General features: G+C 41.4%; 6 protein-coding genes and 1 long non-coding RNA gene across 10 annotated transcripts; 5 read left to right on the forward strand and 2 right to left on the reverse strand.

Moving 5' to 3' along the window:
* The first annotated feature begins 491 nt into the window (after positions 1–491).
* Positions 492–147,802, forward strand: LOC124144428 (solute carrier family 2, facilitated glucose transporter member 3-like). Of its 4 annotated transcripts, none has more exons than XM_046513829.2 (14): positions 492–676; positions 30,525–30,745; positions 124,019–124,136; positions 131,380–131,523; positions 133,519–133,626; positions 134,972–135,270; positions 137,449–137,714; positions 138,323–138,460; positions 138,647–138,840; positions 139,537–139,647; positions 139,918–140,037; positions 141,043–141,118; positions 141,592–141,719; positions 142,249–147,802. In XM_046513829.2, the coding sequence occupies exons 3-14, from the start codon at positions 124,128–124,130 to the stop codon at positions 142,453–142,455; spliced, it is 1,800 nt and encodes a 599-aa protein (XP_046369785.2). In that variant the 5' UTR covers positions 492–676; positions 30,525–30,745; positions 124,019–124,127; the 3' UTR covers positions 142,456–147,802. The 4 variants fall into 4 exon arrangements, with proteins under 4 accessions (XP_046369785.2, XP_046369783.2, XP_046369786.2 ...); XM_046513827.2 differs by having other exon boundaries at positions 493–676; positions 131,377–131,523; XM_048402807.1 differs by lacking the exon at positions 492–676 and adding an exon at positions 17,742–17,855 and having other exon boundaries at positions 131,377–131,523.
* On the forward strand, positions 112,339–112,968 carry LOC124144445 (uncharacterized protein DDB_G0290685-like). Its single transcript, XM_046513847.2, has one exon. It carries the CDS (start codon positions 112,339–112,341, stop codon positions 112,966–112,968), a length of 630 nt encoding a protein of 209 aa, XP_046369803.2.
* LOC124144431 lies at positions 131,658–132,796 on the reverse strand. The gene is made up of 2 exons (XR_007223062.1): positions 132,740–132,796; positions 131,658–131,762 (listed from the first exon to the last, which is right to left on the reverse strand). It is a non-coding gene; the product is annotated as an uncharacterized LOC124144431 (long non-coding RNA).
* Positions 147,803–184,233: 36,431 nt separating the features above from the next.
* Positions 184,234–205,317, forward strand: LOC124144429 (solute carrier family 2, facilitated glucose transporter member 1-like). Its single transcript, XM_046513831.2, has 11 exons — positions 184,234–184,537; positions 186,339–186,446; positions 188,006–188,298; positions 191,982–192,247; positions 195,423–195,560; positions 198,791–198,978; positions 199,272–199,382; positions 199,713–199,832; positions 200,233–200,308; positions 200,794–200,921; positions 201,343–205,317. The coding sequence occupies exons 1-11, from the start codon at positions 184,529–184,531 to the stop codon at positions 201,547–201,549; spliced, it is 1,644 nt and encodes a 547-aa protein (XP_046369787.2). The 5' UTR covers positions 184,234–184,528; the 3' UTR covers positions 201,550–205,317.
* A 20,586-nt stretch (positions 205,318–225,903) lies between these two features.
* Positions 225,904–226,941, reverse strand: LOC124144446 (neuronal acetylcholine receptor subunit alpha-2-like). The gene has a single exon (XM_046513848.2). The coding sequence runs from the start codon at positions 226,939–226,941 to the stop codon at positions 225,904–225,906; it is 1,038 nt and encodes a 345-aa protein (XP_046369804.2).
* Positions 226,942–238,541: 11,600 nt separating this feature from the next.
* Positions 238,542–239,972, forward strand: LOC124144439 (neuronal acetylcholine receptor subunit alpha-6-like). The gene has a single exon (XM_046513841.2). It carries the CDS (start codon positions 238,607–238,609, stop codon positions 239,768–239,770), a length of 1,164 nt encoding a protein of 387 aa, XP_046369797.1. The 5' UTR covers positions 238,542–238,606; the 3' UTR covers positions 239,771–239,972.
* An 11,489-nt stretch (positions 239,973–251,461) lies between these two features.
* LOC124144447 (acetylcholine receptor subunit beta-like) lies at positions 251,462–253,111 on the forward strand. Its single transcript, XM_046513849.2, has one exon. It carries the CDS (start codon positions 251,495–251,497, stop codon positions 252,740–252,742), a length of 1,248 nt encoding a protein of 415 aa, XP_046369805.2. The 5' UTR covers positions 251,462–251,494; the 3' UTR covers positions 252,743–253,111.
* Positions 253,112–288,358: the final 35,247 nt, after the last annotated feature.

Below are 288,358 nucleotides of genomic sequence, written 5' to 3' on the forward strand. Positions count from 1 at the left end.
CTCGGAGTCAGTATACTGTGTCTGATTGGGGTATTCATGTTAAACTGCGGCATGGTATCTCAGTGAGCTAGCACTATAAATCGGCGTCAGTCCGGACTACTACTACTACTACACACACACACACGCGCGCGCGCACACAAACACACAAATGCATGCACGTCGCTATATAAGTGCAATAATCTTGGACGCGACGTTAAACCCAATTTCACCTCACCTCACCTTTAAGGTATAATAGAAAGTGAATGAGACTGAATAAAAAATATGTGCCAATAATAAATCGAAGAATCTTACAAGTGAAATTCCGATCTCGTAAACAGCCGTTCTTATTTATTGTATGCAGAGACCCTATGGTTGAAGCATTATTTCATGAAGTGTCGCTGTCAGTGATAAACTCGACGCAAAGAACATTGTCCTTATTTCATTTATCTGGGCATTCACATGATCATCTTTAGAGGGAGGCGTCCATCTACACTCTCATCTATCCTTCATTGATCGACACACAACTATTCCGGGAACCATGGCTGCCCGGGCGGGAGAGGTTTATTAATAGCTTCACCTGAAGTAAACAGAACACTTTGGATATTGCGTCCGCTGTGAAGGTCAATCATGTTACGGACAATGTACTTGCTGTGACTTTGCTTCAAGGTCGAATTGTCGTCTGCTTCAAAACCGGTAGGTAAGTGTCGTCTTCTCGCTTCTCACGGGTTTTTTTGGTTGGGACTAGGTCAACTGTGATGTGATATGGCTGTACCACTGTACATGTACCATTGTCTAAAGCCGTGTCTGTCACGTGATCCCCTTTTGTAATGAGACGGCGTCGTTTGTAGACGCAGCACACAGCGATGATGCGATAAAAATCCGTGCAACTAAATCCTCATGGTTCTCAAGTCGTTGCGTCATCAAACCCCATGTGGGTGACGATTCAATTAACTTGTTTGTGCATGTCTTGTGTCTGTGTAGCTGATTGATATACTGACGTAAGCTTGTAAACTTATATAAGGAGGTGCTGATGCACTGGTGTAGGTACTGGGTGAGAGAGTATTGTTTTACGCCTGTTTTAGAAATGTTCCAGCACTATCACGGCGGTTGGGGTCGGGGTAGGGTGGGGTGGGGTGGTGTGTGTGGGTGTGTGTGTGGGGGTGGTGTGTGTGTGTGTGTGTGTGGGTGGGGGGTGGGTTTTAGGGGGTGGGGGGGTTGGCACCAGAAATGGGCTTCACACATTGAACCCATGTTGGGAATCGAACACTGGTTTTCGGCGTGACGAGCGAACACTTTAACCACTAGGTTACATGTTGTCTTTGAAGGGCAGTAACGTAAAACCTTACTTACTCATTAAAGAGGGCACATGTACCCAGTACAACAGTATGCTGCCTTATTAACTTGCGTGTTCATCAATATACATTCCGAAACAGGATTTAGGCTGGTAGGCGCTGTTTCCGCTCTACGTGATGGGGTATATAATTTAGTGCCCTCAACTAGTTCGGTACTTCAGTTATCTAAATTTATTATCCCTAACACAGACGTGGACAAAATACCAGGAGGGTCACTTACACACATAATCCGTGAAGCGGAGGGGTTAAAGGAAATATGCTTTTGTAAGCGGCGCTAGCATGACCGTGTTTTTTTCTAGTAAGCGCCCGGGGACGTGACTTACTTGACATTGGAGTGAGTGAGTGAGTTTGGTTTTACGCCGCTTTTAGCAATATTCCAGCAATATCACGGCGGGGGACACCAGAAATGGGCTTCACACATTGTACCCATGTCGGGATTCGAACCCGGATCTTCTGCGTGACGAGCGAACGCTTTAACCACTAGGCTACCCGACCGCCCCACTTGACATAAGAGGTGAGTTGGGGTGAAATTGGGTTTAACGTCGCGTCCAAGATTATTGCACTTAAAAAGCGACATGCTTGTACGTGTGTGTGTTTGTGTGGCTGCTTGTACTAGTCCGGACTGATGCCGATTTATAATGCTAGCCCACTGAGATACCATGCCGAAGTTTAACATGAATACCCCACTCAGACACAGTATACTGACTCCGAGTCGACCAGTCCTTGTTTTAGCCCCTTAAGGCCGAGCGCCAGACAGGGTAACAACAAGTACCATCTTTTAACGTCTTTTGGTATGACGCGGTCGGGGATCAACCCCGGACCTTCCGGTCTCCGGCTCGACGCTCTACCACTAGACCACGGAGGCGGTCATAAGAGGACAACAATATATTTCGATAATCAGTGAGCGAGTTGGGTTTAACGCCGCTTTGAACTGTATCAAAGTTATTCCAGTCACGGTGTGTCAGCTTTATGTGGTTGGGAAGTGATGTAGGTCTCACACGTTTACCCACGAGACGGATATGGTGCAGACAAACCTTGAAACACAATCGGGGCGAACCGGGATTCGAACCCACGACTTTGGTTTCTGACGTGTCCAAGGGACGCAACTCTGTATAACGGATTGCTGCGCCTTTGACGACTGGGTCACCCGTACCCCTGACTGGGTCACCCGGTGGCGCTCTTGCATTGCCAGGGACACGGGTGTCCCAGTCGTCTGAAGCGCCGCGATTCGCTGTGCAGAGTTGCGTCCCTTGGGCACGCCAGAAACCTATGATTGTGGTTTCGAATCCCGGTTCGTTCCGATTATGTTTCTAGGTTTGTCAGCACCACGCCTGACACGCCGTGATATAACTGGAATACTGTAAACAGCAATGTTAAACCCAACTCACTCACTCACTCTTGCATTGCCATGTCCCACAACACGAACCTCACCGTCACTTGCTTCCATCGGCTCGGCTCAACCCAAGGGCTCAGTAAGAAACCTTTCTGGAACTAGTTTCGTGAACTTGACTATCACATGATTAGACACAATTTGGCGACAACCGTGACTGGTGAACATGATATAACTGTTCACAATATTAGGTTATATAATTTTCAAATCATGGTGTACATCATTTCTGTTATATAGAGGATAACCTGTCTTCAAAAACGGCCGTTATGTAATCACGATATCAATCACTGACAGACCGCCGTCACGTAGTTGGACTGAGAACGACGCTAAACAACACACAAACATTGTACGAATTATATGGATTTACTCGGTTTATACAGTGAAGTTATGTAAAATAACTACTCCAATTCTGCCACTACTGTGTGGGAATAAGACGCGGACCTTTAGTCCAGTCAATGCAGCATCTGTACTCCTGTCAATGGAGCATCTGTAGCCCTGTCAATGCCGCATCTGTAGCCCTGCCAAGGCGGCATCTATAACCCTGTCAATGTGGCGTCTTTAGCCCTGTCAATGCGGCATCTGTACCCTGTCAATGCAGCATCTGGAGCCCTGTCAATACAGCATCTGGAGCCCTGTCAATGCGGCATCTGTAGCCCTGTCAAAGCGGCATCATTAGCTCTGTCAATGCAGCATCTGGAGCCATGTCAATGCAGCATCTGTACTCCTGTCAATGCAGCATCTGTAGCCCTGTCAATGCAGCATCTGTACCCCTGTCAATGTGGCGTATGTAGCCCTGTCAATGTGGCGTCTGTAGCCATGTCAATGTGGCGTCTGTAGCCCTGTCAATGTGGCGTCTGTAGCCCTGTCAATGTGGCGTCTGTAGCCCTGCCAAGGCGGCATCTATAACCCTGTCAATGCGGCATCTGTAGCCCTGTCAATGTGGCGTCTGTAGCCCTGTCAATGTGGCGTCTTTGGCCCTGTCAATGCGGCATCTGTATCCCTGTCAATGCAGCATCATTAGCCCTGTCAATGCAGCATCTGTAGCCCTGTCAATGCGGCATCTGTAGCCCTGTCAATGTGGCGTCCTTGGCCCTGTCAATGCAGCATCTGTAGCCCTGTCAATGCAGCATCATTAGCCCTGTTTATGCAGCATCTGGAGCCCTGTCAATGCAGCATCTTTAGCCCTGTCAAGGGGGCACCTGTAGCCCTGTCAATGCAGCATCTGTAGCCCTGTCAATGCAGCAACTGTACCCCATGTCAATGCAGCATCTGTATCCCTGTCAATGCGGCATCTGTACTCCTGCCAATGCAGCATCTGTACTCCTGTCAATGCAGCATCTCTACCCCTGTCAATGCAGCATCTGTACTCCTGTCAATGCAGCATCTCTACCCCTGTCAATGCGGCATCACTACCCATGTCAATGCAGCATCTGTTCCCTGTCAATGCAGCATCTGTAGCCCTGTCAATGCAGCCCTTGTACCCCTGTCAATGCGGCATATGTAGCCCTGTAAATGCAGCATCTGTACCCTGTCAATGCGGCATCTGTACCCCTGTCAATGCAGCATCTGTACCCCTGTCAATGCAGCATCTCTACCCTGTCAATGCAGCATCTCTACCCTGTCAATGCAGCATCTGTACTCCTGTCAACGCAGCATCTCTACCCCTGTAAATGCGGCATCTCTACCCATGTCAATGCAGCATCTGTTCCCTGTCAATGCAGCATCTGTACACCTGTCAATGCAGCATCTGTACCCTGTCAATGCAGCATCTGTAGCCCTGTCAATGCAGCCATTGTACCCCTGTCAATGCGGCATCTGTACCCCTGTCAATGCAGCATCTCTACCCCTGTCAATGCGGCATCACTACCCATGTCAATGCAGCATCTGTTCCCTGTCAATGCAGCATCTCTAGCCCTGTCAATGCAGCACCTGTACCCATGTCAATGCAGCATCTCTACCCTGCCAATGCAGCACCTGTACCCCTGTTAATACAGCATCTCTACCCTGTCAATGCAGCCCTTGTACCCCTGTCAATGCGGCATATGTAGCCCTGTAAATGCAGCATCTCTACCCTGTCAATGCAGCATCTGTACCCCTGTCAATGCAGCATCTCTACCCCTGTCAATGCGGCATCACTACCCATGTCAATGCAGCATCTGTTCCCTGTCAATGCAGCATCTGTAGCCCTGTCAATGCAGCCCTTGTACCCCTGTCTATGCGGCATATGTAGCCCTGTAAATGCAGCATCTCTACCCTGTCAATGCAGCATCTGTACCCCTGTCAATGCAGCATCTGTACCCTGTCAATGCAGCATCTGTACCCCTGTCAATGCAGCATCTGTTCCCTGTCAATGCAGCATCTGTACCCCTGTCAATGCAGCATCTGTTCCCTGTCAATGCAGCATCTGTACCCCTGTCAATGCAGCATCTCTACCCTGTCAATGCAGCATCTGTACCCCTGTCAATGCAGCATCTCTACCCCTTTCAATGCAGCATCTGTACCCCTGTCAATGCAGCATCTGTACCCCTGTCAATGCAGCATCTGTACCCCTGTCAATGCAGCATCTCTACCCCTGTCAATGCAGCATCTCTACCCCTGTCAATGCAGCATCTGTACCCCTGTCAATGCAGCATCTGTACCCCTGTCAATGCAGCATCTGTACCCCTGTCAATGCAGCATCTGTACCCTGTCAATGCAGCATCTGTACCCCTGTCAATGGAGCATCTGTACCCTGTCAATGCAGCATCTGTACCCTGACAATGCAGCTGAAACAGATCTGGTAATCTGGGAAGGAAAACATCACTAGATAGCGTTACATTGATCAATCTCTCTACTCTGCAGTACTACATGTCTTGCAGCAGGATCCCCGTACCCTAGTTCAGCAAGATAACACAATGAGGCTCCATACAACATCTCGTAACATCACTAGGTTTTTCTATACATAACCTCCAGATAGTAGTGATAACACTGTTGTCGGGTGCAGATAGGGGATATTACCCTTGACGTGTGAGGTCCAATGTTACAATACCTTTCAGTAAAGCTCGATGACTTCTGTTAACATTAGTGAAGTACGAGCCACATCTGGCCGTCGATGAGCTTGTCTTTTAAGAGACCGCCTCCGTGGTCTAATAGTAGAGCGTCCGCCCGTAGAGCGGAAGGTCCGAGGTTCGATCCCCAGCCGCGTCATACCAAAAGACGTTAAAAGATGGTACTTGTTGTTACCCTGTCTGGCGCTCGGCATTTAGGGGCTGAAACAAGGACTGGTCGGCTCGGAGTCGGTACACTGTGTCTGAGTGGGGTATTCATGTTAAACTGCGGCATGGTATTCAGTGTACTAGCACTATAAATCGGCATCAGTCCGGACTAGTACAAGCAGCCACACACACACATATACACGTGCATACACATCGCTATATAAGTGCAATAATCTTGGACGCGACGTTAAACCCCATTTCACCTCACCTCACCTTGTCTTTTAAGAGGTCCGATGCGTAGGACGTCCGGTGATATTCAGGTCAGTGTGAAGCGCCTAAGTACGACAATGCCGGCGTACTGTCCTGATAGTAAACACCATTCTACGGTTGACCCGGCAGGGATAATCCCGTTGATAAGCTCTATCAGCTGACTTTGTGGTAGATTGCGTCACGCAAATACCATACTCCATACAATGAAGATCCTTAATACTCCAAGCCGTGAACAATTGAGATGCGCATCTGATAGGTAATACCATACTGAATTAATTCCGATTCTGATCGATATTTGTCACGCGATAAGGGACCCCGTGGGGGAGGTTTTAGTAATAGCTTTGGCAAATTGATTCTTGGTCGTTTTTGCTTTGACGTAACCTGTTGAGCTAGGACAGCATCGTGGCGGAAATATTTACTGAACGTGTAAAGACACACAGCTCATCACAGGATAAACATCCCTGAAACAAACATCCCTGAAACAAATATCCCTGAAACAAACATCCCTGAAACAAATATCCCTGAAACAAACATCCCTGAAACAAATATCCCTGAAACAAATATCCCTGAAACAAACATCCCTGAAACAAACATCCCTGAAACAAATATCCCTGAAACAAACATCCCTGAAACAAATATCCCTGAAACAAACATCCCTGAAACAAATATCCCTGAAACAAACATCCCCTGAAACAAATATCCCTGAAACAAACATCCCTGAAACAAACATCCCTGAAACAAATATCCCTGAAACAAACATCCCTGAAACAAACATCCCTGAAACAAATATCCCTGAAACAAACATCCCTGAAACAAATATCCCTGAAACAAACATCCCTGAAACAAACCAGCAAGTCCCAAACCCAGCCACGAAATTAATCCAAACAAGAAATAAACACATATGACCAAATAAAGACATGGGCAACTACAAAAACAACAACAAAGAAACAAAACATGAACGACAAAAACACATGCAAAGAAACCCAAAACGAATATAAATACAAAAACATAAACCTTAAACCATGGACCTATACAAGTCCGTGCTTAAACAAACTACAACAAAAATACTTGATGGTTCCTTCTTAGAAATATTTTTATTTGGCTTTTAAACATAACTTTATTTCTTGGACTATGCCTTTGTCAAGTAGGCAGGCCTATTTGCGACCAGCCACAGTTATATAGTCTTTGCAGAGTTACGTACCTTTGCCGTGCCAGAATCCGACGCTCGTGGGTTCGAATCCCCTATTCGACCTGATTCAGTTTCTAGGTTTGTCAGCGCCATACTGTGGTCCAGAGTTTCCGGCCAGGGACTCGAACCACCGACCTCCGCTCTCCGGGCAGACGCTCTATCCGCTAGACTACGGAGGCGGTCACACGGAATTTAGAAGACCCAGTAATGAGTTGCAACAATGTGAAGAAATGACGGATGGGAGATGTTATCGACCAAGCACAGCGATCTGTGTTTATGAGCAACGTGATTGATATTATGAGCACCGAGCCGGCGTGTCAGATTGATGTTGGACGAAAGCTCGAAGTGGTGCAGGTCTTAGACATTTAGTACCATCAACTCAAAATGACCTCTTGCATGTGTAGTTCAAACTATGAATGACTGTCACTCTGGCAGCGAGCCACGGACATAGGGCACCAATAACAACTCAATTAATTCTGCACGAGTGAAGGGGATTGACACAGAAGCACGAAGGTTGTAGAAGTCTTGATAATGCTTTGTGATAACTGGGTCACAACAGACCCTTCTGTTGTTTGATGTCACGTGCCCCCAGGGCAAGTTAGTAATTTGTCCTCCTCCGGTGGTCTCCCTTTAAACTACAGCGCCTCTGGCGGCCAGGTTAATTAACATTTTAATTCGTCTTTTGTTTGTTTGTTGTTTAACACTGCGCTCAGCAATATTCCAGCTATATGACGGCGGTCTGTAAATAATTTAGTCTGAACCAGACAATCCACGGATTGATATAATGAACATCGATCTACGCATTTGGATACAATGACATGCATCAACCAAGTCAGCAAGCCTTATCTCCCGATACCCGTTAGCCGCCTCTTATGACAAGCATAGTCGCCTTTCAAGGCAAGCACTGGTTGCTGAAGACCTATTCTAACCCAGATCTTCACGGGGATCAATACATATACGCGAGGCATGTGCATTGAAATGCAAAATGTGCTATTACACTCGTGACTTATCGGGTCTTCAATGTACGGCCGCACACAAGACCATTTTTCATCTTCTGTGTAGACGGGTTTAGAATACAGGACACATTTTCAATGATGGCGTCATTTTGTTTGTTTGTTGTTTAACGCCGTATGGACCAGGCACCAAGTGGTTGATATTATGAGTGACGACGCAAGCCGTCGGGTTACGATGACATGCATTCAACCAAGTAAGCGTGTCTGACCACCAGGGCCTAATTCACAAAGCGATCGTAGCAACGACCTCTCCCATACTTTAACATATGCTTACGACAGTCGTAGTGTTACGATCGCTTTGTGAAACGGCCCCTGTTACATGAAGTCGCTTCTCGCGACAAGTGACCGCCTCCGTGGTGTAGTGGATAGAGCCGGAGAGCGGGAGGTCGGGGTTCGAGCCTCTGGCCGCGTCTTACCATAAGACGTTAAAATTTGGTACTTGTTGTTACCCTGTCTGACGTTTTGCATGTAGGCAATTACAAGGACTGGGGCATGGTATTTTAGTGTCCTGGGACTTTTAAACTGGCACAAGTCCGGCACGTCGATATATAAATGCAATTACAGTAAACTACGGTTATAACGAACTCAAAGGGATTACTAATTTTAGTTCGTTATAACCGTAATTCGTTATAAGCACATATACAGTATAACTACAGCAAATAGTCGGGACTAAAAAGTCCGTTCGTTATATCCGTTAGTTCGTTATAAGCGTGTTCGTTATAACCGTAGTTTACTGTACTTTGAACGCGACGTTAATCCCCATTTCACCTCTCGCCACCTTACGGCAAATATAGGTTGCCGGGGGACTAGTACGGCCCGGAATCGCTACGGTTGTCTCCCCTAGCCTGGAACCCGCCCTAAAATAAACTTATCGGAAGAATGACGAAAGGGATGAATGGCTTAGACAAGTACACTCCTGACAGACCAGAGATTATAATAGTCATGAATGTTGGTCTCGAAGCAATGACTAGAAGATCCCTTTCAGGTAAGGGAAACAACCCTGTACAGTAGCCGTGGTGCTGTACACAAATGAGCACCTGGTGTCTCCCAAATTTGTACTTGCGTATGAACTTCACACACAGGTGTAAATAATAACTAAGTATACAAGTTGTATTCTTCTAAATGACTTCTTACAGACAGTAAGGTGTCTTGTCAGAGCAATGTAAAATAGTTCTCTAATATGCCAAATAGAAGGTCGATGCCTGAGGGTGAAATGCTAAGTTGAAATTTTATGGGAAAGCGGGCGTGCATGAGTGAACAGCGACAATGTCAAAGCAGATTTCTATGAGTTGAAAAATTTGATAAATATCTCCCTTTTCGGAACATAGCAGAGTGTGTGGGTGTGTGTGTTTTATGTGTGTTGACGGGAGAGCGGGGGGTAGGGAGTGTGTGTGTGTGTGTGTGGGGGGGATATATCGCCTCAGTGTAAATTTTATGGGTGGAAGCCCCATGGGATTCGGGGTAATAATAATACTCAATTTTGGTCTCCGAACACATCCCTCCCCTTCTCAAATGTTCTTTGACTGATTGTAGGTCACCGAAACCCAGTGTCGAGGATGGTTTCTCATGCTGTCAACCATTGGTTTGCTTGGTCCGGGTTTGTTTTTGAGAGGTGAAATGTCTGGTATAGCTGTGGCACAAAAAGGTTCCCCAACTCATTCATTTTCTGTTCACTCACTGGGGGCACGGGTGGCCCAGTCGTCTAAGGCGCCGCGATTCGCTGTGCAGAGTTGCGTCCCCTGGACACGCCAGAAACCTATGATTGTGGGTTCGAATCCCAGTTCGCCCCGATTATGTTTCTAGGTTTGTAAGCAACATATCCGTGCTCGTGGGTTTCACCGAAGTGGTAAACGTCCGAGACCTGCATCACTTCGGGCTTTCCTTCCACATTAAGCTGACACGCCGTGATATAACTGGAATGCTGTTAAAAGCGGCGTTAAACCCAACTCACTCACTCATTTTGTACACTCACTCGCCTACTCCATCTTTGTCCAGCTTTTGTTTCAACGTTTACGCTACGTTAACCCCCGCGAACCTAGCCAGGTTTAAACACAGGGGTGGTGTGTAGACAAATGGCAGATCAGTGTTGTTGAGTTGTTGGTGACAAGCCCAGGAGTACCTGGTTCGATTCCCACATAGTTCTTGATGGCCTCGCTGCGAATGTTGTTTTACTCCTTTTTAGCAGTATTCCAGCAGGTTCACGACTGGGGAAATTAATATTTGTTGTTTAACACCCACTCAGCAATATCCCAGCTATATGACGGCGGTCTGTAAATAATCGAATCTGGACCACGAAATCTTGTGATTGATAGCATGCGCATCGATCTACGCAACTGGGATACGATGACATGCATCAACCAAGTCATCGAGCCTGACCACCCGACCCCGTTAGTCGCCTCTTACGACAAGCATAGTCGCCTTTTGCGCAAGCATGGATTGCTGAAGACCTATTCTAAACTTGTCATTAATAGCCAAATTTGTATAGGTAATAGAATGTAAAGTCAGCTATCCTGACCACCTGATCGCCTTTAACGACAAGAATGGGTTGCTGAAGACCAATTCTAACCCGGATCTTCACGGATCTCATTTGGATTGAGCTTTTGATGGCAACCTTTATAAATATGGCGTGCAAATTTTTTATCGGCTCATCCTGCTTCAGCAAGAGCTCCATGGCAGCATTTTTGTCAATTATATAAAAAAGACGACCTTGAAAAATCAAATTCACAATATGAACAGGAAATGAACAAAACAGCCTCGCAAAATAAAATAGTTTGAAGACAATATGACTTTGGTGACCAGACGGAGGTCATAAACTTTAAGGGACAAATGTCACGTCGTTTAACTTTGAACGGCTACAGGCGATTACGTCGCGACGCGATCGGTAATCTGCCTGTTTAACATGCCTAGGTTGTTCAGAATTGTAGTATTAGGCGCAACGTCTATTTAACTGTCGTTGACATGCACATCCCTCAACTAAACAAAGCAATAACTGTCCTTGACATTTCTAGTGCTCTCGCTTTAAAGTGCGAAGTCTCACGGGACGCCACCCGTGACCTTCACCTTGGTATGTGGTGACCACGTGTTCTTTAACAATTGCAGGAAATACATTTCTTGTAGGATGAGTTTACTGTTGGGTTAAGTTTAAACGTATGTGGTTAGACTGTCAGATGGTAACATTGAGTCATTGTTATACGTGATGTGGGACTTGATATTAAGCCGAGTGATAGGGTTCCTTTGGCCCGCTGTAGTGACAAAATTAGTCAAAGATGATATTTTCTCATGAGCAAGTTTTCGCTTATTTTTTCTATTTTATGGTCTCAATCTTTCATAGCAGTTATGTTCATTCTATCATGCTAAATACCATGGGTAAACAGAGTCAGTCAAATAAAAACAAGTATTGAAAGATAACAAATGAACAAGACTGAGGAATTTGATGTGGAGTTTTGTGAGGGTTAGTGAGTGAGTGAGTGAGTGAGTGGGTTTAACGCCGCTTTTAACAGTATTCCAGTTATATCGCGGCGTGTCAGTTTATGTGGGAGGAAAGGCCGAAGTGATGCAGGTCTCAGACGTTTACCACTTCGGTGAAACCCACGAGCACGGGTATGGTGCTGACAAACCTAGACACAATCGGGGCGAATCGGGATTCGAACCCACATTCATTGGTTTCTGGCGTGCCTAAGGGACGCAACTCTGCACAGCGCCAAGAGCCATGACGAGGAGCCATATGTAGGCTTCGCACTACGCCATGGACCCCCCCCCCCCCCCCCCCCCCCTCCCCACCATCCCCCCCTCCTGGACTAGCACCCCCTACACCCTGTATCCTTCTGTGTTACATTGCGATGATACGTGTGTAGTTCTATGATTGCGAATACCGCTAAAAGCGGAATTAATCTAAATTCACACAAATTGCGCATATGTGTTGGTGTTGCTTCCAAACTCCGAAAGTCCAAGTTTGACTGAAAACTCTTCAGCTATGGTGACCAAAGTGTTTTGGCCAAGCCCTGTGTGCCATCGAACAGCACATCTGCCAGCCGCTAGTCCTGTGTCTCTATAAATCCCTACGCCTGGTAAGGAAGTCGTAGGCAGCCCATGTTAGGCGGTTGTGCGGCTTCTTCCGGTTCATTTTTTACCATGCTATTATTGAGAGTGTTTTGTTGTGTCAACAGCTGGGGATATTTTGCAAATTACATCCGCCATTTTAGGTTTGTTTTCATTATCATGAATACCCTCAATGTCTCGTAAACCATGGTTTGATAATGGCGGAGTTTGCAACATCAACTTTTTTGTTTATGGAAATAACAGAACTGAGAAATCGCCCAGTGTACTTAAATTTAATTTGGATAAATAGGTTTGTTTACATAGGTTAAGTTGTTTATATAAAAACCAAGGTCACATTCTTGATTAACTATATTTTTTTCTTTACTTTAAGGTTATATTTGTCTACGGTTATATCGAACTCAAAGGGACCACTTATTTTAGGTCGTTATAACCGTAGTTCGTTATAAGCATATATATAGCAAATTGACGGGTCCAAAAAGCATTTCGTTATATCCGTCAGTTCGTAATAAGCGTGTTCGTCATGTATGTATGTACTCAAATCGTGGGGGGGGGGGGGGGGCTTTTTCTGCCGAGGTCTTGACAATGTAAAAATTTCATGTGTTTTAGTAAAATGTCGCTTGTCCAGCCAAATTGGTAAAGGTAGAACAAAATGAACCACCACACTAAGAAAGCTCCGATTGTGCGAGCTTTTCCCTTTCATTTAGCCTTAAAACCTCCCTAAAGGTGGCTTCATTCTCATGGCAGACCTGCAGATCCAACCTCGAGTTTTGACTGATATCGACATTGTTAACTGCTCTGTAACTTGAGCCAAGGCACTTGATGGGCGGGACAAAGGGACCGGAAGCGTAGCCTCCTTAAGTGGACAGCACACATCCTTCCGTTCAGTCTCTCATAGACTAACATCTAGTCTCTGAAATGAATATATCGTACAAAAAACCCCAGTTGTTCAGTTATCTTAATAAAAATTATAATAAAAGGGAGCCCAGAGACTCTCTTTTTTTTTATACTGCAGTATCTAGACTTGCCAAACATTATTGACTTGCATGGGCTGTATTTGATATATTTGTATCAGGGTCTGTATGAAAGACTAAGTCTCCCATACAGACCCTGAAACGAAAATATCCAAAATATCAGTTTGTTGGCAAAGTGGAATTTGAAAGAATTGAAAAAATGTAATATGATTGCCAGCTGGCCCAAACCTAGACCCCAGTTTGAAGTAAACAGAGGTGGGGTGAGGTGAGGTGAGGTGAGGTGAGGTGAGGGGAAATGGGGTTTAACGTCGCGTCCAAGTTTATGGCACTTACATAGCGACGTGCATGCACGTGTGTGTGTGTGTGTGTGTGTGTGTGTGTGTGTGTGTGTGTGCTTGTACTAGTCCGGACTGATGCCGATTTACAGTGCTAGCACACTGAGATACCATGCCGCAGTTTAACATGAATACAATCTTTAAACGTCTTCGTATGACGCGACCGGGATCGAACCTCGGACCTTCCGCTCTCCGGGCGGACGCTTTACCACTAGACCACGGAGGCGGGCGGATGTCAATAGAAGGATTCTATTATGTAGATCATGAAATAATTTTGCACGTCTAGATTTCTCCAGTAAATGAAGATTCTCTGGGAACGTTTCTAGTATATGAATATTAAAAAATAAAATAAACATTTGAAACATTTTCATTTCTGAAACTAAATGCTAGTCTATTTACTGTTTCTGCTCATTGTGGCCATTGACAAACACGCGGGTATAGACAAAGCGTAAGTGAGTGAGTGAGGTGGGTTTAACGCCGCTTTTAACAGTATTCCAGTTATATCACGGCGTGTCAGCTTAATGTGGGAGGAAAGCCCGAAGTGATGCAGGTTTACCACTTCGGGGAAACCCAAGAGCACGGGTATGGTGTGACAAACCTAGAAACCAGGGCGAACCGGGATTCGAACCAACAATCGTAGGTGTCTGGCGTACCCAAGGGACGCAACTCTGCACAGCGAATTGCCACCCGTGCCCGTGACAAAATGTACGACTAAACATGGCGGCAGGCTCCCCGTGATGTGAATGAAAGCCCTTTTCCCACTTCCCAGGAAGCTTGACTTGTATTCCCCCCATGGAGCTGAGAATACGATTTGAACGGAGGACCGGGAATAACTTTCACATGATCTATAATAAAAATACATTCTCCAAGAGAAAGGGACATTGTTCATCAAGATACAGTAAACTACGGTTATAACGAACACGCTTATAACGAACTGACGGATATAACGAACTTACTTTTTTGTCCCTAAAATTTGCTGTAGTTATTCTGTATATGTGCCTATAACGAACTACGGTTATAACGAACTAAAATTAGTGGTCCCTTTGAGTTCGTTATAACCGTAGTTTACTGTACTTCATACAATTAATGATATGATGTTTCCAATTATGGACGTATCCAAATAGGAGCTTTTTACTGATCAAGCGTGTTCAAGGTGTAATTCCTGTCATTTCTCGTCATGACATCACATTGTAACATTTATGCGCTTATGAACTCCGCTGAACTCCATGAAGGAGCGAAAGTACCTATCATATATCGATGATTATTTTTGACATCGTAGTTACTTTTTTATACGTGCACATTAAGCAAGTATGGATATATTGAAAATCTTGAAATTAACTCAAGCGTGAATTAAATGCGAAAAAATCGAGTGATCTTTGTTCGTATTAATGAAAATTCGCATTTATGTCTCCAAAATAACTACGAAGAATAAGACGGCCTCACTGCACACTTTAGTCAGTATAAGATGATATGATATGCGGTGTCTGTGATGATATATCTCGGTACCTGTCGAGTCAACGTGACAGCCTTTAAAGCCCCAGTCGATGCTTGCTTGATATGACCTGTAAATTCTCAAGCTGAATGCGGACAAGCGACTTACTTTCTCGAGATTTTGTAATGATAGTTGCCGAGTTTGATAGTCCTCTGTAGGAGTGCTTCGTCCCCGTGATCAAAGCCACCGCGTGCCACTGCCGAACCTCATGGACTGCTTGTATAACCCAGGGGCGTGACGCTATCAGGTGATAGCACAGATATATATTACAAGGTCAATAGTAGTTTCACCGCCTCCGAGGTCTAGTGGTAGAGCGTCCGCCCGGAGAGCGGAAGGTCCGGGGTTCGATCCCCGACCGCGTCATACCAAAAGACGTTAAAAGACGGTACTTGTTGTTACCATGTCTGGCGCTCGGCATTAAGGGGCTAAAACAAGGACTGGTCGGCTCGGAGTCAGTATACTGTGTCTGAGTGGGGTATTCAAGTTAAACTGCGGCATGGTATCTCAGTGAGCTAGCACTATAAATCGGCATCAGTCCGGACTAGTACAAACAGCCACACACACACACACGTGCATGCACGTCGCTATATAAGTGCAATAATCTTGGACGCGACGTTAAACCCGATTTCACCTCAACACCTCACCAATAGTAGTGTCGGTAGGTTGGCGTTAATTGGTCCTGAGGTTGCAAGTCCCAGTCCACAGGGTTTCAATAGAACCAAACTCTAGCTCGACCTCAGTCGACAAGGGAATAATTCTATCCCGGAATTACCCCTGGATCAGGTTACAAAAGAAAGGTGTTTTTTTACGCATGCACAAAATCCTACTTGAAGTTTTGCATTATCTGAAAGCGGTTTTGAGCTGCTCTTGCTGACGAGTAAAGGGGGACTTTGCTGATGAAGTCCTCACGTTTTATGATGCTTTTCAATCTGACTGCTGTTGATTACTCTAAATATACAGTAACAATGTCTAACCACAACACACCTATTACACGTGTAGACTTGAAATGACCACCAGGTAATTTTGCATGGTCCCCCTTTAAATAAGAACTTATTGGCTAATTGACTCTTGGTCAGAGTGATTGTTGTGGTACGGATGTACGGAAGCCTTATAGGGCCATTTGTTTTTATTTTTTGTTGTTGAAATTTCAAGATAAGTTGAAATTTCAAGATAATAAGTTGAAATTTCAAGTTATAATCTTAACATTTCAACTTATTTTATTGAAATTTCAACTTAGTTTGTATCTTGAAATTTCAACATCAAGAAAAAGAATTTAAAAAACCCAAAGGCCCTAAAAGGCTTCCGTACGGATGCGACTTGTCATCCCTTTCTCATACGTACGGCATGAAAAAAACTCTCTTGACGGAATGTCAAACTACCAGACATCGTTCTTGAGTGGAACTCAGAGAACGCCACAATTCGGTTTTCACCAGTTTGTGTATGTGGATACGTCCTCAAAACGAAAAACATACACCAGGACGGCCAGCCAGGGACGGGTTCAACAAAGCGATCTGAACAACCGTAAGCCTTTGTTAAACTATGGGAGTTACGATATCCTTAGCGCTGAGATAGCTTTGTGCAACGGGTCCCTGTTCGTCTTCCATGACAGCCAATCGTATAAGTGAGTGAGTGAGTGAGTATGGTTTTACGCCGCTTTTAGCAATATTCCAGCAATATCACGGCGGGGGACACCAGAAATGGGCTTCACACATTGTACCCATGTCGGGAATCGAACCCGGGTCTTCGGCGTGACGAGCGAACGCTTTAACCACTAGGCTACCCGACCGCCCCCAATCGTATAATGTCCCACTTAAATTACTTTAAAGGCATTGTCTCATTGTTGCGCCACAAATCCTGGGCACAATTGAAATTCGATTTGAACAACATATGACCAACCTTAATACATTTTACTAGGCTGGAAACAATCACCGAAACATTGCAAAACACAAAACACGAATTTCTTATGACGTTCTTATGACGTCATCATGCAGTTGACGTCATCCATGAGACGGCGAGTCTCCGTGGTCTAATGGTAGAGCGTCCGCCCGGAGAGCGGAAGGTCCGGGGTTCGATCCCTAGCCGCGTCACACCAAAAGACGTTAAAAGATGGTACTTGTTGTTACCCTGTCTGGCGCTCGGCATTAAGGGGCTAAAACAAGGACTGGTCGGCTCGGAGTCAGTATACTGTGTCCGAGTGGGGTATTCATGTTAAACTGCGGCATGGTATCTCAGTGGGATAGCACTATAAATCGGCATCAGTCCGGACTAGTCCGTCGCTATTTAAATGCAATCATATTGCCCGGCATTTTATCTTGGTTGGTTGGCTGCTTGTTCAATGGGTCAAATGAGAGAACGCCTTAAACCAAAGGTGAGTTTATGACAGTACGTATCAATGTCATTCGTACCTCGACTGTGCCCTCGTAAAGAACTCGGTAACATTGTTGATAAGGGAGTGGGCCAAGGCAACTGGTTTACTGTCAAGCATCCTATCCTTCCGTGTTCATGTTATGGAGACGGCATGCATAAGCTGAGAGTTGAAAGTCTACGGGTGTTTGCGAGTGCATACCTTGGTATATGCGTGTGGTTTACAGAACGTGTAGGCATGGCGTAGGTAAGTGTTTGCCTTGGTATATGCGTCTGGTTTACAGAACGTGTAGGCATGGCGTACGTAAGTGTATGCCTTGATATATGCGTCTGGTTTACAGAACGTGTAGGCATGGCGTAGGTAAGTGTATACTTTGATATGTTAGCGTGGGATTTACAGAACGTGTAGGCGTGGCGTACGTGAGTGTATACTTTGATATGTTAGCGTGATGTTTACAGAACGTGTAGGCATGGCGTAGGTAAGTGTATACTTTGATATGTTAGCGTGGGATTTACAGAACGTGTAGGCATGGCGTAGGTAAGTGTATACTTTGATATGTTAGCGTGGGATTTACAGAACGTGTAGGCATGGCGTACGTAAGTGTATACTTTGATATGTTAGTGTGGGATTTACAGAACGTGTAGGCATGGCGTACGTAAGTGTATACTTTGATATGTTAGCGTGGGGTTTACAGAACGTGTAGGCATGGCGTACGTAACTGTATACTTTGATATGTTAGCGTGGGGTTAACAGAACGTGTAGGCATGGCGTAGGTAAGTGTATACTTTGATATGTTAGTGTGGGGTTTACAGAACGTGTAGGCATGGCGTACGTAAGTGTATACTTTGATATGTTAGCGTGATGTTTACAGAACGTGTAGGCATGGCGTACGTAAGTGTATACTTTGATATGTTAGCGTGGGATTTACAGAACGTGTAGGCATGGCGTAGGTAAGTGTATACTTTGATATGTTAGCGTGGGATTTACAGAACGTGTAGGCATGGCGTACGTAAGTGTATACTTTGATATGTTAGCGTTGGATTTACAGAACGTGTAGGCATGGCGTACGTAAGTGTATGCTTTGATATGTTAGCGTGAGGTTTACAGAACGTGTAGGCATGACGTACGTAAGTGTATACTTTGATATGTTAGCGTGGGATTTACAGAACGTGTAGGCATGGCGTACGTAAGTGTATACTTTGATATGTTAGTGTGGGATTTACAGAACGTGTAGGCATGGCGTACGTAAGTGTATACTTTGATATGTTAGCGTGGGGTTTACAGAACGTGTAGGCATGGCGTACGTAACTGTATACTTTGATATGTTAGCGTGGGGTTAACAGAACGTGTAGGCATGGCGTAGGTAAGTGTATACTTTGATATGTTAGTGTGGGGTTTACAGAACGTGTAGGCATGGCGTACGTAAGTGTATACTTTGATATGTTAGCGTGAGGTTTACAGAACGTGTAGGCATGGCGTACGTAAGTGTATACTTTGATATGTTAGCGTGGTATTTACAGAACGTGTAGGCATGGCGTAGGTAAGTGTATACTTTGATATGTTAGAGTGGGATTTACAGAACGTGTAGGCATGGCGTACGTAAGTGTATACTTTGATATGTTAGCGTGGGATTTACAGAACGTGTAGGCATGACGTAGGTAAGTGTATACTTTGATATGTAAGCGTGAGGTTTACAGAACGCGTAGGCATGACGTACGTTAGTGTATACTTTGATATGTTAGTGTGGGATTTACAGAACGTGTAGGCATGGCGTACGTAAGTGTATACTTTGATATGTTAGCGTGAGGTTTACAGACCGTGTAGGCATGACGTACGTAAATGTATACTTTGATATGTTAGCGTGGGATTTACAGAACGTGTAGGCATGGCGTACGTAACTGTATACTTTGATATGTTAGCGTTGGATTTACAGAACGTGTAGGCATGGCGTAGGTAAGTGTATACTTTGATATGTTAGTGTGGGGTTTACAGAACGTGCAGGCATGGCGTAGGTACGTAAGTTTATACTTTGATATGTTAGTGTGGGGTTTACAGAACTTGTAGGCATGGCGTACGTAAGTGTATACTTTGATATGTTAGCATGGGGTTTACAGAACGTGTAGGCATGGCGTAGGTAAGTGTATACTTTGATATGTTAGCGTGGGGTTTACAGAACGTGTAGGCATGGCGTAGGTAAGTGTATACTTTGATATGTTAGTGTGGGGTTTACAGAACGTGTAGGCATGGCGTACGTAAATGTATACTTAGATATGTTAGCTTGGGATTTACAGAACGTGTAGGCATGGCGTAGGTAAGTGTATACTTTGATATGTTAGCGTGAGGTTTACAGAACGTGTAGGCATGGCGTACGTAAGTGTATACTTTGATATGTTAGCGTGGGGGTTACAGAACGGGTAGGCATGGCGTAGCTAAGTGTATACTCTGATATGTTAGTGTGGGATTTACAGAACGTGTAGGCATGGCGTACGTAAGTGTATACTTTGATATGTTAGTGTGGGATTTACAGAACGTGTAGGCATGGCGTACGTAAGTGTATACTCTGATATGTTAGTGTGGGGTTTACAGAACGTGTAGGCATGGCGTACATAAGTGTATACTTTGATATGTTAGTGTGGGATTTACAGAACGTGTAGGCATGGCGTAGGTAAGTGTATACTTTGATATGTTAGTGTGGGGTTTACAGAACGTGTAGGCATGGCGTACGTAAGTGTATAATCTGATATGTTAGCGTGGGGTTTACAGAACGTGTAGGCATGGCGTAGGTAAGTGTATACTTTGATATGTTAGCTCGGGATTTACAGAACGTGTAGGCATGGCGTACGTAAGTGTATACTTTGATATGTTAGCGTGAGGTTTACAGAACGTGTAGGCATGGCGTAGGTAAGTGTATACTTTGATATGTTAGCGTGGGGGTTACAGAACGGGTAGGCATGGCGTAGCTAAGTGTATACTCTGATATGTTAGTGTGGGATTTACAGAACGTGTAGGCATGGCGTACGTAAGTGTATACTTTGATATGTTAGTGTGGGATTTACAGAACGTGTAGGCATGGCGTACGTAAGTGTATACTCTGATATGTTAGTGTGGGGTTTACAGAACGTGTAGGCATGGCGTACGTAAGTGTATACTTTGATATGTTAGTGTGGGATTTACAGAACGTGTAGGCATGGCGTAGGTAAGTGTATACTTTGATATGTTAGTGTGGGGTTTACAGAACGTGTAGGCATGGCGTGAGTAAGTGTATAATCTGATATGTTAGCGTGGGGTTTACAGAACGGGTAGGCATGGCGTACGTAAGTGTATACTTTGATATGTTAGTGTGGGATTTACAGAACGTGTAGGCATGGCGTAGGTAAGTGTATACTTTGATATGTTAGTGTGGGGTTTACAGAACGTGTAGGCATGGCGTACGTAAGTGTATACTTTGATATGTTAGCGTGATGTTTACAGAACGTGTAGGCATGGCGTACGTAAGTGTATACTTTGATATGTTAGCGTGGTATTTACAGAACGTGTAGGCATGGCGTAGGTAAGTGTATACTTTGATATGTTAGAGTGGGATTTACAGAACGTGTAGGCATGGCGTACGTAAGTGTATACTTTGATATGTTAGCGTGGGATTTACAGAACGTGTAGGCATGGCGTACGTAAGTGTATACTTTGATATGTAAGCGTGAGGTTTACAGAACGCGTAGGCATGACGTACGTTAGTGTATACTTTGATATGTTAGTGTGGGATTTACAGAACGTGTAGGCATGGCGTACGTAAGTGTATACTTTGATATGTTAGCGTGAGGTTTACAGACCGTGTAGGAATGACGTACGTAAATGTATACTTTGATATGTTAGCGTGGGATTTACAGAACGTGTAGGCATGGCGTAGGTAACTGTATACTTTGATATGTTAGCGTTGGATTTACAGAACGTGTAGGCATGGCGTAGGTAAGTGTATACTTTGATATGTTAGTGTGGGGTTTACAGAACGTGCAGGCATGGCGTAGGTACGTAGGTTTATACTTTGATATGTTAGTGTGGGGTTTACAGAACTTGTAGGCATGGCGTACGTAAGTGTATACTTTGATATGTTAGCATGGGGTTTACAGAACGTGTAGGCATGGCGTAGGTAAGTGTATACTTTGATATGTTAGTGTGGGGTTTACAGAACGTGTAGGCATGGCGTAGGTAAGTGTATACTTTGATATGTTAGTGTGGGGTTTACAGAACGTGTAGGCATGGCGTACGTAAATGTATACTTAGATATGTTAGCTTGGGATTTACAGAACGTGTAGGCATGGCGTAGGTAAGTGTATACTTTGATATGTTAGCGTGAGGTTTACAGAACGTGTAGGCATGGCGTAGGTAAGTGTATACTTTGATATGTTAGCGTGGAGGTTACAGAACGGGTAGGCATGGCGTAGCTAAGTGTATACTCTGATATGTTAGTGTGGGATTTACAGAACGTGTAGGCATGGCGTACGTAAGTGTATACTTTGATATGTTAGTGTGGGATTTACAGAACGTGTAGGCATGGCGTACGTAAGTGTATACTCTGATATGTTAGTGTGGGGTTTACAGAACGTGTAGGCATGGCGTACGTAAGTGTATACTTTGATATGTTAGTGTGGGATTTACAGAACGTGTAGGCATGGCGTAGGTAAGTGTATACTTTGATATGTTAGTGTGGGGTTTACAGAACGTGTAGGCATGGCGTACGTAAGTGTATAATCTGATATGTTAGCGTGGGGTTTACAGAACGTGTAGGCATGGCGTACGTAAGTGTATACTTTGATATGTTAGCGTGGGATTTACAGAACGTGTAGGCATGGCGTACGTAAGTGTATACTTTGATATGTTAGCGTGAGGTTTACAGAACGTGTAGGCATGGCGTAGGTAAGTGTATACTTTGATATGTTAGCGTGGGGGTTACAGAACGTGTAGGCATGGCGTACGTAAGTGTATACTCTGATATGTTAGTGTGGGGTTTACAGAACGTGTAGGCATGGCGTACGTAAGTGTATACTTTGATATGTTAGTGTGGGATTTACAGAACGTGTAGGCATGGCGTACGTAAGTGTATACTCTGATATGTTAGTGTGGGGTTTACAGAACGTGTAGGCATGGCGTAGGTAAGTGTATACTTTGATATGTTAGTGTGGGGTTTACAGAACGTGTAGGCATGGCGTACGTAAATGTATACTTAGATATGTTAGCTTGGGATTTACAGAACGTGTAGGCATGGCGTACGTAAGTGTATACTTTGATATGTTAGCGTGAGGTTTATAGAACGTGTAGGCATGGCGTAGGTAAGTGTATACTTTGATATGTTAGCGTGGGGGTTACAGAACGGGTAGGCATGGCGTACGTAAATGTATACTTAGATATGTTAGCTTGGGATTTACAGAACGTGTAGGCATGGCGTAGGTAAGTGTATACTTTGATATGTTAGCGTGAGGTTTACAGAACGTGTAGGCATGGCGTAGGTAAGTGTATACTTTGATATGTTAGCGTGGGGGTTACAGAACGGGTAGGCATGGCGTAGCTAAGTGTATACTCTGATATGTTAGTGTGGGATTTACAGAACGTGTAGGCATGGCGTACGTAAGTGTATACTTTGATATGTTAGTGTGGGATTTACAGAACGTGTAGGCATGGCGTACGTAAGTGTATACTCTGATATGTTAGTGTGGGGTTTACAGAACGTGTAGGCATGGCGTACGTAAGTGTATACTTTGATATGTTAGTGTGGGATTTACAGAACGTGTAGGCATGGCGTAGGTAAGTGTATACTTTGATATGTTAGTGTGGGGTTTACAGAACGTGTAGGCATGGCGTACGTAAGTGTATAATCTGATATGTTAGCGTGGGGTTTACAGAACGTGTAGGCATGGCGTACGTAAGTGTATACTTTGATATGTTAGCTCGGGATTTACAGAACGTGTAGGCATGGCGTAGGTAAGTGTATACTTTGATATGTTAGTGTGGGGTTTACAGAACGTTTAGGCATGGCGTACGTAACTGTATACTTTGATATGTTAGTGTGGGGTATACAGAACGTGTAGGCATGACGTACGTAAGTGTATACTTTGATATGTTAGCATGGGGTTTACAGAACGTGTAGGCATGGCGTACGTAAGTGTATACTTTGATATGTTAGCGTGGGGTTTACAGAACGTGTAGGCATGGCTTAGGTAAGTGTATACTTTGATATGCTAGCTTGGGGGTTACAGAACGGGTAGGCATGGCGTAGCTAAGTGTATACTCTGATATGTTAGTGTGGGATTTACAGAACGTGTAGGCATGGCGTACGTAAGTGTATACTTTGATATGTTAGTGTGGGATTTACAGAACGTGTAGGCATGGCGTACGTAAGTGTATACTCTGATATGTTAGTGTGGGGTTTACAGAACGTGTAGGCATGGCGTAGGTAAGTGTTTACTTTGATATGTTAGTGTGGGGTTTACAGAACGTGTAGGCATGGCGTACGTAAATGTATACTTAGATATGTTAGCTTGGGATTTACAGAACGTGTAGGCATGGCGTAGGTAAGTGTATACTTTGATATGTTAGCGTGGGGGTTACAGAACGGGTAGGCATGGCGTACGTAAATGTATACTTAGATATGTTAGCTTGGGATTTACAGAACGTGTAGGCATGGCGTAGGTAAGTGTATACTTTGATATGTTAGCGTGAGGTTTACAGAACGTGTAGGCATGGCGTAGGGAAGTGTATACTTTGATATGTTAGCGTGGGGGTTACAGAACGTGTAGGCATGGCGTAGCTAAGTGTATACTCTGATATGTTAGTGTGGGATTTACAGAACGTGTAGGCATGGCGTACGTAAGTGTATACTTTGATATGTTAGTGTGGGATTTACAGAACGTGTAGGCATGGCGTACGTAAGTGTATACTCTGATATGTTAGTGTGGGGTTTACAGAACGTGTAGGCATGGCGTACGTAAGTGTATACTTTGATATGTTAGTGTGGGATTTACAGAACGTGTAGGCATGGCGTAGGTAAGTGTATACTTTGATATGTTAGTGTGGGGTTTACAGAACGTGTAGGCATGGCGTACGTAAGTGTATAATCTGATATGTTAGCGTGGGGTTTACAGAACGTGTAGGCATGGCGTACGTAAGTGTATACTTTGATATGTTAGCTCGGGATTTACAGAACGTGTAGGCATGGCGTACGTAAGTGTATACTTTGATATGTTAGTGTGGGGTTTACAGAACGTTTAGGCATGGCGTACGTAACTGTATACTTTGATATGTTAGTGTGGGGTATACAGAACGTGTAGGCATGACGTACGTAAGTGTATGCCTTGATATGTTAGCGTGGGATTTACAGAACGTGCAGCCATGGCGTACGTAAGTGTATACTTTGATATGTTAGCATGGGATTTACAGAACGTGCAGGCGTGGCGTAGGTACGTAAGTGTATACTTTGATATGTTAGCGTTGGATTTACAGAACGTGTAGGCATGGCGTAGGTAAGTGTATGCCTTGAAATGTTAGTGTGGGATTTACAGAACGTGTAGGCATGGCGTAGGTAAGTGTATACTTTTATATGTTAGTGTGGGATTTACAGAACGTGTAGGCATGGCGTAGGTAAGTGTATACTTTGATATGTTAGTGTGGGATTTACAGAACGTGTAGGCATGGCGTAGGTAAGTGTATACTTTGATATGTTAGCGTGGGGTTTACAGAACGTGTAGGCATGGCGTAGGTAAGTGTATACTTTGATATGTTAGTGTGGGGTTTACAGAACGTGTAGGCATGGCGTACGTAAGTGTATACTTTGATATGTTAGAGTGGGGTTTACAGAACGTGTAGGCATGGCGTACGTAAGTGTATACTTTGATATGTTAGTGGTGGGTATACAGAACGTGTAGGCATGACGTACGTAAGTGTATGCCTTGATATGTTAGTGTGGGATTTACAGGACGTGTAGGCATGGCGTAGGTAAGTGTACACTTTGATATGTTAGCGTGGGATTTACAGAACGTGCAGCCATGGCGTACGTAAGTGTATACTTTGATATGTTAGCGTGGGGTTTACAGAACGTGTAGGCATGGCGTACGTAAGTGTATACTTTGACATGTTAGCATGGGATTTACAGAACGTGCAGGCGTGGCGTAGGTACGTAAGTGTATACTTTGATATGTTAGCGTTGGATTTACAGAACGTGTAGGCATGGCGTAGGTAAGTGTATGCCTTGAAATGTTAGTGTGGGATTTACAGAACGTGTAGGCATGGCGTAGGTAAGTGTATGCCTTGATATCGTAGCGTGCGGTTTACAAAACGTGTAGGCATGGCGTACGTAAGTGTATGCCTTGATACGTTAGTGTGGGATTTACAGAACGTGTAGGCATGGCGTACGTGAGTGTATGCCTTGATATGTTAGCGTGGGATTTACAGAACGTGTAGGCATGGCGTAGGTTAGTGTATGTGCATTTTGAACGTGACTCAAACTCAAAGCTATGACATTTGTAGCGCTAAGATAGTTTTGTCTAACGGATCCTGGTCGCTCTGTTGAAAACCACATTTTTTACCCAGGTCTTTTCGGGAAAGCCATAAACCTCATTCACTCACTCACGAAATAAGTTTCAGACGTTTCAGTGTAAATCCACGCATGTTTTGGAGGTGTATGTTATAAGGGTAACGCTATTTTTCAGGGCATTATCATTTGCAGAAGCCCGAGGTCTTCCATTAACTGCCCGACGAAGGAGGGCAGTTGAAAAGACCGAGGTCTTCTGCAAATGATAATGCCCTGAAAAAGAACGTTACCGTTATTATAGCTAAAATGTCACTGACCCACTTTTACAAATATGGCAACGTCATAGAACAAACCATATGACGTCATTATAATACGTGACGTCACTTTCTCTACCCTATGACGTCACCTAACAACGGGCTCGATAATGGCCCGTCGTCAAGCAATATGAGGGCATTATCAAGTTACAGTGGCCCGCTCATTTCTGATAACGTGCGGGCAGTTTAATGATAATTCTATCCATTTTAGCTTTAATATAAGGGTAACGCTAGTTTTCAGGGCATTATCATTTGCAGAAGCCTGAGGTCTTCCATTAACTGCCCGACGAAGGAGGGCAGTTGAAAAGACCGAGGGCTTCTGCAAATGATAATGCCCTGAAAAAGAACGTTACCGTTATTATAGCTAAAATGGATGGAATTTGTTATCTAATGAAAAGAAACAACAATATCAGTTTTGAAACATTTACTGCAATCAACACGAATGTCACTGACCCACTTTTACAAATATGGAAACGTCATAGAACAAACCATATGACGTCACTATAATACGTGACGTCACTTTCTCTAGCCTATGACGTCACCTAACAACGGGCTCGATAATGGCCCGTCGTCAAGCAATATGAGGGCATTATCAAGTTACAGTGGCCCGCTCAGTTATAGTTACAATACACCAAGACGAGTTGTTTGGGCAGTAAGAGCACGGTTTGGTTTGGCATTTGATTGACAGACAAAAGGACCGAGGGGCGGTTTAATGATGATTCGATCCATTTTAGCTTTAATATACAATAACGCCACGACACCCCAACCTCTCCCCCATACACAGGAACTAACAAGTTGTCTCTTGAATGGAAATGTAAGATTTGTTTTGTTAAAATGTCTTTTAATAGGTAATAGAAAGAGACCCTGAGAATAAATTCATTTTCAGAACCTGAAATTATCTAGACTTGCCCAAGTACGATCATACACTTGCTTGGGTGTTATCTTTCTTTGGTTTCAGGATCTATATGAGAGACTGGATACGTTGTTGGGGTACAAGCATGTGTTAATTGTTGAAAACCCACTTTGATAGTCTGTCTGTCGCTGTTAGCAATAGTCCAGCAATAGCACGGTCGGGGACACCTGAAATTGGCTTCACACACTGTACCCATGTGTGGATTCGAACCCGGGTCTTCGGCGTGACGAGCGAACGCCTTATCCAATTGACTACCCCACCATTGGATAGACACTTAAACAGATATATCCAATACAGCACATGCAAGTCTATAATATTTAGAAAGTCTTGATCACTGCAGTTTCAGGAAAAGAAGAGAGTCTCTGGCATCCTTTTTATTCCATTGTATTTAGATAATATAACAACGTTTTTCCATGTAATTAGCTAGAGCCCGGGTTCACACAAGCCACTAAATAGTCAGATGATTGGAGATAATCTCTCTAAACTGTTTCACAGTCTTGTCTTTCTTTCAAGCATCTGTACGATGACCTTATCAATGCGAACTCGATTTCCAAGGGCAGCAATCAAATTAAGATTTCATTGATTTTTTGGAAATCTCAATTGTCCCTCCACCCACACAAACATTCATCCAGTCCCGATGGACTGATCGGGGTTAAGACCAAACAGAATGAATTACGTTTGGTTGGTTGGTTTTGTTTGTTGTTTAACGCCACACTCAGCAATATTCCAGCTATATGACGGCAGTCTGTAAAATAATCGAGTCTGAACAAGACAATCCAGTGATTGATATGAACATCGATCCACACAATTTGGATCGATGAAATGCATCAACCAAGTCAGCGAGCCTGACCACCCGATCCCGTTAGTCGCTCTTACGACAACCATAGTCGCCTTTTACGTCAAGCATGGGTTTCTGAAGACCTATTGTACCCCGGATCTATGAATTACGGTAAAATGCAAGCCAGACTTTAAGGTGCCCGTTGTTTCAATATGTTTAATACTGCTTCTCTGTTCGTTTAAAAATGTTTACTGTTTTATAGTTAATGTTGCCCTGTGATATCTCGAGACCCACCTCTGCACCTCCTTTACCCTATGCTTGCTGTGTTCGTCACACTGACAGACAGACGGACAGACGGACATACAGACAGATTATTCAGTAAAAAGGCCATAGCCCAATAATACAGAGAGTGTTTGAATTGCATGAACTATCGATGCTAATGAAGGAGTCGAAAAAGCTTCTCTCAGCCGTTGGACTTTATAGAAATATAAAAATGCGTTATATCAAAAGTAAATTTCAGTAAAAGGTATTACAATTCTAGACTTAATATGCTATTTACGATACATACTTCTTAGAACTGATGACACATACAAACGATACAAGGAATTCATCTTCAATAAACGATCTACAATTTTCTATTCACTATTTACATAATCGGGTAAACGCTTATCTTAATCACCTTGGCTTCTAACAATGTGCGTCTCGCCTTGGCTTCTAACAATGTGCGTCATGGTTAATCGGTGCTTCCACTATCGACCCCTGGTTTGTTCAGGTTCGACTACATGATTGTTGTGTTTGTTTGTTTGTTTGTTTAACACCGCACTTAGCAATATCCCAGCCTTATGACGGCGGTCTGTAAATAATCGAGTCTGGACCAGACAGTCCAGTGATTGCTTAGCCCCCTAGTTTGTTTTTATAGAAAACAGTTTTCTTTGAATCATGAAAATACAAGTTGGGGACAAGTGATACTTGTACAAATATTTGCCACCCCTGTCAAAAAAAGTTAACTACGGCCTTGGATTGACATCAGCAGCATCGTTCTTCGCAACTGGGATACGATGACATGCATTAGACAGCTGGAATATTACGGAGTGCGGTGTTAAACAACGAACAACAACGTTTTGTGTCAGTTTTTTTTGTATATCAGTACTCTAACTGAATACTCTAGAAGCAGTTACAAAAATGGACCTTCTTTGTACTCTTCATATACTGAAAAAGCAAGCTCCGCAGCCTATTTGATCAGACACTGTAATTCCAGCTATGTATGACTTACACTCGTTGTCTGTAACTGAATATGTAACAAGGTTAATCATACACCACTGTCAGATTGCGAGACATTATTACATTTCATCAAACAATTTATCATTGCTGTCGTTATTTACCTCGGAGGGTACCTTTTTAAGTCTACAGCCAACTATGAACCCCACACCAAGCACTTGTAGTATTCATGCCGGGTGCATGCGTCTGGGTGGGGAGGGGGTGACGTATCAAGGTCATGTCGAGCTACTCACGTGCTTGTCACGATCACTGTTGTAGTAGACTCACAGTTGGGGTCAGGTGACACGCGACTGACACGAGTGCACGATGCCATCATTGAAAATACTTGTGTCGAATCAGCAAGTTTCACGTGCAGATATTATATACATAATATTGAAGGTCCAATAATATTTTAGAGGGCATGGGTGGCCCAGTCGTCTAAGGGCACGGGTGGCACTTGGGCACGCCAGAAACCTATGATTGTGGGTTCGAATCCCGGTTCGCCCCAATTATGTTTGTAGGTTTGTCAGCACCATACCCGTGCTCGTGGGTTTCGCCGTAGTGGTAAACGTCTGAGACCTGCATCACTTCGGGCTTTCCTCCCACATTAAGATGACACGCCGCGATATAACTGGAATACTGTTAAAAGCGGCTTTAAACCCAACTCACTCACTCACTGACTCCAATAATATATCTTCACACACATAACACAACGGAGGAACATCACAGAACTAATTATGCCTAATCAGCATTATTACGCTGCAATAGCTGATATTTATACACATACGAAATTCAATATTCTTCAGATTTAAAAATATCTATTTGAATCCATATGTATAACAATAAGATATGCAATATGTCTAACTACTGCTGAATTACATACCAGCTGATTGTGCCTTGTAAGCATATTGTACTCCGCATTTCGTAATATTATTACATACACATATTTCAAAATTTGATATTCTCAAGATTCAGCAATATTTATCAACTTACTTTTTCCGACATTCAACAGTTATATTACAAAATCGTGTCCCATCAAATCCTGACTTTGTTTGAGATGTGTTATCTGTAAAAAAAAAATCAGAACTCTGTGAATTGTTGAATTACCATAATTCAAACATTTATTGATTTGCAGGTGCCAGGATTCTTGAACGTAATATCGAGTTATCGATGAAGACAGGCAGAATTTGCCGAGAATAACATTCATTAATATCATCACGCAAACTCTCGTACTCGTGTCAGCTGATCACTTGTTTTTATCGGGAAGTGGGTCAAGCTCAGCACCAGTGTGCAGTGTAAGGAGTTACGTGAGGAGTTACCTCTACCCCCCCAGCTGCGACTTATTCGGGAAGAAAGGTAGGCGGCACACCTCATGTTATAATTTGTGTATTTAAATGAATTACATACTATAATATTCATTTCAGGGTATTTTATTTAGACGGTATGTCTTTTTAGCTTATCGCGTGGCGTGGGGACAAAGTGCAGTCTTTTTCGTACAACACGTGTTGTGCTGGGTGAAACCGTTTCATGAAGGCATTGTATCCTCGGACAGGGCTTACCTACCAAACACTTGAGCCCTTATGATGCATAATTATTGTTTATGTCTGATAGTGTATTATTCCTGGTGGCTAAATTTATAATTTTTCATTTATATTTTGCATCAGTTGGATAAATGTCATCATATTTGGAGTATTGAGATAATAATGTATTTTACAAATATAGATTGTTATATGTGTAATCTTGACTAAACACGTCGTGTACAAAGATACAGATAACATATTACCTTAGAAGACCGCCTTAGAAGATAATTAGGCATAGATGGCATTAGGCTATAGTTGGCTAAAGGCTTTGTCAGTCACGGCACAGGTGAAGTGTTTGCTATCCATAATCTTTCCCTGCCCTACTAACAGGGTCTAGATTTTTGAAACTATCGTAGCCCTGAGATATCTTAAGTTTGCCGTAAATATAAGATAGATATCACCATGTAATGTCCACAATAAAACAGACCGTCTCCGTGGTCTAGTGGGAGAGCGTCCGCCCGGAGAGCGGAAGGTCCGGGGTTCGATCCCCGGCCGCGTCATACCAAAAGACGTCAAAAGATGGTACTTGTTGTTACCCTGTCTGGCGCTCGGCATTAAGAGGCTAAAACAAGGACTGGTCGGCTCGGAGTCAGTATACTGTGTCTGAGTGGGGTATTCATGTAAACTGGTATCTCAGTGAGCTAGCACTATAAATCGGCATCAGTCCGGACTAGTACAAGCAGCCACACAAACACACACACGTACATGCACGTCGCTATATAAGTGCAATAATCTTGGACTCCATTTCACCTCACCTCACCCACCTATTACCTTAGAAGGAAAGTGGACATTAACTGGAAGATCTCTTTTTACCGTTGACATGGTAACAGAAAAACAGGTAGTAAACAACTAATAAATCACATTTCCTCCAAAATAGATGCTTCAAGTACGACGTCGTCCAATCATTCTGAGTAATGCACTACTCGTCTCCAAATACCGTATTGTGTGGTAACGTGAGCCCACCTGTGACGTAGATATTACACGAGGGACAGATAAGATACGGTAACCGCAGAAAATGTGACCAAAGCGGTAACGGAAATGAGATTCGACCAATCAAATTCCATCTCTAAGACGCAAAGTCTGTAGGTGACTGCAGCATGGTAACGTCTTTGTTCAGTTGGTAAACGGACATTTTTCAGTGAAAAAATTAACCGATCAGAACATGAGTTATTTTTTAAACTTAGTGGGCTATCAATATACGACACTCTTTTATAGATATCAGCTTCTGTCTTTCTACTTCTTGTCTCTTCATCAGGGGAAGAGTGTGGGCTATCGCTCGCTCTGTCCACAATCAGGTTCGCATTTACATTTATGCGAAAACCAACCCTGATGACATGCGCCGTGGTATGGCTGCAATATTGGAAGAGGTTGTGTAAAATCCCTCACTCACTCATTGACAATGCCTCTGTAGAAGACCGCCTCCGTGGTCTAATGGTAGAGCGTCCGCCCAGAGGACGGAAGGTCCGGGGTTCGATCCCCAGCCGCGTCATACCAAAAGACGTTAAAAGATGGTACTTGTTGTTACCCTGTCTGGCGCTCGGCATTAAGGGGCTAAAACAAGGACTGGTCGGCTCGTAGTCAGTATACTGTGTTTGAGTGGGGTATTCATGTTAAACTGCGGCATGGTATTTCAGTGTGCTAGCACTATAAATCGGCATCAGTCCGGACTAGTACAAGCAGCCACACACACATACACGCATGCACGTCGCTATATAAGTGCAATAATCTTGGACGCGACGTAAACCCCATTTCACCTCACCTCACCTCACCTCTGTAGAAATACATTTCTGTTTAGCTTGGTCGAGACAGCTACCCCTTGTGACGGTTACTGTTGCATGCTGATAAATGACGACTGGGTGTGCTTCTTCTGGAGGTGAATTACAAGCAGCCTGGTTCCCTGGGTATGCTGCGCTGGTGCTACACTGACCCAGGCAATGACTGCACAATGGCCGCCTCCACTAGAAGAACAAACATGGCGTACACGACATGTATTTACTGCAGAAAAACGCTTTAACGGATGGTTAATTTTTTTTCTGAGAATTTTCATTAATGCTGTTGCAATGTATACGTCACGGGAATAACGTCCATTGTTACTTTTACTGAAGGAAAACATTATATAAGCTGTTTCGAGACTCGAAAGTGGTCGTCACATCGGCGAAATGTAAACTATGACACACACACCATTTTCAACAGTGATATGAGCGTTATTATGTCGTGTCAGCTCACTGTTGTCACGAAATTGTACACATTATACATGGAATTAAACGACCATGTTAGTGAAATACCGTTAGTATCTTTATTTTAGCAAATTTGATGACGCAAATGTCGTCGATTATGACCTATTTTTTCGCATTGTAAAATGGTGTGTTTAGCGGAACGCCTAGTATAATCACTAGAAAAAACAATCACTTTTGATCCGTAATAATGGTGTTTAATGATCGGGACTGTTCTAGCATTTTTCTATAGTAAATACATGTCGTGTCCGCCATGTTTGTTCGTCTAGTGGAGGCGGCCATTTTGCAGTCATCGCCTGGGTCAGTGTAGCGCCAGCGCAGCATACCCAGGGAACCAGGCTGAATTACAAGGGACTGTAACACTGCTTCAATCAGAGACCATATACCGATATGGTCTCTGCTTCAATGGTGCATTTACATTCATATATTCTCAAACCACGATGCACCATTATAGTTACAGCGAACCTATTTACAGGTTACAGCGTGACCTATTTTACATATCACACGTGGCTATTACTTACCTTTTTAACATTTTCATGCCACAGTTGGCACCCTAGATCAGAGATAGGTGCAGGAATTATAAATGACAAACGCGAAGATTGCAAAGGTCGGTTTGACTATTGCCTGCCTTGCCCCCCCCCCCCCCCCCCCCCCCAAAAAAAAAAAAAAATATTAACAAATAAAAAAAAAAGACAAACTCATTAATGAATGAATATAACAGAATCATAAAACCCAGCAAACCATTGATTTATATCGTGAGGGGCAGCGATAGACAGGACCATACAACCAACTTACACATTGCGTCAACCCGATCCTAAAATTATTCCTCAACAGACAAAAACAAATAAACAACAAACAAACAAACAAACAAACAAACAAATTCCACAAAATAAATCCCGACCAAAACTGAACAGAAGCAAAGGAGTCAGAAAGTAGTAGCCCTTCCCTGCATAAACACGACACTATCCAAAAAACGCCACAACAAGTCTCCACCACTCCAGTAAGTCTGGATCTCTGCAATTTAAACAATCCTGTTTATTATATATTCCAATAATTATTCAACTAAAATCGAATCTGAAAATATTGTCATATCAGACACTGAATGTTAGTCAAACGCTCAGTAGAAGTCTGGGTGATATTTAATCTAACTTAGCCAAATATGACCAAATGTTCCCGTGCCTTGTTGACGTGAACAATTGACTTACCTTTGCGTGTGTTTGTGACGGGTGCCACTGACGGAGCAGGATACGCTTACCGTTTCGCGACCACCTGATGTCGTCACTATTTGATATTGACTCTTATAGATACATACTCGTGATAAAGTTGGAATCTCTAAATCGACTCTGCTTTTAGAGATTTCTTAAGAATATGGAAAGGGTTTTGTCGCTTTTATTTACGGATTGCCCTCCGTTGTCTATTTCCCGTCCAGCTCTTGACCTTGTAATTGGCGCGACGGTGTCCTGTCTCATTTGAAGATACAGGTATTGCAAATGTAGCGGCCATAAAATTTCCGAGTCCCGTGATGGGATTCGAACCACGAACCTTCTGATCCGAGGTCGGACGCCTTGTCCACATGACCAAAGAGGTTAACCCCGTCAGCAAGCTGACAAGATAAGGATGTCATCTGTGGGATGACTCCACGCCCGCTACATACTCCCCCGTCAACAGAAGGCACGTCCCGGGCCGCATAGTAGGGTACTAAGGCTTATTTTGCTCAAATTTAATATGAACGTGCTCAGCCCCACGTTGGGCGCCAATGTAACGGCCTTAAAATTTCCGAGTCCCGTTATGGGATTCGAACCACGGACCTTCTGATCACAGGTCGGACGCCTTGTCCACATGACCAAAGAGGTTAACCCCGTCAGCAAGCTGACAAGGTAAGGATGTCATCTGTGGGGTGACTCCACGCCCTGCTACACAAACATACAAACAAACAAACAAACATTCATGTTAATAATTGTAATAAAACACTTATCAAATCCATCTTCTTTGAATGACGTCACTGCACTGACCAACACTGCTAACATAGACCTAGGTGACGGGTACGTACTGCTGAGCAAATGTAGAAAACTCGGCGTGAACACCATTTTTAGGAACAGTGCAAGGGTACTAAGACAGCCTTGAGGGGTGATCCCAATAACTGTCAGGCCTCGGTTTGGGGAATTAGCTATTGGGAGCGAGCCTTGAAACAAGAGAGAAGAGAGCTGTGAGGTCCTTAGGGTTTATTCAAGCAAGTGTGTCATATCATTCAAGTTACATCAATTAATATATAATAGTGACGTACAATCATAATAATGATAATAATATGCCAACACATTGTCCATCTAATAAAGGCATAATAATAAAGGCAATGTATTTAATATTGGAGTATGTACGGTAACATTATACAACAGATGCAGTATTTACTAGAATAATAACGGTAATGCTAAATAACATTCCTTAACAGCTAAATTGAGTAGTCGTAACATTTTAATAGAGCATGTACAGTAGACTGCGCAAACTGCTTAGATGAGGAACATGACATTTACTTATGAAATGACGATAAACATTAATACTTGTGGTTTCAGTAATAATTTTCACAACATAATAATTTCGGCTAATACGGAAAGTAAATACTTGATCCAAATAAAGATACGAATGTACGCGGTAGAAGATATAGCTCGGTTTTAGTTAGAGTAATTATTAGTTTTAGTAGTGATTACTTTGGTGACTACGGTAATGAATCACCGCGGCTGTATTGCTATTGACTGCGCGCATTTCCTAAATATATACGGAGCTAGCGATAACAGCTAATGGAGTGAATACGGTAATTGTATACTTGAACGGTGCGCGTTTGAATGTACGTTGTTATGAAGTATAAAGGATGACTATAACAGTATTTAAATGACTACGGTAATGAAATTGTGGTATAGCGTATGCAACTATATGAGGGACGGGACTCTTTACAATATATTCAAATACTTACTTAATGAGGATAAAACCTAAGAAATATGGAATGCGTTGTTAAAGCCTATTCTGTAAGCGCACACAGAAGGTAAAGCTGCTCATATAACCTTTGATCGGTGGACTGTCGGAAATTATGGAATAACCGACCTACGTATAAAATAAGTCTTGCTTGAAACAGTTGTGTTAACTCTAGGAACCGTTTTGTGACTAAGCTACATGTACGCTACGCTACTGCACGGAAATATAAACTGTATATGCATCTGGCATTTTGAACAGATGATGTTAGACATAGAAGGGGAATATACTCATGGATGTCGAAATATAGGGGAGAACTATTGGCGCCGCATATTAATGACACATAAACTGTAGGAGCCCACGACGCATTACACTTCAAACAACACTGGAAAGTGCCTGAGTATTAAACGGTAAATAATATATAATGAACAGTCATTTAGAACTTGTACACAGTAGATTGAGAGTTACAATATGGCAGTACTGATTCAACTTAACTATAATATTTTCTAGACAATAATAACAATGAAATAAGAAGTTTAGTCATAAAATAGGAATATTTAAATGTTTCTTACCTTGAAACAAGAGAGAAGAGAGCTGTGAGGTCCTTAGGGTTTATTCAAGCAAGTGTGCTGAGGACCAACACCCAAGGAATTATATACCCCCAACAGCCCCCACAGTTGTAATTTCCGTCTCTGTTATCTGCCCTGGGCTGTCAAAGTTGACAACACCAAGCCATGCAGGTGGTAATAGAATGGTATCAGTATTGCCTAAGAAAAGTTTCTTTTAATTACAGTTTAAGATGATGGTCAAAACCTGCGCCAGCTGGTAACAAAACATTTATCAAGAGAACAAGAGCCGGGGCGGACGTACGCGCGCGACTTTATCTATGATTACGTAATTTACTGTTCGCGTGAATGAGCTTGCCAAGGAGCAGCCGTCATGGTCGACCAGTGGCGATAAAAACGAGAAATACTGGTCTAGCGACTTTCGAATTTTAGAATTTCCTAGTTTGAGTTTAATTTGTTAAAAATATAGAAAGTGTAATGAAATATATGCACTGTAACAGTACAAACCAATTCCATTGAACAGGGGAGTGCTGTAGAGTGTGACACGGTGCACGTGGAGATCATACTCAATTAGACTAACATCTAGTCTCTGAAATGAGTGAGTGAGTATGGTTTTACGCCGCTTTTACTAATATTCCAGCAATATCACGGCGGGGGACACCAGAAATGGGCTTCGCGCATTGTACCCATGTCGGGAATCGAACCCGGGTCTTCGGCGTGACGAGCGAACGCTTTAACCACTAGGCTACCCGACCGCCCCTCTCTGAAATGAACATGCCTTAGAGAAAAAACAGTTGTTCAATTATCTTACTTAAAGTATAATTAAAAGGAGCCCAGAGACTCTTCATTTTCAGACTGCAGTAATCTAGACTTGCCCACTATTATAGACTTGCATGGGCTTTGTTGGATATATTTGTTTCAGGGTCAGTATGCCAGTATGCTCTATGTGTATTCGTCATTGGGCCCACGAGCCAACCTTCCACCCCTGCTGTTGTTATCGACTGAACGGATTATGCAGATCTGCGGGTTCACGTAGTAGGTCGTGACCTTTCTCTATGTGTGGCAGTTCAGAGTCCGCTAGGTCCAAGCATGACCTGTCACTCTACACGTAACTGGGCCACCCACAGTGAACATCTGTCTGTCATGATACTGACGTGTTTGTTTAGAGGACTTCAATGTCGAATTACCAGGAACTTACCCCCGGCATGAATATTTATGAGGGCGGATCCAGCATTCTTAAAAGGGAGGGATCCAAAATATCAAAATCCTCTCTCTAGATAATTTTACTGTCTCCAAAATACTACATTTGCTTGTCAAAGGAGGGAGGGGGCGGTGGTTCCCCACCCCCCCCCCCACCCCCCCTCTCAATCTTGATTAGCCTATGATGTATCTCACCATTTTGTCATTGGCTTCGATCCTTCCTCCGTCCGATACCACAGCACTTAAATTTGTTCTTCTCCAAAGTTATTTTGAATATTGATATCGTTTCCGAATGACATTCTGTTTATGAGACTAGCTACGACGAAGTGGATTTTTACTTTAAGAAATTGAAGAAAAAGGATTGTGAAGACAATCATAAAAAATAGTAAGTGTATCAGCATCTTCTATCACACGTGTATATTTCATATGTCAGACAAACACTGTTTATTTCTAATGTCGGACGTTTGGTAGCCCACTGATGAAATATTCGCGTGTCCCGCCGAAGACCTGGGTTCAATTCCCCACGTGGTTATAACACGTGAAGCGCTGTCTTCGTCCACGCTGTGTTGACACTGGGATATCTTAGAGCGGCGTAAAACAATTTCGTTTATCAGTCAGGATATATCCTTCGTTAGTAAATTACATTCAGTGATGACTTATTGCTCTAGTTATCAAGTAGTTTGTTATTTAGTCAATATAAATTTTGAAATATAGTGTCTCAAATATAAAAGAAATGCAAATGGAGCCCCGGACAATCCTTAACTGTGGGTATGGAGGTCAGATCTTTTGGTGTTGCGGCGCTCACATTGTGGACCAGGCCACCAACTCTCTTAAGGACTGCTCCATCTATGGACTCCTTTCAACAGATCCATGATGAGGCGAATGTTTTCAGCCTAGTTATGAAAACGTTTGTAATTTTTTGGTCAAATAGAATTTTCAGCTGTATGCTTTCTCTTGCCCGGGTCAAATTATTTCAAAGAAAGACAAAGAAACAAAGCAAATAAAAATATAAATTACCCCAAAAACGTTGACTTTAGTCTAGCAAATTATCTATGAAAAGGGTGCATTAAATATTTCGGTGTCGTGTTAGTCTGTAAGCCACGTGACATTGTGATAACCGAGCCTCACTAGAGAGAGCCGAGAAACATACGAAACATGTCACAGAATATGAATATTTGAAATGATGTACGTTATGTAAACACTATATATGCATATGATATATGAGACAAATGCATAGACCGTTAATAATAACATGGACAAATAGGCTCACGCTCGCAGGTGTCGACCTCAATGCACAAAACATTCAGGAGGAAAATAGTCGCCATGAGTTATCAACGTACCTGGTGAGTGACAGTGTGCCACTTCAACTATCTTTCAGCAATACCAGGGAGGGGACTTCATAATGGGTTCATAACTCATACCTGTATGGGGCGCAAACCCAGACGTTCCCCATGACGAGCGAACGCTACTACCACTACTACTACTACTACTACCACTACTACTGCTGCTGCTGCTACTACTACTACTGCTACTACTACTACAGCTATTACAACTACAACAACTACTACTTCTACTACTACTAGTGCTGCTGCTGCTGCTACTACTACTACTGCTACTACTTTTACTATACTACTACGACTACTTCTACTACGACTACTACTACACAGCTACTACAGCTACTGCTGCTACTACTGCTACTACTACTACTGCTGCTACTACTACTACTACTACTATTACCACTATTATATACTACTACCACTGCTTCTACTACTGCGACTACGACTACTACTACTACTACTACAGCTACAGCTACTACTACTACTACTACTACTACTACTACTACTACTGTTACTACCACCACTATTGTTGCTCTTCACTTAACTATCATTGTGGGTTCCAATCCCGGTTCGCCCTGATTACAGACGAGAGAACATGGTCTTAAAGTCGACCCTGTCGTTATTTACCTCGGAGGGTACCTTTAAGTCTACAGCCAACTATGAACCCCACACCAAGCACTTGTAGTATTAATGCCGGGTGCATGCGTCTGGGTGGGGAGGGGGTGACGTATCAAGGTCATGTCGAGCTACTCACGTGCTTGTCACGATCACTGCCCGAACACTAGTTGTAGTAGACTCACAGTTGGGGTCAGGTGACACGCGACTGACACGAGTGCACGATGCCATCATTATGTGACACATATATCTAACGACCGGATTTGTACAGAAAATACTTGTGTCGAATCAGCAAGTTTCACGTGCAGATATTATATACATAATATTGAAGGTCCGATAATATTTTAGAGGGCACGGGTGGCCCAGTCGTCGAAGGGCACGGGTGGCCCTTGTGCACGCCAGAAACCTATGATTGTGGGTTCGAATCCCGGTTCGCCCCAATTATGTTTCTGGGTTTGTCAGCACCATATCCGTGCTGGTGGGTTTCACCGAAGTGGTAAAACGTCTAAGACCTGCATCACTTCGGGCTTTCCCCCCACATTAATCTGACACGCCGTGATATAACTGGAATACTGTTAAAAGCGGCTTTAAACCCAACTCACTCACTCACTCTTCTCTTAACATAACCACTACAGGTACGACGACATGGGTGACGATGACGATGTTGGAGATGATGACGCCGTCGACAACGTGTATGGTAGTACCAAGACGAAAGACGTGGAACCCTATCTGACATACATATTTGTATTATGTTTGACGGAAAACACCAGAAACCAAACCATCCGCAGACCCTTGTACTCTTGTACAGTAGTGTATATTTCCCCTGCTTTCAATAACACATGGCCGGGGATAAACTAACCATCAACAGCCACTAGAGGCAACAGGGGGAATGAATAAGATATATTGTACCACCGAGGGTCGGCGTGCAAGTAGTAATCACATCTGTGGGTCAAGGTCACTGGGTCAAGGACGTCGGGTCAAGGTCGTCCATACAACGTTAAGAGGGAGGGTTATCAGAATCGTTTGTTTTGAATACACCGGGCAAGGAGCTCAGGACGATGTACGATGTGTGTGGATTTCTTAAATACACTTTGCAATGTTCGTTTTATAGACTATTGGCGTCTCATACAATGTTTGATGCCATTTAACATAATGTTATAACGTAGTGGTCATAACGCACGGGTGCCTTACTGTTGGGTATGCTATGTAAGGTGTGAGGGTATAAGTCATTGCGTGACATGTGGAGTTATTTGAGCTGTATATGGGTTATGTTATGCGGTCAGTGACCTTTATATCGTCCTTCACCTGATGGAATCACCAAGTTAACCCGAATTTTTGTAAATCCGATACTATTTTCAAGTAAAACTTGTGATTTCGATGAGGAAAGTTGTATTATATATACACTCAACAGGGTTCTCATGAACCTTTTAAAACACATCTGTATCAAAAAGACTTAATGCAACTTTCCAGAGAAGGGACTTATAAACAGTTATGCAAATAATCGAAATTAGCAGCTGATGGTGAGCAAGAGGAGACGAATGTATTACGTGTGAAACATCCAGTTGACAAAATATCTTTGAGCAAGGTTCGATCATGTTAGACCGGGGTCACCACCTTGTGGCAGCTGTTGGCGACAGCAGGCGCCCTGAATGCTGTCTTTGTGGAGAGCGTACACTAAGTATTATCTAGGTAAAATCTATTTCTGTATGTGCGTATAATTACGAGGTAAGGTTGCCCTGTCAATGTGGTGGTATGCGGTGTTGGGTTACAGTTCGTGAGCGGTGTGAAAGCCGCCTTGACCAGTTAGTTATTCAGCATTCCAATAGTGAGTGAGTGAGTTAAAATTTAACGTCACGTCGGCATTATTTCAGCCATATAGCGACCAGCCTTCCAATAAACTGGACAGGAAAGCCCGAAGTGATGCAGGTCTTAGATGGTACAACACTGGCGAGCGTGTGTATGGGTGTGATGCTGGAATAACTGGCGAATAGATCCTGGCACAACAAAGGGACGCAACTCTCCGTAGTGAATTTTGGGGCGTCAGCCCACGTACTGGACCATCAGTTACAAATTCAGTCACAAATGCAATTTACAATCTAACGGTTTCAAATGATCGGTAGTGTGTTGCTAGATAATATTTAACTTGGTCAAGGCTCGCCAGCTGACATCGCTTATCGAGGGCGCCTGCTGCTTCAGCAACCCTTGGCTTGTTTGTCCAGCAGGCGGATATTGTATAGTCAATATGCACACAAGTACATATTGACAATTTTATGAATAACGTCCAGGTGTACATACTGGAGACATGGTTGCAGGGATCAGTTACTGCGTAAACCTGCAACGAATGCGGCCAATTTATGCACTCTTATGTCAATAACGTCACCAGTAGATAGTGGAGGTCAATGTCAAGGTCACCTGTCGGTATAAAGTACACGTGTCCTTGGGACCAGCATGCGTAAGCGTTGGTCGTAAATCCTTCAAACATGGGGAAAACATAGTTTGTCTATAGGCTTATGATGGGCTGTAGTATGTAGAGGTAGTGTTAAAACGCACAACAGCATAAATACATGCATTGTGCCGAGGTTGTTATATTTCTTATGCGAGTCCTTCTCCAACATATCCGATCCCTCCATCAAAGCTTTCCGTCAGTCCCATTCCTATTTTCGAGCCTTAATCCTGCTGAACCTATCCCATCTTGGAGTCTTACTCCTTCAGATCATATCCCATCTTGGAGCCTTAATCCTTCAGTTTATATCCGATCTTCGAGCCTTAATCCTTTAGATCATATCCCATCTTCGAGCATTAATCCTTCAGAACATATCCCATCTTGGAGCCTTAATCCTTCAGTTTATATCAGATCTTCGAGCCTTAATCCTTTAGATCATATCCGATCTTCGAGCCTTAATCCTTTAGATCATATCCCATCTTCGAACCTTAATCCTTCAGATCATATCCCATCCTCGAGCCTTAATCCTTCAGATGCTATCCTGTCTTGGAGCTTTAATCCTTCAGATCATATCCCATCTTGGAGTCTTACTCCTTCAGATCATATCCCATTGTCGAGCCTTAATACTTCAGATCATATACCATCTTTGAACCTTAATCCTTCAGATCATATACCATCTTGGAGCTTAATCCTTCAGATCATATCCCATCTTGGAGCCTTAATCCTTCAGATCATATACCATCTTGGAGCCTTAATCCTGCAGATCATATACCATCTTTGAGCCTTAATCCTTCAGATCATATCCCATCTTGGAGCCTTAATCCTTCAGATTATATCCCATCTTGTAGCCTTAATCCTTCAGATCATATACCAACTTCGAGCCTTAATCCTTCAGATCATATACCATCTTCGAGCCTTAATCCTGCAGATCATATACCATCTTCGAGCCTGAATCCTGCAGATCATATACCATCTTTGAGCCTTAATTCTTCAGATCATATACCATCTTTGAGCCTTTATCCTTCAGTTAATATACAATCTTGGAGTCTTAATCCTTCAGATTATATCCCATCTTCGAACCTTAATCCTTCAGATCATATCCCATCCTCGAGCCTTAATCCTTCAGATGCTATCCCATCTTGGAGCCTTAATCCTTCAGGTCATATCCCATCTTGGAGCCTTAATCCTTCAGATCATATACCATTGTCGAGCCTTAATCCTTAAGATCATATCACATTTTGGAGCCTTAATCCTGCAGATCATATACCATCTTGTAGCCTTAATCCTTCAGATCATATACCAACTTCGAGCCTTAATCCTTCAGATCATATACCATCTTCGAGCCTTAATCCTTCAGATCATATACCATCTTCGAGCCTTAATCCTGCAGATCATATACCATCTTCGAGCCTTAATCTTTCAGATCATATACCATCTTTGAACCTTAATCCTTCAGATCATATACCATCTTGGAGCCTTAATCCTTCAGATCATATCACATTTTGGAGCCTTAATCCTTCAGATCATATCCCATCTTCAAGCCCTATCTTTCAGTTAATATCGACATTCTGTCGTGGTGCAGATTTCCCATCCTACCTGTATCGTTGGATATAATTTTCTGAGGGTGAGCTTGCGTCACCTCTTGACTCAGTTCCAGCTGTCACAGCGGTGGCACGTGTGCAGATAGCACGAAGAAGAAGATAGTGATGGGCAGGGACAGGTGCAGGGCCGGAACAACAGCTTGAGTGGACCACCTGGGGGAAGCAAAGGGGGTGGGGATGGGGGTGGGGCTGGTGGTGGGTGGGTGGTTTGTCAATTTGAAGATAAGATCTAGTATTTCAGTCTCGATATTTGAATGGATGCGAGAAGCGATGTTAATAAATGAGGATGGGTTTCAGTGAGTGAGTGAATGAGTTGTGGTTCAGGCCGCTCTTGCGATGTTCCAGCAGCGTCAAACTGACATGGGTTTCACGCATTGTAGTGAGTGAGTGAGTGAGTTGGGTTTAACGCCGCTTTTAACAGTATTCCAGTTATATCGCGTCGTGTCAGCTTAATGTGGGAGGAAAGCCCGAAGTGATGCAGGTCTCAGACATTTACCACTTCGGTGAGACCCACGAGCAGGGGTATGGTGTTGACAAACCTAGAAACACAATTGGGGCGAACCGGGATTCGAACCCACAATCATAGGTTTCTGGCGTACCCAAGGGACGCAACGCAACGGAACGCAGTCGCGGCGCCTTAGACGACTGGACCACTGGTTCCCCCTTCACGAATGTTTCCCATGTTGGACTCGAACGCTTACCTTCGGCATGACGCGAACGCTTAACCACAAGACCGATCCACCATCCGTACGGTTTTCGGGGTTTAATGATATTGTACGTGTTAATGGTATAAATCTCGCTATTGCCTATGGTACTACAAGTGTCCAAGGCTATTTTGGGACAGAAACATCGTGAAGCACCGCCGCTGTCAGATAGCAATTTCCGTGGTACACAAGATTGAGTTCAGCCGTCTATCACAGCAAGGAGAAGGAGAGCAATGTCCACACTTCTGTCTCTGATTATCCTGGAAAGTGGACAGATTCAACGGGTTACCAATACCGCTGTGTTTGCGATTAATTCACCCCGAGTACGCGTGACAACACTCCGAGCGCCCCCTACCACCCCCGTCCCAACCAAATTCATCACCTCTCGTAAATATTCACCGGAACCACACGAGTGAGTGCGTGGGTGAATGAGTGAGTATGGTTTTACGCCGCTTTAAGCAATATTTCCGCAATATCACGTCGGGGGACACCAAAAATGGGCTTCACACATTTTACCCATGTGGGGAATCGAACCCGAACTTCGAGCGAACACTTTAACCACAAGGCTACCCCTCCACCCCCGGACCTACACGAATCCTCGCCAATGAATTATCATTACAAACTGTCCGAAAGCCCATCTCTTACTTATCAGTGTATTACCTGTCTCTTGTTTGTCATTATTGATAGTCAACATCTTACTCCCTATCTTACAGTGAGCGGAAGGTCCTGGGTTCGATCCCCGACCGCGTCATACCAAAAGACGTTAAAAGATGATACTTGTTGTTGCCCTGTCTGGCGCTCGGCATAAAGGGGCTAAAACAAGTACTGGTCGGCTCGGAGTCAGTATACTGTGTCTGAGTAGGGTATTCATGTTAAACTGCGGCATGGTATCTCAGTGGGCTATAAAATCGGCATTAGTCTGGACTAGTACAAGCAGCCACACACACACACGCACACACACACACAGACACACAGACGCACACACACACACGCACGCACGCACGCTCACAAACACACACACACACACACACACGTTCATGCATGTCGCTATGTAAGTGCAATAATATTGGACACAACGTTAAACCCCTTTTCACCTCACCTCCTATCTTACATCGGGCAGTGGGGTAGCTTTGTGCTAAAGCTTTCGCTCATCACGCCGAAAACCCGGGTTCGATTCCCCACAATGTGCGAACCCATTTCTTGTGTCCCCTGTCTGATATGACTGGAATATTGATAAAAGCGGTGTAAAACTATTCTCACTCACTCACTCACATGAATCAGTTGTAATTGCGTTATTCTTCACCAGAAGCGCTCATAATATAATCTCACAGCCTGTCAATCTGGTCAATAATACTTGCGGTCAGGGAAGATTAGTGGGTTTAAAATCGGTTTGGGTGATATGGGAGTTATAATGTCAGCTATCTGATGAAAGCCACACGTTTACCATGTGTATCTTGTGCAAACAAACCAGGAGTCATAGTCGATGCGAATGTTGGATCCCAATGTTGGATATCTTGTGCGAAGAGAGCAAACAAACTCAACACAAACCCACAACACCGCCTAAAGGAAACAGACATCCCCCTCTCAGCCCCCCCACCCCGCCACACACACACCCCTCAGCCCCCCCCGCTGATATTAGATATAAAGCGTTGTGAAAAGACATGTGACGTAATATCACCACAGCTGTCGCCACCAGGTGGCGCGGCCGGAATGTTTGATGTAGTGGCTAGACAAGTGGTTTATGATATAATGAATGTCTAATGTCCTTCGGAATTAGAACTGGATCCTTCAGTATCGTATTGCAGCTGTCCTGTATGGTAGACAAAACGCTGATTACATAAACGACAAAACCATCTGGTGGAGCCCGACTTGTATCTGTTTATGGTTGCCGGTCATAATACCCCGAGGTTACAGAACACGCCATCAGTTTATCCGAATGACTTCTTCCGGTTGTGCCATTTCGTCATAAATTCGACCAGTTGAAATAAATTGATATTAAAGAAGTTGAATGCACAGGGTAACGAAGACATGGTGTAATTGATTGGGTGCGTCATTAGTGCTGTGTGCATCACGGACATGTAGCCAATACCCGTGAAGATCCGGGATAGAATAGGTCGTCAGCAAACCATGCTTGCAAACAAACAAACAAACAAACAAACAAACAAACAAGCACCACGAGAGACAACCATGGGATACAAGGGACCTTTTCTGTACCGGATCACCACGAGAGACAGTCATGGGATACAAGGGACCTTTTCTGACCCGGATCACCAAGAGAGACAATCATGGGATACAAGGGACCTTTTCTGTCCCGGATCACCACGAGAGACAACCATGGGATACAAGGGACCTATTCTGTCCCGGATCACCATGAGAGACAACCATGGGATTATGGGGACATTTTCTATCCCGGATCACCACGAGAGACAACCATGGGAAACAGGGACCTTTTCTAACCCGGATCCCCACGAGAGACAATCATGGGATACAAGGAACCTTTTCTGTCCCGGATCACCAAGAGAGACAATCATGGGATACAAGGGACCTTTTCTGACCCGGATCACTAAGAGAGACAACCATGGGATACAAGGGACCTTTTCTGACCCGGATCACCATGAGAGACAACCATGGGATACAGGAACTTTTCTTACCCGGATCACCATGAGAGACAACCATGGGATACAGGGGACCTATTCCGACCCGGATGACCACGAGAGACAACCATGGGATACAAGGGACCTATTCTGTCCCGGATCACCATGAGAGACAACCATGGGATACTGGGATCTTTTCTGACCCGGATCCCCACGAGAGACAACCATGGGATACAGGGGACCTATTCTGTCCCGGATCACCATGAGAGACAACCATGGGATACAGGAACTTTTCTGACCCGGATCACCATGAGAGACAACCATGGGATACTGGGGACCTATTCTGTCCCAGATCACCACGAGAGACAACCATGTGATACAGGGGACCTATTCCGACCCGGATCACCACGAGAGACAACCATGGGATACAGGAACTTTTCTGACCCGGATCACCATGAGAGACAACCATGGGATACAGGGGACCTATTCCGACCCGGATCACCACGAGAGACAATCATGGGATGCTGGGGACATTTTCTGTCCCGGATCACCACGAGAGACAACCATGGGATACAAGGGACCTTTTCTGTCCCGGATCACCACGAGAGACAATCATGGGATACAAGGAACCTTTTCTGTCCCGGATCACCACGAGAGACAATCATGGGATACAAGGGACCTTTTCTGTCCCGGATCACCATGAGAGACAACCATGGGATACTGGGATCTTTTCTGACCCGGATCCCCACGAGAGACAATCATGGGATACAAGGGACCTTTTCTGTCCCGGATCACCATGAGAGACAATCATGGGATACAGGAACTTTTCTGACCCGGATCACCATGAGAGACAACCATGGGATACAGGGGGACTTTTCTGTCCCAGATCACCATGAGAGACAACCATGGGATACAGGGGACCTATTCTGTCCCGGATCACCACGAGAGACAACCATGGGATACAGGGGCCTTTTTCTGTCCCAGATCACCATGAGAGACAACCATGGGATACAGGGGACCTATTCTGTCCCGGGTCACCACGAGAGACAACCATGGGATACAGGGACCTTTTCTGTCCCGGATCACCACGAGAGACAACCATGGGATACTGGGGAGCTTTTCTGTCCCGGATCACCATGAGAGACAACCATGGGATACTGGGGAGCTTTTCTGTCCCGGATCACCATGAGAGACAACCATGGGATACAAGGGACCTTTTCTGACCCGGATCACCAAGAGAGACAACCATGGGATACAAGGGACCTATTCTGTCCCGGATCACCACGAGAGACAATCCTGGAATACAAGGGACCTTTTCTGTCCCAGATCACCACGAGAGACAATCATAGGATACTGGGGACTTTTCTGACCCGGATCACCATGAGAGACAACCATGGGATACAAGGGACCTTTTCTGTGCCGGATCACCATGAGAGACAATCATGGGATACTGGGGACCTTTTAAATCCCGGATCCCCACGAGAGACAATCATGGGGTACTGGGGACCTTTTCTGACCCGGATCACCATGAGAGACAACCATGGGATACAAGGGACCTTTTCTGTCCCGGACCACCACGAGAGTCAACCATGGGATACAGGGACCTTTTCTGACCCGGATCACCATGAGAGACAATCATGGGATACTGGGGACCTTTTCTGACCCGGATCACCATGAGAGACAACCATGGGATACAAGGGACCTTTTCTGTCCCGGATCACCATGAGAGACAACCATGGGATACTGGGGAGCTTTTCTGACCCGGATCACCATGAGAGACAACCTTTGGATACAAGGGACCTTTTAAGTCCCAGATCACCATGAGAGACAACCTTTGGATACTGGGGACCTTTTAAGTCCCGGATCACCATGAGAGACAACCGTGGGATACAGGGGACCTTTTAAGTCCCAGATCACCATGAGAGACAACCATGGGATACTGGGATCTTTTCTGACCCGGATCACCACGAGAGACAACCATGGGATACTGGGGACCTATTCCGACCCGGAATCTCCAAAGCCATAGCACTGACCCGACCGTAACTCCCATAGTTACAACGTGGTGGGACGTGTCCAGCTAAATAGGACAATAAAACGTCCGAATGATAATTGGATCTGACAGTGGAGATGCAACGTCATACTAAATGTTCTATTATTTGAGTGTGACAAAGTATTTAAGACACATACAATGCATTAGTCGCAGGAAAGGTTAAGAGACGTCATTTCCGAATCATTTTGTTGAATCTTTAATGGAATCCACGAAAGGCATTGAAAGATTTAATTATGGTCGGTCATAGAATCCATAAGACGCCGACTTGCATATTTTATGTTCTAAGCTCAACTAGAATAGCCTTATAAAGTGCATCAAGGACCCAAAAGTCTGAAATAGAACCAATAGTCTGTTGCTATAGTAACGAGTGTGTCTTACCTTCAAAATCGATTTTCGCATTTGATGGCAAGTATCAGTCTGCTTTTGACGTCACGAAATTGTGTGCTGTGAAAAGTTGTCAATTCAAAGAAAATATAACGAGATATCAGTAGTTCGAGACAAGCGAAGTATGATATTTGACCTTAGGCCCAATAGAGAGTTTGCAATACAATAAGATAGCCTGTCTCGCAGTCCCTGAACCATATTATTTTCCCTTCCGCCCAACGTTTAGTTTATGTTATAGCCCTAAATGAAGCAAGTCTAGACGTTCAACAGGTTCCGAAGCTCCAATCTCACTGGGCTCCTTTTCACTTTAATTGCAGCACGTTATATCTGTTTCTATCAATTGTATGTATTTTCAGAGACTAAGCGTTAGTCTATATAATAAAGCTACTTCGAGGATGTTGAGAGTGATGGGGTTCGTGGTGTTTCACTTAATTGCATGTTCATTCACATACACACTGAAGCCTCGTTAATCCGAACGGTGATTTTTGTCTTGATTATCGGAACATAGTTTAGTACTAAGTACTTAGACGTAGTATAATGACTCTGAGCCGAGTAAGTCCTTGTTTTAGCCCCTAAATGCCGACCGCCAGGCAGGGTAACAGCAAGTACCATCTCCGGGCGGACGCTCTACCACTGGACTATATGACGGCGGTCTGTAAATAATCGAGTCTGGACCAGACAAACCAGCCATTGACATCATGAACATTGATCTACACAGTTTGGGAAACGATGACATGCATCAACCAAGTCTGGCCACCCGATCCTGTTAGTCGCCTGTTACGACAAGCATAGTGGCCTTTTACGGCAAGAATGGGTTGCTGAAGATCAATTCTAACCCGGAATCTTCACGGGACTGCAGCCTTATGCAAAACAAATTACCAAAGACTTTAGGCTGTATACGGGTAAAGAATACCATTGCTTAAAGTAGTGTAACACCCGACCAACTCTCGATGCGTGGGGTTCTCACAAAGGGTTCTTAGCTTTACGGCTGCCATACTTTAACACTTACGCCAGTCGTATCGTTACGATAGCTTTGTGAACCCGACCATCGTCGGCATACAATGACTCATCGTGCCTTTATGTTTAAACATATGTTACATTTGACATCAAACATTAGGGAAAGCATTAAAATATTGTATTTCAGACTTCTACCATTGGAAATGATTCATACCAGCGTGAAACTGCATAATGTCCCGTGGAAAATAATCAGTTCTAGTATTGGCATGCTTGTAGTGTGTGTTTAAAAGCACTCAGTTCAGAAGCATGGTACTTAAGACGCCGTTTTAACCATTGTTGATGGTATCACGTTCTAGGAAAGAGCCCTGGAGGTTTTTTCAGTATTATTTAAAAGGCACCTAACGACTATATTGAGTATCAGGATATCATCTTTGAGGAACAGGATATCGTTTTTGAAGTAGCTGTTATGTTACACTTAATCGCAGCTTGTTGCTTAAAGGCATGTCGGCAAAAACTGTGTGATGCACGTTACTGATTGTGCATGTGGCGTTATAATGAGGTAAGTAAAGCTTCATATGGGTAAGTAGTTGTTGTAACATGTGGCGTTATAACGAGTTGAGTAAAACTTCATATGGGTTAAGTGGTTGTTGGAACATGTGGCGTTATAACGAGTTGAGTAAAACTTCATATGGGGTGAGTGGTTGTTGTAACATGTGGCGTTATAACGAATTAAGTAAAGCTTCATATGGGTAAGTGGTTGTTGGAACATGTGGCGTTTTAAAGAATAAGTAAAGCTTCATGTGGGTTAAGTGGTTGTTGGAACATGTGGCGTTATATCGAGTTGAGTAAAGCTTCATATTGGGTAAGTGGTTGTTGGGAAATTGGCGTTATAACGAGTTGAGTAAAGCTTCATGTGGGATAAGTGGTTGTTGGAACATGTGGCGTTATATCGAGTTGAGTAAATCTTCATAATTGGTAAGTGGTTGTTGGAAAATTGGCGTTATAACGAGTTGAGTAAAGCTTCATGTGGGATAAATGGTTGTTGGAAAATATGGCGTTATAACGAGTTGAGTAAAGCTTCATATTCGGTAAGTGGTTGTTGGAACATGTGGCGTTATAACGAGTTGAGTAAAGCTTCATATTGGGTAAGTGGTTGTTGGAAAATTGGCGTTATAACGAGTTGAGTAAAGCTTCATGTGGGTTAAGTGGTTGTTGGAACATTTGGCGTTATAACGAGTTGAGTAAAGCTTCATATTCGGTATGTGGTTGTTCGAACATTTGGCGTTATAACGAATTAGTAAAGCTTCATGTGGGTTAAGTGGTTGTTGGAACATGTGGCGTTATAACGAGAAATAAATTATACCTAATCACCTAGTTTCGAAATGTGTATATATTTAGTATGTAAAGGAGGAGAAACATGGGTGGATCAACATCAGTGTGCCAACCATCAATATTACTCAATAAAATAATGACAACAAAACAATAAAATTTAGCGACAACTGTTCGGAATAAAAGTAAAAGGTATATTTATTTGGATAGTCGAAACCCATGCGATCAAGTGAATAATTAGAAGCACTCAACTTCGAACGTGACTGGTTTTATGAGCTCCACATGATTCCTGGTCGGAGATTTCCAGCGTGATCGTCACACAGAAATAGCCGTAGCTTGTCAACACACGTTGGGCAATCACTTCACCGTCAGATAAACGTGATAAGCCAAGTCATACAACTAATAATATCAAGATAGCGTCTCCGTCTGGTCATATCCTTATGTAAATATAGAGCAGCGTCAAATGTGTTCATACACCTTAGTCACGAAAAGGAATAACCAATTACAGTTACTGCATGATTTATTGGTATTTTTTTTAGCGATTCTTCATAAGATTCAGTGTACCCAAGTCGCCCGATAACATCAAGCCTTACACGACAGATCTAATTAAGTTGTCATGATTTTTATAAGGGGGACAATTTAATTTCGTTTTTCTTTTCGCTTTAGTTTTTAGGTCACCTGACTGAAGTGTCCGTCGTCGTTCACGTTTGCGTCTGCGACATCTCCTCTGGGACAACAAGGTTTCAGATGCTGAGATTTGTATGATTGATCACAGATCCGGTGTCACTAAAACTGCTCACAGTATTTCGATCCGATATTCAATATGCCGGTCATTTGTCTGTTACTCAGCCGCTTCGGCATGTATCATTATGAAAGTTGTGATTTGTGAGGTGAGGTGAAATCGGGTTTAACTTCGCGTCCAAGATTATTGCACTTGTATAGCGACGTGCACGCACGTGTGTGTGTGTGTGGCTGCTTGTACTAGCCCACTGAGATACAATGCCGCAGGTTAACAGGAATACCCCACGCAGCCCCTTAATGCCGAGCCCCAGACAGGGTAACAAAAAGTACAATCTTTACACGTCTTTTGGTATGTCGCGGCCGGGCATCGAACCCCGGACCTTCCGCTCTCCGGTCGGACGCTCTACCACTAGACCACAGAGGCGGTCTGTGGTATTTCGTATAAAATAAAACACGCTTTATGGCATGTTTTGATTTTTGATCAACTATGACTATTGTCTTAGAGTCGACTAATGGGATCGGGTGGCCAGTATCGCTGATTTGGTTGATGCATGTCATCGGATCCCGATTGCGTGGATCGATGCTCATGATATCAATCACTGGATTGTGTGGCCCAGACTCGATTCTTTACAGACCGCTACATAGAGCTGGAATATTACTGAGTGCGGCGTTAAACAACAAATACACATGGCGGGGGACATTGTCATCCTTGTGTCTAGCGTTGTTTACTATTGATATCTCACTCATCAATGCAATCGGGGCAAGGACAATCGCAATGCACAGTTCGATCAGTCGTAACACCACCGGCCATGATAACAATTCGTCGGGGATTTAATCATGACGCGTAACTGAGAAAAAACTTTCCATACCAAATTCCTTCCTGATTATTTTACTAATAACATGATTGGAACATATAATGGTCGTTTTACTGTTTGACGTGGCGACATAATGTCTCGGTATGTTGGCGTGTTGTTTTGTCTTGCTTGGAACATTTAGCTTTTGTTTTGATGGCCTTCAAATAGATTTATTACGTAAGTCTAAAGGATTAATCGCCGAATCGTGTTTCCAGGAATATTAACTTGGCAAAGTTTCAGACATTTTCTTGTATATTTATCAACAGCCGACATGTTTTCGCGTGTCGTGTTAATCTGTAATACCGTGCTGATATTCAATGGCCTTTACACTCCATACACGCAAATATGTCTTTGAAGTATGCATGACTGAAACATCATTTTAAGTTGCGTCTATTACATTAGCGTCATGGTTTCGGGATCTGCGGTGACAGTTCGCTCACGAATGCCATAAATTCAGTAACACTATGTCCTTTGTCTCAAACAATGCTGATATATGTGGCCCCGTGATGTCTCGCTGTGACCCAACCGTGATGTCTCGCTGTGCACTTACAGTGATGTCTCGCTGTGACCCAACCGTGATGTCTCGCTGTGCACTTACAGTGATGTCTCGCTGTGACCCAACCGTGATGTCTCGCTGTGCACTTACAGTGATGTCTCGCTGTGATCTAGTCTGTGTAGATGTGAGACACTGTTGGTCTAGTCTCTGTTAATGTTAAACTCGTGATGTCTCGCTGTGACCCAACCGTGATGTCTCGCTGTGCACTTACAGTGATGTCTCGCTGTGACCCAACCGTGATGTCTCGCTGTGAACTTACAGTGATGTCTCGCTGTGATCTAGTCTGTGTAGATGTGAGACACTGTTGGTCTAGTCTCTGTTAATGTTAAACTCGTGATGTCTCGCTGTGACCCAACCGTAATGTCTCGCTGTGCACTTACAGTGATGTCTTGCTGTGACCTAACCGTGATGTCTCGCTGTGACCCAACCGTGATGTCTTGCTGTGACCCAACCATAATGTCTCGCTGTGACCCAACTGTGATGTCTCGCTGTGACCCAACCGTAATGTCTCGCTGTGACCCAACCGTGATGTCTCGCTGTGCACTTACAGTGATGTCTCGCTGTGACCCAACCGTGATGTCTCGCTGTGACCCAACCGTGATGTCTCGCTGTGACCCAACCGTCATGTCTCGCTGTGCACTTACAGTGATGTCTCGCTGTGACCCAACCGTGATGTCTCGCTGTGCACTTACAGTGATGTCTCGCTGTGACCCAACCGTGATGTCTCGCTGTGACCCAACCGTAATGTCTCGCTGTGCACTTACAGTGATGTCTCGCTGTGACCCAACCGTAATGTCTCGCTGTGCACTTACAGTGATGTCTCGCTGTGACCCAACCGTGATGTCTCACTGTGACCCAGCCTTGATGTCTTGCTGTGACCCAACCGTGATGTCTCGGTGGGACCCAACCGTGATGTCTCGCTGTGACCCAACCGTGATGTCACGCTGTGACCCAACCATGATGTCTCACTGTGACCCAGCCTTGATGTCTCGCTGTGACCCAACCGTGATGTCTCGCTGTGACCAAACCGTGATGTCTCACTGTGACCTAACCATGAAGTCTCCCTGTGACCCAAACGTGATGTCTCACTGTGACCTAAGCGTCATGTCTCGCTGTGACCTAACCGTGATGTCTCGCTGTGACCTAACCATGATGTCTCGTTGTGACCCAACCGTGATGTCTCCTTGTGACCTAACTGTGATGTCTCGCTGTGACCTAACCGTGATGTCTCACTGTGACCTAACCGTGATGTCTCGCTGTGACCTAACCGTGATGTCTTGCTGTGACACAGCCATGATGTCTCGCTGTAAGCCAGCCGTGATGTTTCGCTGTGACCCAACTATGATGTCTCGCTGTGACCAAGCCGTGATGTCTTGCTGTGACCTAACTGTGATGTCTCGCTGTGACCTTACCGTGATGTCTCACTGTGACCTAACCATGATGTCTTGCTGTGACCCAGCCGTGATGTCTCACTGTGACCCAGCCTTGATGTCTCGCTGTGACCCAACCGTGATGTCTCGCTGTGACCAAACCGTGATGTCACGCCGTGACCCAACCATGATGTCTCACTGTGACCCAGCCTTGATGTCTCGCTGTGACCGAACCGTGATGTCTCGCTGTGACCCAACCGTGATGTCTCACTGTGACCTAACCGTGATGTCTCACTGTGACCTAACCGTGATGTCTCACTGTGACCTAACCGAGATGTCTCGTTGTGACACAACCGTGATGTCTCACTGTGACCCAACCGTGATGTCTCGCTGTGACCCAACCGTGATGTCTCACTGTGACCTTACTGTGATGTCTCACAGTGACCTAACCGTGATGTCTCGCTGTGACCTAACCGTGATGTCTCGTTGTGACCCAACCGTGATGTCTCGCTGTGGCCCAACCGTGATGTCTCGCTGTGACCTAACCGTGATGTCTCGTTGTGACCCAACCGTGATGTCTCCCTGTGTTCTAGTCCATGTAGATGTGAGACACTGTTGGTCTAGTCTCTGTTAATGTTAAACTCGTGATGTCTCGCTGTGCTCTAACCGTGATGTCTCGCTGTGACCCAACCATGATGTCTCGCTGTGACCTAACCATGATGTCTCGCTGTGACCCAACCGTGATGTCTCCCTGTGATCTAGTCTGTGTAGATGTAAGACACTGTTGGTCTAGTCTCTGTTAATATTAAACTCGTGATGTCTCGCTGTGATCTAACCGTGATGTCTCGTTGTGACCCAACCATGATGTCTCGCTGTGACCCAACCGTGATGTCTCGCTGTGCTCTAACCGTGATGTCTCACTTTGACCCAACCGTGATGTCTCCCTGTGATCTAGTCTGTGTAGATGTGAGACACTGATGGTCTAGTGTCTGTTAATGTTTAACTCGTGATGTCTCGCTGTGACCTAACTCGTGATGTCTCCCTGTGCTCTAACCGTGATGTGTTGCTGTGATCTAAACGTGATGTCGCGCTGTGACCTAACCGTGATGTCTCGCTGTGACCTAACCGTGATGTCTCGCTGTGACCTAACCATGATGTCTCACTGTGACCTAACCGCGATGTCTCGCTGTGCACTTACCGTGATGTTTCGCTGTGCATTAACCCTGATGTCCCGCTGTGACCTAACTGTGATGTCTTGCTGTGACCTAACCGTGATGTCTCGCTGTGACCCAGCCGTGATGTCTCGCTGTGACCCAGCCGTGATGTCTCGCTGTGACCCAACTATGATGCCCAGTCTCTGTAAATGTGGGGCACTGTTATTCCAGTCTCTGTAAATATAGACACTGTTGGTCTAGTCTCTGTAAATATGGGGCACTGTTGGTCCCGTCTCTGTAAATATTGGGCACTGTTGGTCCCGTCTCTGTAAATATGGGACCCTGTTGGTCCAGTCTCTGTAAATATGGGACACTGTTGGTCCCGTCTCTGTAAATGTGGGAGACTGTTGGTCCAGTCTCTGTAAATGTGGGAGACTGTTGGTCCCGTCTCTGTAAATGTGGGGCACTGTTGGTCTAGTCTCTGTAAATCTGGGACACTGTTGGTCTCGTCTCTGTAAATGTGGGAGACTGTTGGTCTAGTCTCTGTAAATGTGGGAGACTGTTGGTCCCGTCTCTGTAAATGTGGGGCACTGTTGGTCCCGTCTCTGTAAATATGGGGCACTGTTGGTCCCGTCTCTGTAAATGTGGGGCACTGTTGGTCCCGTCTATGTAAATATGGGGCACTGTTGGTCTAGTCTCTGTAAATCTGGGACACTGTTGGTCCCGTCTCTGTAAATGTGGGAGACTGTTGGTCCAGTCTCTGTAAATGTGGGAGACTGTTGGTCCCGTCTCTGTAAATATGGGGCACTGTTGGTCCCGTCTCTGTAAAGTGGGAGACTGTTGGTCCCGTCTCTGTAAATGTGGGAGACTGTTGGTCCCGTCTCTGTAAATGTGGGGCACTGTTGGTCCAGTCTCTGTAAATATGGGGCACTGTTGGTCCCGTCTCTGTAAATATGGGGCACTGTTGGTCCCGTCTCTGTAAATGTGGGAGACTGTTGGTCCCGTCTCTGTAAATATGGGGCACTGTTGGTCTCGTCTCTGTAAATATAGACACTGTTGGTCCCGTCTCTGTAAATATGAGGCATTGTTGGTCACGTCTCTGTAAATATGGGGCACTGTTGGTCCCGTCTCTGTAAATATGGGGCACTGTTGATCCCGTCTCTGTAAATATGGGGCACTGTTGGTCTAGTCTCTGTAAATATGGGACACTGTTGGTCCCGTCTCTGTAAATGTGGGAGACTGTTGGTCCAGTCTCTGTAAATATGGGGCACTGTTGGTCCCGTCTCTGTAAATGTGGGAGACTGTTGGTCCCGTCTCTGTAAATGTGGGAGACTGTTGGTCCCGTCTCTGTAAATATGGGGCACTGTTGGTCCAGTCCCTGTAAATCTGGGACACTGTTGGTCCAGTCTCTGTAAATATAAGCATTGTTGATCCCGTCTCTGTAAATATGGGACAATGTTGGTCCAGTGTCTGTAAATATGGGACGCTGTTGATCCAGTCTCTGTAAATATTGGGTGCCCTTGGTCCAGTCTCTGTAAATAGGTCCTGCCAGAAACCTATGATTGTGGGTTCGAATCCCGGTTCGCCCCGATTATGTTTCTAGGTTTGTCAGCGCCATGCCCGTGCTCGTTGGTTTCACCGAAGTGGTAAACGTCTGAGACCTGCATCACTTCGGGCTTTCCTCCCACATTAAGCTGACACGCCGGGATATTCTGATGGAATGGAATAAGGGGACACTTAGTTTTAGACACATTAAAGTGATAAGCTACGATAGGTTCCCAGCCATGTCGTCCAAATACGCGTTAGAAACAATGCGCACAAACACATCTCAACATTTGATTTTGACAAGTGTTGAATTTGAGTGCGCGCTATTTCAAATGTACTAACAGTAAAGCTTATGTCAATATATTTTCATTGTTCACTTATCCGTTTCTATCAGTATATAAATCAATACTGTTGAAATAGGATTTCAACCAGACTCACTCAATGCGGCCATCTGACAGCGCGGTATATCTCCAATGACACCTAAACCCGCCTCATTCAAAGCACATATATCACAGATCAACTATTGTAATTACACGTGAAAATCCTTTGGTCTCGGCTAACCACCTGAGCGTGAAGATCGAGCTATACGGTGAGCGTGGTATGATTATGAATCATCGCCATATGTACATTACCTCCCAGTGTACTTCACAAACTCATTTGGGGGCAGGGGCGGTCGGGTAGCCTAGTGGTTAAAGCGTTCGCTCGTCACGCCGAAGACCCGGGTTCGATTCCCGACATGGGTACAATGTGTGAAGCCCATTTCTGGTGTCCCCCGCCGTGATATTGCTGGAATATTGCTAAAAGCGGCGTAAAACCAAACTCACTCACTCACTCACTCATTTGGGGGCACGGGTGGCACAGTCGTCTGAGGCGCCGCAATTCGCTGTGCAGAGTTGCGTCCCTTGGGCACGCCAGAAACCTATGATTGTGGGCTCAAATCCCGGTTCGCCCAGATTATGTTTCTAGGTTTGTCAGCACCATACCCGTGCTCGTGGGTTTCACCGAAGTGGTAAACGTCTGAGACTCTGGCTTTCCTCCCACATTAAGCTGACAGGCCGTGATATAACTGGAATACTGTTAAAAGCGGCGTTAAACCCAACTCACTCACTCACTCACAAACTCATTTTCTTATTTATTCCGAATTGGCATGTGGAAATAAGAGATAAATATCTTTGTGTAAGAATGTACCTTCCCATATGTGTCACGAAATATGATACACATGTTTATGGAATAAAAAAAGGTTTGAAAATTGGCTGTTTTTAACAATACAGGTCGAAGCGTCCTCTAACAATTCAACCAGCCATCCCTGCATTATGTGTAGACAAAGCTAATAGTTTACATACAGGAGCACTGTGACTTGACACTGTTGAAAGGGGCGATATCCCAGTTTGTTTGTTTGTTGTTTAACGCCGCACTCAGTTATATTACAGCTATGTGACGGCGGTCTGTAAATAATCGAGTCTGGACTAGACAATACAGTGATTGACATTATGAGCATCGATCCACACAGCTGGGATACTATGACGTACAGTAAACTACGGTTATAACGAACTCAAAGGGACCACTAATTTTAGTTTGTAATAACCGTAGTTCGCTATAAGCATTTATACAGCATAACTGCCACAATTAGTCGGGACAATAAAGTAAGTTCGTTATATCCGTCAGTTCGTTATAAGCGTGTTCGTTATAAACGTAGTTTATTGTACATACATCAACCAAGTCAGCGAGCCTGACAACCCGATCCCATTAGTCGTTTCTTTCGACAAACATGGGCTGCTGAAGACCAATTCTTACCCGGATCTTCGCGGATCTATCCGAGACAGTGTAGGCCTTCAGTTCACCAATGTGGGATTGTCAACACATCCTAGTATGATCTATATTACGATCCACTCTGACCTATAACGCTTACGTACGTCCGGCAACCATTCAAACCTCCAGTGGTTTCGGATTTCATCCTTGCCGACGGAATGTGTCGTATATCACATCACAAACACATGGTAGCCAGCACGTAGGATCAGTCTACTCAGAGGAACTCGTAACTGTACGCAAATAAACATATATTTATTGACCCGTGTATATTACAAGGCCTAGGGATACATGGGTCAATACAAATATGTTTGTACATGTATGTACAGCTACGAATTTGTGTGGTCTACCGAGTGGTTAATGTGTTCGCTCGTTACGATGAAAGTCCGGGTTTGATTCCCTACATGGCTCCTATGCATGAAACTCATTGCTGGTGCCCCGCCTTGATATCCTGAACAATTTCAGTCAAGATTTCGTCAGTTTCAGAAAATGGAATAGATTTTCGCGCACGTTTCTATAATTAAAACGAATAAAGGGAAACTGTCACAAAAATGTCTTTAAATATTTTCATTTAGGACAATAAATGTTAGTCTAACACGAACCGTATCGTGAACACCACCATCTCCGCCTACACAGTTCACTAATGGCGTTCATGTCATGATCCATATTCAGCAACATATTGAACAACCTTTTCATCCATGACCACCGCCAAATGTTACCGATTCAAACGTATCCTCGTGGCCTTGTTTTAGCAATGAGAGAGTAATTGATTTTCATGTCCACGCATAATGAATAGTGTGGTTAACATGAGACACATACATAATGTATGCATGTATGAAAAAGTGGCGGGGTCACATCACCGTGTCTGTTGTACATACATCACAACGCGCTGGGGTCACATCACCGTGTCTGTTGTACATATGTACAGTAAACTACGGTTATATCGAACTCAAAGGGACTACTAATTTTAGTACGTTATAACCGTAATTCGTTATAAGTATATATACAGCATAACTACAGCACACAGTCGGGACTAAAAAGTTAGTTTGTTATATCCGTTAGTTCGTTATAAGCGTGTTCGTTATAACCGTAGTTTACTGTACACTCATCACAACGTGCTGGGATCACATCACCGTGTCTGTTGTACATCTATACATGCATCACAACGTGCCGGGGTCACATCACCGTGTCTGTTGTACATCTATACATGCATCACAACGTGTTGGGATCACATCACCTTGTCTGTTGTACATTCATCACAACGTGGCAGGATCACATCACCGTGTCTGTTGTACATATATACATGCATCACAACGTGCTGGGGTCACATCACCGTGTCTGTTGTACATCTATACATGCATCAAAACGTGTTGGGATCACATCACCGTGTCTGTTATACATCTATACATACATCACAACGTGGCAGGATCACATCACCTTGTCTGTTGTACAACTATACATGCATCACAACGTGCTGGGGTCACATCACCGTGTCTGTTGTACATATATACATACATCACAACGTGTTGGGATCACATCACCGTGTCTGTTGTACATCTATACATGCATCACAACGTGTTGGGGTCACATCACCGTGTCTGTTGTACATCTATACATGCATCACAACGTGTTTGGGTCACATCACCGTGTCTGTTGTACATCTATACATGCATCACAACGTGCTGGGGTCACATCACCGTGTCTGTTGTACATCTACACATGCATCACAACGTGTTTGGGTCAAATCACCGTGTCTGTTATACATCTATACATACATCACAATGTGGCAGGATCACATCACCGTGTCTGTTGTACATCTATACATGCATCACAACGTGCCGGGATCACATCACCTTGTCTGTTGTACAACTATACATGCATCACAACGTGTTGGGGTCACATCACCGTGTCTGTTGTACATCTATACATACATCACAACGTGTTGGGATCACATGACCGTGTCTGTTGTACATCTATACATGCATCACAACGTGTTGGGGTCACATCACCGTGTCTGTTGTACATCTAAACATGCATCACAACGTGTTTGGGTCACATCACCGTGTCTGTTGTACATCTATACATGCATCACAATGTGTTGGGATCACATCACCGTGTCTGTTGTACATATATACATACATCACAACGTGCCGCGATCACATCACCTTGTCTGTTGTACATCTATGCATGCATCACAATATGTTGGGATCACATCACCGTGTCTGTTGTACATATATACATACATCACAACGTGCCGCGATCACATCACCTTGTCTGTTGTACATCTATACATGCATCACAATGTGTTGGGATCACATCACCGTGTCTGTTGTACATATATACATACATCACAACGTGCCGCGATCACATCACCGTGTCTGTTGTACATCTATACATGCATCACAATGTGTTGGGATCACATCACCGTGTCTGTTGTACATATATACATACATCACAACGTGCCGCGATCACATCACCTTGTCTGTTGTACATCTATACATGCATCACAATGTGTTGGGATCACATCACCGTGTCTGTTGTATATCTATACATACATCACATCGTGTTGGGATCACATCACCGTGTCTGTTGTACATATATACATACATCACAACGTGCTGGGGTGACATCACCGTGTCTGTTGTACATCTATACATGCATCACATCGTGTTGGGATCACATCACCGTGTCTGTTGTACATCTATACATACATCACGACGTGTTGGGATCACATCACCGTGTCTGTTGTACATCTATACATACATAACAACGTGTTTGGATCACATCACAGTGTCTGTGGTACATCTAAACATGCATCACAATGTGTTGGGATCACATCACCGTGTCTGTTGTACATCTATACATACATCACAACGTGTTGGGGTCACATCACCGTGTCTGTTGTACATCTATACATGCATCACAATGTGTTGGGATCACATCACCCGTGTCTGTTGTACATCTATACATGCATCACAACGTGTTGGGATCATATCACCGTGTCTGTTGTACATATATACATGCATCACAACGTGTTGGGATCACATCAGTGTGTCTGTTGTACATCTATACATACATCACATCGTGTTGGGATCACATCACCGTGTCTGTTGTACATATATACATACATCACAACGTGCTGGGGTGACATCACTGTGTCTGTTGTACATCTATACATGCATCACAACGTGTTGGGATCACATCACCGTGTCTGTTGTACATCTATACATGCATCACAACGTGTTGGGATCACATCACCGTGTCTGTTGTACATCTATACATGCATCACAATGTGTTGGGATCACATCACCGTGTCTGTTGTACATATATACATACATCACAACGTGCTGGGGTGACATCACCGTGTCTGTTGTACATCTATACATGCATCACAACGTGTTGGGATCACATCACCGTGTCTGTTGTACATCTATACATGCATCACAACGTGTTGGGATCACATCACCGTGTCTGTTGTACATCTATACATGCATCACAACGTGATTGGGTCACATCACCGTGTCTGTTGTACATCTATACATGCATCACAACGTGTTTGGGTCACATCACCGTGTCTGTTGTACATCTATACATGCATCACAACGTGTTGGGATCACATCACCGTGTCTGTTGTACATCTACACATGCATCACAACGTGTTTGGGTCACATCACCGTGTCTGTTGTACATCTATACATGCATCACAACGTGCCGGGATCACATCACCTTGTCTGTTGTACAACTATACATGCATCACAACGTGCTGGGGTCACATCACCGTGTCTGTTGTACATATATACATACATCACAATGTGTTGGGATCACATCACCGTGTCTGTTGTACATCTATACATGCATCACAACGTGTTTGGGTCACATCACCTTGTCTGTTGTACATCTATACATGCATCACAACGTGTTTGGGTCACATCACCGTGTCTGTTGTACATCTATACATGCATCACAACGTGTTTGGGTCACATCACCGTGTCTGTTGTACATCTATACATGCATCACAACGTGTTTGGGTCACATCACCGTGTCTGTTGTACATCTATACATGCATCACAACGTGCTGGGGTCACATCACAGTGTCTGTTGTACATCTACACATGCATCACAACGTGTTTGGGTCACATCACCGTGTCTGTTGTACATCTATACATGCATCACAACGTGTTTGGGTCACATCACCGTGTCTGTTGTACATCTATACATGCATCACAACGTGTTTGGGTCACATCACCGTGTCTGTTGTACATCTATACATGCATCACAACGTGTTTGGGTCACATCACCGTGTCTGTTGTACATCTATACATGCATCACAACGTGTTGGGATCACATCACCGTGTCTGTTTTACATCTATACATGCATCACAACGTGTTGGGATCACATCACCGTGTCTGTTGTACATCTATACATGCATCACAACGTGTTGGGATCACATCACCGTGTCTGTTGTACATCTATACATGCATCACAATGTGGCAGGATCACATCACCATGTCTGTTGTACATCTATACATGCATCACAACGTGTTGGGATCACATCACCGTGTCTGTTGTACATCTATACATGCATCACAACGTGTTGGGATCACATCACCGTGTCTGTTATACATCTATACATGCATCACAATGTGGCAGGATCACATCACCATGTCTGTTGTACATCTATACATGCATCACAATGTGTTGGGATCACATCACCGTGTCTGTTGTACATATATACATACATCACAACGTGCCGCGATCACATCACCTTGTCTGTTGTACATCTATACATGCATCACAATGTGTTAGGATCACATCACCGTGTCTGTTGTACATATATACATACATCACAACGTGCCGCGATCAAATCACCTTGTCTGTTGTACATCTATACATGCATCATAATGTGTTGGGATCACATCACCGTGTCTGTTGTACATATATACATACATCACAACGTGCCGCGATCACATCACCTTGTCTGTTGTACATCTATACATGCATCACAATGTGTTGGGATCACATCACCGTGTCTGTTGTATATCTATACATACATCACATCGTGTTGGGATCACATCACCGTGTCTGTTGTACATTTATACATACATCACAACGTGCTGGGGTGACATCACCGTGTCTGTTGTACATCTATACATGCATCACATCGTGTTGGGATCACATCACCGTGTCTGTTGTACATCTATACATACATCACGACGTGTTGGGATCACATCACCGTGTCTGTTGTACATCTATACATACATAACAACGTGTTTGGATCACATCACAGTGTCTGTTGTACATCTAAACATGCATCACAATGTGTTGGGATCACATCACCGTGTCTGTTGTACATCTATACATACATCACAACGTGTTGGGGTCACATCACCGTGTCTGTTGTACATCTATGCATGCATCACAATGTGTTGGGATCACATCACCCGTGTCTGTTGTACATCTATACATGCATCACAACGTGTTGGGATCATATCACCGTGTCTGTTGTACATATATACATGCATCACAACGTGTTGGGATCACATCAGTGTGTCTGTTGTACATCTATACATACATCACATCGTGTTGGGATCACATCACCGTGTCTGTTGTACATATATACATACATCACAACGTGCTGGGGTAACATCACTGTGTCTGTTGTACATCTATACATGCATCACAACGTGTTGGGATCACATCACCGTGTCTGTTGTACATCTATACATGCATCACAACGTGTTGGGATCACATCACCGTGTCTGTTGTACATCTATACATGCATCACAATGTGTTGGGATCACATCACCGTGTCTGTTGTACATATATACATACATCACAACGTGCTGGGGTGACATCACCGTGTCTGTTGTACAGCTATACATGCATCACAACGTGTTTGGGTCACATCACCGTGTCTGTTGTACATCTATACATGCATCACAACGTGCCGGGATCACATCACCGTGTCTGTTGTACATCTATACATGCATCACAACGTGTTTGGGTCACATCACCGTGTCTGTTGTACATCTATACATGCATCACAACGTGCCGGGATCACACCACCTTGTCTGTTGTACAACTATACATGCATCACAACGTGCTGGGGTCACATCACCGTGTCTGTTGTACATATATACATACATCACAATGTGTTGGGATCACATCACCGTGTCTGTTGTACATCTATACATGCATCACAACGTGTTTGGGTCACATCACCTTGTCTGTTGTACATCTATACATGCATCACAACGTGTTTGGGTCACGTCACCTTGTCTGTTGTACATCTATACATGCATCACAACGTGTTTGGGTCACATCACCGTGTCTGTTGTACATCTATACATGCATCACAACGTGCTGGGGTCACATCAAAGTGTCTGTTGTACATCTACACATGCATCACAACGTGTTTGGGTCACATCACCGTGTCTGTTGTACATCTATACATGCATCACAACGTGTTTGGGTCACATCACCGTGTCTGTTGTACATCTATACATGCATCACAACGTGTTTGGGTCACATCACCGTGTCTGTTGTACATCTATACATGCATCACAACGTGTTTGGGTCACATCACCGTGTCTGTTGTACATCTATACATGCATCACAACGTGTTGGGATCACATCACCGTGTCTGTTTTACATCTATACATGCATCACAACGTGTTGGGATCACATCACCGTGTCTGTTGTACATCTATACATGCATCACAACGTGTTGGGATCACATCACCGTGTCTGTTGTACATCTATACATGCATCACAATGTGGCAGGATCACATCACCATGTCTGTTGTACATCTATACATGCATCACAATGTGTTGGGATCACATCACCGTGTCTGTTGTACATATATACATACATCACAACGTGCCGCGATCACATCACCTTGTCTGTTGTACATCTATACATGCATCACAATGTGTTGGGATCACATCACCGTGTCTGTTGTACATATATACATACATCACAACGTGCCGGGATCACATCACCTTGTCTGTTGTACAACTATACATGCATCACAACGTGCTGGGGTCACATCACCGTGTCTGTTGTACATATATACATACATCACAATGTGTTGGGATCACATCACGTGTCTGTTGTACATCTATACATGCATCACAACGTGTTTGGGTCACATCACCTTGTCTGTTGTACATCTATACATGCATCACAACGTGTTTGGGTCACATCACCGTGTCTGTTGTACATCTATACATGCATCACAACGTGTTTGGGTCACATCACCGTGTCTGTTGTACATCTATACATGCATCACAACGTGCTGGGGTCACATCACAGTGTCTGTTGTACATCTACACATGCATCACAACGTGTTTGGGTCACATCACCGTGTCTGTTGTACATCTATACATGCATCACAACGTGTTTGGGTCACATCACCGTGTCTGTTGTACATCTATACATGCATCACAACGTGTTTGGGTCACATCACCGTGTCTGTTGTACATCTATACATGCATCACAACGTGTTTGGGTCACATCACCGTGTCTGTTGTACATCTATACATGCATCACAACGTGTTGGGATCACATCACCGTGTCTGTTTTACATCTATACATGCATCACAACGTGTTGGGATCACATCACCGTGTCTGTTGTACATCTATACATGCATCACAACGTGTTGGGATCACATCACCGTGTCTGTTGTACATCTATACATGCATCACAATGTGGCAGGATCACATCACCATGTCTGTTGTACATCTATACATGCATCACAATGTGTTGGGATCACATCACCGTGTCTGTTGTACATATATACATACATCACAACGTTCCGCGATCACATCACCTTGTCTGTTGTACATCTATACATGCATCACAATGTGTTGGGATCACATCACCGTGTCTGTTGTACATATATACATACATCACAACGTGCCGCGATCAAATCACCTTGTCTGTTGTACATCTATACATGCATCATAATGTGTTGGGATCACATCACCGTGTCTGTTGTACATATATACATACATCACAACGTGCCGCGATCACATCACCTTGTCTGTTGTACATCTATACATGCATCACAATGTGTTGGGATCACATCACCGTGTCTGTTGTATATCTATACATACATCACATCGTGTTGGGATCACATCACCGTGTCTGTTGTACATTTATACATACATCACAACGTGCTGGGGTGACATCACCGTGTCTGTTGTACATCTATACATGCATCACATCGTGTTGGGATCACATCACCGTGTCTGTTGTACATCTATACATACATCACGACGTGTTGGGATCACATCACCGTGTCTGTTGTACATCTATACATACATAACAACGTGTTTGGATCACATCACAGTGTCTGTTGTACATCTAAACATGCATCACAATGTGTTGGGATCACATCACCGTGTCTGTTGTACATCTATACATACATCACAACGTGTTGGGGTCACATCACCGTGTCTGTTGTACATCTATGCATGCATCACAATGTGTTGGGATCACATCACCCGTGTCTGTTGTACATCTATACATGCATCACAACGTGTTGGGATCATATCACCGTGTCTGTTGTACATATATACATGCATCACAACGTGTTGGGATCACATCAGTGTGTCTGTTGTACATCTATACATACATCACATCGTGTTGGGATCACATCACCGTGTCTGTTGTACATATATACATACATCACAACGTGCTGGGGTAACATCACTGTGTCTGTTGTACATCTATACATGCATCACAACGTGTTGGGATCACATCACCGTGTCTGTTGTACATCTATACATGCATCACAACGTGTTGGGATCACATCACCGTGTCTGTTGTACATCTATACATGCATCACAATGTGTTGGGATCACATCACCGTGTCTGTTGTACATATATACATACATCACAACGTGCTGGGGTGACATCACCGTGTCTGTTGTACAGCTATACATGCATCACAACGTGTTTGGGTCACATCACCGTGTCTGTTGTACATCTATACATGCATCACAACGTGCCGGGATCACATCACCGTGTCTGTTGTACATCTATACATGCATCACAACGTGTTTGGGTCACATCACCGTGTCTGTTGTACATCTATACATGCATCACAACGTGCCGGGATCACACCACCTTGTCTGTTGTACAACTATACATGCATCACAACGTGCTGGGGTCACATCACCGTGTCTGTTGTACATATATACATACATCACAATGTGTTGGGATCACATCACCGTGTCTGTTGTACATCTATACATGCATCACAACGTGTTTGGGTCACATCACCTTGTCTGTTGTACATCTATACATGCATCACAACGTGTTTGGGTCACGTCACCTTGTCTGTTGTACATCTATACATGCATCACAACGTGTTTGGGTCACATCACCGTGTCTGTTGTACATCTATACATGCATCACAACGTGCTGGGGTCACATCACCGTGTCTGTTGTACATCTACACATGCATCACAACGTGTTTGGGTCACATCACCGTGTCTGTTGTACATCTGTACATGCATCACAACGTGTTTGGGTCACATCACCGTGTCTGTTGTACATCTATACATGCATCACAACGTGTTTGGGTCACATCACCGTGTCTGTTGTACATCTATACATGCATCACAACGTGTTTGGGTCACATCACCGTGTCTGTTGTACATCTATACATGCATCACAACGTGTTCGGATCACATCACCGTGTCTGTTTTACATCTATACATGCATCACAACGTGTTGGGATCACATCACCGTGTCTGTTGTACATCTATACATGCATCACAACGTGTTGGGATCACATCACCGTGTCTGTTGTACATCTATACATGCATCACAATGTGGCAGGATCACATCACCATGTCTGTTGTACATCTATACATGCATCACAATGTGTTGGGATCACATCACCGTGTCTGTTGTACATATATACATACATCACAACGTGCCGCGATCACATCACCTTGTCTGTTGTACATCTATACATGCATCACAATGTGTTGGGATCACATCACCGTGTCTGTTGTACATATATACATACATCACAACGTGCCGCGATCAAATCACCTTGTCTGTTGTACATCTATACATGCATCACAATGTGTTGGGATCACATCACCGTGTCTGTTGTACATATATACATACATCACAACGTGCCGCGATCACATCACCTTGTCTGTTGTACATCTATACATGCATCACAATGTGTTGGGATCACATCACCGTGTCTGTTGTATATCTATACATACATCACATCGTGTTGGGATCACATCACCGTTTCTGTTGTACATTTATACATACATCACAACGTGCTGGGGTGACATCACCGTGTCTGTTGTACATCTATACATGCATCACATCGTGTTGGGATCACATCACCGTGTCTGTTGTACATATATACATACATCACGACGTGTTGGGATCACATCACCGTGTCTGTTGTACATCTATACATACATAACAACGTGTTTGGATCACATCACAGTGTCTGTTGTACATCTAAACATGCATCACAATGTGTTGGGATCACATCACCGTGTCTGTTGTACATCTATACATACATCACAACGTGTTGGGGTCACATCACCGTGTCTGTTGTACATCTATGCATGCATCACAATGTGTTGGGATCACATCACCCGTGTCTGTTGTACATCTATACATGCATCACAACGTGTTGGGATCATATCACCGTGTCTGTTGTACATCTATACATACATCATATCGTGTTGGGATCACATCACCGTGTCTGTTGTACATATATACATACATCACAACGTGCTGGGGTAACATCACTGTGTCTGTTGTACATCTATACATGCATCACAACGTGTTGGGATCACATCACCGTGTCTGTTGTACATCTATACATGCATCACAACGTGTTGGGATCACATCACCTTGTCTGTTGTACATCTATACATGCATCACAATGTGTTGGGATCACGTCACCGTGTCTGTTGTATATATATACATACATCACAACGTGCTGGGGTGACATCACCGTGTCTGTTGTACAGCTATACATGCATCACAACGTGTTGGGATCACATCACCGTGTCTGTTGTACATCTATACATGCATCACAACGTGTTGGGATCACATCACCGGGTCTGTTTTACATCTATACATGCATCACAACGTGTTGGGATCACATCACCGTGTCTGTTGTACATCTATACATGCATCACAACGTGCTGGGGTCACATCACAGTGTCTGTTGTACATCTATACATGCATCACAACGTGTTGGGATCACATCACCGTGTCTGTTGTACATCTAAACATGCATCACAATGTGTTGGGATCACATCGCCGTGTCTGTTGTACATCTATACATACATCACAACGTGTTGGGGTCACATCACCTTGTCTGTTGTACATCTATACATGCATCACAACGTGTTTGGGTCACATCACCGTGTCTGTTGTACATCTATACATGCATCACAACGTGTTGGGATCACATCACCGTGTCTGTTGTACATCTACACATGCATCACAACGTGTTTGGGTCACATCACCGTGTCTGTTGTACATCTATACATGCATCACAACGTGCTGGGGTCACATCACAGTGTCTGTTGTACATCTATACATGCATCACAACGTGTTGGGATCACATCACCGTGTCTGTTGTACATCTATACATGCATCACAACGTGTTGGGATCACATAACCGTGTCTGTTATACATCTATACATACATCACAACGTGTTTGGATCACATCACCGTGTCTGTTGTACATCTATACATGCATCACAACGTGTTTGGGTCACATCACCGTGTCTGTTGTACATCTATACATGCATCACAACGTGTTTGGGTCACATCACCGTGTCTGTTGTACATCTATACACTACTGCCTAGAAGTTCATTCCCCTTACACGCATGGGCAACGCGTTACGCAACTAGTGTGCATCGGGTTGGTCACGCGTGTGAGACCCGTGTGCAACGCGTTGCACACGGGTGTGCACCCCGTCCGCCACTCGTGTGCAACGCGTGACACACTCATTAGAGGGGGAACAAACTTTTGACCAAAGGAGGACCCGTCTTAAGCTGAACCTGGAGGTGGTAACAAGGAGAGAAAATTTGGTTATCCTGACGAAAAATGATAATACACATGTATTTCCTAATGTCTCCTTTCTTTATGTGATTTTGTGGGAATAACATGAATACTGTTGCGATTAAATAGATCTGTTTTGTTTTATACGACCATTGCTTCTAAATCCGATGGTGTTAAGAGAATACATGGTCCTGGAACATGTTAATGCAATTGAAATGCTTTTATTGTGATTTGACATTAACCGTCTGTAGTACGACTTTCAGTGATAATATGTATGAGGTTTGGCGGCGCATTGTTTTTATTGGACCCTAATTACTTTATGATGACTTGGACTCTTTATCACAGCTCCATAGCCGTGAGGCTGGAAAAGAGCAGCATGTAATTAATGAGGGTGGGTTATATCATTGAGGATACACTTGAGGGAGAGAATACTAATTACCGTACTACAGGAAGAGACCTGTAGAAGTAAGCGCGGGGTTGTGTTTTAGCTGGCCGTTTGATAATGGCCGCCAGGAGAAGTGAGCTTTGCCTGCATCATCTAAAATAAATAATAAGATACAGCAGTGTTATTTTCACGGTCTGTTGAATAAACTCCCAGCGCAACGGTCAATGTATCTTCTACTTGATCCTTGATACATCATTTTGTCTTTCACAATATATAGTATTTCAACGTACAAAGGACACTGATCTAAAGCAATTCCGCGGGAGTAGTTGTTACCTGTGCATTACTGTATTTTCCCAGTGAGTACCCGGATGATATAGCAGAAATCTAGACTTGTTCGCGACCTGTGCTCGCCATTCGTAAGCGCATTTTAATTGAAAGTATAAGGACGTATGGTCACACTGATCAACAAAAATGAAATACAGTTTTTGAAATGTAAGTATATTTGTGGGGAGCATCGGTAATGGTGATGCAGTTTTGATAAGTCACTTGCTTGGTAATTGTGATCTTCGTGTACACTATTTTGACTTGCAACACAGAGTAAATATTTCACTGAACATTGCTTATTTTACCGTGTGTATATGTTTACATTCAAAATGTAAACAGATTTCACTAAGGAAATGTATTAAAACGCCTAAATATTCAGTTTATTTTACAAATTAACTGAAAAATATGTCCATCTTTATTAATATGATAACGAATTCCAAATATTTGTTTATGTTTAATACCATCACCAAGTACAGTTCTGTATTGTTTGGCTTCTTTTCTTAGCATAATTAATATATTGTGATGTGTTTAAGCTCTCTTGGTCGTCTTTATCATTTTTAGTCAGTCGGTTAAATAAATGAATGGATTATTCAGTCAATTTGTAAAATGACTGAAATATTTAGATATTTAATAAATTGCCTGAGTGAATCATATTTTACACATTGACTGTAACATATACACGCTTACAAAAGAAAATACTTGTGAAAACACCGTCTATCGCGCATCGAAAAACTTCCCAACCAAACGGAAAGGAACAAGAATGATTCTGTTCAAAGCTGCAGCGAATGAATGAAAACAAAATGCAAAAATCATTATAACAACCTAACAAAGTTATAATGTATCCGGGAATATCAACATACAGGAACAATATCCATTGCGTCTGCAGCTGTACAAAAATACTTATTCGATGTAAAATGTCTATGTGAGAATCAAATACTTTAATAATAATTATTTGGAGACAATATTTGGAATATATATGAAATATATTAAAATATTTAAATATATCGTTTTTAAACGTTATTTAAATGTATCGAATAGTATAACCCGTGTTTGTTTCTTAACTGATCACTTATTTTGTTTCAATTGTTTCACATAGGTGCCAAGTTAGCTGAGAAAGCCCACGTGACAACTATTTTTATAATGTCCACGGTTCTTAAAAACATACATTGAGTTAGATAACAATGAACAACCAGTCAGTGTATTATCGGTTACCCTTTGAACAAAGTATGTTGTTTTTACATCTGTACTTCACGCCATGATATGAGTATTCCCTAGGTTTAGTAACCCTACCTTCACATGTAAACACTTACTTTTGACATATCCACTGTGCAAAATAACAGTAATTAATCAATCAACGTATTTCCTGTTGATCCTTTGATGTCTGGGAATGATCAGTTGATTTACAAAAAAAGTAAAGCAACTGATCATACATCACTTGCTGGGCTGCGACTCACATTCCACCTCACTTCAAACCTGGATTTAGATTAAATAATTACCCCAGGTACAAGAAAGACCAAATTTGAACCTTTATCGGGTAATCTGAGTGGTGCTACAACTAAGAATACATGTTATAAATTCATTAACTGAGCAGCAAGTGAATTACGACAAATACTTAAGTGTAGGGTTATACCAGAAAATGTGGATGACAACAAGGGAGTAGTAATTGTATCATCCACGCAATCCGAAATCCGCAAATGCTTTCACTCAGGGATACTTTTTTATTATCAAACTGTAACAATCAGGGGTATTTCCAAATGACGACATCCGATGAGCTTTCGCCGTTATTTGTCTGTTTGATTAGGCTGAAGAAATTAATTACCATGCGCCCTTTGTTGAAATCTTCATAGATCACGGGTAACCAATCAGTTTTCAAAAATGCGTAAGTTTATTTAGCTGTCCTTGCAGACTGGTAGCCCAGTCTCTTGTCACGCTCGGTTGCGTTAACGAGCAAATTGACTCACGGCAGCTAGTAAGCCCAAGCGGAAATCCAAAGGTCGTGTTACCTGAAGAATCAACCTTCATTTGCGAAATATCTACTGCTCTCAAAATCAATATTTCTCCCAATACTAAAAGTCAGAACTTTCCAACCAAGGAGTACCAGTTGAAACTGGTCGATGGCTGAACATTCCCAGGGAAGACAACCAGTGTCCACTCTGTGATTCTATCGCCGTGGGAGATGAATTGCATTATATATTCCGATGTGAAGCTTTTCACCAACGGCGATATGAACTCTTAAATAAGCAATATCTTAAGTTTCCAAACATTTAAGAAAATTATGACCACTAACAGTGTAAGAAATCTTAAAGGCCTATCTAAATTCCATAACAATGTGTACAATACAATTGGTAAATTGTATTTGTATCCACGTATCCTATTTTTATTAAATTGTACATAATAAAAATTGTAGATAATTGTATGTCATGTTATTCTAAGAATAAATGAGTTTGAGTCCGACACCCGAGAAGAAGCAAGAGATTAGTGCCCCTTTTTGAATAGTTTACAATCATGTGTTTTACGGTTAGCTGTGTGTTGGCTTAAACGTATTTTTATTTCAAAAGAAATCTGGATCGGTAAACAAGCAAAACATGCTTATGTAATACCTCTCCAGGTAACAACTTAACAACAGCTGGATATATATAAGAGAGTGATGAACATAAACATACAAAATGCACAAATGAAAGCAAGCAAGTGGTGTCTTTGAAATAAAGTAATGCAGTTTTCCTTTACTACATGCATAAAATTAAGCTACTCAAACCTTTTGCTTTTGACAATGATGTCATGAACTGATTTAAGAAGAGTCATGTTTGTAGAACTGCTTAACTACTGCCATGTAATATAATTTTTAGACCATACCCATGTGTGTAGAAATACACAGTGTTTCTGATATTATCGTATTTTTTAACAGTTATAGAAAAAGTGAATTGCATCTTCAAGGTGATATCCACAACTGCAGTCTGGTATGTCTGATACATGTCGTCTAAATTTATCAGCGTTTAAGTCACTGCAGCCGAGCCTAAGGCGACAGTGGACAATTTGGCATGATCTATGAAAATATTTGAAGTCAAAATTATTAGTAATTGCATCAGAACGATTAATTAAGGATTTGATTTCTTTTAATGAGCGAGCATTAGTTACTTCATCGGATAGAGGGTTCCGCAGGTTGATCATATCCAGAAGAAATGATAATAAGCATAGGACTGTGTTCTACATTTGATTGTTTGTATGTTGAATCTTTTTCTAAGGTTATATTTCCTGTTATCAGAGATTGAATATACACTTTTCAAATAATTTGGCTAAGCAACTTGTGAGTGCTACAAGTCTATCATTTGAGCATTCATGTTCATCGCTGACACTGACACCGCATCAGCCCGGCAGTGGACTTGACACAATTATTTGCGCACCGATTATATAACACCTACAGACAGGTGGGGTGGTTGTTCAAAGCGAAACGGACGACCCCGTCCGTTATCTAATAAATGCTGTGCGGCGCCTTTGATCTTGCCTCCAACCATACACCTTATAGTAGTAAACGACGATCAGGATGGCCTGGAAATAAACACAATTCTGTCTGCCCAATGCATCCACAATTAACTAGAATGCTTCATATCTACAAATATATATAGAAAATAGATATTTGCCCACAGCAAATATTCATTTGCTTAATTGCATCAGTGTGGTTTATCAGAACGTGTACAATGCTTTCTTACGCTTGGTGAGGCAGACTGAAATTGAACATTAGGATAACGTCAGCAGGGATAAAAGAGGTCATACCAAAGAACTTTATTTACTAGTGGAAAAATCAGACATTCCGATCAACCACTACAGGCCCCGGCCGGATCTCAAGGTTGACCAGATCAACACCCCAAAGGAATATCTCTACGCCAAACAAGGAGTCCCTTTCGTCATGGTGCACAAGAAGGGTGGACAGGACATCGAGTACGACATCACAAACTACACAGACTTGTACCACTTCTTCCAGAGTAGTGGCGTACCGACCTCAAACCACTTCGTCGCCAATACCGCCGCCCTCCTTGCCAAGAGTCTCTACCAGAATCCCGACCCCCAGGATGAGAAGACTACTACAAGGACTAGACTTTTTTTTCTTTTTTTGGGGGGTGGGGGTGGGGTGGTTCGGGGTGGTGGTGGTGGGTGGGTAGGTGGGTGGGTGGGGGGGGGGGGGGGGGGGGGGGGGGGTGCACTTCTTTATTTAATCATTACCCTTTTTTACCCTAATAGTACAAGTGCTTCCCCGTGTGCGAGATAGGCTTAAGTCGGAAAGCGCACGTTATATCTCCGAGGTACCTATCTACCAGAACTCTATCTGCTGTTCTGGCCATACATAAATATATGTAAGTTACGTACATGGGGAGGCTAGATTATTTACAGCTTACAGCAATATAGTGCAAATATTATGTTCAATAAAAGAAAACGTTGATAGATCTATAACACACTTTTTGTACTATTAAACCAACTGTGGACTTTTAAGACATTTTCGCTTATTATAATAACATCTAGCTAACCAATCATGTCTATCTCTGAAATCCACAAGCATAGTTGCTGTCAAACCTAAAAAACATATTCAGGGAGGTCAGTTTTGATTTGCCAAGAACCTTAAGGTGAGTTTATTTTTAAACTGTCAAAAGCGATTGTCCCTTCAATACTAGTATATGTCTGGAAGCTGTCTCTCGGACTGTTATGAGTTATGATGTATTTTATGATATAACTGGGGAATGTTCAAATTAGTTACTGTCGTTTAATCCAACGTTCTAACTGTCAACTGTCTCAACAGGATCATAGGTTTGGTTATATATCTCCTCCCTGTCTCTATGTCTTAAGTTGTTAATCGGTAACTGCGGTCCAAATGTATCAACTTATTCATCTATTGTTGCAAACTTGACTGATTTAAACATATCTTATTGATCATGAACTACTCAGTCAGTCAAGCACCTGTATCAGAAATGTAAAACCAGCCATGTTTCATGTAGTCCCAATATCACTGAAAAATGCCGATGTAACGTGACAAATAAATTTACTCACAGACAATATATTTTTCGTGAGAGTGAAGCACAATTTTATTAAAGTTTTATTAACAATTTCATAAACTATAATAATATTAATATTAAAATTCATCATCACTTGCCAAGTTTATGAAAATGTCCCCATTTGGGAGATGTCACATATAAACAAGGATTCGAACTAAGTTTGATCGTCTTTGACACTGAGGTTTATTCCCACTTTGCCAGCAAACTGCAGAAGATTAACAGTGAGTGAGTGAGCATCGTTTCTATGTTTATACAAGAAAAGATGTCATGCCAAAAACGCTCACAGTAGTTAGTAAGTAAACTCACGACCTGTCATGACCTGGTTGAGTGACTTCCTCAAATGAACGTGAAAGGATTACCCACAGAGAAAGAAAGGATTAAAGTCACCCATAAATCTTATCCTAACGTAGTACTCCAACTTCTAAATGCCTCTCAAAGAAGGATTAAAATCCTAAAGATATCCTGTCTACGTGGTATAGGTACTCACAACCTCTAATAATAAACTGTTACGTTTGGTATCCCCAGCAATACTCACTATGGTAATTGGGCAAATGTAAAAATCACAAACCCTAACGAGATTCAGTCTACATGGTCACACCCGGTGATTGTGAAGATCTCAAATTTTATCAACTGTCAGACAGCATGGCTGTTCATATTCATTTACAACATCCTCTTATAATTAGTATAAAAGTGTCCCACACAAAACCTTCTTTTATTTATTTTTCAAAATACAACACAGAAAGTTGGGTGTGGAGAAATGGGACATATTCCTACGTGAAATAATGAGACATTAGTGGTGGTGACGGCTATGTCATAATTGAACTGTCTAAAGCATAAATTTGGCGAACGAAAAACGTTATATTTGCAATCAAATGGAATGACTCGTGTGGGCAAATGAATATGTTTGCAATCCACAAACAATTATTTTATTAATGGCGAACATTTACCAACCCGCGACAATCGTGTCAACACGGGGGTTTCTTAGCAATAAACTCGCATCTAAATTCACTACTGTTCTACTGTCGGCTAGCCACAATGGCTAGACTGGACCCTAGTGGAATGGTTCATGCCATAAAAGTCTAGCAACCGAACACTAATTAAGATGGGCCGACCTTGTATTTACGGTCTGGTGAACACAGCTCAATGGCCGCTCATTAACTCAAATTTCACATCTCACGGTTTTGTTTTATTTCACTATTCATTTGATAAATTTGTCAACTTCAACTGGAACCCGGTCCCGTGTTACACGCGTGGCACACGCGTGTGCAACGGGTTGCACACGCGATTCACACCCGTTGGAATCGGGTGTGCAACGGGTGTGAATCGCGTGTGCAACCCGTTGAGCACCCGTGTCACATGCGTGTTACACGCGTTCTCAACGCGTGTTAGGGGAATGAACTTTTAGGCAGTAGTGTACATGCATCACAACGTGCTGGGGTCACATCACCGTGTCTGTTGTACATCTATACATGCATCACAACGTGTTGGGATCACATCACCGTGTCTGTTTTACATCTATACATGCATCACAACGTGTTGGGATCACATCACCGTGTCTGTTGTACATCTATACATGCATCACAACGTGTTGGGATCACATCACCTTGTCGGTTGTACATCTATACATGCATCACAATGTGGCAGGATCACATCACCATGTCTGTTGTACATCTATACATGCATCACAATGTGTTGGGATCACATCACCGTGTCTGTTGTACATATATACATACATCACAACGTGCCGCGATCACATCACCTTGTCTGTTGTACATCTATACATGCATCACAATGTGTTGGGATCACATCACCGTGTCTGTTGTACATATATACATACATCACAACGTGCCGCGATCACATCACCTTGTCTGTTGTACATCTATACATGCATCACAATGTGTTGGGATCACATCACCGTGTCTGTTGTACATATATACATACATCACAACGTGCCGCGATCACATCACCTTGTCTGTTGTACATCTATACATGCATCACAATGTGTTGGGATCACATCACCGTGTCTGTTGTATATCTATACATACATCACATCGTGTTGGGATCACATCACCGTGTCTGTTGTACATATATACATACATCACAACGTGCTGGGGTGACCTCACCGTGTCTGTTGTACATCTATACATGCATCACAACGTGTTGGGATCACATCACCGTGTCTGTTGTACATCTATACATACATCACGACGTGTTGGGATCACACCACCGTGTCTGTTGTACATCTATACATACATAACAACGTGTTTGGATCACACCACAGTGTCTGTGGTACATCTAAACATGCATCACAATGTGTTGGGATCACATCACCGTGTCTGTTGTACATCTATACATACATCACAACGTGTTGGGGTCACATCACCGTGTCTGTTGTACATCTATACATGCATCACAATGTGTTGGGATCACATCACCCGTGTCTGTTGTACATCTATACATGCATCACAACGTGTTGGGATCATATCACCGTGTCTGTTGTACATATATACATGCATCACAACGTGTTGGGATCACATCAGTGTGTCTGTTGTACATCTATACATACATCACATCGTGTTGGGATCACATCACCGTGTCTGTTGTACATATATACATACATCACAACGTGCTGGGGTGACATCACTGTGTCTGTTGTACATCTATACATGCATCACAACGTGTTGGGATCACATCACCGTGTCTGTTGTACATCTATACATGCATCACAACGTGTTGGGATCACATCACCGTGTCTGTTGTACATCTATACATGCATCACAATGTGTTGGGATCACATCACCGTGTCTGTTGTACATATATACATACATCACAACGTGCTGGGGTGACATCACCGTGTCTGTTGTACATCTATACATGCATCACAACGTGTTGGGATCACATCACCGTGTCTGTTGTACATCTATACATGCATCACAACGTGTTGGGATCACATCACCGGGTCTGTTTTACATCTATACATGCATCACAACGTGTTGGGATCACATCACCGTGTCTGTTGTACATCTATACATGCATCACAACGTGCTGGGGTAACATCACAGTGTCTGTTGTACATCTATACATGCATCACAACGTGTTGGGATCACATCACCGTGTCTGTTGTACATCTAAACATGCATCACAATGTGTTGGGATCACATCGCCGTGTCTGTTGTACATCTATACATACATCACAACGTGTTGGGGTCACATCACCGTGTCTGTTGTACATCTATACATGCATCACAACGTGTTTGGGTCACATCACCGTGTCTGTTGTACATCTATACATGCATCACAACGTGTTGGGATCACATCACCGTGTCTGTTGTACATCTACACATGCATCACAACGTGTTTGGGTCACATCACCGTGTCTGTTGTACATCTATACATGCATCACAACGTGCTGGGGTCACATCACAGTGTCTGTTGTACATCTATACATGCATCACAACGTGTTGGGATCACATCACCGTGTCTGTTGTACATCTATACATGCATCACAACGTGTTGGGATCACATAACCGTGTCTGTTATACATCTATACATACATCACAACGTGTTGGGATCACATCACCGTGTCTGTTGTACATCTATACATGCATCACAACGTGTTGGGATCACATCACCGTGTCTGTTGTACATCTATACATGCATCACAACGTGTTGGGATCACATCACCGTGTCTGTTGTACATATATACATACATCACAACGTGCTGGGGTGACATCACTGTGTCTGTTGTACATCTATACATGCATCACAACGTGTTCGGATCACATCACCGTGTCTGTTGTACATCTATACATGCATCACAACGTGTTGGGATCACATCACCATGTCTGTTGTACATCTATACATGCATCACAATGTGTTGGGATCACATCACCGTGTCTGTTGTACATATATACATACATCACAACGTGCTGGGGTCACATCACCGTGTCTGTTGTACATCTATACATGCATCACAACGTGTTGGGATCACATCACCGTGTCTGTTGTACATCTATACATGCATCACAACGTGTTGGGATCACATCACCGGGTCTGTTTTACATCTATACATGCATCACAACGTGTTGGGATCACATCACCGTGTCTGTTGTACATCTATACATGCATCACAACGAGCTGGGGTCACATCACAGTGTCTGTTGTACATCTATACATGCATCACAACGTGTTGGGATCACATCACCGTGTCTGTTGTACATCTAAACATGCATCACAACGTGTTGGGATCACATCGCCGTGTCTGTTGTACATCTATAGATACATCACAACGTGTTGGGGTCACATCACCGTGTCTGTTGTACATCTATACATGCATCACAACGTGTTTGGGTCACATCACCGTGTCTGTTGTACATCTATACATGCATCACAACGTGTTGGGATCACATCACCGTGTCTGTTGTACATCTACACATGCATCACAACGTGTTTGGGTCACATCACCGTGTCTGTTGTACATCTACACATGCATCACAACGTGCTGGGGTCACATCACAGTGTCTGTTGTACATCTATACATGCATCACAACGTGTTGGGATCACATCACCGTGTCTGTTGTACATCTATACATGCATCACAACGTGTTGGGATCACATAACCGTGTCTGTTATACATCTATACATACATCACAACGTGTTGGGATCACATCACCGTGTCTGTTGTACATCTATACATGCATCACAACGTGTTTGGGTCACATCACCGTGTCTGTTGTACATCTATACATGCATCACAACGTGTTTGGGTCACATCACCGTGTCTGTTGTACATCTATACATGCATAACAACGTGCTGGGGTCACATCACCGTGTCTGTTGTACATCTATACATGCATCACAACGTGTTGGGATCACATCACCGTGTCTGTTTTACATCTATACATGCATCACAACGTGTTGGGATCACATCACCGTGTCTGTTGTACATCTATACATGCATCACAACGTGTTGGGATCACATCACCTTGTCGGTTGTACATCTATACATGCATCACAATGTGGCAGGATCACATCACCATGTCTGTTGTACATCTATACATGCATCACAATGTGTTGGGATCACATCACCGTGTCTGTTGTACATATATACATCACAACGTGCCGCGATCACATCACCTTGTCTGTTGTACATCTATACATGCATCACAATGTGTTGGGATCACATCACCGTGTCTGTTGTACATATATACATACATCACAACGTGCCGCGATCACATCACCTTGTCTGTTGTACATCTATACATGCATCACAATGTGTTGGGATCACATCACCGTGTCTGTTGTACATATATACATACATCACAACGTGCCGCGATCACATCACCTTGTCTGTTGTACATCTATACATGCATCACAATGTGTTGGGATCACATCACCGTGTCTGTTGTACATATATACATACATCACAACGTGCCGCGATCACATCACCTTGTCTGTTGTACATCTATACATGCATCACAATGTGTTGGGATCACATCACCGTGTCTGTTGTATATCTATACATACATCACATCGTGTTGGGATCACATTAGTCCTGCACCATGACCGTGGAATATATTTATTTTATGAAAAAATAATAATCTAGAAATGCATACAAAAGCAAGTCTAGCCATCTCAAGCTAGCTGAAATCAGCATAGAGAATTGTTTTTATTTTTAGAGTCAAGAAGGATATTGTGTAATATAACATTTCAGAGACTAAATGTTAGTCTAGGATCACATCACCTTGTCTGTTGTACATATATACATACATCACAACGTGCTGGGGTGACATCACCGTGTCTGTTGTACATCTATATATGCATCACATCGTGTTGGGATCACATCACCGTGTCTGTTGTACATCTATACATACATCACGACGTGTTGGGATCACATCACCGTGTCTGTTGTACATCTATACATACATAACAACGTGTTTGGATCACATCACAGTGTCTGTGGTACATCTAAACATGCATCACAATGTGTTGGGATCACATCACCGTGTCTGTTGTACATCTATACATACATCACAACGTGTTGGGGTCACATCACTGTGTCTGTTGTACATCTATACATGCATCACAATGTGTTGGGATCACATCACCCGTGTCTGTTGTACATCTATACATGCATCACAACGTGTTGGGATCATATCACCGTGTCTGTTGTACATATATACATGCATCACAACGTGTTGGGATCACATCAGTGTGTCTGTTGTACATCTATACATACATCACATCGTGTTGGGATCACATCACCGTGTCTGTTGTACATATATACATACATCACAACGGGCTGGGGTGACATCACTGTGTCTGTTGTACATCTATACATGCATCACAACGTGTTGGGATCACATCACCGTGTCTGTTGTACATCTATACATGCATCACAACGTGTTGGGATCACATCACCGTGTCTGTTGTACATCTATACATGCATCACAATGTGTTGGGATCACATCACCGTGTCTGTTGTACATATATACATACATCACAACGTGCTGGGGTGACATCACCGTGTCTGTTGTACATCTATACATGCATCACAACGTGTTGGGATCACATCACCGTGTCTGTTGTACATCTATACATGCATCACAACGTGTTGGGATCACATCACCGTGTCTGTTGTACATCTATACATGCATCACAACGTGTTGGGATCACATCACCGTGTCTGTTGTACATCTATACATGCATCACAACGTGTTGGGATCACATCACCGTGTCTGTTGTACATATATACATACATCACAACGTGACAGGATCACATCACCGTGTCTGTTGTAGTGCCGGGATCACATCACCTTGTCTGTTGTACATCTATACATGCATCACAACGCGCTGGGGTTACATCACCATGTCTGTTGTACATCTACACATGCATCACAACGTGTTGGGATCACATCACAGTGTCTGTTGTACATCTATACATGCATCACAACGTGTTGGGATCACATCACCGTGTCTGTTTTACATCTATACATGCATCACAACGTGTTGGGGTCACATCACCGTGTCTGTTGTACATATATACATGCATCACAATGTGTTGGGATCACATCACCGTGTCTGTTATACATCTATACATACATCACATCGTGTTGGGATCACATCACCGTGTCTGTTGTACAGCTATACATGCATCACGACGTGTTCGGATCACATCACCGTGTCTGTTGTACATCTATACATGCATCACAACGTTTTGGGATCACATCACCGTGTCTGTTGTACATATATACATGCATCACAATGTGTTGGGATCACATCACCGTGTCTGTTATACATCTATACATACATCACATCGTGTTGGGATCACATCACCGTGTCTGTTGTACAGCTATACATGCATCACAACGTGTTCGGATCACATCACCGTGTCTGTTGTACATCTATACATGCATCACAACGTGTTGGGATCCCATCACCGTGTCTGTTGTACATCTATACATGCATCACAACGTGTTGGGATCACATCACCGTGTCTGTTGTACATATATACATACATCACAACGTGACAGGATCACATCACCGTGTCTGTTGTACATCTATACATGGATCACAACGTGCCGGGATCACATCACCTTGTCTGTTGTACATCTATACATGCATCACAACGTGTTGGGATCATATCACCGTGCCTGTTGTACATCTATACATACATCACAACGTGTTGGGATCACATCACCGTGTCTGTTGTACATCTATACATGCATCACAACTTGTTGGGATCACATCACCGTGTCTGTTTTACATCTATACATGCATCACAACGTGTTGGGATCACATCACCGTGTCTGTTGTACATATATACATGCAGTACAACGTGTTGGGATCACATCACCGTGTCTGTTGTACATATATACATGCATTACAACGTGTTGGGATCACATCACCTTGTCTGTTATACATCTATACATACATCACAATGTGTTGGGATCACATCACCGTGTCTGTTGTACAGCTATACATGCATCACAACGTGTTGGGATCACATCACCGTGTCTGTTGTACATCTATACATGCATCACAACGTGTTGGGATCACATTACCGTGTCTGTTATACATCTATACATGCATCACAACGTGTTCGGATCACATCACCTTGTCTGTTGTACATCTGTACATTCATCACAACGTGCCGGGATCACATCACCGTGTCTGTTGTACATCTATACATGCATCACAACGTGTTGGGGTCACATCACCGTGTCTGTTGTACATATATACATGCATCACAACGTGCTGGGGTCACATCACCATGTCTGTTGTACATATATACATGCTTCACAACGTGCTGGGGTCACATCACCGTGTCTGTTGTACATCTATACATACATCACAACGTGGCAGGATCTCATCACCGTGTCTGTTGTACATCTATACATGCATCACAACGTGCTGGGGTCACATCACCATGTCTGTTGTACATCTATACATACATCACAACGTGGCAGGATCACATCACCGTGTCTGTTGTACATCTATACATACATCACAACGTGCTGGGGTCACATCACCGTGTCTGTTGTACATCTATACATGCATCACAACGTGCTGGGGTCACATCACCGTGTCTGTTGTACATCTATACATACATCACAATGTGCCGGGGTCACATCACCGTGTCTGTTGTACATATATACATGCATCACAACGTGCTGGGGTCACATCACCGTGTCTGTTGTACATATATACATACATCACAACGTGGCAGGATCACATCACCGTGTCTGTTGTACATATATACATACATCACAACGTGACAGGATCACATCACCGTGTCTGTTGTACATCTATACTTACATCACAACGTGCTGGGGTCACATCACCGTGTCTGTTGTACATATATACATGCATCACAACGTGCTGGGGTCACATCACCATGTCTGTTGTACATATATACATGCATCACAACGTGCTGGGGTCACATCACCATGTCTGTTGTACATATATTTTATATAGAGACTACAGCTTTTGTTGGCAAACCACCAGATAATGTATTAAGTTGAAATTATGAGCCTAAATTGCATTTCTCAGTAATCTTCCGAAACCCCCATCCCCGAATAACAAAAGGTCGGTATAATCCATTTTACCCTTCCCTAACGTAACTAATAGCATCCGGCTCATCCTGTATTGACATTGTTGGTAACAAATTTAACATTAGCCTTTCATTGTTCAATCAACCTGCAAGACTGCTTGTATATCAACATCTTTTGTTAGTCTGTTCAAATGTGACTTCCAAATTCCTGGAATGTCACAGTTGACATGCGTATGCCCGAGTCACATATTCACACAATGTGTGACCCATGCTTAGTCTTGAACGATATGTCATAACATATGTATATCCCATTTGTCTGGGAGATCACGTGACCGAGGTCAAAGGTCAAGGTAAATGATTGTTAGTGCTAGTAGTTTGTATGGAGAACACATGTGGTTTGTTTTCATAACCAGCGCGTACTGGTTGAACCGACTTGATATAGTGAGCTGCAATTCAGAGAATAATCACATGTCGAACGATTCCCTAACTGTTTGGTAGTACTTCTCCGGTTATAAATGATTCTGACTTTCTACATCTAGAAAGTTTATCTACATCCGCAAACCAAGAAACAATATAATGCCCCTTTTAAAAAAAATCAGAAATAAAACGAAACGAGTAAATAGATAATTAATAAAATATATAAAAATATGAATAAAATAAATCAAATAATACAAAAACAATATAAAATTAATTAATTTACTCAATTGAAAGATAAACACACATACATACACATTGATTATGAAAACAAAACACTAACAATAAAATAGATAAGAAGGAAAGACAGTCATTACGAAACTATAACCAACAGTAATTAATCATTTCAAAGGATGTACGGACATTCTCAAACCAAAAGCGCCCCCTATTTCTAGCATAGATTTCTCATGTCACGAATAATCCCATGAAATCTGATTAGTCTAGCGCTCAATATCGCCAGTTAGGTCACTGACCTCATGCGTTGTTTTTTCGAACCTACTAAACGGACAGAGCGCTTTCCACACCACAACCTCCAAAACTTCATCTGACATATAAATGGCGACTGTACCTGAAAACGCGAGGTAAAAATGTTTCAGAATGTATGATGAATGACACCCAAGAGGATTTTGACGTGTCTGTCACATTAAGTCACAACATGAACACGCCTGTCCAGACAGTGTCAAGGTTGAATGAGAGCGTGGCAACGTTCTGGAATTGCCGCGCATGTCTCAGCTGCCAGGTGCTTTGCTACCTTTTCATGCTTGACTTACAGCAGAGTTCTTACGGTTGAACGCATTGTCTCACAGACCACAGAGGACATATTGTTATAAAACAATCACCCCTTTTCCATTCTACCCTTCTCAGATCTAGCAGCCTTTACTCAACGCCTTCTCAGCTCTAGCAATCTATACTCACCCCCTTCTCAGCTCTAGCAGCCTATACTCACCCCCTTCTCAGCTCTAGCAGCCTATACTCAACCCCTTCTCAGCTCTAGCAGCCTATACTCACCCCCTTCTCAGCTCTAGCAGCCTATACTCAACCCCTTCTCAGCTCTAGCAGCCTATACTCACCCCCTTCTCAACTCTAGCAGCCTTTACTCAACCCCTTCTCAGATCTAGCAGGCTATACTCAACCCCTTCTCAGCTCCAGCAGCCTTTACTCAACCCCTTCTCAGATCTAGCAGCCTTAACTCAACCCCTTCTCAGATCTAGCAGCCTTAACTCAACCCCTTCTCAGATCTAGCAGCCTATGCTCAACCCCTTCTCAACCCTAGCAGCCTATTCTCATCCCCTTCTCAGATCTAGCAGCCTATACTCATCCCCTTCTCAGATCTAGCAGCCTATACTCAACCCCTTCTCAGCTCTAACAGTCTATACTCACCCCCTTTTCAGATCTAGCAGCCTATACTCACCCCCTTTTCAGATCTAGCAGCCTATACTCATCCCCTTCTCAGATCTAGCAGCCTATACTCACCCCCTTCTCATCTCCAGCAGCCTTTACTCAACCCCTTCTCAGATCTAGCAGCCTTTATTCAACCCCTTCTCAGATCTAGCAGCCTTAACTCAACCCCTTCTCAGCTCCAGCAGCCTTTACTCAACCCCTTCTCAGCTCCAGCAGCCTATACTCAACCCCTTCTCAGCTCTAGCAGCCTATACTCAACCCCCTCTCAGCTCTAGCAGCCTATACTCAACCCCTTCTCAGCTCTAGCAGCCTATACTCAACCCCTTCTCAGATCTAGCAGTCTATACTCAACCCCTTCTCAGCTCTAGCAGCCTATACTCAACCCCCTCTCAGCTCCAGCAGCCTATACTCACCTCTTTTCAGCTCTAGCAGTCTATACTCAACCCCTTCTAATCTCTAGCAGCCTTTACTCAACCCCTTCTCAGCTCTAGCAATCTATACTCACCCCCTTCTCAGATCTAGCAGCCTATACTCAACCCCTTCTTAGCTCTAGCAGCCTATACTCACCCCCTTCTAAGCTCTAGCAATCTATACTCACCCCCTTCTCAGCTCTAGCAATCTATACTCACCCCCTTCTCAGCTCTAGCAGCCTATACTCAACCCCTTCTCAGCTCCACCAGCCTATACGCATCCCCTTCTCAGCTCTAGCAGCCTATACTCACCCCTTCTCAGCTCCAGCAGCCTTTACTCAACCCCTTCTCAGGTCTAGCAATCTATACGCATCCCCTTCTCAGATCTAGCAGCCTTTACTCACCCCTTCTCAGCTCTAGCAGCCTATACTCATTCCCTTCTTGGGCGTTCCTTTATAAGAGTATTTTCATTTAGCCTATTACATAGTGATTAGGGTTGTACGCTGTTTTTAGTAATATTCACTGCGGGGGACGCCAAAACTGGGCTTCTCACATTGTACCTATGTGGGGAATCGAACCCGGGCTTTCGACATGACGAGCGAACGCTTTAACCACCAGGCTTCCCAAAGGCCAACCTCATACATAACTTTAATTCGGGAACGATACGTTATTCTATTACACGCACACAAGTAACAATTTATAGAATGACTCAGTGGAATATTAGTTGTGAATATATAGTGTATGTAAGTACATATTTGAGATTATATAATATCAGCCACAGATGAGATGGTTGTGCTGTGGATAATCTTGTAGGATACACGTGTTGTATTTCAGTTTCATCTGTGACACACGTCTTCGTGGGTAGGGCACCAATGTATTTGACAACATACGACCATGGAAATGAACGAAAGGGTATAACTGAAAATATAGTCGCTACGGTAAGGGGGCGGTCGGGTAGCCTAGTGGTTAAAGCGTTCGCTCGTCACGCCGAAGACCCGGGTTCGATTCCCGACATGGGTACAATGTGTGAAGCCCATTTCTGGTGTCCCCCGCCGTGATATTGCTGGAATATTGCTAAAAGCGGCGCAAAACATACTCACTCACTCACGTCACGGTAAGAACCTTTTACCAAGGTTCGCACAGGATTGAAATGGCCTCAAATTTGACAGTCCGACCTTACAGACACATTACATTTGGGAGACTTCACGCCTTGTACATGTGGAAATCGAACCCGGGTCTTTAGGCGTGACGTGCGAACACGTTAACCACTGGGCCGATATATAAAATATGTACTTACTTTAAAAAGATATGTCCCGAGTAGAACGAACTTGGAGTAAGCATAATAACCAATTTGTGATATCATTATTGACGCGTACAACAATAGCACTGCTCTACCCCAGGGCAGAATAGGCCCCCTGTACCCAATACACCCGTCGTGACAGCATCGGGTAGTAGCACTGTGGCTGTGATTTGGGTGATTTCATCGTACCCCAACTGCGTTAAACGTCTCCTGCTTTCAACCACCGATTTGCTTCGCCCTTTTGTTTGTTTGTTTGTGTTTAACGCCCATTCAGCAATATCCCAGCTGTACGACGGCGGTCTGTAAATATTCGAGTCTAGACCAGACAATCCAGTGATTGACATCATGAGCGTCGATCTACGCATTTGGATACAATGACATGCATCAACCAAGTCAGCGAGCCTGACCACCCGATGCCGTTAGTCGCCTCTTACGCCAAGAATAGTCGCCTTTTACGGCAAGCATGGGTTCTATTCTTCCCCGGATCTTCACGGGTCTACTTGGTCCTGATTTGATTTGTTTTACAGACCGCGTCATACAGGTAGGACATTGCCGACTGCGGCCTAAACAAACTTCACTTACTCACCTCGAACAAACATTATATTGTACTTCATTAACACTGGGGCAAACATATGTTACACAATATTATTCTTCGGGATTCGGCACCAATCGATCTATTCCGTTATTCTGTTCCCGAATGTTCGTGGTCACGAGTTGGACGCATTCGTCACCACTCGCCCCTTTCCGTTACCTGCAAGAAGACTCGTCCCCCTATCGATGAATGTTATGTGCGAAAATACGACAAACCAATCAGAATGCGCGTATGATTTCAAGTTCTTCGTCAAAGAATCCCTGAGAAATAATTTTTGATTTTACATATGTCTTGCATCTAAAAATATAACAAAGACACAGTTAAATGTGTTCAATCATACTGTATAATTCCGCACGTCCCGATGTGCTTTAAATTGCATCTGAAATATATGTAATATATGGGGAAATTTGTGAACCTTTGACGAGTTGACAATTGTTTTAGGTATGCCCGTTTGCGATAAGACGGAACCCGGTCGCTAAAATGGCCACGAGATAGGCACGAGTCGCTATTCGGCTTGTACCGGAATAACACGAGTTGGTCACAAATGGAGTTGGACGCATTGTACCAAGCGGATTGATGAATACTCAATACCGACGTGCCTCCGAACAGATTCCATCCCTTGGACACGCCACGTACAATTACATGGTCATCTGTTGAATAATTAATAATTTGACCTATCGATTGTTTTGTTGATTGCATGTCAGCCATTTCAAGACCCCACAAAGAAAGACATTGTGTGCTCACGTGCCACCTGAGCGCATTGTGCAACATGTCCTGATTCTTGATTTATTTTTTGTAAGTTTAAACTGGGTTGATTGTTATTTTCGACGCGCTTTTCGAAAAGGTTCACTGGTGGCGACTGACCTCGACGTTGAAAGGTCAAACTCAGTGCATTTCTATTTCGAACCCCTTGGCAGACCTACGTTGAGCTGATATCTCGTACATTTACGATGTTTAGTTTAACACGACCCCACGCCATTGCACGTTGCCCACGCTATTAGCCGCTTGTTTTCCATATGCAGATTTAATGATTTGGTTTGGTTTGATTTGTTGTTTTACGCCGCACTCAGCAATATTTCAGGTATATGACGGCGGTCTGTAAATAATCGAGTCTGGACCAGACAATCCAGTGATCTACATAATGAACATCGATCCACGCAATTGGGATCGATGACATGCATCAACCAAGTCAGCGAGCCTGACAACCCGATCCCGTTTGTCGCCTTTTACGACAAGCATAGTCACCTTTTACGGCAAGCATCGGTTGCTGAAGACCTATTCGACTATGCTTTTCATTAGAGGCGACTAACGGGATCGGGTGGTCAGGCTCGCTGACATGGTTGATACATGTCATCGTATCACGATTGCGTGGATCGATGCTCTTGATATCAATCACTGGATTATGTGGTCCAGACTCGATTCTTTACAGACCGCCATCATATAGCTGGAATATTACTGAGTGCGGCGTTAAACAGCAAACAAACAAACAAACAAACATGACGGGGGACATTATCATGCGGAGATCAATGCGATTGCTCAATCACTGGATTGCCTGTTCGAGACTTGATTATTGACTGGGCGTCGTCATATAGATGGAGTATTGGTGAGTGAGACGTTAAACCACAAATATATTTGCTAAATAGCAGGCTGAAGTGATATAGCTGAAATATCGGTGACAACGGAATACAATACTCCTTTACGCAATTGATGAGCAGATTAAACGATTGCTGTTGTTAGTTAACGGTAATAACTTAAAAATGGCAGTATTTTGGAAACGAATATATATAAACCATGTAATATCACGGCCCCCTATGAGTATAGTGTGGTCGATCTCTGTGCCCAACGACCCGTGAAGATCCTGAGCAACCCATGCTTGCCGTAAAAGGTGACTAAGCTTGTCGTAAGAGGCGACTAACGGGATCGGGTGGTCAGGCTCGCTGACTTGGTTGATGCGTGGATCGATGCTCATGATATTAATCACTGGATTGTCTGGTCCAGACGCGATTATTTACAGACCGCCGTCATATAGCTGGCCTATTTTTGAGTGCGGCGTTAAACAACCAACCAACCAACCAAGGTGAACGTCTAAGACCTGCATTGTTTCGGGCTATCCTCCCACATCAAGTGATATAATTGTAACAAACGGTTCAAAGCGGCGTCAAAAACAAACTCATTCAAATTCGTCAGAAGAACGAGTAAATATTGATATAACTTCGAGTCTGAAATATTTTCTGCCGTGTCATGGCTGGTTTAATATCGGAAGAACATTCCACGCATTTAGGACGGAACACGACGGAAGTGCTCGCTGAAGCTGGCGAAGTAGAAATAGCCGACTCACGTATTGACTCTCGCCTGAATGCCTCCATATCTGCAGATACATTATAATGCCTTATTTGGTAACGACATCTTCGTGTCTGTAGTTTAAACATGTTTTATTCAACTCAATAGCAAGGGATAGTAAACAGGCCTAAATGGCTTATGTAAATACCACTCCCTGTTACATAATTACATTTATGTGGACATCAAGACTTTAAGGTAAATAAACAATACAAACTATATTATAAGAATACCACTCATGTTGCAAACACGACTGTCATATGCGTATAAGCTTAATGGGGCGGTCGGGTAGCCTAGTTGTTAAAGCGATCGCTCGTCACGCCGAAGACCCGGGTTCGATTCCTGACATGGGTACAATGTGTGAAGCCCATTTCTGGTGTCCCCCGCCGCGATATTGCTGGCATATTGCTAAAACGGCGTAAAACCATACTCACTCACTCACTCACTCACTTAATATATATTTATACTGAACGACAAACCTACCACTATTTTCTATAAAATGGTCAGGCATAAGTATGTTTGTATCTCTTGTTAAATTCTTGTTACCATACTATGCTGTTTTCAGATCAAAAGCCTTTGTGTACTAGTACATAGCGCTTCTAATGTTATGACAAGTAGGACATGCGTATGCCCCCTCCCAAGCCATTAGGACATGAATGACACCTGTCGTATAACACTGTTCACACCGACATAACACTCGACCACTCTCTCACACACACTCCGTATGTAATACTAAAACAACACTAGGTCCCAGCGATTGCTGGCGTTGACAGCACGTGGCGGGTGTGAATCGGCACACTGTTCAAGAGATGGGTGTGTATGAACTGATATCGGCCACTTTGAGGGAGTGAGTGAGTGAGTGAGTTGGGTTTAACGCCACTTTTAACAATATTCCAGTTATATCACGGCGTGTCAGCTTAATGTGGGAGGAAAGCCCGAAGTGATGCAGGTCTCAGTCGTTTACCAGTTCGGTGAAACCCACGAGCACGGGTATGGTGCTGACAAACCTAGAAACATAATCGGGGCGAACCGGGATTCGAACCCACAATCATAGGTTCCTGGCGTGCCCAAGGGACGCAACTCTGCACAGCGAATCGCGGCGCCTTAGACGACTGGGCCACTCGTGCCCCTCCACTTTGAGGGAAATAATGAAGATCTGAATGTGAAAATGCTGTCCAAAAAAAAAAGAAGTGAGATCGTGGGAATGGATATAGCCGGGAGCATCGAGTTACGCAATTGGGATACGATGACATGCATCAACCAAGTTAGCGAGCCTGGCCACCCGATCCCTTTTGTCGCCTCTTACGACCTCTAATTAGTCTTACAGATCCTGATACAAATATATATCAAATACAGCCCATGCAAGTCTATAATGTTTGGCAAGTCTAGATCACTGCAGTATCTGAAAATGAAGAGAGTCACTTGGCTCCTTTTTATTTTATTTTTATTAAGATAACTGAACAACTGTTTTTTTATGTACGATATGTCCATTTCAGAGACTAGATGTTAGTCTAGACCTCTAATAAGCGCAGGTGAAACAACCGACCTCAATTAAACACAGGTAATTCATATGACCTCTAATAAACATGTAGTGCAACTGACCTCTAGTAAAAATATAATACAACTTCCCTTTAATTAACAACCGACTTCGGATATCCTCCGGTAATACAATCGACTTCCATTAAACACACATTTTATTGACATTTGATAGAAGCGGGTCTGAGAGGGGTTTTAAAGAATAAACAGAGGGGCGTTTAATAATAGAAAAAAACACTTTTCCCTTGAAAATCCACACTCAGTGTTGTCTGCACCTCTGGATACTGAAGTCCACAGAAAGGCATGTCAAGCACCTGCAAAAGCTGAGAGCAGACAGGTAGTAAATCTCAACGCTATGTTAACAAGCAACGAAACAACCTATAAACGTGCATGTACTTGAAATGTGCTTTGTTACAACGTGCTTGATGTCACGTGTAAAATACAACAGCAATCTGTATCACATGGATGCACTGGGTGGTTAAATCTAATTTGAGTGAGTGAGTGAGTATGGTTTTACACCGTTTTAGCAATATCCCAGCAATATCACAGCGCGGGACACCTGACATTGTACTCATGCGAGGAATCGAACCCGGTAGTTCGGCTAGACGAGAGGACGCTTTAACAACTAAGCTACCCCACCGCTCCTTAATCTAATTTGAAACCTTAAGAAATGACATTTGCATATTTTTAGGTATTAATTGCTAATTGAATGACTTTGGCCAGACATGGATCTATGTTATCTTGAGATGTTCCCACGCATGTACCAGACAGCTGTAATATAAACGACCTGGCAAATGCATATACACTTGAAAACTGGATATGACCAAAAAATTATATACACTGTAATTAGGGTAAAAAACACAACTGTTATACCCGTATCAAATACATCACCATCGAATAACCATTTCTTGTTTTTGTTTCATTTTTTGCCACCATCAAACATGAGTGTATACTCTCTTTCGCCCGATACAGTAAACTACGGTTATAACGAACACGCTTATAACGAACTGACGGATATAACGAACTTACTTTTTAGTCCCGACTATTTGTTGTGGTTATGCTGTATATATGCTTATAACGAACTACGGTTATAACGAACTAAAATTAGTAGTCCCTTTGAGTTCGTTATAACCGTACTTTACTGTAGTTCGGTTGAAATAATGTTGAAGCCGCTTTAAATCTATTTCAAACTTTCTGTTTCATTGTTAACTCGTAGGAAATGATCTAAATATAAACTTTTATTAAATGTTTAAATGTATGGTTACAAATAGATTAATATCCATACCAAATGTGTATTATGAAAATCATCCGAGACTCATAACGCAAGAATTGTAATCAATCGGAGTTGTGAACGCCCAAATGTTGTGAAAGCAGTCACTGTGTGGCTTGTGAAGGAGTGGTATTAACAACTGACGCGCGCGCTGGAAGGTCCGTGTCAATGTTTAACAAACAAAGCATCCTGTAAGATTTACCTCAATGGGATAGTATATGTATGTCCTGTTAAATGATTCTCCTATTCCACCCCATAGATAACCGGTACCGGTTTGAAGTGTGGTACATTCAGGATCATTGATTAGGCTCGTCCCAAACACGAGTCGTCTCCCCTTGGTGTGACCTTCACTACAAAGTCACGGAACCACAGACAGGATCTGTCGGAATGTATATAACTGTCACAGATCTCGTACAGGAATACGGATCCCAAGCCTTGGTTCCGGTGGTGAAAGGTGTATGCTCACATGCCGGAACTAAATAGGGTTAGTCCTGAAGTCCCCCACCTCTGTTTCCAAGAAAGGTATTATTCTGTGGCTTTTGAGCCTGAAGTTTTGATACATTGAAAGGCAGACTTCAGCGGGGCAAATTGACAGCGCTGGTCCTAGTTTGGTTCAAGTCTCCTAGCAATGCTTTGTGTGTCTGCTAACTCATATTTGAAAGGGTGTGTTTTATGATGTAAAGTTTTTATGCGAAGTTGATCACCTTTGTGTGATTTTCTCAGTCTTACGGGCGGTACAGCGGCCAACCCCCTTTCCGCCCTCCGGATGCCCTATTAAGTGGTATTCCTGATACAGCAATGCAGTACGCTGGATGCCGGGCCCTGTAAAGTGGCATTCCTGATGAAATGCAGTACGCTAGATGCCGAGCCCTGTAAAGTGGTATTCCTGATACAGCAATGTAGTACGCTGGATGCCGAGCCCTGTAAAGTGGTATTCCTGATACAGCAATGCAGTACGCTGGATGCCGAGCCCTGTAAATAGGTATTCCTGATACTGCAATGCAGTACGCTGGATGCCGGGCCCCATTAAGTGGTATTCCTGATACAGAAATGCAGTACGCTAGATGCCGGGTCCTGTAAAGTGGTATTCCTGATACAGCAATGCAGTACGCTGGATGCCGAGCCCTGTAAAGTGGTATTCCTGATACAGCAATGCAGTACGCTGGATGTCGAGCCCTGGAAAGTGGTATTCCTGACACAGCAATGCAGTACGCTGGATGCCGGGCCCTGTAAAGTGGTATTCCTGATACAGCAATGCAGTACGCCCGATGCATTGAAACGTATATCTGGTTTATCAAGGGATGCCTTGCTTAACAACGATATAAGTATCTATACCGAAAAGTCACTATTACAGTATAATAAAGAAGTTATCCATACATTTTGGGTCAAATTTGTCAACTCATATTACATCAACAGAAATATATCATATTCACAATGTAAATACACATAGTTCATAACATGTAGGTCAATCAGTCACCATCTATTCGAATTGACCCGCGAACTGACACAATTACAACAAACATGTCTTGCCATCCTGACACTGGAATAGTTGTGTTTGTTATTATCCATTGAAATACTTCGTAACTCGCATGTATTTATAATTGTATGTGAACTATATTCTGCAAACTTATTGTTTGTGTACTTCAAAAAGAAATAAAAAATATTTTAAAAGATCTTTGAAATCCGTCAACTTCTAAGAAATGCCTATCAAACAATTTACGTAGTACCGAATCGGAAAATACAACCCAACGGTAAATATATTTCAGAGTACCCGGAAGTTAAACCCTTTATAACACGTGTGCCTGTACTGACTGACTGAATGACTACTGCTTTAATAGGCCTAGGGTATTACTGTAACAGTAAACTACGGTTATAACGAACACGCTTATAACGAACTGACGGATATAACGAACTTACTTTTTGGTCCCGACTATTTACTGTAGTTATGCTCTATACATTCTTATAACGAACTACGGTTATAACGAACTAAAATTAGTAGTCCCTTTGAGTTCGTTATAACCGTAGTTTACTGTATTATCAAATGGAGATCGAATAGGAATGCTGTGTGTCGTGTCGATTCTAAAACCATCCCAGTGCTGTAGTGTTTTTTTTTTATATGTAGGACGCCGTTATTAAAGGCAAATATAGTAACATCACAGCGAATGATAAATGAACTCGCCGAAAGAAACACGTTTATAACTGAACTCCCTCACGCTATCTACGGTTACTTAACCATGCGTCGGGTTTCAAGCAGAACAGCGGTCTGAATGTCAGCTTGAATTTAGTTTATCATGAATGGTTGGTGGACTATTACATATCGCTGAAGCTGTTTATGGTCTGATGGTCTGTTAAACCAGGCCAGGGCCTGTTTAACATTAACGCTATGCCAGTCGTAATTCCTATACTCTAAGTTAGACTTACGACATACGAAGATCAACGACCGCCGTAGTGCCCTTACTTAAACACAGACTTACGGCATGTGCAGGTTCGATACTTTAAGATATACTTACGATAGTCGTAGCACGGCGACCATCGTAATTCCCCAACTTTAACATAAACCGGACAGTCTTGGCACTACGAATGTCGTAACTTCCATACTTCAACTTAAAGTGGGGGCGGTGGGTCAGGCTACTGGTAAAAGTGTTCTCTCATCACGCCGAAGACCGGGTTCGATTCCCGACATGGGTACAATGTGTGAAGCCCATTTCTGGTGTCGCCCGCCGATATGTTGCACGAATGTTGCTAAAAGTGTCGCAAAACCATACTCACTCACTCAACTTAAAGTGTGTATATTTTATGGATGTCTCCACTACAGATGCATGACGGGACATTCCCACGGCTAATGTAAAATTATGACAAGGACCTTGTCTTCAACAATAGCCCCACTTACGCTGAACTGCGTTGCGCACTAGATGACTGCACAGTGTAGTTATTCATCATAGTAATACCTAGGTACACTAACCCAATGAATAACAGGTGTGGCAGTGGCAGATACCTAGTTATTAAGGCCACATATGTTTCATTGATTTTTTTTCCAGATTGATCACACAAGGTTGAAATAAAAATTAAAATAAATGGTGACGTCAATCATTTATTTATTTATATGAACGTTATTCTGCTGTGGAGTTTAAACTGCACCTGCTTCTGGCTTGAATGGCATTGCATTTACATATAACATTTAAAATGTATAAGGTCTATATTACTCGCGGGAAATACAATAACAATAAATATTTTTATGTTTAATTTATTTATTTCACAGCTGCTTTTCAGTAGGGTCGGCGGGTCTGTGAAACGAAAAAACCCAACTTAGGCCCAATTAAGGTGCGGCTGTTGTGTGATGAGTGTATGACCCCATACATTTCATTGGCCTAGCCTATAAACGACCTGCCACGCTGCCTTTGAAATCGTGGCATGTTAACAACATGTCAATATACGAAAATAGAAATAATATCAATAAAAAACCCCAGAAATTCTGTGAATACTATATATGTCAACCCTAGGCCTACTCACACACGAGTCCCAAAGGGGGACAGGCTAGCCGAAATTGCTAAGGCAGAAGGCGACCTCTTCAACACTTGAAGTAACAACAGTGCGATGAAACAACACAAGGGAGTTAATGGCGAAAGATGACCAGATGACACTTGTTTTCGATTGTTGATATGTTGGCCAGTCGTCTAAGGCGCCGCGATTCGCTGTGCAGAGTTGCGTCCCTTGGGCACGCCCAAAACCTATGATTGTGGGTTCGAATCCCGATTCGCCCCGATTATGTCTCTAGGTTTGTCAGCCCCGATTATGTCTCTAGGTTTGTCAGCCCCGATTGTCTCTAGGTTTGTCAGCCCTGATTATGTCTCTAGGTTTGTCAGCCCTGATTATGTCTCTAGGTTTGTCAGCCCTGATTATGTCTCTAGGTTTGTCAGCCCTGATTATGTCTCTAGGTTTGTCAGCCCTGATTGTCTTTAAGTTTGTCAGCCCCGATTATGTCTTTAGGTTTGGCAGCCCCGATTGTCTCTAGGTTTGTCAGTCCTGATTATATCTCTAGGTTTGTCAGCCGTGATTATGTCTCTAGGTTTGTCAGCCCTGATTATGTCTCTAGGTTTGTCAGCCCTGATTATGTCTCTAGGTTTGTCAGCCCCGATTGTCTCTAGGTTTGTCAGCCCTGATTGTGTCTCTAGGTTTGTCAGCCCCGATTGTCTCTAGGTTTGTCAGCCCCGATTGTCTCTAGGTTTGTCAGCCCCGATTGTCTCTAGGTTTGTCAGCCCTGATTATGTCTCTAGGTTTGTCAGCCCTGATTATGTTTCTAGGTTTGTCAGTCCTGATTATGTCTCTAGGTTTGTCAGCCCCGATTGTCTCTAGGTTTGTCAGCCCTGATTATGTCTCTAGGTTTGTCAGCCCCGATTATGTCTCTAGGTTTGTCAGCCCTGATTATGTTTCTAGGTTTGTCAGTCCTGATTATATCTCTAGGTTTGTCAGCCGTGATTATGTCTCTAGGTTTGTCAGCCCTGATTATGTCTCTAGGTTTGTCAGCCCCGATTGTCTCTAGGTTTGTCAGCCCTGATTATGTCTCTAGGTTTGTCAGCCCCGATTATGTCTCTAGGTTTGTCAGCCCCGATTGTCTCTAGGTTTGTCAGCCCTGATTATGTCTCTAGGTTTGTCAGCCCTGATTATGTTTCTAGATTTGTCAGCCCTGATTATGTCTCTAGGTTTGTCAGCCCCGATTGTCTCTAGGTTTGTCAGCCCTGATTATGTCTCTAGGTTTGTCAGCCCTGATTATGTTTCTAGATTTGTCAGCCCTGATTATGTCTCCAGGTTTGTCAGCCCTGATTATGTCTCTAGGTTTGTCAGCCCTGATTATGTCTCTAGGTTTGTCAGGCCTGATTATGTTTCTAGGTTTGTCAGCCCTGATTGTCTCTAGGTTTGTCAGCCCTGATTATGTCTCTAGGTTTGTCAGCCCTGATTATGTCTCTAGGTTTGTCAGCCCTGATTATGTTTCTAGATTTGTCAGCCCTGATTATGTCTCTAGGTTTGTCAGCCCTGATTGTCTTTAAGTTTGTCAGCCCCGATTATGTCTTTAGGTTTGGCAGCCCCGATTGTCTCTAGGTTTGTCAGTCCTGATTATATCTCTAGGTTTGTCAGCCGTGATTATGTCTCTAGGTTTGTCAGCCCTGATTATGTCTCTAGGTTTGTCAGCCCCGATTGTCTCTAGGTTTGTCAGCCCTGATTATGTCTCTAGGTTTGTCAGCCCCGATTATGTCTCTAGGTTTGTCAGCCCTGATTATGTCTCTAGGTTTGTCAGCCCTGATTATGTCTCTAGGTTTGTCAGCCCTGATTATGTCTCTAGGTTTGTCAGCCCCGATTGTCTCTAGGTTTGTCAGCCCTGATTGTGTCTCTAGGTTTGTCAGCCCTGATTATGTCTCTAGGTTTGTCAGCCCCGATTGTCTCTAGGTTTGTTAGCCCTGATTATGTCTCTAGGTTTGTCAGCCCTGATTGTCTCTAGGTTTGTCAGCCCTGATTATGTCTCTAGGTTTGTCAGCCCTGATTATGTCTCTAGGTTTGTCAGCCCTGATTATGTCTCTAGGTTTGTCAGCCCCGATTGTCTCTAGGTTTGTCAGCCCTGATTGTGTCTCTAGGTTTGTCAGCCCTGATTATGTCTCTAGGTTTGTCAGCCCTGATTGTCTCTAGGTTTGTCAGCCCTGATTATGTCTCTAGGTTTGTCAGCCCTGATTATGTCTCTAGGTTTGTCAGCCCTGATTGTGTCTCTAGGTTTGTCAGCCCTGATTATGTCTCTAGGTTTGTCAGCCCTGATTGTCTCTAGGTTTGTCAGCCCTGATTATGTCTCTAGGTTTGTCAGCCCTGATTATGTCTCTAGGTTTGTCAGCCCTGATTATGTCTCTAGGTTTGTCAGCCCTGATTATGTTTCTAGGTTTGTCAGCCCTGATTTTGTCTCTAGGTTTGTCAGCCCTGATTTTGTCTCTAGGTTTGTCAGCCCTGATTATGTCTCCAGGTTTGTCAGGCCTGATTATGTCTCTAGGTTTGTCAGCACCATACCTGTGCATGGGTGTCATCAACGTGGTAAAAGTAAAAAACCTGCATCATTTCCGGCTCTCATCTCACATCAATCTGACACGCCGTGATATAACTGGGATACTGTTCAAGAGAAGTAACACCAAACACACTCAACTTACTTTAGAAGACTGCAGTGGAGCTGGTAAATGCCAAAGACACCAAAGACCAAAATATCCACCGTTATCACTATGATTAACCTAACAACCCTGCGCTCGATTATTTCCACAAGGAGTCGTGCAGTGTGACGGAATCATGCGGCTGAGCATTCCAAAAGAAGAACCAGTTTATAGATATTTTCATCGCATCCGTCAGTCGTGAAGCCATTCTTATTACCATAGTGCATCTTCTGGTGAAAAGCGGGGTAAAGGAGAGTTTATATTGCTAGCTCATCACGCCATGTGTTCGCCAGACTCGGTATTGCACTACTGCGGATATTTTGACTCTTCGTTTAACACTTGTGAGACTCGCATGGAATGGCGTGGTATACAGACCGGTAGAGGTGTCGATAGCTCCATACATGATGTGGTGCTGTGGAGTTTCGAAGGTCACGTCCTAATCTTTTCACTGGTATCTGGCGATATCATACTACGGAAACCAACCAGGACCATAAATTTAATTTTTGTCTTAAAAATTCAAGATGTTGAAAATTAAACGTACTTGAAATTGGAAGATAATATGTTGAAAATTATTCATGATATCGTGTAGAAATTACAAGATAATGCTTTATATGTCTAAACATTGTTATTGCAATGAAACTTCAAATTAGTATCTTTAAATCTTCGGATATCGTGATTTTTCGATAAAAAAATATAAATATTGATATGGTCCCAAATATGCGCTTCCGTAGATTTGCATACTTAAAAGGACTTCCACGTCATATTGATATCTGAAAGATGATAAAAAAGGTGTTTATTGAGGAATGTTCTTCACTGCCACGTGAAACCTGCTTGTTAAAGTATAAGCGTCCCATAAGGCTGGCGATACACGTGTTGTACATTAAACATATGTGTTATGCAACATGTTACTCCCCGAGATTCGCGGAAATATGGTGTTTACTACCCAAATGTGTGATAAACAATGGAAATAAGTTGTATTTGTTGGAATGAAATAATTATGTTGTTTTCTTAAGTTGTAGGGGCGGTCGGGTAGCCAAGTGGTTAAACCTTTAGCTCGTCACGCCGAAGACCCGGGTTCGATTCCCGACATGGGTACAATGTGTGAAGCCCATTTCTGGTGTCCCCCGCCGTGATATTGCTGGAATATTGCTAAAAGCGGCGTAAAACCAAACTCACTCACTCACTTAGGTTGTAATATAGAAAGGGTTTTCTGTCAAGTTGACGACAATATTTCAACTGGTTATACTCGACAACAACAATTTAAAAAGTGTGTATGATTAAGTCCCCTGTCGATTCAGATTTAGAACTGGTCCCAAGAAACCACGCTGCTCGTAAAAGGCGTCTTCAGGCGACTTGGATGACTGCGTGTCACCCTGCCCAGACGGTGCTCATAATATCAGTCACTGGTTTGTCTGGTCCAGACTCGGTTGTTTACAGGCCCTGGTCATACAGCTGGCATACTGCTGAGGGTGGGGTTAAACAACACAAACAAAGCATATAAGATGATGTCTTTATTGATTAAGTTGCACGAATGGCCCCTGTTCCGTCGGCGTTGCCGCCACAATTCGCTGTGTGGAGTTATGTCCCTTGCCTGACCCGCTGCTCGTGAGTTCGAATCCTCCGGCTGTGATCCCATCATAGCCATCGGTTGCACATTAGGCTGACACACCGTGATATAACTGAGATATCACCGTATAAGACGATGTTAATAACCTTACTAGGGCGTCGAGTAGCCTAGTGGTTAAAGCGTTCGCTCGTCACGCCGAGGACCCGATTTGATTCCCGACATGGGTACAGTGTGTGAAGCCCATTTCTGGTGTCTACCCCCGTGATATTCCTTGAATATTGCTAACAGCGGCGTAAAACCAAAGTCACACACTCACTCTCACTAATTACAATGTACCTTACCCCAGATTAACAGTGTATTGAGAATGTGATAATATAATGTGGATTATATCGACATTTAGCGAAAATAAAATAATTCTTTGTTGTGCGCGGAGTTGTTATTCATGGTGGTTATAATATGAGTGAGTGAGTGAGTATTGTTTTACGCCGCTTTTAGCAATATTTCAGCAATATCACACCCACCATGGGACACCAGAAATGGGCTTCACACATTTTACCCATGAGGGGAATGGAACCCGGGTCTTCGGCGTGACAAGCGAACGCTTTAACCACTGGACAAATGGGTTTTACACATTTTATCCCTACATGAAAATAGTTATAGAATATATTACATCAATGTTTTCTCAATCTTTAGTTTTTTTAAACAATTCAAGAGAATATGTTCTTCTGTGATGCTGACAATTCCAGCGGGTGTTACTATAACGTATGTATATTACACACGGAGTTAACAATATGAGGTTGACACATCACGGAGTCTCGCATGTAACACCAGTCAGGCGCTATCGTGGTTATATAACTAAACATTTCTCACAGGGCAAAGTAATAGGCAGAAAATAAGAAACACACGTTGAGGAACTCTGAGAAATGCCGTATTGCTGAAGAAAGCATATTGGAATGTATTTGCGTCTTTTACAGTTGACAGCGATGGAAATAGTGAGCGGGGAGGCGCGGAGGCTGAACTTGTGGATATTGACTGGAATCAGATGTGTGTGATGTGATGTCCAGAGATAGGCAAATGAATGTGTGTGATGTGATGTGTCCACAAATAAGGAGTTTGATGTTCGTGATAAGATGTCCACAGATAGGCAGTTGGATATGTGATGACATGTCCACAGATAGGCAGTTGAGATGTCCACAGACAGGCAATTGGTAGTGTGTGATGTCCACAGACAGGCAATTGGTAGTGTGTGATGTCCACAGACAGGCAATTGGTAGTGTGTGATGTCCACAGATAGGCAATTGGATGTGTGTGATGTGATGTCCACAGATAGGCATTTGGATATGTGTGATGAGATGTTCACAGATAGGCATTTGGGTGTGTGTGATGTGATGTCCACAGATAGGCAGTTGTATGTGTTATGAGATGTCCACAGATAGGCAACTGGATGTGTGTGATGAGATGTCCACAGATAGGCAACTGGGTATGTGTGATGTGATGTCCACAGATAGACAATTGGATGTGTGTAATGAGATGTTCACACATAGGAAGTTGGATGTGTGTGATGAGATGTCCACAGATAGGCAATTGGATGTGTGTGATGAGATGTATTCCTCCTGAAAGGGAATGTGGTGTGATGGAATGTCCTCAAATGTGGAATGTGTGAAGAGATATTCTCAGATGGGGAATGTCAGGGATGTTTTCAGATTGATGTGTGATGAAATGTGTTTCCCCAGAAAGGGAATGTGTGTGATGAAATGTGTGTTCCCAGAAAGGGAATGTGTGTGCTGAAATGTGTGTCCCCAGAAAGGGAATGTGTGTGCTGAAATGTGTGTCCCCAGAAAGGGAATGTGTGTGATGAAATGTGTGTCCCCAAAAAGGGAATGTGTGTGATGAAATGTGTGTTCCCAGAAAGAGAATGTGTGTGATGAAATGTGTGTCCCCAGAAAGGGAATGTGTGTGATGAAATGTGTGTCCCCAGAAAGGGAATGTGTTTGATGAAATGTGTGTCCCCAGAAAGAGAATGTGTGTGATGAAATGTGTGTCCCCAGAAAGAGAATGTGTGTGATGAAATTTGTGTCCCCAGAAAGGGAATGTGTGTGCTGAAATGTGTGTCCCCAGAAAGGGAATGTGTGTGATGAAATGTGTGTCCCAAGAAAGGGAATGTGTGTGATGAAATGTGTGTCCCCAGAAAGGGAATGTGTGTGATGAAATGTGTGTTCCCAGAAAGGGCATGCGTGATGAAATAACGACAAACGGGGAAATGGTCGGTGTTGTTGACGGTCCTTAGTCTCAGACAGGAGAATGACAAGAGTGAGTGGTGACTAAGATAGTCATCGAATCATACTCCAAGGCTAGAAGACTTAAAGTAACACGTGGTGTCAGTGCCCCACCAGTAAATATATTTCTACATACGTCACAACGCAACATATTGAGTATACAAATCGCTTGTATTGTGTCCTATTCGATGAGTATGACATGGTATAGTGTCCGATGTTCTGTGTTACACAAAGACTACAGACTACAGTGTGAGCTGTGCAAGGACCCAAGTTTCACCAGCATACTGTATTCGAACCCTTACGTAAGAAACTGTCGTTTCCATAGTTACCTTACAATAGAACACAAACCAGGGATCTTGGATTCCAACAACAATAAAAATGATATGTAATATCACACTGAATGCAACAGCGAAAACCTAAACATTAAAGCCTTTTTTATCGGTAATGTTTCACTCAGCTTCACAGGGCTAAGCCTAAAAAATATATTCAAATTTGGGGACATGAGGTAAAAAACCCAACAACTAGGCTATCCATTTGACAAGAATACATTTGCTGTATGTAATAGAGGATTAGGAGAGTACGCATTCCTTATTCCAATGGAGGTACGTATTCCTTATTCCAATGGAGGTACGTATTCCTTATTCCAGTGGAGGTACATATTCCTTATTCCAATGGAGGTACATATTCCTTATTCCAATGGAGGTACGCATTCCTTATTCCAATGGAGGTACGTATTCCTTATTCCAAGGGGGTACGTATTCCTTATTCAAATGGAGGTACATATTCCTTATTCCAATGGAGGTACGTATTCCTTATTCCAAAGGGGTACGTATTCCTTATTTCAAGTAGGGTACGTATTCCTTATTCCAAGTAGGGTACGTATTCCTTATTCCAATGGAGGTACGTATTCTTTATTCCAATGGAGGTACATATTCCTTATTCCAATGGAGGTACGTATTCCTTATTCCAATGGAGGTACGCATTCCTTATTCCAATGGAGGTACGTATTCCTTATTCCAAGGGGGTACGTATTCCTTATTCCAAGGGGGTACGTATTCCTTATTCCAAGGGGGTACGTATTCCTTATTCCAAGTACGGTACGTATTCCTTATTCCAAGTACGGTACGTATTCCTTATTCCAAGTACGGTACGTATTCCTTATTCCAAGTAGGGTATGTATTCCTTATTCCAAGGGGGGTACGTATTCCTTATTCCAAGGGGGTACGTATTCCTTATTCCAAGGGGGTAGGTATTCCTTATTCCAAGGGGGTAGGTATTCCTTATTCCAAGGGATAAGATTGTGGTACAGAAAGGGTGGTAAAGCCGGGAACGCTGGCGCGACAGAACAAGCCTTTAATGGCTACACGGCTTGACAGAGATATGTAGGTCGCTCCTGCCTCAGGCCTGTTGACATATGTTAAACCAACCTCCTGCCCCACTGCCTCCACTCACCTTGGCGTGTTCTACCTGGCAGAATAACGCTCAGGTGAGAACAGGGGATAGCTTCGTGGGAGAGCATCTGGCACCCTTACAAGACAGGCATTTGTACGAGCTGTAACACATGTTTCAGCGTTGTAGGCGTGAGGCAGGGTTTGGGGCGCTGAAAATACTTCCGATATAACCAAGGATGGTTCATTGTTTGTAGACATTGTATAAACGTTACTATTGATAGAGTAAAAAGGTGGACTCTTACACAACTGCTTGCTATTTGTAGACGGGAGTTTTAGATGCATTGCTGGTAGTGATTTAAAATCTGGGGCAAAATTATTTGTTTCTTAGTATTTTCGGGAAAAAGAATATAAAAGAGATATCCCTGGCACCAAAATATCAAATGATCAGTCCCTAACATCTAGTCTCTGAAATGATCATATTTTACAGAAAAAACAGTTGTTAAATTATAGTTAAAAGAGATAAAAAGGAGCCCAGGGACTTTTTACTGCAGTAATATAGACTTGCCACACATTATAGACTTGCATGGGCTGTATTGGATATATTTGTTTCAGGGTCTGTATGACATTCTATAAGTGTTGGTTGTTTGTGTGTATCAAAATATAGTGAATGTAAGTCTGAGGGGTGTGGGGTGTGGGGTGTGGGTGTGGGTGTGGTTGTGGGTGTGGGTGTGGGTGTGGGTGTGGGTGTGGGTGTGCGTGTGCGTGTGGGTGTGGGTGTGGGTGTGGGTGTGGGTGTGGGTGTGGGTGTGCGTGTGCGTGTGGGTGTTGGTGTGGGTGTGCGTGTGGTTGTGGGTGTGGGTGTGGGTGTGGGTGTGCGTGTGCTTGTGCGTGTGCGTGTGGGTGTGGGTGTGGGTGTGCGTGTGGTTGTGGGTGTGGGTGTGGGTGTGGGTGTGGGTGTGGGTCGAACAGACCAGGTTTTCGAGGCAGGGGTCACCCCTCACCGTCCCTAACATATTTAAACCTGCAATCGCAGCTTATGAAGAAGCTACGAAGATGAAAATGTGAAAGAGTTATTCCTGCGATAGAGCAATTATCTATACTCATAAACGGACCTGATTTAACAAATGAGGCCAAAAACATGGGTGGGTGAAAACAAGGTCCGCTGGCGATATATAACTTCTGAAGAAAAGCAATTAATTCGTCCTTGTTATATTTTAGTGGTAGTAGTAGTAGTAGTAGTAGTAGTAGTAGTAGTAGTAGTAGTAGTAGTAACCCAATAACGAATAACAATTATAATTTTTAACGAATTTGCTGACGCCGGGCATCTTAGAGTTATTTCCCCTTGTAACGCCAACTAAGCTATGTTGCTCTGTTACCGAAGACCTCCAATTTGCTTTTCGTCTCTATGTGGAAATGAAACGATACGTTTTGACGTCAATGCGGAATATCACAGAAGTAAGAAACCAGATTTAGAAAGTGAATATTGATTTTCGCAGCATCAACAGTAAAACGAGTGAAGATTGGAGTCACGTATTTGATCAAAAACGACATTTAACACCAACGCTTACGTTTTGTTTCGATGTTTGGTCTTGAACTCGCGTCTAACACTGGGAACCAAATACAGTATTACTAGCTATTTCGCCACCTAAAATTGATCTATATCCTCGTGAAATGTATCTTATCGGGAACCGTGTGGTTTTGTATGTTTGTTGTTTAACGCCGCCCTCAGCAATATTCTAGCTGCATGACGGCGGTCTGTAAATAATCGAGTCTGAACCAGACAATCCTGTGATTGACATCATGAGCATCGATCCACGCAATTGGGATCGATGACATGTATCGACCAAGGCAGCGAGCCTGACCACCCGATCCTGTTAGTCGCCTTTTACGACAAGCATAGTCCCCTCTTATACGATAAGCATGGGTTGCAAAAGACCTATTCGACCCCGGATCTTCACGGGTCGGGAACCGTTTGGGGATTTGGGGAACAAAACGGTACGGTACCCAATACTTTTTGTAAAAGCCGCACTTTGACTTCGTGTCACCGTACCCCGATCCTGTTGATCGTTGCTCATGCCATCAAACACTGGTTTGTCTTTTGACTCGATTATATACGGGCCGAACAAGTCTGAACATTCTCATTTTATTATGTCATCTTGCCCTTACCGGGACAAATTAGTTTTTCGAAGGAATCCCAAGCTTACTGAAACAAGGAAATATGTGAGGTTGTTTCAGTGCATGTTGATAAAGTACATCCACACTTGTGTGATAACGCGTGTCTTTGAAAACAGGAAAGCGTAAATCGCAATATAATTTATTTTGGGCTTTGAATTCAATAAGGAAATATTACCTCATTTCGGTCACGTAGCGCATACAGTTCGGGAAATTTATTTACAAATAGACTATGTTATCATACACGGAAGAAGGAATTGCAATTCTGGTTGTGGGCGTGATATATTGTAGAATCACGTGGGTTTGTAGTAGCAGAAGTAGCAGATGTAGTAATTGTGGTAGCAGTAGTAGAAGCAAAAGGCAGCAGTAGTTTGCGTGTCTCTTATTTAACGCCGCACTCAGCAATATTATAGGTTTATGACGGTGGTCTGTAAATAATCGAATCTGGACCAGACAATCCAGGGATTGATATCAGGAGCATCATTTCCACGTAACTGGGATACGATGACATGCATCAACCAAGTCAGCGAGCCTGAAGACCAATTCTACCCCGGATCTTCACGTTTGAGTAGTAGTAGTAGTAGTAGTAGTAGTAGTAGTAGTAGTAGTAGTAGTAGTAGTAGTAGTAGTATATAACGTGCTATCCGTTTGGGAAATCGAACCCGTGTGACGAGTCCAGTGGCAGAAAAGATCCAATGCACATGTGGTTGTTGCGGTGGATTGGGTGGGCACAGTGTTTAAGATGTATGACAAGGTCGTGACAAGCCACACGTTTCAACCAATAGGTTACCCCGTCGCTCCAGAAGTAGTGTACGCAGTAGACGTAGACGTAGTAGTAGACGTTGTTATTGATGCGGTAGATAATTCAACATAGTAGTAGTAGTAACAGCAGCAGTAGTAGTAGTAGTAGTAGTAGTAGTAGTAGTGGTAGTGGTAGTAGAAGACGTTGTGACACAACAGGTAATTGTGATTCCTGTAAGCACGCATCTGTTTCTCTATCTGCGTATATTTACAGATCTATATCTTGAAACAAACATCGAATTGCGGTGTAGGTCATTAGCCACTATTCAAGTTGGCATTTATTATTCTTTTTGTGTTGAACGACTTTGCCGGTCGTGAGTGGCCATGGACTGAATGGCAAACGGATATTGACGTAAATATATGAATCTATACACTGAATACCTGTCCGATAGTTCACTGAAGAAGGATAATTATTCACACGTTGTTGGGACTTTTATAGACTAACATCTAGTCTGTGAAATGAACATGTTTTACAGAAAAAAACAGTTATAAAATATAATAAAAAGGAGCCCAGAGACTTTCTTCATTTTCAGGTACTGCAGTAATCTAGACTTGCCAAACATTCTAGACTTGCATGGGCTCTATGGGATATATTTGTTTTAGGGACAGATTTGTTATAGTGTTTTAGTGACAGACAGACAGACAGACAGATAGACAGACAGACAGACAGATTTTCTTTTCAATATAGGGGCCAGGGGTCCATAATACATAATACAGTCATTTAATATAATTTAGAGACCCATGCTTTTTTTATTTACATTTTGTGGATGTTTAAGAACATAAGTTATATGACAAGTTCAACTTTCGTTAATTGATGTACTTCATAAAGATATAGCCTAACATTGTACAATACTTTGTACATTCTTCGGAGACGCCACCAGATTTACAACATGATATGAAGATCATACTTTCATATACATGTGGTACATGGTTGCTTAGATAAATTCAACTTAATACACCTACTTATACCTACCAGAAGTAAATATGACTTGAAATTTATCTTCAATATATAAATGATTATTGTGTTTACAAAATGGGCAAATATTCAATATTTGTGTCTCTACCAGTTTCAACAGCTAACCCAAAGTTACTATATCTCCATTTTGCCAAAGGAAGACTTTTAGTAAACAGGGATATTTTATGAAAGGTACAATTCCACATTTAAAAGACTACACTTAAAGGCAGCCAAACTAAAAGTCAGAAATTCTGTTTCTGCACACGTCATAAGCTCAGCACCTTGAATAAACGTATCTCGAAAACCATATTAATTAAGTAAACATTTTGCTGGCCATTGTTTGCCTTGACGAAGCCTCTGTTTATGGAATGGCCGTTCAATGGAGACCTTTAATTAACAGTCGTGCACGAAGGGAGACAACTGCTGGGGACAAAGTCTAGTTGTAGTTGTAGTGAGTGAGTTTTGTTTAACGCCGCTTTAAACAGTGTTCCAGTGATATCACGGCGTGTCAGCTTAATGTGGGAAGAAAGCCCGAAGTGATGCAGGTCTCAGACGTTTACCACTTCGGTGAAACCAACGAGCACGGGTATGGTGCTGACAAAACCTGGAAACATAATCGTGGCGAACCGGGATTCGAACCGACAATCATAGGTTTCTGGCGTGTCCAAGGGACGCAACTCTGCACAGCGAATCGCGGCGCCTTAGACGACTGGGCCTACCGTGTTGTAGTTGTAGTATGCATCTAAACAATATAGTTATTATATTATAACAATATTGAATGGTGGGAATAATGACGATCATAGTAATTATTATGTGTTAAGAGAAATACTGATGATGATAGGTGATGATATTATTGACGATGAAGGTGATGAAAGTAATGTTAATAGTGATGATGATGAAAACAATAACGATGAAGGTGATGATAGTAATGTTAATAGTGATGATGATGAAAACATTAACGATGAAGGTGATGAAAGTAATGTTAAAAGTGATGATGATGAAAACAATAACGATGAAGGTGATGATAGTAATGTTAATAGTGATGATGATGAAAACAATAACGATGAAGGTGATGATAGTAATGTTAAAAGTGATGATGATGAAAACAATAACGATGAAGGTGATGAAAGTAATGTTAAAAGTGATGATGATGAAAACAATAACGATGAAGGTGATGAAAGTAATGTTAATAGTGATGATGATATTATTAAAGACGAAGGTGAAGATAGTAATATTAATAGTGATTATGATGAAAACAATAACGATGAAGGTGATGAAAGTAATGTTAAAAGTGATGATGATGAAAACAATAACGATGAAGGTGATGATAGTAATGTTAAAAGTGATGATGTTGAAAACAATAACGATGAAGGTGATGATAGTAATGTTAAAAGTGATGACGATGAAAACAATGAACCAATAATCACAAGTAAACAGCCACCATTTTGTAGTTCATGTCATTAACGAGAACCGCGAGAACACAAACTGACAATGTTGTTTGTTCCTTAATCTAATGTTCGTCCACTATGACGTGTAACACCTGTTTCTGATTATGTTCAGACAGAGAACACAAAATGGAAACTAAATTATGAATACAAAACAGGTGTTGATAATCTGTAGACTGCTGGTACACTTCAGCAACACAGATGTCCGTATACAAATACACTTCTCGCACAGTTGTTTTAGTTCACCTTACTGTATAAAAATGCAGGTCTAGCTTCACCGTTGTCTTAGCTCACCTTATTGTTTACATGTAACATCTGTCAAACCACGTTGTATCTGTCCTTTGTGCTGAAAGGAAAATCGTTACTGTCTTCGTGCGGGACCACTGCTGGCGAGTAGTGGAAATGTGAAAAATGAGTTGAAGGTCGATTTGGTGGGTAGCCATAACGCCGTTTAAACACGACTGCAGCTCTATCGAGCGTAGACGCGAGCGTACTATCCACCATCCTGAGCTGGTTGGTTCGATTCCCGACATGGGTACAATGTGTGAAGCCCATTTTTGGTGTCCCCCGCCGTGATATTGCTGGAATAGTGCTAAAAGCGGCGTAAAACCAAACTCACTCACTCACTCACTCACTGAGTAGGTTGACAACCGTCTTCGCTCATGGTCCGTGCGTGAAGGTTATCGATTCACAAGTTATCTGATGTCATGGCGGATACTCGTTGTGTTTGACAAACCCATTGATAACTCATGGCCATGGGCCTATTATTCCCAGAGGATTAAGGGATCAAGACAAAACGGAGGGGTTATTGGATTAGCTTATCAAAGTAATATCCCTGAGACCTTGCGCGTTTATTACGTGGAATTGTGTTAATGCCCGAGGTCAGGTGTATCGTTTGGGTAGCCAGGTAAAAATCATTACTTGACATAATTTCTGCGTGTCGAGCAATCAATATTGCAATGCTTCTCAGAGAATGGAAATCAGTGGACAAGCATATTCACCGATAGAAAGCAGATGACAGAATAGGTTTGGACAGGTTTGGACCAGAGAAACCACTGGTCAGTACAAGTCAAATAAACTCACAAGCAAAAGAAACCACACCTCTCAGTTGATTAACATGTGTTAGATGTCAAATTGAGTGAGTGAGTGAGTTGGGTTTTACGCCGATTTTAACAGTATTCCAGTTATATCACTGCGTGTCAGCTTAATGTGGGTGGAAAGCCCGAAGTGATGCAGGTCTCAGACGTTTACCGCTTCGGTGAAACCCACGAGCACGGATATGGTGCTGACAAACCTAGAAACATGATCGGGGCGAACCGGGATTCGAACCCACAATAATAGGTTTCTGGCGTGCTCAAGGGACGCAACTCTGCACAGCGAATTGCGGCGCCTTAGACGAATGGGCCACCCGTGCCCCCTGATGTCAAGTTGAAAATATTTTAGGTTAACGAAGCTATATCCAATTAAAGTGAACTATACTGGCATTAAGCGGGGCGGTGGGGTAGCCTTGTGGTCAAAGTGTTCGCTCGTCACGCCGAAGACCCGGGTTCGATTCCCCACATGGATACATATGTGAAGCCCATTTCTGGGGTCCTGACTTAGTACTCCAACTTCTAAATGCCTATCAAAGAAGTTATTAGTACTCCAGGGGCGGTCGGTTAGCCTAGTGGTTAAAGTGTTTGCTCGTCACGCTGAAGACCCGGGTTCGAATCCCGACAATGTGTGAAGCCCATTTGTGGTGTCCCCCGACGTGATATATTTGAATATTGCTAAAACGGCGTAAAACAATACTCACTCACTGGAGCACTCAGAGGATACTTATACATAGTTTAACTTACTTAAAGTATAATCTGATTTAAAACTTTTAAAAATAAAAAAAATGAAATCTTTCGCATAATACAACTTGAGACAACTTGTTCTTATTATATACATAAACACCTAGTTGTCTTAACAGGTGTAACAGAAGCGATACCTATCAGTTGATGCTATCATATATTTGATTTACAAAAAGTATCTTAAGTTTTTGTTTATTTCCCCAAAAAAGAACCGCACTATGTTACGTCAGCACTCAAAGCATACTTCTACATGGTTTTACTTTTAACATATAATTTAATTTAAAACTTTAAAAAATAAAAAAAATAAATTCGCATAATACACAACTGCTGGTATCTAGGACATCTTGTCAACAAAGCGGCGTTTTTTCCCAAACATGGTTGGGGTCAGGTGGTTGCGAATCCATTCCTTACCCCAGTCTTCATTGTATCATTGTATTTTTACACAAACCTACCCAGCCACAGATTACTTTTTACAAACTGTTGTTGGAATGAGTACTGGTTAAAAATACATAATCAAATTTACCAACAGTTCATTAAACTTTTATCACATAAAAAAAGAAACTCGGTCTACAGTATTTTGTCCCTCAGTTTCCACGACATTAAGCTGACGAAGTCAATAAGACTTGGAATCTAAATCTTACTTATAGTCGTCTAAAGCGCCAATACCGCTTACGCCAAGCGCTCGTGATTTCATCACAGTGGTAAATTCGTGAGCCATACAAAACAATCAATGCTGACGTAATAGGAGGGCAATAAGTTATTCACAATGACAATTAAAAAAAAATGACAAATAACTCCATTATCTAAATAATTCGAACTTAGAGAGATAATAAATAGTTTACGACTGCATATAATAAACCAAGGAATGCATGTTTAAGCTGTTTTCGAATTACCAAAGTCTGACCTCTGTCTACGACGAGGCTTAAATGGTGCACAATGTCACACCACGCGTGACTGGAGCCTCGCTTTCACGTCCGTCGTGACGTCATCACCCCTGGTTGTCTTGGCATCGCGTGCTTCTCGGGGAATTGCAGTTTGGTGTTAACTGGGAGAGCGACCCGGTAACAAGTCTGTGCATACTTACCATGCTAGCGTTGTCAGACGTCGGGACCCTGCTTACACTAAATAAAAAACTTCATTAAAGAACACCGCAGGTAAAACAGAGCGAAGCCGAAAATTGGACACGCATTAATTGTGTGCCATCGTAAGCCGAAAGCATGGCTGGTTTCTCGTGATTTCAATCACGGGTTCGTCTGAACCAGACTCGATTTACAGGTCGTTTTAATCAATCAATCAACGACCGGCTCTTGCGACAGGCGTGCGTCTGGGAGATGCATTCTGGCCCGAAATAGCCTACCCGTGGGCTAACCAGATTTGTCAATTTAGGAAGAGCTGTTTCATGATCAAAATATGGAAAACAAGCGTAAAGTCGACGAAGTCATCTATATCCCCCGCCATTTTAACACGTTATGGTCCCAAACCAGGTAACTGACCCAACATTTCTCTTAGGCCATGTCAAAATAGCTGCAATGGAAATTCTAAAATAAACATTTATAAAACTCCTTAATATCAAATGGCACCAGTTCAGTATGTGCTTTATATGTAGACATGCTATGTTTGGCAAGAGAATATTTAACAGTTTATTTGTTATACTCCATAAGTGAACCCACCCTATATTAAAAGAAGGTCCAACTTGTTGCCATGGTAATGTAAAATATAACAACTTATAAAATTCCTAAATAGCAAAAGGCACCAGTTCAAGATGTGCCTGGTAGACATGCAAAATTTTGTTACAAAGTATTGAATGGGTTTTGAGTTATGCTCCGGAAACGAGCTCTACCCTATAAAACCTAAGTCCAACTTGTTGTCATGGAAACGTAAAAAATAAAATTGTATAAAATTCCTAAATAGCAAAAGGCACCAGTTCAGCATGAGTCTGATAGACATGCAAAGTTTCGTAGAGAAATATTTAACGGTTTCTGAGTTATGCTCCGGAAACGATTTCGGGACGCACACACGCACGCACGCACACACGCACAGACGGACGGAACCCATTTCTATATCCCCCGCGGGGATAACAAGTAGCGATAACAGTGTACACACACGGCAGCATCAGACCGAAATATAGCTTGTGGGCTTGGATAACGAATCAGATCAGATGAACGTTTATGGAATAATTTATATTGATTTATACACTGAATAATCTCTCCCTGCATAGATATTGCTCATTTGACCCTGCATTTGGGAAGTGGATACCAGCTTGTCGTATCTTAAATATAAATATTATTTCACATTCACAACATGATATGAGCATATTAAGCCGAACACAACAAGCAACGTGTAAATATATTAGGAATATTATCCTGTTGGATGATAAATGAAACGAGAGCTCCGGCAATGAAACAGCGATGTACGTTGTAGTGCGTTGCTTCACTCGCTAGATTGAGTAAATATTGTTTAATGCCGCCGTCAGCAATGATGCGGTTATATATGATGACGACCTCTAAAATATCGAGTCTGTACCAGGCACACCAGTGACTAAATTAGGAGTAACGATCTACGCCCAAGGTGACACGCAATCAGCAAGGTCACAAGAGCAAGGGAGTTGACTCTTACCAAGGCAAGGGAATTAACTCTTCTCAAGGCAAGGGACTTAACTCTTCCCAAGGCAGGGGAGTTAACTGACTGACTGACTTTTGTAGTTAGTTAACGCCCTTGCCTCGGGAACATGCATGACCCCTGATTCCTAGAGTTGTCCGTTCTCATACGGCAAACTTGGAACAGTCATTTGTTAACGTTGAAAAAAGACAGTGTGTGAGTGAGTGAATATAGTTTTCCCCGTGTTTAGCAATTTTCCAGCTATATTACTGTAGGGGACACCAGAAATGGGCTTAACACACCTAACCAACGTTGGGAATCGAAGCCTGTCCTTCGGTGTGACGAGCAAAGGCTTTTACCACTCGGCTAACCCTCCGCCTCAAGGACAATGTGTTTATAAGCGTGCGTTCATGCGTGCGTGCGTCCGAGCGTGCGTAAGCGTTTTGTTATATGTAATGTTTAGTTGGATATTGGGTTTGGTTTGGTTTGTTGTTTTATGCCGCACTCAGCAATATTCCAGCTTTATGACGGCGGTCTGTAAATAATCCAGTCTGGACCAGACAATCCAGTGATTGACATCATGAACATCGATCCGCGCAATTGGGGTCGATGACATGCATCAACCAAGTCAGCTAGCCTGACCACCCGATCCCGTTAGTCGCCTTTTACGACAAGCATAGTCGCCTTTTACGGCAAGCATGGGTTGCTGAAGACCTATTCTATTCTATCCCGATCTTCAGGGGGATATTGGGAGATAACTCTTATCAGTCTACTGAGTGATTCTCATGAACACTTGTCTGGACATGAAATCGTCCGGATAAGCGGGGTTCCATTGTAAACTGTGGTAATTGCTTCTTCGCACTGTTGTAACTGGCTATACGTACTGCCGTCCCATGTCACCACTGGGAGTCAGAGTTCTAAAATCTGTAATTGATTAATGAAACTTTAGAAGAGTTTACCTTCTTCCAAATCTTTAACTGTAAGACCCGTGAAGATACGGAGTAGAATTGGTCTTCAGCAGCCCATGCTTGCCATAAAAGGCGACTGTGCTTGACGTTAGAGGCGACCAACCGGACCAGGTGGTCAGGCTCGCTGACGTGGTTGATGCATGTCATCGTATCCCGTTGTGTGGATCGATGCTAATGATGTCAATAACTGGATTGTCTGGTTCAGACTCGATAAGTTACAGACCGCCGTCATATAGCTGGAATGTTGCTGAGTGCAGCGTTAAATAATAAACAAGACAAGACATTAACTATAAATGTGGTCTCTTCTTTACGCCGTCTGCCTGTTTGTCATATAGCTGAAATATTGCTGAGTGCGGCGTTTAACAAACAAAACGAAAAAACACAGAGGGCACATAAACTCATCTTACACACATCCAGCCCTAGACACGCACGCGCTATGTGGCGTAACAACCAACAGGCGATCACTGCAACAGCAAATCAAATTTGATGCAATTTAATGTTCACGTTTGTTAATAACGCTGATGACATGATACTTTCAATAACACGACGCGTAGGTTGGCAAAGAGCAGTGACACGTGGCTTGCACTTATCGACCTACAGAATAGTGTAGATGGGACGATGTTGCGTGCAGGAATAGTATATAAAAGTCGGAATCGAAATAAACTTCAAGTTAATCCGGAATGGAAATGCACCAATCTGTTTTTTAAGACAAGTTTCTTGCATGATATTAATATCTCCCCTTGCACAACACGTACAGTAATTTCATCGGGGTTTGTTTCAGTGTTCATTAGCAATATTACAGCGATATCACGGCGGGGGACACCAGAAATGGGCTTCACACATTGTACCCATGTCGGGAATCGAACCGGGGTCGTCGGCGTGACGAGCGAACGCTTTAACTACTAGGCTATTGTCGGGGTAGAATAGGTCTTCAGCAACCCATGCTTGTCATAAATTGCGACTATGCTTGTCGTAAGAGGTGACTAACGGGATCGGGTGGTCAGGCTCGCTGAGTTGGTTGATGCATGTCAGCGATCCCAATTGCGTGGATCGATGCTCATGATGTCAGTCTCTGGGATGTGGACCAGGCTCGATTATTCAGTTGCAGTTGCCCCCCTAGATCTAAGCCTTCATCACTTCGGGCTTTCCTCCCACATTAAGCTGACACGCCGTGATATGACTGGAATAATGTTCAAAGCGGCATTAAACCCAGCTATGTCACTCACGCTTCAAGAACAACATATACGAGCTTCACTTAGGCCTACTAAAATGGGGATCGATAGGGCAATATAGCGACCACGTATGAAAGTACGTGGATGCATGCGTGACCACCGAAATAATCACCAGGTCTCAACGGCATTTGTAACTGTGTCTGACATTTTCGTGTAAAGCGCATTATCTATGCATTGTTGGAGGCGATATCCTTCACTTCTCAAAGGCGCAGATATATTTGAACTAAAACAGAGGTTCTATCAGGAACTCCGTGTAAACGGTGAGCGGGTTATAGGAGAAAACAGACATCCAATTCGTATAGAAAACAATTTAATTTGTTCATGTGTAGATGTGTGTTAACAAGTATAAGCGACATCTTACAGCACCTTCCGTATCCGTGACTGACGGCAAAACCTGTTTAATGGAAATTCAAAATATTATGGTGCATTCGTCTCTCTCTCTCTCCCTCCCTCTCTCTCTCTCTACTTCCCTCTCTCTCTCTCTACCTCCCTCTCTCTTTCTCTCCCCCCTCTCTCTCTCTACCTCCCTCCCTCCCTCCCTCTCTCTCTCTCTCTACCTCCCTCCCTCTTTCTTTCCCCCCCTCTCTCCCTCCCTCCCCCCTCTCTCTCTCCATTTGTATCTATACATCTACAGTATCTATCTGCTCATCCTTTATCTATGGTATCTATATATCCATCTATCTGTCCATCTATAGACAGTATCTATCCATCTATCCGCAGTATTTATCTATATATCTACATTATATATCTATATATATACAGTATATACTAGTATCTGTCCATCCATCTATCTACGGTATCTATATGTCTGTCTCTCTATCCATCCATCCACAGTATTTATCGATATATCTACATTATCTATCTATCTATCTATCTATCTATCTATCTATCTATCTATCTTATCTTATCTTATCTTATCTTATCTTATCTTATCTTATCTTATCTATCTTATCTTATCTATCTAATCTTATCTATCTAATCTTATTTTATCTATCTTATCTTTCTTATCTTATCTATCTTATCTTATTTTATCTATCTTATCTTATCTTATCTTATCTTATCTATCTTATCTTATCTATCTTATCTTATCTATCTTATCTTATCTATCTTATTTTATCTATCTTATCTTATCTTATCTTATCTTATCTATCTTATCTTATCTATCTTATCTATCTATCTATCTATCTATCTATCTATCTATCGAACCTTACTATTAATCATACGTATTCTACATTTATCGGTATGGTATAAGGGTTACTTTGATCCATGTAAACATGTTTCCCTGAAGATAGATATATCAAAACGGAGTTATTTGGATAATTTGGTCAACATCTGGTGTATTGTAGTGTAGAGTGTATACGTCATCTGAATAACTTCCACACACGTCAGATAATCACAAACAGGGAACGTGCCAAAATGATGTTATTTCCGCGTTGCTGTGGAGACAGTATTCGCACGTGACAATAGACATTCACTCTGGGTTGGTGCCTGCGTTGTCGCACATGTATAGGGACAGTGTGGTGTCGATTCCTGATTTTTGTCCATATAATGCGCAATATTATGTATTTACGACTTAGCAAGTGCAAATTTGTTTTTTAAAGAAATATGTCAATAGACATAGACATATTTATTACCCTAAAATAACAGGCGGTAAACGCCTAACATGTCAAGGTGACCTCGCTTCCTTTGTACGTGGGTACGCTACACTCATCTCGGTTAAAGGATTAGATGTAGGAAAGTTGATCAGGAATACGATACATTATATTAACGTTTTCCAATCGGTTTGAGGGGCGGTCGGGTAGCCGGTGGTTAAAGCGTTCGTTCGTCACGCCGTAGACCCGGGTTCGATTCCCGACATGGGTACAATGTGTGAAGCCAAAATCTGGTGTCTCCCGCCGTGATATTGCTGTAATATTGCTAAAAGCGGCGTAAAACCAGACTCACTCACTCCCAATGGGTTTGAGATTTTGTTTGTTAATTACGATACTGCTTGAATCATTTCGAATGGCTTGCTCGATAACGATTAAATGGAGATACAATAAACAGGCTAATCGAGGAATTTCGGACGTAGTTCTTAATCGTGTATAGTTTTTTTTTATCGCCATTAATTCGGTTTTTGAGCTCGGATTGTACACACATTTCATTTGTTGGAAATAAGAAGAAATACTTGTGATCGTAGTAACTAAGTTGAAATTTTAAGATACTAAGTTGAAATTTCAAGATACTATCGAAAAAATTAAAAAAACCAAATGGTCCTAAAAGGCTTCCGTAGTAATGTCCGGAATAAAAGAAATATGAAAAGGCAGTGCAAGAGTATGGCCAGTTTTGTATACAATGTATTCGCCGAAACAGATTTAATTTGGCTGTGACATTTTTATGACTGGACCATTGGAATTCAGTGGTGACGTTATATAATAGACGGTTGTGTAACGACAATGCTTCGTTATATAAAACGTGGACTATATACAGCGAATGTAACCATGTGAATATATTAATACCAATCCTTGATTGTTATACGACAGGGAAAAGAGCAGAGTTAACGGTCCTTCATGCGTGCCCGGATACGCTGCTCGTGGCCTCAAATTCCATATTCGCACCTTGTTTTGTCAGCACCATAGGGACGTAGGATTCGCCAAAATGGTTAACGTCTATGACCTGTGCAACTTTGGGACCTTCCTCCGACATCAAGATGACACGACGTGATATAATGGCTACACTGGTCTGACCGGGATACAACATGGGTTCATCTGTGTAGTACTTTACAGGTCTTTTGTTAAAAACATAATTAATATTGATCGTTTTGGAAAATAAACAATTCGACTTTGTATTCGTCGACACACTGCAGTTAACCGTGTCCATTCTATGAACATTGCTTTAAAGATTTGTTTCAATATCTCTGTGGTAACATAATCCATGATAGATAATATCAAATATATATTTATATACACACAGATACGCACACATATCTATCTATCTATCTATCTATCTATCTATCTATCTATCTATCTAAAAGGGGCTGATGGATAGCCTAGTGGTTAAAGCGTTCGCTGGTCACGCCGAAGACCCCGGTTCGATTCTCGACATGGGTACAATGTGTGAAGCCCATTTCTGGCGCCCCGTGCAATGATATTGCTTGAATATTGCTAAAAGCGGTGTAAAACCATACTCACTCACTCATCCAACTAAAAATGTCAACAGCACATACCATATAATTCCATTACATCATGTACATTACACCATGTTCATATTAAGAATACATTACAATTACATTATTATGTTTTTCCCAATTCACATACAGACCAGGCTGTATATATACCTGACTATTTCGTGTGTAAATTTAGGTGCATATAAACCGATGTTCCTGTTCGGTAGATTTATATAGAGGTGTTCAGAAAGCTTTGTATCAGGATTTGGATTGCTCTATTTGCTAACTGTGTCCTGTTTCCAAGAATTCGGATTGTGGGTGTATATATAAAGCTAAAGGGATGATTGCTGCTTAAACAGTGTCACGTTTGAATCTGCCGTACGTTTGGGATCAATTGCAACATAAACTACAATAGTCTGGTGAGATTTGTTATTATTATTACTATTACTATTGTTATTACTATTACTATTATTATTATTATCATCATTATCATCATCATCGCTACTACTACTACTACTACTACTACTACTACTACTACAACTACTACGTTGAAGTATCTACCACATTAATAACTTTCCAGCAGTGCATATACTATAGACATAATTCGGCTATTAGAACCCTTGTCAGGCCCATTAGCCATCGTCAAATGTTTGACGGTCATTATCACTCATATTTCACAACCAGTTTCAATACATTCAGAGGTCAGTAGTGTCTCGCGGGAGCGGTAGCTAACATCTGTTTTAATTAAATTGATTTCACTACTGACACATTTTCGAGTCAATGATAATTTAAAACCGGCATGTGATCGCTTTCATAGCGGCGCTATTTTATGGATGAATATGTTCATGATGTTTTTAATTATTGAACAACACGGGGCGTTGTTGTTATTATAATGTATTTTTAACTGATCATCAATTCAATTTTCTTCAAGTGTTTGTATATATTTTTCAAAGTTAATATAATCATTTTGGTCAGTGAAGCATGCAAAGCGACTTCTACAACAACGTGCTACTCCTACAACAACAACAACAACAACAACAACTACCACTACTACTACTACTACTACTACTACTACTACTACCACCCCTAGTACAAATATCTTCCTACTGAAATATCATTCACCTCTTTCGTAATCTAATTTTGTTCCCTCTTAAAAATTAAATTGCCTTACCCCTTTCATTGTTTGCAATTTGAAGCGCTCATTGCATGTTATTGACAGAGAAATGTATTGCGTCATAGAGGATATACGCATTCATTCATCAGTTCTTCAACCAATCAAATTTCGTTTCAGGTTTTGACGTCACCCTTTCTGTGAAGCGCGAGTTACTTGTCTGACCGAACCGACAACACATCACCTCGTTCGTATTCGTCGTGTTTTGGACTAAACCACAGCCACAGAGATGGAAGAGGTGAGTAAATTCTACTGTTTACATCTTTTGAACATTTATATTGATCGAAACATGTTCAGAAGTCTTGATATTACTGCAACAGCGAAGTATTTCTATATGACATCTCTTACCACGTTGAGCCTCGTCACACATGGGAAAAACAGCCAATGGATTGACGGCGAAACGACACACCTTCGCTTAACAAGTCAAACATTTACGTCTGCCACCATGCTCCCTAAATGAAATTGAGCAACCTTACTGAATATCAGTATACATGGTACTTTAATTAACCGCATACCTTTGATATATATACCGTTATGATTAGTTGTTTTCCACTAAGTAAATCCGATTTCGTTTGCCATTCCGCATTTTTAACGGTGAAGGTCATTTAGCTGATACATTCTCGCATATATTGTCTCGAACACAGAATGGCCATGCACATCGTCAGATATCTGTTTTAAATATCACCCAGTTTATTTATCGTCCTGGTTCCCAAACTAGGGAGAAACGGACACTGAGCAGATCGCCGACAGTGAATTTCCGATACAATGGCGGGCAATACATCTTGTCAAAGCGCCAGTCCCACAGAGTGCTGGTTTGTAAACACGGGTTTCTCGCGTACAGACATGAATGCGATTCCAGCCTTCTGTTTGAGAATAGTGTTACAACTTCGTCTAAGTGTATGGTAAACAATAGAAACATATTTCTTTGTATACAGCACAAACCACACATCTCGTCCATATTGTAAATGTTTAAATCGCATATTTCTCGTGACAGTGCTCGAAATGTATAGGCCTACTCGGATCTGCTAGGCCTTGTGCGCTGTCTTAAAATCATTGTTCAAAATTAGGCCTAGTATCTCCTTTTAATTTTATGATGTTCTGAGGACTGGAAGTGAACATTTTACCACATATTTGCCTGACCCCATCATCACTAAATTCGTTTAGATCATTAACATGTTTAATGTGTATTTTAAATATGAAAATATTCTTATAAATAATCGCTTCATTGGATGTAACTAAATTCGCACTTTGAAGCGAATTTGATTAAATCGAAATTATGATTGTTTACGAAGTTGATTGATTAAACAATTTTCACTGATGTAAAGTGTTAAAACGCCAGATTGGGTTCTTTTATGGGTAGACCAATGCATGTATGTTTGTATTGATTGGTATCTCTAAGAATATTTGACATTCAGTGCCCTTGGGTGTGCGTCTCTTGTCGAACCAATGAGCTGTTTACATTGAGAACACACCTCTGCAGGTTGTGGTAATATTGCGTACAAAGCTCTTGTGGCACGCCTGGCTCACTCCACAGTCAACCAAACGATTCAACAACACACAATTTTATCAAATGGTAGCCGCCATACGACTTCATAAGTTTCTATTATACTTATATACGGCTTTGAAGTTATAATAGTATATAACGAGCGCTGTGGCTCTTAAAAAGGAACCCCTCGCTCGGCCCCAGAATACCATCAACAACAACGCCAGCGCCTAGTGATGATGAAATAGCTTGGCGCAGCGCCAATTTTTAAGCCCACCATGCGCCGGCTGCTACGAGAATCGATTTCCTTGCAACAAAAGGAGGTATGGACTTATTCTCGGTGTTCATTGGTTGAAATTGACACACCCACACGTGCACACCCCCGAGGGAAATGGGTGCATGTCAACCAGTGTGACATTGACGCAAGCAAAATTAAAAATAAGTAATTCTGAAGCCAGCTGGTCATTCAACTGTCGACGCACTATGTTGTACCGATACGGTTCTCTGAACATGTATGTATGACTCTAATACGTCAGTGGGGACAATGAGAACGGCAACCTTCTAACTTTAATATCACCGTGTGTCAGCATAATTTAACCGACGTGAAATTGTGAAGTATTGACCGACCCCTCTCCTAAAAAAACTTAAGCTTAAAATGGAAGTATTAAAACCACTTCACCTATGATGTATAGCAATGGGTATCCCCCTCTTGGTCTCTCCTGTGACAAATGGGCTGATGTTATTTGTTGCGTATACACAGAGCTTAATAAAGACCAATTGAATACATTACATTACGGGGGGGCAGGAGTGGCCGAGTCGTCTAAGGCGCCGCGATTCGCTGTGCAGAGTTGCGTCCCTTGGGCACGCCAGAAACCTATGATTGTGGGTTCGAATCCCGGTTCGTCCCGATTATGTTTCTAGGTTTGTCAGCACCATACCCGTGCTCGTGGGTTTCACCGAACTGGTAAACGTCTGAGACCTGCATCACTCCGGGCTTTCCTCCCACATTAAGCTGACACGCCGCGATATAACTGGAATACTGTTAAAAGCGGCGTAAAACCCAACTCACTCACTCACTCATTACATTACGTCTTAAACAATGAATGTATTGTTAGTGTTTATAACAAGGAAGTCATCTGTGACAAGGAACTGATGCCTAATAATAAACCAGATATGGCCCCAAAGGAAATTATCTGTAATGCACATCATCACAGTTGGTCTTGTCTGTCGCCCAGACCCTAGAGAAAGTATTAAACTTGAATCCAACAAAAATAATTTGGCAAGTCTAGATTGCCCGTTTCAGAAATTAAACATTAATGTGGGTCCATTTGTATTTTACTTTCTTTTTTGTATATCTATACTAGTTTATATTATTGAAGAAATTTATTTTTCTGGGACTAAAATATATTCTTTAGGTGGTCTGTCGTAGATATGTATCGGTTTGAGATGAAACGTTATTGATGAAGATGTGTCTGTGCTTGCATTGTCATCCGGGGATTCAGCCATTGTTGTCGTGCTGTGAATCAATGTGTTGATATTGCATCAGCGAGAAGAGGACGTCGTCACATTCACACACATATCCGCCGCCTCCGTGGTCTTGTGGTAGAGCGTCCGCCCGGAGAGCGGAAGGTCCGGGGTTCGATCCCCGGCCGCGTCATACCAAAAGACGTTAAAAGATGGTACTTGTTGTTACCCTGTCTGGCGCTTGACATTAAGGGGCTAAAACAAGGACTGGTCGTCTCGGAGTCAGTATACTGTGTCTGAGTGGGGTATTCATGTTAAACTGCGGCATGGTATCTCAGTGAGCTAGCACTATAAATCGGCATCAGTCCGGACTAGTACAAGCAGCCACACACACACACACACGTGCATGCACGTCGCTGTATAAGTGCAATAATCTTGGGCGTGCCCAAGGGACGCAACCCTGCACAGCGAATCGCTGCGAGTCCTGTTTTAACAGAAGTAGATATTTAGCCATATATCTTAATGTAAAAAATGTTGAAAGTGTTTTGAACGCCTAGTTCGTATTTCTACAGTTCTTTGTTAGTTGGTTGGTTGTTTAACGCCACACTCAGCAATATTCCAGCTATATGAGGGCGGTCTGTAAATAATCGAGTCAGGACAAGACAATCCAGTGATTGATATCATATCATAAGCATCGATCCACGCAACTGGGATCGATGACATGCATCAACAAAGTCAGCGTTTGAAACCACCCGATCCCATTTCGAAAAGCATAGTCGCCTTTTACAGCAAGCATGGGTTGCTAAAGACCTATTCTACCCCGGGTCTTCACCCGTTTAGTTCTATGTAGTTTGTATGATTTTTTAGACTTTGTTATGCGATCAGATTTATTTGCATTTTATGTACCCATTACGAAATAGAAGTGGTTGGGCAGCAAAGTGACATTATTCCTTTGTGACAAAGGGTTCGATTTCCTTATTTTGGTCAAATATGTGGGCACATTCTTGTTGCCGCCGACACACTCTGTAGCAGGAATATAGTTTGGTGCGGATAAATCCGTAGGAATTAAGTTAAGGTGAGTATTGACGCAACGTAGGCATTTCCAACTACCCGCGAGTCACCGTCATTTCTCAAACGAGTCTTGTGTCAATACGACGATTGCGCCCCGCTTTTTGCAACTGTCCCTGTGTGTTACGACGTGGCGTTGTAAGTCTACTCCAGCAGACTCGACAGCTACGTGCAGAAGGGGGAAGCTGTGAGGGGGGTTGGGGGTCAGTCACAATGTGTTCAGCGTCTTGTGTGCACGTCCCAGCAGAGGTCGTCCAACAAACAAACGCTGGGATGGATGTATTTGCACGACACATTTCTTGAATGCCGGCCGTGGTTCTGCTTTCAAACCTGCTGTTTACACACAAGGTCACTGTCACCGAAAACGGCGCGTTTTGGCGACATGATTCCTGGTGAGGCAATGTATCTTGTCAGCTTCTTTCTACAAGGATGTTCAACGCTTTCGTATATTCTATTTTTCGCGCAGCTTCAGGTGATCTTGTCGTCTATAAGGCCCCGAATTTGGCTATGCAGAGTTACGCCCCTTGGTCGTGGGCAGAATCCTATGATCGTTGGTTCGAAATTCAGATTCGTCCAGATTATGATTTTCTCATCCACGTCTGCTCGTGGTTTTCAACAAGTTGTATACGTCTTATACCTCACCTTAAATGGACTCGCTTGAGTTAATCCTACGGTATGCTTGTTACCAGTGAAGATGCGGGTTAGAATTGATCTGCAGCAACCCATGCATGTCATAAGGGGCGTATAACGGAATCGGGTAGTCATGCTCGCTGACTTGGTTGATACATGTCATTGATTGCGTAGATCGATGCTCATGGTATCAATGCCTGGATTTTCTGGTCCAGACTCGATTATTTACAGGCCGCCGTCATATGGCTGGAATATTGCTGAGTGGGGCGTTAGTTTTTGGTTTTGGTTTGGTTTATTATTCAACTCTGCAATAGTCTAGCTTTATGACGGCGGTCTGTAAATAATCGAGTCTGGACCAGACAATCCAGTGATTAATATCATGAGCATCGATCCACGCAATTGGAGCGATGACATGCATCAACCAAGTCAGCGACTCTGACCACCCGATACCGGCGTTAAACAACAAACAAACAATGGTTTGTCTGGTCCAGACTGGATTAATACAGGCCGCCGGGGAATAACTGGGATATCGCTGAGTTTTAGCCTTATATCACGAACAAAAAACAACAAAAACTGTCCAGCTTTAATGTAAGCAATTTCAAGTCCGTCACAACTGGTCGAAATACACCGGGTCTACAAGGAGTGGAGAGTATGTCTCGCTTATATACCTATATATACATGGTTCAAAGCACTTGGATACCAAATATAACACAAACGGCCGTGGTGTGTGCCGATACACTGTAAACAGTTCTCAAATTGTAACATCTGGCAGACGGCGTGATGGTTTTAGAAAGCACTCAATGCAGTCGGAGAACCAAAACATCGTTAGCATTCATGCCGTTCCTTGTTTACGAGGACCGTCTTGTAGAGCAGCGCAAGGGCGAGTAGCGAGGAAAACTAACGCCGAATATTAATTAGCATATATGTTCCATGACGTTCATGGGAGCATATATTAAGTGCAGTTTTATGCGGTTGCACCCTAAGACAGCTAATTGGAACCATTAGCTGTAAATCTCGTCACGAAACAGCGATATTTATAGACAACCTCGTCTGGCTGAAGGTTATTTTCGTTGAAGGTCGTTTTGGAAATACGTTGGAATGTACACTTGTTCAGTAGAACTTGTTATTGGTAGGTTGTGCAGGATGTAATCACTTCAATATAAATAATACAATTTAATTCAGTTGATGGACGATCAGACACTAGATGGTACTGTTTAACCTTCCTGGTTTGTCCTTGTCCACAATTACCAGAAATCAATATTACTTCACTGTGTGTACAGCGTATTGATTTTGTGCAACGAAAAATCTGCCTGTTAAGCACTATTACGACCTTTACAAATGGGTGAATGATTAAACCTCGACAATTTTAACATGTATCATTGATACATACAATCAATTACTTGATAACCAACTGGTAGCACATGATTTCAGTCGTGGAAACAAAGGCTGGCTATCAATCTTCTTTGTCTGCACCACGTACTTTCAGACCCCACTCGAACGCCCCCATGGTGTAGTGGATAGAGCGTCTACCCGGGGAGCGGGAGGTCGGTGTTTGATCCCCGGCTGCGTTATACCAAAAGACGTTAAAAGATGGTACTTGTTGGGCATTAAGGGTGTACAGCAAGGACAATTCGGTTCGAAGTCAGCATACTGTAACCTGAAGGAGTTATCCATGTTAAACTGTAACTGTGGCATGGTATGTAGGCGAACACTATCAGACCGACGTTAGTCTAGTCGTGTGTACAAGCAGGCGCATGCGCATATACCCCAACCCCTACACTTTGCAAAACTGGGCCAGGCAATAACAACCGAAATGCGCAACTTATTTTGTGCGAAACGAAACGGAATGAGGTAAATATTATTAAAATATAGATTGCACATGCTCACACACTCCCTTGCTAAACCATGATGGTCTCCATCAAAGACAATCAACATCAAATTCGAACAAATATCGAACTATTAACACTGAACACTAGGTTAAGAATCCTGAGAACTTTACTGGGACGGAATGTAAACTGGTCAATCGTTAACTGACTGACAATGTCCTGAGTAATGTCACTTCAACACTGATTTCGGCTCGTTGTATGAATTAGAATGCTTGCCAGCATTTACTCTCGGAGACTGAGGCAGCAGCGGTGGTTTGAGGGATAACATCAACAGCTTGTAACACCCCTTGGAAATACACACAAGTCAAAGTCGCTATCGTCGCCCGAAGAAAGGCTCTCGATGTCACCAAAACGCTCATTATCAGAATCCATAAGGGTCTCAAAAGCGTTCTGGGGGGCACGGGTGGCCCAGTCGTCTAAGGCGCCGCGATTCGCTGTGCAGAGTTGCGTCCCTTGGGCACGCCAGAAACCTATGATTGTGGGTTCGAATCCCGGTTCGCCCCGATTATGTTTCTAGGTTTGTCAGCACCATACCCGTGCTCGTGGGTTTCACCGAAGTGGTAAACGTCTGAGACCTGCATCACTTCGGGCTTTCCTCCCACATTAAGCTGACACGCCGTGATAAGACTGGAATACTGTTAAAAGCGGCGTTAAACCCAACTCACTCACTCACTCAAAAGCGTTCTCTGGCTTGGTGGGCAGTTGCTGATACTGACCCAGGACCACACGGAGAAACCGACGTTTCACAGTTCTTGTTTCACCATATCCATCAGCTGGTCCAACCACATGGACACCAGAATCAAGTCTCTCTACAACATTATAGACACGACTGTCCCAAGCATCTTGAATATTATTCCGACCTGCTGGACGATTCCGCAACCACACTCTTTGACCAACAGACAGAGGTAATTCCTTGGCAAGATAATCATGAGCATCTTTCCTTACAGCAGCCTCTGCCCTCTGATCCCCTACTTGTTGATAAGCCAGGCGAAGAGCCCCTACTTGTTGATAAGCCAGGCGAAGACCCCCTACTTGTTGATAAGCCAGGCGAAGACCCCCTACTTGTTAATAAGCCAGGCAAAGACAAGGTTGATGTAAGCTGACACCTTCCTTCATCCCATGGATCAAAACCTCTGTTGTGAACTACCGTCCTTACCTATCCTACCTGTGTTGCAACTGTCCTATTCGCAGAGCCAGCTTCTCCTTATAGTTAAAAAACGCACATCACTCCCATTTAATGTCTGTTTATTCGTAGAATAAAGATGAGAAGGGTTGGTGAATTACAGGGTTGGGTAAGGGCCCAGTACACCAAGCCTGCCTCTGACTAGAAAACCTGAAAACACAAAAACAAGTTGACAATGCCTTAGCATCAAATAACTGACAAATAAATTCTGACATAGTACTCTATGATACTCAGTATACAACAATACTGATATATTTATCAATGATGTTACCGTTATCTCCATGAAGTAGCAATTAATACTGACACAACAAACCATATCTGAAAGTATCAACTTAATGCAATGATAAACAAAAGTGTATTAGTGTATAATGGCTAGGCAGCCCTACATTAAATGAAAACAGAGCAATGTGAAATACCTATGTATAAGGTCCCAAAAAATAATTATTTAGCAGGGGAATAACTATTGTGGTTATTAAAATACTTACTTGGAATATATTTGAGGCGGAATGTAACAAAGTTAGGCAGCGTGCATTGTCATGGGTGTTTATGCAAAACTGGGCCAGGCAATAAAAACCGAAATGCGCAACTTAGTTTGTGCGGAAATGGATTGAGGAAAATATTATTATAATATAGATTGCACATGCTCACATGAGGATAAGTTGATGTGACATTTCTTTTTTAATTAAAGTTCGACTTATTACAAAGTCAGTGATGTAGCCAAACTTTTAGAAAAAAGCTACTAAAGCATACGAACATTTTGTTTCCACTTCATGTGTCGAAAAGCAGATCCCCGCTTCATGTGTATATTATACGGCGCTTCGTACAATGTTTATTCTACCATGAATTTGGAATTTACTCGATTCTGATTGGTAAATCAGAGGCTATTAAATCACAATAAACCCCCTCTTATTGAAACAGCTGGTTTGACGGCCGCATCACCGCAGAAGCTATTATTCATAGAATAAGTACTATTTTCAGTCATTGTCGGTAGGCATATTTAAATAACTATATCTACAATTACAGGTTACAAAATGCACAGATGCGGTTACTACAATATTCAAAGGATGTGTGGTAATACATTTTGTGCAGAAAAACACGACAGAAATCAACAAAGGGAATGTATTTACGTTTTGGACACAACAGCGAGCTTGAAAGTTTGGCGCTTTTCTATATACGACTGTGACGTCATATCTTTTGCGTCACAATGAGTGATATGACGTCATAATGGTGACGCGCGATGTAGAGCGAAAGCCTTGCGAAGCTTGCTTTGTTTTCTTTAGGGATGCCCACCTCAGGTTAGTTGCCGTGCTTATATGCTTTCAATGCCTATCATATGTTTGAGTGAAGTATTACGGTGTAAACAAACTGCTTGAGTATATACATCACCATATTTGTTCGGTGATTCCGTAATTCAGATCGATAACCCACTCAAAACACTGAACTCAACCCATGCCGCTTCACTCAGTATATTTGCTAACACCAAAGAGATCGCGTTTTATTTTGTCATGGTAGAATGGAGATAAACATACTGTGTTTTCAATGTAGAGCTAGGTTAGAGCTGCGCGTTCGGTTCCAAATTCAATTTAGCGGGGTTAAATCTACAGGTAACCTAGCTCTACATTGAAAACACAGTATGTTTATCTCCTAATTATTTCGTCTTCACAACTATATTACTCACAATACAATACGACGTTTCCGTTTCTGGAATGACACGGTCATAATTAGTGAGGGGTCTAAGGGAGATAACTCTACAATTTCGCCGACATTAAAATTGACAGAATTTGTTAGTCAGCAAAACGACCGTTCCCATGAAAGTAATCGTATACTGATACGTTAATTTAAACAGCACGCTTTGAATGTTTTAAACAAAGAACTTCAGCTAAAGATTTCTTTGATTTTGTTTCAGAGAGAAATCAATTACACGTTCACCCTCATCTTCAGTATTACCATTGCTGTGTTTGGAAACTCCTTCCTGTATGGGTATCAGATAGGCGTTGTCAACACACCTTCACACGTGAGTATTTCATTATCGTCAGTTTTACTTAGATAACACATGTTATTTTCTTTTAAAGAATTAGAAAGAGTTTAATATAACAAATGACTATCTATGCCTGATGTGTCAATATGTTGGTTGGTTTGTTGTTTTACGCCGCACTCAGCAATATTCCAGCTATATGACGGCGGTCTGTAAATAATCGAGTCTGGACCAGACAATACAGTGATTAATATCATGAACATCAATCCACGTGATTGGGATCGATGACATGCATCAACCAAGTCAGCGAGCCTGACCACCCGATCCCGTTAGTCGCCTTTTACGACAAGCATAGTCGCCTTTTACGGCAAGCATGGGTTGCTGAAGACGTCGTAATAAGCGCCGTGAATGAAACTGACACATTATGTCTCAGACTGTATAGTTCAATTAATCACGAACAGCCAGATTGCCGTGTAATGATGTTAATCAATACCACTGTAGCATGTTAATGAGCACACCAATTCACACGTCTACATGGGCGGTTGGGTAGCCTAGTGGTTAAAGCGTTCGCTCATCACGCCGAAGACCCGTGTTTGATTCCCGACATGGGTACAATGTGTGAAGCCCATTTCTGGTGTCCCCCGCCGTGATATTGCTGGAATATTGCTAAAAGCGTCGTAAAACAATACTCACTCACTCACACGTCTACATTACAAGAGCCAATGGTTTAGCCTTGTGGGTAAAGCGTTCGCTTCTCATGCTGAAGGCCCGGGTTCGAATCTTGACATGGGCGCATTTCTGGGTTCCATGCAGACCGCCTCCGTTGTCTAGTGGTAAAGCGTCCGGCCGGAGAGCGGAAGGTCCGGGGTTTGATGATGATCCCCGGCCGCATCATACCAAAAGATGTTAAAAGATGTACTTGTTGTTACCCTGTCTGGCGCTCGGCATTTAGGGGTTAAAGCAAGGACTGGTCGGCTCGGAGTCAGTATACTGTGTCTGAGTGGGCTATTCATGTTAAACTGCGGCATGGTATCTGTGGGCTAGCACTATAAATCGGAATCAGTTTAGTACAAGCAGCCACACAGCCACACACACACACACACACACACACACACACACACACACACACACGAGCATGCACGTCGCTATATAAGTGCAATAATCTTGGACGCGACGTGAACCCAATTTCACCTCACCTGGGTTCCATGCAGTGATATAGGTTGAATATTGCTAAATGCAACGTGAACCCATAGTCACTAACTCTACATCACACAGTTTCTTCCTTTATTGGTAATGTGGAACAGTGTATTGTGGAATTTCTTCATACTTTTCATGATTAATCTCATCTGCAGTGATAAATGATGCTTCCATTTTCAATTTTCAGATAATTAAAGATTTTTATAATGCCACGTATTACGAGAGAAGGGGAGGTAACTGGAGCAATGTACAGGCGTATGCTTCATATCTTGAAGGCCTGAATAAAACAATACATGTATCAGACAGCAATGCATCAACAACCCCAGGTCCAGTCGAAAAAACGCCTGCAGATTTTGGGGCCGACGAGTCGCTGCTGCTTGAGAAATGGGAGCTGGAACTACTGTGGTCTTCAACTGTTGCTGCCTTTGTTTTGTTTGGAATGGTTGGCGCTTTCCTGGCACTTAAAGTTGCTGACACTGTTGGAAGGTATGTGTGAATTGTCCAGGGATTTATCACGGGTTCATCTAGGATTCAAAACAAAGTTGGGGGCAAATAATATTAGGTAAGCACCAGAGCTCCAGATAACTTTTTGAGCAATTGAATTTTTACTCTAGGATTTCTATTTTAATTTGGTTATTACATTTTTCATTGGGTAACCAATATTTTTTCACTCATCTATTCATCACTCTGTTGGGTTTTTTCCCCAAATTAGTTAACATTTTAAGATTTTAAAAAAATGAAATAATGTTTTAGATTTATGTAACTGTTCTAAATATATAGACTTGACTCAGAAACTAAATTAGCTTGTAATTGTGTTTCGGAAATTAGATCCTTTGTACGCATGCTGAAAAAGCTTCATTGGGTATTTACGCTAGCTGTTTTTATAATTTGAGTTTTATGCGTTTCAGTACGCAAGGTAATTGAAAGTATTTGGGTTTTTGAATATTTTTGGGGGTATTTTACACAAATACGCAGCTTATCTGTAGCTCTGAACACTGTTTTAGATATGTCAACACGGTATTTTAGCATTGCATATTAATGCAATTATGCAAAGTTAAAGCCTCTTTCTCATTGTCGGTCCTGTAATAAGTGAATTTAGTTTTGTGTCTTCGAATGTGAAGCAATAGAATTTAGTTGCCACAACATATTTTCCAAGGTAGTCATTTGGTTACCTCGGAATTTTAGACAGTAGACAAATTGAAATTTAGGTCGAATTGGCAACCGTTTTAGTCTCAACTTTAAGGCCTGAAAATACATTAAAGCACTGGACGTGCTATAGAAGGCTACAAATACAAAAGGTTGAGTTAATATTTGACATAAGAGTTGGTAGTTATGAGTTGAATTGAATTCAACATTATGTGAAGATTTTATGAGATGTCGAACAGCAAAATGGATACCAAGAAACTGCCTCTGCGTATCATCCAGCAATTTGTTATATTAATTTAACAAACATGATAGAATTCACATGCCAAGGACACTGCTCCATTTCCATGCATATGCAAGAATGTAGGTCCTGACTATGATATCGACCGTGGTTACGCAGCTCAGCTGTAACAATTCGACACAAATACTATGAGCTTGAACAACCAGCGCTAGCAAATATTGCTAGCTCAATAGTCAGTACCAGGTACATTTTCAAAGGGATTTGAAAAGCTACCTATTGATGAGGTCAATCCAACAGAAAACTTGAAATTTTAATCTCCTCCAATGTCGAAGGTTTTCATGTGAAAAAATGCATGGTTTTATTCAGTTCATATTTATGCCAAATTTAAACATTGAGAAATGGTTCTGAATTATAGCCCTACAGGAGATTAAAATTTCAAAGGGGACGCATGATTGTTTTTGTTTTTTGTGTCCTATTTTTTTCAGTGCATTTTTTTTGTAAATGGGACACCGTAAACGCAAACACTGAACTGTCAGTGAGAACTACGATCAGAATTTTTTGTTTGCCCACAACACAAATTAGTAGTCTCTGGTTGGCGTGAATTTCGAAGGCTGTGATATTTAAACTGTATCAGACTAATATGCATGATATAGAGAGGTTAAACAATACGCAAGGCTAAAAAATATGACTCTTATTTAGATCGGGCAGTGACTTGTCGGTTATACTTTAACTTTTAGATCTCATTTCAAACCTGTCACTTATACTCATTAGCATAATATTTGTTTTTTTGTTTTTTTTATGGTTTAATGCCGCACTCAGCAATATTTCAGCTATATGACGGCGGTCTGTAAATAATCAAGTCATGACCAGACAATCCAGTGATTGACATCATGAGCATCGATCCACGCAGTTGGGATCGATGACATGCATCAACCAAGTCAGCAAGCCTGACCACCCGATCCCGTTAGTCGCCTCTTACGACAAGCATAGTCGCCTTTTACGGCAAGCATGGTCGCCTCTTACGGCAAGCCTAGTCGCCTCTTACGACAAGCATAGTCGCCTCTTACGGCAAGCATGGTCGCCTCTTACGGCAAGCGTGGGTTGCTATTCTCACAGATACTGTGCATTTACTTGGAGACCAATTGAACAGAGCACCATAATAACCAATAATAACCAACAGAATGTCGTATTCCAACTTCCGAGGAACTTGAGTTTCATAGCTGTCTAGTTAAAACTTAATAAACATTATTATTAACACCATTATTTTTTTTCTGTTACAGAAAGCGTGGCATGGTAGTCATCACATTTATCATGTTCTTGGCTGCGATTCTCGGTGGAATAACAGTCATCGCCAAGTCTCCAGAGTGTCTCATTTTGTCTCGAGTCTTGGTGGGATTGCATTCTGGGTTAAATATAACTTTGGTGCCTCTGTATCTCACAGAGATAGCGCCAAAGAAAATCCGTGGAGCTGTTGGTACTTGTCATCAATTGGCCATCACAGTGGGGATTCTGTTTTCTCAGATCATGGGAATGACTGAACTTTTAGGTAATATTATAAATAATGGAAAATTATCATAAACAAATCGAGTTGCAGGAAATTTTTTATTTCTTCTTTTTATTATCTGATCAGAGATGGCTCGATAACTTTACTGTACTGTTCCGTACCGTTTTGAAACTAGACTTTAATATGGGCTAGCGGACACACTACCTCAGGAATATGCACCAAACCACACCATACCGTTATGTCAGCTTGCCCAAGCTGTGATTTTGCATCCATTTTGGTTTTGATATGGACTAGTTTGAGCTGACGTTCACTTGACAAAGAATTTGACTGAGATTCTATTCTGTTTATCTGGAACCCCCATTACAATGATCTTGTTTGGAATCTCTTTATATAAAAAAAGATTATTCTTTGCACAGGATTTAATTTTCCAAAAAAATGTTGATCATGTATATGTGTCATCTAAATTTATAAGGTTTCATATTTAAACTGTTATTACCAATCTTGTCTAGAAATGTTAGAATCATTTTTGGCCCTTGATTGCTATAGATATATACCTCACACCTTCACCTATTAAAGACTATATTATTTTCTTTTTCCAGTTTATTTTTATTTCGTTCATTCTCATAATATGGTGTTTATTTCTGTTTCAGGCACTGTTGACTTGTGGCCCCTATTGTTTGCCTTCAATGCTATTCCCTCCCTTGTCTGTCTCTTTGTATTACCCTTCTGCCCGGAGAGTCCAAGATGGATGCTCATCGCCAAAGACAGGGTAGAAGAAGCCAAAACAGGTGAGTTAGTCCTGTGGACATCGATTAAATTGTGATGATTTCATTGAATGCTTCAGACTTTTTCATAACCCTAGATTAAGATGTTATAGTCATCAGCCTAAGAAGCAAGTCTCAAGCTCAGTTGATTAAATCCTAACAATCATGGAATATTATATCAGATTTAATATTTGTTTCTAATTTCAACAGCCATGCAGAAGCTGCGAGGTTATGATAATGTAGAAGACGAGATGGATGAAATGAAGTTGGAAGCGATTAAAGCGAAGAAGTCCGATAAGGCAAACTTCACCCTGAAGGACCTCCTGACCACCCCGGAACTCAGGATGCCAACAGTGATAGCCTGTGTGGGCCAGATCAGCCAACAGTGGTCTGGCATCAATGCTGTAAGTCAAGTGGAAAAAATCGTACCCCAATAGGGACTGACCTGTGAAGATTCTGGGGTAGAATAGGTCTTCAACAACCCATGCTTGTCGTAAAAGGCGACTAACGGGATCGGGTGGTCAGGCTCGCTGACTTGGTTGATGCATGTCATCGATCCCAATTGCATGGATCGATGCTCATATCAATCACTGGATTGTCTGGTCCAGACTCGATTATTTACAGACAGCCGTCATATAGCTGGAATATTGCTGAGTGCGGCGTAAAACAACAAACCAACCAACAACCCAATAGGGACTCCAGGGTAGAAATGGTAGAGGGAGGGAGGGAGGATATCAATGTCATAAGTCAATATTATAGCTAAAATGGATAGAATTTTCATTAAACTGCCCGTATGTTATCAGAAATCAGCGGGCCACTGTAACTTGATAATGCCAATAAAACTGATATTTCTTTTTATTCGATAACAAATTCCATCCATTTTAGCTATAATAATGGTAACACTATTTTCCAGGGCATTATCAATTGCGGAAGCCCTAAGTCTTTTCAACTGCTCTCCTTTTTCGGGCAGTTAATGAAAGACCTCTGGCTTCTGCAAATGATAATTCAAATCAGACTCATAAACTAATGGCATTGTGCTTCCAGTTGAGATATCGGTCATGACTGATTTCCGTGTTTTTCACATTTCACTTTACCTGCAGGTGATGTCATACTCTGCCTTCATCTTTGCACAAGCAAATGTTTCTGCAACAAATATCCCATACGTTATTGTCGGCACCGGATTCGTCAATGTTGTTGCAACCATCATCGCTGTAAGTTACATTCATACTTACTACATGACCTGAAAAGAACTTTTTTAGTGGTGGTCTCAAAATCAGGTTACTGAATTATCTCCCTTTCCTTATGATGACTCCAGCTCTTTCCCAACGCGTGACACCTTCGTTAATCTTTGGAAGTCATGTTTGTTTAAAAAAAAGTAATTTCTGTATCATCTCAAGGCGGAAGTAATTGATTTGTAACATTCTTTGATTGCGTTCCTTGTGAGGATAACTCTAACAGTTTGTGACTTGGTGGTGTGACAGGTTCCTCTGATGGAGAAGCTAGGACGTCGTCCTCTGTTGCTGTGGCCGATGTGTGTCATGGCTGGGTCCTTCGTGCTCATGACCATCTTCCTGCAGCTGCAGTTTGACCCTTCAATGAAGGTAATTCTTTGTCCTGTAATGTCAAGTGTGATGTCAGTTAAACAGCCTTCGAAATTAAAGATCGTCAATTAGCCATGAGGACAAGTACAAACCCTTCCCTGAAGGTACGTCTTTGTCGTGTAATGTCAAGTGTGATGTCAGTTAAACAGCCTTCGAAATTAAAAATCGTCAATTAGCCATGAGGACAAGTACAAACCCTTCACTGAAGGTACGTCTTTGTTCTGTAATGTCAAGTGTGATGTCAGTTAAACAGCCTTCGAAATTAAAGATTGTCAATTAGCCATGAGGACAAGTACAAACCCTTCCCTGAAGGTATGTCTTTGTCGTGTAATGTCAAGTGTGATGTCAGTTAAACAGCCTTCGAAATTAAAGATCGTCAATAAGCCATGAGGACAAGTACAAACCCTTCCCTGAAGGTACGTCTTTGTCGTGTAAAGTCAAGCGTGATGTCAGTTAAGCAGCATTCAAAATTCACACAAGTCTGCTTGCCCAAAACTTCCAAGTTGTGCTGAGGAATAGGTTTTTGGTTTTGTTTGTTTGTTTAATGCCACACTCAGCAATATTCCAGCTTTATGACGGTGGTCTGTAAATAATCGAATTCGGGCCAGACAATCAAGTGATTGACATCATGAGCATCGATCCACGCAATTGGGATACGATGACAGGCATCAACCAAGTCAACAAGCCTGACCACCCGATCCCATTAGTCTCCTCTAACGACAAGCATAGTCGCCTTTTACAGCAAGCATGGGTTGCTGAAGACCTATTCTATCCCAGATCTTCACGGGTCTGAGGAATAGCGAAAATCAATTGATGGTATTACTCATTGACAAGTAGCCTATGAGGGATATATTTGTTAAATAATGAACCAGTTCTCAATGCTCCAGTTTTGATACAAATTGAATACAAAGCTTTAAACAATTGTTTCTGGTACTCAACCAGCAAAGGTTGATCAGTAATGTCTCTCTTAGAAAGTTTCACAAGATACAAATGATCTTCTTTCAGGACAACCATTCAACGTTTGCTATGATCTGCATCATTCTCATGCATCTGTACATCGTGGGATTCGCCCTTGGCCTAGGTAAGTTTATGTGTTTGCCTGGCACTTGAACACTTTATGTCTGCTGTGTTTACTGCACAGCTCCAGCTGTATCCTGAGTCCTTTTGCAACATAATTTAAGTAGTATGTCTCCAGTATGAGGATGTACAGTTGAAAGTCATTGACTAAATGTCCCATTTTCCAAGATTCAGTGTTGTATAAAAAGAAAAAGTGACTTAATCCTAATTTTTTTGACTGTGTGCATATTGCCTTCGTCAAAAGTGTAGCATCAGAACGCTTTCTAAACTGTGCCATTGCAACACTACATTGTAACATTCCAATTTAAAGATGTGGTAAGATATAATTTGACCCATCCCATTCTTCTCAGGACCTTACAAATTTGTAATCCATGAAACTGTTTGTGATTAACCGACACATTCTATTGTATGTTTAACATTACCCTACAGTTGTAACCCTCCTCCCAAGCTATAAGCTATAACCTTGCAATGTTCCAGGCCCCATCCCATTCACCATCGTCGCCGAGATCTTCACACAGGAATCTCGTGCTGCCGCCATGAGTCTGTCCGTTGCCTGCAACTGGATCTGCAACTTCATCCTCATGTGGACCTTTCCATTCCTCAGGGTATGTAGCAGGGATTGTGAAAATGTGGAATAGAATGACAATTCCAAGAATAGACCTGCCAATGAAAAAATTTAAGAGATGTCCGAATAGATCTATGATGTGTCCCATATTCTTCATGTAGATTGGACTTGGTGTTTGGATTGTCAAATCTTCACAGGCAGAGGTATCATGTGGCAAGGAAAGATCTTATTTTAATGACATTGTTTTAAAGGGAGACTACTCTCTGGTCTACCAACAGTCCTGACAAATTTCATTCAAGTCATTCAAACGGTCAATTTGCTTTTAATTCCTATCTCATGGTGTATGTCATCTAGCAGCTGATGAATCCAATAATTACACTCAGAAAAATTTAGACAATGTTCCAAATTGGCACAAGTCAGTTATTAAGACACAAAGACCGAAAATGGAACCAAAATTGCAGAGCATGGTCTCTCATCATTTTAAATTTCACCCTATGAACTGAACTATAGATTTCCCCAAAATTTTTTTTCAGTAATATTTTTTCTTTTATGTTATGTGTTTGCTGCAGGATGGACTTGAGGCCTACACCTACCTGCTGTTTGTGGTAATTCTGGTCGCTGCCATCATCTTCATATTCTTCTTCGTACCTGAGACGAAGAACAAGACATTTGAAGAAATTGCAGAATCCATCACATTTGGTGGAAGAGCTCATGGAAAGAGAGATGGCTTGAAAATCAATGAAGATGACAGTCTAATGGGCAACACGAAAGTTTGAGAATGGGAGAGTATAGATCATTGGACTATATATAGGATAGTTAGTATGTCAAACTGTAGGGAGATAAAAGGAAGAGCAAATGTGGTTTGGGGAGGGTAAAGGAACAGCTTACAGTTATGCTGAGAAGATTGCTGTTTCTTAAAATGTGAGAATATTGCCAGGGGTAGAAGGTTGCTGGTGGGTACAAATTAATTTGGTACATATAAATAAGCTATGTATATTTATTTGTTTGATTTTTGTTTGAGTGGAAATATTTTCAAAATATAATATTTTCAAAAGGGAGCATTTTGACAGGAATCCAACTTGGTTTCTTTGCGTGTTCTAATGTTGACCCAGCTCTCTGAGAAAGTTTGTGTGTAAAATTCACATTATATTGTCATGTGAAGTTCAGAAGGTTGGACCATGTAATGTCATGTCATGTCATGCAATTCACCAGAGCCATCAGTCACATCAAAATGGTTATATATTGCTAGAAAATGGCAACCAAAAGCAGACAATACTCATTGACTGAGTGTTTAGTTTTACTTGTGTACATTGTCATGCTCCTCCATTGCAACATGTCGCATTTACAAATTGCTGTACATACAACAGTCTTCGATAGTATGGGCATTGACTTTCTGCAGCAACGTCCATTCAGCTGATGACCGGGGAATTATTATGATTGCATTTTACTGAACCCGGGTCAGGCATTATTCATCATAGACAATATTACAGGGTATTTATGGAAGTCAAAATGTCCTATCTATGCGTGTCTACTGTTTGGTCAAGCCAGGTGACAAAGGTTCCCCCTGTCTAAGCCCTTCTGCAATGAGTGCTTAAACTAGATGAGAACTGAAACTAGAAGACTTAATAAGGGACTAGTCTGGGAGCTTGATGCTTTTGGTTCAGGTGGTGTATGGGAGATTTACATGACATCTAGACATTGTACCTCATACTTGAATGGGCCATTACTGGGGATGCTTGGGTGAGTTGGTACAAGGGCTGTTAGTGACTGTATAGATAGTATCTGTGAAGGGGAGTAGGAATGTTCTACCTAGGTGCCAAGGTGAACATCCGACAACTTGGCCTAAATTTGATGTCCATTCTGCTGCTGTTACTGAGCTACGGTCAGGGAGCAGGCAAACCAGAATAGCCCATCTGCTGACATCCAGGAAGGCAGATGTTTGGAGAAGTGACCAAAATCACAAGGGCAAGATGTCACAAAGATTGTTGTTGCCTAGCTCAAAAACTAAGACCAGGTCACATGGGCAAGATATTCACAAAACTGTGACCGGGGCCCACTTGCACAAATTGATCTTAGTGCTAAGATGATCATAACTCCCATACTTTAACATAGGCCTACGATGGTCTTAGCGCTAAGATTGCATTGTGCCCAGGTCACTTGGCCAAGATGTTCACAGTAACAAGACCAGGGTGTTCATGGAGTTGGTTGTCTGGATCTAGATAAGTGAAGGAGAATCATGCCATCACAAAGAACATTGTCTTCATCTGGATAACTAACTGTGAACCAGTCACAAGGGCAGGGTGTTAAACAACGGCGGTCGTCTTCTGTTTGTAAGACTTGTCAACAGTACCAAAGCATTTATTTAACTTTACCAAACGGAAGCCCTGATCACTATCAGAGCCATCCTTGTTCAGCGTATGTACACCCAAGTTTCTACGGGTTACACTCAGATCCATGACAGAAAGAACTGGGATATGAAACAAGCCGTTAATTGTCAGTATATAGATCAAAATATCCTGCAATCCAGTCAATCATCGGGGGATATTTTTTTCACATCAAACATGAAAATCGTTTTCACATCGTTACTATTGGGAGTATTATGTATCCAGTAGGCTACTGAATCTTAGCAACGTCATAACATCAACATGCACTGATATGTATATTTATGTTTTTGACCTTACATGACAGTACTCAACCTTCCTTGGTGTACTGATAACCTACATTTTTGAGGGAATATATCAAATACATTGCCTATTCAGAGTATTGGATGATGGAGTTTGTAACCAAGCATTGTTACTGTTTTCAAATGTTATCACTGAAAAGTGTAAGAGCAGCTTTATTTTTTCTATTGCCTGTCTGTTTTTGCAGATTCTATTGAGTAAATATATTTATCTCAGATCACAAAGAATGTTTAATCTCAACTTAATACATCAGGTAATTTCTTGAACCTGTTTTCATTTTGGTGTACCACTGATCATGACCTCGTTTTAAACTGAGAGCCTTTTGAATGATATAGACTGGTATAAGGTTGTATTTGTGCTGCATCACCTTCAAGGTGATTCAATATTTCAAAAAATCAAAAAATCTATTGTAGCCACATGGCATGTTTTGGATTGGTCCCTTTCTTTACCAAAGAAGTGAAACGAAGACCATATTTGGAAGATTTCCTATGTTTAAGAAATTTGTGAAATTTACAAATGCCTAAAAGCTTATAGCTTGCACTTTATAAAACTGTCGAGTCACAACTAATTAACTCAAGACTTCATCTCCGCATCAGTTTGTTTTATTAACATTCTCTATACTTTAAATCATTTTGGCCAGACAAATTCTACATTTTGTTGACCACATAATAACATGCGTCTCTGACGAGTCAGGTTTGAATAGTGATCATTTACAAAGAGAAAAATTCAGTGTAAAGGCATATATTGTTTTGAGAATACTTGTTGATTTTATTTGTATTTGTAAAAAAACATTTCTTTGAAATATGAAGCACTGGAAATTCATTTTCAGCTAACTTAATTTTAATTTGTTGTTTTGTTTTAGAATGTTGAAAAAGAGCTTATTGTGATGGAGATGTTAGAAGTGTCTCTCGTGTACCAAATTGTTGTCATCAATGTAAATAATACAAACATGACTTTGTTGCATGTGTATGCCATGTGAAACAGTTTTTAAGTCAGAACATGAATAAATATTATAAATAATAACGTGTGTTTGAACTGAACTTCGGAAGATAGCATGTTTCCATGTGCCTAACCTACATACTGAGAATTGAAAAATGGAAGTACTCTAAAACTTACCTTTACATATATATTTTCCTTAAAGTATTGCAATGTATGTTAAAACTTTGTTTGGTAATGTTGAGATATTATCAAAGTGACTCCAAAAGTTAACTTACTTTATGATCTCTATCAATGTACGACATGATGGTGCCTCATACCAAGTACCCAGCATACACCATTTTTATGGCCTCGACTCCCATGATTGATCACAATGTACGGGGGCCCAGCCCATCACACTGAAAATCTTGTATACTTTATCAAGTGAAAATCTATCTTCTAGCATCATATCATATCAATTGTTCAATGAATGTCGAAAGGTTCAAATTCCATTTGACTTTAGAATCCATCACCCTTTCTTAGATTAAACTTAGTTGAAGATGGAGACTTTTGATGAGCGATTTGTATACTTTATTGTTGTTGCGAATTTTTTTAAGGTTTTTACACAGTCATACTTTTAGCTTACATCCGCCAAGAGTTCATCTGTCAAATTTTGTTCGAAATATATTTTAACCCAGGGAAAATAATGGTCTGGCAGGTACACAGACATGTGGTGATTTATATCAAACATGTATACGAGTAATGAGGGCATTTAGATTTCACCTGTTTCATTACAGCAATTATTTATTGCTAATTCATACAAAACTGCTTTTGTGTAACCTGAAGAAGACCTGCTTATTGTTTCTATGTATTGCGTGAGTATGGTTTTACGCCGCTTTTAGCAATATTCCAGCAATATCACGGAGGGGCACACCAGAAATGGGCTTCACACATTTTACCCATGTTGGGAATCGAACCCGGGCCTTTGGCGTGACGAGCGAAAGCTTTAACCCCTAGGCTACTTGACCGCCCCTGTTTGTATGTAACAACATTTATGTGAATACCTTTCAAATGAAAGACCGAACATCATGCCCTTTTTGCTGCATTTTGTTGGAAAGCAGTTCCATTAATAAGACAGAAATCCTGTGTATTGCTATCATGTGTCATGCTGTGTGTTTAAGATTGATTATTTATTTTAATTAGTTTGTGATAAAAAGGTTATGTGCAGCTATTGGTATCATTAGGGGCACACCTCAAACGTTTGATTGAAAATGTCATATTGTTAACAACAAATTTTAGTTTGTAATTTTTTATGAGTTTTATTTCAAGGGTATCTTTACGTAATTTACCTTATTTTATGGTCATGTTTTGTGTATCTCATTACATAGACCGAGGCAATCCGCGAAACAATCTTTGTATGGCCTTAATATTTATTGCCTGTTTGGGTAGCAGTAAATTTCAGAGGCATGCTGAATCGTGATCCAGTGACCTTTAGAAGTAGATAATATTTCTCATAATGTTGTGAGCCGCCCCATGATTATCGGATATTAGAATTGGTCTTCAACAACCCATGCTTGTCCTAAGAGGCGATTGATGGGATTGTTGGTCAGGCTTGCTGACTTGTTTGATGCAGGTCATCGTATCACAATTGCGTAGATTGATGCGCATGATGTCAATCACAGGATTGTCCGGTCCAGACTTGATTAATTACAGACTGCCGTTATGTACTTGAGTACGGCGTTAAATCACAAAATAAGATAAAGTAATCCTAATACTGTAACTTCCTCATCATCAATCAAGAGATATGATTATTTTGGATGTTTTATCAACTTCAAATATCTAACTTTGTGATGTATTTTCATGGTGTAGTAGTTGTTCAATTTCTGGCTACTTCTGGTTAAATGTTGAAGGATGTATATGTTAAAATATTACCTGTAGCTGAAATGCTACATATTATTGTTCTAGTGTGGCTGTAGTGGACCTAGACTAAATGTGGCTTGTGTAGCTGCATACTGTTCAGTGCAGGCCCTTAACATGGATGATTATGACAATGTCATAACACCAGAATGCTTGTTCATATTATTCCCAATAAGATGTAAATATACATAATATGGGCCAACTGACCTACCACAGTAGCCCTGAACATGTGTTTATATCTTCAGTGCTATTGTCCCCCCAACAAAAAAGAAAAAAAAGGAAAAAGGTGTATGTTGTTGTTTGTAACTCAAAACCTATTGCTTGTTCAAGGGTCACTTGCACAAAGCGCTCAGCACTACTATTGTAAATCTATGTTAAAGCATGTGAGTAGCGATAAGAGCTGTTTGTGCTAGTGGACCAAGGGCCATGTATATGACAGCCTAGAGATGTGGATTTTTAACAGTCTTGCCCTTGATCTTTCTCATATGTACCCCATTTTGTGAGGTTGTTTTGACTGCTTTATGTAGATGCATGGTGTTTTTAAGGTTTTGTTATATGGTTTTCGATGTTAAGTTGTTTTATTAGATTGTAAATAAATGGATCTGACGTATATCTTTATCTTTTCCCTCTCATCCAGAATATTCATGAATATTTCGTTTAGAAGAAATAATATTTTTGAAGAACAGTAAAGCCAACACTTTTCAGGGGCCTTTTTTGTTTCCAGACAAATAAGAACAGATGTTTTTAATTAAGAGGTGACTCATCTTCTTTGTCCCCACAATACATCAACAATCCCATTTTGTGCTGATAGCATATTTCTTCTTAAAGTGAAGCAGAATAAATTTCATTTTGTCAGGGTTATTTCTCCCTGGAAAATCCTTGGCTTCTTGGCCGAGGACTCTCTCTTAAACAGGTTTAAAATGTGCCAAATTTAGAAGGCTAATGAGGGTGTCAAATGTCTGGTGAGTTCAAAATGTTGTTGATAATATTTGAGTAAATCATAAGTTTTAAAATATAAGCCTTTACTTTGCATATTGGCAGGGAAACCAATGGTTACTGAGTACTTGTTTTTTTAAAAGTGTGCTGTCTTTTGATTAATGATTTTATAAGACCAAGTAATTAATTTAGTGGACTCAAATGAATAGTAGTTGCATTTACCTTGATCTTGAATCAAGTGTAAAAAATGTAGCTTACTGTTAAGCTCATATACCATGTCTCTTTTACTGAAGAGGTAAACCACCAATCAATTTTACCAAGTGAGAATTCTGTTTTAGGCTTCAGCTTTGTTATTGATAGTTTTGAGGTATGTAGCATGTCCTTTTGGTATGTACCATCAATATGCATGTACAGGTTTAGCATACGGCAAGATTTATTTTATTTTTTCTTGCATGTAGTTAAATAAATATGTAATTTTAGTAACGAATATTAAGTACCCCCTTCTAAAGAAAACGCTAAAAACAAACCTAAAAATCAAACAAACCAAAAACAAACAAACAAACACCCCGTTCAATGATTACATATTCAAAATTTGGTTTAGGCTTATCAATAAAACAAGCAAAAAAGTCTGGCCTCAGATTATTTGTAGATACATGTAGTATGGTGGTGTAAGACTGCAGTGTACTGTGCATGTTTAGTAGGAGCCAGTGTTACCAATGTTGCTGTAGACATACCACTGACGGATTATATTACATATACACAAGATTGTTGATACCCTCAAACTGTGATGTTAGTTGCTGTCATGTTGTGTTGATCTCCGGTAAGGGACAGTCCATTTAATAGTGTAGGGGTGCCTGGGGCACTGCTTCAAAACATTAAGCTTTTTCTCAGAAAAAGATCAGCCAAACAATTTCGATCTTCCCGAGGCAAGAGAGATAACTGACATAAAAGACCAATATCCACTTTTAGAGCCAGTTAACTCCCGTGCCTCGGAAAGATGAACAATTTCATTTTCTTAACAAGTGTTTTTTTTTCAGGATGCGCTGTCCATATTTATTTTTGTGTTTAAAACTTTATAATGATTCTCAGGCCCCCTTGCCGGATAATCAGATAGTCAGTCCCTTATGTTGCAAAGAAACCTAATAAAGTGAAAATAAAGGAAAAATGGCTTATTTTTTTCACTGAAACTATATGGCAGTGACTGCTGGTAACCAACCTCTACAGAAACAATACAGTTGCCATGCAACTGCTGGTTTGGCGGTGAGGAACTGAGGGATTGTTAGATAGCCATGTACTTGAGATTAAAGATCTCAGTTTAAATTCAATCCCCACAAGTTCAACTTAGTAAGGGATCCTGGTCAGACATGTTACCCAAAGCATCTTGCTTCGGGTGAGTACAGACTTAAATTAGAATTGGGCGATAACTTTGTGTTAACCCTGGTATTAGATTGTTGTTCATGCTATCCTGAAAACCACGTGTTTTCTTGGACAGTACTTGTTTATGTAATTGCCCTAGTGAGAGTGGGTGAGTGAGTTACTTTGAACAGTATTTCAGCTTGTTGGTTTAATGAGGGAGGAAAGTCCACGTTGAAGTCTCAAGTCAACGTGTGGGGTGTAGACTTGTGTGCTGGTTCTCTGTAAACTATGTTTGGTGACTTAAGTTTTGTACCAAAATAATACCGTATTCGACGTAATAAGCGCCCCGCTCTAATAAGCGCCAACGGCGATATTTGCTAATATATTGGCCATTGAACAATCCTAATTAGCACCCCTTCCGATTGATCAAGGAACCCAAGACTTATTTATTCGCGTATTAAACGCACTCATGTATAATATGCAAACTTAACTATGGGCAATTAAATTCTGGAAAAATATATCTTTCGTACATAAACATTTCAGGCTGTCAGCATAAACCACGAAATTTATCTTTTAACTCTGTTTTTTCCCCACTAAAATAATATTCCAATAAGAGCCCCCTATTTCTAATTTTGAGAGCTCTCCGAGCGCTTATTACGTCGGATACGGTAATCATTGTTCGGATAGATTGACACCCTTGCATTGTATCTGCTGTCTGCGGGTCCAGGAAGCACGAATCACCAATTATGTAAGTGGTTAAACTCTGTTTGAACTTTGGTCTGTTAACACCACATATCCCATACACACCAGTCGGCACAATTCTATGGCTGGCAAATTGTCTGGCTGAAAGGCTGTTGTATAGCTGAAATGCTGTTTAAAGCGGCGTCAGCCCAAATCACCTAGAAACATGTGCACACGCAGGCCAAACTGAAATCCCTGATCATGTGCACTTAGGCACCTTAGTCCTATCGTCCTTGCCAAACTACCCAATAGTTAAGGTATCCTGGGGACTAGCGGAAATTTGCGCTTTTTAACGGTTTTGTATATGTTATCATTATAAGGACTATCTGGCTAAGCCTGTCTGTTACTATCGCTGCAACATGCTTGGATGGATTACCTCCCATGTGTTCCGGTTTATTGATCTCGACAAGTCCACGCTCGCGTCGTGTTCAACTTTCCTGCATATGCAGGCCGTCGTGCTTCAGTAGGTAAGTGGAAATCCGATTGTCCCGGCCTCACGTGCACTGGACAGGAACCCTGCATAAATAAAAACATAATTGAGGTTTTTGATGCACTAATGTTGTCTTATTTTGTCATATTTGAAATGACAAATGACCCCCTCCCCCAACACACGCGCAAGCACACACACACACACACACACACACACACACACACCAAACCCCATCCCGTAATGAATTAATAAATGAGCGGTCCCTTAATATTAATTATTTATGTAGATTTTTACTTTTTGCTTAGATTCTGGGCGAAATTAGTTGGTGTATATACTATGGGGAACAGGTAAAGATTTGCTCGGCTCGGTTTATTTGAACTCGGCTGGAGAGCATTCCACTGTCCGGATGATTGGCAAATGGCTCTAGCTGGGCTAGCAGACGACACACTATTCTAAGATGCATTGAAAAAGACAACATTTGAAAGCTTACTTCTAAGCATAAGGGCTTCACATTTTATTAAGACTTTATGTCTCTGTAACAATTTTTCAAAATAATGCAGATTAATTAATACAAAATTAATAATACTAACTAAATATGAATTTGTGCATGTTGTAATATCCTACAGAATTAAGAATCGTATTAAAAATGCCAATTTTAGAAAAAATATCAATAAACTCCCTACCTCTCTCTATGAAATAATTACCAAACTGTTATTTGTAATAATCTGAAGGTATATAATAATGACAGTAATATCATAATTAAGTTTATATTACTAATCCTAAACTGAAGTAGTCCTTCAACACTATACATTCTAGGAAGAAACCTATGAATCTATTTTTTTTAACATACTGTAACATTTCATTATCAATAATTATTTTGCAACCAATACTGGAAACAGTGGAGTACACCAAGTACATGATAATTATATCTTCTTGGGACACTGGTTACTACTTCCAGTAGAGACCTGTAAAGGTCTTCAGCAAACCATGCTTACCGTAAAAGGCGACTATGCTTGTCGCAAGAGGCGACTAATGGGATCGGTGGTCAGGCTCGCTAACTTAGTTGATGCATGTTATCGTATCCCAATTGCATGGATCGATGCTCATGATGTCAATCACTGGATTGTCTGGTCCAGACTCGATTATTTACAGACCGCCGCCATATAGCTGGAATATTGCTGAGTGCGGCTTTACACAACAAACAAACAAAAAAAAAAAAAAAAAAACTTCCCGTAGAGAGAAGATTAGGTGAATCTTCTCTCTACGGGAAGTTTTGTTTGTTTGTTTGTTTGTTTGTTGTGTAACGCCGCACTCAGCGCTCACAACTGGAACTGAAACATTAGAGACCAACTCATTTTATGAAGTGGTGCTCACAACTGGAGCTGAAACATTTGAGTCAAACTCATTATTTGAAGTGGCGCGTCACAACTGGAGCTGAAACATAAGAGACCAACTCATTATATGAAAAGGCGCATCACAACTGGAGCTGAAACATGAGAGACGAACTCATTGTATGAAGTGGTCCTCACAACTGGAACTGAAACATTAAAGACCAACTCATTATATGAAGTGGTGCGTCAATATTGAAGCTGAAACATTAGAGACCAACTGATTATTTGAAGAGGCGCATCACAACTGGAGCTGAAACATTAGATACCAACTGATTGTATGAAATGGTGCATCACAACTGGAGCTGAAACATGAGAGACGAACTCATTGTATGACGTGGTCCTCACAACTGGAACTGAAACATTAAAGACCAACTCATTATATGAAGTGGTGCGTCAATATTGAAGCTGAAACATTAGAGACCAACCTCATTTTATGAAGTGGTTCTCACAACTTGAGCTGAAACATATGAGACAAACTGATTATTTGTAGTGGCGCATCACAACTGGAGCTGAAACATTAGAGACCAACTCATTGTATGAAGAGGCGCATCACAACTGGAGCTGAAACATGAGAGACTAACTGATTGTATGAAGGGGCGCATCACAATTGGAGCTACAACACTAGAGATCAGCCAGGAGTTGTACAAAGCGATATTAGCGCTAAGGTGATCGTAGCTCCCATGCATTAACATAGACTTACGACAGTGTTAGGGCTAAGGTTGATTTGTACAACGGCAGCATGGTCATTCTACCAGGAAGTGGCGCTCTCAAATGGTTCTGAAACATTGAAAGACCGAATCATTAAAATAGGATTTTGCACGTCTGAATTGGATCGAAAACATAAAAAGTCTAAATCATCGTTACTGGAGGTGGTACATTTCAGTATAGACTATAGTCATGGTTTTGTTTTCGAAATAATCCTTGGGAAGGGATACGCAAATCGTTATAAAACTCTACAAAAGGTACTTGCCGGAACGGGTATGCACAACAGAGGTCCACGACACGAAATCTTTGCATTGACTATTGTGCTAAATAATGGCCAAACGGAGTCAATGTATCTGCTCTTTTGAACCTGAAGCTGAGAGCTTTTTAATATCTATTAGTGAATGTGCTATATAGAACCGACTTCCAGACGACCTCAGCTGACACTACAACTGCCTTTCTGCGGTAACTGGGGTATCATTGGGTGTGGACAGCACCCGCAACTCATTCTTACACTTCACCATGAATGCGGAAGGTTATACTTTCCCCACTACTCGGAACATTCTGACCAGCAAAATACACCCCTATATCTACTGACCACATTCTTCACAGAGAAAGTCCAGCATAACATGACTTTCTCAGAATGGAGCCCACGTGACCACGGGCAGTTGCAATGTGTAACCCATGTCCAGGCACCTTGGTCGTCTAGGTATAACCTACATTTGTAGAAGGACATGTTTACATTCCGTAAAAGTCACTGTTACTATAGAAACTATTTGGAGTTCAAGTAGCGCCGAGCTTAAACCATAATATTGAAAAAATGATTCTGTCTGGAAAATAATCTGCAAGGTCTATGTGATTCGTCTCAATTGGATATGAATCCTAAACAATCAGTTCATAATAGTAGGAAGTGGTGCATCACAACTGGAGCTGAAACATTAGAGACCAACTGATTATATGAAGTGACACGTCACAACTGCAGCTGAAACATTAGATAGAGACCAACTCATGTGAAGTAGTGCATCACAACTGAAGCTGAAACATAAGAGACCAACTCATTATATAAAGTTGTGCTTACAACTGGAGCTGAAACATTACAGACGAACTCATTGTTTGAAGTGGCGTGTCACAACTGGTGCTGAAACATTAGAGAACAACTGATTATATGAAGTGACAGGTCACAACTGCGACTGAAATATGCGAGACCCACTCATTATATGAAGTAGTGCATCACAACTGAAGCTGAAACATTAGAGACTAATTCATTATATGAAGTGGTGCTTACAACTGGAGCTGAAACATTAGAGACGAACTCATTGTATGAAGTGGCGTGTCACAACTGGTGCTGAAACATTAGAGACCAATTCAATATATGAAGTAGCGCGTCACAACTTGAGCTGAAACATTAGAGACCAACTCATTATTTGAAGTGGTGCGTCACAACTGGAGCTGAAACATTAGAGACTAACTTATTTTATGAAGTGGTGCGTCAATATTGGAGCTGAAACATTAGAGACCAACTCATTATATGAAGTGGTGCTTACAGCTGGAGCTGAAACATTAGAGACGAACTCATTGTATGACGTGGTCCTCACAACTGGAACTGAAACATTAAAGACCAACTCATTATATGAAGTGGTGCGTCAATATTGAAGCTGAAACATTAGAGACCAACTGATTATTTGAAGAGGCGCATCACAACTGGAGCTGAAACATTAGATACCAACTGATTGTATGAAGTGGTGCATCACAACTGGAGCTGAAACATGAGAGACGAACTCATTGTATGAAGTGGTCCTCACAACTGGAACTGAAACATTAGAGACCAACTCATTATATGAAGTGGTGCGTCAATATTGAAGCTGAAACATTAGAGACCAACTCATTATTTGAAGTGGCGCGTCACAACTGGAGCTGAAACATTAGAGACCAACTCATTTTATGAAGTGGTTCTCACAACTTGAGCTGAAACATATGAGACAAACTGATTATTTGTAGTGGCGTATCACAACTGGAGCTGAAACATTAGAGACCAACTCATTGTATGAAGAGGCGCATCACAACTGGAGCTTAAACATGAGAGACTAACTGATTGTATGAAGAGGCGCATCACAATTGGAGCTACAACACTAGAGATCATCCAGGAGTTGTACAAAGCGATATTAGCGCTAAGGTGATCGTAGCTCCCATGCATTAACATAGACTTACGACAGTGTTAGGGCTAAGGTTGATTTGTACAACGGCAGCATGGTCATTCTACCAGGAAGTGGCGCTCTCAAATGGTTCTGAAACATTGAAAGACCGAATGATTAAAATAGGATTTTGCACGTCTGAATTGGATCGAAAACATAAAAAGTCTAAATCATCGTTACTGGAGGTGGTACATTTCAGTATAGACTATAGTCATGGTTTTGTTTTCGAAATGATCCTTGGGTAGGGATACGCAAATCGTTATAAAACTCTACAAAAGGTACTTGCCGGAACGGGTATGCACAACAGAGGTCCACAACACGAAATCTTTGCATCGACTATTGTGCTAAATAATGGCCAAACGGAGTCAATGTATCTGCTCTTTTGAACCTGAAGCTGAGAGCTTTTTAATATCTATTAGTGAATGTGCTATATAGAACCGACTTCCAGACGACCTCAGCTGACACTACAACTGCCTTTCTACGGTAACTGGGGTATCATTGGGTGTGGACAGCACCCGCAACTCATTCTTACACTTCACCATGAATGCGGAAGGTTATACTTTCCCCACTACTCGGAACATTCTGACCAGCAAAATACACCCCTATATCTACTGACCACATTCTTCACAGAGAAAGTCCAGCATAACATGACTTTCTCAGAATGGAGCCCACGTGACCACGGGCAGTTGCAATGTGTAACCCATGTCCAGGCACCTTGGTCGTCTAGGTATAACCTACATTTGTAGAAGGACATGTTTACATTCCGTAAAAGTCACTGTTACTATAGAAACTATTTGGAGTTCAAGTAGCGCCGAGCTCAAACCATAATATTGAAAAAATGATTCTGTCTGGAAAATAATCTGCAAGGTCTATGTGATTCGTCTCAATTGGATATGAATCCTCAAAAATCAGTTCATAATAGTAGGAAGTGGTGCATCACAACTGGAGCTGAAACATTAGAGACCAACTGATTATATGAAGTGACACGTCACAACTGCAGCTGAAACATTAGATAGAGACCAACTCATGTGAAGTAGTGCATCACAACTGAAGCTGAAACATAAGAGACCAACTCATTATATAAAGTGGTGCTTACAACTGGAGCTGAAACATTACAGACGAACTCATTGTTTGAAGTGGCGTGTCACAACTGGTGCTGAAACATTAGAGAACAACTGATTATATGAAGTGACAGGTCACAACTGCGACTGAAATATGCGAGACCCACTCATTATATGAAGTAGTGCATCACAACTGAAGCTGAAACATTAGAGACTAATTCATTATATGAAGTGGTGCTTACAACTGGAGCTGAAACATTAGAGACGAACTCATTGTATGAAGTGGCGTGTCACAACTGGTGCTGAAACATTAGAGACCAATTCAATATATGAAGTAGCGCGTCACAACTTGAGCTGAAACATTAGAGACCAACTCATTATTTGAAGTGGTGCGTCACAACTGGAGCTGAAACATTAGAGACTAACTTATTTTATGAAGTGGTGCGTCAATATTGGAGCTGAAACATTAGAGACTAACTCATTATATGAAGTGGTGCTTACAGCTGGAGCTGAAACATTAGAGACGAACTCATTGTATGACGTGGTCCTCACAACTGGAACTGAAACATTAAAGACCAACTCATTATATGAAGTGGTGCGTCAATATTGAAGCTGAAACATTAGAGACCAACCTCATTTTATGAAGTGGTTCTCACAACTTGAGCTGAAACATATGAGACAAACTGATTATTTGTAGTGGCGCATCACAACTGGAGCTGAAACATTAGAGACCAACTCATTGTATGAAGAGGCGCATCACAACTGGAGCTGAAACATGAGAGACTAACTGATTGTATGAAGGGGCGCATCACAATTGGAGCTACAACACTAGAGATCAGCCAGGAGTTGTACAAAGCGATATTAGCGCTAAGGTGATCGTAGCTCCCATGCATTAACATAGACTTACGACAGTGTTAGGGCTAAGGTTGATTTGTACAACGGCAGCATGGTCATTCTACCAGGAAGTGGCGCTCTCAAATGGTTCTGAAACATTGAAAGACCGAATGATTAAAATAGGATTTTGCACGTCTGAATTGATCGAAAACATAAAAAGTCTAAATCATCGTTACTGGAGGTGGTACATTTCAGTATAGACTATAGTCATGGTTTTGTTTTCGAAATAATCCTTGGGAAGGGATACGCAAATCGTTATAAAACTCTACAAAAGGTACTTGCCGGAACGGGTATGCACAACAGAGGTCCACGACACGAAATCTTTGCATTGACTATTGTGCTAAATAATGGCCAAACGGAGTCAATGTATCTGCTCTTTTGAACCTGAAGCTGAGAGCTTTTTAATATCTATTAGTGAATGTGCTATATAGAACCGACTTCCAGACGACCTCAGCTGACACTACAACTGCCTTTCTACGGTAACTGGGGTATCATTGGGTGTGGACAGCACCCGCAACTCATTCTTACACTTCACCATGAATGCGGAAGGTTATACTTTCCCCACTACTCGGAACATTCTGACCAGCAAAATACACCCCTATATCTACTGACCACATTCTTCACAGAGAAAGTCCAGCATAACATGACTTTCTCAGAATGGAGCCCACGTGACCACGGGCAGTTGCAATGTGTAACCCATGTCCAGGCACCTTGGTCGTCTAGGTATAACCTACATTTGTAGAAGGACATGTTTACATTCCGTAAAAGTCACTGTTACTATAGAAACTATTTGGAGTTCAAGTAGCGCCGAGCTTAAACCATAATATTGAAAAAATGATTCTGTCTGGAAAATAATCTGCAAGGTCTATGTGATTCGTCTCAATTGGATATGAATCCTAAACAATCAGTTCATAATAGTAGGAAGTGGTGCATCACAACTGGAGCTGAAACATTAGAGACCAACTGATTATATGAAGTGACACGTCACAACTGCAGCTGAAACATTAGATAGAGACCAACTCATGTGAAGTAGTGCATCACAACTGAAGCTGAAACATTAGAGACCAACTCATTATATAAAGTTGTGCTTACAACTGGAGCTGAAACATTACAGACGAACTCATTGTTTGAAGTGGCGTGTCACAACTGGTGCTGAAACATTAGAGAACAACTGATTATATGAAGTGACAGGTCACAACTGCGACTGAAATATGCGAGACCCACTCATTATATGAAGTAGTGCATCACAACTGAAGCTGAAACATTAGAGACTAATTCATTATATGAAGTGGTGCTTACAACTGGAGCTGAAACATTAGAGACGAACTCATTGTATGAAGTGGCGTGTCACAACTGGTGCTGAAACATTAGAGACCAATTCAATATATGAAGTAGCGCGTCACAACTTGAGCTGAAACATTAGAGACCAACTCATTATTTGAAGTGGTGCGTCACAACTGGAGCTGAAACATTAGAGACTAACTTATTTTATGAAGTGGTGCGTCAATATTGGAGCTGAAACGTTAGAGACTAACTCATTATATGAAGTGGTGCTTACAGCTGGAGCTGAAACATTAGAGACGAACTCATTGTATGACGTGGTCCTCACAACTGGAACTGAAACATTAAAGACCAACTCATTATATGAAGTGGTGCGTCAATATTGAAGCTGAAACATTAGAGACCAACTGATTATTTGAAGAGGCGCATCACAACTGGAGCTGAAACATTAGATACCAACTGATTGTATGAAATGGTGCATCACAACTGGAGCTGAAACATGAGAGACGAACTCATTGTATGAAGTGGTCCTCACAACTGGAACTGAAACATTAGAGACCAACTCATTATATGAAGTGGTGCGTCAATATTGAAGCTGAAACATTAGAGACCAACTCATTATTTGAAGTGGCGCGTCACAACTGGAGCTGAAACATTAGAGACCAACTCATTTTATGAAGTGGTTCTCACAACTTGAGCTGAAACATATGAGACAAACTGATTATTTGTAGTGGCGTATCACAACTGGAGCTGAAACATTAGAGACCAACTCATTGTATGAAGAGGCGCATCACAACTGGAGCTTAAACATGAGAGACTAACTGATTGTATGAAGAGGCGCATCACAATTGGAGCTACAACACTAGAGATCATCCAGGAGTTGTACAAAGCGATATTAGCGCTAAGGTGATCGTAGCTCCCATGCATTAACATAGACTTACGACAGTGTTAGGGCTAAGGTTGATTTGTACAACGGCAGCATGGTCATTCTACCAGGAAGTGGCGCTCTCAAATGGTTCTGAAACATTGAAAGACCGAATGATTAAAATAGGATTTTGCACGTCTGAATTGGATCGAAAACATAAAAAGTCTAAATCATCGTTACTGGAGGTGGTACATTTCAGTATAGACTATAGTCATGGTTTTGTTTTCGAAATGATCCTTGGGTAGGGATACGCAAATCGTTATAAAACTCTACAAAAGGTACTTGCCGGAACGGGTATGCACAACAGAGGTCCACAACACGAAATCTTTGCATTGACTATTGTGCTAAGTAATGGCCAAACGGAGTCAATGTATCTGCTCTTTTGAACCTGAAGCTGAGAGCTTTTTAATATCTATTAGTGAATGTGCTATATAGAACCGACTTCCAGACGACCTCAGCTGACACTACAACTGCCTTTCTACGGTAACTGGGGTATCATTGGGTGTGGACAGCACCCGCAACTCATTCTTACACTTCACCATGAATGCGGAAGGTTATACTTTCCCCACTACTCGGAACATTCTGACCAGCAAAATACACCCCTATATCTACTGATCACATTCTTCACAGAGAAAGTCCAGCATAACATGACTTTCTCAGAATGGAGCCCACGTGACCACGGGCAGTTGCAATGTGTAACCCATGTCCAGGCACCTTGGTCGTCTAGGTATAACCTACATTTGTAGAAGGACATGTTTACATTCCGTAAAAGTCACTGTTACTATAGAAACTATTTGGAGTTCAAGTAGCGCCGAGCTTAAACCATAATATTGAAAAAATGATTCTGTCTGGAAAATAATCTGCAAGGTCTATGTGATTCGTCTCAATTGGATATGAATCCTAAACAATCAGTTCATAATAGTAGGAAGTGGTGCATCACAACTGGAGCTGAAACATTAGAGACCAACTGATTATATGAAGTGACACGTCACAACTGCAGCTGAAACATTAGATAGAGACCAACTCATGTGAAGTAGTGCATCACAACTGAAGCTGAAACATTAGAGACCAACTCATTATATAAAGTTGTGCTTACAACTGGAGCTGAAACATTACAGACGAACTCATTGTTTGAAGTGGCGTGTCACAACTGGTGCTGAAACATTAGAGAACAACTGATTATATGAAGTGACAGGTCACAACTGCGACTGAAATATGCGAGACCCACTCATTATATGAAGTAGTGCATCACAACTGAAGCTGAAACATTAGAGACTAATTCATTATATGAAGTGGTGCTTACAACTGGAGCTGAAACATTAGAGACGAACTCATTGTATGAAGTGGCGTGTCACAACTGGTGCTGAAACATTAGAGACCAATTCAATATATGAAGTAGCGCGTCACAACTTGAGCTGAAACATTAGAGACCAACTCATTATTTGAAGTGGTGCGTCACAACTGGAGCTGAAACATTAGAGACTAACTTATTTTATGAAGTGGTGCGTCAATATTGGAGCTGAAACGTTAGAGACTAACTCATTATATGAAGTGGTGCTTACAGCTGGAGCTGAAACATTAGAGACGAACTCATTGTATGACGTGGTCCTCACAACTGGAACTGAAACATTAAAGACCAACTCATTATATGAAGTGGTGCGTCAATATTGAAGCTGAAACATTAGAGACCAACTGATTATTTGAAGAGGCGCATCACAACTGGAGCTGAAACATTAGATACCAACTGATTGTATGAAATGGTGCATCACAACTGGAGCTGAAACATGAGAGACGAACTCATTGTATGAAGTGGTCCTCACAACTGGAACTGAAACATTAGAGACCAACTCATTATATGAAGTGGTGCGTCAATATTGAAGCTGAAACATTAGAGACCAACTCATTATTTGAAGTGGCGCGTCACAACTGGAGCTGAAACATTAGAGACCAACTCATTTTATGAAGTGGTTCTCACAACTTGAGCTGAAACATATGAGACAAACTGATTATTTGTAGTGGCGTATCACAACTGGAGCTGAAACATTAGAGACCAACTCATTGTATGAAGAGGCGCATCACAACTGGAGCTTAAACATGAGAGACTAACTGATTGTATGAAGAGGCGCATCACAATTGGAGCTACAACACTAGAGATCATCCAGGAGTTGTACAAAGCGATATTAGCGCTAAGGTGATCGTAGCTCCCATGCATTAACATAGACTTACGACAGTGTTAGGGCTAAGGTTGATTTGTACAACGGCAGCATGGTCATTCTACCAGGAAGTGGCGCTCTCAAATGGTTCTGAAACATTGAAAGACCGAATGATTAAAATAGGATTTTGCACGTCTGAATTGGATCGAAAACATAAAAAGTCTAAATCATCGTTACTGGAGGTGGTACATTTCAGTATAGACTATAGTCATGGTTTTGTTTTCGAAATGATCCTTGGGTAGGGATACGCAAATCGTTATAAAACTCTACAAAAGGTACTTGCCGGAACGGGTATGCACAACAGAGGTCCACAACACGAAATCTTTGCATTGACTATTGTGCTAAGTAATGGCCAAACGGAGTCAATGTATCTGCTCTTTTGAACCTGAAGCTGAGAGCTTTTTAATATCTATTAGTGAATGTGCTATATAGAACCGACTTCCAGACGACCTCAGCTGACACTACAACTGCCTTTCTACGGTAACTGGGGTATCATTGGGTGTGGACAGCACCCGCAACTCATTCTTACACTTCACCATGAATGCGGAAGGTTATACTTTCCCCACTACTCGGAACATTCTGACCAGCAAAATACACCCCTATATCTACTGATCACATTCTTCACAGAGAAAGTCCAGCATAACATGACTTTCTCAGAATGGAGCCCACGTGACCACGGGCAGTTGCAATGTGTAACCCATGTCCAGGCACCTTGGTCGTCTAGGTATAACCTACATTTGTAGAAGGACATGTTTACATTCCGTAAAAGTCACTGTTACTATAGAAACTATTTGGAGTTCAAGTAGCGCCGAGCTTAAACCATAATATTGAAAAAAATGATTCTGTCTGGAAAATAATCTGCAAGGTCTATGTGATTCGTCTCAATTGGATATGAATCCTAAACAATCAGTTCATAATAGTAGGAAGTGGTGCATCACAACTGGAGCTGAAACATTAGAGACCAACTGATTATATGAAGTGACACGTCACAACTGCAGCTGAAACATTAGATAGAGACCAACTCATGTGAAGTAGTGCATCACAACTGAAGCTGAAACATAAGAGACCAACTCATTTTATAAAGTGGTGCTTACAACTGGAGCTGAAACATTACAGACGAACTCATTGTTTGAAGTGGCGTATCACAACTGGTGCTGAAACATTAGAGAACAACTGATTATATGAAGTGACAGGTCACAACTGCGACTGAAACATGCGAGACCCACTCATTATATGAAGTAGTGCATCACAACTGAAGCTGAAACATTAGAGACTAATTCATTATATGAAGTGGTGCTTACAACTGGAGCTGAAACATTAGAGACGAACTCATTGTATGAAGTGGCGTGTCACAACTGGTGCTGAAACATTAGAGACCAATTCAATATATGAAGTGGTGCGTCAATATTGGAGCTGTAACATAAGAGACCTACTGATTATATGAAGTGACACGTCACAACTGCAACTGAAACATTAGAGACCAACTCATCATAAGAAGTAGTGCATCGCAACTGGAGCTGTAACATAAGTGACCAACTCATTATATGAAGTGGTGCATCACAACTGGAGCTGAAACATTAGAGACAAACTTATTGTATGAAGAGGTGCTCACAACTGGAGCTGAAACATTAGAGACAAACTCATTGTATGAAATGGTGCATCACAACTGGAGCTGAAACATTAGAGACTAATTCATTATGTGAAGTGGTGCTTACAACTGGAGCTGAAACATTAGAGACGAACTCATTGTATGAAGTGGTGCTCACAACTGGAGCTGAAACATTAGAGACTAATTCATTATATGAAGTGGTGCCTACAACTGGACCTGAAACATTAGAGACGAACTCATTGTTTGAAGTGGCGCGTCAAATCTTGAGCTGACACATTAGAAATCAACTCATGATTTGAAGCGGCGCATCGCAACTGGAGCTGAAACATTAGAGACCAACTCATTATATGAAGTGGTGCTTACAACTGGAGCTGAAACATGAGAGACCAACTCATTGTTTGAAGTGACGCATCGCAACTGGAGCTGTAACATAAGTGACCAACTCATTATATGAAGTGGTGCATCACAACTGGAGCTGAAACATTAGAGAAAAACTCATTGTATGAAGTGGTGCTAACAACTGGAGCTGAAACATTAGAGACTAATTCATTATATGAAGTGGTGCTTACAACTGGAGCTGAAACATTAGAGACCAACTCATTGTTTGAAGTGGCGCATCGCAACTGGTGCTGAATCATATGAGACCAACTGATAATGTGAAGTGACACATCACAACGGTAGGTGAAACATTAGAGACCAACACATTTAATATATGAAGTGTTTGTTTGTTGTATAACGCCGCACTCAGCAATATTCCAGATATATGACGGCAGTCTGTAAATAATCGAGTTTGGACCAGACAATCGAGTGATTGACATCATGAGCACCAATCCACGCAATTGGGATACGATAACATGCATGAGCTTGACCACCCGATCCCGTGAGAAAAAGAGTAATGCTTGAGCCAAGGTGACATATTTCCAAACTTAATTGGAAGGTCTGCTAGCGTTCTTACCTGGCGTTGCATTGTTTCCTCTGCTGCTGCTTACTTGGCTGTCTGCTGACTGTCTTGGACGAAAGGAACTGAAGTAGGGACACCATGTCCTGTACACTCTAAACCTAAGTGTTCTACTTACACTAGACAGAACACATGGATGTAACACTTTTAGAACGCGTCCATGTGTTCTGAAAATATTCTAAAAGTTGATGTTCTCGACCCAGAACAGGAGTGTTCTACAAACATATTTAGCACGTTTCAACGTGTTCTGACGATTTAACACTTTTCGAACACATGTAAAGTGTTCTAGACCGAGATTCAGAACTCTACAGGTTCTCAGACACTGCTTCAAGGGGTAGAATTCAAACCATAGCCACACACCCATGCACATTCTCTGGCATAAAACCACACGGACGAAACCATGAATTCTTTATTATCTTTGTCATGATCATGTGGATATTCAAGTCACATAAATATGTGTGTCAGAGTTTTTCATGTAACATTACAAGCTGTCGTGTAGCATTGTGAAGCAGCCGACCCATACTTAAGATAACTTAAGTTTCAAATTTTCATGAAGCGCATATACTTCGCAGATGTTTCCAGTGGGTAAATCTCCCCATGGAAGATGTTCGTAACAGCGACATGACCATTGCATGCTTCAGGAAACTTCATGTCATATATGACTCCGCAACATCATATATTTATCAAACTCGTACATATTATATTCGACATTATTCAAACAAATGTTCATTAGTAAACGCAAGATTACTGTGACAATCACATTTGTTTCATTATTTACAGGTTGCAAAATGTTTTGCCAAATGTCATTTACTGACAAAGTAACTTACTTGGATAAGGGCTACAGCAAAATATACACAAGTACCTTTTTAATTGATCTGCAAAACTTTGTTTCTTGTCCTCCTTTGCGTAGACGTGTGCTGTGTTCAATAATTTCCATTGTACTGACTATCTGCAAAGCACCCTGTAATTGAAACAAAAAACAACAACGTGAAAATGTTTCTTTAAACTATTTCCAAAATGATCCAAAAGAATGTCCTGTATATCAGCATATCATTTTATCGCCGAAATACTACACAATTTTAGGTAAGGATCAGATATGAAACAAAAGTATTCCTAGATGGTTACTTGCCACAGATACTCCTCAGATGATAGGAAATTGTAGCGCCAAATAAATGCGACGTGCTACGTCACGTCAGTTTTCTCACATAACGAATGTGGTTCACAGGGCATGGGCAGCTTTGAATGCTAGTTAGAAAAACAGAACCCCAATGGTCTGTTAATGGAACACGTGGAGAGAACACACGTGTTCAGCAAATAGACCGTATATGTTCCATAGCACACATAAATGCTCCTGGTAATTTAGCCAACAGAATGCCAGTGTTCTGATACAGGTAAATGTTCCGTAATGCAGACAAGTTATTTCCATGTATTACCAATGAGCTGTATTTCAAAACCGTTTCTTGTTATCTTTAGTCAGGCTACATATATAGAGGTTATCGCGCGAGTGTGTTTGGGGATGGTAAATATCCTGCATTAGGAATAAACATTGTGTTTAGCGAGCCTTGGCGAGCTAAATACATAGTGTTTATTCCTAATACAGGATATTTACCATCCCCAAACACACAAGCGTGATAACCTCTTTATCATATAATGTCATTCTTTAATTCTGTGCTTGAAAATCGCTTTCCCTCTCTCACAAACATTACTGAAACATTGCGAGTTTTCCTGGAATGCGCGCATTAATATTTATTACGTCACAGGGTAAGTGATGTGTCAGTCGGACAGTGACAGTAGCCAATATATTTCCAACTGAAATCTGTTTCTTACACAGTGGCGAAGCAACATATACGCAAAACAACAATTGTTTTTAATTGCCTTTCGCGGCAATCCATCGGTCTGTCCGCTAGAGTAACTGCCCTTTGTCAAAGGGAAGCTACTCTTACCCTAGTCTATGAGACGTCACGGCCACGGTCATACCTTGTTGACAGTCGGTCTGTCCTGTCATAACGTAAGAAGTGTATTTGATTTATATTTGTATCAGAAGAGGAGCCACGCGTTCTACAACAGATCATAGACGTTCAGCAATAGGACACGTGTTGTCGGAAATAGAACATTCGTATTCTGGACGCATCCAGTGTTCTATATTAGAACACATAGATCTGTATTAGACACATTGTGTAGCATGGCACCTAGAACACTTGTGAGGGAATACACAAGCCCGCCGCATGCACCTAGACCGGTTGATATCCCAACATACGAAGCCGTCCTTGTTGTTGACGTTGTTAGCTTTGTTGGGGAAGGCCTGGCGGGATTTACCTGCTAACCAGGTAGCATGAAACGCAGCCAGAGGTCCCCGTCCGTAACACCCCAAAGCCGGGTCGGGTCACGAACCATCTTTGTGCGAAAATGGTAGTCATACAAAGGCCAGGAGTCACCACCATACCTGATATCCCCGGGTAGTTTCGACATAGGACAGTCGCTACTGTACCCGTTCCGGATGATGGGTTACGTATATTCCCATGAAGATGTCGTCGTCCACGCACTTACGCTGAGATATGTTGGTGCTTGTGATTGAAATGGTTTAAATATAACCTAGCCTGAACTGTCCGATACTAACCTCAACGGAATTTGATCATCAAGCGGTTGGTTATCCGACGGCAACAGTGAACGGAAATTGACGTGCTTACCATTAATTATCTTTTGTCGAAGGGCGTCCTTACTCTCTTGGTACCACGGGACCATATATGGTCACTGCTACGGATTGCGAAATATGGCTAGATTAGTAAAGTGGTTACCGCGCGTCTCGTCCTTTTTCTGCTATGTTGAATTTCATGCGAATGACGGTAATTTGACCCATGTCACATACACGTAATTATTATTATATCAGACAGGTCAATTTGAAAAAGAAATATATCAAACAGTTCTTGACGCGAGACTACAAACGTTTAGGCCGCAAGTTATCGACTGTCTCATGGCGAATTAGCACGGCCCTAGAGATGAAACGACAGTACAGATTGTCTTTCTCTGTATGATGCTGATTTACAGAAAATATGCAAGATATGAGTACCAGCTATGATCGTTAATATTACGGTCGTATAGTGTATATATTATATATATGTGGGCAGCAAGTCCATGATCAAAACGTAAGCATTGAATGACCAAGCCCGAAGTGATCGACAGGGTAGTGCCGCGATTTCTTGTCTACCCGTTGTCCAACATGCTCGCCCGTTTCGACAAATAACTGCCGTTTTTTCATGTGTTATTGCTCAAACTACCTACCGTGTGAATGAATTGCCCTAACCGTTTCACATTTTGTCGCAAAAGGAGATTTCAAAAATGTGGCCACGACATCGACCGTTAGTCGATGCCATTTTGTAAACAAATTGTGTCAAGGTCGGTTTCACATGTGGTAGCTCGGCCCTCGTTTCTGTCGTCGGTACACGCGATACAAACATAAAGCAACTCTACAATACATCCACATAACTTCTAAAATGATGCCAGCAATACCTTTTTAGCATTTGCGTTAACCGCTGATGGATACGATGTGCTGTAAAATTCGATTTCGATTTGTTTTTCCTTTCATTGAAACTGTGATAATGAGGTACGTTTGGTTTGCTGGAATAGTATTTTCCGTGAGTCATGGTACATGCTGTGATTATACAGATAATTTATATTTAATCAATTCTGTATGTAAATACATAATCAAATACACATTAAATCTCCCCAGAAAATGGAATATATTTACACAGGACGACTGCTCGTATTTCCAACATTCTTATTAGATATTAGATCCAATTAATACTAAATTTAAAAATTATTGATGAAGACTGTATACTCTCGATTAACGTATGATAAACTATTGCAAGTCTTCAACTCTTATTCGATATGTTATCTGAAAAGTCAGCAGTGAGTAAACACTTAATTTATTTTCGTTCAATGACGTGACAATCTTCAATGTTATTTGTGTAGGCTTAATAGACGGTCGGTGATTTCCCGCCGCGTTGATTTTGACCTCGCGTATTGTGACGTGGATGACGTCACGTCAAACAGCTGATCTAATGTTGTTGTCGTATAATGGATACACGTGGTTTCAGTTTCCAAATAATAATATATTCTCTTTGAGTAGACTAGTACATCACGAATGGGAAGATTACCACGGTGACCTACGAGTGAATGAGACTGTTTATCACTAGACTAACACTGTTAGAATAGTTGGGGCCGTTTTCTAATTTAGGTATGTTGACGAATGTGCTTTTCATATCTGATTAAAGGTTTGATATTCCAAGAAAATAATGTGCATTTAGTTGAGTAAAGGAATGGAATGTTTTACAGTGAGAAAGCTGTCAAAATGGACCCAATATTAAACAACCTTTTTAATTTGTTTGCATAAGGTTCAGAATTTCGCATGGTTCAATTTATAACAAACAGTAAATATAATGGGCGATCTTTTTGTTGAAAACGGCAATAACTTTTCTTTTGAAATGATATATAAACGACTGTCATACCTGTCGCTTCCGGTCTGGCTTTCGGATCTATGCGCTGCGACAATTAGTAACAAGAAGCCAAGCTAAAGCGTTACCCGGTTGCACCTTCATTAAAAACGGTCGTTTACAACTGAATATGTTTAACTAGCACATATTTTGTAGGGATTATTAGTTTAGAATATCAACATTTGTTGAGTCTTCAACGAAAAGACGAATTGTCACGATGGAAGATAGCTGGGAAATCGCCATGAAAAACGGTATATTGCGACAGTATTTTCAACGTCAGAAAACGGCGAGGCATTCTGTCAGTCTGGGCTAAAATATATGGCATCGATGACATAATGGAAACACATTTTATTTATCAGCCTTTGTGTTACTTCCTACGATAATTCAAAGCATTCAAGCATACACATTTTAAATGATTATAATACTACCATGGACTTCGATGTAATAAAATTGGAGATAAGCCTACATTTGCATCACACAGACATCTTTGACAGGCCTTCACCACTGATCTAAAGTTGGTATACATCCGTGCCTTTACAAATAATTGAAAAATAAATAACATTCAGAATAAAACAACTGATTTAAAATGTTACTTTTATGTCAAAATTAAAGTTACACCTGACTTCTATTTTTTTAATTCTGACGTTATTATTTTAGAAAATTAATATGCCAAATGGAAATCTACCATGCATCTATCAAGCAATCAGTTTTATTTTAGAAAATTAATATGCCAAATGGAAATCTACCATGCATCTATCAAGCAATCAGTTGCTCAGTTCAGTTGATATACATACCAGTTATTATACACTTTGAAATTGGAGATTTACCCATGTTATTCTGCCCCTTACAAAATGTGTCCCACCATTAAGTGGCCATCACAGGTGTTCTTTCATTGATCCTTCATTTCTTACAGATACTCATCCTCTTAAGATAGTGGCAAATTACAGAGATTTGTCCAAACAAACAACACATCATACTGACTACCCCACAAGACGTGTATGATACATAAATAAATGTAAATCATAGTTTTATCTTTTTGTCTTAGTAACATACAATTTATCATTCTATTGACAAGTTATTTACAACCCATACACTATCCTGCTGTAGCTATGTATCCTGATTTTTTATTCAACAGTTCTTCAAGACACGTGTAGTATTAAGTCTATTTGTTAGATATTATTATCATATGGCAAATATGATTTCAGAAAGTCTTTAATCATATATTCCGATGATGACATAAATGCAAATTTAACCCCACAAGCATTCCATGTAGATGCATTTATTTATGTTATTTGTTTTTGCATATAACAGATTATACTTATATATGTTACACTCAGTGTCTACAATCAGACATATGCATGTTGACTGAATCACTCAGGCAATGTATATATTGTCTTACACTTTCGGTCAGTATATATTTTAATGAAATGAAGGGGCGGTCGGGTAGCCTAGTGGTTAAAGCGTTCGCTCGTCACGCCGAAGACCCGGGTTCGATTCCCGACATGGGTACAATGTGTGAAGCCCATTTCTGGTGTCCCCCGCCGTGATATTGCTGGAATATTGCTAAAAGCGGCGTTAAACCATACTCACTCACTCACTTACTGAAATGACTTCATTTAACCTCATTTTAATTTGGATCTATTTTGATCTCACGAAGATGTCAGTAACTTATGTAAGTTATTACACATGTTCCCAGTCAATTGATTGGTTCTTCAAACATGAACGTATACATGTACTTTGCGCCTTTTTGATGTTACTTATCTTTATTGACATAACATGCAGTTCAGAAACAGATGATGACTGCTACAACATCATGCATGTGCAATCTAATACTAGTATACATGCACAAGTACACCAAGATGTCAATTAAAATAGTTGAAGTCATTGTGCAAATCAGATATCTGTTGGTGTAAAGAGAAAAAAGAATAACACAGAGACATTTTCGATAACAGACAAAATGTGTGCCAAAGGTATTCTCATATTCGTATGTCATTACTAAAAAAATAATTATGGGAGGATGTTTACCTGACTGATATTATATGGATATGTCACCTTGACATAATTTTGAATGGACCTTTTGCTGCTTCTAAATATTTACTTCAATCATAAAGTTGCTGCACACATGTAGGAGACCAGCCCATTATATGAACTGGTACCAAACACCTAGAGCTAGAGTATTAGAAACCAGCCCATTATATGAACTGGTACCAAACACCTAGAGCTAGAGTATTAGAAACCAGCCCATTATATGAACTGGTACCAAACACCTAGAGCTAGAGTATTAGAAACCAGCCCATTATATGAACTGGTACCAAACACCTAGAGCTAGAGTATTAGAAACCAGCCCATTATATGAACTGGTACCAAACACCTAGAGCTAGAGTATTAGAAACCAGCCCATTATATGAACTGGTACCAAACACCTAGAGCTAGAGTATTAGAAACCAGCCCATTATATGAACTAGTGCCACACACCTTGTTAACTGTTCATTTGAAACAACACGGGATCATACCCCATGCAGCCACCATACCTGTCGCCATTGCTGGCGCCAGTCGAGCCCCGAGCTATATTTAGTTTGGACCACACTCTATGAAGGTTCATACTTCAATGAACTCACACAAAGTGAAAGTCCACTCTTAAGTAATCCCTAACGGTAGCCCTGGGGGCAAGAACTGGAACCTCCCTCAATACATTACTTATATTATCTGACCTATTGTCTGCCCCCGCCAACTCTAAAACTCTTAAACTTAGCAAAAGGATTAAAACATTAATATAAAATATAATTTATATTCCAAATTGTAAATATATATGGACATAAATCCCTTCACACTGAATGGCACGATTTTTTTCTAACGACCCATTTAGACAAAATAAGTTCAAGAATTTACAGAGCCATGGCAAATCTAAACTCTGCAACTAAACACCACAGTGATCAATGTACAAACTGCAAAACAACCGATGACCTGGACCTTGACAACTAACAAACTTCTGTTCGAGCTCTATACCATCAAAATTAAAAACAAACAAACTAGCTTTACTCTTCAAGCCATTTAAGGCATCGACAGTATTCTCGGCATTTTCAAATTTTATCATAATATACAGCAAATATTTTAGATTATTCTTTGACAAAACAAGATTCCAAACAAACCAATTGCCATATATATTGAATCTAAATTAGCTTTTTTAAAAAAAATCTTTGTATGTATGTAGATGTCGGTCAGTGGGTGCAGGGGTTTAGCAAAGTCTCACCTTGTGAAGATTTGTTGATAAAAATTCGGAAGGAAAAAGTGACACCTAAACGCCCTATTTAGACACTGGTACTAAGTTTGCGGTTGCTTACAGAGGACCAAACAACTACCATCGTCAGAGTAAGACTGCTGAATCGACGGAGCTAAGCTCGTTTTTATTGCAATTAATGCTAAGTTTTATTGATATTAAACCAACAGTTCACAAAGAAAACAACATGTATTGATGTTATTACACCTTTCATAGAGGAGTTGAACAAAATAGAGCTGCAGTGAATGGTTCTTACACATATGTCGTTGGTGTTTTCAACTTAACCAATTACACAGTTTAATTATATTTCAACCGCATTACGACGGGAAGACAGGAGCGAACGTTTTTACATGGTTTCTCCATACAACACCAGTCGCGTATATAAGTGGAAACAGTTTCATTGCCGTCATAACGGCTTCCTCAACACAATTATGCAGTGTTAATATACCATTTCTAAACTCCACCCGTACGAACAAGTGGTATATCATTTATCAGTTTTTTTAAAATAATGAATGAATGAGTATGGTGTTTAAGCAGCTTTTAGCAATATTCCAGCAATATCACGGCGGGGGTCACCAGAAATGGGCTTCACACATTGTACCCATGTCGGGATTCGAACCCGCGCGTGCACACATATACAATTTTGTCCACCGAATTATTTTGTTCAATGAATTTTGTCCAACGCCACCACACATTGGCCAACATCATATGCATACATACAGAGTATTTGCTGCGAAACAGAATTTAGAATCAATATGGTTTATGTACATGCTGTATTCTTACACCCGCACACACACGCACGCAAACACGCACATACACAGTGACACAGAAACGCTCTTACCGGCCTGGGACCAAGGTGCTGTTTTAGCGATTATTCGTTTACGTAATTATATGTTCATCAACAGATTGTTTGATTACATATTGCTGCACTTACCATGTCGTTTTGTTCAATGTCCTCTCCAGAGTGAAAACATACGGCAGGGCAGGAAACCACGCTGAAAAAATGTTTCTTCGTGAAAAGTCTTCATAATGCACATGACATACCAAAGTTTTAAACGTAGCGTTCGAAGTAAGCGTCGTCTGCTTCGATCCATAGAGTCTGGATTACGCGCAGGAAAAACTCGTGCAACGGAAGTGGCTCCCGATTGGCTCAACTCGTAACCATGAGATCACGTGACTATTCTGGTGAACACCTGCATGAAATATACAACACTTCTGACCTGATTTGACATTTGTTTGTATAAATAACCTTAACCGACAAAGCCATTGGCGGCGGGGTTTGTCCAGCGATGTTAAAGCGTTGACTCGTCACACCAATTCACCACATGGGTACACCATGTTGAACCGATTTTGACGCACCTCTCCGTAACTTGGCTTGGATTTCCATCCAAATTTCGCAAATGATTTTGTAGTTATAAATGGTAATTTTTAGCAGTGTTCATCATAAAAGAATGGAGATGCAATACAGTGGATGGTCGACCATGAGTTGCCAAGCGCCTTAACATTTTAATGCATATGATTCATAATGATGATTGTGAAAGGAACATTATCAAAGAATTATGAACAATATGTATAAAGTACCACACAAGCAAAAACCGAGGGTCAAAGGAGTGTATACCGAGTTGTCTTATGTAATGGAAAATAATTGAAAGAACTTTTGTTAAATTTGATTATGTCTATTTAACCATCACTCATTCCTGCAACAGTTTGTGAAAAGTCATCTGTTGCTGGATAATTTTGAGTAAAAATATATTGGTTCAATGAAGACTAGGGTAGGAAATGAACCTTACAACCACATGACCCCTAACACGTTTGAAAGGTAATTAATTTATGCCGAAAAGAGCAAATTTATTGAAATGTCCGGGTAAAAGGCGACTATGCTTGTCGTAAGAGGTGACTGACGGGATCGGGCGGTCAGGCTGGCTGACTTGGTCGAAGCATGACATCGTATCCTAATTGCTCATGATGTCAATCACTTGATTGTCTGGTCCAGACTCGATTACTTACAGACCGCCGTCATATAGCTGGAATATTGCTGAGTGCGGCGTAAAACAACAAACCAAGGTATGTTAACATTTAGAACCATCAAAGGTCAGAATGTCTAAATGTCCAAATCAAAATTTACAATTTCAAATATTTTTTATTAATTTTCAACATGTTTAATTATAGTTTTTTAAATTATATATATATATATATATATATATATATATATATATATATATATATATATATATATTGATAATGACAGCAAATTAGCTTTTTGGAAACAGTTTACATATATCTGGTCCACTGAATAAAACAACCTACTTTTTTTAATAATTGATTATATATTAAACCTTTCATATATTTTTTAGTTTGTAAACATTTGTTTTAAAAGTCTGGCCTCATAATGGATGATGAATAGTTTCCCTGCAAAGTTGCAATGCATTTTCTATGCATGACTGTCAGAACAAACCAAAAACCAATTGTCTATTTAATAGATATAGGCCTACTGCAGTAACGGGTTTCAAACACTTGAACACATGAATGGAGTGATCTGTCGTTTCACTTTCAAATGGGGGAGGTTTTGCTCGGCTGGTGCTGGTGTGACATACGAAATTCAGTTACTTATCCATAAAATATGGCTTTTTTTTTTAATTCGGATGGGAAAAAAATCAAAGAGATTTTTTCCCCCAGTACGTTTCTACTCGGCTTCCGACTTAAGAGACGTACTGGGACGTACCCCATTTTCGTGTTACTCAAAGCATATGCTCTCGTAATCAGCTGGTAATGTATAATCTTGTTGATACAACGTTTGGCGACAGATCGTATTTGTTTCTTGATATTGCCACGTAGCACTGGTCTGTCTGTAGCCTATAGGTGGTGGGAATAGTTATACCAAATAAATACACTCATACCCCGTTCACACGCGCCTCTATACATATGTGTGTATATGTGCATACGTGTGTAGAAATACATACGTGAGTATACTTGTCATGTGAACGCGTTTACTCATGTGTGTGTATTTACACCAGGAGCTATTTTGCATCATATCTGGAGCAGGTGAAAATGTCAATGTAAATTTGCACTGTTTGTATATGTTGCAATGTGAACGTTTATGTCAAGGTAAGAGGATGATCTGATTAATATCTGTTCTTTTGCCAACATCACACAAATTGTCAACAGTTGCCAACTTTTATGCGTATATAGGTTCTACAAAGTTGAGCGGACGGTGTTTTCTTTTGGTTTCAAGGAGTCAAAACTTTGTGTACAAATTAAATCAAGCCCATGCTGCTTCGCGCGAAAATGTTCGGTGAAGTAACTCTTTTCTCACCAGTGTGTTACGTCATAATCTAAGGGGGATAACTCAGGTCTGTTTAGCTCGGAAACCGAAGGCCTCATAACGACATGACATTTTCACACTTACTGTGAGCTTCCTACTCTCACTGTGAGAAAAATGAGGGTATATTTTCAAACACTGATACCAACTAATTCTAAACTTGCGTTTTATTTAAAATAAAAAAGAAAGTGATTTTAGCGAGTGCACTTCCCCTGGCTTAGCTCGTGCACTTCCCCTGGCTGAGAAGATTAATGACTTGCACTGTGATGTTGACATCGGCGATGTTTCTATGCTTAGTTTACTCTTATACGCCAATGATATTGCTCTCATAGCCGGCGACGAGCACTCATTACAACGAATGCTAAATTGCGTTGATAATTGGTGCGGACGATGGCGTCTTCAGATTAATAAACAAAACTAAAATTGTCCATTATAGACATCTGTTACGCGTTCTACTGTCAGTTTTCATCGTAGGGGAGAGAATATTGAATTTTGTAATGCATATAAATATCACGAACTTTGGCTCCAGGAACACCTAGATTTAAATTTCACAACTAATAAAATTGATAAATCGGCTGGAAGAGCCCTCAGTGTAATTATAAGTAAATTTAAACCAGTTGGCGGAATGACCTATGATGTTTGATAGTATCTGTGTGATAATCTTGTACAACCAATCTTAACGTATGGTGCGACAGTTTGGGGAACCAGAGAATTTAGTTGCATAAATGCCATCCAAAACAGAGCCTATCGCTTTTTCTTAGGTGTAGGAAAAACTACTCCTAATTTGGCCGTAAGGGGTGAGATGGGTTGGTAATCGATTATTACTAACACAAAATTGAAGTTGTACGTTCCTGGAAGAAGCTGAATTCAGCTCACCCACAGAGATTAATAGCTTGTATCAGAAATTGGTCTCTGTCATTCCGAAAGTCCTGTGACAGCAGAGTTGTAAGATTGTTTGCTTCTTTGGATTTACCATTGTTGGATTTGTATAATATTGGTAATAGAGATTTCCAAATTTTGAAATAAAAATTGACAGAACTTTATAGGGAAAACTGGTTTCATGGACTTTGGAATGACACTGGCCATACTACAGGTAATAGGCTTAGAACGTTTAGATTGTTTAAAAATACACTGAATGTTTCATTTTATGTACGTCATATTCTGGAAGCTAATCTTCGCTGTGGAGTTTTACCTTTAGAATTAGATTTGGTTTGGTTTGGTTTGTTGTTTAACGCCGCACTCAGCAATATTCCAGCTATATGACGGCGGTCTGTAAATAATCGAGTCTGGACCAGACAATCCAGTGATTGATATCATGAGCATCGATCTAAGCAATTTGGATCGATGACATGCATCAACCAAGTCAGCGAGCCTGACCATCCGATGCCGTTAGTCGCCTTTTCCGACAAGCATAGTCACCTTTTATGGCAAGCATGGGTTGCTGAAGACCTGTTAGAAAAGAGGCCGTTACACACGCCCGAAAACTCCTGTTTCTGAACGCGTCTGTAAATTATGTAATGGCCAAACTATTGAAGATGAAGTTCACCTTTTGGTAACGTGTTATTATTATACAGACCTAAGACTCAGGGGCGGTCGGGTAGCCTAGTGGTTAAAGCGTTCGCTCGTCAGGCCGATGACCCGGGTTCGATTCCCGACATGGGTACAATGTGTGAAGCCCATTTCTGGTGTCCCCCGCCGTGATATTGCTGGAATATTGCTAAAAGCGGCGTAAAACCATACTCACTCACTCACTCTTGCAGACCTAACCGTATTCTTAATGCAGTGCGACGATCTGGTTGAACAACTTGCCTTATTCTTCTTCTCAATGTTTCAGAGAAGAAAATATCATACAAAATGATAAATTGGGTATTTGTATACATGTGATAATTCCTATCATTTTCACTGTTGTTTTGCTGTGTTGTATGGTTGTTGTTTGGAGGTGCTGCGTTGTGATGAGTGACTGTTCTGTAAGGTTGTGCTGTATGCTTGTTTCGTATTGTCGGGTTTAATTGTATGTGTGTTGTTTAGTTGGGAGTGTGTATATGAGACAGTGAAATGTTACTTTGTCAGTGTCTTTGTACGTGGTTGATGCTTCTTTTTGTGGAAGTGGGAAAGGGTGGGGTGAGGGCGTGGGTGAGGACGTGGTTGATAATGCAGATAAGGGAGCTGGTATGGATGCGGGAATGGGTACAGATGAGGGTATGTTTGAGGAATGGGGTGTGGGTGGGGCTGTGTGACGGTGTGGGTGAGGGTTCGGATGTGATTGAGCGGTTGTCAATGATGGTTTGGATGTGTTTGAATGAGCGGGTGTGTTTGAGTGGTTTGAGTAAGCTGCTGTGACTGAAGGACTGGATGTGGGAATGGATGGGGTTGTGTGTATATAGGATGCTTGTACGGGGGATAATGTGAATGTTATTTTTAATAATTATTATTAAGTGTGGTGTGTATATATATACAATATTGTTTTTATTAGTCTTTAATGTTTCGTAGGCCATTTTGGCGGCCGCCGAGTTTTTACATTCTTGCCTTGTCATTATATATGTACATTGGGTGACACTATAATAAAATATTCTTCTTCTTCTTCGTCTTCTTCTTCTTCTTCGCTAACGTCCAGAGATCGGTCATAGCTGGAACTACAGCCATCATTGAGTGCATGGAGCATGTCCTAACGTCACAAAAACAAGACGTCAATGTTTTTGTCCCCAAACTTTCGAACGCAGTGGCGTTGTTGGGTCACTATGACATTTCCTTGAGATGTCGCGAAATACTGCGGCCTAGCATTCAGGAACTGCATCAGGCCTACTATTGGCCATTATGTGGTGACAATTTGTGAGTTACCAAGTTTTTATTGGGTGACGATTTGCAGAAAGAAATGAAAGAGGTTCGTTTGACAAGCATTACCAAGTGGTCAAGGGGAGGCAACTCTTACCGGGGTGGTAGCTTTAGAGGAAATTACCCAAGTCAAAGTCACCGAGCTTTTTTACCGGTCGCGGCAAGAGGAACTAACAGAAAGGGACCTACCTTTAAAAAACACAAACCTTTTCAAACACGTCACAATACCATATGACGCAAAATTGTGTTGCCAGACACTCCGGTAAACTTGCAAATAGTTCGTGTCAAAATGAATTTATTTCCCCGATTTTCATAAGAGAGAAGAAGGAGGATCTCACAGAGTTATTTTAAATCTGATATCCCTGAATGAACATGTCTTTTTAAAAGTCATTGAAATAAGTTAAACAGAATTGTTAGATGGCCTCAATTGATCTCAATAATTACAAGTCATGCCAAATAGCAACAGCAAACAGGCCTTAGGAAGCACTTTAGATTTGTATGGCCGGGTTATTTGTATCAATTTCGAGCTATGCCAAGGGTCTTGCATGTGCCCCGGGGAAATTCATTTAACTCTTAAAGCCAGTTCTGGGTCAGTTGTCAGTGCCTTACATTCACGACAGTTTCCTCATAGGATACCCCAATGGTGGGTGCCAAGAAAATTTGGGTGGTACTGTCAAGCTATTCCGTTCACTAGAGTTTACCAGTCATCTCGGTTCTCAGTCCTTCCAGAACGATCACATTCCGAGGACCTGTTATCAACTCAGAGACAGTCAGACCCACTGAGGACAAAATTAACCATATCCATGAGGCCCGTGTTGACGTTTTACACAGAGAGTGAGTGAGTTAGATTTTACGCGCTTTTAGCAACGTTCCAGTAATATCATGGCGGGGGACACAAGAAATGGGCTTCACACATTGTACCCATGTGGGGAATCGAACCCGGGTTTTCGGCGAGACGAGCGAACGCTTTAACCGCTAGACTACCCCACCGCCCCTTTTACACAGAGATCAAAGTACTATCAGAGACGTGTCACGAGTCCAAGGTTTGATGGTATCTAGCATCCCAGGGGTTATATATGGGTCACTGCATTATCGCAAACTTGAAAAAGAAAAGCGCAGAGCACTAAAATTAAGCAGAGGAAACCTTCGAGGCTTCTATCACACTTTCGGATAAAGCAAAACGCGATTATCAATTCTATCCGTTCTGTCAATGACTTATTTCAATGAAATAAATCATACTCCCCTAACAAGGCTGGGGGTGAGGGTGTCTGGTAGGGACTGTTTGGCGAGAGCAAGGTTGGGGATAGCGGGACCCCCTCAGAGGCTAGGGGGCATATCAGTTGCTTTGAAACCCCAGCTGTGTATTTAACAGTGAGATCATTTTAATCCCAAGTTAGGGACAAACATGACAACACTACCACTATTGTGTGTATAAACCACATTGGGAATAGTCACTCTGACAGATGTGACGTGAGTGAGTGAGTGAGGTTTTACGCCATTTTAGCAATATTCCAGCAATATCACGGCGGGGGACACCAGAAAGGGCTTCACACATTGTACCCATGTCAGAATTCGAACCCGGGTCTTCGGCGTAACGAGCGAACGCTTTAACCACTAGGCTAGCCGATCGCCCCTGATAATGTGACGAGATAACAAGTGGGACTAGTTAGGGACGTTGGGGACTAATGTTTAAACCTCAATCAGTGTTTGGCTGTCAGCAGCTCACACACCTTGTTCACAGAATACATCAGCTGTCATTGGTTGGTTGGTTTCTTGTTTTACTCAGCACTCAGCAATATTCCAGCTCTATGACGGCGGTCTGTAAATAATCGAGTCTGGACCAGACAACCCAGTGATTGATATCATGAACATCGATCCACGCAATTGGGATCGATGACATGCATCAACCACGTCAGCGAGCCTGACCACCCGATCCCGTTAGTCGCCTTTTAGGACAAGCATAGTCCCTTTTACGGCAAGCATGGGTTGCTGAAGACCTCTTCTACGCCGGATCTTTATTGTGTTTCTCCCCAAAGGCAAGTGTGTCCTTTTTCTTCCTCAGCTACCGGGGCGTTTGGGTAGCCTAGTGGTTAAAGCGTTCGCTCGTCACGCCGAAGACGTGTACAATGTGTGAAGCCCATTTCTGGTGTGCCCCACCGTGATATTGCAGGAATATTGCTAAAAGCGGCGTAAAACCATGTTCGGTTACTCCTTGGCTTCCGGACGAGATTCCCCCGAAGTCTCCAACTCATGGTGATGCTTCTTACCAGGAGACCCCTCTCTCACAGAAGCCTATCGGAGACTACTATAGACATCGTACTCAAGTGTTGGAGAAAGAGTACTGCTAAACAATACAAGATTTACCTTGACAGATGTTAACAGTTATCTAGAGCTTTAGGACAGGAGGCTTTGTATTGTGACTTATTTTCAGCACTGAGAGGGCAGCACAAGCACAATCACAAGATATGGGTCTTCGACCAACCGACCGCCTCCGTGGTCAAGTGGTAGAGCGTCCGCCCGGAGAGCGGAAGGTCCGGGGTTCGATCCCCGGCCGTGTCATACCAAAAGACGTTAAAAGATGGTACTTGTTGTTACCCTGTCTGGCGCTCGGCATTAAAGGGCTAAAACAAGGACTGGTCGGCTCGGAGTCAGTATACTGTGTCTGAGTGGGGTATTCATGTTAAACTGCGGCATGATATCTCAGTGAGCTAGCACTATAAATCGGCATCAGTCCGGATAAGTACAAGCAGCCACACAAACACACACACGTGCATGCACGTCGCTATATAAGCGCAATAATCTTGGACGCGACACTAAACCCACCTCACCTCACCTTCGACCAACTGGTCTCAGACACAGTGCCAACAGCTCCCGGCAACGCTCGTTCCTTCAACTCATCCTGCATACGTGTTCTGCCATCAGATGTGGAGGAAAAGAGTAGCAGATCTGGCACGTGCGTACTCTAATCTACTCTGTCCGGGCTGAGAAGTGCCCAACATGGGCAGCACAGGTTAACGCCAGGCTAACGGTTTCCTGTCGCGTGTAGCCGTACACGATGTCGCTTGGGATCTTGAGACTCTTGTGACTCTTCTTCTGGAAAGTGAGTTTTAGGAACCTCTTTTAGCAATATTCCAGCAATATCGATATCACGGCGGGGAGAGCAGAAATGGGTGACACCACTCACTTTGGGAATCGAACCCGGACCTTCGGCGTGACAAGCGAACGCTTTAGCCACTAGGCTACCCCACCGCTCCTCTTCTGGTCTGAGCAGTGTTGTTTCCCAGACCTCATGGTGTCAGTGTCAGCACTCCCTCAAACGCGGTTCTTGAGTGATGTGATGGGAAGGCCCCAACGTTTGGCTGCACGCTGTACCGGTACGTCTTCGTTGATAACCAAATTCTATGCACTGGTTAAATCGTCTGGACATTGCCACGCAGTGGGGGCCTCTACTTGATATACAATGCAATTAAAATAAAGACCATTAATGTCAATAAAACTATTATTTATCAGCTGTAAATTTAAACCAAAACCGACCGTTCCACGCGATGACTATACAACGACATATGAAGTTCAAATAATTATGGTCCCAAAAGGTTTCCATAAATCTTTTAGCGTGCAACAGGCCGTCACAATGGACCTAAATACATTATTTAGGTCCGTGGCGTTACCAGTGTTGGCTGCGGTCTATTTTTCTATTTTTAGAATTGAGCTTCGTCGACAGATGATGATGACTTGATTTCGAGTTCTCAAAATCATAATTTTTGACCCACCAATTTTAGTAATAAGAATAAAATATGTATTTTAACCCCGTACTGGTATCATAGTTTTCTTGTCACCCTGAAATGCGGAAATTCAGAAGAAGTTGGTGTCGATCCAGCGTCTGTGTATTTAAGGAGTGGGGGTAGTGGAGTCATAAAAATGTTACTTTTATTTATAGGGGGTGGCGGCATGAAAAAGTGTCACATACAATGGGTAGTGGTGGGTGGGGAGTTATGAAAGCCCGAAGACCGATTTTAACCCTCCCCATCCATCCCTTCTCCCACCCAGCCCACCTTATAATAAATGACGAGTCTCGCATTGTCCTTTTGTTTCTTCTTGTCATGATCTTCATCCCTAACATTCGTGAAGGATGAAGCAACATGTGCCTAGTAAGGTGAGCTACAGATATCTTTGGCACATGATAATAGCATATATTCTAGGGTTATCATTACCATAGGGTGAAATCTAGGGTGGTGTGCTGCCAGTGCCACATGAGTTAATGATGTATTGGTGTAAAACGTAACAGCTTCCTGTGCACATAGTGTTGAAGTACCCACAGTTTGATGTCGTCAAACCCAAGAAAGCATGACAAACTACACATAACACGGGGATTGGTGATGTAGAGCTTAGAGGAAGTATTTTCATACACTTAGTATATGTAGTCATCAATATTAGGTTGCAGTTTTCAATAATAGGTTGCACTGGTGCAAATGTTTTATATAGGTAAATCGAGCCCTGATATCATGAGATAACAACACTTTTGTCAACAGCCGGGGTATAATACATCACTCATATTTAGTACTATTATATAGTCATACCCCATGTATTATACATGACATAACAGGTGGGGGCATTATCATGAGTTTTGTAATAATGCTTCATGTTTAAAACTAAAACAACTGTCAGAAACAGGTAGTTATTCATTAAATATACATAAATACATAAAGTATTAAAATAAAATAGCATTGCAATGTTCTAAATATTAAACCATAAATACATTGCCACATGAACCAAAGCATTTAATAGTTATCTACATTGAAACAATGTATAATCTAAATGCCTTAACTATGACTTAAGTTCTGTTGTCTAAGTCTTAGTATCAATGTAGTCCATATAACCCAACTATAAAAAAACAAAAAGTAACATTGTCGACACCACTTAATTACCTCTGAGTCTGGACAGCGCCCTAATTACCCAGGGCTAATCATCTAAAAATAGATATCCACATATTGTTATCTCTATTTATTGGCTAATTTTGAAAGGAAACGTCGAAATTTATTATTTTCCTACGGTCATATAGCTGAAATATTGCTGAGTGCGGCGTTATACAACAAACCAACCAACCAACCAACATAAATGTTAATCCCTAATATGATTGGTCCCCTCAACCTAAACTTGTTGTGATTGGTCAACTAACCCAAACCGATGGTTTTAACACGTATACATGTAGGTTAGTGAGACTTTTTGTCAGGGAAGTACAGACTTGATCTAGCCTTCCTCGAAACAAAGCTTGTTTACCTGATACTTAGACACCACAAATAAAGTCATAGTTTACATGGCATTGTTGCAATACTCATGTTCATATTTAAGCCCATGATATCATGATATATCATTTAAATTTAGCATAGATATTTATTCATACCCCATGTGTTGTCAACATGAGATAACATCAGGTGGGGTATGATTCAACACTAATATTTAGTAATAGTGTAACGCTATTTTTCAGGGCATTGTCATTTGCAGAAGCCCGAGGTCTTCCATTAACTGCCCGATGAAAGGGACTTCTCCCAAGAAGCGCTGCCTTGTCGAACCCACGTAGAACTTTTCGGAGAATGTGAAGACTCCCCAACACTGCATTACCAAGATTGTCAGAAGGGCTGTATTCCTGACAGCAAACCCGGGTACTCTCCCAATGTCAGTCAACAGATTGGGAGGTACCAAACCTAAGGCAGCGGGAACAATGGGGAGTCGGACAACGTTGTACTTGGGATGGAAGCCTGACATTTCGAAAGCGAGGTCCGCATATTTGCCATGTTTTTCTTGAATCACATTAGTGTCAGAAAGGACGGAAAATTCAATAATATAACCGGTTTCATTGAATTTATAAAAAGGGACAATGTCGGGTTTGTTGGCCCGGATAGGTGTGAGGCTATAAACGGACTATTCCAAAGGATTTTGTATCTTAAATAAAATAGTTCAAGGTAATCTATTAGACTATGTAGACATATCTTTTGTCTGGGAGATGGGATCTTGATACCTCAAGCTAGCATTTATCTAAAAGCTGTGGAGTTGAAAGTGTTGGCTTACTGTGACCCAGTGTTAACCAGATTTCCTTGTGTGTGTGTGTGTGTGTGTGTGTGTGTGTGTGTGTGTGTGTGTGTGTGTGTGTGTTAGCCCTAACTGGGTGATGTACGTTTGGTTCAGGGGAATAAATCCTCCCTTTCTAGGCTCACCACGGATAGGCGACCATCATCAGGCCCCGAGGTGTACATCCCAAGGCCATTATTATTATTATTATTATTATTATTATTTTCGTCCTTCGTGTATGATTGTAATTAAATATCGCATCATCACTATTAACATCAGCCAGCATTCAAATACCCACTTGAACTCAAAGTGAAGTGACCTGTGAAACCACTTCATCTGGTTCATATTCAGATCTATGCATAAAGATTCAGTGTCTCAACTGAATAAAGTGTTCTCCTTGTGTCAAGACATATTCTAGCACCTCCAGCCTTGGGTGTCCACAATTCGTGGTACACTCGCGCCCTCAGTGTTTACTGAAGTTATTTCCGGCCTGCTCCATTCGTTTACAATAGCCAGCTGAGAAGTGTACTCTTAGCAGTTATCCTTTCAGTCAACTGGCAAAGTAGGACACACCAAGCGATTCAATTCTCAAGTTTCTCTTGCATGCAGCATGCGTGACCTCGTGTGTGTTCGTCGTGTTGTGACCAGGCCGCAGGCACAAAGATGGGAGAGGTAAGTATTCAACAAATAACATCAACATGTCTACATATTGGGAAATCTTGATATTCATGCAACAGCGCGTATTGCTATATATGACATCCTTACCACGTTTGGCCTCTCGACACGAGGGACAAGCATCCTGGATGGATTGGGCGATACGACCTGAATGTCGTTCCCTGTATGTATGTTATACGGCGCTTCGTACAATGTGTCATTTCGACTGTGACGCCGATGGTGGTCGTTGTGACAACTCTGTTTCGCCCAACATAAAAGATTTTCATTTCCATTTTTATTTCCTGGTATGTCATGACGATCGTTTGTCGGAAAGGTAAGACTTCCGCCCGTACCCCCACTCTCAAAAATATATATAATTAAAAGGATTGAGCGGCAATGCATACATATGTAACTTTTGAGGGGGAGTACGAGGGGGGGGGGGAGGGGGGGGGGGGGGGAGCCTTTCCGGATATACACCATATGGGAGTGTCTCATGCCACTGATCGGCACGTATGCTGGTAGAAATGGTCGTCGGTGAGCTGACCCACGTCGCTGTGTTTATGCTGATCTCGGCTTTGACATAAAGAATATCCTTTATGTGCTAAAACCGGGACTCAGGAGACATAGACTTACACAGGCTGTCCCATAGAAAACGTTTCTCTTTTATTATTGATAATAATAGTCCATTAATATGTCGCTGTACTTTATGCGTAAGCATGCTCTAAGCTTTTTGAAATTTATTACCCCGGTCAATGGATCAGTATGCACTCAACAATCATTCTCAGCTCCTTGGAGAGTATACAACCCAAGCTGCCTGTTTGTTGTTTGTTGTTTTACGCCGCACTCAGCAATATTCCAGCTATATGTCGGTGGTCTGTAAATAATCAAGACTGAACCAGTCAATCCAGTGATTGATATCATGACCATCGATCCACGCATTTGGGATAGCGAGTCTGACCACCCGATCCCTTTTAGTCGCCTCTTACGACAAGCATAGTCGCTTTTAAGTATGGGTTTCTGAAGAGCTATTCTACCCCGGCTCTTCACGGGTCGAAGCTGCCTGTTATTTGCTAGAAGGTGAGAAACCACATTGCCACCTCATCCTACTCTACATTAACTGCTGGGTGAACAGAGGCACAATTCGAACAAAGTCACTTGCCCAAGGAGACACCACAATTGCTTCAGTGTGGGGCAGGACCGAAACCCAAGAAACTCTCAGGAGCCAAGCCACCGAACACGGCAACCCATCCAACTACTCTCCGCCACCGATGTTGCTTAACTTCACCTGATTTGTGACGTGCGCTGTGCATAGCTGTGCTGTGGTGACATAGGCCACGTGCCACCATTATTATTATACTTATTTACATGTAGTCTGTCATACAGACCCTGAAACAAATATATCAAATACTGCCCATGCAAGTCTATTATAGATGGCAGTCTTGATTGTGTTTCGAAAGTAAACCAAACCGTAAGAGGTATTTGGTAAAGAAAGTCTTCACTGTGAGGGTTTCGTCACCAACAGGCTGGTATTTCCCCTACACCACCCCTCTCTCCACCCCCCTCTCTCGCCCACCTATATTTTAGTAAACTTCTTCCCAACGCGCACACCCGGTGACTGCGGAGGTCTAAGGGAGATAACTATGATACTTCTCCTACATATAATAGTATCGGCAGAATTTGCTGCAGCAGCTAAATCAAAATGATCCTTCCCATTACAAACACACACATACTTTAAATGCAATAGTATCAGCGACTGATATTTAAATTCCAACAACATTTCAAAGAACAATAGCCAACGATTTCTTTGTTTTTGTTTCAGAGAGAAATCAATTACACGTTCACCCTCATCTTGAGTATCACCATTGCTGTGTTTGGAAACTCCTTCCTGTATGGGTATCAGATAGGCGTCGTCAACACACCTTCACACGTGAGTATTTCATTATCGTCAGTTTTATATGCATTAAACACCCTAACTCTTCTCGTCAGTTTTATGTCCATAATACTCTTAACTTTTCAATGACTAAGAAAGATTTTAGTTTACAAAATGATTATAATTGACGCCTCTATACGTTGTGATTGGAGTGAGTGAGTGAGTTGGGTTTAACGCCGCTTTTAACAGTATTCCAGTTATATCACGGCGTGTCAGCTTAATGTTGGAGGAAAGCCCGAAGTGATGCAGGTATCAGACGTTTACCACTTCGGTTAAACCCACGAGCACGGATATGGTGCTGACAAACCTAGAAACATAATCGGTTCGAACCGGGATTCGAACCCACATAGGTTTCTGGCGTGTCCAAGGGACGCAACTCTGCACAGCGAATCGCGGCGCCTTAGACGACTGGGCCACCCGTACCCCCTTAATGACTAAGAAAGATTTTAGTTTAAAAAATGATTATAATTGACATCTCTATACGTTGTGATTGGAGTCTGGGTGAATCAGAAACATTGTATCTGTGTAGTTAGAGTAATCACGAACAGCTGGAGTGATATCCAGTAACACTGTAACAGTATAGTGAGTGAGTGAGTGAGTATGGTTCTACGCCGCTTTTAGCAATATTCCAGCAATATCACGGCGGGGGACACCAGAAATGGGCTTCACAAATTGTACCCATGTCGGGAATCGAACCCGGGTCTTCGGCGTGACGAGCGAACGCTTTAACCACCAGGCTACCCGACCGCCCCTGTAACAGTATAGCATCTGAGTTAGCGACTTGCCGTCTCACATGTAACGATGTTTATCATTATATCTGTAACTTGTAAATAAGTAGACCAATAACACAAAGGCCACACGTCTACAACACAAGGGCCGATAGGGTAGCCCAGTGGTTAAAGCGTTCGTTTGTCCCGCTGAACGTCCGGCTTTCACTTGTAGTTATTGTTCAGCTTCTCAAGAAACTGATTCACATCTATTTTCAGATTGTGGCAAGGTAAAATTTATCTGTGAAGAACTTCAAAGTTGGTTTCAAGATAAAATCGAATTAAGAATTAACAAATTCTTCCTGGCCTTTGTCACAGAAATAACGATCCAAATAATGTAATTCTAATTCTTTTGTAATCTATCATATTCAAGTATAAATATACTAAGCGTATACCAACTTTTCGGTTCTTGCAGCAGGAACTCTATAAATACTTTGTACTTTCAAAATGTTCAGCCATCTTCAGTTCTAGAATTGACTACTTCTATAAATTTTGGTCTTTGTGTCATAACCTATTTATTGTCTAATGTCATGTTAAAGATCTATATTATCTTTGCAACTGTAATATATATGTGAAACTCGTCCTGATATTGCTGGAATATTGCTAAAACGGCATAAATTGCTTAAACTTGTCGCCTTGGACCATATGAATAGTAAATCTGAATTTCTTGAGATACAGCCTTGGCCCATTTATGTAGTAAACTTGGATAGATGTACCTTGAAATTTTTTACAGTTGTATTAAGAACCTCATCTGCACTGATAAATCATGCTTCCATTTTCAATTTTCAGATAATTAAAGATTTTTATAATGCCACGTATTACGAGAGAAGGGGAGGTAACTGGAGCAGCATACAGGCATATGCTTCATATCTGGAAGGCCTGAATAAAACAATATCAGACAGCAATGCATCAACAACCCCAGGTCCAGCCGAAAAAACTCCAGCAGATTTTGGTGCCGACGAGTCGCTGCTGCTTGAGAAATGGGAGCTGGAACTACTGTGGTCTTCAACAGTTGCTGCCTTTGTTTTCTTTGGAATGGTTGGCGCTTTCCTGGCACTTAAAGTTGCTGACACTGTTGGAAGGTATGTGTGAATTGTCCAGGGTTTTGTATACCCAAACCTATAAGGGCGGAGTTATATATTGCTTTCGATGAAATTCCGTCCGTCCGTCCTTTCGAGGACAGTTTTTGTGTACGACCTATAACTTGAAAACTACTACGTAGATTCTTTTCGAACTTTATGAACACTTTCTAAACGAAAAGGAGAGTGAGTGAGTGAGTGAGTGCGTTGGGTTTAACGCCGTTTTTAACAGTATTCCAGTTATATCACGGCGTGTCAGCTTAATGTGGGAGGAAAACCCGAAGTGATGCAGGTCTCAGACGTTTACCACTTCGGTGAAACCCACGAGCACGGGTATGGTGCTGACAAACCTAGAAACATAATCGGGCGAACAGGGAGAATAGGAGAGGTGCAGTCCAATTTCAATAATTGTATTTTCTAAAAATACCATACAGCTATCTTTCTTTTTTTGACTTGAAATAACTTGAGAACTACTTCATGGATTCTTTTTTCAATTTGGGGTACAGTTTCTATACCAATAGGAGAGTACAGTGCAACGTTTGGTTTGGTATGTTATTTTCTGAAAAAATATGACTGTTTCGTGTTGAATGTTTTTTTATTTCCACATTTGTACCACGTATAACTTGAAAATTACTTCATGGATTCCCTTCCAATTTGGGGCACAGCTTCTATACCAATAGGAAAGGTGCAGTACAAGTCGAATCGATAAGTGGATTTTCTGATAAAGCTTGCCGATGGTGCAGCAGCGCCGGCTTGAATCATGCCATTATTGTGTTTTTAAGAGAAACCGGCTCAAATGTTAAGGCAATATCTTCAAACAAAAACTGTTCTTCAACTGATGTTGGAGTCGAGGTGGAGGAATTGGTGAGCCCTCAGATGCCCTTAAAATATATATGGTGTCCCCCAACTGATACGAGGGGCGGTCGGGTAGCCTAGTGGTTAAAGCGTTCGCTCGTCACGCCGAAGACCCGGGTTCGATTCCCGACATGGGTACAATGTGTGAAGCCCATTTCTGGTGTCCCCCGCCGTGATATTGCTGGAATATTGCTAAAAGCGGCGTAAAACCATACTCACTCACTCCCAACTGATACGAATCTATGTATTGAGTTGTTTGATAGGCATTATTTAGAAGATGACGGGTGACAAGTAGACACAATTTATGGATAACAACTTCTTTATTTACTGCGAAGGTCTCCTTGACTTACAATAAATAAAGACGTTTTCCATTAATTATGTCTACTTATTCTATGTATTGTAGTCTTTAAATCACAACGTACAACAATTAATTCTTTTGCAACCGTTTACAATATTTATCATCCTGTAAATCCCTGTGCTTTACATGAGGGGTGTCACAAGGACCCCTTGATTTTCATGCTTAATGAGACCCGGGAAGATCCCGGGTAGTCTTCAGCAAACCATGCTTGACGTAAAAGGCGACTATGCTTGTCGTAAGAGGCGACTAACGGGATCGGGTGGTCAGGCTCGCTGACTTGGTTGAAGCATGTGATCATATCCCAATTGCTATTTTGAACGTTTAAAGTGGGAAATCGCGACCTATTGTTAAAATAGGGAACTTCGTGGACATTTCGGGCCAAAGAATTCTCATGCATGTATTTTGGCATTAAACATGGCGTCCGAGGCTAAAAGTCGGGATACAAATGCCGAGATGACAATTACATTTATACGATCGCACGAAAAGATGGAAAAAGTAACTTAGATGTAAGTTTGACAAGTTTTAGAAACATGTTTGGTGATTTTATTTATTACTGTTTATATAATTTTTATACGAATTGCTTGAAACGTCTTTTTATTGCTCTTTGACATTTTCGTTATGGACCCCTTGTCGAAGCATGTGTCCCAGATTATTTTTTTTCAATAACATATCGGGAAATAGCTCATAATCTATTAATAAAATATGATAAGATTTTCTGACATGTGAAAAGTATTATGATTTATTTACCATGTTTACTCACTGAGTGGGTGAGTGAGTGAGTGAATTGGCTTTAACGCCGCTTTTAACATTTTTCCAGTTATATCACGGCGTGTCAGTTTAATGTGGGAGGAAAGCCCGAAGTGATGCAGGTCTCGGACGTTTACCACTTCGGTGAAACCCACGAGCACGGGTATGGTGCTGACAAACCTAGAAACATAATCGGGGCGAACCGGGATTCGAACCCACAATCATAGGTTTCTGACGTGCCCAAGGTACGCAACTCTGCACAGCGAATCGCGGCCCCTTAGACGACTGGGCCACCTGAGATTAACACCTATCACTCCGAGAACAAATCTGCCGGCCTCGGGCCTACGGACCGATGTCTATTTCGAACACTGTGACCAGGACACATTGCTCCAGTTGTATGGAGATGTGCATGCATATGTAAGAATATAGGCCCTGGCCATGATATCCGCACTGGGTTAGGCGGCTCAGCTGTAACAATAGGACATGAGAGACATGTGAGACATGAACAGTCAGCGTTCGCACTATTGCTGACTCAATAGCCCACACCAGGTATATATACAGTCTCATAAAAACCAGATCTTAGTTCTCGCAACCGCAAAACAAAGATCTGAGGATATCCCATTACAGGTCAGGTCAGAACGACCCTCACAAACCGACCAATGAAATGACAACACAAGTCGACATAAGCCATTTTTAGTTGGGTTTAGTCCCCAACACATTTGTTTAGCTGTTAATCACAATCCTAAACATGTCAAAATTATGGGACAAGGAACGGGTGTAAGTTGGTGTTTAGGATCTAAACACATTTTGTACAGTCAGTCTTTTTCTTCTTATTGCTTTGTGCAGTTATTTGTTAAACACATAACACTGAAAGAATACATGGCGGTCGGGTAGCCTAGTGGTTAAAACGTTCGCTCGTCACGCCGAAGACCCGGGTTCGATTCCCGACATGGGTACAATGTGTGAAGCCAATTTCTGGTGTCCCCCGCCGTGATATTGCTGGAATATTGGAACCATTCTCACTCACTCACTCACAAGTAAATAGACCCGTGAAAATACAGGGTAGAATAGGTCTTCAGCAACCCTTGTTTGCCGTAAAAGGCGACTATGCTTGTAAAACCATACTCACTCACTCACTCACTGAAAGAATACTCACTCTCGAATTCTAAATATCAAGCTGAGATATTCCTTTTTAGAACATAGGGTATTTAGGGTTTATTAGGGTACTACTTGAGGTTTAATGCTACAGTAAGTGAGTAATTATTGTTTTGCGCCGTATCAGCAGTTTGGTGCTATATTATCTGAATCTGATCTGTTTGATTGGTTTGTTGTTAAACGCGGCACTCAGCAATATTCCAGCTATATGACGACGGTCTGTAGATAATCGAGTTTGGGCCAGAAGATCCAGTGATTAATATCATGAGCATCGATCCACACAATTGGGATCGATGACATGCATCAACCAAGTCAGCGAGCCTGACCACCCGATCCCGTTAGTCGCCTTTTACGGCAAGCACGGGTTGCTGAAGACCAATTCTTGCCCGGATCTTCACGGGTCCTGATCTGTTTGAATACATTGATTATTGAAGATAATGAAAGTTTCAGTTGATCTTCCAGAAATTGGTTTTGTCTACCACAGTCAATTTTGACTTCTAATATCTGTCTGGAGTCATTACTTACAATACATGGACTCTTTTTTTACACTATTATTTTTTTTCTGTTGCAGAAAGCGTGGCATGGTAGTCATCACATTTATCATGTTCTTGGCTGCGATTCTCGGTGGAATAACAGTCATCGCCAAGTCTCCAGAGTGTCTCATTGTGTCTCGAGTCCTGGTGGGATTGCATTCGGGGTTAAATATAACTTTGGTGCCTCTGTATCTCACGGAGATAGCGCCAAAGAAAATCCGTGGCGCTGTTGGCACTTGTCATCAATTGGCCATCACGCTAGGGATTCTTTCTTCTCAGATCCTGGGAATGACTGAACTTTTTGGTAATGATATTAATAATCTGAAATAATTATCATCAATAATCAAGCCACAGCAACATGTATATTTTTCATAAGAATAACCATACCATTCCATACTGTACCATATTTAAATAGCATACAATATTTTAATACCATACCATACCATACCATACCATACCATACCATACCATACCATACCATACCATACCATACCATACCATTGTGTTTACTTGCCAAACGGCCGAAACTGTAATTTTGCATCGGTAGGATTTATTTTTGAGCTGACGATCACCAGACAAAGACATTTTGTAGGATTCTAGCTTTGGAGAAGTGGACTGTTGTACACTGAAACTTCCTCAGCCCAGACCCTGGTTATCTGGAAAACCCTGTTTACATTGATCTTGTTTAGAATGTCTATACATTCAAAAATGTCAAAAGACCAGACAAAGACATTTTGTGAGATTCCAGCTTTGGAGAAGTGGACTGTTGTACACTGAAACTTCCTCAGCTCAGACCCTGTTTATCTGGAAACCCTGTGTACATTGATCTTGTTTAGAATGTCTATACATTCAAAAATGTCAAAAGAAAGATTTATCTATCCCCATGAATTATTAATCGAGAAAATTGATAATCATCATGTTAATCCGAAGTCTGTAGTCTCGATTTGCAAGGTTTCATTTTTTATGGCTACTTCGTACTACGCTTGCCTCAATATGGCTTGTTAGAATCCAATTGGGCCAAAGAAAGAGAAAAGGGACATATCGAGCATAAGCAGCATGTAATTCAAGTTCCATAGCTGGAGATATATAAATCACTTCAATATGGCTATGTCAAGTTTAGTGCCCCCACAGCTATAGATAAAAACCTCACTTCAATATGTCTCAGTCACGTTCAGTGCCCTCCATGGCTACAGATAAAAACCTCACTTCAATATGTCTCAGTCACGTTCAGTGCCCTCCATTGCTACAGATAAAAACCTCACTTCAATATGTCTCAGTCAAGTTCCGTGCCCTCCATGGCTACAGATAAAAAGCTCACTTCAATATATCTCAGTCAAGTTCAGTGCCCACCATGGCTACAGATAAAAACCTCACTTCAATATGTCTCAGTCAAGTTCAGTGCCCACCATGGCTACAGATAAAAACCTCACTTCAATATGTCTCAGTCAAGTTCAGTGCCCACCATGGCTACAGATAAAAACCTCACTTCAATATGTCTCAGTCACGTTCAGTGCCCTCCATGGCTACAGATAAAAACCTCACTTCAATATGTCTCAGTCACGTCCAGTGCCCACCATGGCTACAGATAAAAACCTCACTTCAATATGTCTCAGTCACGTTCAGTGCCCCCACAGCTATAGATATATACCTCATATATAATCAGTATGGCTATGTTAAGTTCAGTGTCCTCCATGTTATAGATATATACCTCACTTCAATATGTCTATGACACGTTCATTGCCATCCACGGCTATAGATATATACCTCACTTCAATATGTCTGTGTCAAGTTCAGTGTCCTCCATGTTATAGATATATACCTCACTTCAATATGTCTGTGTCAAGTTCAGTGTCCTCCATGTTATAGATATATACCTCACTTCAATATGTCTGTGTCAAGTTCATTGTCATCCACAGCTATAGCTACTCGTATAAACCCCACTTGAATATGGCTATGTCAAGTTCAGTGTCCTCCATGTTATAGATATATACCTCACTTCAATATGTCTGTGTCAAGTTCAGTGTCCTCCATGTTATAGATATATACCTCACTTCAATATGTCTGTGTCAAGTTCAGTGTCCTCCATGTTATAGATATATACCTCACTTCAATATGTCTGTGTCAAGTTCAGTGTCCTCCATGTTATAGATATATACCTCACTTCAATATGTCTGTGTCAAGTTCATTGTCATCCACAGCTATAGCTACTCGTATATACCCCACTTCAATATGGCTATGTCAAGTTCAGTGTCCTCCATGTTATAGATATATACCTCACTTCAATATGGCTATGTCAAGTTCAATGTCCTCCATGTTATAGATATATACCTCACTTCAATATGGCTATGTCAAGTTCTATGTCCTCCATGTTATAGATATATACCTCACTTCAATATGTCTGAGTCAAGTTCAGTGTCCTCCATGTTATATATATATACCTCACTTCAATATGTCTGTGTCAAGTTCAGTGTCCTCCATGTTATAGATATATACCTCACTTCAATATGTCTGTGTCAAGTTCATTGTCATCCACAGCTATAGCTACTCGTATATACCCCACTTGAATATGGCTATGTCAAGTTCAGTGTCCTCCATGTTATAGATATATACCTCACTTCAATATGGCTATGTCAAGTTCAATGTCCTCCATGTTATAGATATATACCTCACTTCAATATGGCTATGTCAAGTTCAGTGTCCTCCATGTTATAGATATATACCTCACTTCAATATGTCTACGACACGTTCATTGCAATCCACGGCTATAGATATATACCTCACTTCAATATGTCTGTGTCAAGTTCTGTGCCCCCAAGGCTGTAGATATATACCTCACTTCAATATGGCTATGATAAGTTCATTGCCATCCACGGCTATATATATATACCTCACTTCAATATGGCTATGTCAAGTTCTATGTCCTCCATGTTATAGATATATACCTCACTTCAATATGTCTGAGTCAAGTTCAGTGTCCTCCATGTTATATATATATACCTCACTTCAATATGTCTGTGTCAAGTTCAGTGTCCTCCATGTTATAGATATATACCTCACTTCAATATGTCTGTGTCAAGTTCTGTGCCCCCAAGGCTGTAGATATATACCTCACTTCAATATGGCTATGATAAGTTCATTGCCATCCACGGCTATATATATATACCTCACTTCAATATGGCTATGTCAAGTTCAGTGTCCTCCGTTGTTATAGATATTAACCTCACTTCAATATGGCTATGATAAGTTCATTGCCATCCACGGCTATAGATATATACCTCACTTTAATATGGTCATGACAAGTTCATTGCCATCCACGGCTATAGATATATACCTCACTTCAATATGTCTGTGTCAAGTTCTGTGCCCTCCATTGCTATAGATATATACCTCACGCCTTCACCTATCAAAGGCTATATTATTTTCTTTTACGAATTTATTTTCAATTAGTTCTGACAATGTGGTGTTCATTTCTGTTTCAGGCACTGTTGACTTGTGGCCCCTATTGTTTGCCTTCAATGCTATTCCCTCCCTTGTCTGTCTCTTGGTATTACCCTTCTGCCCGGAGAGTCCAAGATGGATGCTCATCTCCAAAAACAGGGAAGAAGAAGCCAAAACAGGTGAGTTAGTCCTGTGGACATCGATTAAATTTTTAATTTTCAAAACCCTAATGTTAACGATGTAGGGATCCCTAGATTCAAATACAATGGTTAAAAACCTCAAGTTCCCCTACATTTTGCCCAGTGCTTGTGTTGTTGTTGTTGTTGTTGTTGTTGGTTTGTTGTTTAACGCCACACTCAGCAATATTCCAGCTATATGATGGGGGTCTGTAAATAATCGAATATGGGCCAGACAATTCAGTGATTGATATGAGCATCGATCCACGCAATTGGGATCGATGACCATGCATCAACCAAGTCAGCGAGCCTGACCACCCGATCCCGTTAGTCGCCTTTTACGACAACCATAGTCGCCTTTTACGGCAAGCATGGGTTGCTGAAGACCTATTCTACCCCGGAATCTTCACGGGTCCCCAGTGCTTGTGACAAAGGTGGAATATCCCCCTGGTCATGTTCATGCCTCCAGGGTGTCTGCCATATTACTTTTCTTCTCATGTGACAGTGAGAAACAACAATGGTCGCTGATTATGTCACTGAATTCATTCTTATCACTATCCGCGATTTCAGGGTAAGAATAGGTATTCAGCAACCCATGCATGCCGTCAACTATCTTTTTGGCATCTGGATTTTCACAATTATTTCCCTTTAAAAACCATTCGACAAAAGTTGGTTATCACCGAATAATAAAGAAATATTAATTGACCGAATATGTAAGAGGTGCGAATTGATTTAGAATCCTAAAATATTACACAGTTTCACACATATCTCTGATTACTACGTCTGGGACTATAGTCCTCAACCATCATTTTCGCACATGGATATTCACAATTATTTTCTATTAAACACACCATCACGTGACAAAAGTTGGTTATTATCGACTAATAGTCATTATCATTTTAAATCTGATGATAGAATTTGGATAGAGAGAGAATTTTGAGAGCCACAGCCATAGGGATAACGTTCTACAGTATCACCGAAAATAAAATAAAAATGACACTGAAACATGGTCTGAATGTGAAAATGCTGTCCAAAAAATAAATAAGTGAGAATGGATATAGCCGAGAGCATCGATCCGTGCAGTTGGCATACGATGACATGCATCAATCAAGTCAGCAAGCCTGACCATCCGATCCCGTTAGTCACCCCTTACGACAAACATAGTTGCCTTTTACGGCAAGTATGGGTTGCTGAAGACCTATTCTAGCCCGGATCTTCACGGGTATTGTTATGAAGAACAATCGAATTACCGGGAAAAGTTTTAATGTGCTGAAGCCGAAGTTGAAATCTTGTGTAAATACAGAAAGTGGGTTATGCGATTCTTACTGGCGGGTGCAAAGCACGGCTGCATGAGAAGTCCAACAAGGTTTGTCTTGTATTTGGACGAAAATATTCAAATGATGAAACATTCAGAATGCAGAGGTATTTCCGTTGGGGGACCTTTAAACTAATCCGACAACGTTGTGACATGATTTAATGCAGCTGACACAGAATACAGGCTTCGACAACAAATTGTTTTCTTGACTGACTTTTGCAGTAAATATGGAACGATGGTAAATAAAGAAAATACAAAAAGATGTAGTGTTCAAAAGAGGGAGAAGTTCAGAGAAATGGTATTATAACCGAATTATGTTAAATGTTACAAACAGTGTCAGTGAACAAGTAGTACCTCGGAGTGATCTTTACTACTAAATTATCATGTACATTTACTCATTTACATTTTTCTCGACAAGGCCGGAAAGCCACATTTTGCCTTTTAAAATTTATCCGCAAATATAGAATATATGTCTAAATTTCACTCTTTCCATTGACAAGATCGTGGAACATCATGGAACTGAAATATGGGATTTCAATATATAGAGAATGTTGAGAGATTTCAGTTTCACTTGTGCAGACAAATTTTGAGTGTTGGAAGCCAAACTAGTAATGAGGCAATGTTGGGAGAGTTGAGTGACTTACATGAAAAAGTGCATCACATATTGGACAAAGTATTATTCAAGCCAGATTCAAGCATCCCAAATGTACCTATCAAATGCTTATCTCCCTTGACAATGCTGGTCATAGGACCTAGGCTGGTGGTATACGTAAATTATTATTTTCTTGAGGATTTGGATGCACATAGTTTGCTCATGGTGTTGGCTGCGTCAATACGTTTATCTCTGCTTTTCATCAACCACTCAGAGATTTTCGACTTCAGGAAAGGAATTCTAATATTCGTGATAATCAGAAAAAAGAAGTATACAGTTTACTTAAACGGTCCATAAAATAAAGAAAATTTTCTCTCCCACATAAAATGCTTCAAATTCAAAATGGCACTCAGTAGATTTAGATGTTGATATCATAATGTGCACATGGAGCTGGGCAGATGGTGAAATATTCAAAGAGAAGAGCGACTTTGTCGTTACTGTCATTCCACAGCAGATAGCTCCGTTGTGGAAGATGAACAAACATGTTCTGTTTAACTTCTTTCAGTGGCATTTAGAAGTTTGTGTGATGTAGTAAGACAAGTTCTATGACTTGCTTGATAAAGGTGTTAGGATCTACACCGAAACGTCGCACTAATTGTAATAAAGAAGTTCTTCATCCATAGAACTTGTCTTACTACATGTTCTGTTTGTTTGTCCAATGTATAACAGTTACACAGGCGAATATATACTGCCATCTAATATTTATTCATGTATCAATACTACATTAAACATGTGTAACAGAGAAAAGGAAGCTTGGAGACTAGGGGCATTTTTATATTTCAGTCTTATCCAAAGGAAGAATAAGGTACACGTTTTGAATATATTTACTGAGACTAAATTCGTTTCATATTTATGAATGCTATTTTAAACATGGCATGTTTCTTTAAGCCGTTTGAACTTGTATTTGTATCCATAAATGTAAACATTATGAAATTTAATCACTCGGGACAGGCTACTGCCGAGAGATTAGCAGTATGTTGTATTTTATTTTTACGCATTTGTAATAGCAATTACGATAATGGATAATTGTTTTTCACATAAACTATTTGTAATGAGAGGTATGGGCTGAGAGGCCTACATTCTGAATAGATTATATATTGATAATGAATTATATATTCACGCGGCAATTTGTATTTTAATGCGTCCATACTTGGATGATGTTACCTTGACACACCGATGTGCGCCCAAGGTAAAAAGAAATTTAGCTGATTAAATCATTAAAACAATGGAAAAAATAGATTTAATATTTGTGTTAAATTTCAACAGCCATGCAGAAGCTGCGAGGTTATGATAATGTAGAAGACGAAATGGGTGAGATGAGGGCGGAAGCGAAGAAGTCGAGAAACGCAAAGAACTTCACCCTGAAGGACCTCCTGACCACCCCGGAACTCAGGATGCCAACAGTGATAGCCTGTGTGGGCCAGATCAGCCAACAGTGGTCTGGCATCAATGTTGTAAGTCAAAGTAGAAAAATGGGTACCCGAGTAGGCATTCCAGGGTAGAATTTGTGTACGGTGACCTGTGTGAGTTGCGCGCGTGCGTGCGTGCGTGCGTGCGTGCGCGCGCGTGTGTGTGTGTGTGTGTGTGTGTGTGTGTGTGTGTTTGCTACCAAACAGGGAGGCAATTTATGACACATCAGAAATAAACGCAAACAAGCTCATGGTTTATTCAGTACATCTTTATTCTTCCAATTTATGTAAGAGTCGTAACTGAATTAAGTGTTTTGGACATTTCACTTTACCTGCAGGTGATGTCTTACTCTTCCTTCATCTTTGCACAAGCAAATGTTTCGGCAACACAAATCCCATACGTCATTGTCGGCACCGGATTCGTCAATGTTGTTACAGCAATCGTCGCGGTAAGGTACATTCTAACTCACCACATGACCTGAAATATTTGTCCTTTTTATTTCAGTGGTGGTAATTGTCCTATCAGGATCAGGTCACTGAATTATCTTTAAATGGTGACTTGGTAAAAATTGGAGAAAGCACACACATAACCCTTCAAACAAAGACCATAGATTTTTCATAAGAATATATGAAAAATTTCATTCTTTGGAAAAAGGGTCTTTTTTCTTTGCTTGAACAACTTAAGAAGAAAGACATTGATTGTGTAAAGAACTTTATGTACATTATTAGCGTTCCTTGTAGGGATAACTTGAATAATCTGTGACTTGGTGGTGTGTCAGGTTCCTCTGATGGAGAAGCTAGGACGTCGTCCTCTGTTGCTGTGGCCGATGTGTGTCATGGCTGGGTCCTTCGTGCTTATGACCATCTTCCTGCAGCTGCAGTTCGACCTTTCTCTGAAGGTACGTCTTTGTCGTGTAATGTCAAGTGTGATGTCAGTTAAACAGCCTTCGAAATAAAAGATCGTCAATTAACCATGAGGACATGTACAGATCCTTCACTGAAGGTACGTCTTTGTCGTGTAATGTCAAGTGTGATGTCAGTTAAACAGCCTTCGGAATTAAAGATCGTCAATTAACCATGAGGACATGTACAGATCCTTCACTGAAGGTACGTCTTTGTCGTGTAATGTCAAGTGTGATGTCAGTTAAACAGCCACAGGTCTAGATGTGAGTTATGTCGTGTCAAATGTAGTCCAAGACAACCGAATTGTGCTGAGGACAAGTAAAACACATTTGTGTGATATAATTCAGAACTGTCACACTCGGAGAGTTTAACAAGACACACATGAACTCATTTCAGGCCAGCCATTCAACGTTTGCTATGATCTGCATCGTTCTTATGCATCTGTACATCGTGGGATTCGCCCTTGGTCTCGGTAAGTTTATGTGTATGCCTGGCACTTGAACACTTTATGTCTGCTGTGCTCAGTGCACAGCTCCAGCTGCCCTCCATTGGGAGTCCTTTGTGACTTATTTCAAGTCATTAATTTGAAGTTGAAATAATCGGTAAAAGGCAAATTGTCAAAGAATCAGTGTTGTATATTACAAACAAATAGTGACTGAATTCTAATTTTATGAGAATTTGCATATTACTTATGTCCAAAGTCAATGGGGTTGGCGCCACACCCTCCTTTGATGATGACACCATGCTATTTTGTGATTCGTTCAACATATTCTTTTCCCAAATCATTGTAAAGATGTGTGGTAAAAATATCATTTGATAGCTGCATATTCTACACAGGAACTTACTAATTTGTAAGCCATGAAACCGTTTATGACACGGGCTTTTCCTTTGTACCATCTTTAACATCACCTTCCAGTTGTAACCTTCATCCCTATCTATAACCTTGCAATGTCCCAGGCCCCATCCCATTCACCATCGTCGCCGAGATCTTCAGACAGGAATCTCGTGCTGCCGCCATGAGTCTGTCCGTTGCCTGCAACTGGATCTGCAACTTCATCCTCATGTGGACCTTTCCATTCCTCAGGGTATGCAGCAGGGATTGTGAAACTGTCGAATAGAATGACAATTCCAAAAATATCAATGAGAAAATCAATGATATGACCAAAAAGATAAATGATCTGTCCGAGTTCCTTCTTGTAGATAGGACACAGTGTTTAGATTGTTAATCTTCACACAGAGAGGTATCAAGTGGGGACACTCCCCGCAAACTCTTGAACAAAATAATAATTCTTATGCTTCCGACTGTTAAAAAAAAATTACCTGCCACAAAAAATACATTTTTGAAAGGTGATTTTCTAACAAAAATCAGGCTCATAGTTTTAAAGAAACCTATATATGGTTTTGTAGCTGAAGCTGACAAAGTATCTAGTCTCGATACTCAATCCCAGTTTTTAATGTTTAATTTTATGGCATCGGACTCACCTACATCTCATGTGTTTGCTGCAGGATGGACTTGAAGCCTACACCTACCTGCTGTTTGTGGTCATTCTGGTCGCTGCCATCATCTTCATATTCTTCTTCGTACCTGAGACGAAGAACAAAACAATTGACGAAATTGTTAGCTCCATCGCACTTGGTGGAAGAGCTCATGGAAAGAGAGATGGCTTCAAAATCAATGAAGATGACAGTCTAATAACCAACACGAAAGTTTGAGAATGGGAGAGTAGAGATCATTGGACTATATACAGGATAGTTAGTATGTCAAACTGTAGGGAGATGAACGGAACAGCGTGTGTGGTTTGGGTTGGGCAAGGTAAAGAACGGCAACAGTTACGTCGTGAAGACATAAAAATGTGAGAATATTGCCAGAGGTCGAAGGTTGCTCGAGGTTTTTCTTGGGTACAAACTTTTGAATGTGGTATATATGAATAAGGTATGTGTATTCATTTTAACAATAATCAAACTTGTCTGAGAAACTATGTAAAATACTCATCATATTGTCATGTGTTAGACCATGTAATGTCATGTCATGTCATGTCCTTCACCAAAACTATCAGCCACATCGATATGGCAATATAACAAGCTCATAGGAAATGATAACACCACTAAGAAGTTTATCACTGTTTATTGTAGCGAGATATACAAGTTTTAGCAATCTATGCGAAACTCATTGTGACGGTGCGGGTCACCAACGTGTTCTTTCACGGTAGCGAAGTTTAACTCTGCTTGTACTAACCCTTTTCTGAGCTTTTCTAACCTACACACACTAACACTTCTACTCTACCAGTATCTACTCGGAGCAGCTACAGATAATATCACTGCGCAGGTAAAGGAGTTCCTGCTCCCATTTTGACCAAGCCAGTCCATGCTTTCTGTGCACCAATCAGATCGGACTACACATAGTCAGTCTACAGTTGGGGTCCGTTTAGGGTTTATTTAGGTTTAGTCTTCTCGACTAACATGGGGGTCTTTCTAGGTTGTGGAAAGTTCATTAAAACCCCCTTGTAAAACAGGCGACCTCCGAGATCATCAATGCTGGTGTCACCAATCTCTATCAACATTGTATCATCTTTTTAAGCTGTGCGGGTGGGTCCAAAACACGATCTGATCTTCTGTAACTTACAGATTCGTATTCCTGATGATTTCATATACTGTCCATATCTGGATGAATACTCCTCATTTGTTTACAATACATCCACAGCCCCGATGTCACATCATCACACACTGTAATATTTTGTGACATCTCTGTGTACAATTGATTCTCGCTGGCGCATGGTCATTTCTCATTCCTGGGAAATATGGGGGCCCTTCCATGTACCATCTTTCATCATTAACGACTCGGATGTGTTAGAATGGTAACTTTACTACCACTACTCCCGGCATACATCATCTTCCAGAGACAAGGGAGTCTGCTGACTATAAAAGTACAGTTTCCTTCCTTGCCGAAGTAGGCTGGAATTTCGTCGCTCGATCGTATCGCCACCTGTGGCTATCACGAGTTATGTCCCTTCCATGTACTTCATATCAATCAGATTCCATCTCTGGCGCCCAGTCAAGACGATCTGATCGATAATCAAGATATATATTGTAATAAAACGGGTTTTACCCCGCGAAGTGCATCAACTCACCTATGCACCTTGATTACAACATGACCAAATTTACAACAGCCATGCTCGGCAAGGGTAGAAACTGGACTTTTTATAGTCATTTAACGCCCTTGCCTCGGGAGTTCTGGAGTTCGTGGTCTCGCCAAGCGCAAGCCAAGACTGCGCAGTCTCTACTTCATTTGCACCAAACAGATCGCAGTACACGCTGTCAGCCTATCACAGGGGTCCGTTAGGTTTTAATTAGTTTTTGAGATCACAACTAACATTCTTGGTCGTGGAAACTTCATTACAATCGTGAGCTTTTTGTTTTACTTGTGTATATTGTCATGCTCCTCCATTGAAGCATGTCGCATTTACAAATTGTTGTACATACAGTCTTCGAAAGTATGGGCATTGACTTTCTGCAACAACATCATCCAGCTGATGACCGGGGAATTATTATGATTGCATTTCACTGAACCCGGGTCAGGCATTATTCATAACATTACAGGGTTTTTAAGTCAAAATGTCCTATCCAACTGTAAGACGCTGTGCTAGACCAGATCAGAATTGCACCAAACAGACTTTATAAGGGACTGCTTGGGGAGCTTTATGCTTTTGGTTCAGGTGATGTGTGGAGATTTCTACACGGCATCTACACACATTCTGCTTCATATTTAAATATGCCATGATTCTTGGATGTGTTGGTTCAGTTTGAGACAAGGATTGCTATTAAACGAACAGCTAGTATCTGTGAGGGGTGGTCGAATGATTCCATCTAGGTGGCATGATGAACTGGAAGTGAGAGATTCGACAACTTGGACTGGACATGCTATCTGATAAAGAATGTTGAAAAGCAGGTACACTTGGCTGGTACCAAACGGTTTCAGTTTCATGATGCCCCGTGTTAAGAGTCGGCTTGGGAAATTATGGACTCTCCATATTGGAGAACTGTATACTAATTCTGAGTTTGGACATCAACAACTGTTCTTCTGACCGTTGCCCGAGAGCATGAGTGTGATGTTTGTTCAATGACACAGAATCCACTTATTCAGAATATACATTTCAACAGAACATCCACCTATTCAGAATACTAGCATGCATATCAATATTCACTAGGTGATATTTGTTAAATAACAAAACGGTCACATAATTATTCGGAATATACATTTCAATATTCACTGGGTGATATTTGTTGAATAACAATACGGCCACATATTCGGAATACACATTTCAATATTCACTGGTGATATTTGTTGAATAACAAAATGGTCACATAATTATTCGGAATATACATTTCAATATTCACACAGTGATATTTGTTGAATAACAATACGGCCACATATTCGGAATACACATTTCAATATTCACTGGGTGATATTTGTTGAATAACAAAACGGTCACATATTCGGAATAGACATTTCAATATTCACTGTGTGATATTTGTTGAATAACAGAGCGTCCACATCTGAAAAAATCTATTTCAGCCAGATGCCATGTTTGGATTGACTATTTTGTTTACCAAACAAAAGCGACAAAACCCTTACGATATTCATAATAAATCTCTGCCAGAGTCGATTGTACCATTTAGACAATAATAATCATGAGCATGCGCTTATGAATCACTATCAAATAGTGATGATACCAGGTGTTCGCGAAATGGTGAGCGTATCCTACCTCAGCGGTGGCACCGTCACAAACACATGTAAAGGCTAGTCGTTTGTTCATCTGAAAAAAATCACGGGCACATATGTTTCAAGTCAGAATAGGGAATTGCATCGGAAATCATTTTGACCATGATGCGTCAAATTTAGAAATGTCCTCCACATGTCACCCATACAGCCTCATTGAGGCATTGAATGTGGTGACCTTGACCAAAGAACTTCTCAGCAAGTCAAAGTCTTATGGGTAGAAAGAGCACGCACGCTTGTACTGCAAAAGTTATGATATGTAAACACCAAAGGCTGGAGCTGCGGGAATATTTTGATGTGTACCATATATTTCTGGGTTTTTTTAAAGTTTGAGGTGAACACTTGACTTGCCTTTGCATGTGTTTGTGACGAGGATCAGAATACGCTCACCTTTCGCGAAAGCCTGGCATCATGACTATTGACCAGTGATTCAGAAACACAAAACTCATGTTTTAGTTGGAATTACCTTGTATACAATCGAATTTACTTTTGGCAGAGGTTTTAGAAAGGGCTTTGTCGCTATTATTTAGAATTTTGAATGGATGAACAAAACAGAGCTTTATGTTGATGGATAGGTTGGAGCTGTGTCTCGCATGTTCCAGTTTGGTGTCATCAATGCAAATAATACAAACATGACTCAGTAGTATGTGTATGTCATGTACAATGGATGTACGTCAGAAAATGAATAAATGTTATGAATATTACCATGTATTTCAACTAAACTTCGGTCATGACGTCAATCACTGGATTGTCAACAACAACAACTGAACTTCGGAATAAAGCATGCTCCATGTACCCAACCAATATACTGAGAATTCAAAAATAGCAGTACTCTGAAACTTGCTATTCCACATGTATTTTCCTTAATGTAAACCTTATTTTGGTTTTAATGTTCCCTTAATGGTTAAGATGAGATATGATGAATATGACCTGAAAAGTTCACGATCTTCTTTACACAGAGTGAGTGAGTTGGGTTTAACGCCGCTTTTAACAGTATTCCAGTTATATCACGGTGTGACAGCTTAATGTGGGAGGAAAGCCCGAAGTGATGCAGGTCTCAAACGTTTACCTCTTTGGTGAACTGGGATGAGAACCCACAATCATAGGTTTCTGGCGTGCCCAAGGGACGCAACTCTGCACAGCGAATCGCGGCGCCTTAGACGAATGGGCCACCCATGCCCCCTCTTGACATAGAACTATATATATGTAAGATATAATTTTGCATCCTACCGCGTAGCCATCTTGCACCCATTTTATTGCCTCGACTCTAACAATTGATCCAAATGTATGTTCAGACAAAGTAGAAGGGGATTGGGAAGCATAGTGGTTAAAGATTTTCTTGAATACCTTTTCACAAGTAAAAATAAAGGGCGATAGGGGAGCCTGGGGTGGTAAAAGCGTTCGCTCATCACGCCGAAGACCCGGGTTCGATTCCCGACATGGGTACAATGTGTGAAGCCCATTCTTGGTGTACCCCGCCGTGATATTGCTGGAATATTGCTAATAGCGGAGTAAAACCAGTCTCACTCACTCACTCACTCACAAGTAAATAGACCCGTGAAGATCCAGGGTAGAATAGGTCTTCAGCAACCCATGTTCGCCGTAAAAGGCGACTATGCTTGTTCGTAAGAGGCGACTAACGGGATAGGGTGGTCAGTCTCGCTGCCTGGGTTGATGCATGTCATCGATACTAATTGCGTGGATCGATGCTCATGATATCAATCACTGGATTGTCTGGTCCAGCCAGTAAATATCTATCTTGTAGTATCCTGTATCAGGTCAGTTGTTCAATGGGTGTGAAAAGGTTTAAGTTTCCTTTTCTTTGTTCTTTTTGTGTGAATTGTCTCTTAAGGTCTGGCGAGTCTTGAAATATATATTTAATCTTTATTTTTATGGCTTTTAAAGGTTCAGTCTTTGTAAACACTGTCATACCTAGAGTCCATCTTCTGTGAAGTTGGGGGCCCAGATGGCGCGGATGGCCCAGTCATCGAAGGCGCCACATTTCGCTATGCATAGTTCGGCCCGATTGTAAGCTCACTCTGTGAAATTCAGTTTGAAATACAGTTTAAGCAAGAAAAAATACAGTTTTAATCAGTGCGTGTCAGGTGAGGTTTGGTGAGGTGAAATTGGGTTAAACGTCGCGTCCAAGATTATTGCACTTATATAGCGACGTGCATGCACGTGTGTGTGTGGGTGTTGCTGCTTGTACTAGTCCGGACTGATGGCGATTTATAGTGCTAGCACACTGAGATACCATGCCGCAGTTTAACATGAATACCCAACTCAGACACAGTATACTGACTCCAAGCCGACCAGTCCTTGTTTTAGCCCCTTAATGCCGAGCGCCAGACAGGTTAACAACAAGTACCATTTTTTAACGTCTTTTGGTATGACGCGGCCTAGGATCGAACCCCGGACCTTCCGCTCTCCGGGCGGACGCTCTACCACTAGACCACGGAGGCGGTCAGTGCGTGTCAGGTTGATGTGGGTAGGAAGCCCGAAGTGATGCACGTCTTAGACGTTAACCACTTCAGTGAAACCCACGAGCACGGGCAGGTTGATGACAAACCTAGAAACATTGTCGGGGCTATGTGTTAACCCTGTTATTAGATCGTTGTTCATGCCATCAACCACTGTTTTTCATGGCCAATCCTTGATTATGTAATTGCTACAGTGAGTGAATGAATTGCATCTGATGTCACTTCAGCTTGTTGGTTTAATGTTGAAGTCCATTTAAAAGATTTTAAAAGTTACCTTTTGGGTGTAGAGTTGGTCCTCAGTAAATTATTCTTGGCGACTTGTTAAGTTTCGGTCACATGTACCAAGATGATATTTATCGTTCAGATAGATTAACGAATGATAAGTGGCTGCATTCTGTTTGAAGCTGTTCCGTCAAAACCTCATGTACTCATCAGTGCACACAATTCTATGACTGACAGGGGGCACGGGTGGCCCAGTCGTATAAGGCGTCGCGATTCGCTGTGCAGAGTTGCGTCCCTTGGGCACGCCAGAAACATATGATTGTGGGTTCGAATCCCGGTTCGCCCTGATTTTGTTTCTAGGTTTGTCAGCACCATACCCGTGCTCGTGGATTTCACCGAAGTGGTAAACGTCTGAGACCTGCATCACCTGCAGTAATACTGTTAAAAGCGGCGTTAAACCCAACTCACTCACTTACTCTATGACTGACAAATTGTCTCTCCCGCGGCTGACATGCAGAACGTATAGCTGAAATACCAACCCAAATCCCGAGCGGCGTCCAACCCAAATCCCATAGAAACAAGTGTACACACATGCTTTTCAAGACACCCGGATCATGTGCACAACGCCCCCCTGCAATATGCTGGGATGGATTACTCCCCTTGAGTTCCGGTTGAGTGATCTCGTCAAACCCACGCGTGGCGTGTTCCACTTTCCTGCATATGTAGGTGACTCTTGGTTGATGCATGTCATCGTGAGAGACGATCATACCCTCATATCCGGAACATAGGTCTGACCAGGAGGTGCTGAGACGAACATACCATCATATCAGGAACATAGGTCTGACCAGGAGATGCTTAGACGATCACACCATCATATTCGGAACATAGGTCTGATGAGGAGGTGCTGAGACTAACATACCATCATATCCGGAACATAGGTCTGACCAGGAGATGCTTGGACGATCATACCCTCATATCCGGAACATAGGTCTGACCAGGAGATGCTTAGACGATCATACCATCATATTCGGAACATAGGTCTGATCAGGAGATGCTTGGACGATCATACCATCATATCCGGAACATAGGTCTGACCAGGAGGTGCTTGGACGAACATACCATCATATCAGGAACATAGGTCTTACCAGGAGATGCTTAGACGATCATACCATCATATTCGGAACATAGGTCTGACCAGGAGATGCTTAGACGATCATACCATCACATTCGGAGCATAGGTCCGATCAGGAGGTGCTTAGACGATCATACCATCATATCCGGAACATAGGTCTGACCAGGAGATGCTTAGACGATCATACCATCATATTCGGAACATAGGTCTGATCAGGAGATGCTTGGACGATCATACCATCATATCCGGAACATAGGTCTGACCAGGAGTTGCTTGGACGAACATACCATCATATCAGGAACATAGGTCTTACCAGGATATGCTTAGACGATCATACCATCATATTCGGAACATAGGTCTGACCAGGAGATGCTTAGACGTTTTAACCATCATATTCGGAGCATAGGTCCGATCAGGAGGTGCTTAGACGATCATACCATCATATCCGGAACATAGGTCCGATCAGGAGGTGCTTAGACGATCATACCATCATATCCGGAACATAGGTCTGACCAGGAGATGCTTAGACGATCATACCATCATATTCGGAACATAGGTCTGATCAGGAGATGCTTGGACGATCATACCATCATATCCGGAACATAGGTCTGACCAGGAGTTGCTTGGACGAACATACCATCATATCAGGAACATAGGTCCTACCAGGAGATGCTTAGACGATCATACCATCATATTCGGAACATAGGTCTGACCAGGAGATGCTTAGACGTTTTAACCATCATATTCGGAGCATAGGTGCGATCAGGAGGTGCTTAGACGATCATACCATCATATCCGGAACATAGGTCTGACCAGGAGATGCTTAGACGATCATACCATCATATTCGGAACATAGGTCTGATCAGGAGATGCTTGGACGATCATACCATCATATCCGGAACATAGGTCTGACCAGGAGGTGCTTGGACGAACATACCATCATATCAGGAACATAGGTCTTACCAGGAGATGCTTAGACGATCATACCATCATATTCGGAACATAGGTCTGACCAGGAGATTCTTAGACGATCATACCATCATATTCGGAACAAAGGTCTGATCAGGAGGTGCTGAGACGAACATACCATCATATCCGGAACATAGGTCTGACCAGGAGATGCTTGGACGATCATACCATCATATTCGGAACAAAGGTCTGATCAGGAGGTGCTGAGACGAACATACTGCTTCGTCAGTAGTGCAAGCCTATGTCACATCTGGAATTGACTACTGCAACTCACTTCTCTTTAGCTTCTCGAATCAGTTGTTGAACAAAGTGCAGAAGGAACAAAATACAGCAGCAACGCAAGTAAGTAAAATTAGGAAACACGACCATACCATTCCGGTTCTATAACAACTACACTGGCTGCCTGTGAAATACGAAACCCCCTTCCTTGTCTTCAAATGGACAAGATCCTGAATATCTCCCCTGCCTGGTTCATCCGCATCAGGGGGCACATCTGGCCCAGTCGTCTATGGCGCCGCGATTCGCTGTGCAGAGTTGCGTCCCTTGGGCACGCCAGAAACCTATGATTGTGGGTTCGAATCCCGGTTCGCCCCTATTATGTTTCTAGGTTTGTCAGCACCATACCCGTGCTCGTGGGTTTCACCGAAGTGGTAAACGTCTGAGACCACTAGAGACCTCTACCACTAGACCACGCATTTGGGATACGATGACATGCATTTACAAAAGCATGGGTTGCTGAAGACCTATTCTTCCCGGATATTCACGGGTAGGCCACACAATACAACGCTACAGAGGATTCAGTAGGCCCGGACGTTAAACCTCTTTAAACCGCGCTTATTGACTGAAATGAATGCCTACTGCTATAAATAACTGTGATATGTTTTTAATAGAATGGAATTCAAATAGGAAAGCTGTGTCGAGTCGATTCAAGAACAACTCTTGTGCTGTGGTGTTTTTTTCTATGTCGGACAACGTTAAGGAAGGCAAGCAACTGTTTTAACCCCGACTAAAGAAAACATTTGTATTTATTTTAATTCCCCGAGGGTTGTCTAAGATTACGAAAGCATGAGGCGGTTTTCAAGCAGAACAACGACCTATGTTTCAGCTTGACCTAAGTTCATTATGAGTGGTTGGTGACTTCAGTTGTTAAATATTGTTGAAGCAGTGTCAAGTCAGGCAGCCTTTTAAACCTCAATGCAAGGGCATCGTCTACTTTAGGCTAGATTTACGACACACTTAGCTCTACGACCGTCGTGACTCCCGTACTTTAACAAAGACTTACGAAGTCGTAACTCTTAGTCCCCATACTTAAACATACACGTGCGACAGTCGTAGCACTACGTATGTCGTAGCAACCATACTTCAACTTAAACCTGACGGCCAATGCACTACGTATGTCTTAATTAACATACTTCAACCTGACAGTCCTCACTATATATGTCGTAATTCCACTACTTTAACTTAAACCTAACAGTGATCACTATATATGTCGTAATTCCACTACTTTAACTTAAACCTGATAGTCTTCACTATATATGTCGTAATTCCAATACTTTAACTTAAACCTGACAGTCCCCACTATATAATTCGTAATTCCAATACTTTAATCTAAACCTGACATTCATCACTATATATGTCGTTATTCCACTACTTTAACTTAAACCTGATAGTCCTCACTATATATGTCGTAATTCCAATACTTTAACTTAAACCTGATAGTCCTCACTATATATGTCGTAATTCCAATACTTTAACTTAAACCTGATAGTCCTCACTATATATGTCGTAATTCCAATACTTTAATCTAAACCTGATAGTCCTCACTATATATGTCGTAATTCCACTACTTTAACTTAAACCTGACAGTCATCACTATATAATTCGTAATTCCACTACTTTAATCGAAACCTGACAGTCCTCACTATGTATGTCGTAATTCCAATACTTTAATCTAAACCTGACAGTCCTCACTATATATGTCGTAATTCCAATATTTTAATCTAAACCTGATAGTCCTCACTATATATGTCGTAATTCCAATACTTTAATCTAAACCTGACAGTCCTCACTATATATGTCGTAATTCCAATACTTTAATCTAAACCTGATAGTCCTCACTATATATGTCGTAATTCCAATACTTTAATCTAAACCTGACAGTCCTCACTATATAATTCGTAATTCCAATACTTTAATCTAAACCTGACAGTCCTCACTATATATGTCGTAATTCCACTACTTTAACTTAAACCTGATAGTCCTCACTATATATGTCGTTATTCCAATACTTTAACTTAAACCTGATAGTCCTCTCTATATATGTCGTTATTCCAATACTTTAACTTAAACCTGATAGTCATCACTATTTATGTCGTAATTCCAATACTTTAATCTAAACCTGACAGTCCTCACTATATATGTCGTAATTCCGATACTTTAATCTAAACCTGACAGTCCTCACTATATATGTCGTAATTCCAATACTTTAATCTAAACCTGACAGTCCTCACTATATATGTCGTAATTCCAATACTTTAATCTAAACCTGACAGTCCTCACTATATATGTCGTAATTCCAATACTTTAATCTAAACCTGACAGTTCTCACTATATATGTCGTAATTCCAATACTTTAATCTAAACCTGACAGTCCTCACTATATATGTCGTAATTCCACTACTTTAACTTAAACCTAACAGTCCTCACTATATATGTTGTAATTCCAATACTTTAACTTAAACCTGATAGTCCTCACTATATATGTCGTTATTCCAATACTTTAACTTAAACCTGATAGTCCTCTCTATACATGTCGTTATACCAATACTTTAACTTAAACCTGATAGTCCTCACTATATATGTCGTTATTCCAATACTTTAACTTAAACCTGATAGTCCTCTCTATATATGTCGTAATTCCAATACTTTAACTTAAACCTGATAGTCCTCTCTATATATGTCGTAATTCCAATACTTTAACTTAAACCTGATAGTCGTTACACTACAAGCATCGTAGCTGCCACACATTAACTTGTATTATTTCATCATGCATGTTGCGATGTTTCCACGATGTAATAAACATATGTAATAAAAGCATATGTACTTGCATTAAATAGTAATCACACCAACGCTATTTCCATAAAATTTAATGCATTCAGAACACACTCATGATAAGAATTAAAGTATTCTGCGGATCTGACCAAGCTGTCTCTATATCCAAGTCCTGTCACATTCCTCCTTCAATGGATACCCAAAATAAACCTTGCACTGGTGTTTTCGCTTCATACAATATTTAAATTGATATTATGTTAACGGAACGAGGAGATAGCACACGCAAGCCATGTTTTCTCAAGGAAAAAGGGGACACTTGTTTGTGACTGTTGATATGTTTCCTCGTTAGGTTAAGGAAACAGGTAAAAGTATGATAATAATATTGCACACTTGTTTGTTTGCCATTTGATCCTATCTTATACAGTGTGTGTTATATCTTCATTTTATTATCAATAAAAGCCCTGCACTCATTCGCCACAAGTGACATCCAAATCTCTTACCACAAACAAAGGACTGAGGACAGAATTCCTCTTTTTCTTCAGACGTGTTAGGGTCATGCTATTTGACTTTAGCTCAAGACGAAGCTATCGTAGCGAATGTGTTCAATGTATTTATCATAATATAAAGGAGATATAATACCCTGACTTATCGAGGATGTTTGTATGATTGAGCCTTATATTGTCGCCAAGAGTTGCAATATTACTGATGCGTCATTTAACAATATTCACTCACTCATTTGACCAAACCGCCTCATGACCTCGACGGTCAGCTCATGACCAAAGTGACATTCCAGCCATGCCATGTCTTGTATATAATAAAGTCTAGCCCAGGATGAACCTAGGCCGATAGCAGGAGCAAAGATCCACGCCTTGGTTTGTCAGCACCAAAACCGTACTAGGGTTGCACCGTCTGAAACCTGCATCACTTCCGGGTTTCATCTCGCATCAGTGTGACACGCCATGAGGGGCGGTGGGGTAGCCTAGTGGTTAAAGCGTTCGCTGGTCACGCCGGGTTCGATAACCCACATGGATACAATGTGTGAAGCCCATTTCTGGTGTCCCCCTCCGTGATATTGCTGGAATATTGCTAGAAGCGGCGTAAATCAATACTCACTCACTGACACGCCCTGAAGTCACTGAAATACTGTTCGCGCAGTATAAAACCAAACTCACTCAGTGAAATATATAGTTTTCAACTGTTTACACCACTATCACACACCATAACTTAAGGAAAAACTTCATTCCTCGAAAATCACAACGGATTTAGGCCAAGACGTTTAAGAAGCTTCAGGTATATTGATGATCTGATATCGTTCAATCACGATCAAATAGCCATTTCCTATCCGATTATGCCCTTGAACTAGACGTTAACGATCCCAGTGAAACTGTCTGTCTGTTTTATATTTATATATATGCATAACCATTCAGAATGACAATAAATCTCTCCACAAGAGTGTATCCAATCGTCAACTTTCCCTTTTACGTTGAGCAATATTCCAGCACCTCTAGCCTTTCGAGGAACAATCGAGCATTCAATGTATATCAATGTTATTTCCTGTCTGCCCCATGCGTTTACCATAGCCAACAGACTTTTGTGTTGAAACCAGTGATCCGATCAGTCGACTGGCAAAGTAGGACACACCAAGCGATTAATAACATTTCCCTTCCTTGAAGCATAAGTCACCCAGTTGGTATTCGTCTGGTTTTGAACTGAACGACAGCCACAAGAATGGCAGAGGTAAGTACATTCTACTAATTACAAAATTATCTGTTGAACATTCTATTGATCGAAACAAATTCAGCAATATTGATACAGCGAAGTATTGCAAAATGATATGTTAGGCGTCGTCACACGTGGGAAAAAACAGCTAATGGATTGACTGCGAGATGACACACCGTCAAACGTTTTCGTCTACCACCTTGATCCCTAAATGAATTTGAGTAAACTTTCTGAATGCTATTGAAAAAGCTCGTACATGTCATTTTCATGTTTCGATGAAAAAGCAAACAAAAACCATAATAGTTTCCATGTTTTTCAAGTTATTGATGTCATATTAAACTGGTTAACAAGTAAAGTAATACAAATTTTATTCATGCTTTGCCTCATATGTGCAGGTATGAGGTTTTGACATTGTTTGTGTTGCTATAAGGTATTGTTGTTGTTGTTTAACGCCGCACGCAGCAATATTCCAGCTATATGACGGCGGTCTGTAAATAATCGAGTCTGGGCTAGACAATACAGTGATTGATATCATGAGCATCGATCCACGCAATTGGGATACGACGACATCCATCAACCAAGTATAGTAGCGCTTTACGGCAAGCATGGGTTGCTAAAGACCTATTCTACCCCGGATCTTCACGGGTCTACAAGGTATTGATACACTGAATAAATATGTTTTTCCCATGTGATGCTTAAATTACAAGTTAATATATGTTGGCTTGTTGAAGCTGTCTGTTTAGATTTCACAAATAAGATGTTGAGATCCACACTCTCAACTTTTACGTCTTCTTACTGACTCTATGCGTCAATCTTTTATGGCTGTCTGTTTCATCACTAGAACTTGAAGAAAATAATTTTTCGCGAACATTATCCTGGTCCCTGTGGTCAACATAATCAAGCGAATTTTCTTCTGATTCTGTATGGGCGGTCGGGTAGCCTAGTGGTTAAAGCGTTCGCTCGTCACGCCGAAGACCCGGGTTCGATTCCCGATATGGGTACAATGTGTGAAGCCCATTTCTGGTGTGCCCCGCCGTGATATTGCTGAAATATTGCTAAAGGCGGCGTAAAATCCGTACTCCCTCACTCTGATTCTGTTTCTGTGTCATTGAAAGATTCACATGTTTTGCAATTTTAAGTGAAAGTTGAACATGATGGTTTCCCCTGGGCACACACATGAACATTAATGCATTCAGAATGAGCAGATACTGTCTATATCACTTTTGCCATCCACTACCCACATTCGGAACATAAGTGATGATCATGGGCCAAGTCTTCAGTTCATACGTCTTCAGGTAAATTATGAACTATGAAATGGTACTATCTATCATAAGAGTGGCATGTTACCGACTTGGTACCATGATTGTCAGCTCAGACAATTTTTGAACTTATTAATGAAGCGATGTCCAATTTCATAGAATTATTTGCATCCTTTCCACATTCAAAACATGTCCAGGTTATGTCGTCGTCACTCCCTGATAGAGTGAGTGAGTGAGTGAGTATGGTTTTACGCCGCTTTTAGCAATATTCCAGCAATATCAAGGCGGGGGACACCAGAAATGGGCTTCACACATTGTACCCATGTCGGGAATCGAACCCGGGTCTTCGGCGTGACGGGCGAACGCTTTTAACCACTACGCTACCCCCCCCTCCCTGATAGAGATGACCCCTTGGTGGAGTGTTGTCCATCGGAATTGGAATGTATACGTATTAAGTTACATGTCAAACAGATTTCAACAACTCGAATTTCTTAATGTAAGCACAGCGGTTGGGTAGCCTAGTGGTTAAAGTGTTCGCTCGTCATGCAGAACACCCTGGTTCGATTCCCCATATTGGTACAATGTGTGAAGCCCATTTCTGGTGTCCTCCGCCGTGATATTGCTGGCAAATTGCTAAAAGCGGCGTAAAACCATACTCACTCACTTAATAAATGTAAGTGTAGCGGCCACAAAATTTCCGAGTCCAGTGATGGGATTCGAACTACGAACCTTCTGATCAGAGGTCGGACGCCTTGTCCACATGACCAAAGAGGTCAACCCCGTCAGCAAGCTGACAAGGTAAGGATGTCATCTGTGGGATGACTTCACGCCCTGCTACATACTCCCCAGTCAACAGAAGGCACGTCCCGGGCCGCATAGTAGGGTACTGAGGCTCATTTTGCTCAAATTTAATATGAGACGTGCACAGCTCCACGTTGGGCGCCAATGTAGCGGCCATAAAATGTCCGACTCCCGTGATGGTATTCGAACCACGGACCTTCTGATCAGAGATCGGACGCCTTGTCCACATGACCAAAGAGGTTACCCCGTCAGCAAGCTGACAAGGTAAGGATGTCATCAGTTGGATGACTCCAAGCCCTGCTACATAAGCATCCATATTTATAACAACAAAAACCTCGTATAATTAACAAGAGTTTGCCATTAACATGGCTATATCCCCCGCCCCTGTTGCAGAATTTATGACATAATTAAATCTAAACAAACCCTAACCTTTTTTAACCGAGGTGGAACTTGTCATGGAAATTGAAAAAAGACGAAGAGTTTAGAACCTAAGTCCATCTTGTTGCCATGGAAACGTAAAAAATAAAAATTTTAAATTTCTAAATAGCAAAAGGCACCAGTTCAGCATGTACCTGACAAACCTGCAAAGTTTGATGAAAAAATATTGAACAGTTTCTGAGTTATACTCCGGAAACGAAACGTGACGGACGGACGGACGGAGCCCGTTTCTATATCCCCCGCCAACTTTGTTGGGAGGGGGATAATAAAGTAATTGACAACCAAGTTATAGTCCTTGACAAGGTGTACATATATAGATACAGTAACATTTTACTCACTAAATTGTTTAGCCGGACAACTCAGTACTGTGTGAACAACAATATTATTATAATGTCAGGAGATTTGATAATGTGATAATTCCTGTGACTGAAAGTACTGTAAATAAAGCGACAAAACGCTTTCCATAACCAGTAAAACAATTGCATGAAGCAGAGCCGATTTTACGATTTCAAATATATCACGAGCATGTGTTTATGAATCACTATCAAATAGTCATGACACCAGGTGTTCGCGAAAAGGTGACATTTCTTTGACGTCATCATGGTAACATCACGGTAAACACTAATTATGCACACATTTCTGACCAAATTATGTGTAAATAATACATTCCACTCCAAATACAAACGAGGTTTTGCCACCAATTATGCCAGCCAATCAAAAACGAGGTTATGAAATGTTTACGTTACAGTGTTGTTTACTGGACTAACGGCACTAAACTTTTTTAGTATACGGCACTTCGTACAATGTGTAATTTCGCCTGTGCAACTAATGTTGTTCGTTATATCGCCGTCACAACTGAATTATACACAATACAATATGAACAACGTGTCCCTTTCCATTTTCGACCGCCTCCGGGGTCTAGTGGTAGAGCGTCCGCCCGGTGAGCGGAAGGTCCGGGGTTCGATCCCCGGCCGCGTCATACCAAAAGACGTTAAAAGATGGTACTTGTTGTTACCCTGTCTGGCGCTAGGCATTAAAGGGCTAAAACAAGGACTGGTCGGCTCGGAGTCAGTATACTGTGTCTGAGTGGGGTATTCATGTTCAACTGCGGCCTGGTATCTCAGTGTGCTAGCACTATAAATCGGCATCAGTCCGGACTAGTACAAGCAGCCACACAAACACACACACGTACATGCACGTCGCTATATAAGTGCAATAAGTGCCCATTTCACCTCACCACCCATGTCCATTTTCATTTTCGGGTATGTCATGACCAGTGTCTGTCTGACACACACAGTGACTGAAATGGTCTAAGGGAGATAATTCTAATATTCGCCGAACAATTAAAATCTACAGAATTTGTCAAAGCAGCTAAATGACTCTTCCTATTACAAATACACAAATGCTTTAAAAAGTAATTGTATAAGCGATTGAGGTGTTATTTTCAAGAGCATGCATGCATGCAGATATTCACTATTACACTGACACTCATCTTCTGTATCACCATTGCTGTTTTTGGAAACTCCTTTCTGCATGGGTATCAGATAGGCGTCGTCAACGCACCTTCACACGTGAGTGAATCATACTTCAGTTATATTCAGAAAATAAAAATTGTCTGTTAACATTTAAAACGATTAAAAAGATTTTAATATAAAACAAAACTATTGATGTGTTTGTACGTTGTAATTAGAGCCACGAGTAAACCAGAGATAGTGTGTCTGTGTAGATAGAAAATATAATTAATCAAACCTTAATGCTCACTTCCGCAACAGAAATACCAGAGGACATCCCAAGACGGGCCACGTCATAACAACCTTGCATCCGACCAATCAGAGCGTCGCTTTCTTATCTTGTAACCTCGAAATGCTTAACATGGGGGATTCCGATTTATAGTTATATCTGTACAACGTAATTCCGTCAAAATCATCGTCTTTCCCTCACTTCAATGGGGTAAGTATTTGAAACGGAAGATGCCTTCCATAGCCAGTCGGAGGTACTGCCATAAAATCTCGACCATCTATTAGACATTCCACAATTTTTTTGTTTTGTTCACTTTTCAAATTTTGTATCGAGAACTTTGTCAAACTATATTTCAAAGGTAGTTTGGAATGAAAGTCTAATGCCGTAAAGCTCGAGAAAGCTGCTTTCTGACCTGTAATGGAGTGCCTTTAGGTCTTTGTTTACCAGTACCGATTACACAAAATCCACACGTCCAGATCACAAGGGCAGATGGGGTAGCCCAGTGGCTTAAGCGCTCGCTTGTCACGCTGATTGCAAGGGTCGATTCCATACATATCTGGTTTACCCCATCGTGATAGAGCTGGAATATTGCTAAAACATCGTAAAACAACACTCACTCACTCAATCTATATCAAAAGATCTGTTCCTGTACTGGAAATAGACACTATGGAGAAGTGTATTGTGATGTTTCTTCATAATTTTCATGATTCACATACAGCCTTGGCCCATTTATGTAGTAAATTTGAATACCTTGAAATTTACTACAGTTGTATTTAGAACCTCATCGCAGCGATAAATCATGCTTCCATTTTCAATTTTCAGATAATTAAAGATTTTTATAATGCCACGTATTACGAGAGAAGGGGAGGTAACTGGAGCAATATACAGGCATATGCTTCATATCTGGAAGGCCTGAATAAAACAATACATGTATCAGACAGCAATGCATCAACAACCCCAGGTCCAGCCGAAAAAACGCCTGCAGATTTTGGGGCCGACGAGTCGCTGCTGCTTGAGAAATGGGAGCTGGAACTACTGTGGTCTTCAACTGTTGCTGCCTTTGTTTTGTTTGGAATGGTTGGCGCTTTCCTGGCACTTAAAGTTGCTGACACTGTTGGAAGGTATGTGTGAATTGTCCAGGGATTAAGATAGTATTCAAAACTAAGTGTCTTTGACAGGCAAATTGGCGAAAGAGTGCCCCGTAAACAATCGAGTCTTGACCAGACGATGCAGCGATGGACCAGGCAACCCAGCACCGCGATACCAAGTTGACTGATATTGTTGAAACTAAAAACGATATGTTAATTTGTAACTCTGCCATGAATTGGGAAATAAGTAAAATAAAATCGGTAAATCAGAGGCTATTAAATCACGATAAACCTCCTCTGATTAAACCAGCTGGTTTGACGGCCGCATCACCCCGGAAGTTAATATTCATAGAAGAGAACTTTTTTCAGTCATTGTTGGTAGGCATATTTAAATAATTATATCTACAATTACAGGTTACAAAATGCAAAGTTGCAGTTACTACAATATTCAAAGGATGCGTGGCAATATATATCGTGCAGAAAACATGACCAAAATCTACAAAGAGAATGTATTTTAAATTTGGGGGACAACAGAGTGCTTGGAATTTGGCGCGTCTCTATATACGACTGTGACGTCATATCTTTTGCGTCACAATGAGCGATATGACGTCATAATGGTGACGTGCGGTGTGGCACGAAAGCTTGCAAAACTTGCTTAGTTTCTTTAGGCGTGCCCACCTCATGTTAGCTGACCCGAGTTTCCGTGCTTATATGCTTTTCATGGCTGTCATTTGTTCGAGTGACGCATTATGGTGTAAACAAACTGCTTTAGCATATACAGCGCCATATTATGTTTACAGGCTATTGTCGGTGATTCCGTAATTCAGATCGACAACCCACTCAAAACACTGGACTCAACCATGCCGCTTCACTCAGTATATTTGCTAACACCAAAGAGCTGCACGTGCGGTTCCAAATTCAATTTAGCGCGGTTAAATCTACAGGTAACCTAGCTCTACATTGAAAACACAGTATGTTCATCGACTAGGTAGAATAGGTCTTCAGCAAGCCACGCTTGCCATAAAAGGCGACTATGCTTGTCGTAAGAGGCGACTAACGGGATCGGGTGGTCAGGCTCGCTGACTTGGTCGATGCATGTCATCGATCTCAATTGCGTGGATCGATGCTCATGATATCAATCACTGGATTGTCTGGTCCAGACTCCATCAATTACAGACCGCCGTCATATAACTGGAGTATTGCTGAGTGCGGCGTTAAACAACAAACCAACCAACCAGTATGTGTATCTCCTTATTGCGTCTGCTGCGTACAGGTGCAGAGTTTCTGCTGTTGCAAAGTAAGGCGATTGTTAGATTTTAATCGCTACTGAGGAGCCATTTTTCACTACGAAGGGTCTACGGTGTTCTTGTTTCTTTGTCAACGTATGTATTACTAGTGTAAACCAGCCCCAAAACTGATAGTTCCCTTCACAGATATGTAAAATGACACTATTGCGTTTGTCTTTTGTTCCAAAACATGAAACATTTTTCAGTCGTTTATTTTGCTGTAAAGTATGCTTTGGTTTGGCAGTTTGTAATCGTGCTTGTGGACAAGACCGAAATTCAGAACACCCCGTTAACCATTTACTGGTTCGGGAAAGGTGATAAGATCTTTGTCATGATGACACTTAACGAAATTTCCATCACCCTTCTTGAGGTAAGGTGAGGTGAAATTGGGTTCAACGTCGCGTCCAAGATTATTGCACTTATATAGCGACGTGCATGTGTACGTGTGTGTGTGGCTGTTTGTACTAGTCCGGACTGATGCCGATGTATAGTGCTAGCACACTGAGATACCATGCCGCAGTTTAACATGAATACCCAACTCAGACACAGTATACTGACTCCGAGCCGACCAGTCCTTGTTGTAGCCCTTTAATGCCGAGCGCCAGACAGGGTGACAACAAGTACCATCTTTTAACGTCTTTTGGTATGACGCGGTCGGGGATCGAACCCCGGACCTTCCGCTCTCCGGGCGGACGCTCTACCACTAGACCACGGAGGCGGTCTCACCCTTCTTGAACATGTCCGTAAATAGCAATGGAATTTAACATGGAGATCGAATCAACCAGCCAACTCAACTAGACGTCCTAGTCCATGAACAAAACTCTTGACCATTGTATGACCCTCCATATCACGGGTTGTTCTATCACAATACTGAGTGCCAGCCTCTGTGGTCTAGTGAGTAAGCGTCTGCCTGGAGAGCGGAAGGTCGGGGTTTCCATACCTGACCGCGTCATTCAAAAATACATTCAAACAAGGTACTTTCTGTTACCCTGGCTGGCGCTTGGAATAAAGGGTTTGTGCATGAACATCACTATATCAGAGACGTTAAACCCAATTTCACCTCACCTCACGCCATTGAGTATATTTTTGCGTTTGCATAGTATATAGCACGGGTTCTCTGCTTTGACCTTTTTATTTCCCTCCATCTAGCATGTAGAAATTGTGGTTGTGTTTACATAATTGTGGTTGTCAGTAGCATGGCGGATAGTGTCTCCAGTGGCGAGGTAGTTTATTGAGACATCAAGATTTGCCTGTATGTAAACACACTTTAGAGCAGTGTGCGTTAATGTTATAGAGGTGTATGTTATAAAGAAGACACAACTTGTTCATTACAGACCAATAATATTGGGGCACTTTTCAGGCCCTTAAAGTCGTCTTTCTGAACGTATTTGTAAATTCTGTAGCCTCCGCGGTGTTGAATATGAATCTTTTTTACGGGCTTTTATACCGTATTATTCTGTTAAGATAGTGTCCTATAGGCCTTATTGGCCGGGCGGGATATTATATTTGTCTGTTAATTGTTTTAAGCCCAGAGTAACATATATCATGTGAGACATAATAAAAAATCATCTTTTTTTGTTATAAGTTGATGGAAACTGTATATGCAGAATGTTGCTGAAATTGTAGCTAACTAATTTATGATTTTGAAAGTTCAATATAAATATGTGGTTTTGCTTCTCTTATTTATATATTTGACAATCTAGAAATATTCTTTGCATGACATTTCCAAATGTCAAGCATCAGTGACCGAGAGCTAGCACTATAAATCGATAAATCGGCATCAGTCCGGACTAGTACAAGCAGCCACACACACGTGCATGTACGTCGCTATATTAGTGCAATAATTTGGACATTAAACCCAATTTCATCTCACCTCACCTCACCCTGTGGTATCGGAGAGCACAAACATTGAAATTAATTTAACAGTATGCACATGCATGATAACAGATATGTATACAGTCAGGTTACAGATAGAGAATAGGCGTCAGCTGCCATGAGCTTATTTCTCTGCTGACTATGCTTATGATTTGAGCCCATGTGTCTCGTGTCATCTCCTCTACAAGATGCGTAATGCCACCCAGTAGTGTCTGTACAATCTTCTATCTTAAGATATTTGTTAAAGGGGAAGTGTACACGCAAAAATCACTTTCTTTCTTTTTCTAAACAAAACGCAATTTTAGAATTAATTAGTATCTGTGTTTGAAAATATACACTCATTTTTTTCACAGTGAAAGTAGGAAGCTCACAATAGTGTGAAAATGATATGCCGTTATGAGGCCTTCGTTTTTCGAGCTAAACAGGCCTGAGTTATCCCCCTTAGATTATGACGTAATTGGTGCCAATTCAACTGGGTCCCTGTCTATTCTCAACGCAAAAGATATCAAGTACCAATTTGCGGTAAAACAACATGGCCTACGACACACTCCGGCGCAGTGGTGACTCAGCATAACACTATGCTGGCTGGCATCTGAGACGCTAGAATCACACACCTAGACCTACACCACGTGAAGCGGCTCTAACAAAGCATGATGACGTCATAATGTTTATCAATTGGCACCAATGACGTCATATTGCAAGGGGCATAAGCCATGGTGTTTTTGTTGTGGAAATAGAACACTTGGTAAATGTGAAAAATATAAATCGTTTTAATGCGAAAAATATGTTAATTAATTGTGATATTTTTATATTTTTGTCTATGACACTTTTAGGTTAACACTTTTAATGTGGAAAAAGTACAAGAAAAATAGGTTAATTTCCGTGTGAACTTGCCCTTTAAGGCCGAGTAAATCAAACAGTTTCTCATAGCGGTTATTTCTTTCTTGCACCAGACTGTCACAGTTTACTAACTGGTGCAGTACAACATCGTTAAATTCTTCTTTAAACATCAAACATATACCAGTTGTTATAGGTAAAATACCTAGTTAGACCCGTGAAGATCCGGGGTAGAATAGCTCTTCAGCAACCTATGCTTGCTGTAAAAGGCGACTATGCTTGTCGTAAGAAGCGACCAACGGGATCGACTGGTCAGGCTCGCTGACTTGGTTGAGGCATGTCATCGATCCCAGTTCCGTGGATCGATGCTAATGATATCAATCACTGGGTTGTCTGGTCGAGACTCGATTATTTACAGACCGCCGTCATATAGCTATAACATTGCTGAGTGTGGCATAAAACAACAAACCAACCAGCCAACCTAGTTAACTAGAGCACATATAGGCCTGCTATTCATAGTGTAAAGGTCACACATATTCCACAATCTGTGCGGAGCTAGTCTTCCATATATCATATATTAATGGACATTTTCCATCTTTCCAACTTGTTACTGTGTAGAAAAAAAGCCATTTTTATTTGCTTTTTACCCAAGTTTTAAACTTGTTTTACATGTGAACACACATGCATGCGTATCGCTGTATACATTTAATAATCTTGAAGGCGACTTGAAACCCCATTTCATCCCGCCTCTTTATCCATTTGCTTGGCTATGATAACAGAAAATGCTTATGGATTTGCCAGTCTTCCTTCTGTAATTTAGAGTGGAGATGTCTAACCCTTTTTATCCTGACTCATTGCGTTGAATCGGCACCCAAAAGTGATTAAAAAAGCCTGTCCTGGGCCCATCGTGTGCATACATACTCAATGACAAAAGGACACCTACCAATGACTTTATTATTATCTGTTGCCTGGGAGTAGACACATCAGACGCTTGACGTACATTTCCCTGGACCTATCAGAAATCTTTAGAATTGTGTACATCATCCCTCTTGTATGTTAATATTGATATTGATTTATTGTAATAAACCAGTTTTCGAAATGACATTTTTCCCCAGTTGCCACAAGACATTTTTCAAAATCAGTTTTTTTTACGTTTCTAGGTTAAGTATTTTATATTCCAGGATCAGATAGCCGAAAGCTATGGGAGCCGTGCCTATTTACACTTGTCAGAGGGGTACTCCAAGTACGTTATCTAGACTACCAGTTGTCGGACTTCCATTTTTGTGGAAGCCTCGGTGGCTGAGTGGGCTAGATCGCTGCGTTTGTGTGCTGGCGATTAGGTGCCTCACTCTGGCAGTGTGGGTTCGAATCCCGGACGGGACTCAACCCAAAAAAGTACTAGGATCTGTACTTTACTAAGAAAGTGTTATCCCAAATATAACATTTGTTACAAACGCTGGTTCTTTGCTGATGACATCAATCTTTGATCTAACACCCACCTATTGGCAAAGCAGCCAAATTATGACGCCCTGCTAGCTATAAGGATGTCTGGAACATCCGAGTGGCGCTGTAGTCAAAAGCTCCACAATCATTTTGTCACCGTTGGGCGTGTCAGAAAACAATGATCAAAGACTCGAATCCCAATTGATTAGTCCTGATTATGTTTTTGTTCGTCAGCACCATACCCGCTCGTGACTTTCACCAAAGTAATAATTCTCATTTTGAGCTCTCCTCCGTCATCAAGTTGACATGCATTAAGATATCAAGATATAGTACTCGCGGGAAGTAAAAGAACACCCGATTCATTCATATAACTATAGTTAATCTGGCATGACATATGAAAGAATCAGGTGTTCTTTAACTTCTTTTGAGTATTTGAATTCTGTTCCAGATGTCGCTAATACAAACTCACTCACTCACTCACTCGATAGTGGATACTGAGCCTGGGAACAACCCGAGGATCATAAGTCAAACCAACCGTCAGCTGTAAGCTGATATGTCTTTTGACTAATACCAGGCATCAACGAACCCAATTAAAAGCTAAGATTGTTCCCATCTTGTTTCGGTTCAGTTTGCGCGTCGTATGTACATGTTGCTGGCCTAGACCCGACACTCCACTCACTTCACATGACCTGCAACATGATATCCATTACTCGTGTCACGCCTGCAACATGATATCCACTAACTGGTTGGCGATGACAGTTAGATATAATTACATTCAAAACATAACCGAAAACCGTGAGTACATGCATCACACAAACAAAAATATACATTGGCAAAGGGATTTTAATAAAGTATCTTTCTCGATCCTGATCTAAAAACACGTAGTATGGTTAACGAGGTTATGTTGTTGCCAATGTCATGCCTTGCAGTCTATATTGTATTGGGAGAGATTAATACACTCCACTCATTGCACAGAAGAAGACCAGGGTGGCAACGATATTGATAAGGGTGAACACCTTGAAGCCAAGTATGTCCAGAGCAGTAGCAACATCCGACCCGAGAACCACCTTAACCTCCGTGGCTTCCCCATGTTTTTCAGGAACCTGATCAGGAGATTTGACTTTGACCATCTCACCTGCAAGTGTCTGGATCTTCTTTTCTGACACGAGGAAGGTCAGCAAGCGGGTTGTCCTGATGTAGCTGGGGTTGTGGTGGTGGAAGGCGAGGTTTACAACAGTGATGATGGTGGCGGCCACGCTGAGAAAGATTTCGGTAGCTAGATAGGCACTGAAGTAACAAACGCCATCTGAGTTCTCGGGAAGAGCGTCGTTGACGAGAGTGAGGAACACAGCATAGGACAGCATCACAGAGATGCAGAGAGTGATTTTCTCCCCCGAGTTGGCAGGCACAGCAAAGACGAGGGAGTTCAGGAGAGACAGAAACACTATAGGCAGGATCATATTGACCGCGTAGAACAGGGTTTTACGTTTCATGTTTAAGGTGTAGTCAACCCGGAAATGTCGGGCTTTGTCTACCCATACCTTTTGTGGAACTATGTCAGACAGCTCCCATTCTCCATTTTCATCGTATTTCCTCAGAGAAACAGGCACTGGAGCCAGATCAAGGTTTACAATCTTCTTTTCACAGCTCAACGGCTGCAGGATCATCTTGCAGGCCTGAGTGTCGAAAGGGTAATGGCGGACATCTATCTTGCAGTAGGTCTTGTAAAAGTCGCCAGGAAACCACACTATGGTACCACTTGACTCCAGATACACCTTCAAGTTCCTGTTACCAATTTGGCCATAGTTCGCCACGGCGTTCTGCAGGATGACGTCGGGGAGCCAAAGCATCTCTGTAGGAACATAGATGACCTCTGTGTTGTATTCCCTTGCATCCCATTCTAGAAGAGGCTCCTTCCACGTCAGACCAAACATTCCAGACAGACTCAAAACTTGATCCTTTTCGTTGAGATCCACCAACGAGTACATATTAAACCAGATTTCAATGGCCCAGTCCGGGGAATTGTTATGGTTTGGCCATACCAGAGGGTCGTAATTCCTGAAAATATCCTTAAACAGTTGACTCTCGTTCTTTGATACTGCCAAAGACTCTGTCTTCGATATTGCTGCATGACCCACTGGTACAAGTACGATAAGCACACCCAGAAACATGTTGTGTGAACGTTGTATGAACTAATGACGTCTACCAAAGGCGCTTATACATATGATCAAAACCGTTTGCTTTGAAGTCTCCAGTCAAAAGGGGAGAGTGGAGGGTACTCGAAGTCGGGATGAGTCTTATAACATAGGTGGTATTCACACGACTTCAGACATAGTTACATCTTCCAATTGTTATGTGTTGTGTCAATCATTATTGAAATTACCTAATTCCCTTACATCAACTCCCGAGAGAATAAACAACATTAAAAGTATGAATATTATCCCATGGGGAATAGTAGACTCGTCTTCTCACAATTAGCCCAGACTGTGGTAGTTTGAAGTACTTAATGGCACACTATCCCAACCCACTTAATAATAGCCATAACTATTGGCTTGTCGTGATTCAGTACAATTGCAAATGCTTAATCATTCTGACTTGACGGCAAACCAATGTCAATTAATTTATTTTCGCCTGCGTGATTGGGGCGAAAGGTGAAAACAAAACCATTGTGTCAAAACTGCTCTTGCATTACTGTCGTGTTAATTGTACAATAAACATACTGGCACACGCTGGCGAGGTAAAATAACCCCAGCGATGAATATAGAATGATCGAATGTGCCCACATTAAAGAAACATTTAATAGCTCTTCATTAGAAGGATTATCAATAATGGGATTGGTGAAGAGTTCAAATACACGACGAGGTGATAGTCTAAACGTTCTGATTAACAATAATACTCTCAGTCAATACAATTGTCAAATGTTTACAATATATTACCCGTAGGAATTGGAACATATTATTGGTACACGTCTATCTGTTTAATGGACAAATTGTCTTTCGTGTTCGGTAATAATGAGGACTGGCATGACTGTCTGTATTATGTTTCTGTGGTTTATGTTTAGGTGAACAGTTGACTTGTCTCTGCATCTGTTTGTGAGGGATTCAACCTGGTGAAAGGCTTCGGGCTTTCATCCCGCATCCCGCGATATAACGGAAACACGGTTTAAAGTGGAGTTGAACTCACTCACTGTATTGCGTGTTACTGCAACCGTCACAATTGTGTGTAGTGATGTAATGTACTATGTACCAGATAGTATGGTCAACTATCCAGTTGAGTTAATTTGAATATACTTGCGTCAGTGTGTATCTTATCTACGCCCTAAATCGTATTTGAAACACATATTATAACAGATCAAATACATGCATTGTTCGATGTACTAACTACTATGTACTCACTGGTCGGAATATGCTGGGATCTTAGCAGAGATTGTGGCGTTTGAAGTTTTTAAAAGTTTTTTTTTTAACATTTTTGTTTGAATTCAGTAGACATAAATGTAACATTGGTACATGAGATATATAAGTATAGCAATACACAGAATGTTAAAACATGATCAGATATGGGTAGGTACATATATTGATTAATTGAGAAATGATAATATGTAGTCTGATAATTCCTTCCATTTTCTGTCGAATCTATTAATACTACTAATTTTCATTGCGATACTTTTTTTCTATTTTACATACATCTTTCAATATTTTTATGAAAAAAGTTACGTTCCATTTATAGGCCCTTTGCTGGCCTTCATGCTGGACCATGCCACAGGATGACAGTTGATGACGAATGTCCATAAGATGACGAGCTGACGACGCATGTATCATTCCAAAAAAAGGAAAATAAAAACAGTAACACAAATAAATCTACTCATCTTTTAATTACAAGACTTATAAACCTAACATCAACATTTCAAATTGCATTTAAGCATTTTGATGTTATGAAATGTTATTATATTTAAACATTTATCATTCTTGTTTCCAGCTTTAAATTTGGAGTCTATTTTCCAATATATCTGCAATGTATTTATAATATATTGTCCGAGTTATTCTAGCATTTCTATGCAGCTGTATATGGTTAGGCGGTCGGTTTGGTAGCCTAGTGGTTAGGTCTTCTTCGGCCTACAGTGCAGTTCGCCTACAGTCACTTTACAGAAATAGTGATAACTTGTGGTAGTTCGCCTACACTAAATAATTACATCCCTTTGTTGGTAATGGATCTGTCCCAACACCAGCCAGGTTTGTTTTGTTTTGTTTGTTTGTTGTTTTACGCCGCACTCAGCAATATTCCAGCTATGTGATGGCGGTCTGTAACCAGTCTGGAGTCTGGACCAGACAATCCAGTGATTGACATCATGTGCATCGATCCACGCAATTGGGACCGACGACATGCATCAACCAAGTCAGCGAGCCTGACCACCCGATCCCGTTAGTCGCCTTGTACGACAAGCATAGTCGCCTTTTACGGCAAGCATGGGTTGCTGAAGACCTACTCTACCCCGGAGTCTTCACGGGTCACCAGCCGGGTGTATAGGTCGAGGTGCATACAGAGTTGATAATGTGTTATGTGGTAGATACTAAAAATGAAATATTTTGTTCCTGAACATGGAGTAGAGGCTAAATAAGACAAGATACCAATGGATAGAACTGATACAAAACAACAAGAAATTTATGAAAGAAACAACACTATCTCCTGAGTAGATTCCCACAGTTATTTAGTAACACAAGACCACTGATCATATAACATATATTTACAATTACTAACAATAACAAGGGCAATTTTGATTGTAAGTAACTAAAAGACTCAATAATAGCCAATCCTAATCACTATATTTGCTGTGTTATGTGAAGCAGCATCTCATATACTGTAAATATGGAAATTAATTTGTCTCCAAATTAATACGACTGCTGACCCCTAGACAAAAGTGCGACTCAATATCAATATGACTCCCCCACCCCTCTCTATCCCCAGTGAAATGATACATATATATCCTCAGGTTTTAAAATCCAATCAATCAGCAAATAGCGTAGAGCACTTTTGTAAAAAACAATAAACAGTTTTTTTCCTAAAAACAACACACAGTTTATATGTTTACTCGGTTGACTGGCATTAAGGAATTTCAAAGGCAATAAAATAATTGAACCAACAACAGTTCACTGATTGGTATGCGGATAAGGTGTCAACAAGCTTGACACGAGTGGGTAGTACTCTAGACCCTATAGCATTGATAACTCACCGGATGCCCATCGTGTAATTCCTATTCTTTGTTTGTTTTTTGTTTTCTTGTTTTCTCGCCGCACTCAGAAATATTCAAGCTATATGACGGCGGTCTGTAAATAATCGAGTTTGGACCAGACATTCAAATGACGATATCATGAGCATCCATCCACACAATTCTTTGAATGACATTGTTATATACTATGTAAATATATATAGGGGAGAGATATCTGATCTCAATAAACATGGTCTAGTTTGACTTCTTGGCGCGTGTCTGAATTCTAACGACAGGTCACATGTCCTGAGTGAGTAAGTGAGTGAGTGAGTGAGTGAGTGAGTGAGTGAGTGAGTGAGTGAGTGAGTGAGTGAGTGAGTGAGTGAGTGAGTGAGTGAGTGAGTGAGTGAGTGAGTGAGTGAGTGAGTGAGTGAGTGAGTGAGTGAGTGAGTGAGTGAGTGAGTGAGTGAGTGAGTGAGTGAGTGAGTGAGTGAGTGAGTGAGTGAGTGAGTGAGTGAGTGAGTGAGTGAGTGAGTGAGTGAGTGAGTGAGTGAGTGAGTGAGTGAGTGAGTGAGTGAGTGAGTGAGTGAGTGAGTGAGTGAGTGAGTGAGTGAGTGAGTGAGTGAGTGAGTGAGTGAGTGAGTGAGTGAGTGAGTGAGTGAGTGAGTGAGTGAGTGAGTGAGTGAGTGAGTGAGTGAGTGAGTGAGTGAGTGAGTGAGTGAGTGAGTGAGTGAGTGAGTGAGTGAGTGAGTGAGTGAGTGAGTGAGTGAGTGAGTGAGTGAGTGAGTGAGTGTGTGTGTGTGTGTGTGTGTGTGTGTGTGTGTGTCGGTTTAACGCCGCTTTGAGCAATATTCCAGCAATATCACGGCGGAGGACACCAGAAATGGGCTTCACACATTGTACCCATGTCAGGAATCGAACCCGGGTCTTTGGCGTGACGAGCGAACGCTTTAACCACGAGGCTCCCCGACCGCCCCACATGTCCTGAGAGTAACTTATCGACAGCTATCGCGGAACTCCCCGGGACAGAGAGCCATACCACCGCTGCCAATACTTGGATGCTATTGGTCATCTTTTGAAACTTAGCTAGTGACTAATTGTGATTATCTTCTGACTGATTAGTAAAATAAAATGCATATAAATATTATTGGGGTTATTCCATTAAAATGACCAAGGTAACAGGCAGGGGTTGAGGTGTGCATTCAACTGTGAACTTTGTTGTCATAAACTGTAGGTGTTTTGGCATGTAGGCGTTTTGGGAGGACACCCTCGATCCTAAAGGATGCCCGGACATCACATGCGTCATCACATTTGTACAAGGCCGATCAAAAAGGTATCGTCTTTTCGTCATCGTTACACTTGAGAAACTAGGTACCGGGCAATCACATGCTATCTTGTTTGACATGATGCGAGTCCTATTTGATGAACATAATTCCGTAGACATAGATTCTGTAGATTAGGGATCGGCTCGTCCAGTCGTCTGAAGGGCAGCAATTCGCTTTGAATAATTTTAAATGCACCCCTTAGCCAGCAGGGGGCGGTCGGGTAGCCTAGTGGTTAAAGCGTTCGCTCGTCACGCCGAAGACCCGGGTTCGATTCCTGACATGGGTACAATGTGTGAAGCCCATTTCTGGTGTCCTCCGCCGTGATATTGCTGGAATATTGCTAAAGGCGTCGTAAAAACAAACTCACTCACTCACTTAGCCAGCAGGTCAGAATCCACTGATAGTTGGTTCGAGTTCTAGATTCTCTCCATTTATAATCCTCGGGCCATTATTGACCATCAAACGTGTATGAGATCAATGTTCCTGTGCAAACGTGTTTCCCTTAACCCATCCAACCCAATTCTACCAAATCACTCAATAAATAAACCAAATGTAATCTTTTTGTTGTATTAATGTAACCGATTTGTATTATTCCATCTAAAACCAGTGAATACTAATGCAACATTTTGTTGTCTGAATGTCCACTCATTATAACAACTATTGATTTTCTTAATGCTATTGTAGTGCTATGTCCATCGTTTATCGCCTTCATCACTTAGCTTCACTCTTCACTTGTAAATAACTCAAACGGCCTCGGTTAACGTACTTTCACTTCTCTTCTTTAGCTCACCTGACTTACAAGTCATGTTGGCTTACGTTGTGGTGCGTTATACGTTTTACGTCGTCCGTCTATCTGGTTGTCCGTCCATACATCCATCCATCTCCTCTGAAGCTACAAGGCCTATGGAGCTGGAACTGTGTATGATGTCACTGAAAATGCTCACTGAATTTCAATCCGAATTTCTAACATCTTAAAAATGTAAAATTTGCTAATTACTTAGCCATGTCTAGACATATCATTGTGAAAATTGACATGCATTAAGTACGCAGTATGAGTGAGTGAGTGAGTGAATTGGGTTTAACGCCGCTTTTAACAGTATTCCAGTTACATCACGGCGTGTCAGCTTAATGTGGGAGGAAAGTCCGAAGTGATGCAGGTCTCTGACGTTTACCACTTCGGTGAAACCCACGAGCACGGGTATGGTGCTGACAAACCTAGAAACATAATTGGGGCGAACCGGGATTCGAACCCACAATCATAGGTTTCTGACGTGCCCAAGGGACGCAACTCTGCACAGCGAATCGCGGCGCCTAAGACGACTTGGCCACCCGTGCCCCCGTATGCAGTATGAAGAATAACATAAAGTATGTTGCATTTCATATTTTTAATCTTTGACATTCCAGTACCCCTGTTTCTAGTGTTACCACCTTTTCAACTAAAACTGTTAGGGCTATAAGGCTGAACGTTGCATTATTGACCCCAGCTATGTTGTCTCTGAAAATTGCTCACAGAAATCCGATCAAATTGAGACGTTAATGGCGAATTAATCGCGTCATGTCTGTGTTTATCTTTATGATATTTGATATACAGCAAGCATATGTTTTAGGGATATTTTGCTCTTTGATCAATCTACGACTTTTGACACATATTGTAGTGTTATTGCTGTTTGAAGGCCTATGGAACCAACATTTTGTGCGAATGTTCACAGATAATGTGTCTCTAAAAAGGTCCAAAAAAAATTCCCATCCTTATAATTCAGGTGAGCGTCAGAGCTTCTTTATTTTGCAATAAACAGTTGTATAGGTTTGATTCGCGAGAGACATTATTTGTCACCTGCACTCAATTATGTTCCACAGCATTAATAGCATCTAAACACAGAAATGCAATCACTGTGAGTTCTCTGAGTAAAGTTGTTTTCCGTCCACACTGCCTGACAATTAACGGTACAATCAAAATGCTATTATTGATCCCGCGGTCTGTATATTGACATAGATCTCACGGGGTTGTAGTGAAATGCTGATATCTGAATAGAGATTGGTTATTATTATTCTCCATGTGACTTTTTCCATTACTTAAGGCCCCGATACCAGGTAGCAGTGGTAATCCGAAACAGAGACGGTTTTTTACATTATTTGTGATTACGATGTATAACACCCACCCATTTTTTACGCCTACATGGTACAAGATTCGCGGTGCAAGATTTCCCTGTTGTAGTCTGGTAAAGAAGCCTCTCTAACTCTGTATATGGATCCTTGACCGCAACGGTAACGATGTCTAATCTGTATATCATTCTAACAATAAGCATGTGGATGTGTGGTACATGCGCTCTTCAGTTTGGTACAGATCCGGGTCCTCTGTACACCTTGTACAATGACCTACTGGAGCACTACAAGCCGTATATCAGACCCAGGAAGAATCCTAATGTTACCGTGGACGTAGTGGTTTCCTACAGCATTGCTTCTGTCGAAGCCTTGGATGAAGACACCCAGACAGTAGCTTCTTCTGGAGTCGTCCTATTTACATGGACAGATGAGCTGTTGACTTGGAACTCAAGTGATTATGGTGGAATAAAGTTTATAAATATACCTGTGGATAAACTGTGGATTCCGGACGTGAGTTTGACGAATGGACTAGAAGACATTTCGTTGATTCTTCCCGATGGGGAAATAGCAAGGGTGATGAACGATGGACAGGTCTTGTGGTATCACGGGATGAAGAAACGGACAAAGTGCCCTTTAGACATGACAAAATTTCCATTTGATACCCAGACATGCAGTATCCGTCTTATACAGTGGGTTACTGTCATTTCTCAAGTTAATGTGACAGCAGGTGAGGTTAACATTGAATCGTCCATGTTTCAAAGAAATGGTGAATGGGAAATAACTGACAAATCGCAGGACACCAATGTTCACACATATACCGATGTTTACATCCAAACGGAGATTATTTTCACGTTCGTCTTCAAACGGAAGTACCTGTATTACATCATCACCAACATCCTTCCCGTCATGCTTCTTTCCGTCCTTAACCTTGGTGTGTTTCTACTTCCGCCTGAGTCTGGGGAAAAGGTATCCTTGTGTATATCCATAGTGCTGTCCTACGCAGTGTTCTTGTCTGTCATTGGAGGAAGTTTACCGCAAGTGTCAGATACTGTGAGCATCTTCAGCATCTACCTCCTGACAATGATGTTCCTCAAAGTCGCGACAACTTTGATCACAGTCATCGTTTTGAAAGTTTACCATAAGACCACCGAAGAGGCGGTTTACCTCTCAAACCGTGAGAGTCTTATAAAAAGTCACATACAAGACAACTCCAAACCAAATTTTGAACAAGATAGTACACTTGTAAAACAACAAACGACAGAAAAGAAGACAGACAAACAGCTCGCAAACAAATTAAATAAGATTGGTTTCACTACTGTATTTCTATTCACAACCATGATCACCTTTCTATGTTTTGCTCTTATGTTAAAAGAATCGTAAAATTGCAATGTGAACATTTTATGTCAACGTAATGGCCAGATACTGATGGTTTATTGCCTAACATATATCTCCTGTTGGTTTCAAATTTTGTGCATTTGCCTCTTTTGTTCCGAACGTAACATCACACGATGAGGTAGCACGTCATGTATATAGGGTTTGTTATGTAAACATGGCAAACCTCATTGTAAATGCCGAGCCAATATTTGATGGAAGTGATGTACTAGTATTTCGGTAGTTTAAATTATATATTATGACTTATGTATAATAGATCATGTTACTTTGACGTCTGTATTGTGCCCTTGCTTATCAGTACAGGACGTGGTTGAGGTTTGTTTGTTTGTTGTTTAACGCCACACTCAGCAATATTCCAGCTATATGACGGCCGTGAATGAGATACGACCTGCCTCGATACGGCGCTTTCGAATGTTGCGTATTGTTTACATTTTATCCTGAGACGTGTGGTGATCTCGCTGCGCCTCGACGTACCTTTTATATTTGTAATTAGTAAGTAAAATGTTATTATGTAGCTTGAAATTAATGTCAGTCAGCAATAGTACGCGAGACACCGACATAATGTTCCTCGGTTATATTTCTTTAAGTCAGCTTAGAGGGGCGGTCGGGTAGCCTAGTGGTTAAAGCGTTCGCTCGTCACGCCGAAGACCCGGGTTCGATTCCCGACATGGGTACATTGTGTGAAGCCCATTTCTGGTGTCCCCCGCCTGATATTGCTGGAATATTGCTAAAAGCGGCGTAAAAACATACTCACTCACTTTAAGTCAGCTTAGAGCTGAGTTAGAGCAGCTTATTTTACGTTCATTCTAAAGCTGTATGATGTAATGAGTGTCAATAAAATTAGTGTTATTATAAGCATACGTTTGTCAATCAATATTAGGATATAAGTCTTGTTAATAGTATAAATTATTGTGGTAAATAGTATTTGTTATTGTAGTAAATAGTATTAGTTATTGCTGTAATACCGTTGCAAAAATCAAAAGAAGGTAAATGCATATATTACTAACATTTCAACCCTGATTTCCATTAAAGCAAGGTAAAGTGTAATTTGTACGGTTCAGTCAATAACAATTTTATTTTGAAACCGTAGGATCAGCCATACTGTTGACAGTGTTCGTATCCTACAGCAAAACCTGAACAAAGGAACAACCTTAATTATGAACTAACGACTTATCGATCTTGTGTGTCCATATAGATGAGAGTATCTTTGTGTTTGTGTTCAGATTGGCAGCATTGTTTTATATAATGTGCATTAAACTACCTTTCAGCAGTTTGTTTCCATTTCATTATCGCTGTTACATACATGTGAAATGAAGCGCAGCACCACTAAAGGCCAGATCTATATTTTGTCAATCAACTAAATGGGTACATTGTCCAAAGTCTCAAAGGTCTGTTGTAGTGTCAGGTTGCATTACTGGCAATTGTATCCTGTTGTGATGATGTTACATTGTTTTTAAAATAGGCCTACATGGTGCAAAGTTATATTGACAAACTCCCAGGGGCCCGAATGTTTTGATGTTACAATATCAGAATCCCAGGAGCCCGCATGGTGTGATGGTCTATAATCACAATCCGTCGGTCCCGTGTGGTATGATACTATTTTGTCAGAATCACAGGGGCTCGCCTGGTATGACGCTATATCATCAGAATCCCCCCCCCCCCCCCCCCATGGTATGATGCTATATCGTCTGAATCCCAGGGGCTCGCCTGGTATGACGCTTTATCATCAGAATCCCAGGGCCCCCCATGGTATGACGCTATATTGTCAGAATCCTAGGGGCCCGCATTGTATGATGCTATATTGTCAGAATCCCAGGGGCCCGCATGGTGTGATGCTATATTGTCAGAATCACAGGGGCCCGCCTGGTATGACGATATATCAACAGAATCCCAGGGCCCCCAAGGTATGACGCTATATTATCAGAATCACAGGGGCTCGCCTGGTATGACGCTATATCATCAGAATCCCAGGGGCCCGCATGGTATGATGCTATATTGTCAGAATCCCAGGGGCTCGCCTGGTATGACGCTATATCATCAGAATCCCAGGGGCCCCCATGGTATTACGCTATATTGTCAGAATCCTAGGGGCCCGCATTGTATGATGCTATATTGTCAGAATCCCAGGGGCCCGCATGGTGTGATGCTATATTGTCAGAATCACAGGGGCCCGCCTGGTATGACGATATATCAACAGAATCCCAGGGCCCCCAAGGTATGACGCTATATTATCAGAATCACAGGGGCTCGCCTGGTATGACGCTATATCATCAGAATCCCAGGGGCCCGCATGGTATGATGCTATATTGTCAGAATCCCAGGGGCTCGCCTGGTATGACGCTATATCATCAGAATCCCAGGGGCCCCCATGGTATTACGCTATATTGTCAGAATCCTAGGGGCCCGCATGGTATGATGCTATATTGTCAGAATCCCAGGGGCCCGCATGGTGTGATGCTATATTGTCAGAATCACAGGGGCCCGCCTGGTATGACGATATATCATCAGAATCCCAGGGCCCCCCATGGTATGACGCTATATTGTCAGAATCCCAGGGCCCCCCATGGTATGATGCTATATTGTCAGAATCACAGGGCCCCCCATGGTATGATGCTATATTGTCAGAATCACAGGGGCTCGCCTGGTATGACGCTATATCACCAGAATCCCAGGGGCCCGCATGGTATGACGCTATATCATCAGAATCCCAGGGCCCCCCATGGTATGATACTATTTTGTCAGAATCCCTGGGGCCCGAATGTTTTGGTGTTATATTATCAGCATCTCAGGGGCCCAAATGTTTTGATGTTTTATTATTAGAATCCCAGGGGCCCACCAGGCGTGGTGTTATATTATCAAAACCCCTGGTGTGATGTTTCATTATCAGAATCCCAGGGGCCCATCAGGCGTGATGTTATATTATCAAAACCCCTGGTGTGATGTTATATTGCCAGAATCCCAGTTTCCTGATGCTTGCGATGTGAAGCATGACTCTGAAGAAAGTATTTACTCCACTGTAGACACCTAGGTAACAGGATGATCCAAAGTTCAGAAATGAATGATGTAAGGCTTATCTGTGTTTAAAAGAAGAGCAAAGCTTTTACGAAGGCGACAGCCAATATGCTCGTCATCACAGCACAATCATTCATGTATTTACACATACAGTTTTAACCTTTTGAAAAGCTACCAGAAAACGAAGTTTAATAGAACACGTCGATCAGCATTAGAGGTACAAACAAAGCCGTGCAAACACTGTGTAAAATACTGGTATTGATATTTGATTCAATGATGTATGTAAAAATATAGCCCCAGGCTACATTACGTCTACATTAATAAAGACTGGTTGTTCCGATTCTGCAAACATTCCCTGCCTGCGTCTGTACTGCCATGCTGCTCGCACCACTTGATAGTGATCCCAACCACTACAGTGCTATCAATCCAAACGTTTGTGACAGGGATATACCTTGTGGTCATACCTGGACTTCACATTTGTAATATTATTCTACCTCTCTGGGGAAAAGTATTTTTATGATCTCTGTGATCACTTATTTTTCCAACGAACCTTGCTGGTGGATGACACGGTGAGTCATTGATTAACCTTGTGTGTAGATCCTAAGATAGATGTTTTAGATGTATCTAGTTATTCTAACACTTTGTGTATTTCTGTGTGCTACATATGGTCGTCAGTCTGGTGCTGATCCGGGCCCTTTGTACACCTTGTATAATGACCTACTGGAGCACTACAAGCCGTATATCAGACCCAGGAAGAATCCTAATGATACCGTGGACGTAGTGGTTTCCTATAGCATGACGTCTGTGGAAGCCTTGGAGGAAACCACACAGTCAATAACATCATCAGGAGTCATCCGATTTGAATGGGCAGACGAGCTGTTGACTTGGAACTCCAGTGATTATGGTGGTATACAATATATTAATATACCTGTGGATAAACTTTGGATTCCGGACGTGAGGATGACAAATGCATTAGAAGACATTTCGTTAATTCTTCCTAGCGGAGACATAGCAAGGGTGAACAACGATGGACGGATCGACTGGTACCATGTAATGAAGAGACGAACAAAATGTCCTCTAGACATGTCCACGTTTCCATTTGACACCCAGACATGCAATATTACCCTTTTTCAATGGATAACGGTCATTGCGCAAGTTAATATGACAGCCAAAGGGGTCCACATTGAATCGTCAATGTTTCAACGAAACGGAGAGTGGGATATAATTGATAGATCAATGGAAACTATTGTTCACATGTACACCAGTTTGTATATCCAGACGGAGATTACTTTTACGTTTGTCTTCAAACGGAAGTACCTATATTACATCATCACCAACATCCTACCCGTCATGCTTCTTTCCATCCTTAACCTTGGTGTGTTTCTACTTCCGCCTGAGTCTGGAGAAAAGATTTCCTTGTGTGTATCGATAGTGGTGTCCTACGCAGTGTTCTTGTCTGTCATTGGAGGAAGTTTACCGCAAGTGTCAGATACTGTGTGCATCTTCAGCATCTACCTCCTCGCAATGCTGTTTGTCAAAGTAGCTACAACTTTGTTGACAGTTTTAGTGTTGAATATTTACCATGGAGACACTAAAAAAGAATGCTCCCAACCAGATCCAAAAAACCAACACAATCGTTCATTTTCGGAAGGTTCAGAAAGGAAGATATTAAAGAAAGGAAACAAACAGCTGGCAAAACTTTTAAACAAAATCAGTTTTGCTGTTATATTCTCTTTGACAGTTATCCTTACCATTCTCTGTTTTGTCCTCTCTAAACAGTAGTAAGAGTTTCACGTAACTGTCGGATATACAGAGAATATCACCCTTTTGATATGAAATATATCAATATGAATCTGTATACGAGTCGGTATACGAGTGTTGAAATGTACATAATCAAATTAAAAACTTCACATCTTTAAAAGTAATCCCATATATGATATACAACGGACAAATGAATCAGAGAAGGTAATTTTTAATCATTAATGTCCAAAGAAGGATTTTAATTAACGAAGGTAACCATAATTTGTTCCAAGCACCTACGGTATTTGGTAATAACATCAACAGTCCCAAGCACGAGAATCTGATGGCACACAAGTTAAGTAGCGTGTATGACCAGCATGTGCGTTGACAACTGCCACACAACGCCTCCGCATGGACCTTGTAATGCTTGTGAACACATGATTGGGAAGACGACGCCATTATTGCTGCAAAATTCTGTGGTTGGTTCTGGAGAGTGCACCGACTTCTGCCAAGAGCATCCCAGACGTGTTCGATGGGATTGAGGTCGGGAGACCTTGACGGCTAGTCCATGACATTTGACTCCAGCATTCTGAAGGAAATTCCTTGTCAAAATTGCTGTGTTGGGTCTGGCATTGTCGTGTTGGAAGATCAAACCGGGTCCATGTGCTGCCATAAAAGGCAGGAGTTCTGGTGCCAGTACCTGGTCGCGGTATGCAGCAGCGTTGAGGTTGCCACGGATGACAAGAAGCATGGAACGTGTATTGCCAGAGAAAGCTCCCCACACCCTGACACTTCCGCCTCGAAATCTGTCTACTTACTGTACAAAACACTGGGCGTAACGTTCATGACGGCGCCTCCACAGCCTCGCCCTACCATCAACAAATCGAAGATTAAATCGGGATTCATCACTGAAGACGACTAGATTCCAATACCTCTGAGTCCATCGTAAGTGTCGCTGTGCCCACAATTGACGTTGACGTCTGTGTAATTGAGTCAGAATCGGATACGCAGTATGGCCGTCGTGCTTGAAGGTGAGCAGTTCTCAGACGGTTCGAACAGTTCGCGCACCCAGTCTACCCCTAAACATTTCATTTCTGGCTGATGTAGCCGTTACGGTTACGGAGGTGACGTAAGACAATTTGACGATCCTCTGCATGTGACGTCACACGTGGTCGACCTGGCCGAGGGCAATCAGCGGTGGTACCCGTTTGCTGTAGACGCGTCTGTAAATCATAAACACAATGATAACTGGTCAAAATGTTAAAATTTTAGAATTTGTGAAGTTTTTTATTTGGTTCAGTATATTTGATATCAAAAGACTCCAAGATGAGATTCTATTTATCATCCAAGCTTTTTCAGTTTTCAAACAGTAATATTTGGGTTGCGTGTATAAGGTACAGCTAACAAGCCTCAGTGGAGATTAGTGGTGTCATTTGATTGCGAGGTCATGGCAACTGATGATGTCACAATGGTCTGCAATGCATTGTGATGCAATTTGATCTCACCTAAGCGATGTCTCCCATGGAAGCCTGGTCCTGTTGATACAGCCATTAATGCTATGAGCTATTTGTTGTATTTATCCCTCAGTAAAATCCGTGACCATGACTGTATAATTCGCTTACCGAGAACAGATTGGTATCCCAGACTGTTTTTAAATATATATTGTTAGAGGAATATTTAAATATTCTTCCTCTCATTTTGTATCAAGAATAAATGTCTTACCTTTGTCAGAATTGGGCCACAAGAATGAATTTTGAATCTGCTTGTTTTATACTTGTCATTTCATAAGATCCCATGAAATAAGTGAAATTCAGAAACATTAGAATGTATGTGTATTGCATTTTCAAAATAATGGACCAAACTATACGATCAGCTTGATCACATTTCTTTAGACATTTTAACACGTCTTTTTTCAATTTGAGATATCATACTGAGAGTTCGTGTTAAACTCTCACAAACGATTGTACCCGTGTTACTTCATCTTCTGTTGAGAATGAAGTTTTTTTCTGAAAACAATTAGTTTGCTTTGACTAGAAAACTCAGTCCGGATTTCAGTTTTCTTATCTTCAACATGAGCAGGTAACGTATCTCTCATACAACGCATTGGTGTTAATCATTTGTCATCCTTGATATCTTAATACTTATCCATCCGTTATTTTAGTCAGTCAACTTGAGAAACAACTTTCCAAGGAGAATGTGTTATTTCATTTTTCGACTTAGTTGTGAATGAACCTACACACACATAATTGCTCTCTCCAAATAATTCATATTGCATGCATACCCTAGGCCTGGTATGAAAATGTATATGTGGTGTATATTACTTGCTTGCTTGAATGATTGATGCCGCACAATTTCACTTTATGTTTTGTTAAACACACATTTTCAGTGTTTGCCTTGTGTATGCTTTTTATTGTAAATTGTAGAATAACCATCTCTTATGTGTTATTATCTGTTATATACAACCTGGTTATTATTGACATGGTGGTTTGTGATGTATTGTTGTACATGTACATTACAGTACACTTGCACATATATCACAGTTTCTGTCGTCGTATGGTGCATCAATGAGATAATAAATACAGAATGTCAAGCTTTGACATTATTGAAAATATTTCAGCATTTACTTGTAACATGTATTATTAGACATTAAAATATGGAAGGTTGAGGGAACCCATGGTGGGGCAGATCTGCATAATATTACATTTGCCTCCAAATGTGACAGGCAAAGGTTTGTAATAAATATTGCCCCTGCATATAACAGCTCCAACAGGCCTTTAACCCTTGAATATTGTGATTTGCGTTCATCTAGATGTTATTTACTTCGGCATGTGGTGCTTGTGTAGAGGTGTTGTATGAATAAACGACATTACAAATGGTCAGTTATGGGTTGTATGTTACTTCCTAAAACTAGTTCAAACATATTTGTCACTGTGCTGTTATTATCAATTTTATCCACAGCAGATAACCGAAACGGCGAGTTAAGGGACATGGGCCAAATATTCTTCCACTTGTGGAAAATGTGTGACATGTCAATGATGAAACATAAACAATCCAACAACAAAAGATTTGTCCAGTGACTATCCAAGTTTAATCGACCGATGATACGCCACGGTCATGACGAGTCACATTTCTCAAGAGTAGGTACATGTATAATAATTGTGCCAAGAGAGCACATGTTCTTTTGCTGGAAAGGTGAAAAACACACTTTTATTAAATATCAAGCACATTTAAGGCATGATGACTAGTCTCCAAATTTTAAGACGTTTGATACCAATTCCGACACACATATAAGGGGTTGTTAGGGAAGTACAACCGTTTAAATGTGTCCAAACTGACGTCAGAGACCTCTTTTAGAGTGCTACCACATACACATGCGCGACACCAAGGTGGTTATATTAACAAAATCGAATAGCCAATGCGACCCTTTCAATGTTTCAAAAGATTTTAAGAGATTTGGTCAATGCAAAGTGCTTCAAAAGACCTGCACATTTACGCCAAAAATTGGCACATTTCTCCAACACACAAGGTAGACCAATGACTTTTCCGTTAGCTGCCTTGGGTGTACTTTTGCTGGAGAGGTGAAAACTCACTTTTATCAAGCCATTTCAGTGGATGATGGCTCGTTCTAAAGCTCTCCAAATTCCAACATGTTTGACACCACAAACGAAAACTTAGCACATTTCTCAAACACACAAGATAGACCAATGTCTATTCCGTTTGCTGAGGGGCGGTCGGGTAGCCGGTGGTTGAAGCGTTCGCTCGTCACGCCGAAGACACGGGTTCGATTCCTGACATGGGTACAATGTGTGAAGCCCATTTGGTGTCCCCCGCCGTGATATTGCCGGAATATTGCTAAAAGCGGCGTAAAACCAGACTCACTCACTGCGTTTGCTGACCTGCATGTACATATACACTCTTCAAACAAAGGAACGCACAGGTAGTATGTAGTTCATTGAACATGACAACACAAAATATCCGGTATATAAATTCTATGTTTTGGAAAATGTTGGTGGCCTGATATTCAACAAACATTGCGAAAAAACGCAGCCCTTGTCGATTTGTGATGTCATGGAGGAAAAGTAAAGCAAAATACACATGCAAGTTATAGCATTCGTAACTCGTGGTAGTGGCTAAAAAGGCAAGTATAAGCCCAAAAGTTGTCACTTAATTGTCAACATTTTTCAAGTTCGAAAATGCCGAGAATCGGCGCTGCCAATCGGAACATCGCCATATGACGTATCCAAAGAGGGGAATAGCAGTCCACCACAGCTCCATTTGCCGCCTTTGGGACCGATACACACAGTTTAATTCAACTGCAGACCGCCCGAGAACCGGCCGACCAAGAGTTACCACCCCTGCACAGCTTTTCGCCCCACATTGTGTACGTGAATTCGACAAATTCGGTGGCGGTAGTGTCATGATGTGGGGGCCCATATTCTACACCACGAGATCTGTCTTGGTTGTGGTTCAGGGAAATTTGACAGCAAGTCGCTACATGAATGAAATTCTTCAACCTCCTCGCCTTCCAATCATTGACCGCCAGAGGGAGCTGTTTCAGAGCTCAACCACACACAGCTCGTGTCACGGTAGACTACCTTTATAATGCCAACATCAACGGCTTGCTCTCGCCGTCGTGATCTCCAGATCTCAACCCAATCGAACACCTCTGGGATGAACTCGATCGACGCGCATGTCAACGTCAGAACATGCCGCAGACACTCCCACAACTGGCCAACGCGTTACAAGCAGAATGGCGCAGAATTTCGCAGGACAGAATTCGTACACTTATCCAGTCAGTGCCGAGGAGATGCAGAGCCATGAATGTTGCCCGGCGCAATCTTGTGGCCTTATGTGACATGACAATGAGCAGTTTTCACTGCCTTTGTACAACGGCAACATGTGACTATAGAGCTCCAAAAGTTCATATTTGTATCTATGATTTTAAATTAAATATATCGACTTTATAAGGTACAATAAATTTACTAAAAATCTACCTGTGCGTTTCTTTTTTTGAAGAGTGTATGTTATATTTCTGTCACAAAAAGAGAACATGGTCAACGGAATAGACAAAACGCTGACCACAGTCACACGAAATCAATGCTCAGTCCATTGTACGATTATGACGATACCATACATATGCCGATCTGGTTTGTACTGAGGAAACGACACTTTAAATACTGGTCTTCTCCATTTATAACATTAATGAAAGTTGGAGACAAGACATCAAGGCAAGATTTGTTTGTTTATTTTGTGTTTAACGCCGCTCTCAGCAATATGCCAGCTATGTGACGGCGGTCTGTAATTAATCGAGTCTGGACCTGAAAATCTAGTGATTGACATCATGAGCATCGTTCCACGTGATTGAGATACGATGACACACATCAATTAAGTCAGGGAGCCTGACCACCCGATCCGATTAGTCGCCTCTTACGACAAGCATAGTCGCCTTTTACGGCAAGCATTGGTTGCTGAAGACCTATTCTACCCCGGATCTTGATAGTTCCATTTAGGCAAGAAGTAAGCATCCTCATGCCCCCTTCTTACTAATCTGTTTCTCTATGTATAAGAATCGGAATTCATACTCGATTGGCATCATTAAAACAAGGGACTGGTGCCTCTGGATGGTAAAGGTCTGGGCTAATGGGCTGTCACTTTCCCTGGGGGAATCACATACGTTTTATATTTACAAATTAGCCGCATCTGATCAACAAACACCAGGTAATCCCTGACACTGGTACTTTTATGTGTGGTCAAATAGGGATGTGTACACACATTTTCTGTTTTATTTACACATCTTAACGCAGTCATGGTAACCAAATTACTCCAGTGAGAATCATTATCAATTGTCAGGATATATATAGTTATAAATACATGAGTCAAGATTGTGCTGAAGGTTCTAGTATCTAGCCAATTTTGACAATCTGTAAAGAAACACATAAAAAAAGATGAGCACCCCCCAAGAAATGTTCTGTATAGTAAAAAAGAATCACGAACATGATACAATCGACAGAGTGAAGTTGGAGAAAGCAGTATGTTTGTAAAGAGCAACCATTGAGAACACAAAACAAAAATAATTTTGAGCCAGAATGAAATTTTAATCGAGATATGGTTGCCCAAACACCGGTACTGTTTTTATCACAACCTAACACCCTCTATAACTATAGCGCTGCTCATCTGGTGCCACGATAAATTATGGCACATAATAATAAAAATGTTTAATAACGTCCATTAATGACGTTCGCGTGTCAAAAAGTTTAATAACGGTTGGGGCCACCCCGTGCCCGGATGACAGCCTCGACCCTTCGCCTCATCCCTCCAGTCAGACGACGGATCATCTCAAGGGGAAATAGCGCCCATTCATGATGCAAGCTGCTTCCAATTGATCCAGATCGTGTAGAGGAGGGTCCATTGCATGAACTCTGCGGTCAAGAATGTCCCAAATGTGCTCTATGGGGTTAATAGTCCAGGAGCCAGGGGTCATTTATCTGCATGAAATGAGAGAGTCTTTAATTTGTATTTCTGAAAGGGGTATCCTATGGGGTATCCAAAACAGAACTGCTTGAATGGCACAGCCGGGGCATTTAGCCAGAATTAACCCTTTTCTCTAATTTTGCCGGTATGGACTATCTGGCGAAAAAGTGGGGTTGGGCAACTTCAAAATTGAAATGCGCTCTTATTAATGGACCTATAAAAGAGATCTAGGTGTCAAAATGAACATCGTGGTAAGCTCCATTGGATCCAATCATGAAATATGCAAATTGAATTTTTAGCTCAAGGGTCGTCACGTGACCTTTGACCCCCTACTGACCTGTAAAAAGGTCAATTGGCATATTTCATGATTGGATCTGGACTCATTGCAGGCCAAGGTGGAGTTGCAATGGCGTTGTGTGCCAAATATGCAGTCACAGCTCTAGGACGGTGGGGTCCAGCATTGTCGTCCAGGAACAGAGGTCTTGATGCCAGTGCGTGGTTGTCAAAATGGGGAACACAAACTGGTTCCAGAACTTCCCGCATGAAACGTTCACCATTGAGATTGCCCCGTATAGTCAATAGCTTGCAATTGTGGCATATACACCCCCATATTATCAAGGAGCCACCACCAAACGGAACAGTTGGTTTAATGTTGTTGGGGGTGTATGCTGTACCTTGGTGCCTCCATAATCTCGTTCGGCCATCATTCACATGCAGCTGAAACATGTTTTCATCTGACCAATGGATACGTCTCCATGTTCTTGTTGTGCCAAACACCCTTGTAATCGCAGTCTCCGATGATGCTGTACCAGTAGGGGGCGATTGACGACTCTTCGGGCCCTCATTCAAGCAGCTCTTAATTAAATGATTCCGCAACGTTTGGTAAGACTGACGTCTATGGGGTAACCAATTACGCCTCCGGTAGGTTCTCGTCGCAAAAGGATTTCTAATCGCAGTGATATCCTGTTCTCACGTCCTGACGTCACAGGAGGCCGACCTGTACGTAACAGGTCCTTTACTGATTTGGTTTGGGTGTGTTTTCGCACTAGTCGGCTGATTACTGAGTAATGGTAACCCATTAGCCCATAAGCCCACTTTCCTCGTCTACAGTTTGTTTCGCCAACAAATCTATCAAAACAGAGTTATGCACCAGTGATACATCCATTTAGAAACATGTTAGAACAGCCCGTGTCGGATAAAATGAATGATAATAAGTGAAGTCGAATATATTTATTATATACGATGACCAAATATAACATATCACAGAATAGTCAGCAAGCACTATTCCTTAACACTGATAAGACTTCAGGACTGCCGCAGGAGATATTTCAGTTCAACGGTTTAACCAACGGTTTTTAACCTTTAGGCTACCCTGTCGCCCCCTTGGCGCCTAAAGTACAGAAATAGAACTGGTCACAATGACGACTCTGAAAGGTACACCACCAGCACCCATGCTTTTGGCAACATAAAGGGATTTGTAACACAAACTCTGAACTCAGTAGAGTTCCCTCAAAAACTTGTCTACGGGCAACATGCACTGAAAAATCACAAAAGTTGCAAAGTAACCAATTACAAAACGAAGGAGTAGTTGAAGTCGCAGTCCGCTGACTCGAACTCCAAAAGAACCCCGTCTCTTCCAGATAACATTACAGTAAACAACTTCTTCGAATTCCATCATAACTAAGCAGCATATCTCACACATGTTTTACTTGCACTGTTTCTGTTTCCACATCAATTTCAGGCGAGTTGGCACTATCTTGGATAGGATGTCTTGCAAAAAAACCGTTTTCCTTAATTTGATTATTTGTCTCTTCAAGATATACATGCATACAAACTACAAATGAGAAAATAACCGTAATAAAGAATTGAATTTATGAATGTTTTTGTTGTTATTCTTGTCTGACAAATAGACGTGAAAACGTGACCACCTCTTAGGTAAAATGAACCAAAATAATGGCAGTACCATGCAACCAGTATTAGTTTTAGGGGCACCAAGTTCCGTGCAATGTAAGACGTTATGCTGACGACAGTTCGATTGCGTCATGCGCTAGTTAAATGATTAACTCCTAAATTTCTTCGACATTACACACATATCATGTCACAATATGGATGAATATGTCCTTTTATAGGACTTATGTGATAATATGCTGAATGGATGTACATATATTTCATTTGAACACGACGCTGTGAGAATTCAGATTACTTTTTTTCCCACTGAATCATATTTTAGTACAACAGAAAATGCTTGATCATCCTGGTTTGACGTCAAGTCACTCCTGCCAGCATCAAAGTATGGCTCTGTATTATACTGAACACATGTCTATCGTCTCTATATATGTTACAGACAGTATACTCAGTTATGATGTACAATATCTGAATTTTTCAGGTATTATGTGTAATACCTGATTCACTCAGTTATTATACATAATAAATGAAATTAACAGGTACCGTAATCAGTGATTGTATGCTAACACTGCCCCCAATTAAAAGTTGATTTTGAATTTATGCAATCAACATAATATCAGTGCGTTAAACAACAATATACCGAGTGAATCAGTTATTAGACATAATCACTGAAATTTTCAGTCATTAGACTTAATCACTGATTATACTTGTTTCCTGTAACATATATATATATATATATATATATATATATATATATATATATATATATATCGCTGTCAGTGTGTGTGTGTGTGTGTGTGTGTGTGTGTGTGTGTGTGTGTGTGGTGAACTGAACAACATACTCCCGTACCGTGAAGCCTCATAGATCTGGTCTGAAAAGGTGAAAGCAAAATGTCAATATTACGTTTGCATGACTGCCGTTTTAGTTGTACAAAAACATAAAAAAAAATTAAACTACAAATTAAGATCATTTACTGTAATACAATAATGAACGTATGAGAGTGAGTGAGTAAATGAGTAAATGAGTGAGTTAGTGAGTTAGCTTTAACGCCGCTTTGAACAGTATTCCAGCAAAATCACGGCGTGTCAGCTTAATGTGGGAGGAAACCCCGAAGTGATGCAGGTCTCAGACGTTTACCACTTTGGTAAAACCCACGAGCACGGGTATGGTGCTTACAAACCTAGAAACACAATTCGGGCAAATCTATCATCAATCTCCTTGCGAGATTACAGCAATTTTGACACGCACAATAAACACTCTCCCAAGACCAGTTAGTAGAATCGAAGTCGGAAGGATGGTCCCAGGATTCAATTCACGGTTAAACTGACTGCTGAGTTAACAAAAACTCATTGTGACTAAAGTGTGCACCATTCCATGGGTTTATCGGCTCTCACCGAAATACATAGAGGTTATCACGCGAGTGTGTTTGGGGATGGTAAATATCCTGCATTAGGAATAAACATTGTATTTAGCGAGCCTTGGCGAGCTAAATACATAGTGTTTATTCCTAATACAGGATATTTACCATCCCCAAACACACAAGCGTGATAACCTCTTTATCATATAATGTCATTCTTTAATTATGTGCTTCAAAATCGCTTTCCCTCACTCACAAACATTACCGAAACATTGCGAGTTTTCCTGGAATGCGCGCATTAATATTTATTACGTCACAGGGTAAGTGATGTGTCAGTCGGACAGTGACAGTAGCCAATATAGTTCCAACTGAAATATGTTTCTTATACAGTGGCCAAGCAACATATACGCAAAAACAACAATTGTTTTTAATTGTCTTTCGCGACAATCCATCGGTCTGTCCGCTAGAGTAACTGCCCTTTGTCAAAGGGAAACTACTCTAACCCTAGTCTATGAGACGTCACGGCCACGGTCAGATGTTGTTGACAGTCGGTCTATCCTGTCATAACGATAAGAAGTGTTGTCAGATGTACACACAGCGACAAAACGAAACAAGGTAACAATTCAAACATATTTCCGCCAAATCCAACTATTTTAATTTGTGGAGGAGGTTTCAAGCCGCAGAGGTCTACAAGCACAGATATGGCTACTGATCCCGCTTGGCTAGGTCTCGTGCCCTCGCCAAATTGTTTCGAAATGTATATCTCCAAAGTTGCCAAAACTTATAAAATGCCTTAGCTATGTCACAGTTAGACACAGATTTTCAGTATATTAGACTGTTCTTTTGATAATGATAGCAATAATCCCTGTAGTTTATCCAGATTCCCGATGGTTAATTCTGACTCGATCGCCGAATGACGAGTGCGACGCCGTGTTTGTTTATAAACAGTGAACGTAGTCCCTACGTGACCTTTGATATTTGCATCTCTATCCGCATATGACCCCAACGGATATCGTTTTTATCCGTTGGCTTTATCCTGCCGAGAAACCTACCCATTATATGATAAAAAACCATATCGTTGACATAAATTTGGCACAATCTAATTCACTCTGTCACTATACATTCTTCCTCTTGAGCTGTGTGTACAAATTTTGCCATCCAGCTCTGAATAGTTGCGCTGAATTGTGAGTTAAAATCCCAATCTATATTAATTCGTCACTTTGTTTAAACTACCCTCAGAGAATGTTCTATGTCCTGTCACATCAATAATATATGGAAATGTTTGTGACAGTGACAGTGAATCAATGACGATACCTGCCCGTCTCTTGTTTGCTTACTGCAATCACCAGGACATTCGTTTAATTGACATCAAACTGAATGCATCTATTTCCGATACCCAGGAACAGGACAACGGACATTGTTGGCTTAGTCTCATTTTGATTCGCCACAGCATGGGAAACCTATATGCAATGACACGATGAATCCAACCTTTGTGTATTCTCGGGCAATTAATTTTTTTCTGACTACATTCAAATTCGCCTCAGCTGTTAGCTCACCTCGCCTCTACATGAGTGTATATTATCTCTGTTTGATTAATGAAGCTAAACCTTTCAAACAAGTAGCGGGAAAAATAAATCAAGGTCGTGTGATATTTCTGAAAATTTACCCACAGTAATGCTTACAAAATCTCAAGTTGCTGTGTTTTAACATTATTTAGTTAAATGAAGAATACACTATATATTTTACCATGTGAGCTATAGTACTGTATAACTCGTGATGAGAAGACACATAAAATAATGCCATCAATAAACACACACACACACACACACACACACACACACACCTGATGATAAACCATTCAGGGTATTGGAACCCAAATGTGTAGTGAAACAGCTACCGATTAACAATTGATTTTATCTGGACGTTATTTTTAATGATGTGTTTTCCTTGTTTCGCATTGGGGTTGTACTGTGTGGCTGCTTCCACTATTCGTCCTGGATCCATAAAGATAGGAGCTTAGAAATATATATATATGTTTTGGCAGACATTTACCTTCATAAAACATCCTTGCTTCGTAATGTTGGACCTGTCTACTGTTTTAACTTTCTGTATATGCATGTGTGCTACATATGGACTTCAGTCTGGAGCTGATCCGGGCCCTCTGTACACCTTGTACAATGACCTACTGGAGGGCTACAAGCCGTATATCAGACCCAGGGAGAATCCTAATGATACCGTGGTCGTAGTGGTTTCCTACAGCATGACTTCTGTGGAAGCCTTGGATGAAAACATGCAGACAGTTGCTTCTTCTGGATTCTTAACACTTAAATGGACAGATGAGCGGTTGACTTGGAACCCAAGTGAGTATGGTGGTATACAATATGTTAATATACCTGTGGATAAGCTGTGGATTCCGGACTTAAGTTTGACAAATGGAATCGATAGCCTGTCTTTAATACTACCCGTTGGGGAAATGGCAAGGGTGAACAACGACGGAAGAGTGACTTGGTACAAAGAGATGACGAAACGTACAAAATGCTCTTTAAATATGCGACACTTTCCGTTTGACAACCAAACATGCAGTATCAGCCTTATTCAATGGGTTACTGTTATTACTGACATAAATATCACAGCAGGTCGGGTTGAGATTGAAACGTCAATGTATAGACCAAATGGAGAATGGGAAATAATTGGCAAGTCAAAGGACTCCATTCTTCATACTTTTACTGATGATGTGATTCAGACGGAGATTGTTTTTACGTTCGTCTTCAAAAGGAAGTACCTATATTACATTATCACCAACATCCTTCCCGTCATGCTTCTTTCCGTCCTTAACCTTGGTGTATTTCTACTTCCGCCTGAATCTGGAGAGAAGATATCGTTGTGTATTTCCATAGTGCTGTCCTATGCAGTGTTCTTGTCTGTCATAGGAGGAAGTCTACCTGAAGTGTCAGATACTGTGAGCATCTTCAGCATCTACCTCCTGACAATGATGTTTGTCAAGGTTGTGACAACTTTGTTGACTGTTTTGGTTCTAAATGTTTACCATGGAGGCACTGAAAAAGAATTATCGGGTGCTGACTCTTTTCTTTTAGAACACCAGAAGGTAAACGATTCAGACACGTTTTGTCACGTACCCGAGAAACTATTTCAAGAAAAACTACCCAAAAAGGGCAACAAAGAACTTGCAAAACGTCTAAACAGAATAAGTTTCGGTTTTATATTTTCACTTACTGTCCTTGTTACGTTTTCGTGTTTCATCATGATCGTGAGACAGTAGTGTGCAAATATGGATGTAAGCATCCTTCTTTAGAACACCACCTTACGACAAATATTTGACAGTGAAATATAAAGAATGCAGGTCGTATCATTGCCATATTCATAGTAGATTTGTACTTTTACTAAGCAATTCAACGTTAATCTAGACGATAAAATTACAACAGGACATAATTGATACTTGTGAACAGGTAATGTATTTAGAAAAAGAAGTTACAATGGGCTGTAAGTCATAATAATGATGTTGTCTTTAAAATGAGCATTTCCTGCAATTGACCCTTCTTTAGAGTACAGACATTGTTTGTTTGTTTTTTGACGCCGCACTCAGCATTATTCCAGCTATGTGACGGCGGTCTGTAAAAAAACGAGTCTTGACTAGACAATCCAGTGATTGACATCATGAGCATCGATCCAAGCAATTGGGATCGATGACATGCATCAACCAAGTCAGCGAGCCTGACCACCCGGTCCCGTTAGTCGCCTCGTTCAATAAGCAAGTATAGATCTGACGTAATGAGATGACATACCACAGGCACATGCAACCTACGTTACATCACACTCGTGCAAATGACAAACAACATCGTACTGTTTCAGTGAATAGTAGGGTTGCCTTGTGGTTAAACCGTCCGCTCGTCACACTGAAGGCCTGGGGTTCGATTCGTCACATAGGTACAATGTGTGAAACACATTTCTGGTGTCTCTTGCCGTGCAAAATCTGGGATATTATGAAAAGTGTCTGAAACCCCGAGTCACTCAGCAGGTAGAGAGAGTCGTTATTCGTGTCCGGGCGTTGGTGTATGCTTGAGGTTTAGCCATTAGCTCATCACGCTGAAGACCTGGAGGTAACTGCTCTAGTGGACATAATGTGTAAAGCCCGCATCTAGTTATCATAAGCCATTATAGGGGCGGTCGGGTAGCCTAGTGGTTAAAGCGTTCGCTCGTCACGCCGAAGACCCGGGTTCGATTCCCGACATGGATACAACGTGTGAAGCCCATTTCTGGTGTCCCCCGCCGTGATATTGCTGGAACATTGCTAAAAGCGGCGTAAAAAACATACATACTCACTCCCTCACTCACTCACTCACTCATAAGCCATTATAATGCTTGAATATTGCTAAACAAACCTCACAATATTCTCAGCATTTAGAGCTTATAATGTTTTAGGGTACCTAGGGTCCTATGATCATCTAACGTTGAAAAAACAACGTGAATGTGTCTGCAATTGCGTGTCTGATGATCCAGGGGCTTGTTATTCAGTTCCCTGTATACATATAAAAAACGTATTTTTCTGACATTTTCTAGTGGTCTATACGTTGCACGACTACTGAGTTATCTCCCTTTGCATTCCACGCGATAATACGTCCGGCTTTTGTGCGACGCTTGTTAGTATCACTGGATAACTTAAATTCTGTATTATGTATTAGTATGTATACATGTTTTATTCGTGAGGTGGCGTTTCGGGTGACGTATGTGAAAGGTGAGATATGTTCTCGAGGTCCAGCCCATTGTGTCTCTGTATGGTGTTGTCAGTTGATTTGTCTGTAACTAGAAGTAGAATAAATGTCCATGCTATTGTATTCTGTGTCATGGGATAATGTTTTCAGCGGAGGGGCAGCGGCGACGTGAACCATTCAAGATGGAAAATTCTATAAATGCGAATGTGAACATTAGAGAAAAGCCAGATTGCAATACAAGGATTTCAAGGCCAGTCGTTATGCTGAATTCTTGTAAGGTGACTATTGTATCCTTAGTGCTAGCGATAACTTCTTTATATAGTCAATGTAACAAGATCAATTGGAAAACTAGACACGTATTTTGGGTCACAGGTTCCTTCTTTAATTTGTTATCATTATGGAACACAGTTCCCAGAGTGAGTGAGTTTGGTTTTAACGCGCTTTTAAACAGTATTCCAGTTATATCACGGCGTGTCAGTTTAATGTGGGAGTAAAGCCCGAAGTGATGTAGATGTATGACCAAATGCATGACCCAAATATTTAAATACAGAAAAGTAACACCTCACTAAAGCAACAATGTCCATCGTGTTTACCAGTGATTTTGGATTTACTTTGACGTTCGGAATAAGGCACCAGAACTGCTCTGACCAATAGCCACTTTCGGATTTTGAGCCCTACAGCTAACCGACTGAGCAACGTCCACACTGTTAAAGGCAGTGCTAATGTACCTAATAGTACCGATCTCAAGACGTCAGACGTCGAATGGCTAACTGAAAGGAGTGATTGATGGTAAAGGGGATCCAAGGCCTAACGGTCGTGGAAGGAGTAATTGATGGTAAAGGGGATCCAAGGGCTAACGGTCGTGAAAGGAGTGATTGATGGTAAAGGGGATCCGAGGGCTAATGGTCGTGGAAGGAGTGATTGATGGTAAAGGGGATCCAAAGGCTAACGGTCGTGGAAGGAGTGATTGATGGTAAAGGGGATCCAAGGCCTAACGGTCGTGGAAGGAGTGATTGATGGTAAAGGGGATCCGAGAGCTAATGGTCGTGAAAGGAGTGATTGATGGTGAAGGGGATCCAAGGGCTAACGGTCATGAAAGGAGTGATTGATGGTGGAGGGGATCCAAGGGCTAACGGTCGTGAAAGGAGTGATTGATGGTAAAGGGGATCCAAGGGCTAATGGTCGTGAAAGGAGTGATTGATGGTGGAGGGGATCCAAGGGCTAACGGTCGTGAAAGGAGTGATTGATGGTGGAGGGGATCCAAGGGCTAACGGTCGTGAAAGGAGTGATTGATGGTAAAGGGGATCCAAGGGCTAACGGTCGTGAAAGGAGTGATTGATGGTAAAGGGGATCCAAGGGCTAACGGTCGTGAAAGGAGTGATTGATGGTAAAGGGGATCCAAGGGCTAATGGTCGTGAAAGTAGAGATTGATACAATTCCAATAAGAAACCAAATTCCTTGGACTCATCTTTGATGAACACCTCACTTGTGGTGCTCACATTAAAAACCTAAGAAATAGATGCACTGAAGACCTAAAAACACTACCCTGCCTGACAGGTTCCAACTGGGGGGTCGCCAAGGAGACCGTACAATCACTGAACAAAACACTAATTAGATCAAAAATAGACTATGGATGCCAAATATACAACACCTTAAACTCCTCATTAAGCGAAAAACTAAACTCAATTCAATATCAAGCATAATAAATTACCTAAATATACACAACCTAAATAATTTAAAGTTAAACACAGCCCCAAAAAACACCTTCACACCCAAACTCCAACCCCCCAAAATCGACATATCTCTCTCCACCAGACTAAATAAAGAAACTGATCCAAATACCGCTAAATCCATCACATTAGCATACATTCACGAAAAAAAACTGGTGTCACATTTACACAGACGGGTCCTTTGACCCGGGCTCAAAAAGCACAGGATTCGGCATCAATAACCCCAAAAAAGAACCACAATCATATAGGCTCCCAAATAATCAATCAATTGTCACAGCCGAATTAATGGGGATAGTCACAGACCTGAACAGCGATAAAAAAATAGACACTTAAAAACCCTAATCCTTCAGACTCATTAATTGGGCTCCAGGCCATAAAAAACAAAAACACAAAAAAGCGCCCAAAACTAATACAACAGATAATTAAAAGACAACAATCTACGTAAACTAGGTAAAGACATAGAAATAGTTTGGATCCATGCCCACGTTGGAGTGTTTGGCAACGAACACGCAGACAAAGCAGCCAAATCAGCACTAAAATAAGAAGAAGTAAACATGATACTACCAATATCAAAAACGAAATTAAAAGTATCACAATTAGAAAATCTACCCAAAGTGGCAAAATAACTATCAGAAATCTGATTTCAAACTAAAACACCTGCTACAAAAGCGACTCAAAATACAAAAAATCCATCATAAAACAAAGAAAATTGACAGAGAAATAACTAAACTACAAATAGGCCACAATAAGTTAAACTCCCACCTACACCAAATTAAAAAACACCAAACCAAACCAGTAAATGCCCCCACTGCAACTTAAAAGAAACGCCTAAACACATAATACTATAGGGGGCGGTCGGGTTGCCTAGTGGTTAAAGCGTTCGCTCGTCACGTCGAAGACCCGGGTTCGATTCCCGACATGGGTACAATGTGTGAAGCCCATTTCTGGTGTCCCCCGCCGTGATATTGCTGGAATATTGCTAAAAGCGGCGTAAAACCACACTCACTCACTCACTCACTCATAATACTATATTGCACACATTACCAGCAACACAGAACAACACTCCAATCCCCACTAAATTGCAGCAATCAAACGACACTAGCAATGATACTAAACCCCCTGAATGACTTACAAACATTTAAAGCACTAGGCATATAGGGGGGAGTTACGTCCCTTGATCTGGCAAGGCGTGCTTCGCTTGGGCTCTTCATCACCAACAAACAAAATCGAAGGAAATTTCACCAATCCTCTGTAACAGGTATAAAGTATTGTGAGAATATCAAATTACACATGCCCATTGATCCGAATTCACGTATATTTTGATGCAAGAAACTTTCATTATTGATAACTTTGACTGTCAAAACTGAATTTTTCTCTGGCGTCCTAACAATGGCTATGTCGACATGTGGATTGAGTGACTCGCCCGAATACGTCGGTGAAGTTATGTTTCAACAGACTCCTGTACCTTGTGCGACCGATGTTGAGAATGAATGAGCCCAGCGCCGCGAAGAAAGAAAGACGAAGTTCGTGTTGTGCACAAGATTTTGACGATGTATCAAACGTGGAACTTTTAGCTGCCATCACTAAGATGGATGGCAAAATGACACAGATGGAAAGCAGGTTGACGACCAAGCTTACCCCTATATTTAAAGCTGAAACAGAATAATTGAGAAAGGAATTTGAATCGCAAATATACGTTTGAAGGACAGAATTTCACGAATGGAAACTACTTCCAAGTTAAACTCAGAAAAATGTGAAACTGCAGTCGTAAGAATGGATAGAAAAATCTCTGAGGTCGAAACAAGATTAAGAACTGAAAATAATGACAATAACGTTCATCAAAGTGTTGTGATCCGTAATCTGCCTGTCACAAAGGGTGACAAGAATGCTGTCTATCACCAGGTTAATCAATGATTGAAGTTAAAGTGGTTGAAGCGACCAGAAAATCTCGTCCAGACAACAAACCGGGCCTCGTGATAGCAAAGTTAGAATCCAGTGACCTTACAAAATAAGAAGACTCTCAGTAAGACCAAAGAATTCTCCAAAGTTTACATCGACAGAGCAATGACCCAGGATGAGTTGATCTCCCGTAGTAACATCCAGACGTGGATAAAGGAGGTGGGGAAATCAGACCTGTTTCGTTTTCACGGAAAGAAGCTAGTGGCGGCAAAAAAGGATAAGGAAAGTTTGCAGTTAGGCTTCTGGAACGCTGGTGGCTGGCCCTGTAAGGAAACTACCAAAAGTAAGTGCAGACAATCACTAGTATGACACCTTGACTATGATATATTTGGAGTATGTGAAACATTTTTAACAAAGGATTCTGTCTTGAATCTGGAAGGTTACACCGGAAGGTCCGGGTTAACCCTAAAACGAGCTATAAGAGATGATAGCAGCTATAATAGATGAAATAAGCTACAATACCATAGATCATTCGATCTCTTGCAAAGGTGAATCGATCAAAACAAGGGAATGTGCCTTTAATGCGTACTTCCGCAAAGCGGTTGTCAGGCATGAGTTCGACTGACAAATGCAAATTTATATTATGCACAGACGAAAGCTCACGTACCTACATAATAGCGACTGCCGAGATGTAATAAGCGTCAAAAGACACAAGCAATTCACTAAATACAAAAATAAACCCACAAAACGCTGGAATTTACGTTCCAAACTTACACGAAGCCCACATGGGTAGCTGACATCTGCAATGGGTTACTGCCCATGACCGGATGTCTGGTGAGATATCGTATTTTCCGCAAAACAAACAAATAATAGTCGACAACAACGAATTCTATGGTGATGTGTAGGGGACAAAATAAGAAAGTAGATAGGAACAGATAATATTTATTGCCTTTCCGTTGATTGCAATAATTGCCCCATGGAGTAATGTCATTGGTCGAACAAAAAGACACAAGTCACACAGCGGGGTATATAAAGCCTCAAAATATCAGATAACATACTCATCACATGTAGCAAAATGGAAAAGTCCGACACGGAATCCGGTGAAGAAGCAGCAACTCCATCCACAATAGCAAGCAAGGTAAAGAATTTGATCTGAAAAATAACAGTGATAATCAGAAAAAAAATACAATATAATATTTGTGACATAAGCAACATTGTAAGGCGAAAACGTGAGGTTTATAATATATTACCTGTTTAAAATGAAAATATTTCTCTATTGTGACGTCTGACAGCAACGCCATCACTGCAGAGGTCTGCCAGAGGTTCCTGAAACGTTGAAATGTACCTTATAAACTACTCATTACTTTATAATGTCCTAACAATTAAATGTTCCCAACAGGAGACGGTATTGTTTGAGCCAAAGGAAAGCAAACCCTTGAAATGATAACCGACAACCCGCCAGAGCTAAAATTCACCAACGTGGGAAAAGAGGAAACAGCAAAAAAAGATCAAGTGCGCTTTACATGCGGAAAAAAACATTTTTCAAAAAGGTAATTGTTTATGACACAATACAATGTGTCAATAAAATGTGAAATTAAAACAAATGAATTGTAAAGATATAAGTATAAACATACCATTGGTATCGAACACATCTGTCAGGTTTTGCAGTACCTCTGCAACATCACGCAGGAATGTCAACAAGAGGCTTTTCCTACTGTCCTTGATGTCCCTGTTGTAGGTTAATGAAAGGGCATCCGCAACATCCTCGGCACCCATGTCACCGATCACCTCAATGTCCCCAAGGATAACTGCTTTAATGTCCTCATTTCTCCGGCGGCTGATGTCAAAATATTTATCACGGTCTGTGGTAAATAGAAAGGACGATGGATGCGACCGATATCCTGGGAAATGACAACATCCTTGCAATAATACGTCCGGTTCTTCTTGCATTTTGATGCAAAATGGACCAGATCCGTGTCCACTGGGGTTCCTGACAATGTGACGTGGACACCTTGCTCCTTGCTTGGTATAATATTGTGAGAGAGGAAAGAAAATGTACATTACTAAAAATTTTATATGTGATGAAATGCACTTTTTATTAGAATGTCCAAAACTCTCAGAAATTAGAAACAAGTTTTTTGCCTCAATACTACTGTATGTATCTTCTGCCGTAAAATTCTCTCATTTGATGTCCATTACTTATAAGCCAACTCTATTAAAACTGTCAAGTTATATAAGATCATGTATGGAAATGTTCCACTGACATGTTTTCTTCATTGTATCTTATTCCTGTGTCCAATTACATCTCTGTATCACTGCCGTGATTTACGAGAATAAACATCATTCAACAAGGGAATTCCTGGGGACGGACAGGTAGCCATGCTGTCGAAGGTGTCTCCTCCACATGTCAACCTCAGTGGACAGGTCCGTTACGTGCATGTATTCGGTGTCGTCTGGCAGCTGGATGTCCAAAACATGCATCATCTGTTGTTTCATCTGTTCCATTAAAAAATGTATATATTGTCAACAGGGTATGGAATTAGACAGATTAACTGGAGCTGAGGTATATGCAGAGGTAACAACTCCCACCCATCAAGCATTTCACTGGGGCACACCAGGCATGCTAAATAAATACAAGGTGAGTACATACGGAAAAAATATGAATACAAATAACATATTTAGACATATGTACATGAAATTTATTCCGTATGTAACGTACTTACATATATATATTCATAACTGAATACTGTGAATTATTTTTTTTCTATTTATAGGCAGATAAACCCACTGCATGCACATCTCCCGAGACAACAGGGGCCAGGTTCCCTTCTCCTGGAGAAACTACCCATCACAGGGAACAGCAGACTGACCTGTCCCACTTTAGAAAACCAGACGAAAATCGCTGTTCCCTGTGTGGGATCGAAAGGGATGGGCCAGGGGACGAAGAGAAGGGTCCCCGGGTCGGGTGTGATGGTGGCCAGTGCATATACTGGGTACATTACAGATGTACTGGCCACTATGTGAAGGACAAGGACCTCAAAAAATTAAAATCAATTCCATTCTATTGTCCACGGCACATTCCATAAAAATCTTTTATACAATGTTCTTGTTTGTTGTTAAATTCATTGTGGCTTTGGGGTAGGGGTGGTGGGGACAGACACGGGCGATGACGTTTAGTAAATGTCTCATATTTACTTACATTCTCAAGTCTGTCAATGTTGTGGCATATCCTATCCCATCTCGTGGGTGTTGGTAGGCCAGGGGGCATCCATCTTTTAATGCGACGGTTGCTGCTTTCTAATATGAAATCACCCCCATCACTCTTGCTAGGATGGCCAGAGACGGACATCGATGTAGTGCGGCCAAGGAACGCCGGCACATCTGTTGAGGCGAGGCGACGGGTATGGAACTCCCTGTAAGGACAGAATGTATCATAATATACTGCAGTTCATACTTTCGTTTAACACAAATAATTGCAAAGGGAGATAATTCAAATGAAGCGTTAATTGCAATATGATACTATCGTTAAATGGCATGAGATGGTATAATTATTTAGAATGAAAGTGTAGTATTTAAGGACCTGAACGTCAGTTCTTGATATTGCGTCGTGTTGAGGCCGTAGTACAGATCACTGACACGGGTTTCACTCTCCCGAGCAAGGTCTTGGTTACCACGCCTCATTTCAGCACGGAATAGATATACAGAGAGTACATATGTCAGAATGGAATCGACCATGAAACTGTAATTGTCATTCTTGACAGTGAGCATCCATTTGGCGTATCCGTCTGCTGTTGGAATTTGTTCTTTGCGAATGGCATCTCTGACATATGGTAACAACAGTTCCCTGGTTGTTCCCATGAGCAGGATCTCGAGTGTCTGCCACGCCTTGTGGTGATCGGAGGCTTTCTCACATGCAGACAATGCCTTGGGTGATCTAATACTAGCATACCTGCCAAACCTTTAATGACTATGGGCCACAACAACTTAAATATGCCACGAACCATGTTAATTTCCTTATAGCCGGTGCCGGGGATAAGTAACAGGTGACCAAAAGCCAGATGTTTACTGATGTCACAATCGTGCATGTTGTGTGACGTGACCATGTGTTGTCGAAAATCATCTGACCCACTGTAACACTCTTGACATATGGCGCACTGATACGTTGAGCCAATTAGTCGAGATGCCAGGTTAAAGGGAAGCCCATCACACCCAACCACTGTCCACTGTCTACCACCCCCTACATAGACCCGTTTGCACGATCCGTAGGAACAGGGATTTACATGTACAGGATTGCCATTGACTAATTTTGGTTTGGGCATGCTCATTGCTTCACTAATGCATATTTTTCAGAACATGTTTTTTTTTTAGTGAACTGTACATCATCATCAACATTTTGTACTGCATATTCAACGTGTCTTACGTCACTCTTATTTTCTGTAGGGGGGGGGGGGGGGGCGCATCTATGACATCTCTTATATCACTACCAAGCGCATCCTCTGAACACCCCACAAACATCCCTTGCAGCTATCATGGCAGATTTGGTTTCTGCAATAGCAGCTGGTGTGTCCAGTTACCACTTGTAAGGGCAGTACTGGGGGTCATTTTGTAGAGATGTATTTATTTGGGGGTCCATATGCAAGATGGTGGTGGTGATGAAACTGATAAGGGCCTTGCAGTCATACCGGACGCGCCAATTCCTTGCAAGGACCTGGTAATTGTCGAAAAAGGTAACCATATCCCAAGATACTGGACATTTAATAGGCTCATTGCCAAAAGTGTACTGTACAAACCACAAGGGCTTGAGGCTGCATTGACACTACATCCACCCTTACCTTGTGATGAGATACAACATGAGATTGAGCACAAACGTTAGTGGGGACACAAGTCCACTTTTACATGTGGATAACAGCTGCTCATAGCATCGCACTAGCCTGCCCATTTTTTGTTTCCCCGATGCATCCGTTATACCTGTGGCACCTTTCCAAAAGGCAACTGTGACAGCGTTTCTCTGTTCTATCCAGTCTTTGCTGTCAAATGATTGTAATTTAATCATATCCCTATACTGTTGACCAATAGCCTCTGCATCTTCCATTAAACTTTTGTTTTGGGATTGTCCAAGTGCATTGGCAATGAGAGTCAGTTCATCTGTGTCATATCGACCATCGACGATGTTCTGTGCCACATCTTTCGCATTTAGCTTCTCACACGTAGTCACAAAATGTTCTTTGGCATATTCATAGCATGGCTGACACAAAAAGTTCTGGGTTGGCGTTAAGAGATGCCTGTCCCTTAGGCTTTGTATGGCTGCAACTTTGAATTTTTTGCATTTCTAATGTTTTGTGGACGCAAGTCTGTGCGACCAAGTGAGAATTCCACATGATTTATACAAGGACAGTCCTTATTTACCCGTACGTGGCAGCATTGTAGAGAGATGACTTTATCTGATATTTTGAGCCTGTATATACCCCGCAGTGAAACTTGTGTATATTATTTCGAGCAATGACATTACTCAATGGGGCAATTTACTGAATTCCACGAAAAGGCAATGGATATTATCTGTTTCTAACTACTTTTTGATTTTGTCCCGTACACATCATCATATAATTTGTTGTTGTCGACTATTATTTATTTGTTTTGCAGAAAATATGATCTATCCCCCGACATCCTCTCATGCGCAGGAACCCATTGCAGATGTCGGCTACCCATGTGTGCTTCGTGTAAGTTTGGAACGTAAATTTCAGCGTTTTGTGGGTTTATTTTTCTATTTAGTGAATTGCTTGTTTATTTTGACGTTTATAACACCTCGGCAGTCGCTATTATGTAGGGGCGTGAGCTTTCGTCTATGGATAATGTGCATTTGTCAGTCGAACTCATGCCTGGAAACCGCTTTGCGGAAGTACGCCTTAAAGGCAAATTCCTATGTTTTGATCGATCCACCTTTGCAATAGATCGAATGATCTATGGTATTGTAGCTCATTTCATCTATTATAGCTGGTATCATCTATTATAGCTGGTATCATCTATTATAGCTCGTTTTAGGGGTAGCCTGGGCCTGATAGAAAGTATTTAAATAAACGTGCTAAACGTGGTTCAGGGGCCGTCGGGGCATTTATAAACAACAGTATGTACGATAAGTTCAACATGGACATCATTGATGACACAAACGAATATATCATCTGGCTGAAACTTGCATCTCGATACAACATAAACTTTCGTATAGTGCTATGTGTGTGTTATTTACCTCCATCGTGCTCGTCGAGACCTAACGATGCTGAACACCTTTTCGATCAACTTTTCGATCAACTTCTGGAAGGTGTATATATGTACCAAAATGAAGGACTGCTCTGTGTCTGTGGTGATTGCAATTCAAGGACAGGAAATGAGCTAGATTTCATTCAGGGGGTGGATACTGTACCCGAGAGACAGGTTATCGATTTCACTGTTAACTCACATGGTAACCTGTTTATGGACTTCCTCGTCAGTAGCAATATGTGTATGCTCAACGGCGGATTAGGTCATCCGGATTTTACATATGTGAAAAATGGTTCCTCGGTTGTAGACTATATCAACAAAATCTAATCAAAGTTCAAGCAGACCTAGACAAGAATAGTGTGACATTGACCTTGACACTGCTGTCCTAGATTCACCCATCACTCGAGCTGAGGTTGAACTGCAGTTGCACGTGCGATACGTGGTAAAGCGTCAGGTCATGACAGCATCCCAGCGGAGGCATTGAAAAACGACAAGTGTACTGACATTCTTTTAAAATTGTGTTCATATTGTTTTGATAATTCAACTTGTCCTGGTGTTCTAGTATTATAAATCCAATACCTAAACCTGATAGTAATTTACGCAACTCTTTATCATAGAGGAGTATTTCTCTTATAACTGTACCATGAAAAATATTTGCTGATGTTTTAAAGATGCATCTTAGCGCTTGGCTTGAATACAATGATTTATTAGCTGAAGAGCAAAATGGTTTTCGATCCAAACGCAGTACAGTTGATCACATTTATAGTGTTTATTGCGTGGTTAATAATAGAAATTTGTCTAAGCAATCTACCTTTGTATTTTTGATTGATATTATGAAAGCTTTTGATAAGGTTAACCAACATTGTTTATGGTATAAGCTTCATTCGTTGGGGAAACAAGGCAAATTCCTTTAAGCAATTCAATCTATGTACAACAATACTTGGTCACGTGTGCAGATCAACGACTCCTATACTGATGTCTTCAAGGTGAATACGGGTGTCCGTCAAGGTTGTGTCATGTCGCCCACTTTGTTTTCCATTTATATAAATGACCTTGTGCAAGAGTTAAATGATCTTAATTGTGGTATACTAATGGATGGAAATAAGTTGAACTGTTTATTGTATGCCGATGATATTGCTCTTATTGCGCCGGATGAATGTTGTCTTCAAGCTATGTTGAACTGTGTGTCAGATTGGTGTAAGAAATGGCGCCTACAAGTAAATATTAAAAAACTAAAGTTGTACATTTCAGACCTTGTTGTAAACAAATTTCAGATTTTGTGTTTGAAGTGAAATGATACTGTTGAATATTCAGTATCCTATAAATATCTTTGATTATGATTTCATGAGAATTTAGATTTAAAGTTTACAGCAAGTGAGATTGCTAAATCTGCTAGCCGGGCCCTTAGTGTTATAATATGTAAGTCCAAAGCTGTAGGGGGGTTTGCATATGACGTTTTTAACACGCTATATTCAAATTTAGTGCAACCTATTTTGACGTATGGTTCCGCTATTTGGTGTCTTAAAGAATTTAGTTGCGTTAATGCTGTACAAAATAAAGCCTGTAGATATTTTTTGTCAGTTGGTAGGGTAGTAAAACCCCTAATTTGGCAATAAGGGGGGAAATGGGTTGGTCTTCAACACGCTGTAAACAGAATATTGAAATGTTACGCTTCTGGGGTCACCTTCACCATGAAAATTCCTGTAAAATTCTTCGTTCTATTAGTAAATGGTCACCAAAATTTAGAAAATCCTGGTTTAATAATGTCTGTACAGCTATTAACTCATGGCAATTACCGGTGGCAGACATTTGCAATATATCAACTTCAGATTTTGTTAACTGTAACCTATGGTTGGAAAATTTAGATTTGCAAAATTGGCTTAACCAAATTTGGAATGATAAAGGTCAAATAAAAGGAAAAATACTTCGCACTTAACGTTTATTTAGAAACAAAACATGGAAGCATCTGAAGTATACTACGTTGTGGCACTCTGCTGCTAGATATAGATACCGGTAGATTTTCAAAAGTCCCTTTAACCGTATCTGTAAAAGTAATATGGTTGAAGATGAAGTTCACTTTTTGACCACATGTGACTTGTATTCCGATTTAAGATATGAGTTTTGGAAACATATTTTGAATATTGATCCACTATTTATACAGCTTCCACCAGTTGACCAGTTTATATATTTAATGTAAATTTGTGATAGTTATTCATGTGAAATCTTAGCTGTTATAGTATATAAAATGTTTCAGCGTCGTTAATTCTGTGTTAACATTAATATTTAATAAGAGGTTTTAAAATGTTAAATGTTTTATAAATTACTTAACTACATGCACTTTGTGCATTTTAATTGTTATTTTTGTGACACGAGTGTCTCAGAGGCCTCTCTGGCCGGATGTTGTATGTTTTTAAATATGAAGGAAAATATAATTTATCTGCCTATGTACAACATGTGACACTTTAATAAAATGTCATTCTTCTTCTTCTTCATATATCTTATCAAAACAGGCCTACTTGGCCGCATTTAAAAATAAAAGTACAACAGTCAAGCTGCCAATAAACCCTAAAATTCTAAACCTATTAAAAAACACGAACTCTCTTTAGCTGCAGAGCTAGCATTAGTGACATGAAGATTTACTCGTTATTCAACATCCACATCGATATTCCGGAACGATGGCTAAAGATCTTAGAAGCTGTAGCAGTTTCGGCATTAATCAGTAAAAGCTAACTCATGAATACACAATGCCATTTAGAAAGTGGTCAAATGTAACAGATGCTATGTTTGGGATAACACTTTCTTAGTGGGTTCTAACCAACACCTGCCAGAGTGAGGCACCTAATCGCCAGCACACAAAGTCAGCGATCTAACCCACTCAGCCACCGAGGCTTCCACAAAAATAAAAGTCCGACAACTGGTAGTCTAGATCACGTACTTTGAGTACCCCTCTGACATGTGTAAGTTGACACGGCTCCCATGGCCGAAAGCTATGAATACACAATGCCATTTAGAAAGTGGTCAAATGTAACAATGTACTTTACTAAGAAAGTGTTAGTCCAAATATAGCAGCTGTTACAAAGTTAAGTCAGTTATAGTGGCTATTGAAATTTGCAGGTCTTCGGCAGATAAAGAGCACAGAGAGGTGCACAGCAGAATCTTTGGCAAAGAAATAAAGCCGCACGTTAGGATCATTCTTCTGTTGATCCAAGTGATGCTCAACCAACGTATGATAAAGTGACGTAGATTTTAAGGCCCCTTCATTGCATGCACACGTCAGAAATGTTGAACATGTCGTGGCCCCAGAACGATCAACTATCGATGAAGGATAAGCTTGGGAAAACACTTGTATTATTAGCCTTCGCGGCAATGGCCATTAGATGTGACGCCACATGGCATGTTGTTCAGTCCCAATGGTGACATATACATATGTTGTTCGGTACTCTTAAAGGAGGATGTATTACTTGATCTTGATTTCCATGGTACAAAGAATGACAGTGACAGGTCTGGTTTCACAGTCACCAATCAACCTGCGTCGGTTGAGGCCGTGGACACGTCACATCGCTGAGAGACTATATACAAAAGACTCAAAGCATCCGCAAAAGTGTCCTTGGAGAGCCTGTGTTCCTGACACTGAAACATCACAACGGCACAGTGGCTTCTCTCTGGTTGTTCTAAGAATTTCAGGATTTAGTTCCAATGTCTTTAGACAATCTGGGGCTACAAACGTCATCCTGTCTCAAGAGGACCCGAAAAAGGTCATAGCATTATGTTCATGGAAAACAATTAAAGTCAACATATTCAATCCAGTGCATAGGGGGACACGGGTGGCCCAGTCGTCTAAGGCGCCGCGATTCGCTATGCAGAGTTGCGTCCCTTGGGCACGCCAGAAACCTATGATTGTGGGTTCGAATCCCGGTTCGCCCCGATTATGTTTCTAGGTTTGTCAGCACCATACCCGTGCTCGTGGGTTTCACCGAAGTGGTAAACGTCTGAGACCTGCATCACTTCGGGCTTTCCTCCCACATTAAGCTGACACGCCGTGATATAACTGGAATACTGTTAAAAGCGGCGTTAAACCAAACTCACTCACTCACTCACTCAATCCAGTGCATAGAACTTTAGTATCTCGTGATCCTTGAATGTGTTTCTTTGCTTGACCAATTGACTTTCGTATTTTAAGATTGTTCAAGTTCTTAAGTTGACATTTCGGAAATGTATTCACAGGTCCTGATTATATTAGTTCACTCTCTTCGGGCACTTTAGTAAACTGTAGTCACGATTCCAACAAAGGGATATAACTCTTAGCTCCTTGTCTGGAAGTAATTATATTGTTGCAAGGTGTGCACTTTGACCTTTGGAGTTAAACTCCAGTTGCATGCAAAATGATTGTGAAGGGCATTTACACTTGTGCAGGATATAGCATTTTACGTATTTAGCGTAATGAACGCTGGAATTGAGTGACGTTAGTTTTCGTAAACAAACATTTACTACCAATTATATATGGTCGAAATGTCCCCTGAAGATCCGGGTTAGCGTAGGTCTTCAGCAACCTATGCCTGCCGTAAAAGACCGCTAACGGGATCGGGTGGTAAGGCTCGCTGACTTGGTTGATGCATGTCATCATCTCTCAGTTGCGTAGATCGATGCTCATGATGTCAATCACTGGATTGTCGGGTCTAGACTCGATTATTTACAGACCGCTGTCATATAGCTGGAACATTGCTGAGTGCGTTGTTAAACAACAAACACACAAACAAGTATCCAGATTCGTCAGCTACGGTACAGCATCCACCATACCAAGTTTGCACAAAATCGGGGCGAACCGGGATTCGAACCCACAAGCATAGGTTTCTGGCGTGCCCAAGGGACGCAACTCTGCGCGGGGCCTTAAACGACTGGGCCACCCCTGCCCACTTATGGTTAAGATGAAGCCATCACTAGGTTTTTCAATAAATGTAGGGTAAACCTTAACTTTTCCATTCTAAGTGTCACTAAGGTTTTCAAGGGGGCATGATTGTGTTCACCCTTGCTTATATTCATACTCCTGGTTTGTCCGATATAAGGATCAGTCATATTGTTATAGACCTGTCAAGATCCGGGGTAGAATAGGTCTTCAGCAACCCATGCTTGCCGTAATAGGCGACTATGCTTGTCGTAAAAGGCGACTAACGGGATCGGGTGGTCAGGCTCGCTGACTTGGTTGATGCATGTCACGATCCCAATCACGTGGATAGATGTTCATGATGTCAATCACCGGATTGTCTGGTCTAGACACGATTATTTAAGACCGCCATCATATAGCTGGAATATTGCTGAGTGCGGCGTAAATCAACAAGCAAACAAAACTTTATAAGGATGTAATTATATTACAATTTGTTACAGAGGAAGGTAGTTTGTCTGAGAAATACGCAAAATAGTAATTATAGTCCAGGTTCTGCGACTAAGACATCAGGTCGTCAATCAATAGTCTTCTCTTGCCACAAGTACTGGCAAAGCCAATTCGATCACATACATTGTAGTCCCATAATTGCCCCATTTGTGACGTCAAACTGTCATCACTGCCTGCCACTTAACGAATTTTGTAAAGAAACTTTCGCGTCTAGGCTACCATGCCTATCTTTTGTTGTTTGGTTGGTTTGTGCAAACACAGTCCTGGAAATGTTGATGAAAACACCCCAAGCTGCTCATGAAATATTTATTGTGATGATTAAAACATTTGTTTGGATGTTGTTGTCAATGCAGCTTTGTCTTTGTTGACACTCTGTTTGTGATTGCCAGCGAGACAAGGCGCCACGTCATGACGCAGAGGTCTCATTGTAACAGGTCTGTTGAAAGTCTCTCGGGACACGGTGGTTTGTTTATTCATGCAATTCTATGCATGTCTAATTGTGTCTACATTTGTCTGTGACAATTCGTGTTTGTTATACGTGTTTTAATTCCCACAGCTATTTTGCCCTTTCCTCCAAATGGAATAATTTGGTTCGGCAGAAAATCTAGGATGGTTTTTCTCCTGCATTTACATATTCCCGCTATGGTATTACTGATCATTACTCATAAATTCGACCCGTGAAGATCAGTAACCCATGCTTCCTGTTAAAGGCGACTATACTTGTCGTAAGAGGCGATTAACGGGATCGGGTGGTCAGGCTCGCTGACTTCGTTGATGCATGTCATCGATCCTACTTGCCGTAAAAGGTGACTATGCTTGTCGTTAAAAGCGACTAACGGGATCGGGTGGTCAGGTTCGCTGACTTGGTTGATACATGTCATCGATCCCAATGGCTTTATGACGGCGGTCTGTAAATAATCGAGTCTGGTCCCCTGCTACCAAGATGGCTTAGCTGAGGGCTTGTCATACTGAATAGATATTGAAATGAATCATTAATCATTAATCAACCGCCTATCCCTGGTAGTCAAGATCAGACACATGGGTATAACTGTTTTATCAGTTTCAATAATACGTGTACTGAAAGACATGAATGAACGCAACGAGAGGGAAACCCACATGGCATTCATAAGTTTCTTTCTTGCTCCAGTACACATCACACCTGAAGTGTTTCCCATAATTACAGTCCGCCCATTCACTAATTAATAGACGTTCTGGAGCTGCATGTGTATTTCTGATCCTACCATCAAATATAATATTGTCAAAAGATTCTCATAATTAGTATTTTCTGAAGGAAGGGACCCGTGGAGATTCCAGGGTTGAATAGGTCTTCAGCAACCCATGCTTGCCGTAAAAGGCGACTATGCTTGTTGTAAAAGGCGACTAACGGGATCGGGTGGTCAGGCTCGCTGACTTGGTTGATGCATGTCATCGATCCCAATTGCGTGGATCGATGCTCATGATATCAATCGCTGGATTGTCTGGTCTAGACTCGATTATTTACAGACCGCCGTCATATAGCTGGAAAATTGCTGAGTGCGGCGTTAAACAACAAACCAACCAAATCAAATCCGGACTGACAACCCAAGTAGGTGTAGCCAAAAGTTTTAATTTCATGTTACTTTTTTATACCTACTTGAGTGTCCCACTTCTTTTGCATTAGATCACGGATTTAAGATCTAATCACGGGTTTATAATCAGTGTATGGGATCAGAAGTGGTATCACAGATTTGTTGAGCGCTGATTTGGCTGCAGCATCCGCCATTGTGCTCCCAGATATTCCAACAGAAGACGACGACGTACTGGCCAGTAGCATGATCGTCATGAAGTTCTATGATGTCACGTACAAGTGGATGTTGACAGGAAATATTCTTAATGGCCTGAAGACAGAAAAGGGAACAGAAATTATAATGAACTGTGTATGTTTAGATTGAGTTTTTATTAAGTTGAGAGCTGTTAAGATTGCCTTTGATTCTGCTGTCAAAATCGAACTGTCATTTGGTAATCTGGATGATATGGTTCTGGATCCAACGACAGTGGCGCTAGCAACTGTGTCACGATCCTTGGATCCATCTGTAAAGATAGAGTTGTATGTATGATAGTTGATTCTTAATTGATTATATTCTTGCTGATACATTATTTCATTGGTTTCTGATTTCTTTAGTTTAGTTAACGAGAGATCTACCTGTGGCTTCATCAGATGCCACGGAGGAGACGACAGAATTTGGGTCGGAGATATGCTATTGAGCTTTTTTTGCAGCAGCAAAAAGGTCAGGTTTGATTCTTAATCCAAGGGGTGGTATAAGGGGTTGTTTCTTATGATATAGATCCTCATACAGAGGATTAAAAACACCCCCATAAACTGGATTAGAGCGATAAGAAACATGTTTAGGAACATATTGTAATGACATTGTTTTTGGATGGTTCATCAGCCTCTATGTAAAGACTATTAATGGTTGAAGTTCTGAAAGCAACACGGCAAAGCCTCAGGCCTTGATGAATTGTATCTTATAATTTTAAATTTCTTTTACAGGCTCCACCATAGACGATGGAGCCATAATCAAGTTTTGATCGGATCAGTGTTCTGTAAAGTTGAAGGAGGGTTTTTTGATCCTCTCCACATTTGGAATTAGCGACAACTTTTAATAGATCTAGAGCCTTCAGACATCTATTCTTTAAGTATTTAATATGGGGCAGAAAAGTCAAATGATGAGGTAAAAATATTATACCTAAAAATTGGCTTCTTGTACAACCTTAATAGAGGTTTTATCTAATATTAGTTCTGGGTCTTTGTGAGGTTTATATTTTCTTCAAAAATGAATACAGTTTGTTTTAGATTTTGAGAACTTAAGTCCATTTTCTAAAGACCATTTATGAATTTTATTTTAACATAGCTGCAGTTGTCTTTCAATAGTATTCATGTTTTTGCCACGACAAGAAATGTTAAAATCATCCACAAAGAGCGATCCATCAATCGAAACATTTAAAACATTTATCTGAATACCAAACAATGTTTATCTTAATACAAAATAATGTGACAGACAAGATACTGCCTTGTTGGACACCCTGATCCTGACTATAATGATGAGACAGGGTAGATTCCACGCGGACTTAAAATTGCCTGTCAGTTTGGATATAAATTGGGCAAGCGGCTTCGCAATCCAAAGTCATGTACATCTTTTAAAATGCCGTGCTTCCATGTAGTGTCATATGCTTTTTCTAGGTTATTAATCATTTATTTCGGAAAGTGACAATTATGGAGATTCTTTAAATCTTAATTTCGAAGAAATAATTATTTTGAAAGCATCCGTTTTTAAATTTACACCATTCAAAGGATAATCGTTTCTGCCAAGGCCCCCTGAACTACATAGAAAACAAAACATCTTAAATATACGAAATGGATTTACTTTTGCCATGGCTATTAAAGACATCACTCTCTTTTAACGTTTGAATCAATTGGCTATCAACGTGTATGGGTATGAAGGTTCTGTACTTTGTTTTCATTGAGGGTGAGTGACAACATAGGTGTCGCTCCAGATAGACACGTAGATTTGCTATTTATAACTTCGAAAGTAGACGAAGAAGCAGGGGAAATAGAAGGAGATGAAACTCCATGTTTGCTTATTGTTGTCTTATCACCAGCATGAGTGATTTCCTTTGTAGAAAGAAAGGGGACCACGCAAAATTTGTATGTAGGAAATGTTTATGGTGCTATACTTCTGAAGAAAGATGAGAGGCTCATAAACATTACTATTTTTACAAAGCGCAAACAGTTAAAATGCCTTAATCGCAAATTTGGACCAAGTAAGTTAGCTAACACTGTTTATTGATTTAAGAAGGCTTTTACCATGGTTTTGCCAAAATATTTGTATTTTGGCTTGACACAATGAATCCAGGGAAGTGTTGTTTAAATACTTAAATGTATAGCAGCGTTAAAGCAACGTTAAAGTTTCTCTTGGCTTTTTACAGATTTATTTGACACCTGTTTAGACAGTGTTAGACAAGGATGTATGCCTTCACCATTACTGTTGTTGGCGTACATAAATGAACTAGTACAAGTTATGAAAAGTGATGACGCTCATGGTATCCTCATTGATTGTGATATTGACGAAAAATATGTTTGGTCTAATTTTCAGATGATGTGTCAGAACTTCCTGATTCTGTTATAAATCTGCAAAAAATACTAGTTTAAAAAGATACTGTTATAAATAGGGACTAACGGTAAACATTAATAAGAATAATTATGGTATTTTAAAATGGTGCAACTCCACCACAACATAAAAATGGTTTATGAATTGTGAACATATTGAAGTGGTGTCATACTGTATATATCTCGGTATTTTAATTTTATGTTGAAATATATTTACTGAAGTATTGGTTACTTTAGCTAAACAGGCAAACAAGGCGTTAGTACCTATTTAATGGATGATGTTCAAATATCCAGACGTAGATCCTTAAAATTTATCTTGCTATCTGGTTCAGAAATATGGTTTACAGAAGTAAGAAAAAGCATTGAAATTATAAATACTAAATATGGTAAATATACTTTGAAAATAGGATACAAACCTTCAAACAATGCTGTATTAGTTGAACTGGGAAGAACGAGAATGTATGAACATGGACTTGTTAGAGTAATTTAGTATTGGATTAAGCAATTAAGAATGCTTCAAAGAAAATATCCAAAGCATTGTTGTTTCATGTTGTATAAATGATGAATTAGGCTATAAGAATTGGGTTTCTAATCTTTATTTCACATACTGAAGAGGCCACAGGCCTATAGTACAATTTGAAGAATAGACAGTTTTATACAATTTATGCACATATCTCACCAGATCACCTCACGTCATTCCACCTCGCATTTTAACGCAGTCACATAATTTCACACATTCAGTACAATACCATACCCTGTAATTTCATAATTTCTATATTACCATATCACAACTTGAATTGGGTTTCATGTTGTATAAATGATGAATTAGGCTATAAGAATTGGGTTTCATGTTGTATAAATGATGAATTAGGCTATAAGAATTGGGTTTCATGTTGTATAAATGATGAATTAGGCTATAAGAATTGGGTTTCATGTTGTATAAATGATGAATCAGGCTGTAAGAATTGGGTTTCATTTGTAAGATATACATTGGTTATGTATGGTTGATGCAAGATGTCAGAGACTGTGATGCTTTTATTCATACATTTACGCCAGGAACAAGAGTTTACGTTTATGCAAGAATGGTCAGATTGTATATATAATTTATCAAGGTAAGAATTATATTGCACCTACACTACGACCTGAAAAATACGTACAATCTATTAAGACTGTAAAAGTAAGAAGAGCTGTAACACAATTTAGATATTTTTCGAATGACCTTAAAATACATAAAAATAGAATGTTTAGCTAAAGAAGCTGTAAGGACCTGGAGGATGAATAACGATGCACTATGTATATGTGCATCTTATACTTACTTAAGGTCAAGCTATTTGCCTTGCGATTATGAATATCTTACCATGCACAAGTTTTGTATCGCTACTCACAACAAATGACAGCATTTTATATCAGCTAGCTCTTTATCTTGAAAAAAATGTTTAAACTTAGACATTCCTAAACCAAAATAAAATGAATCGCTCCGTCACAATGTGTTAAATATCCTCCAATCATCTGTACTATTGGCCTCATGGCCAGACTATAGTGGGAGGCTGGTTGCCCACCGTCACGGACAAGCCAGCAATGAGTACATGCCTGATTATGACTCGCAGAAAGACGAGTAATATCTATTATAAACTAAGCGGCAAAAGAAAGTATAGGTTGGCAATTTGTAATTTTCCTAAAAACAGCGATAACTAATGGAAAGTGGGTATTGGGACTATGACTGCCCAGGAACAGGTACCACAAAAACACCTTACCCGAACGCGCCACCTTTGACAGCCCTCGTGTGGTGACATAAAAATGGTGAAACAGGTTTCCCGCCTACGGCATAAACTGCACGTGCATGTTAGCTGTATAAATGCGTTCGTCTGCAGGGTATAACCACACGTGATGAAGGCACACAAAAGGAAAGCCACGACTGTCACAGGAGCATCGGTACGGCCGAAATGGGGGCAACACAGGTTCAAATTGCCAGAAGGTTCGGTTGTACACCATTGACAGTAGCCACGCTGATTCAACAGTACAGGCAGACAGGGAGGACACAGAACAGGTCTAGAACCGGACGACCCCGAGTGACAACACCACTGGAAGACGGTCAGATACGGCTCTTTCACCTGCGAAACAGATGCGTAACGGCGACGGCAACGGCAGCAACAGCATTGGGACATCCCATTAGCCAACGTACACTACTACGACGACTTCGTGCTGCTGGAATCCGAGCGTATCGTTCTTTCCGAGGAATGGTACTGACTGCTCAACATCGACGCCTGAGACTGCAATGGGCGAGGCAGGTTCGACGCTGGCAAGTGAGAAACTGGCGTCGAGTGCTGTTTACTGATGAAAGTTGGTTTAACTTGTTTTGAAATGACATCAGAGAACGAGTTTATCGACGCAGAGGGGAACGTTTGGCTCCGGCGTGTATTCGAGAGGGCCATCCACTCGGCGGGGGAGGTATCATGGTGTGGGGCGGTATTTGTGGAGATCAGAAGACTGATTAGGTGATTATACAGGGAAACCTGAACGCTGTGCAGTACAGAGATCAAGCGTTGCAGCCAAATGTGCTTCCGTTCTTACAAATCCAACAGCAGTTTCAACACGACAATGCCAGGCCCGATACAGCAAGACTGACTGGGAACTTTCTAAACCAGCAGAATGTTGACGTTTTGCCCTGGCCTGCCCACTCACCCGATATGAATCCTATTGAACATCTGTGGGACCATCTTGACAGACAGATTAGAGCACGCCATCAGCCCCCCCGTCAACAGACACGAATTGCAGCAGGCGCTGAGAGACGAGTGGCAACGGATTCCAGTCCACGTCATCAGAAGACTGATGTCATCGATGAGGCGGCGTATCACAGCATGCATTGAGGCAGCTGGAGGTCATACAGGCTATTAAAGGCAACTGTGTCGACAGTGAACTTGTAGTGTGACAATTTTTTGGTGACATTTCAGACAACTTTTGAAAATGAAATTTCTTACCTCACCATTGTTTACCTTGAGCTTACATTGCCTGTGATTGCACAATTTCATTCAAACTGTGGTTGATCAATCATTTACTACCGCTCCCTAGATTAGATTATAATTCACAACAAAACCTCTTCTTGTTATTTTTTGTATCGTTCATGGAACTCGACCTATACTTTCTTTTGCCGCCCAGTTTATTATGATAGAATAACCTGTATGGCACAGCAATGTCAATGTTACTGCCTGAAGGTCAGTTTACATTTCTACCATCTCATCAAATTCATGAAATTGATCTGTTGGGTCATGATCCTGATGAAACGCACAGGTACATTCTGAAGGTGGACCTTCACTCTCCTGTAGAATTACACAGTATCCATGCCTCCTTGCCTGTAGCGCCTGAGTTTTCACCCTATTTAAAAAGAATTGCTTATTGAACAAGGGATCAATGGAGAAACACCTACTGGTGAGAAGCTCAACTTTTATAGATAAGTGTTCCTGAATTCCGAGACGGAAAAGATGATTGATTTTTCAAAGGATTTACGGAAATTATGTACAAATAGTTGCTATGGTGAGAAGTTGTAGAATGTTGTTCGGAAGTATCAACAGGTAGAGTTGATCACCAGTGAAAAACGTCTGCTGAGATATAGAAGAACAACAATTTTAGAAACTTCAAAAAGGTGTCAGAAAATCTTTATGTAGTGATTACTAAGAAACTTTCTGTGACTTTAAATCAACCAGTGTCAGTACGTTTTACCATTTTATATTCTTTTCGTTTTGATGTTATGTTGAAAGAATATGGTGACAAACTCAAACTGTTGACAGACAGCGTTTTTTTTATCAGCTCCTGTAGGTAGACCTCTCCGTGACCCTTATGAATTTATGTTGTCTAATAACATTTTGACACGTCAAATGATCCAACAGATCATACTCTTTACTTTAGGTCTGAAAGGAAGTCTTCTAGCACTGTTCCCTTATCATTATGATCATATGAACCCCATAAGGGATTGTGACCAATTAAGTCGCGTAATCAAGAATGATTTGCTAAGCTGGATGAATGTGGTATATATAAAGAGCACAAAGTTATTGCAATGTGCTAAGTTATACGCTCTGCAACAGATTGTAAGTAAGTATTCAGTCCATCCTGATTGTGCAACCAGACGCCTTACCATTAGTAATCCTTGCAAACGAACGAAGGTGGCATACTGGCGCAAATGAAATGGGTGATCGTCTCTTCAGAATGTTTCCTGGAGGCTAAATGCCTCGGGGAAATATTCTTTGGCCAGAAGGTTGACTTCTTCACAGTTAGCTGGAAGTCCACGTCAATTCCATTGTATCAGCGTAATATTCAATAGGGGTGAGTTATTAGAGAACGCTCCCGAACTTCTAAGGTGAGTGGCTCGGGGAACGGGTGATCTGATGGAGCGGTGACACTTCCATATCATCTGACACACCAAATCCGTTGAAAATGGATACAAGGTCTCGGTATCAATTTTGGAATACGATCAGTTTTGTTTTGTTTTCTTGATTAGTCAACATTAATACTTTTACAGTGTTGAAGGAGTTTCTGATGTTGTATGTGAGGAAGATTTAGTGGATGTGGATAAAGAAGTGAGATTACGAACGTTCATTGGTTTCTCTGTATTCACTCAAGTCAAATCAGTTTGACAGCCAACAGAGTTTTAGAAGGTTTGATAACTGAAGCTGGCAATTTCCATGCATCAAAAAAACTTATATATTTCTCTGTTTTTATTCTTTGAGTGGTCATTTCAAATTGCTAAACTGGGTTGTGTGAACCAGTGCAATGTACACATTTAAGTTCAGATAAAGATTCCGGGGTAGAATAGGTCTTCAGCAACCCATGCTTGCCCTAAAAGGTGACTATGCTTGTCGTAAAAGGCGACTAACGGGATCGGGTGGTCAGGCTCTCTGACTTGGTTGATTCAAATATATTTCAATGGAATTGCAGAGGACTTAGGCATAATTTTCACGAATTGCAATTATTAACAACAGATTCAAGTCCATCAGCAATTTGTTTACAAGAGACGTACCTAAAACATACAGATAAATTTGAATTAAGGCAGTATAGTTCCTATCATTCTTTTTCTCCTCCGGGTGATAAAGCTACTGGAGGAGCTACTATTTTGGTGCGGCGGGACGTTGTTCACAGTCCTGTTCCGCTTGACACAAATCTGCAAGCAGTTGCAGTTAGACTTACACTGCATAATGCCTTGACACTTTGCTCCTTATACATTCCACCTTCTTCAAATCTTCAGCGTAATGATCTACAAAAACTATACGATCAGCTCCCAAAGCCCTGTGTTTTCATGGGTGATCTAAATGGGCATAATCCTTTATGGGGAAGTGCAATCATTAATCAAAAGGGAAAAGTGATCGAGGATTTTGTTTCCGATAATGATCTCTGCATCTTTAATGATGACTCCGATACGTATTTACACCCTGCTACTGGCACGTATTCATCTCTCGATCTGTCTCTGACAGATTCAGTTTTGTTACACGAATTCTCCTAGTCAGTCCACGATGACCTGTGTGGAAGTGACAATTTCCCCACTGTACTTAAACCCATTAATCCCGCTGATGATCCACCTTCACCTCGATGGAATGTTTTGAAGGCTGATTGGCCTTTATTTCAGTCTTTATGCAAAGATAAATTGCAACCTACGTCTTTTCAGAATGTTACTGACCTGATTCAGTTGTTCTCAGATCAACTGAATACAATTGCTGATGTATCAATTCCTAAGTCCTCGATCAACCCACGTGTTCTTAAACCATGGTTTGATGACACTTGCAAACAAGCTGGGAAATGTCGTAAGAAGGCGGAGAAATACTTCCGTAAACATCCCACTGTCCATAATTTAAACACTGTCAAAATTTCAAATGCTAAGGCAAGACGTCTATTTAAGCAAAATAAACGTCTATCATGGAGGAACTATGTCTCCAAAATAAACACTCGTACCCCTATGTCCAAGGTATGGAACATGATTAAAAAGATCAAAGGCAAGGGATCAAATTCTACAGTTAACCATCTGAAGGATGGCGATACTTTTCTAACTGATAAAACTGCTATTGCCAATAGACTTGGGAAAACATTATCTCAACATTCGTCTTCATCTAATTACGTTCCCGAATTTCAAAAATATCAGCTCCAACAGGAAAAGAAAAAAGTAAATTTTACATCTGATAATGGTGAAGATTACAATGAGGTATTTTCACTACATGAGCTATATACTGCCCTAGGGCAAGCTCATGATACAGCAGCAGGCGCTGATAATATTCATTATCAGCTACTGAAACACTTGCCCGAATCATGCCTTGAAACTTTGTTGACTATATTTGATGACATTTGGATGACATTTGGACATCTGGGACGTTTCCACCTTCATGGCATAATGCCATTGTTATACCAATACCCAAACCTGGGCGGGATCATTCTGATCCATCAAATTACCGACCTATCTCACTAACTAGCTGTGTTTGTAAAACGATGGAACGCATGGTAAATAATCGATTAGTGTGGTACTTGGAAACAAATAATTTTCTTACCAATATACAATGGGATTCCGGAAGAACAGAAGTACTATCGATCATTTAGTGCGTTTAGAACCGTTCATTAAAAATTCCATTGTAAATAGACAACATGCTGTATCGATCTTTTTCGATTTAGAAAAAGCTTACGATACAACATGGAAACATGGTATTTTAAAAGATCTTCATGATTTTGGATAAAGAGGCCGTCTGCCTCATTTTATATCCAAGTTTTTAACAGACAGGCAATTTCAAGTCCGAGTGGGTACAACCCTGTCTGATCATTATAATCAGGATCAGGGTGTCCCACAAGGCAGTATTTTGTCTGTCATTTTATTAAGTATAAAAATTAACAGTTTGTCAAAAGTTTTAAATGATTCAGTTGATGGATCACTTTTTGTGGATGATTTTAATCTATCTTGTCGTGGTAAAAATATGCACACAATAGAAAGGCAATTAACTAATAAAATTAACAAGTGGTGTCTAGAAAACGGGTTTAAATTTTCCAAATCTAAAACTAATTGTATACATTTCTGCAGAAAATATAAGCCACATAAGGACCCTGAACTATTTCTAAATGGCACTCCTATCAAAGTTGTTAAGGAGGCCAAGTTCTTGGGACTTTTTTTTGATAACCACTTAACTTTCCTTCCACATATTAAATACCTTAAAGCTAAATGCCTGAAGGCACTCGATCTATTGAAAGTTGTTTCTAATTCAAAGTGGGGAGGGGATCAAACAACCCTCTTACACTTGTACAGGTCACTAATTCGTTCCAAACTTGATTATGGCTCCATCATCTATGGTGGAGCCTGCAAAAGTAATTTACAAAAACTCGATACCATCCATCATCAAGGCCTGAGGCTTTGCCTTGGAGCTTTTAGAACGTCTCCCATTCACAGTCTATATATAGAAGCAGATGAGCCTTCTCTTAAACAACGCCGTTTAAAATTATCTTTACAATACATCACTAAATTATATTCTAATCAGTCCAATCCAGCTTTTGAATGCATCTTCAATCCTCTCTATTTACAATAAGAAATCAACACTTACTCCACCACTCGGAATCAGAATAAAATCTGCAATATCAGCTTCTAATATTCAACTCCAAGATATAGCTCCTACTAAACTTTTCTCATCTCCTCCTTGGCAAATGGTGAAGCCAGAGGTAGACCTTACATTAACAAAACTAAAGAAATCAGACACTAACGAATTAATTTACCAACAAGAATACAGTCAATTAAGAAACAATTATGACACTTATAAATCTATCTTTACAGATGGATCCAAGGATGGTGGCGCTGTTGCTAGTGCCACCGTCATTGGATCCAGAACAATATCTTCACGTTTACCTGATAACAGTTCCATATTCACTGCAGAAGGAAACGCCTCTTTTACAGCACTTAAATATATCAGTAATCAAGCTAAACATAAACAATTCATACTGTTTTCAGATTCTCTTTCATGCCTTCAGGCGATTAAAAATATGTCACCTAAACATCCACTTTTAATCGAAATTCTCGAATTATTTAATGATCTTGCTACTGGCCAATATGACATCGTCTTTTGTTGGTTACCAAGCCATGTTGGTATCATTGGTAACACAATGGCTGCTGCTGCTGCGAAAGCAGCACTCAACAAATCTGTGACACCACTTCTGATCCCATACACTGATTTTAAACCCATGATTCGATCTTACATCCGAGATCTTATGCAACAGAAGTGGGACGCCCAAGTATGTATCAATAAATTACATGAAATTAAACCAAATATCGGTTACACCTTCTTGGGCTGTCAGTCCAGATTTGAAGAGGTCATTGTGCGACGATGTCGTATTGGCCATTCAAGATATACACATGAGTATCTTTTAAATGGTGAGGATCCTCCGTTTTGCATCCCTTGTGATAAAAGAATCACAGTCAAGCATGTCCTGCTTGATTGTATTGATTTTTCCATCACAAGGGATAAATATTTCAATGTTAAAACAATTAAGGACCTTTTTAATGATGTTAATTCTCGTTTACTGTTATGTTTTTTAAAAGAAATAGAGCTTTTTCATAAATTTTGATGTGCTAACTGTATTGTTTTAAAAATTGGTAGTGCAATTTAATAACTTAAATTGTTAGTGGCTATACCCTCGAGGGGGGTTGAAGTAGCGTAAAATTATTGTCCCCCTAAGAGGGTATGTAAGTCCCATTTCATTCCAGGTATTTTTCTGCATACCAGGCTTTTAAACGTAGTATATTCGTTATTTTAATCTAAGGCTTAACTGATACACTGTCGTCAGTGACTGAAGGGATGATATAAATCCTGCCGGGGTCCGTGCAGGAAGCTAAGGTACTGTAAGTCCCCATGGTCCCCAGTATGGTGATCTCCTTTCAGTGGCTGACGATTTCTAGCCCATTTTTATATTGTGATGTTCATTAATGCTTACTGTTTATATTATTCACAACTAGTTTTAAATCAAGTCTGTGATATTCTAGTTATTCTACTGTCCTTCGTCGACAGGTTTTTATTTCGTATAATTATGTGTATTATTAATGTACTTCTCGTCACGATATGGCTGAAATACTGCCGATGTGACGTTAAATCTTAACTCACTCACTCACTCACTCTGACTTGGTTGGTGCATGTCATCGATCCCAATTGCGTGGATCGATGCTCAGGATATTAATCACTGGATTGTCTGGTCCAGACTCGATTATTTACAGACCACCGTCATATAGCTGGAATATTGCTCAGTGCGGCGTAAAACCAATAACAACAACACCAAGTTCAGATAAACATGTGCTGCTATCATGATCTGTGCCACCACAACGATGGCAAGCAGCATGAATTGTTTTCTGTCCAGTTCTTGCAGTTATAGCATCTGGGAGGATTTGGAACGGACATGCCACTTTTCATAGAGAGGCATCCTACTTAATTGTTTGAGGTTTTTTGGAACATCAAACGAAAGCAGGTAAGTGTTAGAGGTTCTACTACACCAAATCAGAACCAGTTTGGACAGTGCGGTTTTCGTAGGGAGCCTTCCGTGTAGATCGAGAGATATCTGCAGGCTGTGATTGGAGCATATTCTGTAAGATTTTTATGTCTTTCAAATGTACATCCATCCAGTTATTAAAACTGACCATGTTTTTCTATATTTAGTACTGTCTTTTTCAACATGATGACTTATGCTGAATGTGACCACAGCTATTTTCAAGTAGGTGACATTTGGTGCGAAACTGGGGGTGGTGTGTTTAGCTTCCGGTACTCGGAAAAGGAGGTGACTAAGCTAGTCATTTTAATTTATTTTATTGCTGCTCTAAGGCCAAACTGTGCACACACATACAGGTAATAGCTGTTGAATGCTTAGTTATTTAAAAAAAAATCATAACGTTACTATAGTAGTCTATGGGAAAACATTTGGTTGTGTGTAACCTGTAGGGTGAGTGCACATTTCAGTAATTCATACTTTACATGCTTTTCTGTTTATATTTCACCATGCATACACCATGGAGGCAAATTTAAAAATAATGACAGTGAAGTTTGGGACATTTTGGGTTGAATGGAGCATTTGGATGGCCTGGAAATGAATGTTGCTTCGTATTGTGGTCGAATTCAGCACGAACCCCCCAGGGTACCTCTGTCCAACAAGCCCTCCTCCTGCCTTCTGAATTTGTTGAAACTGATGAATTTGACAACAAATTAGGATAAAGTCACCACTGCCACAACAATTTCTGCCTTATGTCGATCGCTTGCCAGTCAAGTTACGCGATGCCGTTATCTTGAGTATGAAGCATGTACACTGCTGACAGCAGAATATGTCACACATCCTCTTATTTACAGAAAACAATGTAGCATACCAATATATCTTTCTGTTAGGTGCTTTTGTGTGAATGAATGATGCTATTTTTCTATTAAGTTTCTTAAAACAGACTTATTTTTTACTTATATGACTTTCATATAATTATTTTGTCCCCTCAAGAACTGACTCCTGGCTGTTACATCCAAACTGGTTTGCCATTTGATATTGTCTGAACACTTTTTTTCAGCTTTTCGCATGCCTGATGTTGACTGGGGAGGTATATGTGCACTCATGCAGAAGAAGTAGGAGTTTCGACATCGAATTTGGCATTTGGAGAAGCTGATCCGAAGTCCGGTGTTGGCAGTGTGTGATCGACAACCCTTGTTTTGCCTCGCTGCGCTCTATTACCTTGTAGAAGTTGTGGAACTTGGACATGTAGGTACATTAAGTACATTTAAGAACCCCAGTCCACTTGAGGTTCCTCTGTTGCTCACTATCAAGTGCCATAATAAGATCACCCTCATGCACTAGACATTTCTAACGGTGCTCCCTTAATGCCCCACTGTGCAGTTTTTCAGTTTGCAAACATGAAAGAAGGGCTATACACCAGTCCCAGAACCTGCTTAGATGAAAATAATATCCACTGGCTCTTTTGGAATGTAACATTATGGTTCTGAAATCATCTGTAAAGAATGTGATAGTGTTCGACAATACTGAATTATCTCCCCTGTTTAGTAAAATGCATTGTATCTTTCATTCCCCTATAAACCCATAAATTATTGGAGAGAAACACTATTTTAAGCTGGCATTGCATGACACTGTTAATTGTGAATAAAAAGAATTACATTTATGTCAGGATAAGCTGTACATTTTCAAAATTATATGGAATTTTAACTTTGTTTCATTGAAACTGGCAAATAACTGAAATAAGCAAGTTTAGCCACCTTGAAACATTAAACAGTAAGGATGTTTGATGTCCTGTGAGTATTTTAAAGTCTTAACTAAATAAATCAATAGAGTTAAGTGTAATTTCCTTCCATGTTGTGGTTTCAAAGAGCTTTCTTCTACTTGAGGGTCCATTTCTATTTCTCGGCTTTAATAGGCGGTATGGTTCACTGGTCAGCATTTGAGATTGCTGGCAACAATGCACCCTTTTACCTCCTATTTTCTGGTAAAGCTCATTATCCAGCCTTACATATATGATGACTTTAAAGCTGCTTAATGTGTCCCTTGCTTATTGTTGGCCTGAATTCCACGCTCTCTGTCCAATTTTACGATTTTTTTCTGATTCCTTTCCATGTGTACTTATGTCACCAGCCTATATCATAGGTGATTATACTTTTGATTTTTGAAGTATATGAAAGCACAAACATTTGTGATAGCCCCTCCATAGATGATTTACCAAATGCTGACAGCCATTTCAGTGTTTCATTATATAAACAATGGATGGTGTAAGTTCGAGCAATCTCAAACAATATCAATCGCATCATGTCATGAGTGTCAAAACCATATTCCATGAATGTAGCAGACTCTGCTATGTTCTGATGATGTCAGCAAAGTAAGGCAAACAACAGACCACTACTCAATTTTAAATATGTATTGTAACTGGTTTTGAGGTTTAAAGATTTGTTCAATTTTTTTAGTCGAAAAAATATTTTAGGGTGATATGATCTATGCAGCCTCAATTATTTATAGAATTGACCCTTGACCCCCTTCTTTTATGAAATATGAATTAACTCCCATGGTCAGTGCATGAAGGTAGAAACTTCTTTATTAATACAGAAATACCTTTTGTAAAACATTGATGAAGTGTACATCCTTAAACTCTCACAACTCTTTCTGTGCATCAAAACTATGTATTCTGGTGCCATATAGACATGCTGGATAGGAACAAGTAGTGACGTTTAATCCAATTTCCATTTTTTTTCTGAGAAGCTACATATATATACAATACATAAATCACAGATTTGACAAGTGCAAATATATTCTGATTTGTCTACAGGTTCTACACCAAATCAGAACCAGTTTGGACAGTGCGGTTTTCGTAGGGAGCCTTCAGTGTAGTTCGAGAGATATCTGCAGGCTGTGATTGGAGCATATTCTGTAAGATTTTTATGTCTTTCAAATGTACATCCATCCAGTTATTAAAACTGACCATGTTTTTCTATATTTAGTACTGTCTTTTTCAACATGATGACTTATGCTGAATGTGACCACAGCTATTTTCAAGTAGGTGACATTTGGTGCGAAACTGGGGGTGGTGTGTTTAGCTTCCGGTACTCGGAAAAGGAGGTGACTAAGCTAGTCATTTTAATTTATTTTATTGCTGCTCTAAGGCCAAACTGTGCACACACATACAGGTAATAGCTGTTGAATGCTTAGTTATTTAAAAAAAAATCATAACGTTACTATAGAAGTCTATGGGAAAACATTTGGTTGAGTGTAACCTAGAAGGTGAATAGACTCAATCCTTCTTAAAGTTGAAATGGTTTCCATCAACTACTCCCTGCATACACAACATTTCAAAAGTTCCTTCCCCTGTATCGCGAAATAGTTTCGCGATAGTGCCGTGAAAGTATCGCGATAGTGCCGTGAAAGTATCGCGAAAGTGACTCGAAAATGGTGCGATAATACCGCGATAGTGGCGCAAAAGTGGTGCAAAAGAACCATGAAAGTGGCGCGATAGTACCATGAAGTGGCGCGATAGTGCCGCATTAGTTGTGCGATAGTACCATGAAAGTGGCGCGATAGTGCCGCATTAGTTGTGCGATAGTACCATGAAAGTGGCGCGATAATGCCACATTAGTTGTGCGATAGTACCATGAAAGTGGCGCGATAATGCCGCATTAGTTGTGCGATAGTACCATGAAAGTGGCGCGATAGTGCCGCATTAGTTGTGCGATAGTACCATGAAAGTTGCGCGATAATGCCGCATTAGTTGTGCGATAGTACCATGAAAGTGGCGCGATAATGCCGCATTAGTTGTGCGATAGTACCATGAAAGTGGCGCGATAGTGCCGCATTAGTTGTGCGATAGTACCATGAAAGTGGCGCGATAATGCCGCATTAGTTGTGCGATAGTACCATGAAAGTGGCGCGATAGTGCCGCATTAGTTGTGCGATAGTACCATGAAAGTGGCGCGATAATGCCGCATTAGTTGTGCGATAGTACCATGAAAGTGGCGCGATAATGCCGCATTAGTTGTGCGATAGTACCATGAAAGTGGCGCGATAGTGCCGCATTAGTTGTGCGATAGTACCATGAAAGTGGCGCGATAATGCCACATTAGGTGTGCGATAGTACCATGAAAGTGGCGCGATAGTGCCGCATTAGTTGTGCGATAGTACCATGAAAGTGGCGCGATAGTGCCGCATTAGTTGTGCGATAGTACCATGAAAGTGGCGCGATAATGCCGCATTAGTTGTGCGATAGTACCATGAAAGTGGCGCGATAATGCCGCATTAGTTGTGCGATAGTACCATGAAAGTGGCGCGATAGTGCCGCATTAGTTGTGCGATAGTACCATGAAAGTGGCGCGATAGTGCCGCATTAGTTGTGCGATAGTACCATGAAAGTGGCGCGATAGTGCCGCATTAGTTGTGCGATAGTACCATGAAAGTGGCGCGATAATGCCGCATTAGTTGTGCGATAGTACCATGAAAGTGGCGCGATAATGCCGCATTAGTTGTGCGATAGTACCATGAAAGTGGCGCGATAGTGCCGCATTAGTTGTGCGATAGTACCATGAAAGTGGCGCGATAGTGCCGCAAAAGTTGCGCTATGTTGATACACTACATTCAGAAATAATGCAGTGCGTTACTTCCCAATTTGTAAGATACATATATGTTCAGTCTAACCTGGAGCTATAGTAAGCCAGACAGTGTGCAAAACATTTTGTTTGTGCTCCTCATGTTATATTTAGAAAAGGTGTAGCCCATTACATCCAGTAACAATACAAGGCTTTACATGGACATGTTCTTAAAAAGTGTATTTATTCTGCATGGATACAACACCTATTCTATTTTAATCAATAAGAAATTCATAGACAAAAGTATAGCTGGCATGTGTGTGGCATTCCTCAGAACTCATTTGTATCAGTGATCAATTGTCTTCGGAATCGGGTGTTGTGTATGAGAACGCAATTCGCAGTGGTGACTGAATATACTGATTGTGTATGATTTCTAGATTCACCCCAATTTTGGTCCTCGGTTCATCTGATTCGTACAAACTAATTAGTCGCGAAGAAAAACATACTCAAAGGATATGCATTGACAGGTTTTGACAGTGATTCGTGGACACATGTATCTATTGCATGATATGGTCGGAATCGAACTATTGACTCTGCTTTATGCAATGATTTCTGTTGGCTATTGACAGGTATTTGTTGCTTTATTTAGCTGATATGATTCGATTTGTTATTATGTATTATGGGTTTTGTCACTCTTAGTTATAGAA

This window comes from Haliotis rufescens, unplaced genomic scaffold (assembly GCF_023055435.1).
Source record: "Haliotis rufescens isolate VD_foot unplaced genomic scaffold, xgHalRufe1.0.p SCAF_29, whole genome shotgun sequence".
NCBI lineage: Eukaryota > Metazoa > Mollusca > Gastropoda > Lepetellida > Haliotidae > Haliotis > Haliotis rufescens.

What these genes read in the sequence shown, in the direction of transcription:
- LOC124144445 (XM_046513847.2), top strand. Translation starts at nt 112,339, where the DNA reads ATGATAGGTGATGATATTATTGACGATGAAGGTGATGAAAGTAATGTT.
- LOC124144428 (XM_046513827.2), top strand. An exon ending in GGGAATGACTGAACTTTTAG is followed by an intron (nt 137,715 to 138,322) that starts GTAATATTATAA and finishes TTTCTGTTTCAG; the next exon opens with GCACTGTTGACTTGTGGCCC. An exon ending in AGTGGTCTGGCATCAATGCT is followed by an intron (nt 138,841 to 139,536) that starts GTAAGTCAAGTG and finishes CTTTACCTGCAG; the next exon opens with GTGATGTCATACTCTGCCTT.
- LOC124144429 (XM_046513831.2), top strand. An exon ending in GTTGCTGACACTGTTGGAAG is followed by an intron (nt 188,299 to 191,981) that starts GTATGTGTGAAT and finishes TTTCTGTTGCAG; the next exon opens with AAAGCGTGGCATGGTAGTCA. An exon ending in TTGTTACAGCAATCGTCGCG is followed by an intron (nt 199,383 to 199,712) that starts GTAAGGTACATT and finishes GTGGTGTGTCAG; the next exon opens with GTTCCTCTGATGGAGAAGCT.
- LOC124144446 (XM_046513848.2), bottom strand. Translation starts at nt 226,941, where the DNA reads ATGTACTCGTTGGTGGATCTCAACGAAAAGGATCAAGTTTTGAGTCTG.
- LOC124144439 (XM_046513841.2), top strand. Translation starts at nt 238,607, where the DNA reads ATGTATCTAGTTATTCTAACACTTTGTGTATTTCTGTGTGCTACATAT.
- LOC124144447 (XM_046513849.2), top strand. Translation starts at nt 251,495, where the DNA reads ATGTTTTGGCAGACATTTACCTTCATAAAACATCCTTGCTTCGTAATG.